Source organism: Molothrus aeneus, chromosome 18 (genome assembly GCF_037042795.1).
Source record: "Molothrus aeneus isolate 106 chromosome 18, BPBGC_Maene_1.0, whole genome shotgun sequence".
Taxonomy (NCBI): domain Eukaryota; kingdom Metazoa; phylum Chordata; class Aves; order Passeriformes; family Icteridae; genus Molothrus; species Molothrus aeneus.
The window spans coordinates 3,297,945-3,571,260 of record NC_089663.1 but is presented as its reverse complement, the minus strand read 5'-3'; the positions used below and the strand labels follow the sequence as shown (position 1 = coordinate 3,571,260).

The following is a 273,316-nucleotide window of genomic DNA, read 5'->3' as shown; positions in this document are numbered from 1 at the left end:
ACTTTCGGCTTACAGTTGGCCTACCAGGTATGTTTCCCTGCTGCCCCTGTGTTTGTGGTGGCATCACCTATCCTGCCTTCCAACAGGGCTCGGGTTGCCCTGTGCTGCTCAGGTTGCTTTTATCCATCCCCTCCTTTATTTCCTTCTTGCAGAGGCACGCTGGGCTCTGACAAGCAGAGCATGTGAGTGCACTCTGCCCTGTAATCCAATAGGACATGTGCACTGTGCATGCTACAGGCTGGGCCCTGTGTACAGCACAGGCCTCTGCTTTCAGTCCAGAAGGCTGATGAGGAGAGACATGATGCAGAGAGCAGAGCTGTGAGATAGCCCCGTGCTGCTTCGTTTCACCCAGGGTATTGCCTTAGCTCCCTGCTGTTGGTTTGGAGGATGCACAGAGCAGACCTGAGTCGCCACAGCTCCCTGCACAGTACAAGGTGTGCAAGTCCAGTCAGGCATCCTGGTGTGCTGAGCTGACAGCACAGCACTGAAAGGTTACAACATCTTCATGTTTGTTTTCCCATCTCCTCACTCTCATCCTCTGCCAGCTCTGCTGTGTGGATTCCAGTGTCAGGGATTCAAGGGACTATTGCAAGTGATGGTGAGTTTTACACTGAAGGTGGGAAAGAACTGTCAGCTAAGAAAAAATCTGAGAGAGAAAAAAATAAGAAAATTCTATTTAAATGGAAGAATGGGTCAGGAGACCTGCCAAGAGAGAGGCTGGATGTCTCTCCTGCAGACTGGGAGAGAAAATGGCCTTGGGATATCTTATCAAATAGAGGTCATGGAGGACAGAGCATGCAAGGACAGGGGGAAATAACATGCACTGTCTATAGACATTAGAGACAATTTGTAAAGCAGTTTAAGGAACCTTTGATAGAAAATTCTCCATCAGTGTAAATGTTCATCAGTGATTGTCCAATAAAGTGGTGGTGCTAGGGAGGTGCAGGAGGAATACTGAGGTCTCCTTTTCCCAACTGCTGTTTCTTATTTGTGGTAGTGTGCCTGCAGAGGAGCTAGTACCCATCAGTCTGGGTTGGTTTTATTACCGTTTTAGTTCATTATTTGACATTTTACTACAGGCTTGAAGGTCTAGACCCTCACTTTGGATTTACATGCCATCTGTATCTCCAGGTTGCAGGTCAGAATACATTTGTATGAAATTAATTGTGCTACTAATGTGCAATAGACTGTGGTGAATGCATGTTTTCTTGTGTGCAGCCAGCTTCTAGGGTTTGTATGTATTTGCTGTAATTAAAAGTACTAGTGAATGTATTTGATAACACACACACACACATACATATTTTAGAGAATCCTTGCACTCTTTTTAGGTAGAATGCATCCATTTTATAGGTGAGGAAGCTAAGGTACAGGGGGAATAAACAGGTTCTTCATGGCAAATAGCTGTCAGTCTGGAGATGGAGATCAAGGACATCAAGTGAGTAGAAAGAACTGGCACATCAGCACATACTGTGTTGGAGTATAGGTCTGGTATGTTGCTTGTGCATGAAGTAGCCAAGTAATTACATTCTGGAGTAAAATTAGGATGCATTCTGATACTCTGTCCTTGTGATACCACAATTATATCTTCCCTGTGTAACCAAAATAATGATTTTTGCTTCTCCCTGGAAGCACAGAACTGAATTTGCCATCAGGTATGGTAGCAGAGTAGGGGGAGACAACTACATTTTGTTTCACTGTGTGCACATTGCATCCCCAGATAACCTCAGTGCTGAAAATACAAAACAATCTGGCTAAAATTAAAACTGCTTCTTAAATCCTGTCTGATGTTGCCTGAAGCTTTTTGTTCAGTTTATCTTCACAAGGTCACTGAGACAGAAGAATGCATTCTCTGAGCGTGCTGGCCTGGAGCTTTTTCATGCAGATGCTTTCATTTAACATTTGGGACATTCTCCTTCTCCCTTAGGTCTCTTCCTTTGTACTCTCCCTCATTTTCTCTGTCTCTCTACTCCTCTCTTTTGAGTTCAGGTTCCCTCAGATCAATACACATAAGGCTAAAAGCTATCCCTCTTTTTTATCACCCTAACATGTAATCATTAATCACAAGCTTTCTGTTCACCCAAGCTGCCGTGTGTCAGAGACTGCTGCTCTGTCAGAGCTGCCCCATGAGCTGCCCTGTGTGCTGCCTGCAGCACTGCCCTCATCTTTGCTGTCATCCTGCCACGTGGAGTAATTGTCCTGCAAAACCACGTGTTTGAAGCAAATTCTGTTGCAGCCTCTTTCAGTGCTGGCAGTGCAATCTTGGACTACTTGCTTAAGTTCAAAATAGTAAATTCACATTTCTTTGGGTTTTTTTTTAATAGTCAAGAACAGGATGTGCTCTGAGAGACATCCCATGTGTTTATAAGGTGAGCTTCCATTAAGATATTGGAAATTGGAAACCGCATTGGAAGATTGAAATCAAATATTAAGATCTGATAAAGGGCATTAAGTGTCTGTGAGTTTGGCATGTGCTGCCTAGCATGAACACAGCATCAGGAGTCTCCCTGTGCAGCAAAAACCAGTGTGAGAGAAGAGCAGTACAAAAAGGTGATGTGCCAAGGGAGAAGCTGGACCTAGAATTCTGGATTTCATTTTCTCCAGCTTTGCAATGGGGATAATTGCAAATACCTTATTCATAGATATATATTAAAAATTAGTAAACTGTCCACTTGAGTGTTACTATTTATTAAATATGGTAAAACTGCTGCTCTATAGGAGAGATCTGTAGGAAGCACGCTTCATTTGCAGCAAGCTGCTGCAAGAGGCTAACAGCTGCTTCCAAACTAGTTAATTAAATTAATCAAGAACTAGAATATTAGTTCAGGTAGTTTAGGATTTTCTTCTCTTTCCTTTCCATATTAGGGAACACAGACACAACTGTAAACCAGATAACTTACTATGTAATCTGCTGTGTAAAACCCCCATATTTAGCACCTCCTTAACAGGGATGGATTAATTATTCTTTGTTCTGGTCTCTGAAGATAAAGGGTAATTACTATTAATTATGTGTAATTGAAAAATTGCTCCTTCACAAAGAATCCAGTAGCATTAGCAGGATTTTAACTTATTGCTGCCTATAGGGAGTCTTACAACATTCCATAATGTTATGGCAAAGACTGCCATAAACTTAAGAACAGTCTCAGTGAGTCTTACTCACTTTGCAGCCCACACCTGAAACCAGGATTTTCAGACATAGCAGATCTCAGAGCAGCCTGCGAGGCAGGACTCGTGCTTTGTTCTGTGCTGAATGCACTGAAACAGGAGGTGCAATTTGAAGGGGTGGTTGTTACTGAGGATGCTGTAAGGCTTTTCCTCTGTAAATTTCCAGAAATCTGTGGAATAACCACCAAAGGGAAAGTATAAGGAAACAACAAACAACCCCAACAAAGTGAGAGATTGCTTATCTGGGAAGGAAGCTTATGAAAAAAACAATAAAACCACCCATGACTCTTTAGTAACCAGTACATCTTAGACAGCAGAGGTGTCTGACAGAGTGGAGACTGTGTTGAGATATTTGAATTTAGCTGAAAAAGAAAAGAAAAATTAGAATTTTTACAAGAGCAGAGCACTTTTAATTACATAAAATTAGTGGATAGGTTGGCATGCAACCTGAAATTCCTAACAGCCCCACTGATTTCTGTTGTCAAAATATGTAGGTATATAACTTCCTTTAATTACAGTAGGAGCTGGGCACCTTCCTATGCATAAAAATCTGGCCTTTAAGCTCTCCATGCCTGAGTTTCACATTGGCAAAATGAGGAAAATGACATTTATTTGTTTCAAGGAGTGCTACAAATAAATTATTGAGTTATTGAGTTATTAGGCAATATAATAAATGAGATTCAGAAACTCGTATGGCATAAACATAGCCTTGGTGTAGGGGCCACTCTGAAACAAAAACCATGTGTCTGGTGCTGCTGTTGTCTTGCAGATCTTTGCTCTCTGCTTCTCCTTTCCCCTGAATTCCCAAGAGCAGATTAAGCCAAGGCCCTATTTTACAGTAAGATGTATCTGCTTATGTTGCTGCATATTGAATAATCCTTTCTTTACGTGGCTTTATGTTTAACTCCAGCAGCTGAGGAGCAGCGTGGGATCAGAGTCTTCACAGAGCACCGCTCTCCCTGATGAGGGAGGCAATGAAAAACATTTCCAGTGTATCCATCCCTCAGTGCTGAGGTGACAGGACAGGCGTCCTGGAGCAAGCTTACATAACGTGTGCCCGCTGCCTGGCTCTGCACGTGCGGGGGGAAGGGGGCTGTGCTGGAGCTGCTCACTGGCTACAGCAGGGCACCCCTTGGCAGCTGCAGGGTCTCAGCTTGTGCTGGTGTCAGCTTGGTGCAAGGAGTATGTCACTCACTGCCTGGCTGGGGCACACAGGTCTCAACTCTTTGCCTGACCCACTCTGACAGAGAGCTCCCCACCCGTCTGTTCTTGCCTAGATCCAATTTTAGCTGCAGCGTCCCACAGCCCAGCACAGCCGGTGAAAGCCCCTCAAAAGCAGAGTAGGGTGTAGTGTGTGGTGTGATTTGGGTGGGGAGAATCAAGAGTGATTTTGTTTCTGCTGTGCTGCTGGGGGTGCTCACAAAGACCAGTAAATGCAAACAGATTTCCAGAGGCAATGGCTGTTACAGATCAGAGAAGACAAAAAGCACTGGGAGCATCTGGTCTATTTTGGGAAGCTTGCTAGGGCCTTTAAAATTTTTTTTTCAATTTTTTTTTTCTAAAGATGTGCTTGCATCTGCATCAGAGTGTCAATATTTGCCACTTTTTTAGCTATATCCACCATGAGGACCAAAGCAAACAAAAAGAAATCTTGCTGGATTTTCAAAGCTGTTACCACCAGTTACCTTGAGGGCACAGGGGTTTGAGCTACATTTGAGATGCCTTCTGCTGGTTGGTTCCAAGCTGGAGCTCCTGGTGATGCACATAAGAACCTTTTCCTAGTGCTTGATAGCATCTGCCACAGTGAGATGACTGGGGGGAACTGACCCAGGGTACATCCCTCAGGCCTTGGCAGTAAAATTCCACAGTGCTCATGCTGGAACTCAAGGATTGTTTCTATGTGACCTTCTGTGTTCCTGTTTCATACCTGTGATGCATAAAAGATCATGTTTATCCCCCTGTAACATTAGTGACTTAATTAGAGCTGAATTTGGTCCTACTGTCTCTGAACATGAGCAGCTTCCATCAAGTCATCTAAAGGATCATATCTGGTTTCTTCTCTCTCTCAGTGTTGGTGGCATCTGGTTTCATTTTCCATCTTTCCTAAGGGAGCTCACTTTCCCCCACATTTCAGCATATGCTTGTTGTATGTCAGCACCCTGGGCTGCCCACATGGCCATGCCAAGCCAAGTACCACTCTTTGAGCCAGCAGGGCACAAGATGGTGTAGAGACAGAATGTGAGACACATCAGGAATTGTTGTGGACTGTGTGTAGCTTAAAACCAGAACCTGCTTACAAGTCAAGAAGCTAAGATGGAACCAGTTAAATGTGGGGTTTTTTCCCTCTGTGTAGGATGTGTAGAAGTAGCAAGACTTTTATCCTGTAGAAGCCAGCGGTTTTGCAGTGTGGCTTCTCTTTGCCAAGACCAAAACTGGCACTGTAGGGACACCATTTTCAGGGTAAGTGCAGGGAGGGACCCTGTGATGCAATAGCACCAGACCTGCAGTGTTGCACTTTAATGTCCAGCACTGTCTGCAGGACATCCCCGTTTATTTCTGAAGATGCTGGCATGGGAAATTTTCTAGATGTGACAGTTTGTCTCCAGAAGATGCTTTGGTTCTTTTAACTCATTCTATCTCTTCTACTTCCCTGTTCCCACCCCAACCACTTGACCAAACCAAAATTTTTCTTAGCTTTGTTTGTGGCACACAGAGGGACAGCTATTAAATTGATGAGTATTAAGTTCTTGTTTTATAAGATGTAGGATTTTTAAAAAGCATACAATGATGACTTTGAGTATTTATTAGATTCCAATAAAATATACATTCAACTTCAGATGTCAACATTTTTATGTCTATTGCTACATTGATAAACCTATTGCTTGAAAAAGAGGATACACTTTGTCTGTTGTTTCTCTATTATTATAATGTTACCCAGAATTGTAAGATCAGCACCTGTGAGTCAGATCACAGACAGTAACAAAATCATTTTAGAATGATTTTATTTAATTAATTTACTTAAATTATACATACTAAGCTCTTTTATTTTTGGGACTTGCAGGTTGCAGGTCTTTCTCTGTAAGTGTGGGGGCAAGCAACTTCATTAGTCTTTTGATAGTCTCTTAGTATCAGAGACGGATGGTGTCATCTTCTATTGAAGCTCGTTTTTAAATAAAATTGCAGCAATTTATAACATGGATACTCCTGCTCCTGCTCCTGTTAATGTTCCCTCCTACTCCACCCCATATTCTCCAGCAGAAAGCTACCACAGTGACAAAGACAGGAAATGGAAGGACAGGTATTAAATCTCGAGTTCAGCTCTTTCGTGCCTTTCACACATTGTAGCTTTATAGAGGAGGTGATGTTTTGAGGACAGGGTATAAGTAACTTCAGATTAAGTAATGGACTTAAGAACTCCGTATGCAAGCAGACCTCTCTCTCTCTGTGGCTGCCAGCAACGTGTCAGTGTTGCAGTCTGCTGTTCTCTGCTGTTCTCTGTATCATTATTCATGAGCTCCCATGCCGAACAGCAATCAAACTCCTCAGGCTGTGCTCAGGGGATTATCACACTCGCAGGGCGGTTAAAGTCACTTTGCCTCCAGTCTTCTGCCTTTGAAAAGTGCCCAAGGCTAATCACTGTGAAATGTGACGCCTGTCATGTCTTCTTGTTCAAGTATGTGCAGCGGGCCTGTCATTCACTGAAAGCCTTAACATCTGTTATTACATGGTAATCCTCATGCATCAGGCTTCCAAATAAGAAACTGGTGGAGTCCAACAAGGTATGGCTGAGCCTTGGTTTGCATAATTCCCAGAATGCAAGGCAACTTGCTCTCCCTTCTGAAATCATTAATAAGCAATAAGAATATTATATAAGCTGGCATCTTTTTTTAAACCATGATAATTTCAAATGCTATTATAATTAGGATGAAGATGAGAGTTTGAGCTGGGGGAGGGAACAGGCAAAGGATTAAGCTGATCTCCACCATGACGTTAGAAGGTAGCTTTGTCTGCTATATCCTAGTTTTGACAATAATGGATACGCTTTAGAAACATGAAGAGGCAAATAGACAATTTATTTAAAAGTATTAATCCTTTTCATCCTGAAATGTTATCTCTCACCATAAATAGGATCACAGCTCTTCAGTCCACTTACATTCTGATTAATTGACCCTGTAGAAAATCCTGAAGAGCAATATGTGTTTGTGTTGTGCCCTGGTGACTATTGGCTCCATAGTGGGTCTCATAAAGTGTACAAAAATATTCTGTGGCCAAGAATATCTTTGCTTAAGGCAGAGTGATTACTTGGTGATTGAGACTGCAGTGCTGTCACATCACAAGATGTGGAGTCTTGGGTGGCAGGTCCCAAGCCTGACTGATCAGATGTGATATTTTAATAAAAAAAAAGTTCAGTGTCTTAATCGAGGAGGTGGGACTTGCTGGAGAAGGAAAACCAGGTGCAAATATGGTTCATAGATGTAACTAATAGGGCTGCTTCCTTTGGAATAGAGAAGATTTAAATAGGCACTTGTCAAAATCATTTTCTCTAATGCTGCAGCAGCCCTTGGATCTGAGCATGTTCCTGATGTTCCCCCTCACTCACATGCACGAACACGGGGAGGCAGCGGGAGGAGGCAGCTGCACTGACACACTATAGGGTTTGCAAGAACACCATGGCAATTTAGAGGAGCGATTAAAAGATTGCAAACATTTATTAATAGCTTTGCTGCTGCAGCAGCTCTGCCTGAGAAGCCTTGCTTCCTCTGGGATGCTCTTACCTCCTGCCTGTTCCCTTCCAGAGCTTTAGAAATTGAAAAGTCAGGTTTGGACTGGGTTTCAGTTTCATACTGCAGACCAGATTAACCCACTACCCATGTGAGAGGACAAGGGGAACTCGAGTGTGGGAAAGAAACAAGAGAAGGTACGCAGAGCGAAAAGAAAGATTTTTTTTTTCCCCAACTATTTCTTGGTCTTTCTTTTCTTCCCTGTGCTGCTTTCTCTTTCTCACGTCGTTCCTCTTTCCCCATTCCTTCTCTTCTCCCTTGGGACAGAGTGACTTTTTGTTCAGTGCATTGGCACTAGATTCAGATGGGGGCCTGCAGTGCCCTTTTGATACTGTATAACAAAATCAATGAAAGATGGGCATAAAAGCAGTATTGGAGAGCTTCTGCTGAAAATTCTGCAGAGCCATCTAATTTCCTAACCCAAGCATAATCAGTTCCTTTGTGAATCCCATGACTCTGTTGCTGTCTCTTCAGAGTTTTAACATTGAGAATAGGGAGGAGGTGAACATTCAATTATTAAAAAAAAAATAGAAGGAAAAGAAAAACAAAGGAAAGGAAAGGGCAATTGGCAAAAGAGCAAGAAATCACCTTAATCTTCATGCTGGTCCTGCTGAACAGCAATAAGCACTGTAAATTAGATGGGCAATTCTGATGTTTGAGTGTGCAATGTCTGAGGCATTTTTATCCCACAGAACAGATGATGGTGACTGACTGATACAAGTTTGCAATAGGAGGATATTTATCCTACACATATGGTGACCTCCTCCATATTCCTACCCACAGTAGAATAATCAGTTTCTTCTGCTTTTTATTTTTCTTTTCTAATTTCTAACCTGCATCCTAAGAGAAACCAAAATATCCAGACAGGCTAAAAGGAATATACTTTTCTGTTAAACAACAATGACAGCAAATATAAATGTCCTGGTCATTATTTGAAGTCCTGTTATAGCTGAGTTGGGTGACAGTGCACTTCAACTGTGGCATTTCCTGTACACTGTGGGCAAGCAACTGGATGTACATTGGGCATCAGCACCTTTCTAATTGTGCTTAACTTTTTAGTTTCATCAGGAGCATTTTTCTTCTGTTCATACACCCATTTTAATCATTCCACCTTGCAATTTAAGAAAAATCTTGTTGCATAATTATTACATCTCTGCTCAATGCATAGAATAGGCAGAGGGGAAAGCAAAGTGGATTCAGTGGATCAGAAAGGAGAAAAAATTATGATGGTGAAGGAATGCAGGAATGAAATTAGTGTTGAATTATGGGTCCTGCATTACTGTTAGCTGAATCTGCTGTGGGCTGAGTTGGAAATTTTTAACTGCTTCCCCTGTTCCTTGAAATTTTCAGTTTAAATATTTTCTTGGTCAGTTTTCAAGTGTAGTGTTCAATTTGGAACTCGAAGAGGATGAATTTTTGTCTATTGCAAGGGAGTTTTGCTTATGAAAAACTCCTGGTTATCTCTGTTCACCTTGTACACTGTGCTCCTTGTGGGAAACTGCACAAGCTGAGACATAACAGAAAACATCCTCCCATGGGATGTTTAGGAAAGTCTGTATAAATTTCTGGAGAGATTGGCAGACAGCCTGTAAGACTTAAAAAGTCTTGCTTTTCTAGGAAATAGGTGTAAAACTTAGAACAATCCTAGTCTAAAAGACAGAGAACCCACTGATAGATTTGAGCTAATTACTTGTTCACTTTTTGTCTTTAGGAGCTGGAATTCCCCTTGCTCAGAGTGGTCAAAGAATGACATTGATGAGGATGGAACAGACCTGGAGCTTAGAGAGGTACCTGGTCTCAGGTAAGAAAGAATATAGATAGGATCCTGCAAGCACCAGCTGGACTGAAGGAACTCTGTTTCTTGTCTGATGGTTGCAAGTGGCAGCCCCTTGCAGGCAGTAGCAGCTACAGCACTCAGCTGCTCTGTCAAAATCCTCATCCTTCTCTAGCAGTAGCTATTTCATTCCCATTGGTTTCAGTATCTTTAATTTCCCAGTTTGCTGTGTGTGACAAGAGGATGGCTCTCAGTCCTGTGGCAGTTAGGACATGTGTTGGTGGAAATGTTTTGTTGGGATTTTTTCATGTCCTACAAGGTATTTTGGGTTGTGTTGGCCTTTACAAATATTTAAAGCAAGAAATTGTATCTCATTAGCATTTCCCTCTTCCATCAGGATCTTGGCCCTTACTAAGGCTCTTGCCTCCTATATTCCTAGTTTTCTTTTTATTAATTGTTTTCTTGCTCATTAATAAAATGATATATTGTGCTTCTCTAGTATCAGAATTACCATTCTCTTAGCCATAGAACTGTCACTTTAGCCTTTGCCACTGGCATTCTCAGGTATTGTTAGGACAGATGCTCCCTCTGGGTACACTGGTCATACCTCTGGAAGTAATTGGAATTGTACTTTGCAAATGAGCAAAATGTATTGAGATTTGTCCTGTAGCTTGTACTGGCTGCTATCTCTGCATCCAAGTGGCAAGTGACAGGACCAGCTATGGATAACAAACCTTGCTCTGAGATTCAAATACAGCAAAGGACCAAAGCATTAAGTTTCTGAAAGTGGGAAAGAGAGGCTCTTGTGTTATTGCTCACTGATATGGGAACATTGCAAGAGGAAACAGGTATCATTCTCTGTACCCTTGTTAGGAGACAGGGAAAAGGTAATCATGGGGAAAGGGAAGACAGGTTAGAGGTAGTAGCAGAAAGGAGAATTGTCCTTTTATGAGAGCCAGGTACTGGTAAATAACTTTTAAGTGCTAAGAAGGTGGTAGAAGGCAGGACTAGAATCTTTTCAAGGTTTAGATTCTTCTGTAGAGTAAATCACTTCTGTTTAAGAAAAAAAAATCATGGACGATAAAATATTCCCTGACATGAATATAAAAATGATGAAGCTGCGCATGATGAGCCTATAAAATTCCAGAGTAGGTCTGGTTTAAAACTCTATCAGGACAAAATCATTAACTTTTAATAGTATGTACCTTGTTGCTTTGATGATGAATTATAAACTGGAGGGAAAATGAAGAGGCAGCTCATGTAAAGCTGCATCATCCTCTGCCTCTGTTCAGACAACACTGTATAACTCAGCTGGTAGCAAAAAGTCTGCCAAGCTCTGTCATTGTTTGCATCACAGCATGACCTGAAAGCAGACTTGCCTTCTGCCAGCACCAGTGCAGTGCTGGGGACCACTGCCAGGGGCCACAGGCCTGGGGAATACTGCTCTTGACAGGAGCACTGAACACTGGCAAATGGAGAGAACTGAAATACATTGCTCTGTTTATTCTGTTTGTGTGGATTTTCATCACCCTTACTTGTTTGCAGTTCAAATAACAGTTATTTGTAAATTTTATTTTCAAGATTCTGTTTGCAAAGGTTTGACTTTAACTGAGCTGTTCAATTATGTTGATTGTGTGTGCTGTTGTCCAGAGCTTGCTTTCTCACACGATGCTTGAGTGATCTACAAGATACAGCCATTAAACTTAGTTTATTGAAAATGTACAAGAATCATTTTTATCACGTTGTCTCAAACTCTCCATGTGAAAGAAATGTAGCAGATTTCCTCATGTTCTGTCTCCAAATCTTACTTTCTGGTGGTTCTGGTTTTGGTTTGTTTTTTTTATTTTTTTTAAGAACAGTAATATTGGCTTCAGGACCCCCCTTTTGTTCTTTTCCCGATATTCTTTTCCTTCCTTTTAACCCACTATTTGTTTAAATTATTTCCCCCACTGTTAAGTATTCATGCCCAACCCCTTCAGTCCCTGATAAGCACAGTAAATTAGTGTGATTTTCTTGGCTAGGACTTGTGCTTTACTTGTTTACATAGGTGTTTATCCTAAAATTCATGAAACATCTATCTTTATTGTCTTAGGTTTGAGAAAGGACCTGTTTCAGGAGAGCTCCATCTATCTCTGAATAAAGTCAACATGAACAAACAAATAATCATTAGAATTTCTTTACTCTGGGCACTGGTGTCCTATGCAAGGTCAGGAAATCTCACCAATCACACTCTGTTTTCCTGCAACAGAACTAGAAGAGATACAGCTGTCTGTCAGCTGGGTTAATTTGTCTCACAATGGAATAAGCAAATCTGACTTTTCTTGTTAAAATTCTCATGTTATTTTATCATAGGGAATACTGAGATGTGCCTAGTAGCACACCTCACCTAGAGGTGAGGGTTTGTCAGCTCACTTTCTTGTTGCTGATCCCAATTGCTGGACAATGTCACCAAATCTTGGTCAGAAAAAAGTTCTTTGTAAGCAGAATGAGAGGTTCAGGCTCAGAGATCTGCTCAACCATTCCCATAACAAACCAATTGATGGCTTAGAAGCTCCAGGTGAAGACCAGGGTGGTGTGGATAATGGTGTGGACAAAGGGGGTTGAAGTGCCAGTGTACATTTCTAAGCCCTCCTGATGGATGTTACATTATTCACAAAGCACTGGCTTTTGGGTGCTTATGAGTAATGAGTGGATCTGGGTGGTTTAGTGTCCCTGTCCCCCAAGGCCACTGCCCTTTGAGAGAGAACAGAGTGTGCCACCGTGTTTGGCAGCCACGCTCCCAACCTGACGCAGTCGTTTTGGGGGGGCACGGAGCTGGCAGAGATGACTCATTCCGCCTCAGTGGCTCATTGAGGAGCTGCAGGGAAAAGTTATTTATAACCAGACCTTTCAGGTTCAGTGCAGCAGCATCTTCAGCAGGAAGGGGACAAGAATGGGGATGGCACATAAGACTTTTCAGATACAGATCAACCTTCACCCCAATATTGTCCCTAGAGCCACACAGCCACTAGCTGACTTCAGCCAGAATCTTTTCCAAGCCTTTTGCTTAGCTGTCTGGGTGCTGTGGTCCTGTTGCAAGATTCTGGTGATAACTCATCAGCTTCTCAAAGAGCAGGGAGACAGCTGTGAATGTCATCAGTGTGAACAAAACACAAACTCTCTCTACTGCAGCTTCGAAGCTGACACTTGCTGATTCTTTCTGACTCATGGCCATAGCATTATCACCTCTATCTTTTCTTTGTCCATGTTTATCCCTGGCTCACCATTAAGATGAACTCTTGTCATGGGTGTTTTCAGACAGGCTTTATGCTGCCAGCAAATCCCATTTAAACCTCCTGAGGCTTCTCTTCTATACAAATTAACGCTATAAAACTGCAGTTGGTTTCCTGATCTTGCTATGGACTCACTTCATTTCTAGGTGCCTCCATGACTTCCACACTCCATGACACGAAACAGTGATAATGATACCCCCTGGATTAAGCACAGTGGGATCTATAGTGATGAAATGCCACCTAAGTGGTAGTGTTATTATCAGAGTCACAGTACAATTGGAAAGCATTTTACACAACAGCAGAGGACAGCATGTGTTAAAGAAAATATTTGCTACAAACACGTCTGTCTTTGTATCTAGGTAACTGTGGACTTTATCTTGAAGCATATTAGCACACATAAACGTTTTATGTCAAATTAAACTTCTTTGAGCTGTCTGTTCTCTTAACTGGGTTTTGAATTCAAAGCCACAAAGCACCAGGGATCCTGTTGTATAAATGCCTCCCTTGTTCTTTTCCTACCTCTGTCCTATTCATAAACCAATTTGCATGTGTGTCTGGAACTGGGCTGGGGTTAGATGGTTCTTTGTCTCCAGTCTGTTGATTCTTCCCATAGTTTAAAACCTGCATATCTGGCCCTTCATCTTCTCTTTTTTCCCCCTCTTTACTTCTTTCTTGCTCTCTGTTATTCATTCAGTAGACAATTGGCTCAGCAGCGTGCAGCTGTTGCATGGTTTGATCAGTGTAAAGTGTGTGTTAAGGCCATTTGGTAGATCCATATGGGTTTCCTTGGTGGTCTCTCTTTTGGCTGCCCTACATCCCTGTGCTCTGGACCCAATGCTATAGTAGCCTTTTTACAGTGGGTTGTGTTGATTCTCTTCATACAGAAGCTTTGCTATAAATAGTTCTTGCCTTCAGCTTTGGCAATGAGCAAAAGGGGAAGTCTAATAAACCAGACAGTGCTGATAATTTATTTCTCAAAGTCCAGCCATAAGATTGCAAAGATATGTGAATGTGACATGCACCTCATGACCTGGACTGGAGGTTGCCTCTGCACAGTGTCCAAACTCTTCCTAGCTGCCACATTATTTTCTATAATGTCTGTTTCATTTTGGGAAAAGGAGACATTTGGCTTTTACGATTGCAAATAAACCTCTGAAACATCAACAAAATGTAACTGGTACAGAGATATTTGTACCAGTCTTGAGAAAAAGAGACCATATTTCAGTGACATGAGGTGCAGTGGTTTTTGGGGTTTTTTTGAGGGGCAAACTAAGGTGCTTATAACTCGTAATTAGAATGTCAACTTTGCTCTTTGTCTTCAGCAAATTTTACACAGTAGATAAATTGGTTCTTAGAGTCGTTGGTTTATCCTTTTAGCAGCTGCTAAAAGGATAAACCAACTTTGGATAGCCATGAGTATGGAAGTGCAGCTGGCTCCCCTGGGTGTCTCATCACTCCACGTGGCCTGAGGCTTGCAACATTCTTGAGCAGACCCCTGCAAGGTGAAGGGGATCCCAAGGATGGTCAGCTTGACCAGAGAGTGCACAAGGAGATGTGTCCAGGTTTGACTTCATGAACCCAGAACCAAGAGGGCTGGGAGGGGATACCAAGAGTGTTCATACATGTCAGAGCCTGAAAGGATTTACTTCCCTGCATTTCCAATTGCTTGTTTTCTATCTGGGGAAAATCCCTTTTGACAGCCCAGGCGGTGAGCTTCTAATTCCTGTCTCCGGCTCATTTTTCACTTCAATCCCTCAGCGAACGGATTTTAATGCTTGATGGACTCAAACAAAATTATTTCCGTTCCTGTGGCTTTGCAAAAGCCTCCAGGGTGTGTGTATGTGCGCACAGGGGAGGAGGGATGGGGCTTGTTTGCGTTACACTCCAGTAAGCCTCCTCTCCAAGGGAGACCTGGTTCATTTCTTCATTAAGGGCTTTCTTGCTGATGATTCCTCCCATGCTGTTCTCCTGGCTCTTGGGTCACAGGGGGACCTGTAAAACATTTGCTATTCCAAGGGGTACAGCATGCAGTGTTCCAGATCAGTGTTTCTGCAGCAAGTGGGGATTCAGATAATATGACCATACTGTGCTTCCAGGAGTAGCACTGGACTAGGGGGAATAACTGTAGGAAAACTTTCATCCTCCCCAGCTCTCACTGGGATTGAGACAACACCATAGGCTGAGGGATGGGGTTAGAGACTGAAGCATTATCTGGGTAATCAGTAGTGTTTAGCACTGACATCTTGTTTGAACATGTGTACAAATCACCCTACTGCCATTGTAATGGACAAGTGCTGCTTTTTATGACTTTTAAAATTTTCTTCATTTTATTTAATTAATATGAATTTTATTTAATTTTATTAATTTTTAATTAATTTCCAGACTCCCTTGCCAGCAGAAATCACTGCAGAGAGCTGTGCAGGGGTTCTGCTTGCATAACATTCAGTAATCAGTCAGAATTTCAGCTGCTCAATGACCATGTGTTTCTACTGGGCTTCTTCCACAGAGTTCCTGTGTTTGGGAGGCTAAACTATTTAAATGCTCAGTATCTCACCCTTCTATTCAAACCAGATCATGGCCATCAAAATTTACAAAACAATCGCTCTATGATACACAGCTCTAATAAGGATTTATAACTAATAAAAGCTAAATATACTCAATATTCTCTGAAGAATTTAGAGTGTGGCATAAAGTTGATGATGTCTGCCAACGTATAAAACTACTGTTGTTAGGATGTGCTAAGCCCACTTGGTGATACCATATCTAGATTAAGTTGTTTCAACTTATTATAACTGCTCCCAAGCTGTCACATTGTCAGTCAAGGCAAAAATCTTGTTCCTGGAGTTGGAAATGTATTCTGTGTTTCTCTACAGCATATGCCCATCTTCTAGGACAGCCTCCTCTGTTCACAGCCTCCTGTAAGTATTTGTTTAGAGCTACTGATCACCACAAATGATGATCCCTATTGTGTCATGTTTGTAAAGCTGTTGGATCTGGGAACTACAAGGTGTAACTTGTGAGTTTGCTCTTTTTTATCTATCTCTTTATATTATTTCAAACCCCAGTTCCTTTTCTAACTTCAGTTTTTTTCAGTATGTGTTCTCATTTTTTATTTTGTTAAATATATTGTCTACCGGTGAGAAGCCCTTTATTAGTGCAGTTTTCTAAGATGTTGCATCAGAGACTATTATTTTGCATTATAAATACTCAAAATTATACACAGAGTATGTGTTCAAGTTTTAGTTGTAAATACAGTAACAGTACTTCAAGAATAATTTATCTAGTTAATATAGTCTTGCCTGTAATTGTATTTTTATTTCAACTTTTGCAATAATCCTCAAGATTTCAAGCCAGGCATAATAAATTGAAGAGGTAATGAACTTTGGAACTTCATTAATAAAATGATGCAAAGTCTGTTAGGTGGAAGAGCACGCTAATTTATGAAGCAATAGATAGTACTGGCCTGAATGCTTCAGCTAATTGTTACAGCAAGGATACAGGCAAGTCTAATTTTGCATGTCTTTAGATTTCGAAAATGAAATAAATCTAATTGATGGTTTCCTAAGGATCAATTAGAATTTGAATTAATTGTGATTAATTTGGATTTACTTGCATCACATCAAATTATCTGATATTAGATATGTATTAGCATCTGACTGCAACAGTTTTATCAACAGGATTTGCCAATAAATGATAACTTATTTCAATACTGGTTTCCACCACATCATTGAAGTGAGGGTAATGGAGACTGGAAGTTACCCACAGGGACAGAATATGGTGTCAGTACCACTGAGAAAGCAGCATGTTGAGTTTTCTCTGTCACTTGTCTTTTTTACTTAGAGACTAATAAACCTTTCCATCATTGGAAAGTCTGAGAGATATGACTGGAATCTTTCAGCTGGAAAATCAGCATCAAGCTTTTCTTTGCATTCCATGTTGTACCAACTTTCCTACCTGTGCTGCCATTGGCTCAAGTCTAGGGCTTGCTGTGCCTCTGGCACACTAAAAAATACTCTTGCCACTACCCTCAAATGTTTTTCTCCTATTTACTCATATATCTAATCTCAATAACCCTTTAATAGTGTCAGGCTTATCAGTGTCATCTCTGAATTTTACCTGGATATTCCTTGCTGTATTTATTGTTTTATTTTTTAATTGCATGTAAGACTGCATCAGCACGGTACTTGTGTGCCATTGCCCAATGTAATGGATGTTTTATTTCCTTTAAAGCTGATAGCATATTCATTTCCCACTGCAACACTGAGCTTTCCCCTATGAACATCTCACTGGAGGTGGCACTGCAGAGGTCTTGTCCATGTTGTGTAAGCTCTGCTGCTACTTACAAAATGTGCAAAGCTGATCCATGACATTTCTGGCTTCTTCTGCATGCCAAATATATTCTCAGTCCATCCCAAATCATAGACCATGTGTGGTTCTCCATGATTTGATCTTTGAGCTTACATCTCTCAGATCTCTTATATGGCGTTTTTTTGGGTTTTCATGGAGTTTAGATCTGACTGCACTTAATTCTGGACTGGATGACTGCCAGAGGCTGGTTCTTTGACCTTCTGTCAGTTTTGAAAATTTTGAGGGTGAATAAATTCCCTATGAAGAAGACAGACCTTAATTTAGATTTTCTGAAAAATTCTTGGGAGAGACACCCCTTAGTAATCTGAAAAGGTAAGAATCAGCCAGGCACATACTTTTTTTTTTAATATATTTGCCTAAAGAAAATAAATCTTAACATTTCATTTTTACATGAAGTGCACTATCTCATCGTGTATATGGATTTGTAAGGAGTCACTGCCAGAATTGACTGGAACCTCTTAAACATTTCAAATGCATCAGAACTGAGTATTAAGAAAAATAAAGCTTCTGATTGTCTTTCTTTTTACTGGCATACATGGCTTTTAAATAAACATGGATTCATAGCACATACACATGCAATTTATGTTTTCCCAGTTGCCTTCTGTATTTCCAGACTTTCAGCTCTTCTGAACATCTCTGTAGCTTCTTCTTTTATTCCTGATACCATATGGCATTCCTTAATCCCTCTGCACCCAAACTGCTTTCAAAGTTATTCCTTATTAGTGACGCATTTCCAGCTGTCTCTGCTTAACCCAATGAAGGCTTTTGCCATGTCCCTGCTCCTGAGCCCAGGCAACTGAACCATTTCCAGTTAGGGTGGCCAAGGCTGTGCCTTGGGAGGGAGCACGCTACAGGCAGTCCCTGCAGTAGGTCATGGTGTGGGAATGACACACTGGCAGAGGGGGTCAGTCTGCAGGTTCTTCCAAGAGGAGGACGCCTTGTAAGTAAGAAATATATTCAAAATGCAGCCAATGCTATTTGCCTGATTACAATCTGATATTTCAGTAGACTACAATGAAACTATCAGAGCAATTGTTCCCATGAGATTCACAGAGAAATGGCCCAGGCTCTCAAAATAAATACCCTTTAGGGCACTTCCTTGAAATATTGTTTTTGGAAAATATTATCAATCTCCAGAAAATAAATTTAATAAACCTCAGTTTGTTTATGTAGCATTGAGCCCTGTAAACATCTACGCTCATTTCTCTTGGCTGCCGCTCTGGTGTGAGGAGCTGACATCGCCACTGAGTGACAAAAGTACCAAGTGGGAATTCTGTTCTCACATGCTCTGCCCAGGACAGCCAGTACAGACACAGGGCTGTAAATCAGCAGACACTTTTCTCTTCTTGTGCAGATACCTTCTGTCAGGGGCACATTGCTGAGCAAGAGTCTCTAGGCTCCACTCCTAAGTTTTGTCTTTTTTCTTCTGCACAAGAAGCTGCTGCTGCTGTTATTATTGTTATTATTAATCATCAGTATTGTTATGTGATGCTGCAGCTCTATTCCCCTTCTTCTCAGATGTTGTTTCTGCCACAGCCTTTTCTGCCTTTGATCACAACCAAGAAAATGGCTGTGACATTTTATGTATTCCCAGAGCCCACTGCAAAGTCCTAATCCTTCTAATAGCTGGAGGTTTTCAGTTTAAGTCTTTTATTAATATTCAGTCTTAATTGTAAAGCACTTCAGTGATATCCAAAAGCCTGTCTTACATAACAGTCTTATCCACATTTGAGTTCTTCAGAGCTGGAGTGTCAGGAAAAACCTCTGTTTGATCTGCCTTGTCTGTCATCAGTCCTCACGCCTTTAATGCACAAACCCATTAACAATACCTTTCAACTGTCTAAGCTCAGATAATGTATATTTTTAAATATTTGATATTATTAGAAAGAGTATGACTTGCTGTCATGTACATATTTAAGTGGTGTCGTGAGCAGTCTTTATAAAGTCTTCTGGGAGCCTTGTTTGCAGCTCTAAATCATCTGGAAAGTGAAAGAAGCTATAGGAAATTGAGCTAATTAAGACATTTCATAAAGTGCCAGTGATGCTAAGATCCTACTATTCCTTAGGTTTTCCTCAGCTGGGTAAACAGGCAAGAGCAACTGGAAACTGGGAAATGCTTCCTTCCTGACAGTGGATATCCCAGAAAGTCACTGAAAAGTAATAAAAGAGAGACCTTTTTGCTAACCAAGAATACATTTTTGAATTACAGTTTTTAATATTTTAATTCATTGTAAATGATCATTCACTTTCCTCTTACAGTGATTCAGCTATTTTAGGAAATTGCCAGCTCTTTCCAGTGTTTATATGTTTTAGTAAAGACTAGGAGTGAGCCTTCACACTAAAACTGGCATATTTACAATATAAACCCTTCATGTTTACTTAAGGAGATGGTTTTCAGAGGATTGATTCAGCTCAGACATGTATTGTTCAGATTGAACAAAGACCAAAGTGTAAAGATAGCCTGAAGTGAGAGCCCTTCCAGTAAATGAATGCAATTTTAAAACAGTTTGATGTTATTAATAAGCAGATAAAAGAGAGATGTAAGCTTGGGCTTCAGACAGCAAATATTAACATCTCCTTAAAATCCGTCTGAAAAGACAAAGGACATAGCAGCACATGTCCACAGTTTGCATTTAGAAGTCATACCCAGAGGCAGATTTCTGTTTCCTCCAGCTTCTGTACATGCTGTGTTGAAAGATTTTTAGAAGCCTGCCACACTTTCTCCTTTGAATCAGAACAGAGAATCTTAAATCCAAAAGCTTGAGAACCCCTTTGGAAAGCAGATGTTACTTCCTGTTCCTCACATGGAAAGGAACTAAGCCATAGTGCAGTAAAGCTGAAATCCCTGTAGGAACTCTTCACTGGGGGGAAGTACCAGAATCTATCATTTGTGCTTCAAGCAAAATTATGGGCAGTAAGGGTGGTCAAGAACTCCTCTTTTGACAGCAATTCCCTGCTTACACACTGGTGTATGTTGGCTGCCTGAAAGCTGATTTTTCCACTGCACAGATAAAACTACTTATTCTGTATGAGTTAATTTGATCCTTTAATAATTATCAAGAGTAATAGAAATGCTTCTCTAGATGTTTAAAGGAATTGTTGGAAATTACTAAAAACCTACATTATTCAATATAAGTTGATAATTGTACTAATGAGATGTTGTTAGATCCACTACCAAAACATAGCAGCCCTCTGAAATGAGGAATACAAAGCATTTTGCAACAAAGTTATTTGTACAGTTGACAAAATACTTTATCTGAAATTGAAAGGTAATTTAGGCAGGGTGATACTACCTAAGCTGTAATTTTGTTCAGGACATCAGGTCTCCTATTTAATTATTGAAAAGAATTAGATCCTTAAAGATAAGGAATTCTCAGTGCCTTTGTCTAGTTTCCTGTGCCAGAGACACTGGTAGCAGCATCTTGTCCCTCTCCCTCCACAAGCCTGCTGGCTCAGCAGGGAGGTGGGCATGTGTGCACAGGAGCTGTTTCAGCTGATGCTCAAACAAGGTGTCCTTCCTCACTGCCATCCTAGGGCTATTTGTCACCTGAAGGGCACTACTGGCTGCTAACAAACCTGACCACATTTTGTAGCTCAGCTTCCTTTGTAACAGCTTTTCTTTCTGGTTATAAACCAGATGTGCCAAACCCTTTTCTCCCTGGAGCTATATTTTACTTACAAAGTGTGTGCTGGTTATGTACCAGTATTAATGTTCATTAGATAAAAAATTTGAGAGAGAGCAGCTCTATGGAGAGAGAACAGCTGCCCTGGAGATAATAAGTGATTCACTCCAGTTGATCACAAATGAATTTCAATTCACTATAGTTATTTCATACTCTTGCCTGTTTGTTGTATAACTGAGTTTACATTGTATAATGGAGTTGTTCCATGACACATTTAGTTGTTCAGCTCATATTTTAGTTGTTGGTGTTGAAAGAGTCAAAGGATGAAAACAGTGCCTACTTTTAGTCTGATTTCCCAGGTGCATCAAAAGTGGCAGAATAAAATAGGAGGACTGATGTATGATAATCTTGATACACCTGGCTGCTAGACAATGAGCAAGCAATAGCAATTTATTCAGCTTTGTCCCTAAACTACTTTCAACTCAAATTGCAAGTATCTGGTCTTGAGTGCTGCTCTCTTTCCATTCCCTGAACTAATTCTTTAGGCAGTTGATAAATAACCTTTTTTCTTTCTTTTTTTTTTTTTAACTGGCAAAGATTAAATGTTCCTAGTTGAAAAAAAAAGGAAAAAAAAAAAAAAAAAGACAGTCTTTTTACCTGATAATCAGGAATCCTTTTAAATGCAGCTGCAGAGTCCACCTGTCTCTCTGAAAAACAGCCATAATCCTGAAGTCCAGATCACATTTCAGAAAGAGATGACTCCATTCCATATGTAGTTTATTGTGCTTGTAAAACATCTGCATGAGCTTGTGAAAAGCTTTGCTCTTACCAAAGAGCTTTGCTCAGGTCTTCTGAAAAGTGGAAAATTATGAAGGGGTTTAATTTTCTCCCTTCTAAGTTAATTGTTGCTCTCAAGAAGACACGCTGACCAATTGAGCATCCCTTTGTTATTTACTATTTGTCATATTATCATTTTATGCCTCCACACTGTGTCAAATGGAGAGACAGACCACTGCCACTGTTAAAACCACATCAGTTTTGCTTGTGATTTTCAGAGGTTTGGGGTTTTTTTCCTGGAACCTGTACTCAGACCTTTAATGTGCTTCCTGCCTGCCTTGTAGTTCACCTCCACTTGCACAGCAGTGCTTTCTGCAGAGATGTGACTGTGAAGTTGACTGTAGTTTGGCAACAGAGATGTCTGATATGAAAGTGGTGACATTTGCCAGCCGTGGGCTCTACAACTGCAAAGCTGAGGCAGCTATATCAGCTTAATTAATTGCATTCCTAGCTGTATGAACTGAGACTGAGACTCAAAAAGGGTGTGTAGGAAGGAGGTAGGGTGAGGAGTAATTCCAGGAAAATTATTTACTTTTGTTACATTCCTGGAGTAGGGAAAGTTACATCCCTCCATAGGAGTCTGGCTAGACTTAGGCCATGCGTGGTAGCTCAGGGAGCCCAGTTGTATCTGTTCCACTGAAAAGCAGAATTTCTATTACATCATCTTTGTGTTATTTGTTTTTACAAGCTAAGAAATGGTTGGGGCATCATCTCTGTGTGTAATGTGGTCTCCTCTTGACTGGCCTCTCATGTGCCAACAACATGAAGCTGTAGAGGCAAGCCCAGATCTGTGCCCTTACAAAGCATCACAGTGAAAAGGTTAGTTGCTTCTCTTTGGAAACAATTCCCCTCTTCCACACTCATGATTGCACTTACCTGTTTTTCCCACTGCAAGCTTTGTGGGCACAGCCTGGCCCTTCAGCCAGTCCTGTATATTTACATTATAATGTATAGGGAGCTTCACCTTTGTCCCTACACACTTCTGGCCCTTATCTCTCTGTCATCTGGCTTTTCTACAATTGTGTTTTTCCTGTCATTCATCCATTTCTCTTGTGGACTGTTATTTTTGTTCCATTGCCCTTTATCCTCCTTTCCCATTCCTGTAGGCTTATTACAGGATCTCACTGCAGCCTTTCCACCTTCAATGCTATTTGACCATAGAAAACAGTGACATCCAATCTATCTGCCACTGTCCTGACAAACGAAAAGGGAAGTTCTCTCTTTGCAATCAGGATGCAAGTAACCTGAAGGATGGATTTGAGCACAGGGATTACAGCTGGAACAATAATGCCTTTGTAATACTGTCAGGATTATTCCCCTCCTGTGGAGAAAAACTTGAAGAGCAAAACCCAGTCTTCAAGCAAACAGAATCTCCAGCTGTCAGTGCTTTTGCTTCCTCTGGAGGAGACACATGCCTGTCTAAATACAATATGCCTGAAGACCAACACTTGGCATCTAATGACTATTGAAACATGATGTGTTTCTAAAATCCTCTGAAAGCAATGGAGGGGAAAGGGAAAGGCCTTAAATGGGGGCTAGGCAGTTCATCTTCTGTTACAGGACAGATTCCTGATTAGTATCCTGATTCTCAGCCCAGGCCAGCTTAGATTTTAGTTTGCTTTAGCAAATTGTTTGCATGACATCATACTAACCCTAGATGTTTATATTCTTGAAAATGCAGGTGGCAGAAATAATAAAGACTAAAAAAAACATCACAGACATTTTGTGCCTTCCCATCAACAGCTTGCTGGAGACTTTTTTTAATGGGCAGTGCTCACACATTTTACTCTTAAAGTCCTTTTCTAGGCTTTTAACTGAAATGGAATTCAGGGCAGGCAATGCAGCCCTTGTTTGTTTTAACAGTATTCCCATTTTTGTAAAAAATTTTTCTCTATGCACAAGTGAAGCCAAAAAGAATTGACCAAACCCTTCCCCCAAAAATGCTCATGCATTTGCTCACGGGCTTGCTTTTTGATAAGCACTCTTACAGAAAGGCACGATTTTACACTTGCAGGCAGGGCTGTTTGTCACTGCACGCTGGAATTGGATCTACCTTCCCCCGCCAGCCTCAGGCTACTCACTTGCTCCAGAATCCCCCAGGTTCAGGAGGGAAGCACAGCTCCTCGCTGGCTTGGCCTTGGACTGAATCACACGGATAGTTTAACTTAGCTCTGGCTCAGGAAGCAGCGAGCGTGCGTGTTACATAATATAATCTTCATGTCTTGAGGATTCAGGCCTGTCCTCTTTTGTGCTGCCAGATGGAAGAGGAGCCACGCTCTCTCTGGAGAGATGTCCCTGCACATCTCGCTGCTCAGCTGTGCTGGAATTAATGTGCTTCTCTCTGCAGCGGGGCACTGTTGTTCCCTGGCATTTGGCTCCAGAATAACTAGCTCTTTAGTATGCAGTGGATGCTATGCAGCCACTGGGATCCCAAGATTAATTTGTCTAGAAAAAGAGATACATGAAGAACCTCCAAAAGGAATTTGTGGGAGGATGTACTCCAGATTCTCTCAACAGCTATGGTTTGTTCCCAGCTGAAACCCAGATACAGGTGTTGTGGACAGCCAGGTTTCTGCTTTGTGCTCTCACTCTGTCCCATTACAGTTTTTTCAGCTGCTGCTGCTGTTTTGTTCCTCGATTCTGTAACATGGCCCCTGTCTGCACTGTTATTGCCTCTGTTAGTCAAGCCGTTTCATGCCCTGATCCCTGACGTGCTCTCCAAAGGGATGAATCACACCTGCACTAGTGAGTCCCTTCTCACTAATGAGACATATGCTCCAAATTCTGCAGTGCTGTTGATTGAGGCAAGGAGCTACAACCTACCTGTAGACAGAAATGGCACTACAGTCCTCAGGAATAGCTCAAAAGACCCCAGGGAGGGTGAGGGCAGTGTTAGTCAAACTAGCAAGGAATCTTATCTGTGGGACTTCCTCACAACAATGCCTCATCAGCACCAGCTGTAACTCCAAAAACAGCAGCTTCTCTAGAAGCAATGTTACATCCTGATGGAATTAACTCCCCAAGACATGGAGCTATTGAGAAATATTTCTTTCAGCCTCCTGCTACCTCTGAGATTCCTGGTAGAAGGACCCCTGTAGCAGCCATGGCTCCAGCAATGCAGGTGCAGTAGGGAAAGCCAGGAGTAATATTCATCCAGCCATGAGTAGTGATTCTGCACTGCTGACAACAAACAGGAGCAGCCTGTTCTGAAATAAAAACCAGCCCACAACAAAACCCCAAAAGGTACCTTGGCTATAATTAGGAGCTGAAATGACACTGCAGGTTTGAGTGGAAAGTTGGTGCTTGACAAACGTCCCTGCCACGAATCCCTTCAACAGCCCATTTAGCCACCACAACAGCTGCTGCCAAGTGTCCTAAGCAGGACAGGGGCAGAGGGGCCAGCCTCTTCTGCTCTCTGCCATCCACGGGATGGATGGAGGGCACCTTGGGCAGGAATTGCACATGGCTGCTGCGCATCTGGTGCTGATAGCACAGCTGATGAGATGAGGCAACGCTGAGCCAGGGCTGCAGCATCTTCCTCTTTCCATGGCAGCTTTGCCCTGACCAGCACATGTATCTGTAGTGGTGGGGGCACAGCAGCACAGGCTGCAATGGGACCCCAGGCTGCAGAGAAGTTGCACTTGTATTGTTGCAGAGAAGACTGTCATCACATAGTAACTGCTGTGCATGTGCCAGCAAGAGCAGAGTGAGCATGAGTAAGCTTATTATGCGATAATCACACCTTCATCTTTCTGGGTAGATAAACTGCTGAGGTATCCAAGTCTGGCAGTGAGGCACAATCACTGTCTGGGGATGAGCAAGAAGCAACTGGGACCTTTCCCCATTGGAAACATGTCTGATTTGATGTCATTATCTCTTTCTGTTTTTAAACAGAACATCGTTATTGAACCACCTGTTGCCACTTAATTACCTGTGTTTGATTACAAAGATATTAAGTTATCGGCTTTTTAGGTAGAAACTCCTTCATTTTTATATCCTTGCATGATGTCCCCTAGCAAAGCTTTTATGTCCATTTCAAAAGCTGCATTAAAACTTCTCCTGTGAGCTATGTCAGGGACACAGCAGCCCAGCCTCCTGTCCTGAACTTTGTGAAATCAAGACTTTGAATCCTCTCTGCTATGGTGATCAGACCTATAGGTGCCGACCTATGGGGCAGTGTCCACTGCGGCCCCGTGTCGGGAGGCTGAGCACACGGGTGGTGCACTCAGGTGGGCCACGACCCCAAACCGTGCTGGGTCCTGGTTGCGGTGTGAAGGAACTGTCCGAGGGGCACAAGTGTGGGCAGGTGGGTCACCCCGCGGGGCAGGCGTGCTCACCTTCCCGGCTCTGCCCTGGGAGGCGCTGAGCTCCTTCCCTGGGAGCTGAGGGAGTCAGGCCTCCCCCACCGTCGCCCCCGGGACGCCGCCAGCCTCGCCGTCTGCGCCGCCGGGGGCGATGGTCCCGCGACTCCCGCCCGCCGCCGCGCCGGGGCTGCGGCCCTTGGGCCCCCACCGCCGTGCCCGGGGCTGCCGGGCCCTGCACGCCCGCCGCGCTGCGGGAGCGCCGCCCGCCGCCGCCCGCACCCCTCGGCGGCGCCGCTTCGCCTGCGGCGCGCCCCGGCCCGAGCCGGCCCCCGGCGGGGGGAGGCCCCGGCTCACCTGGAGAGGCGGCGGAGGCGCGGAGGGTGGGGGGGCAGAGCCCCGGAGGGGGAGACGGTGCCCGCCAGCCCCCGCCGGAGCGCCCCTGCCGCGGCCTTTGTCTGCGCTGTCACATGGGCCGCGGTGCGGGATTTAAGCGGGTCTCCGCAGGACATGCCGTGAGCGGCGCGCCGCAGCCCTGCCCGCAGCGGCAGCGCTCCGCCCGGCCGGGGATGCGGCTCTAGCGGCCCCGCGATGAGCGGCTCCTCCATGGCGAAGAGCGAGTCCCGCACTTCGCTGCTGAAGGCGGCGGGGAGCCGGCGGGCGGCGGGCGGCCAACCCCAGCCCCGCGGCAGCCGCGTCCGGGACGGCAAAGGACAAGGCGGGCAGATGGGGAGGGAGCTGAGCCAGGAGCAGCTCCCCGGGGAGCCCAGTGCCCGCAGGCCGCTCTGCCACCCAGGCGCCCGGGAGGACGGAGCGAGGGGCGCGGGGAAGCTGTCACATGGACGGGGGGAGAGTCAGCCCGAGCCGGCGGAAGGAGGTCCAAGGAGAGGCAGCGGCAAGGAACCAGTGCGGACATCCAGGCAGCATCACCACCTCCCGCCGCACGCCAGCCACGGTCACCCCCAGGACCAGCATCAGCTCTCAGACAGGGATGGGGAGGAGGCAGAGGAGGACTTTTTCTTCAGTCACAGGCAGAGGTCCAGCAGAGAGTCCCTGAAGCTCTCGGAAGGCGCTTCACCTCTGTCCAAATCCAGCAGCAAGTGCTCCACCAAGTCCAGCGGCAGCGATCGGTCAGTGGAAGCGGATCCCCTCATCCAGCAGCTGCACCCCATGCTCAGCTCGGTCTTTGGCCAGGTAAGGGGCAAAGCGCCCCTCGCCACCCACCCCTCCCTCTCTTCCCACCCGCTTTCCCTCCGCGCCCCCTCCTCCTGCGGCTCACGGACCTTCGGCTCCTCGCTCCGGAGTCCCCGCGCCCCCGGGCACAGCCCGCAGCTGTAAATGCACTGCTTCCTGGCTGCCCCTGCCGAACTTCTCCCGGCGCTGCGGCACGGCCGGGGGCGCTGCGGGGTCGGCCCCGAGGAGGGCTCCGCGCCGGGGACGGGGCGCGGGTCAGAACCCCCGGCCCCGCCGGGCGCTGCGAGGGCGCTCTCGGTGGTGCTGACGGGGGAAGTGCCGGTGCTTTCCCTGTCACCGGGGGAAGTTGTGGCTCTGCCTGCTGAGGGTGAGAGTCAGAGAACCGGATTTTTAAAAGCTATTTACTTATTAGATTCTATCTCTCTGGCTCCCCGCCTTGCTTTGCTGTATTTGTTTACATCTCCTTATGGTACATTTCTGTACAATCAGCATATGAATCATTTCTGATGGCAGAAGCTGTCAGGAGAAGGTAGTGGGGAGGACGACAAAAAAAAATCCTGACCCAATTCCGAAGCCTTCCCAGTCACTGTGTTAGAATGGAACAGATGCTTTTGGTGTTTGCAAGCTCTTTTGGCACAAAGCTGTTGCTTTTAGCTGCTTTTGGTGGTGAAATTACCCAACACGGTTACCCTCTAAAAATGAAAAGGCAGAGGGAGACTAGCTTGAAATTTTCTTTTAGAAACATCTAGGGATGTTACTGGAAAATATAATCTCTGGGAAGATTAATGTAACTGCAATCTTCTAGAAGCACAGTTATAGGTATAAACCAGTAGCCTGGGTGGCTAAGTTCCATCCAGCCCTGGAAATGATTGATTAATCCAGAGTTATGATTTCTGGAGTTTGTTATCCAATGATGAGTCTTTTCTTTTTCCTGTCTTTTTTTTTCCCTTCCCTTTTTTTTAATGAGTGTTTGGGATGCTTTGCAGGGAGCCCATTCAGACTGGGATTATGGAGAAAATTAGAAAAAAATGTTGTAATTGGATGGAAGGAGGTGGTACACCCATATGTTTAATATGGGAGTGTTGTTGACTTCTGTTCATCTTGACTTCTCCAGATAAAAATCAAAGCACATCTGCTCTCTCCAAAGCACAACACTTTTCCATCCTCACTGGCAGTCTGCTGTTTAGGAATTTTACAGTTGTGTTTAACTTAAAACAAGTATTACCCTCCCTGTGCCAATGGTGCATCCAAAGTATAGATTAAAATTTTGTTGTGACAATAAGGAAGAGCCTGGTCAGCAGATTGATGCTCAACCAAGTTACAAAAAGCCATATTCCAGCACCAGGCTTTCAAATGCATGGTCTTGGCTCTGATTTATGCTGTAGTTCTGAACGAAGTGAAGATGTATCCAAGAAAAAAATTTAAGTCTATGGAGCTGTATGTCTCCAAAGCATCACAAATACAAATTCATGCCAGGTCTCCCACTCATGGAAACCCCTCTGATTTTGAGCTTAGTCCTTACCTGAACAGCACCTTTATTTTACTTGTTCTGCTGCTCGCATTCCAGTGTCAAAAGACAGTTCTGAAAGCTGTAAATGTAGCAAAATTTACCTGTGGTGTTCAACAATGCCCTTCACTGAAATGAGAGAGATACGATTATAATTTTCACTTTTTCACTGAGTACATTGCACCAGTGCTTACACGCACACACCAGCATCTTTCTTTTGGAGTGTAGTGTTATTTATTGCATTTTCACTCTGTATTCATCTCTCACTTGCTTTCTTTGAAGTAACTGTGACAGAGTGAAAATTTACTGGAGATTTTAGGACTGACTTTTAGGACTGGGCTGTAGTAGATCTCCCTGTACAGGGGCAAGATGGGGAGCTATAATTTTTTATAATTTAGGATACACAAAGAGCTGGTTACATGAAATACGTGAAGCTTTTTTTTTTTTTTTTGGTAGTGATATCAAAATCCTGCGATGAATAAAGGCCCAGGTGTAAGATGTATGGAAATTCTGTCATGGCACAGAATGATACAAATTTTGTTTCTGTGAATGAAGAAATAAATGCCCAGCATTGTGTAAAAATGTGTGCAAAGGTTTGAAACAGGCAAGGACTTACACCTGTGGCAGGGTCATAGGTGCAGACATGTCCAGGGTTGCAGTCTGAGGCTGCAGGTTCTGTAACACATTGTGATTAGAAGACAGCAACAGCTCAGCAGATAATTCATTTAATATGAAAACTTCTTTCTAGCCCACACAGCCCAGTGTGAAACAGTTAGAACAGTAATTCTGCAGTACATAGGAGAGGAGCACAGTGATGTATATCACAGCAGCAGAGCACTGTGGTCCAGCAGCATCAGTTTATCTTGATCCAGCTCTACAGATGTGGAACATCATCACCCTGTTCCATGGTGGTGCAGTGATGTGGTCGCAGATGCAGACACTACAGTGGTACAGTAGATACACAGAAAAGATTGCAGAATGGAGAATGTCATTATTGCAGTAACAGCAAAAAGGAGCAGTTCAGGACTAGAGGGTTGTGTCTGAGGGAGACAGATTTGTAGCTGTGCAGAAAAAAAGACAGAGTGAAGGAAGAAGCGCCGTGTTTATATAACCAGCACAGCAATATAGTGCACTGTGGGTGTGTACTCCAGGAGAATGCTAAGATACTGCCAGGATACAGGATGCAGTGATATTTTATTAATTAGGCTTATGCTATATTGGTGCAGTGATGTTCTAATACCATTAAGCAGTAATACTCTTTTAGGATATTTTACCATTTTGTAATTGAGTGGTACACGAATTAAGAAAAGTAGGGTAGTGTAATGATGCATTAAGTATAAGCCAGGATGTCATCTTAGCCTAATGACATGTTTGCACACCAGCTCGGTGCAGCAGTTGCAGAAGAGCACCTGCTGTGGACTTTCTGCTGGGCTGGGATGCAGCGCGTGCAGCTCCGAGCGTCTGGAGAGCTGCACTGACAATGCAGTGCTGTGGTAACGCAGTCCTGGGGCACAGCAGAGATGTGATACTGGTGCCGTGTGGTAGGAGTTTGGCAGTGCACGGGTGTGATAATTGTGGAGTGTTGTAGCCTGACAGAAGAGTTTAGCAGTCTACTGATGTAGTAATACAATATTGCAGACAAGAGCCATTCTGTACAGCAGTGATCACTTCTGGTGTGATATTTGCAAAGGGCTGCACTGATCTGACAGCACCATCCCGCTGTAGCAGAAGGCAGCAAGTGAAGTATTATCACCATGCCACAGTTTTGGAAGCACAGCTGAGTTAGCAAGAGGACAACGCCACAGACTTACCTGGTGACAGTGCAGTGTGAGTACGGGCTGGTTTTATGTGGGACGGTGGGACAGCAGTGTTTTAAAGTGGCCCTGCAGTGGCAGAGGCTCAGTGCAGTGCGAGAGCAGTGCTGTGATTCACGGGTGTAGCTGGCAAGGGATGTGCGTATGATAATGCAGCAAAGTGGGAAAATGGCAAGGAAAGGGAGCATGAGGAAGATGTTTCATGTGATTTTGGCCTGATAGGATAGTGTTGAAGTGGCCAAGTGGCAAAAGTGTGTTGTGAAGCATAAGGGAGCATGCTTATTACCCCTGCAGAGCAGAGAGTCCTGTAGTGTCTCTAGTGTGGCTACAGATCACCGTTCAGCAACAGAAGAGGAGTGGTGACCCCTCAGCAGCTGGGATGGCGGGGAGGTGGCAGCCTGGCAGCAAGACACAGTTTATTAATGTGACAACAGTAGCAAGAGCAGCACAGAGACCGGGACAGCAGTGCGGTGGCAGCAGGACCGCAGTGCAAGTTTTGTGGCATTCCTGGGGCAGCGGTGCAGTGGCTGCGGTGCCCATGGTGCAGCAGTGCCACGGTGATGTGGCTGCAGTGCCCATGGTGCAGCAGTGCCACGGTGATGTGGCTGCAGTGCCCACGGTGCAGCGGCCGCCTGGCACCTGGCTCACCACGGCTCTGTGCAGGGACTGCGGCACAGACAGCCACTGGTTCTCATTGCTTCATTCCTCCTGTGCCTCAGTGCTGGCCTAGCTGGCATCTTCAAGAGCAGCTTTTTCCGGGCATTTGCTATGCAATATTAATTTGTAAGCGATCCTGCCATGTGAGACCTGAACGTTTTCAGAGCCGTTTAGCTTTCACACCCTACCTGACTGTTAAATTTTTCAGTGAAGTGATTCCCCAACAGTTTTCTGTCAATTACCTCTGGTAGCATGGGGATCAAAGGGGTCAAACAATTGCCGTAGAGAATCATGAAATATTTACAGGGTTCTGCTGTTAGCACTGTGGCCAAAGGGGCTTTTGTATTTCTATTTGTACAGGGAGTTTAAAGCCTCTCCTGCACCATCTCCCATTCCTGCTTAAATGTCACTGTCCACATTACCATTAAAATAGGGAAGGAATCTTTCTGCATTTCCTGTGAAATTTTCCTTTTATTTTCCTGCTCCGTCCCTCTTTATTCTTGAGCTTTAGTTCTTAACAGGTTTTAATGGACCTTACAGCAAACTGGGATGACAGAAGTGGCCCCCTTTTGGGACAGAAAATGTGGAAAGCATGTGTGGAAAGCATGTCAAGAACATTCTCCTCTGACCAGCTGAGAGTGTGTAGGGAAAAGGTGCCTTGTCCAGCCTTTCTGGTCTTCTCATCTGCCAGATAACTTTGTTCCCTCCAATGTCTTTGGCTTCAGCTGATTCTAACAGGCATTTTGCCCAAGAGCAGTCACTGCATCAGGACCATTCTTGGAGATCCATCCGTGGAGAAGTAGGAAGCCTTGGCCAGTCCTGCCAGGGTAGAGTGGCTCCTGGCTTAGTAATGGAAGTTTTCAGCTGGCCCTGTGTATTAGTGAGGGAGGCCGCCATGGAAACTTTCATGTGTCACGCTGTGGGGTGGAGAGGTGAAGGTGAAAGGTCTGGGTTTCCAGGTGCTCACGTGCTGTGTTGTGCCTGTAAGGCAGGTGAAGCAGTGGCATGTCAGGGCTGGTGACAAACTGAGACAGTCTCTAACTAAACTGCTCATTAACACTGTTAAATCGGCACAGTAATTTGGGGTGAACAGACTTCTGGCTTAGCATGACTGACCGCCGAAGTGGTGCTGGTCCCATGGCACGGTCTTGTCTCGCGTGGAGCATGGAGCGTGGGTGCACAGATTAGGAGGCAGAAAAACCCGGAGAAATGCCGGGTATCCTGCACCGACTTTTCCTCCGTGTTTTATGGCACCTCTGAATGTTTATACCGGCCCCAAAAGGGTCCCTTAGGGCACGGGCGGAGAGGGAAGGGAGTTCCCGTGGCCGCAGGGGACAGTCCCGCGGACAGACCGCAGTATTCCCTCTGTTGCTGCCCGTCCCGCCGGAGCTCCCGGGATCGGTGCTGCGGGCCTGTCCCCCACACGCTCCGCCGCGGGGCTCCGGGACAGGGGGGCTACAGCGGGGCTGCGGCGGCCCCGGCCCGGGCTCCGGCGGCCCCGGCGCGCCCCCGCGCGGCCCCGCCGCCTCGGCCCGGGGCCCTTCCCCGCCCGGCGGAGCCGCCTTGACACGGACCCGCCGCGCTCTGGGTTCCCGGGGCATGCTCTGTCCCTGGGCTGCCCGGTGAGTGGGTCAGAGCCGGGGACAGCCCCGCCGTTGCCGTGAAGTAGGTGAGAGCCGCTCCCAGCTGCGTGTTCACAGGGGTCCGGATACCTGCGTGGGGCCCGAACAGCCTGCCTGCTTCCATCCCTGCATGAGTTGCCACAGCCCATGTCCATGCATGTAGATTGACATAAAAAGCCTTCATATACATGTCTTGTCTATGTACACACAGCCTGCTCGTGCAGCCTCTGCTAAATCTTCTGTGTGGCTTCACAACCACCTCTGTACACGCTTATGCATTCCTGTGCTTAAAACATCGCTCGGCGTTTGTGTGCACACCTGCCTGCTGACACCTGCCACACCTTCCAAGGTACGTCTCATGTTTTTATATGTAATGAACTCAGACACAGAGAAACATTGTTCCACTTGAGCATATCCACTCAGTTCCCCCCTTTGCTCAGCTTGGAGAAAAGTTCATCACATTTATTGCTTGTAAAGAGCTTGAGGGATGTGAGCCAGACGTACAGAATCACTGAGGGGCAATGGATAAGCCTCCTGTCTACAGTAGGTCTGCCAGCAAACATTAATCTTTGCCAGTGATTTACTTTTTAAACAAATCTGTTTTAAAAGGCTATAGAAAGACATCAAAATAAAACCAAGCTAAAAGAACATTCATTAAATATTCTGTTCATGAAATATACAGCAGCATGATCTAATGCACTGAAATACACAAACCTTCTGGTTAGATTCAGTTTATCTTTTGAGAGGAAAAAAAAGCTTTCAATAATAAATTAATCATCCTTTATATAAGTCCACTGTCCATTTTGTTAAGCTTTACCACCTTGATTTTTGTTTCATGCAATCCTGGGTTTCAACACAATGTCAGGGAAGTTTAGCTTTAGATGTAGTGGCTGGGCTGCAGGTTGTCAGCTGAATTAGCTGTGATTCTTTGTAGCATTCCAGCTTCAGTAACTGTTTATCCCTGATGCGTCCATGAGTGGTATTGATTTCCAATAACAAGCAGCTATATGGTGTGCATTCAGTAAAAGATGTCTAGCTAACTTTGGGCTCTGTTTCAATAATCCTCTGACATTCCTGTGACCTTAGAGAGCAGCAGCAGTGTCCATGAACCTGGGTAATCCTTCAGTCAAATGCTCCACTTAAAAATAAAGAGAAAGAACTGTCCTAGCTATGGTCATATTTAGATTTTTAGTAGCTTTCTGCACCAGCATAAGACCATGAACTCAGTGCTATCCATGAATGAAGACATTAGCAATATTCTAATATTTCTTCCACCCATTCCTCCCCTAGAGTACTTTGCATCTTGCAACCATCCTTGGAAGGAATACATAGCATTGTTTCATCCCACTCAGGCAAAATACGTTCTCTACATATGGAAGGAAACAGGCAGTGGTGTAACATTGGGAAGCACAATGTCACAACAGCTGAAGGCAGGAAGTAGAAAAACGCCAGCAACCTCAATGTGTTCTGCTGAAATAAACCACAAATTGTGTAGATACTTTGGGACCAGTTGTGTTGAGGCATAGTCGGAGACTTGGGATACACAGTTTGGCCTTTTAAAAGGTGCTGTCAGATCCTTACTCAAATTAGAAGTGAGGCAGATCTCTGTTTTAGGGTGGCAAATCTCACATAATGCTGAGGGTTGGTTTGGACTATTTTGTTGATATTGGTTTCCAGGCCTCTGCTCATCTGATGATCAGCCACATTTTCAGTAGCACCTCAGTGTGCCAGCTAAACAGTGACCCCCTGTCCCTCTTGTTTCCAAAGAGGTGAGAGAGCCAGGCAGAATTAGCTGCTTTTGCAGTAGTCACAGTTGGATGGAGTGCAACAAAATTCCCATATTCTGGAGCAAAGACAAGGAACCACGTAAGGTTTATTTTAAACAACCTCTGTGCTCCATATACATGACAAATCCTCACAGCAGCTTCTGAGCTGTCAAGTTTGTACTTGTCTTTTTGTAGCCCATTGATGATCTTTAGGATCATCATCAGCAAATATCCACAGTACATTGTGGTCTGGGCAACGCATCTCCTGTGTGGGAACTTGGAAGTTGGGCTAATGCAAAATCCTTGGATCAGATCTGCAGGGAAGGTGTCAGGAGAAAGCACGTTCCCATCTATTTTCATCTGATGCAAAATGAAGGCAGCTATTTACAGACAGAGCTGTTCTAAACAGAAGTTGACAGGCAGTCCAGGCTTTGTTACCTTGAGAGAAATAGAAAATATCCTCGGTTTTTTTAATAAACATTCTGTTGTTTGTGATTGATTATGATCCAATTGCTCTACGGAGGAGAATATTATGCACAGCATGAGTCAGCAACACTTTCCTCCTGGAACAGATGACAGCAAAGAAAGTTCCCAAACTCTCTGCAGAATTCCTTTCCCTAGATGAGAACCTGGACTGCATCCACCAGTACCTGCTTGTGCCTCCCCTTGAGGTGGACCTGTACTTGTCTGACTGGCATGTGGAACCATCCAAGGTTCATTTGAGGTTAGAAGACACAACTCAATGTGCAGCAAAAGCACTTGGGAGCTGATGCAGAAGAAGAAACAGCAATCAGTCACAGAAGTTCATAGTGCCAGAGCATGTTCCAGTGGTTGGGAGCTTCAAAATCAGGTCCTTGACAGAACTGGCAACAGGAGGATGTTGCCCACTCCAAATGGTTGGGCTCATCTGAGGTCGTTCAGTAGACAAGACAGTTTCTGTAAAACTATACATTTCCTGTAAAATACAGATCTGTAGCCACCAGATAAAGGGTTATTGGGAGCAGATTTGAAAGCTACTAATCCATGTGTGCACTTTCCACTCTGGTGTAGGAAAAAGTACAACAAAAATTCCTGCCCTGTTAGGATAAATAAAGTAAGGGGATATATTTTAATATACTAAATGTTTAAAGCATTTAATGGGCTCTTGGTAGAACTATGGACTTCAGTGAAAAGCTACTAGGAAAGAGTTTCCCCTGCTTTACTATACAATACCCATTACCTACTGACATTGACCTGTAGCAGTATTTATGTTGTGTTCAGAACAATAATGTAATGTTCCAGCACATGAAGAACTGTGCACTGAAACAGGCCTAGCATCTGAACAGTCCCCATACAAATCCATACTTCCACTGAAAATTTTTGCCAAGCAAAGCTACAGTTTGATAAGCAGTCACATGTTTTGGATTGATTTTGTTTTTTCTGTTGTGTCTGTTGGATATTTGCTGCCACTAGATAAAGCTTCTGGCACCTGCCAAATGATTAGCTATGAGGAGTTCCAACATTTTCCTATGAAATGAGCATTTCTGCCAAAGGTGCCAGCCCAAAGCACAGTACTGCTGCTTTTTAAAGTATCCAGACATATTAAACCACCTAAATCATTCCTTGTTCAATGCCAAGTCAGCCAGCCTTCTCCCTTCCATGTGTTCAGGTCAGTCAGTGTGCCAAATGCTTCTTTCCCATGGGCTGACACCTTGCTCTGTGCCAAGCTGCATCCCTTGAGGTCTCTGCTCTCCACCTGGGACCTTGGGAGAAAGGGAGGGATGGATGAACAGCAGCAAGACTTGCATTTCACAAAGTTCTTACAGATTTTTAGAAAGTTTACAACAGAGACACAGACCTTAAAAGAACAGTGTGATTGCCACAAAGAACTGTGTGGGAAAACCAGTATACATGCATGTGCAGCCCTCCCACATGCATACTGACTACCCCAGATATAGGCATACCCACAGATCAGCACCTACACAGAAATGTTTCTGACACACTTATTCTCAGCATCCTGTTCTCTTACAGCAGCGTCAGTTGGAGGAAGGGAGAAAATATGTTCCTTCTAACCTAATCTTCTAATGACCTTTCTGCCAACTCCACTTTCCTTGCCTATCTTTAAGCTACCTGTGGTGGTGATGGGAACAAGATCCCAATGTAGAGAGATTTTCCTCCTCAGAGCTCAGCAGGGGCTGTCTGCTAGATTGTGGTGTCCTGCCCAGTTGCTCTTAAGAGAGTCAGAGTAAATAAGGAGATAAAAAAATTGCTTATGATTGCATCTCTTGGGCCTCTTGCAGCTCCTCTAGAGTTCTTACAGAGTCGAAGGATTGTGTCTGTGCTGTAAACCTGGTGCACATGGGCTCCCATTCCCTCTTCCCTTCCTGGACTGCGAATTCCCTGCCAAGCCTGGCAGGAGGTCTCAGCCCTCTCACTCTGCCCTGCACGTTTCCTACAAGTGCCTGTAACTGTAGGGAAGAAAAGCTGGAGAGAAGGCAAACACAGTGATGGCTGTGGCTGGCTCTGAATGCTCTGGTACAAACCAGTATTTAGAGGGTCACCATCTCATTGAGAGGCTTTTAGAGCTCAGTAAGACACACTCCACAGCTGTATTCCAAAGCTATTCCCACAATAGTCTGGGAACTGTGATGGATTTTTCTGGCAGGAGATGTCTGACTCCCTTTCTTTCCCTCTCTCTGGGACAATGTGGGAGATGGGCACTTCTCAGTTGCAGGGTGTTCCTGGCCTCCATGCTTCCTGTCAGGGAGAGATTCATTAGCAGCAGAAAGGCAATTCTCTCTCCTCTCTGCTCTGGAATTGAAGTCATTTGTCTCAGGAAGGAGCCCAGGCGCCTCACTCGCTGTGTGGCAGCTTCTGCTCAAGGGAGACAAGCACTTCGTCAATAAACAAGGAGCCTGGGGAATGGCTCCGGCTGACAGAGGACATTATTAATGACTGGCACTTTGTCAGAGGGTAGATCAGCCTCCCATTAGCTGCCTTAAGAGGGAAAAGAGAAATAGGGCCAAAGATGGAAGCCTGAGAGCAGCTGCGAGTTTCAGCACCTTCCTGCAAAGACCCCACTGCAAGGCCCAGGGCTGGCACAGCCCCCAAGGAGTGACTGTATTTTTCCTCAGCATCTCCTGATGAGGGAGACAGGCCCAACTCAAGAAGAGTTTTGCTTTCCACCCCAGCATGGGTGGGCTCTGCTATGGAGGTCTTCCCCTCTGTCCCCCTCTCAGTCTGCCCTGGGTACAAGGGGCAGACAAAGAGTGTTTTCCAGCATGTTCTGCTGCAGCTTTTTGTTTTGGAGAGCCTGTGGACCTTTGTGCAGCTCCTACCAACATCATCTAATGAAGAAAGCATTCAGGGAATCTGAGAGGAGGCTGAACCACTGCCTTCAGTCTTGGGAAGCTGCAAGTACAAGGAAGAGCAAGAAGCACCATTCCCTATGGCCATGCACTTCTGTCTGTGACTAACTGGAGAAGCTGCAGACTTTTGTCATACTTAGACTCCTAGACTCATCTCCTTAGGTGGAAGAAGCCTCTAAGCTCTAAAGCAACTGTTGAGTCACCTTAGAATCATACTTAATTTGCCACAGCACCATCAAGGTGGAAGGAGAAATCCCTGCTTTGTTTTGACATTGACAGTTCATCCTTTGTCCTACAGCCCTAGAGCTGCCAGGAGAGCAAGTTCTTGGCTCCTTCACAAAAAGCATGTGGTGCAAGTCCTCAGCCTATGGAGCAGGTCTTTGTAGAAGCTTTTGTTTGGAACTACACTTGCAAACAAAGATGTGAAATCTTTCATCTCAACACCAGAGTGTCCAAGCAGCCTGCTGCATATCAGGGTGTAAGATCAGTGTCATCCTGGTCCTTATCTCTTCATACTTCTTATCACTGTGGAGCTGCAGCTGTGGTGCCTTCAGAGCTAAAGGTGCATTCACAATCCTGCTCAGATACTGTTGCCTGAGTGTGATTATGTGGTTTTTATTCAATTTAAATCTCTTTTCAGACTGAATGCTCTTATGCTCAGTCTGAGATCAGGAAAAAATATATTGGGAACTCATCCCTTTTCTTTCAGAGATTATTCTACACTACAGGCATAAAATCCAAAGTTTAGAGCCAGCTCTAGGTTCAGGTGCCTCTTATTTATTCCAAGACTTGGGCTCTTGCAAATGAAATGGATGGATCTGACATCAAAATTCTTTGATTCACATTATCTAACTTGAGGCTGTTTAGATTTAAGATTCGGGTTGAGCCCATCTTTGGCAGACTTGTACTGGTTAAACTGCCAATTGATTTTTACTTGCAGAAAGCTGGAAAAACTTTACTGCAAGACTGGCTCAACATCTCTCCCTTGTGGTTAAATATTACTGTCCTGGGGCTGAGAGTGTTGTAGGGTCCCAGGACTGCTGTTTCCAGGCTTGCTTCTGCTGTGACAGAATAAAAATCAGACACTTCTAGGTCTGCTGATATTTATAAGCTAAAACAGGTCCCACCCAGATAAATTGGTCCATTTCTGCTCTGAAAGGAGCTGTGGTCTGCTCCAAGCCCCTAAGTGGATTGCCTTCTGGCCAGCCTAGGGCTGTGGTGATTGAAAAGCCAAGAGGAGTTAGAAGGGGGGTGGGTAGGGATGCAGTGTTTAGAGGCTGTGTGGACCCAAACTAGCTAGATTCACAGAACTCATCACTGAAATCACTTCTTGCATTGCCTCTCTGTTTTAATTCTCCCTGAAACAGCCCTCTCCTATGAGTGAAACAATCTTGCCTGCAGATTGAGGGGGGTGGGAGGGATTTGAACATTAATCTGATGTAGATTATACATCCGCCTCCCTCTCTCCCCCCTTCTCACTCACTCTCTCTCTCTCCCTCTCTTTCTGTCTGTTTCTCTCCCCTCCCTCTCCTTCCTGCTTCATCTCTTCAAGAAAGTGAACATAAAGTAAAATACGGAGAGAGAGAGGCAGAGAGAGAAAAAGCTCCCTGAAGAGGGAAAGCCCCAGCAGCCAGTAGCTGTTTGGATTTGCCTGGTGCTGCCTTTCTTGCTTTGCTCCCAAGGAATACCTTTAATGGGATCAATTGCTTCAGTTCCTTTATAACCAAGTCCACCGGAAAGGCAGCCTCAACATATTATGGGCAACTGTGTGAAGTCTCCTCTGAGAAACCTCTCTAAAAAGGTATGTTCCCTGAACTGAATCAATCCAGCCCTACTTCTTGGGATGGGTGACACTCTGGGCAGATGAGAATGGGAGGTGGGAGAAACACAGAGATGAGTATGAACGGTTCAGCTTCTTCACCAGACTTTTTCTGTAAGAGCTGCTCATGCAAGTGCAGCCAGTAGAGCCCAGGATGCTCAGAGCCATACTATGTATAAATAAATGTGTGTGTAGGCTCGTGTCCTGCTCACTGTGTGTGTACAGCTCTCCTCTGAGTACGTGCAAGCATGTGCTTGTTGATGTGCACAGTGTGCTGGCACACTCCTGTCAGGGCAGGACTGAGCTTGTGCTTGTGCTTGAGTAATCATGTGTGGCATGGGTGTAGGGACATAAATGCATGTATACATGAAGGGTCATGTGTCTGTACATGTTACCATTGTGTGTAAGAGTATGCACACCTATGGGCCCATCTGAGGTACCTGTGTGTCCTTAGCTCTTTACATCTCTGCACAGGCACCCTGAATGCCTGAGCAGGTTTGCTGTGAGTGCAGAAGGCATTTCTGTGTATCACACACATGCCCTTGCTTGTATGGCACTGTGTGTGCTCACCTGCTGGTGCATGTCCTCACAGAAGTCTGTGTGTAGACATGCACATGTTTTTTATGTCTATCTATCCTTGCATATGAAACAATTAGTTTTGGTATGTGTTTTGGGTACAAAAGCATGTTTTTCTCTCTGTTCTGCTTGTCCATGCATCTGTTTGTGAGTGGATACACTGGGCCCTGGCTGTGTGTTTGTGCATCATGTTGCACATCAGCGTGGCCAATGTGTCTCCATGCTTGGGCCCAGCTGGACTTTGTGAGCTGCCACATGTATCAGTTAGGCTTCAGCCCACAGCCTACTCTGTGCTGAGGTTTTGCAGTGGTCCTGGGACAAACTAGATTCAGGAATAATTCTGCAGTTATGGACTGGGTTGAAATGGGAATGACATGCCCCAGAAACATTTCTTGTTTGACTGAGGAAGACCTTACAGCACTGTGTACCTGTCAGCCACACAGTTCTCACTTGGCATTGCTGCAAATCTAATAGCTCAGCAAAAAGCTATGCAGTTCATTCTTCATAAATGATAAAGTTATGCTGATCATCCAAAGAATTGCAATGAGATGCTGCCTCTGTGGAGACCTTGACAGCAGTGAAATGCCACTGCCATCAAGATGCTTTATCCAGGAGAGCTTGCCACCTGGGAAAGCTTCTCTGCAAGGCAGCTGTCTGGGAGAGAGAGGACCTCCATCGTAGAGTTTCTTTTGGCTGCATTTTGGCCTCTTCTGTATAGAAACACAATTTGCTTGTTATCTTGGCTGTTGTAAACAAAGCCAGTAATGGCACAGTGCTGCTGTGGGGGAGCTGGGATACTTGATGAGGGAATTCATCACCAAGCAGTTAGGCAGTGCTGAGACCAGTCCTAGGTCAGGGTGACCTGCAGGGAGATGTAGAAGTAGCTGAGGTTCACCCAAATGTTGCACATATGAAAAACCAACTTGGTTGCTTGTAGGTCGCCTTCAACTTGGAATAAAAGGAGTTGTCTGCAGCTGTACAAGGCGATTGCAATTAAAGTCTGACAGGTAGCCAGGCTGCTTGAATCGAAATAGATTCAAGAACCTGTAAATTGTGTTGTCAGTCTTTGAGGTAATTTATGCTTTTATTCCTAAAAGCTGCTTTGAATAACTCACCTTGTGCCTAGTTACAAGGCCTGGGATGTCAGGACTGCAGAGAAAAAGTTGTGAAGCTGAATCAGAGAATTTCTCAGGCATCACTCTAGTGAGCTATGAAATAAGGCACTCATCCTGACAGCTCCTGGTACTCTGCCACTCTTTTCATCGCAACACACGTGATTATACTGGAGACTTTGCAGATCAGTCTTAACATTGCCCAACTTCACTTGGCTGTTATATGATCCCAGTCATTTTTCTCAGATTTTACTTTGAGCAAACTCATGTTGCTGAAACGTTAAAGAGGAGGGACTGCAGACAACACGTGTGGAAGCTGCTCTTGGGTGACAGTCTGAACTCTTTGAATACATGATTTCAACCCAAAATTTGGGATTCACTCCTGGGCACCAGGTGGCTTGGTCTAGGTCTGGATGACACCAGGGTACCTTGCTTGTTCAGGCTGTGACTCCCTGTCTGTTGTTGGAAGCTTCAGTTTCTTGCTGTCACGTTGTCCCCCCGAGTGATTGTGGAAGCCATCCCAGCTGCTTTTCCCTCCAAGAGATACTGCAGCTGGGATCGAGGCCCCTGTTGGCTTGCTGTTCTGCAAAGTCCCTCTGACACTCAGACTGGAAATGAAGTGAATCCTGGTGTGCTTCTGCTGTGCAGAAATTAAAAGCCTTGGCATCCAGGTCCCTCACTTTACCACAGCTCTCTATCACTTTGGCCATCTCTAGATCAACCAGGTCTCTTCCCACTCCATAATCTGCTGGTCTGACACAGCCAAGGGCTGGACTTTGCCAGGAAGGTTAGTGGTCCTTTCCTAAGAAGGGACTGGGAAAGCCTGATCTCCCCAGTCCTATTCTTGCATTTTCTTTGTCATGCATACTGCTGTTTCCCCTGTAATGGGTGGCTGATGTTCTTTGCCCCATACCAATATCACAGCTCCCTTGCCCTCTCTTCTGCGATGTAGAAGGAGCATGGTGAAGGGAACTTGAGTGGATATTTGCAGGAGAACCTGTGAGACTGCTGGCAGAGGGAACATTGAATGCCATAAATCCTGCCTGCAGTGACAGTGCAGGGCAGAAAGCCTTGCTGAGCTGTTCACCTTGGTATTCTGGCACTGCAGCAGTTTGTCTGGTCACAGTCCTCAGTGGCTTTTGGCAACTGTTTTGTCAAACTGGCAACCTCTATCGAGACAGAAAAATAATGGGATGACTATTATGAGGTACTGCTGTATAGCTTGGTAATAAACTATTGACTGGAAATGTCAGCAAACAAACATTTGGGGCTGTGGGGTTTTGCATCCTTCATGTGGCTTCACTGGAATTAAACACTGATGTGGGGTATTTAAGTGATTCATATTATTTGGTATATTAAACTGAAAAATGTGACAGGAAATAAAGCTAATAATTTTGAAAATACATTGCACTGATGTCACAAAGCTGTGTAGCTCAACACAGATGTCTTGACATTTAGCTGAGCTAGTAATATGCCATTCGTGGATGGATGCTCATCTTTCAGTTTTCTAAGGACAAGTGTCCTATGTGTCAGAATTAATCAGAGATCAATTCCTTTCTCAGCCACGGCTGCAATGAAAATGCTTTTCTGCTTTATCATTTTCTTTCTCCCTGGCTTGCTTTTTGAGTTATTTTTGTTTTGATGCTTGATATTCACATGACATTATACATGAGCAGATTGGTGTAAGACTGTGTACAAAAAGGCAAATTACAAACCATGCATGCAATGTAATAGCACATGACAGACACAGCAAGTAGATACAATAGTCTCAGACAAGTGTGAATGGGGGGTGTTTGTGTCTGGTCTTTTAGCCTGAAAATTTACCTCGGGCTTTCAGGAAAGGGTTAATAGAGACAATGACAAGTGACAGAGCTTCTCTGATCACCCCTGGGAACGCTGGCTGTAAAAGTAGAATCATTCCTGAAGAGGAATCTAATGTATGATTAATGTTTATTCTGTAAAACCAAGGGTCCTGTGGGTTGTGTTGGCTTTTTATAGCTGCATGGGAATATCAGGATAAGAGGTTTTTTGCAGAGCCAGGGAAATGCATTTCTATAAAAGGAAAGCAGCGCCTCCTTATAAAATCCAGTGCTGGATTCTGTTCTGGAGCCTTAGCTTAGCAGGACGTGTGCACTTGGAAAATGTGCAAATGCAAACACTCAAAAATGTTGTGCCCGTGTCTGATCTCCACTTTGGGACTGTCAGTGATTAAAAGAGGCCAAGGCAGTAAGTGCCTCAAACCCTGAGGATGTAACTAATTAGTAGCTGCACAAGGCAGCGTGAGCCTGCAGTTGGCAGGGCCACCTGATGCTGTAAATGGTCTTCTGAAAACGTGATCAAGCGTGTGATGCTGTGTGAGCCTGTGCAGTGGCTTTGTGCAGCTCTGCCGGGTCTCCTGGGGATGCCCTGGCAGGTTTGCCCGGGGCACGGGCTGGCACACGTACTGTTAAGTTGGGATGTGCTTGTCCTTTGCAGCTCATTCAAGGCAGTGTTAACTCCGGGGCTGACTGTGGGAGTGTGGCACTTTGGGCCGTGCCTGGGTAGATGTGAGCAGTGCTGAGAGTTTGATGTCATTTCAAAGAGAAATTCTCGTGGTTGGTTGTTATTTCAGCTTTTGAAAGTGAACTCCTGGACTTACTGCTTCTGTACAAATCCGAATAGGCCGGTGGGGGGGACGCAGTGTGCACCAGATGAAAGAAATTTAGCAATTATATCTCTGCGAGGCGGTTCAGTAAAACTTCAGAGGAACGAGATGGGGAGGTAACATCCTCTGTTGTGTTGTTTGCTTGCTGCTGGTTGGCTGGGAAGATCCGCCATGACGAGAAGACGAGCTATAAAGCTGTCCAGACGAGCGAAGAGGGGTCGTCGGCTGGCGAGTACCAGGGTCCGCTCATGGTGCTGGCCCAGAACTGCGCCGTCATGCACAACCTGCTGGGGCCAGCATGCATCTTCCTGAGGAAGGGCTTCGCAGAAAACAGGCAGCCTGTACGTAAGTTACACCCAGCGGGGCGAGACACGCACAAAGCCACGTGGACGCGAGTCGGGGATGCGGAGCCGCCCCCGTGCTCCGTCTGCGTGCAGCTCTGTAACTCCCAGCCCTGGATCTCGAGTGCAGCTCCAAGTGCAGATACAGTCCCAGGCAAATGTCTAACCTGAAGGATGTGCAGATATCCTTGTGCCTAAACACCAAGAAAGGAGGATTCTAAACTTGCAGCTATGGAAAATAGATTCGAGTCTACACTCGAGTAGCCATAATCACATGAATTCATGAAAACGGTTTTAGGACTTCAGGACTTGCATAATCATATGCACTCCGGAACAGTCCAGTGCTCAAAGCTGTTATTCCAGCAAGACACCCATCTCTCATTCCCAGGCTCGGATTAGCATTTAAAGCCTAAATAGCCAGTTAAATGCAAATCAGGGCATCTGTATTGGGAACAAGCTGTCCATATTTGATACTGTTCCTATCAGTTCACAGTGAGCACACTAGTACCAGCAGATATAAGCAGACAGCTGCCTCCTCACAGATACCCAGACACAATCTCTTGTGCACTGGCATACCCAGCCTGACACTGCAGCAATCCCAGCCAGTTAAACTGAGGAACATCAGGCTTTCCTTATATTTGCAAATAGTGCCAGGCTACCAAATGTTATTACCCTCCCACATGGAGAGAAAGAAATAGCAAAACCACTTCCATTCATTCAGTCACACCTATCGTAACTAGGTGCTCATATGCATCCAATGTATGCATTTTTATACAAAAAATAAAAATATGTGCTTGTATTTATGCACCCCAATATCGTATCTTTACAAGAACTAAAACATATTTTTGCCCCATAACATTCTACTTCCACAATTACATGAATTTAAAGACAAACAAAATTTAATATGATTAACAAACCTTTTATGGATATGTATTAGTGAATATGTGCATTGTCAGATATTCACCCAGTGCCTTCCATGTTCTTGTGGTGAAACAAAGCTTACCCCAATTGCCTCAGAACCAGAGGTTTATTGCCTCTGTAAGAAACCTCTGCTTTACTTGTGTGTTGATATGGTCATCTACAGCTGTAGGAGACATGTAGGTCTTTATTTTGGAAACCTCTGCTTCAACCAACAACTCAAAAAAGAGTAATTATTTGTCATTATTGATCAAAAGGCTTTTGTTCTTCCTAACCTTCAGCCACTGTGTGATCACACAGTCCCTGTGCCAGGTCACTAAAACATGAAACACACTCTTGCACAAGTACACTTGCTGACCTGCACAGAGCCACCTGTGACAGGAGATAGGTCCAGCTCCCTAGTGGACAGCTGGACAAGTGTCCATCCTGCTTAGGCCATGGAAGCTCACTGTACCCTGAGAGGTCTCCAAAATAGGATTAGTGATGTCTCTAAGTACCCTGATGTAGAATAAGTGCATCTAATACAAAGCTTTACTTTTACTGACTCTCTAGGCCAACAGGATTTCTTGGGCATAGAACAGAAATAAATGAGAGTAAGACCATTAAGTATAATGGACTCAGAGGGGGTCACCTCTGCTCATATCTAGGATCTTAACTCTTGGAATAGTTTTATTCCTCTTCCCATATGTTCTCCGAAAGCTTTAGAGTGATTCAGCCCATTTTATCCCAAGCAATTTTACTCCTTAATCATTTTAGGGGATCTTTCAAATTTAAAACAAAAAAACTCTTCCTGATGTTAGTTATCACTTGAGTCAGATTTTTGGAGGGACATAAACCCTCCCCCTCCTGCTGCATTTGCAGTATCTGGCAAATGAAAATTCTTTGGTGTGCAAAATTAGTGCTGAAGCCCCCACTTCTGACAGGTGTCACCAATGTCAGTTACAATGTGGTCTTCAGTGATGGAGGAGGAGGAGGGGGAGGAGGAGGAGGAAGAGGATGGTCTTGTGAGGACTGTATTGATGGAGGGCCTGGGTCCTACCCTGGCCACTGTCACAAGACAGCAGCTACCGTGGGTGAGTCATGGCACCCTTTGCACTGCAGTGCTGGCACTCACAGCTCTGCACCTGCACCTGCTGTGCACCCAGCCTCTATCTCCAGGGCTCAGTGTTTGCACTCCATGGAATAAAGTGCACAAGGTGCTGGAACTGATTGTGGGTGGTTTTCTTCTGTTATTTTATCTAAGGCAGGAGGGCAATTATGCCTCCTGCATCCGGTCTGAGGAGATTGAATTGCTTTATTACTTGGTATTGATGAAAGCAGAACAAATGGGATGACATGTTTGAAAATACCAGGTCTGTGAAGGATGAAACAGCAGAGCCAGCACGCTCTGACAGTTCCATCCAGCACAGAGATGCCTCTGGGAAGGTTATGAGTGGCAAGCTGGTCATTTCTCTGGCACAGCCCACTTCTGCACAGACGTAAACCAGTGTGTGTCCTAGTTTGCTATGCACTCCGAGCAGCTGCCATTAGAGTTTCCAGAGGAGCCTGTGGTTAAATAGCAAAGGATCTTCCTTCTCAAACTGATCAAAGGCACCGTCTCCAGGCACATGGGGTGAGGCTGGAGGACACCTGGAAGGCAAGGAGAAACTCCCCACAGTTGAGGGGAAAAGCCGAGAGTGAGACGACAAAAGAGATCGCGTTTCTGTGTTTCCAAATTCTCAGATGTTTTGGATTTGCCTGGGAACCATGAGAGGAATTAGAAAGGGCATTTAAACCAGAAAGCAGTGCATTTCCATGCTCATCTCTTCTTCCTGGTGCAGTGTTGGAGCTTTCCTATACTCTTATATCCTCCCCCTTCTTCCAAGAAATTCAAATTGGATGTTTGAAGTTGCAGTGTTTCCTGAACATGGTGAATCCTTGTCCTGTTTCATTTGTGGATGACCTTGATAATGTATATGTTGTGTGTCTGCCTTCATGACTGGTTTCAAAATGCTTGTATATGGAGTTGAGGCTGGGGGGAAGTTACTACCTTTTTGTGGGGACAGATTGTAGGAGATGTCACTGAGACATTGACTGTGAGAGACCTCATGGCTGTTGCTGTCCTGCCAGGAGGACAGAGATCAAGCAGTGATCTGAGCAGATGATAGTCTAGACCTGCTGGTTACAAGGACTGCTTCCAGCTGCTTTGATCTGTGTGTATCAGCAGGAATGGCAGTAGAAATACAATCCAGAGGAGATCATAACTGCCACAGGGACAGTCTCTGCTCCAGAACTTGGTGCTGGGGAATGATGAAGCAGCTTCATGAAGTCGCCAATAATACCATCAGTGGGGAGGCCACAAATCTTGCTGTGTTGGTCCAGGTCTATTCTGTTCAGGGACCACCTGTCATCCCCCTGTCCACCAGATGAGAGGGAGAGGGCTTGCAGAGAAATGTGTGCAGGTTAACACCCCTCTCTTTGGGAAGGAAAGCTGGGAAGCCTTCCTAGGTAGATGGTATTAAACATGTCATCACCTTCTTGTTTCTTCTCTCACTTTCTGGCTTGTTCCAGAACCCTTTGTACCAACAAGTGCTATTTTGAAACTATTTTGTGGCCAACAAATGTCTTTAACAGAATATGTTCTCTTTTTGCAGGATAGAGAACTGCGTCCAGAAGAAATTGAAGGTAAAATTTGTTGTTCCTTCTTTGTCCTCTTTCTCCCTGCCCAGTGAAAATCTTTTGGCTGGCCCTTTCATGGTGGCCCCCACGGGTTAAAATTATTTGGGGCAAATCAAGGGAGATGATTACTGGAATAATCCCAGTAACAGAAATAATGTAAAACTGAAAGAGTTCTGACTGTAAGGAATTTGCATCCATTCCATATTCTTCAGGGTGAGAGGATAAGTAAGTAATGGGATATTGGCTGTTGGGGAACTGCTGTCCCTCCAGCTCCCACAGAAAGTGTTGTGGGGCATGATACTATAATATGGCTCCAAGGAAGCTGGTTTACCTGCTAATCCCTACAGTGAGGGGTGTATAATAGACTGCAGAGGTAAATGTTGGAAAAACTTACTAGTTTCTTTAGGAAGCACAGTTCAGCAATGAAATGTTTGTGACACTCGTAGTCCAAGCAAGCTTTCCTGCCAGGAATGGGCCAGCAGCACTGCTGACAGAAGAGCTTAACTTTGCTGCAGTCATTGCCTCATGTAGGGAGATCTGGTGGGAAAATACTGAGTATCTTAGAGAGTCTGCCTTCATAAAGTGCTGTTTATTCTGGGGAGTTTTCTTGGAAAAGGTATTTCAAGCTGTCACTGACAATATTGTTCTTCCTTTCCTGCAGAATTAAGAGAAGCCTTTAAGGAGTTTGATAAAGACAAGGATGGGTTTATTAACTGCAGGGACCTGGGGAACTGCATGCGGACCATGGGCTACATGCCCACTGAGATGGAGCTAATAGAGCTATCCCAGCAGATCAACATGAACTGTGAGTAACACACACCCAGCTGTACCTGCCTGTTGCTGCTGTGCCCTGCATCATTGCCTCAGGCTTTCTTGGTCTCTGGCTGCCTCTTTTCCTTTGGAGTTTTCCCCTCTCTTCTTTGGTTCTGATTTTCGCTTCTTATCATCTCTCCTGTTTGTTTGTGGTACCTAAAGTCAATGCCTTTGTTTTTGCTTATCAAAGGGGCTGTGTGGACTGTACTGTATATGGGAACAGTGAGTGGAAGGGTTGTCCTTCATGCTTATGTTGTCAGCTGTAAAACTGCCCTTAGTGTGTGCAGGCACTGGTGCACAGCTTCTGTGTGTTGTCACATTGAAGCTGTTGTCAGATGGTGTCTGACTGAAAAGCAAGCCTGGGAAGATGGGGATGCTTCATTTAGATGGGTGATGGATGGGCTGTTGGTGTGTGGTGGTTTTTCGTGTATCTGTTGTGTGCCTGGGGATGGGCTGTGAGCGAGCTGTGCTGGCAGTGTCAGATGGGAGCATCTGCTGCAGTCATGGAAAGATGTGACAAATGCATCTGATTCACTGTAACTGTGTTTGTGACCCTTGTCTTTCACCATTGTTTTTGTCAGCTCTCATCTGTGGCAGTGCAGGGTATCACCCTCAGCCAGGTGGGGAGAGGCATATTTAGTGCATGTTATTTCTGACACAGGATTATGTTAAAAGGACAAAGTACTTGGTCAAGGGAAGGAGAACAGCTGTGACATATGCAACCAGTCACACACAAAAGCAGCTGATAACCCTAGCACACAAGTGCTTGGGAATTTGAGAGTGTTGCTGACAGCTCTCAGGGCACTAACAAGTAAAAGAACTAATACAATGAATAAACAGTTGGACATACATTAGCTGCTGTAATGGAGCAGGACTGCACCAGTGCTGCAGGGCAGTGCCCAGGCTCTGCAGGGATGTCGTGCTGTGCCCTTGCTGTGCCCTTTGGCACAGGCACAGCAGAGTGTTGCTGTAAGCACTAGAACGATCAAGCCTCTGATACATACTGTGTGATGCAATAAGGGTGTGACAGTCCATGGCAGCCTAGGATGGAATAACTTGGGCTCATTCTGCCCAGCCCACAATCCAGAAAATACAGGGTAAAACTACCTCTCCTTTTACTTCCACTGTCCCACACCTTCTGTGCTTTGCTTCCTGGAGGGCCAAGCGCTCTCTGGGGCACAAAGAAATGCAAAGTGAGTGCTGGTCTTGGCTAATTTATGGAGTTCTTACACACAATCTTTCATTTTGTCCCAAGTGGGTGGCCATGTGGATTTTGAAGATTTTGTTGAGCTGATGGGACCAAAACTTCTAGCAGAGACTGCAGACATGATTGGTGTAAAAGAACTCCGTGATGCCTTCAGAGAGGTGAGTGATCCTTTCCGCGTGCTCCCAGAGAGGTGAGCAACACAAGACAGGATAGAGAGAAGACTCACTGGAGAAGAAAAGAGAAGAGAAGAGAAGAGAAGAGAAGGAGGAGAGAGCAGCACAGTGGAAGATCTAGAAAGAGCCCAGTCAGGCATGGAATAAAGGAAGAGCAGAGAACATTGCTAAGATAAGGGAACTCTTGAGGCAAGGAAAAGAAAAGCTGATGCAGACAGAGCATTTGCAAGGGTTTTCTGAGGAGGAAAGACAGACTGGATCCAAAAGAGGAAAAGGAGAGACATGGAAGGAATGGAGAAAATACAGAGCGCTTAGGAGCAAGGCAGTACAAAAACCAGTCCAGAGCAAGACCTGTTTCCATTAATTGTATTTCCCCTGCTGGTATTTTTCATGTACTTGCAGTTTGACACCAATGGAGATGGGGAGATCAGCACCAGTGAGCTGCGAGAAGCCATGAAGAAACTGCTAGGGCAGCAGGTGGGTCACCGGGATATCGAAGAGATCATCCGGGACGTGGATCTGAACGGAGATGGGCGTGTTGATTTTGAAGGTGAGAAGGGATCAATGCTCGCTGTCCATCTACCTGGAGTGAGTCAGAGTTTCAGATCAGAAGCTGAAGTGGAAGACTTGCATGCTCAGGGCCCATGGTTCTGAAGTATGGAGAAAAAATAACTTCATTTTCTCAGTCAGATGAATTGTTCATTTGTGTATCATTTCTTGCTGCATCTCAGTTGCCATTGGGTCTCCATAATTCTAGCATGGTAAGAGATAGAATCTGTTATACAGAAACAGATCCTGGTGCACACATGCTGTGCCTGCCATTGTTTTAGGGGCATTTTCCTTTCTTTAAATCTATTGCAAGAGCTGTGGGGTGGCTGAATTGCTTTGGAGAATGCATTGCATCTTTCATTTCCTCTGGCTCACCTTTGTTATATGCCTTTATAGAGAATTTGTTTCTGGACCTTTATGCCAGAAGATGGTCATGTGCCAGCTGTGCTCACTTATACTGCAGATATCTGATCCCTAGGTGTCATGTTAAATCTTAGAGATAATTAATTTCTTCTCACACTTTTCATGCCAGAAGGACTTTGAAAAATAAGAGTGGTTAGGCTTCTATCCTAGCCATTAGCTGTGGCAGGAGCAATATTAATAGAGCCCAGGGTTTCTGGCAAGGAAGCAGTTGATATCAGACAGCTAAGAAGATATAAGAGCTGGAAGGGTGTGAGAGTGTGGCAGGCTGCTTTTTTCCCTGGTAGAAATCCAGATGTCCCTTTACAGTAAGGGTGAAGTACTTGAACTATGAAATTAAAGTAAAATTGACATAATTTTTTTGGCTCAGTGTATTCCTGGGTCTCCTACATTACAAGGCATCTCAGTCCTCAGGATTACTGAAGCCTCTGAGGGCTTTGAAAATATTAGAATACCACCAGTATCTTCCTAGAAAGTATCTGGTAGCTGAAGTTGTTCTAATGCACTGGCTGATTACATGACAGAAGCTCTCCTTGTTTCCCACAGCTAAATTATGTTAGACAGCTAAAATACATGAAATGCTATCCCAGTATCAATTTCTCTGTGAGTTAGCACTTTAGTTGTCAGAGGACACCTCTATCAATGGAAAAGGAGAAGTCAAGGGGGGTAATTTCCACTGCCCTCTTCTTTGCAGAGTCATTAGTTTCTCAGCAATTCAAGTGCCGAATGAAAACACATTTATATTTGATGGCATTTACACTCAATTTGAACAACTGCAATTGACTTCACAAACTGCAGGGTAGTCAAGAAATAGATCCAGGGTATCCTTACAGTTAACATGTATCTTTAAAAACAAGAAGTCCCTTAAAGTAAGCTTTTCTCTGCAAGAACGCCAGTATAGATACTGGCACAACTCTCATGCTCTCCCACACTGGTATCTCTGTGAAGTGGCAAGCTTACTAAGAAATCATACTGTGTTCCCAAAACTGCATATCAAGGTTCCCTGAAGTTACAGTGAAGGGAGACAATGCTGGCTGTAGTGTTGCACAAAGAGTTGCTTGTGCAAACAAGACCGTAGGTGGTTGGGAAGGAGTCCAAGGCAATGAACTGACCTGCTGGAGGGATCTTATCACCCTATCTAATGCAAGGATTAAAGCCCACGTTGTGTGAGCTCTCAGGGCCAATCTCAGAGTGCACAGGCTTTGCTGGCAGCCTGGGGACTCCAGGTCTCACCCTGGCTGCTGTCTCCAGTGGATGAGAGCTGGGCTGAGGACCATGGATACCTTCTGGTTCAGGACTCTCTTGTGTTGTTGGTTGCAGAGTTTGTTCGCATGATGTCCCGTTGAAGATTATTCTCAGCTAAAGAAGAATCAGCACCTTAGAGAGGGCAGAAGAGGACCTAGCTGGAGCATCTAGCCCCGATGTTCCTACGTGAAGGTTTATCGGCTGGCTGCAATTAGGACATTGCAAGATGACCTGCTGCTCCTCCCTCATGGTGGTCCCCATGCCCCTCCACCCTTTCACACTGTGAAAGACTTGCAACTTCCTACAACTGGAACCATTCCTTGAAGAAGATTGCAGGAAACTGCAGAGCCAGGACTTGCCATGATGCTTTCATGGGATATTTGCAACTTTAGACTCCTCCTCCCCAGCTTTATTCTCCCACCAGCTGCTGCAAAGCAAAAGCAGGAGAAATCCTCTTGGCTTGGTGGATGAGAGCAAAGCCATTGGGACTGGTGGCAGCCTCAGGGCGTGCTCTGCACTTCTTGGTTTCCCTTGGTGAACCGTGTCTGTGTTTGCTGTCTCAGTGTGTGTCTGTCTGTGTGGAGTTATTTATGCTTCCCCAACACTTATTTGCATCTCCTGTGGTTATGTTTACCAAGAGCAAATTCAAATATATGTCTTGTGGGGGGAAAGTGATAAATATGCACGTTGAAATGATGTGGAGCCTGGATATCCCTGTGAGAGGTGGTGACCGTGCTGGGGGAGAAGGGCTTGGGCAGATGCACACCCCAGGGTCTGCACCAGGATCCAAAGGCAAGTCCTTGCTGCAGAAAGGGGAGTCAGTGCTGGCCACTAAGTCTGTGTCAGGACTCTGCCCTCCCTCCCACTGTCCCCATGGCCAAGGGGCATGGAGGTGCCTCACAGTGAGGGCAGTGCAAAGGGTCCCCATCCACTGGCATGGGCACAGGTGAGAGCCCCTGCAGTATTGTGGGAAGGAGCAATGGGAGAAAGGGCCCAGAGGGGAGCTGGGTGGGAAGAGGACAAGCAGCAATAGCCAACCTCACCCTTTTCAGTTCATTTTAAACACAACTGTGAGCACATATATGGTGGGGCCATGCTGTGGGAGCTGAGCTGTAACTCCACTGGTGTTGGGGATTGGCTGGGAGCTTCCTTGTGTGGCAGTGCCCTGCTCTCCAACCTCTTCACACTCAGGAATGCTGCACATGTCTGCAGCAGTGACAACAGCAGCCTCCAGGTCCAACCAGCTGCTTCCAGACACATCAAATCTTACCCTCCTTTTCCCAAGATGCTCCCAAGCTACCACTCCCCCTACTCTACCAGACCTACAGACTCACTCACAAGTTGCCAGGATTAATTTCTGTTTGGCTTCAAATGGCTTAAAAACCATCATCACTGTGTTTCTTGGTGTGATTGGGAGCTGTTTTCCTCTTGGTTGCCTCCTTACTCAAACTGGGAGGTCAAGGACCAATATCCTCCTGCTTCCTCCATCTCAAATCTTTCATTTCCAGGGTTCTCTGTCAGATTCTCAGGTCCACAAATCCATGTCCCAGAGGAGCATTTTCTCTTCTGCTTTCCTGTTGCTGTGCTAACCAGCATAGCTGTAGTGATGGCTGATGCTCCAGTGATGGAAAAACTGTTTCTCCTTATATTTGTGTGTGTGTGTGCATGTTTACTTGTGTTTGCACAGGTGTGTGCACTAGGTAGGGTTTGTGTGTGTGCACATAAAAGCAAGGAGTGCAGATAGGTACCTGGGAGTGAAGCAATAGAAGAGTTTGTATGCAAGTGGGTGTATGCCCACTGTGTGTGTTTATCTATGGAGCTGGTCCCATCTTGGAAATGTGGGTGTGAGCCAAGAAATTGGGAAATGGTTATTTACAGATCTCCACATTTACTGGCTCAGAAGCTGTATTATTGAGGGTGATATTGGAGATGAGGGTGATAAACTGAACAGAGTCCAGAGTCCTGGTATGTTACAAATGTGTTTAGGGTAATACTGGAGAGGGGAAGCCATGTGCAGGCTTGTCTGCCAAAGGGAGTGCTGGTACACAACTGTGCTTCACTTACAGTGGAGCCTGTTGAGGAAGGAGCTGCTTGTGCCTGTGGAGCAGGACAGCTGTGCTGCTGCCTGTGTGCTGCAGGGTGCTGTGCCTGCCTTGGGCACTGGGCATGGCTGGGTGTATGTCTTGTGCCACAGCCAACCTGCAGGAGCCCAGGGGATAGTGAGAGGCCACGAGTGTGCTGGCTGCTTCTGCCTGCTCCTGCCCAGACCCTGCCCTGAGCAGTCACATCTTTTGCCCACAGCATCAGATGGCAGGACAGTGTTTATTGAAAATGGTTCCCACATGTCTGGAGGCTGGGCTGATCCACAGTGCAGCATCACAGTGGCTGGGCATCTTCCCTGCAAACCACGGCCACATTTGCTTGAGCAGGTCCCTGTGTTTGTGGTGTGGCAGAGCTGTGCCTGTCATCCCAGGAGTACTAGGCAAAGGCTGGCTGCAGGACACCTCTGTGTCATTGCAGAGGCAGTCCTGGAACCACAGCTACTTCTGAGGAAAGCTGAGTCTGCCAAATCATCTGTAGCTCTGTTCTGCCAGGTCTCACCATGATACAGTGAACAGGTCAGACAGGGCAGGTCTCAAAAGCCTTCATTTTTTTTTTTCTTCCAGCAGAAGCTCTTGAGCTCCTGTTGCTAGCCTGATTTTACTTTCACAACAAACCCCAAATAATCCCAGGGAGTTTTACTATTTCCTTGTGTAGACATGGGTAGAGATTAAAGGTCCAATCTAAATAATCTAATTCCAGAGATAATCCTTTTGCTCTTATCTTCAATTTCGTACCAGGGAGCTGCTTCCAAGGAGCTCTGCATGGCAGGGCACAGCTGTTCCCTTGTGGGCACCTGAGCCTTGTAGCCCTGTGCCATTTGGGAGGGCTATGGGGCAGTGGGGCTGGCTCACACTGGTTTCTTAGATACTTCATTAGCCACAAGGCCTGCTTCTAACCCACATCTTTTTGCTGCTCTTTTTGGACATCCCAAATGCTGCTCCCATTTTCCAGCAGTGAATGGCTAATACCCTAACCATGTGCCCCTCGTTGCTCATGAACAATCAGGGTGCTAGGTAGACCAGGCAGGACTGATTCAGTCATTTTGGCACAGCTGCCAGGGGACAGGGAGAGGTCAAGGGATTTAGAAAATGACCCTGAGCCTTTCACTTGTAGGTTACTGGTGTAAATCCAGCCTGCATCAAGGGACTGACTGATGGCTCAGTGGATTAGTAAAAGGGTGGAGCCTCTGACATCTGGGGCACAAACTGGCATCTAGTTGCTGGTGTGACGGTAAGTATTGATTGGGGACAGCAGTGTAGGACACCACAAACACAGGGCAAACAGCACCTGCCATCCTCTGCCAGGAGCTGTGGCCAGCCTGTGAGCCAGGGTGAGGGGCTCCTCTTGCCCCAGATGAGCACAGCCACTGTCCCTCCTCACTGCTGCTCAGTTAATCCCTCCTGCTTTGTGATGCATGACTGATTCTTGGGAAGTGATCATCCAAGCTAGTTTTTAGAAAATGCTCACCCTGGCAATACCTGGTAACACTTAAAGTCTTTATGTGGTTCAAAGTTGTGTTCCTCACCCACACATCACAGTTGAAAGTGTAGGATTAGGGAGGATCATTTGTAATCAGCACAAATGAGCTCTAAAGAGGCCTCCCTCAACCTCACCAACTGGACAGCATTGTCCTGGCCATGGCTGCTTGCACTCCTTTGGTGACAGAACTTGAGGGACGCCCAACAGGTCACAAACACAGCAGGGATACAGGAGATTTGCCTGGATTTGATCAGATGCTGCCAGGGCTGGGGTCTGTAACGCTGAGATGATTTGCCAGGAATCAGCGTGAGGTGGCTGAATCTGGGGAGGTGCAAAGTGTACACATTTCATGCTACTAATCTGGATGTGCTTTCCTAAGGCACACTGTAGTTTTAGGAACCCCTTCCTTGCAGCAGTGCTGGTGTGGGAGTGCAGCAGTGCCATGTTTGTCTTGGCCCAGTTATATCATGAGCCCAAGAACTGAGGTGACAGCAGCAGGAACATGCTTTGGGATCTCCTCCAGCCTGGGCAGAGCAGACTGGGGAGCAGGGGGTGGGTAGTTACATTCTGCCAAACAGTTCACTTCTCCAAGACTGTGTCTGGTTAAGAGGCCCACAGGTGCATTACAAAAGCAACAAATGCATTTAATTCCCAGTCTGCAGCACCAAGTCTTTATTTATAGAAGCAAATGCTTTGTGAAAGACTTGAATTAATAAAATATCACTGGCACTTGAAGCAGCCCCTGCTAATGCAGCCGGTGCCAGGAGTGCAGTCCTGAGGCCTGGCCGGTATCTGATGCCTCAAGGAACACCGTGATCAGACAGAAGGGCAAACATTAAGTTATTTGTTCCCCCTTTGTGTAGAGAGTGAGTTTCATTCGACCTCCCCCTGGAATATCTCACTCCAGCCACCCAAGACCTTGCCAAGGTCCTCCAGAAAACAAACCCAGGATTTTACATTCTCCTATAAAGTCCAAGCCAGGGCTCAGCCCACTGGCAGTGTCACGGTCACCTCCCTGCCTTCCCCTTCACTGCTCGCTTTGCTTCGCCCGCAGATTATTACGGTGCAAGGTGCTCGCACGCCACCGGCCGCTTCGCTCCTTACCGGGCGGACGGCAGCTGCCTATTCCCTTACTCCATGGCAGCGGTGAACGGGAGAACCAGCGAGTTCTGCCAAGGCAGCGAGCGGGGCTTGGCAGCCGCTGTTCAGAGCACAACGGGCACGGAGCTACCGGGGACGTGCCGAGGAGCCGCCCCCGACAGCGGTGGAGCTCCCGCTGCCCTGGGTCCGCTTCCAGCCCCTTCCCCGAGCACACCGGGTGCGCTCCGCTCCGCGCTGCCGCAGCGCCGCCCGTTGCCGCGGCAACCCTCCGTCTGCGCTTCCCGCCGCCGCCCCGCCGTGCTCCGCGTTCCGCCGCGCTGGAGCCCCGCGATTGGCGGCGCGGAGGGGCGGGCTTTGCCCACCAGCCGCCGATGCTCATGCCAGCTCGCCGGGCTGTGCCCGCTGCGGACACGGCGCTGGGGAGCCTCGTCCGTCCCCGCCGCGCCTTCCGAGGGGAGCCGGTTCCACACCCATTCCGCTCCCTGCGCGAGCGGTACCGGCCCCGGGCACCCCGGCCCGCAGGGACCCGGCTCCCCGCGCCGCTCCCGCCGCTGTCCCCGCGCCGCTCAGCCCAACCCGCCCATCGCCGCCGCTCATTGGCCCGCCGCCTTATGAATATGCAGATCCAGGCCCGCGGCCGTCTAATGGCAGGCGGGCAGGTAATTAATATTCTCATTTCGGCGCGCGGATTGGCCGATGCTCGTTCCGCCCCGGCAGCGGGGTAAGCCGCCCCCTGTCGGCGGCAGGAAGGGGCGGGCGCGGCGCCGGGAGCGCGACATGGTGGGCGCTCGTACGCGCGGGGCGCCGCTGCTGCCGCCCGTGCTGCTGCTGCCGCTGCTGTTGCGGGGCGCGGCGGGCGGCATCGCCGATAGCGTCGTCTGGGCCGTCAACGCGGGCGGCGATGCCCATGTGGACGTGAACGGCATCCACTTCCGCAAGGACCCGCTCGAGGGCCGCGTGGGCCGAGGTGAGGGCGGGGGACACGCCGCGGCCGGGGGGTTTCGGCGGGACAGCTCGCGGGGTCCCGCTCGGCTCCGCTCCGCTGGGGCTGCGGGGTCCCGCTGTGCCGGCGGCGGCCGGGACCCGCGCGCCCCCGGCGCCGTCCTGCCCGCTGCAGTCCCGGCGGGTCTGTGGGTGTCCCCGCAGGACGGCGGGGGCTCCTCTCCCGCAGCCGCCCGGGGACGGTCGTGGTCCGAAGGCAGCGCCGGCACTTGTCACAGCGGGACCACGGCCACCCCTGTTCTCCCGCCGGGCCCAGCTGGGGCTGCATCCCTCGTCCCCGTGGCAGTGCGGGCCCGGGGCCCCAGAGGCGGCGGGATGAGCCCTGCGGGATGGTGTTCTGCCCTCGGCCCGCGGGGTTGTGTAATGCCGGAGGGGAAGTGGCTCCGCGAGGGTTGCAGTGGGATTTCGGCTGGAGAGGCGGCCGGAGCAGTCGAGCTGCCAGCCCTGCCGCGTGCGCCCGCCGGTCTCTTTTTCTCTCCCGTTTTCCGCTGAAGAGCCCGTGTTCTACAGCAGGAGCCGCCGGTTCACAGCCCAATGCGCAGCGCGCTCAGTGCCGTGGGAACAAGCTTTTCCAGCCCTCTGCAGCCGGATCTGGGTCGCGCACGATGGGGGCTGATGCTTGCAGCATTCTGGACCCGACAGCGAAGAGCACAGGCTGCTCGCTGGAGCCCCGGTGCTGGGCCCCGCAGGGGGAAGGTACAGCCGGCTGGTCTGCTCCATGCCCCAGTCCGTGGCTGGCTGTTCAAGGGCAGCGACACGAGCAGAAGTAGAGGCAGATGGGAAATCATCGGCTGCTCTAACTACCAAGTCAGTAAAATCTTCAGCCTACTATTTAGGACAGGATGGGAAGCTAATTGCACTTGGATTACCTTTTCCTACTTCCCCCAAGACCACCACAGTTTGAATTGTGCATGTTTCTGATAATCGGTGTACCAAAACTTAGTTGATTCACTTATATAATGAAAATCTAGCTGTGTTGAACTGCTCTGCTGTCAGTTACAGGTGAGTGGTGGAATGTGGAGATGAGCTCTCTGTTCATTTTTCAGTCTAACCTTTGCTGTTTCCATGTAGGATGGTGAGGATTTTCCTGTGCTATACAGCTGGAACTGTTATTGCTTGTCCTGCATGAGTGCCATCCCAAATGGAGAGCCTTTTGGCTACAATGGAGATCACATTTAAATTCTGATAGGTTTTTTCATACCCATGGAAGCTGCTGCTCCAGTCACACAGGGTGCCCTGATCACTGTAGGTCAGCTTCCCTTCATAGACCTCTCATATGTGTGACTTGAATGTCCTTGTGGACTTGAACTATTTATTTCTGAGTTGAAGAGAAAAAAGGGTCTTTTTCAAGCACATTGTAACATGCACTTCCTTTGTGGAAAGCCCGTGGTGTTTCCTCTGAGCAGCAGGCTGTTACAGTAATCCTGCATCAGCCAGTGGTGCCAGGCACAGTGGAGACTTTACCCCTTTGAGCTCTCAGCTGCCTTTCCCTCAATGGCTTTTTATTGCAGCATTGTTCATTTACTCTGGGCTCCTCTCTGTGTTGATAGGCATGTAAGGGCTATAGCAGAAATGTATGGCTGACTGGGAGGAAATGACCTAGGGATAATAATTCTGGGCTGTACTGCCTCTGGGCAATTTAAAACCTTTTTTCTCAAGCCTCCATTCAGCTGCTGTGCCCTAAAGGACTGACTGTGCTGATGGCAATTACAGAATAGGCAGGTGCCAAACATAGTTGAGTTACAGCTTGGTGTGTACTGCTTGCTCCCTGTGAGCACCCAGCGTGCTGTAAAATCCATCTTGCTTCCACAGCTCTTGTCAACAGAGCTCTGACATGCAGGTGACAGGTCTTCCTCTCCAGTTACCTTCTTGGCTATTAAAGGACTTTCTTCCTGTGCAGGCTTTCCTTTAATAGGAGCAGCCTTCTGTGGAGTCTTTGGTTTGCTATCACTGTAATCTGTAGCTGGCCAGAAATATCTGTGTGGGAGGACAGGTTAAACTTTTCACCCTCTGTATTTCTGGTGGTTAGAGTCCTCAGTCTTTATGCCCAATTTCGAGTGGTAAAGAGAAGTGGAAGATTGCCTGAGCAGCTCTGTGTGAAACAGGAGACTAAGAACTGGCATTAATTTCCTCTCACTCGTTTGCATTGGCTCTGTCTTTGGCAACGTGTGCTGGGTTAGTAGCTCTTGCTTTGTCTTGGCCAGTGCAGTGTCTGTTCCCATGGAAATGGGGCTGGGAGAGGTAAGTGTCAGCAGAGAGCTTCGTCTGGATCAACTTCTGCCTGAAGTGCCAGTGGATGGATGGTGTCCACAGTCGTCCCTCCTGCCCCTGCTTCGCTGGGAGCTGTTTGATGTGCAGCCCTGGATGCATTGCAACAGTTTGCATTTATACTTTATCAGGAACCCTGATACAGTAGCAAACCAAGTGGGGTTAAAGTTGTCGGGGGCTGCTGTAGAGGTGATGAAACACTGAAAAGAGGCAAATTTTGTGATTTCTCTTATTTTGTCAGTTTTTGTACTGTTTGAGCCCTTCTCAGGGGCTCTTTGCATGCCTGCAGACAGCACCCATTTCAGCTGGGTGGTTCTGGGAACATCAGCTGATGGAGCTACTGGTGCTCTTGAAATGCTTGTGTATCTTTCTTGCTTCCTTCATCCCATCTTCATGCTGACAGGTATTGTGGGCCTGTGGTGAGAAGAAAGGGCTTTGTAAGGTGCCTAATGCTTTTCACCCTTCTGCCATTCCCCAGTTCTTTGTTGAGGGGGATGAGTCTCTAAAACCCAGTGCTATCAACTGCTAACTTCAAATCTGTTGCGTCAATACGTTGAGTCAATCCTATGCCAGCTGTTTTAGTTTTGTACTTGGAGTCTGAAATTTGAAAGTATTGTAAAAATATTCTAGGTGTTTTCTCTCTTTAAAGCAAGAGCCAATGGCCAAGTCCTTTGGCTTTGTGTAATATTTTTGAAATAGACTTTTCTTTCTGAAATGGTGAGAGTGAGCTTACTGTGTCTTAGACTGCAGCAGGTCTCCAGACATGTTTTCTTACATTTCTTGAATTTTGGGGCTTTGGCTTCTTGTGCTTCTGCCCTGGTAGTGCTGCCACCTGGTCAGAACAAGCAGGGGAGACTGAGGAGGTCTTATGAGTTGCAAGTGCTAATGCCACTTCTGGAGTTAAGTGCTTCAAGAATATATAAAATGTTTCTTCCTCACAATGTAACCCTTCTCTCACTCCTTTTTGCTCAAAACCCAGCCTCTGACTATGGTATGAAGCTGCCAATCCTGAGGTCCAACGCAGAGGACCAGATTCTGTACCAGACCGAGCGCTACAATGAGGAAACCTTTGGCTACGAAGTTCCCATCAAAGAGGAGGGTGACTATGTGCTGGTGTTGAAGTTTGCAGAGGTCTATTTTGCACAGTCTCAACAGAAGGTAAGCAATAGCTCCTTGTGTGTCTCTGATGCGAGTTCCTGGCTAGGACTGTGTCTGCTCAGGTTACCTCTGGTGCTTTGCACGCTGGAGGAAGGAATAACTTAACTGAGGTCCCAACCTCTGCCAGGCTCTGAACCTTTAGAGCTCTTTTCCACATTCTAGCTGTACAGTTGGACTGGAAAACTTAAAGTATTCAAACAAACATAAGCAACTAAACATAACTAGCAATAGAGTTTTACAACCTGTTTAGGCTGTGCTAGCTTTGAGAAGTTTTTTTTCCTTTTTCTTGAACACTTGATTCTGACTGGACAGCATAGTTATGCTGGAGGAAGTATTGCATAGATTGAAGCAGGGAGGTGGTCTGGGTTAAATAGCCTACTCAAAACAATTTTTACAAATGTAGTAAGACTTGATACTGGTTCAGTCTGATCATGAAAGTAGAGGTAAATTCATCTGCTTTTTGCTTTTTAGAGAAGAATAATCCTTGTCCATTTTTGAAACCCCTCATGTACAGAAGTGGAAACAGAAGCAAGCAGAACTCAAAGTCCTGTGATAAATTGGGGTAGGAGTGGTTTGGGTTTTAGTCTGGCTTTCCCCTGATTCCATCAGCTTCTTTAGGGCGGATCTCCTTAAGCACTGTGCTGCCTTCCTGCCAGAGAAGTATTTCAGGGAGCAGAACTGGTGGGGCTAGCTTACAGAACGGATGCAAAAAGCAGCCTCAGATTAAACTGAAGGGCTGAGGTATCTTTGGTTCCTCTTTCTTCATGTGGTTCTGCTGGGATTCCCCAGGTGCTGCATGAAGTTTGAGTCATTACAGCCCGGACAAGGACTTTCACTCTGAGTTCACAGATGTGGTTAGCAGTTAAACATTTTACCTCCTTCAAACCCTGTGTTCTTCACCAGCTTGTTTCCTCTTCTCTGTTCTGCTGCAGGCTGTTAGTTAGAAATGGCTTCATTCCCTAGGGTGTGGTGTGTCACAGCCACCCCAGAGTGATAGGAACAGGTCTTCAGACAGGGGAAGAGTTGTGAAAGAGAAGCATGAATAAACTAGAATAAAAATGTGCTGTCCTCAGGTCTGAACAGCAGATGTAGGGGCTGTTTTAAAAGGAGGAGGTAGATTTCAGGGTATTTGGAAGCATTGTTAATGCTTTAGTGTCTTTACCTGGCTGGTTTTTGGCTTTGAATCCTTGCCAAAGGAGTGGGCCAGGACATGTTACAATGCTTTCTGGCTCTGGGTGCATAAAAAGCAGAGACCTTTCCTGTTCTGTTCCCATTTCAACTGTCACATGCCTGAATCTGCTCTGACTCTCTGTCATTTCTTCCACCCTGAAGGTATTTGATGTTCGCTTGAATGGCCACGTGGTGGTGAAAGACTTGGACATTTTTGACAGAGTTGGACACAGCACAGCTCACGATGAGATCATTCCCATGAGTATCAAAAAGGGAAAACTGAGTGTCCAGGGAGAGGTTTCAACATTCACAGGAAAGCTCCACATTGAGTTTGTAAAGGTAATAAGCTTTTCAGGGCAGAGCCTTGATCTTCCCTTTCCCCTTCTTACTCAGTCATGTGCAGCTCTGTGCTGGAGGAGGAGAGCTGTTGGTAGCTGGGGAGACCATTCCTGATCTCAGAGCCCCAGCACTGACTGCTGCTTTTGCTTTTTCTAGGGCTACTATGACAATCCGAAAATCTGTGCCCTATACATCCTGCAAGGAACAGTGGAAGGTAAGCACAGTTTCTGAGCCAGAAGGCTCTTCCCCCTTGGAGAGCAGCCTGTTGCTTCTCAGACTATGAGATCATAGCTTTTCTGACCCACATCTGCCAAAACTGTTTCTCTTTCACTGAGTTCCCACAGAGTGCGGTTGCAGAGTGAAGTAGGTGTGCACTGTCCTCATTCTCCTCTAAGTCACAAAGCTTGTGTCATTCTGGAGTGAGAAAAATCAATTTGTTTTGGAATTTCCTGTATGTGGGGGAACATGTCTGGTCAGTCTCAGCTTATAGCTACAGATAAATACCCTCTGGCCTTGGATGTCAGCAGCAGCCCTGCAGACAAATAATTTTCAGCTATTTTAGCTAGTGCTTAAATATGTCTTACCTGGAGCTTTGTTTTGCCTTTTCAGCTTTAGGACAAGGCAGTATTTTTTTCCCAGATACCAGTTCCTCTGGATAGCTCCAGGGAGTGCTGGAAAGGTCCTTGTTCTTTTATCACCCTCTTTATAAGTGAACTGGAATTGGAGCCCCTCTAGCTCCTGAACTAGGAAGGTTTAGGTTCCCTCTCTGACCAAAACATCAATTTGCTTTACTATGGGATGGTCAGGTGCTGGTGAAGATTTGGTAAGAACCTTGTGGCCAGCTGGCACCTGCAGCTCAGGCCCAAGGCTCTGAAGGCTGGATTTGAGTGGGGCTTGGCCATGCTGCTCTCCCAGCTCTAGCTTTGAGGGGTGCAGTGATGTGGAGTAGGACTGCTTCTGAAAAGGGATGTTTCTGTTCCTGTTTGCACCTGCATCTGCTGGTCCTGCAGGTGCTTGTTCTTGACTAGATCTTACTGAGCAGCTGCAGTATCTGAATGTGTGCTCTACGTGTGCTTTTGTGCATTAACTTTTCTGTGTGACACATTGATGGTGTGGAAGGATTAAGTTTTTATGCAGGCTGGATCCTTGGAAGCTCTTATCTTGCAAAGAAAATAAATAGTGGTGTGATCCTCTGTGGTAGAAGATATTCCTCTCTTCTGGGGTGTTCTGGTTGTGGTTTTGGTGGGGTCTCAGGTGCCCTCTGGCTGATGTTCATGTTGGACTGGGGAGAGGGGAAGGAAGTGTCTCGAGTGGACTCCCAATTTACATCCTGCCTGCTTGCCACCTTTTGTCTTGTTCAACAGATGTTCCAAAGCTGCAGCCACACCCAGGCCTGGAGAAAAAAGAGGAAGATGATGATGAAGATGACTACGATGATGGTTCCAGTGTCAAAAAACAGGCAAATAAGAACCGGGTTCAGTCAGGCCCACGCACACCAAACCCCTATGCCTCGGACAACAGCAGCCTCATGTTTCCTATACTGGTGGCCTTCGGTGTCTTCATTCCTACCCTCTTCTGCCTCTGCCGATTGTGAGAGCAAGCCCCACAGTGCATCAGCCCAGGGGCTGGGAGGGAAGGAGTTGGACCAAATATGGTTGCTTTCAATTTCTCCATATTGTTCATAATTTAAGGGAAAAAAAAAAAAAAAGAGATGATTCATTTGGAATGAATAGCAATGAATAGCAGGTCCAGGTAAGAGGGAGCTTACCTTCCCCCTGCCAGCAAGCAGCAAGGCCCTCGCCTTCCCCTTCGCACCATGTGCAGCCTCTGATTCTCCCTGGGGCATCCAAGAGTGAACTGAGTCCTGGCTGGGTGTGTTTTGGGCCATGAAAGCTGGGGCTGCCAGTCCTGGGCCGTGTCCCACACTGAGAGAAAGCCATGTGCTGTAGGATCTCTGCCTTTACTGGGTGGAATACGGTTCCTTAAGCAGGAAAGCAATTCTTAAAACAAGGCCGGGGTACACATTTTGTCCAGGAGTGTGGAAGTGTTGTGGTGCTGTTGGGTGTCAAGCGACTGCAGAGGACAGAGCCTGGCTCAGCATCTCCCTGAACGTGTGCAACACAGTGTATGGTACTCGCCTGCATAAAGATACCAAGGCTCCAGACCAGCCTCCGTGGAGACAGTTCCCTCCTAAGACTGCAAGCTGTGCCAGGAGCAGAGGGATTTATCTGGCCTGATTTGCTGCACCAGTTGGGAGGGACTTTCCTAGTCTGGCAATTGCAATGTTTGTTCCATCGCAGAGGGATTCTGCTGTAGCCTGCGAGAGGCTGACGTTGTTAGCGTCTGATCAGATGCACTTGTTTTCTGTATTGATTATGGCTTTTTTTTTCCTTTAATATCCTTTTATTTTCAAAGGTTTTGTTTTAAGCCCAGTTCCTTGTTTTGCCTTTCCTAGCAAGTGACCTCTGCTTTGAAAGAAGCTGAGAATCAGGTGAACTAAAGAGGAGGTTCAGGGCTTGTTCCTTTACCTTCCTCATGGTGAGCTCCTTTCTCTGTGACTAAACAACCTGTGCTGTAGGACAGAGAGCAGAGCAACCTGGTGGATGCTCCCTGTGGTCTCTCATTCCCTCTGTAGGGACCAGCCCTGCCTGTGGCAGTGAGAAGTGGAGCTGGTCAGTGTTTGCAGTGAGTGAGTTTGCATATCCAGGCCCTGTAGTGAAGGGGCAGATGTCCAGCTTTTCAGTCCTGCAGAGCAAGGTGGTTTTGTTTTCATCCAGAGCTCTGGAAATGAGCAATGCACGGGAGACAAGGTCACCTGCTTCCCCCAGGGATATTTCTGCAAGAAGCTTCTGTTTTCACATGCAGAGCCTGTGCCTGCCTGGCAGAGGCTGAACAGAGAGAAAGCCACTGCTGTGCCTTCTGGTCCAGAGCTGCAGGCCCTGAAGAACTGCCTGCCCACAATCTTGGCCTCCAACATGTTGAGCATTTCTGGCTGACCAGGAGGGAGATGTTCTGTGCTGGAGCAGGATCCATCCCAGGCAGGGTTGGGTTTTTGTGGATCAGCTTTGTTGCTGCTGAGCTCTGGGCTCACAGAGCACTTTACCTCACGCTCTCCCCGTTGTCCTCAGAAGTGTTCCGTCTTTCCCTGGAGCAGTGGCACTGAGCAGTGACCTCTGCTGCTCTGCCTCTCTGGGTTTTCCTAGCAGTTGTTTCTGGGTTCGATCCCCTGCAGTGGCTCAGCCTTTCTTTGAGCAGGGCCAGCAGAATTACCAAGTTTCTGGCCAGGGAACTGGAGGAGCAGCCTGTTCTGTTCTGCTGGGCCCAGAGAGCTGAAGGCTTCCCTTCCTCTTATCCCTCAAGCTGTGATAGGAGCTGTCAGCTCAGGGTCTCCAGAGTGGAAGCTGAGGGAGGTGACAAAATGCTGCTTTCTGCATCAGTGCCACTGAACCTTGCCTTTCTGATCACATCACTGCTACAGGCCTGACCCTCATTCTGTATCTGTGAGCTGAAAAACAAGCAGGACCTTCATTATCTTCTCTCTAACTGCACAAGGGGTAGTTTGGGACTGAAGGAAGAGACTTCCTGCCCCAGTTAAAGGAGAATCCAGGCTTTAGAGAGAGCAGATCTTGAAGAACAAACCTTAGGATGAAAGGTGGTAAGCTTGAAGCTGTCTGCTTCATCTTCTAGCTACTGTTAAAATCCTAATACCTACAAAACTATTATAAAATATGAGCTCTGATTTGTTCAGTGACACTGCCTGCAGAAATTCTCCAGAATTTTTGGGATTGCTCTAACTGGATTGAAGAGACATTTAGATCTTTATCAGTTTGAGAATCATGAACTGTGCTGATTTGTTAAGCAAAGAACCTGGGGTTGAAAGCAGGCGTCTCTCTAAGGAGCTGCTCTCCTCCAGGCCTTTTAGGGTGCATTTTATTTGAGCATCCTTGAAGCAAGGAATCACTCAGCTTCTTGTGGCTCACCCAGTAATCTCAGCACCTTGCCTACCATGGGTGTGTTTAGATGTGCAGAAGTTTGAGACAAGTCTTTTAGGATAGTTTATGCTGGCCTCTCCTAGCAGCCAGGGCATCCATTTGGTGCCATCAGCTGCCCCAAGGCAGAGCTGTACAGGGTGTGATCCAGTTTGTTCTAGTTGCTCAGATCAAGTGAATTTGTCTTATTTGAATAAGAATAGGGAGGAGAAACAGTTCATCCATCATGGCTTCGATTTAGTTGTTTTGACTCTGGATTTGTGCATCCTTCTCACTACAAAGCTGGTTTCTAGGGGGTTCCTGACCCTGTTAAGGTCCTGTGAGCAGTTTCCTTCCTGGTCCATCCCCTCCTGAGAGGTTTGCTTTGGAAGAACCCTTCAAACAAAGCATGTGGGAGCAGCAAGGATGGTGGGGGCTGGCCAGTCAGCACCTTTCTGGGAATGGAGTACTCCAGCTCCCCTGGCCACCTCTGTCTAGTATCTGCAAGCCACACTCAGGGGTGTAATGAGGTACCTGGTCCTGACCAGGGAAAGAAAATGTTTGGGCTGGCTGTAGCTTTCCAGAATAGGTGTTTGAGGGACTATCCAAGACATTGTTTAGCTGAGAGGTCAGAGACAAGCCTGTTTGTGCTGATTCCTCTGCCAGCAGCAGGCAGATGGAGTGCAGCAGTGTGGGGAGCTGGGTCAGAACAGACCCTGCTTGATTCATGTTGTGTAGAGAGGGGCAGATACAGCAATTTTAGTAAAGCTTCCACTTAATAAAGGGAAAATCACTGTCTATGATGATTCAGGCCTGGATCCAGCCTCAGAATAATGGTTCCAAAGCGTATTTTAATTGTCCCATCAGCCCCTCCTTTAAGCCAGGCTATTGAAGTCTTCTGTGTGTGTGACTAAACATCTCTGACCCTTTTGAGTGTCCCAGGTGGCAGTGAACAGAAAGCCAAATGAATTCCCTTCTCTTTTTGGTGCCTTTGTCTCAGGCTTTGAATAAAAGTCTATTTGATGGAGCTTCTTTTTTTTTAAGGAGCTTCTGAGTTTTTTCTTTTTTTCAAGGGACAGGCATTCCCTGCCCTTGAGATCAGATGGGGACTGTCTCCCTGTCCTCAGATGCCAGCTCTGGAGGTCACAGCTGAAGTAGAGAACTGTGAGCAAGTATCTTTATTTTCAGCCCTTGAAATCAATGGAAGAAAAGTCTAGCAGGGGATAGAAGAACTTGAAGAGCTCCTTCAGGTCTGGTGTGCCCCAGAAATCGCCTGAAGGCAGGATGGAGATCTTCCAGACAGTCTGGTGCTTGGGCGTCTGTGCAGTTCAGAGCTGAGTGAGTCACGCTGGGTCCTGGGAGCTGTTTGGCACTTAAAGCTTCTGGGTGCAGAGTGGGGCTTGGGGGGTCTTGCACCCCTGATTTGCTCGCTGAGGGCTTGCCCCGTGCTGCTTAGGTCTGAGCAGAGCAGGGACCTGTGCCTTGTCCCTTGGCCTTTAAGTTGAAACAGGATTGCAACAGCCAGGGAGGTGTCTTGCTACAGGAACTCTGGGCTGAACGAGCCTGTTGCTGATAGAAAACAGCAGGAGGGAGAGAGCCAGGAGAGCAGCTTCAGCCCTTGATGTGAGACAGATTCTCAGCAGCTGTGAAGTACCAAGTGTGTCAGGCTCTGTTTGGTGCTCAAATGTGGGAGAGATCTGTCTGCTTCTTGCACGTATGATGGGGAGGGAAATATCCTTGCTGAGAATCCAAGGGAAATGGGAACTGGGCCAGCACTGAGCTGATTTACCTACTGGCACTTCTGCATCTCCACAACAAATGCCAAAGCCTAATACAATTCAAGGATGCTATTTTAACGTCGGCCTGGTTCCACCAGTCTGTCTCCACAGGCTGGTCCCACAGAGGCTCACAGAAATATTCTCAACGGCACAAACACGCCAGGCTGGAGCTGGGAAGGCTCAGAAACGTGATCACACAGATGGGCCTCCTGTGCTGCACCCCTGCTTCGTGCTGCCCAGCAGGTCTGGGGCACATGCATTCACCTTGGATCCAAATGGATTTGACCCAGGAGTATTGTAGCATTGAAAGGTGCTGGGATGGATGGGAGAGGTGAAAGCAGGTCCATGTCTTCCGGGACTCTGGCTTGCTCAGAGTTTATTGCTGTATATTAAATACTATTTTTGGAGATTGAGGGGAAGATGAGGGTGGGGAGGGATGTGACGATGCTGTCCCCAGTCTGATTGGTGGGATGCTACTGCAGGTTATTGATAGGTTTTGATTTTTTTTTCCAAAAAGTGCTTTATTTAAAAAAAAAAAAAAAGTGAACAGAACAAGTGCTTTCCACCCTCCTGGAAACTGTGCTGGCTGATTAGCAAATGTGAATAATCTTCTGCAAACATCAAAGGTTTCTGCTAAAGAGTTTGTGTGATGGAGATTTGAAGGCAAGGGGCAAAGTACAGCTTGAACCAGTTTAGCTGGGAAGAGTGTGAATCCAGGAAATGCAGGATCTCTGCCCTGGAGGTGTCCCCTGTCACACTTAATGGGGATGTGCTCTCCTGTGCTACCATGGCTGATCTGTCACACTGTGGCAGTTCCTGAGCTGGTGTTCTGGAGCAAAGCAGTGGCTGGAAACTGGCTGGCAAGTGGGGGGCCTGAATTTTTAGTGGTTTCCTCGTGGGCTTTGTGCATTCAGGGCTTTCCCACTTGAGAAGCAGCTGGGTTGGTAAGGGCGCCCTGGAGCCTGTGAGAGCAGAGGCAGGATCTGTGCTCCATGCCAGGAGGCAGCAGCCAGGCCTGTGAGAGGTGGTGGTGGTGTTTGGGCCCTGTTGGGGTAGCAGCAGTTGGCACATGGTCCCACCCTCCATTGTGCCTGGCTGGGGATGTGTGGAAGTGACCTGTGCCACTGGCATTAAGGACACAGCACAAACTGCTTAAAGCTGCAGGTCTACATTCCCTGTAAAGGCTGAAGCAGTGTGAGGAGAAATCTCCATCTGTACATGTCACCAGTACAAAGGGTTTTTGAGGAGGATTTTTTATTTTACTGCCCAATGTTTTGTGTTATAACAACTTGCAGTGACATTTTTTTAGTTTGTTTTGCAGCAAGCTTGGGCCCTAGGTGAAAAGCACAGATACCTATTTCTGATTGCATCAGCCTTGCAGGGACTAGTTTGGGGGAGATGGGCATGGGGTGGGTTATTTTATTTTTGGTACACGGTAGCAATTTTATTTTTTAATTTTCCCAGGATGTTTGGCTGAGGGAATGTTCTGAAATCTACTGTCTGGCAGTTTAACCAGCAGTGTGCTAAAGGAAAATAAACAAAATTATATTGTCAGTTGGATGAGATGGTTCCTCTTTTCTGGTGGTGGGGGCAGAGGAGCCCCCTCTCTGGTTTACACCCACACGAGGGAGGCTGAGCCTGGCTGACTGCTGGGTAACACCGTGCTGCTGCCTCCAGTACAGCCCTGGTGATTTCTTGCCCATTGTTTTGAGTGATAAAGTGCAAATCGAACGGTACAACATCCTCTTAAAAGTGCTGATGTGGTTGTTGCTTCCTGCTCAGAGCCGGAGCACCAGAGAGATGTAATCTGCTTTCTGGGCTTTGCAAGCTGCCTCCCTGTCAGCTTGAAACCGTGTCAGAGGCAGCTGGGGCTGGAGCTGGAGCAGAGAGAAAGCAGCAGCCTTGTGCTCCAGGTGCCTGCTCTTGGGGAGGTGCTTTTCTGGAAGGCCTGGGTCTGTCCTTCCTTAGGGATAGAGGCACCAAGCCCATGCAGCAAGGAGGATTTGGAGCACTGGTGCAGGCGGTTTTTTTGAAATAGCATTTGGCTGGCAGTAGGAGGAGTGTGCTGCTCACAAGCCACAGCAAGTGTCACAAATCACTGCTCAAAATCTGCTTCCAGTCATCGTGAGCATGTTCAGTGTTGGCTGAAGTCCGAAAAGAGGGTGCAGATGTTTGTTGTTCTTGCCCCAGTTCCCCAGAGGGCTGCAGGTGACTCTTGGCAGCTCTTGCGTGCCTGCTGCGGGCTGGTGGGCTGCCCCTCTTTGCGAAGAAACGCATTCTTTCCTCCTTGTGTTGATACTTTGAGTCTCTCCAAGTGCGACCTCCCCGGTTTTTCCCATCGGGCTGGGGAGGCTCGTCCGATGTCTGCCACTGCCACCCGGGGGCACACGGTCCTGTTGCTGTCCCGCTCCCCAGGGACAGCAGCTGCGGTGTCCCCGGTGCTGTGTCCTCCATGGCATCCTCCTGCTGACGCTGCCGCTCCCCGAAAAGTGCTCGTCACCGTCCCCTGAAGAGAGCGGGATTCTCGGGGGACACCTGCTCTGTGTCACCGGCTGCGCTGTGGGCTCAGGCCGTGCCTTCAGAGCCGGGAGCCCAGCGAGGGATGACGGCCAGGCGGTGCGGCGGGAGCGGGACGCGGGCTGGCAGCCGGCCGGGGGCAGCGGGAGTGTGGCCGGGTTTGTTTGTTCCTTGTGCTGTTTTCCCTCAGGTAACTCAGCTTTCCCAGCCGTCCTGTCGCGCTGCGTTCACGGACGGAGCGGCTGCCGCGCTGGCGGTGCCTGTGCCGGCCTCTCGGGTCACCCATCCGGGCGCGACCGCGGCGGGCCCTGCTGAGCTTCGGGCGCGGCGTTGCCTGGCAACGGCCGCCGCCCCGCCCCGCGCTCCCATAGCTACCGAGGCGGGCGGCGGCCATCTTGGCAGCGGCCATGAGCGGCTCCAGGGCGCGGGCGGCGGCGGCGGCGCCGGGGCCGGACAAGAAGCTGCCGCCGGGGTCCGCGGGGCCGCTCAGCCGCCTGCGGGGCCGACGCGGATCGGCGGATGCGCCGCCGCGGCAGCCCTGGACCGAGTCCGAGTTGCTGGCGCTGGAGACCGTCCGGCCCGAGCACGTCCTGGGGCTTTGCCGGGTGACGGAGAGTGAGTGCGGGCCGGTGCCCGGAGCGGCGGGGGCTCTGCCGGCCGGGCTGCCGGGGCCGGGACCGGGCCTTTGGTGTGGGGAGCGGCGGGGCCTGGCCCGGAGCTGCCGGCGGGGGATGCGGCGGCTCGGGGTGCGCCCGCCGGCAGCTCCCGTAGAACTTCCAGAAAGTTTGGGGGCTTTTGTGTTGTTTGTGGGTTTTGATTTGTTTGAGGCTTTTTGGTTTTTTGTTTTTCCTCTGGGCTGCTGATCTCTGCTCTTCTGTCCCGATCGCATCTCGTTCTTGCTCTGCTACCTGGCACTTATCGTGTCTTTGTTTCTCACATCCTTAATTCTGTCCTGCTTTCATGAAGCTTCTGCAAAATAACGAGCAGTACATATCTTATCGGGCTTGGGCTAACAAAAAGGGAAATTCATTGGTAAGTGGTCTCAGGTGTTTTGAAACGTTACTATATTTTTTCTCTCTCTTCTAGATTATTTATGCAAACCTGAGGACAACATTTACAACATTGACTTCACCAGGTTTAAGATCCGGGACCTTGAAACTGGAACAGTACTTTTTGAAATTGCCAAGCCGTCTGCTTCAGGTACAGCATGCAAACGTTGCAGGGAGGATAGAGAGACTCAGAGAGCTGAGAGGTTGCAATGCACAACCCCTGCAAACCAAGCAGAAGGGTCCTTTGGTATATGTCCTGATGACTAAATTCCTCTCTTTTAAGCATAGGACTGAGTTTATCTATGCCGAGAAACTTGTGATAAAAATGTGATTATTGTTGGATGGGAGAGACCTATCAACTGGCAATTTTCCTTTTTTGGGCTGGTTATAAAAGAGATTTGTTCATGTGGATTGGTAGTTGTGAGGGGGAGAGATTGAGGGGAGGGGTGGCTCCAGTTCTGGAGCCACCATGGCTGGGCCAACTGTCAAAGCAAGTCTTTTCTCTTTTACTTCTTGCCAGTGTAAGTCTCAGACCAATTATTAAATGTGTTTACATTCAGTACCTAAGCAGTAGGCCTCTTGTCCTGATACACCCACTAGGCAGTGTCACTTCAGGTGTGCACTCTGAGCAGAGTAACTCCAGGCTGGTGTTTTCTAGAGCACGCTGAGGAGGATGAGGATGACAGCACTGAGCTGGACGCAAGTGCAGGGCGCTTTGTTCGGTACCAGTTCACCCCAGCGTTTCTCCGTCTGCGGACTGTTGGTGCAACGTGAGTATGAGCTCATGGAGAGAAGGGAGAGTTGGATGTTTACAAAGTGTTACTTGACAGTTCATAACAAAACTGGGTTGAAGACTTGAGAGAGCTGATCTTAGACTACAAATATCAAACTCTCTGTAGAGAACTCTTGTGTAGCCTCATGCCCAAGGCTCTGTTCTTTCTAACAGCTGTTTTTTTCCTGATTCTTCCGTGCAGAGTGGAATTCACAGTGGGAGAAAAGCCAGTGTCAAACTTCCGAATGATTGAGAGGCATTACTTCCGAGATCGCTTGCTGAAGAACTTTGATTTTGATTTTGGCTTCTGCATCCCCAGTAGCAGGAACACATGTGAACACATTTATGAATTCCCTCAGCTCTCAGAAGACCTTAGTAAGTACCTCCTTTGCCACACTGAATGGTGTTTTGTTTGTGTATGCATTCTCTCCCTCTACCTGTTCAAGAAGTTGTGACTGGGATTGAGGGGACAGGAACAAACAGATACAGGTTCCCAGTTTAGCAATGTGTAGTCTTCTCTGAATTAGAGATTTGTGCTGCACAGTCTCCTCCTTTGAAAATAAAAGCCTAAGACAACCTGTGCTAAGTCAGAGGCTGCAAGAACTGATCAGAGTCACAGGTCTGACATGCCTGATGCCTTGTAGTGTAGCCCAGAAGAAAACAAAACACCAAAGAAAGGGTTCTTTTTATAGCCACCCATCTGTTTTTGGCACTTGCTTGTTAGGGCTAGAGCCTTCTGCTTTGGAACAGAACTGGTTCTTCCCTGTGGTTTGTTTTTAAGCCTGCTAAGATCTCTGCAAATACAGATTGCACAGGGTATGTTTGACCTCAGGGGGTGGATGGAGCAGAGGCACAGGGGCCCTTCTGGGGCTGCCTGGCTGTGGGGAAGGTTTAGGGGTTTCATCCCACCTGTGTATGTGTGGGGAGTGCCACAAACGAGCTCTTTCTGCTTACAGATGTGACGGTTGCTTGGCTCCATTCATGGCTCTGGCAGTTTCTAAGCTTATTTTGAGTGAGGTTTCTTCATTCCCCCTCAGTTGGCTTTTGACAGCACTTGTCCTGTGAATGGGAAGAAGGGGAAGGGCAGGCTGCAGCCTTTGAAGTAAGCTCAGAAGAGCAGTTTGCTTCTCTTCCTTGGGTAGGGCAGAGCATCAGCCTTGTAAATCCAGTGGAGTGGCAGAGTCCTTTTTATCCTGACTGTGGCTGTTGAAGGTAATGGAGCTCTCTCTTTCACAGTCCGTCTGATGGTGGAGAACCCGTACGAGACGCGCTCAGACAGCTTTTACTTTGTGGACAACAAGTTGATTATGCACAACAAGGCCGACTATGCTTACAATGGAGGACAATAATCATTCTGTCTGCTGGGTGCTCTGATGCCCTTAACCATTCCAGATGTGCAGGAGTGGACTGGAGTTGCTGTCTCGTGCAACAAGGCTTCTTGCCAAACTTTCTCTGTGCATGAGGCTGAGAATATGAAGCAAAGACGACGGCTCCTGAAAGGAAATCTCCCTGCAACACCTCTCTCTGAGACTCAGCGTTTCCTGCCTCTCCTTCTCTGTCCCTGGCTATCTTCTGATAACCTTGGTTAGGTCAGTGATCAGAGGGACTCTTAGACAATTCTTGCTCTTAGTCTTTCTAGTTAGTTTGCACCTTTAGTGCTTCTGATGTTTCACCTCTTGGGTGAATATCCTTTTTCAACAGGTCAGATTGTTTGTGTTAAGCTATTTCTTAGCAGGAAAATCTTAACCCCTTCCAGTAGCCAGCGATGCTTGAAGAGCAGATCTTTTGTTCAGTTGGATAGATCATCTCTTCAGTGGCAGTGGTTTTGTTTGTGGCATTGCTGACATGGTTTTTTAGGGTGCATCCCAATATTCTCCAGTGGGAAAGAGACTAATTCGGCTTCTAAGCAGTGCAGGAATATTCCATCTGCCTCTGAGGGCCTGAGCTGCCCCTAAGAACATTTAAGCTCTGTTTTCCAGAGATTTCACTAGAGATATGAGATAGGGGGAAAAGGGGATTGTCCCGCTGATAGCATTTCTGTTTGAGCTTTTGTGAACAAACTGTTGAATTTTGGAGATCAGGGGTCAACCTTAGAGCTGAAGTTAATCTCACTATATTTACCATTTCTCCTTCTTCCCTTTGTAGGAATTTTTGGCCCTTGGTACAGAATGTATTGCTTTTTGGGTGGACAGCACATTGTCAGCCTGGCTGGGGTGAAGGTGTCACTCTAGTGGGGCTTAGAGGAAAAAGGGAGAATGTGGAAAATCACTTGAAAAATGAGTAGGAAGCAGAGCTTCCTAGGCTTCAGTCTGTACTTGTAAACCTGACTGGTCTGTCAGAGTTGTTGAGGCACCAGCTCATTTTCTTTGTTGCAGTGAAGATATTAGTAGCTAAAAGGTTCCCAGGTCAGATCACTCAGTGTTATGCATCCTTGGAAAGTGAGAATGTACATGGTTCTCTTTTTCACACTAGCCTCACTGCTCTGCATGCTCAGCTGCTTATTCATGGTTTAGGAAGTCATGCTGCCCAGGTTGATACCACAGCTGGGTTTGGGATCTGGCAATGGCATCATGCAGTGGGAAGAGGAGGATCTGTGTCTTGCCAGTAGCTGTGCTGGGGCAAGCTCCCAGCTGTGCAAAATCTCAGCTATCAAAACCTTTTCTGCCAGTTTTGCTGGCTCTCAAGACTGGTACTTTTCCTGTCCCCATGCTGGGCTGGTCAGTTGTGTCTCTTATTAGGGGAGTTAGGTTGTGTCTAGACTGGAGACCTTTCCTAATGCTAGTTCCATTTGTTCTTGAGACAATTAAAACCTAACTCTTCAATGGTTACCTGTTGTGTTAAGAGGGATTCAGTGTAGTTTGTGTTTCAGCAGGGTCGAGTGGGGTGGACATCAGAGCCTAGAGCCTGTTAATGCAGACAGCAATAGGAAACCACTGCCTTTACTTCCAGATTAGTGAAAGTAACTTTGGCGTGGAACATCAGCTGGCATCAGAGTAAGCAGTGAGAGTGTGTGGGGTAGCAGCCATGAATGAATCTCCAGCTCTTGGGAAGATACTTAATTATGATTAACCACAACAAATGACCTGTTCTGGGTGGAGCATTAATCATAAGCAACCACAACAAATGTCTTGGGAATGTGGAGGGGCAGGGTCTGCCTGATGGAAAGATTAACTATTCTGCCACCATCGATCCCCTCCAGCATCTCCACAGGCACTAATGCAATCTTGTTTAGGATTTTCAGGATTAGTTAAAGCTCTTGTTGAGGTGGACCTCGACATGCCTCTGACAGTGAACACCTTCCACAGCTCTCATGCTGTGCCTCTGAGGAGGGAAGCATTTGCTTTGCTCTAAGTTACTCAGCACAAAGCAGAACTACCTGGAAGTGTGCTTTTCATCCTGAAGTGTTCAGAAATAGTGTCTGAAGAGCCTACTCGTTATTCCCGGGCAAATTTTAGCATATTGAACTGAATTTTGTATGTAGTATAAATCCAGGTGCCTTTAAACTTCATCACACTTTCTACATGAAGCAACCTCTCGCTTTTCTTAGGAGTGTGACGGTTCCCATCTGTTTCTCTTGTCACTGCAAAGGTTCCTCAAAGGCGATGGGCGCGCGCCGGCGGGAGCGCGCACGGGGCGATGGGGGCGCGCGCGCCATCTGCTGGCGGCGGGAGCGCGCTGCCGGGGCAGTCCCCGTAGGAAAAGGGAATTCCTGTCCTTGGCCAGCACCAGCAGCAGAGACGAGGAAACGGCACGGAAGCGGTTGCTTTCGCACTGGTGAATGTGTTGGCTATTCAGCAATAAAAGGGAGAAGTGGAGGCAAACCGGGAGACTCGCAGGCAGCAGTAGCACCCTGCGGTTTTTAGCTGAGTTTGTTTGCTTTGCCAAATCAGAAGGTCTTTGCCCTAAAAGCATGCTGCAGGAAAAAGAAAGTCCCTACAAGAGGGCAACCCAGCACTGAAAAAGTTGATTGTAATCCATAAAGTCAGGGATTTCCAAACTCCTGTCCCCACTTTAGTAGCTTTCCTAGGATTCCTTTTCTCTTAGGTACTTTCTATAAAGCCTCTTTTCCTTGTGGCAGGGATGATTTCTTTGGTAAACATGGTTTAGCAGACCAGCTTCCTTCTGGAGTGTGTGCTCTGGTGTTTTAATGATGGGTCAAAGCTACTCATGCCAGTGAGCTTGGAAGAAATTCCACTGGGATCACATCCTTGACAGTCGAATGGTCAGTTGTAACCTGGTGCTGCAGGCAAAGGAGATGCTTTCAGTGTTAGTTGGAGTTTGAGCAAGGAAAAAGGTATCAAAGACTACTTCTCTCAGATTTTGTGCTGAGTTGGAAAAAGAAAAAAGTTGGGACCATACTAAGTTTGGCTCAAAACTTCAAAAAGAAAGGGACCAAACCCACAGACACATAGTATGTTTTTTCCAGTATTTTTCTTCTTATTACCAGGACGTCTTTTTCACATTTTTGAGGCAAGGGCTTTGGATCCATGCCAGCAAACTTCCTGGAGAGCTATTTTCATGCCTTGAGTGTGGAATACATACTGCACCTTGTGAAGGAAGGTCATCTCTTGTTGTATGGACTGGGTACTTCTGTCCTTGTCCTCTGTTTTTGGTAGGAAATGTCTTGTATGTGTACTTGAGGATTTTCAATGTCTCTTTTGCAAAGGAGCAGCAGCCTCTTCTCTGGTGCTTGGGGATGCTTATTCCATTATCTGAGGGTTCAGGAAGAATAAAACAAGTGTTTAGTAGTCAGAAATGAAGGAGGAAGGCGGTCGTGAAGCAGTAAGGTCCAAATGTAGCAACTCTACTTCTCAGCTCTGTGTTTCATCACATCATCTTCAGCTGTTTCCCATTCTTCTGCCCTGCTGTCCTGTGACATGGAGCTACTTCGTGCTATCCCCGAGCCTGGCTCGCTGTGGGCTGTGACCCTCGGACACAAACACTGCCGTCTCCTGTCCTTGCCAAGGACAAGGCTGAGTGATGGCGGCCTGCTGGAGTCAGCACCTCTTCAGCAGCAGAAGACAATGAACACCAGCAAACGCCCCCTCCGCCTGCCTGGATCGCAGTGCTGTTACAGGACCCGTATTTATCTCTCACTGTGTGGCCTTGGGGCTGCTGGCGCATGGACTCCTCTGTGCTGTCCCCTCCGGACCCTGCTCCCGTGGCCCTGGCAGAGCCGCGGGGCTGCCCTGGTGGCCGGGGTGTCCCCGCGGTGCCGCTCTATTTGTACACGCGTGGTTTTGTCACCAGCAGTCGGAATAAAGGACCTTCCTTCCCTTCCTTTCCTTCCTCCCTTCCCTTCCCTTCCCTCTCCTCTCCCCGCGGCGCGGGGCCCGGCGGGGGCGGGGCGGGAGGGGCCGCTCGGCCGGGGGGCGGCGCGTGCGCGCTGGCCCCGCGCTCCCTCAGGCGGCGCCATGGCGGCGGCGGCGATGGCGGCGGTCGTGTCCCGCTGCGGCGGAGCGCCCCGGGGTGAGGCTGCGGAGCGGCTTCCCTCTGCTGCGGCTGCTCGGGGGGGCTGCGGGGCACCCGGGAGGGGCGGGAAGGGGCCGCGGCCCGCGCGGGAGGGGGCGTCCCGGTGCCCTTCAGGGCCTGCCTGAGCGAGTCCCCTCAGGCGCGGGAGTGGCGCCGCCCTTCAGCCGGGCCGCAGCTGAGGCCGCGGGAAGGTGGCCCGGGGTCGGGGGATCCTCAGAGCCCCTCACGGGCCGGCGCCCAGCCCTGGGCCGGTGTGAAGGGCAGCGGCGGCGCTGAGTCCCCTCCCTGCTTCCAGCGCTGGCCCTGCGGTGCCGCCGGCTGCACACCGTGTACCAGAGCGCGGAGCTGCCCGAGACACACCAGATGCTGCGGCAGACGGTCCGGGACTTCGCAGAGAAGGAGCTGATGCCGCTTGCAGCGCAGCTGGACAAGGAGCACCGCTTCCCGGCCGAGCAGGTGGGTGCAGGGTTGGGAAGGCACAGCCAGAGGCCCCTTTCCTGGTGCCCTGGGGCAGCACCACTGGGGCTGAGGCAGAAGCTCCGGTTTAGCAGAGAATTGAGTTTAGACCAACTGGTTGCTCTGAATGTGGACGTTGTAATTCCCACAGGGCATTTTAAGCTTTTCACTTTTATTTGTGTTTCTCTGTATCTGACCTTAGTACCACTGAGTTTTTAGTTCTCTAAATGACTTATCTGTGGGCTATAATCAAAATTATAAAACTGATTTATAAAATTAATCAAATACTTTTGCAGACTGCATATAATGGTTTATGGTGAGGAATCATAGATGGCATGAATGCATTTCAGGTGGTGGAAAAAAGCGATCAGGAGGTACATGCTGCTCATCTTCTGGGGCTGTGAATAAATCGAAATTTCAGCCAAACCAGTGATTTTTCATGTGGAAAGACACACCAGTGTGCACGTTAAGCAATGAAATACAAAGCTTCAGCAACATAGATCCTGTTAGCCAAGAGACTAACATTAGCCAAGAGACTCCAGGCAAACACTGTCAAAGGCATGAGAGTTTTGTCACATTCCTTTTTCTATTAAGGTATAAGGAAAGTAGCCAGGAAAGTCACACCCTAAGGAAGAAAATAACTTTAGTCCTTACTGTTCTCATCTGAGAATTTTACATTTGATTCTGAGTCTTTTGACATGAATGTGTAGGGGAAAATTCAAGATGCAATCAAGTGTTTAATTAGATGAAACAACATACATAGAACCAGTGGCTGTCTTGTTCATCTTCTGTATTTAATGTGGAGGATTGGTGTTTTGGGTGCCCACATAGGAGAGAAATTATGTATCTAAAAATTCTCCCTGGTTCCTCTAAAAGCAAGCAGAGGCCTATGGTTGCAAAGCAAGGGATCTAGCTGGGGAACTTGGGGTGGATTGATTGCAATGTAACTAACAAAAAATTCTCTGGGAAGCAAGATCTGGCTTTATTGGGAATGAAAAAAATCACCTTGCACCACTGTTTTCTGCAGTCATTCATTCTGTAAAATTCTTCCTTTGTGCAGTCCTAGGCTGAAGCTCAGCAGACTAAAAGGTAAAGTTCTAATGATTTTTATCAGCTAGATTTCCCATTTCTGCTGACAGGAGACATGCAAGGGTGGAGCTTTGGTGGGAGGTTGAGGAAATGCTGTGGAGTTCTGTCTCCGTATTTCACCTTCAGAAGGCTCCCCCCTTCCCAGTACTGAAGAAAGCTCTTTAAACAAGTGAGAGCCTAAACAGCAGTGACTGTGTACATCTCCTGCTGAAGCCACTGGGATCTGGGGACACTTACCAGTTTGTTGAGATTCCCATTTCACCAGGAGCTGTGTGCATCTTTTCCTCTGGTGTAGCCCTCTCATGACGTGTCTTGCTCTCCACGTGTCCGTATTTGCTGGCACACTGGTGCTGCAGAGGATGGAACTGTCCATTCCCCATGTGCAGGTGAAGAAGATGGGTGCCTTGGGGCTGCTGGCTATGGATGTGCCAGAGAAGTACAAAGGAGCAGGTCTCGACTACCTGGCCTATTCCATCGCTGTGGAGGAGATCAGCAGGGGCTGTGCTTCCACCGGCGTCATCGTCAGCGTCAATAACGTGAGTGTGAGGCTGGCGTGGCACACGGTGTGTGTGAGTTCCTGTGCTGGGTTCTCTGCTGTGTTGGAGAGCACATTAGAGAGCTACTCCATTGGTTGTACCTTCAAGAGGCATTAACAGCACTAAATTCTTAAAGTCCCTGTATTTAGGGCCAATACTCAAGTTTGGCTCTGAAGAGCAGAAGCACCAGTGGATTGCTCCCTTCACCAGTGGAGAGAAAATTGGATGTTTTGCCCTCAGTGAACCAGGTGATGTGACTGTTACCATCCCTGTTGCAAAGAATGGGGTGTAGCTTCTTTCCTCGCTCAGGTCTAGGGTGGGCTTTAGGTCTTTGAAACTTGAACAGTTTGTGGAAGGGTGGTTTACAGCAGTTCTGTGTGAGTGGAGTCTCAGTACCCAAGGCATGAACTGCCATCCCCTGGTTCCTGCTGAAAATACTCATTCCATGTGAGCAGAGCTGGGGACACACCTTGCATACACGGGCCTTTCCCTGTTCTGTGGGAGGGACAGTGGTGATACTGCCACAGTTCAAGAGGTGCTGTGAGCTGATGGGGTGCAGGTGGGGGGTGGCTTTGCCCCCAGTGTGTCACCAATCACCTGAGGTTTGTTTGCTGCTCCTTCACTCAGGAAATGGCAGCGACGCGGGCGCAGCCTCCACTGTGGCGCGCCTGGATGGGGATGAGTGGGTTCTGAACGGTACCAAGGCCTGGATCACCAACGCCTGGGACGCCTCAGCCACAGTGGTGTTTGCTACTACGGATAAATCCCTGAAGCACAAGGTGAGATAGTTTGTGTCAGCCAGGAAAAAGGGGTGGGAGTGAAGGAGCTGTGGAGAAGCACTTTGCCATGGCTGGGACTGTTTTTAGAGTCTTGCAGGCATTGACCAGAGGAGGGGCTGATGCGTGCTGGTTTTGTTCTGTCTCAGCTCTCCTTCCCTCCTCCTGGTTAGCTGGACATGTGGCTTTTATGTAAAATGGAGGGAGCCTGTTGACAGCCAAGGAAGTGGGAAGGTAAGAAGACACCATTGCTAAGAGTTTGGGCCTTGTTGCAGGGCATTAGTGCATTCCTGGTTCCCATGCCAACAGCTGGGCTGTCACTGGGGAAGAAAGAAGACAAACTGGGAATCCGAGCCTCTTCCACTGCTAACCTGATATTTGAGGACTGCCGGATACCCAAGGGAAACCTCCTGGGGCAGCTAGGAATGGGCTTCAAAATTGCCATGGTAAGAGAGGGATGGGGTGCAGCTGTGGGGGTGTACAGCTGTAGCTCCCAAGCTTACTGTTTTGTAAACCATTTCCAGAGGCAGTCACTTCAAGGAGGACTGCTTGCATAAGGTGTTGACTCTTCTTGCCAACATGGGAGGAATCATTCCCAGAGCTTGATGAATGTTTAATTTACACAGGTCTTTGATAGCACTTTTATTGTGGCAGTTCTCAGCTGATACCATTGTGGAGCAGAGCTGATACCATTGAGGTGCAGTGTCAATAGGGGCAGTATATTTTAATTTTTCTTCTTTCCAAATCCTCTGTTCCTCCAGTTGTACCCAGAGATAAAGGGAAAACATGGCATTTCCCCATGTGAGTACTGTGGCAGAGGAAAGTTGTCCTGGAGGCCCATGACAACTTCTGCAGAGTGTCTAAAGGTGAATGACAGCTGAGTTATGGTATGCATGTGACTTCTGAGGAGGAGCAAGGCAGCTGGGAACAGATTTGTTTCCTGCACTGTCCTTCAAGAGTGGTCATTGCTCTCTCTGGAGGGGCACAGCACCCTTTGTTGGCCTGACATTTTGGGTGGAGCTCCCTGGAGCAGAGCCCATTCCATTATGTCCAGAACTAAAAGTGGTTGGTGACTGACAGGTTCTTTTAAAGACCTTCAGCCTAGGGTTGAGAGGATAAACCCTTTTCTCCCTGCACTGCAATTTCTTCCTGTGCACAGAGGGGCAGAGTAGGTGTTTGAGCTAAGTCATTTAATTGACTGCGTTCACTAATGAGTTTGAAAATGTTTTTCCCATGTGTGTCCAAACAATGAGGGTAAAAAAGGAAAACTGACCATATTTCCAAAGTACAATCAGCTGCAGAGTGCATTGGGTGTGCCTGAGGAGTTCTTTCCGGCCCCTTCCAGAGCAGATCCTTGTTGTGCTGCTTCCCTTATTTTGCTCCCTCTGTTTTTCTCCCAGCTAGTAAGCAATCCCTCTCCTTTCTCCTTCTATTGTTGAACTCCTGCCTTCTCTCTGCAGTGGAAGTGCTTGTTACAGCTCTCTATTCCTGCATAACTGGGAACATTGTGAATCAAGGAGGTCAACCAGGGGATTTTAAGGCTACAGCAGCTTTTCAGCAACATCAGAAATGTGTGTGTACTATTCTTGCTCAAGCATGACTTGACTTACATGTATTTCGTGTCTTTTTCAGCAAACTCTGGATGGAGGAAGGATTGGTATTGCCTCACAGGCACTTGGAATAGCACAGGCAGCTCTGGACTGTGCTGTGGATTATGCTGAGAAGAGAATGGCCTTTGGGTCACCCATCACAAAGCTTCAGGCAGTGCAGGTACGGGCAGTGCACAGGGGGCAGTTCCACAGGCAGCTGGGGCTGGTGGAAAGTCCGTGTGGGTGGGGTATCAGGCACACAGTGCACTTTGTACTGTCTGGGGTAAACAGGGTGATAATTCTGTTTTCAAATGCTATTAAAACTAATTGTTGGGACAGAGGCTCCTTTTCCTTAGATGGCCCCAAGGGTGGAAGAATTCAGCTGTCCCCTTGTGCAGGCAGAGGCCCTGGAGCAAAGGCACTGTTTGTTGTTGCAGTTCAAGCTGGCAGACATGGCTGTGGCCTTGGAGGGTGCACGCCTGCTGACCTGGAGAGCTGCTATGCTGAAGGACAATGGAAAGCCCTTCACTAAGGTATTTCCAGCCCTGCTTTGTCCAGCAGCCACAGCACAGGACAGGCTCAAAGCCAGGGAGCCCCACTCCACAGAGCATTGCTGTGCTCAGCGCTGCTGGGGTGTAACCCCCAGCAGGTCCTGGGCCTGCTGCCCACCCTTGGGCAGCGCCCTGAGCTCAGCACTGGCTGTAGCCAAGGGGAGAGGGGTGGCTGCTCTCAGCTGGCACCATCATCAGGCCTGTATCTCTGCACAGCTGCTCTGTGAGGGTTCAATCTCCTTGTGCAGGTGAGGGGTTCCTTTTGGTGACAGCTGCACTCTCAGTGATGTTTTTCTTCCCCAAAGGAAGCGGCAATGGCCAAACTGGCTGCATCAGAAGCTGCAACGTCCATTGCTCATCAGGTAACTGTCAATTGACAATTCTGACATATGTCATGTGGGAAGGGACTTTGGATGTCTCACAAGTGCTTTGGGAAGGTGGGATGGAATTTACTGATTTGTATTTGAAACACACCAACCAAAGCAAGCAACCGACCCTATGGCTGAAGCCATTTAGCATAACCATCTTCACAGGTTGTGGGGAAATAGGAGAATGGCAGGGGTTCATACTGGCCTGTGGCAGCTGTATTATTCAAGTGGCATAAGTGGCCTGTGCCTGCTGCTGTCCAGGGCAGTGGCAGTTTTAAGGAGCAGCAGTGTGGGAGAGCCTGGGGCCACTAGTCATCACTACTGCACCTGGGTGAGATCCTCTGTTCCTTGGTTTAGTGTTCCAGGTCTTTCATAAAAGCATCTTAAAATATGGATCACTAACAGATACCTCTGAAGCAATTAATTGCCCATGTGGAATATCCATATTGTTCTTACCCAGATCAATCCTGTGTATTCCTATGATCACAAATGAGCTGCAGTCATCCTTATGTGTCCCACCCTCCCCATTCTGCTTGCAGTGGGCTCAGTTCCTTTTAAAATGGCTGTTTGTGTGTGTGTGCATTCTGTAGAAAAGATTTCTTGACCCCACTTTGTTTCTAAGCTGCTGCCTTTGTTTCAGGCTATCCAGATCCTGGGAGGGATGGGCTATGTGACAGAGATGCCAGCGGAGCGGCACTACCGTGACGCTCGCATCACCGAGATCTACGAGGGGACCAGTGAGATCCAGAGACTGGTGATTGCAGGCCAGCTGCTGAAGGCCTACCGAGGCTGAGGAAGCTGCCTGGAGCAGCACATTGCCCCAGGTGCATCGGAATGGTGCACAGTGATGGAGTTTGAGCTTCTTGAATGAGGCTATTGATGGAGGTTTTCCTCACCAATGAGTAACTGACCCTCTAGTTAAAATGTGCTCATTCTTCTTTGGACAAAGTATGGCACACTGAGGCTGGACTGAGGTTTGTAAGTGATGGCTGTGAGTGCAGGAGGGAGGAAGGAGGCAGCCTGTGCTTATAGGGCAGCCTGAGGCTCCTGCTAAATGGGATTGTTGGAATGGCTTGGTAGTGGCAAAATGACAGCACATGCCAGCCACTGCCTGTTTTGCTAAATTTGTCACTACATGGCCCTGGATAACCAGTGCCAGAGTCAGAGATGCTGAGAGCTGTGACCCCTGTGCCCTGCTTCAGGCTGCTGGGCACCTGCCTCTGCAGACCAGACTTCAGTGGCGTTCAGGTGTGGATGCAGCTGTGTGTGAGCTCCTAATGGGACAGCCTGGGCTGAGGTAATCCCTGCAGCAGGGCCCTTCTCACTTCCAGCAGGAGAGAGCCAGACAGGAGGACATGCAGGGACAACCCCCACACAGAGGAATCTGAGCAGAGACTGTAGCTGCTGTCTGCAGAGATTTGAAAACACAAAGAATTCCTCGATCTGGGCCAGCAGGGCCCAGCACCTGCTCACTCAGCTGCTCTGGGATGTAGGGATAGAAGCAAAGGACAGCAAAGCTGCAGAGCCTAGGACTACTTTGTAAAAAAATGAAACAAAAAAAACCCTCTGCTCCCAAATCTGCTTCTGCAATATCAGCAGGAAAGGAAGTGCCTGATAGGGCAGTAACAGGTTTTAATCTTGACATGTTTTGGGCAACGAGGCAATGAAGAGATGACACACAAAGCTCACCAGGAAGCTTTAGCAGTAGCACATCCTCAATCAGTGATCATTGGTAAGACATTAACTTCAGGAGCATCAACAGCCAAAGGAAAAGCTCTAAACTCAGGAGAAGAGGGAGAGGATTAAGGCTAGAGCCTGTATGTCCAAACAAGTACACTAGAGGGAAATGGTTCTTTTCCTGTGGTGCCAGTTTATTTAGACTTGTGTGCAGAGAAGAAGAGCAGGATTTTTGTTACACGAGAGAGCAGAGAAGACAAATAAAAAAACTGATTTTAAAGGACCACCACTCCCTCACCTTTTTTTTTTAATGCAGATGTGAATTAATTTAGAATAATTTCTTCAGTCCCAAGACGCAGGAGCAGAAACCAGTAGGGCCAGCATGCACCAGTGAGACCAGTTCTCAGTGATGTCAGTCATCCCTGGGCAGGGCGCTGGAGGGCAACAGCGTGTTGGGGCAAGGGCCTCAAGTGCTCAGTTTCTCCTTGTTCTGCTGTGCATAAGGATTGACAGAACTTGCCAGGTAGTGAATTCAACAGGAGCATTCCTACTGGAAAATCATTCCACTCATCTTGAATGCACTGTAAATTATGGAGGGCTTCTCTGGATGAAGCTTGATTTCAGCCGTGTCACCTCTTTGATTGCTGCAGGCTCACTTCAGTGATGGTACCTGAAGATGTGGGATGCTATTTTACACTGACTTATTGCAGCAACTCAGGTAGAACAGGAGCTGCAGGGATGTGAGGACTTCAGCAGTGCAGAGTTCCTGTTATGCTGTGCTCCAGCTGAATCCCCAGTGAGCCAGCACAGTCACTGACACTTCTGCCAGCCCATTTCCCCCCTCATCCAGGTGCTTCTCTCACATCTGCTGTGCTGTCAGTGCTTGCTGACTGCCCCTCTTCACCCTCAGCCTCCCTCATTACCAGCTCTCATTTGCTGCAGCATGAAACCATCCCTGTTTACCCACCATGCTGGCTGTGACCACCCCAGCTGACAGAGGAGAGAGAATCTACGACCTTGAGGGAGAAAAAAAAAAAGCAGCAAAAGCTTTCAAACAAAAGCTTTCGGAAAGTTTTTCCCTGCTTGCCACACTGCACTGCTTTGGGGGTAAAACAGCAGGGTTACACACAAAGGAGCTCCCAGAGCAAAGCAATGGCTTGGCTCAGAGCAGGACACTTCAAGCTTACTCTCGCTGCTGCTGGCTGAGAGAACTTTGTGTGATGAGTGTGTCTGCTCTGCTCCTCAGGGCTGTTGCAGAGGAACTGCTGAAAGGGCAAAACACAAACGAGTTTGGCAGCATTAAATCAGCAGCTCTTAGCAAGCCACCCTCAGACAAACCCAGGTGTGGGCAGGGCCAGGCTCTCCCTGGAGAAAAGGGTCTGTTCACACGTGAAGCCACAACTTTCAAGTGACAAACTCAGCCAACGTTGCAAAGCTGGGCACAGAGATGGGAAAATCAGTTATACATAAATTAGAAACAAGTGGGGAAGGAGGTAAGTCACTTTTCAAGAACAAAAGCTACACCTCTCAAGGACTTTGAGGTTTTGCCCCACAATGCTCTAAGAGTACATGAAACTGCTTATGAGGCATGAAGCAGGTGGAGCCTGAACTAGAATCCTTTCTTAGACAACAAAGTTGCAGTAACCAGGAGTTACTTCCTGCCACACCCTAGACCTGACAGCTTTTATATGGTGTAGCTCAGACTCTTCCTCCTGAGTTCTCTACAGACCAAAAGGAGATGAGCTGTTCTGAAAAAAAACCCCAAATTTATTCTGATTTTAAATTAGATCTTTGTTTCACCTGAGAGCCCTCACTATCAACACAGACCTGGCAACAGCCACACATTCAGGTTATGTTGAAATTTGGAAAAAGATGGAAAATAGCATATTTGAAAGAGATCCTGAAGTAAAAAACGCAGAGTGCCTGGAAGAGTAATAGAATGAAGACATGGAATAGTGATAAGAAAATGTGACAGTGCTGAAACTTGAATGAAAAAACTAATTTCAAATTCACATTTTGGAACTCATTGTGTTTGTAAGGTGGAGTCTGACCTTAGGGAAATATCAGCATACAAACAGTACCAGTTTTAAGCTGACTGTTCTAAAAGATGCAGCAGAGAACCAGACCTGGCAGCAGATTTTACACTACAGTTCTGGTCCATGTCCTGACAACTGTGCTGTAAAGCACGCCCTGGTCTATCACTTTTTTGCCAGCATTTTACCTCTTGCAAGAAGGTTTCTATTAGTCAATTAATAAAATAGTTATTTTTGACAACTTTCCAGAAGAAGGGGCAGGCAGTGGGGCAATCTCACTGCAGGACTTTGTGTCTAGTTTATTAAGGAGTTCAACAAAGAAAGCATCAGCAACTGTACCAGACCCAATGGGGGCAGGATTCCAGGACCTGCACAGTCTCCCAAACTCCAGAGGACCCAAAGCCCCCTGTGCAGCTTGATCCTCAAGCAGAGGGGACACATCAGCCTGGAAAGACAAGGCCCAAAGGTCCATCTGTGCAGGGAGGGCCCACAGCTGAGCAGCCAGGTAGGATCCATTTCTAACCCCCCTGAATGGTTTGAGGAGGGAGAGCTGAGGGACAAAGCTTTGCAGCTTTAACTTACAGCTCTTAGTACAGTTAAACTTCAGTGAACCTCTGCCAAGTACCAAAATCCTTTTCCTGCCATCTGAAGGGGCAGCAAATCCCTTCCAGTGCAGTGGGTGCTCACCTGGGTGGGGCTCAGCACAACGTGAGGGGCAGAGACAGAGGGCTCAGTAACAGCTCACTCCTGGTGCAGAAGGGCACAGAGTGCAGGGAGGCAAGACAGCTTAACAAGGAAGACCAGGCTTTTTTGGGACAGCTAAATTAATTCTGATTAAGTATTTATCAATTAGAACTTTCTCCAGAATGTTTCTCTTAAATGTAGAAATTGTTCATAAAGACACTTAGCAGGCATGGCCTAAAAATGCTGCTGCAAAACAGAGAAAGACCTTGTATTTTAATTCCAGAGGAATTCCAAAGAAATAATTCCAAAGGAGGGAACTGCTGTGAAGCTGATGGCACCTGAGCTGGGCACAATTGTCAGGTAGGTGCAAAGGCTGGGCAGGTAAAGCTGCAGAGAAGTGGATCTGAATTTGTTATTCCACTGCTTGGAACCTCTCAGCAAAACAAAAGCTACCAAAAAAGCCTTTTTTATTTGAACACCCACCTCAATATTTTATACACCTCATGTTTGAGGTATAGCTCAAAACTGGTGCCTTTCTACTGTCCCAAGCAATTCTGGGACCTAACACCTGGCATGAACAGAAAAAGCAGAGATTCTCAATGAAGAACTATTAATTGCATTAAAAAGTGAAATAGTTACAGTTTACAGTTACCTGAGAATGAGCCCTGCAGGCTCAGGTAGAGGGAATGCTTTCAGCTAAGGAAAGAAAAGAACTCAGGGGGAGTGTGAGAGAGAGAGAGATGAAGTCCCAACATCCCCCCTGCCACACCCACCCACACTTGCACCCCTGCCCCCCAGCAAAGGCTGAGCTGTTTCTTACTGTTTATCCTGGGCCATTCCAGCTGTCTTGGAGCTGCATCCCAGCCAGCTCAGAGGCATCAGGCCCTCTGCCACCCGTGCCAGACCTGCCTGAGAACAGAGGAAGGAGTTCATTAATGACATGAATGACACAGCACACATGTGGCTGGACAGAATTTCCTGCCATGTCCCATATGCTCTTCCTGTACCACCCAGCAGCACTGAGAGCTTCAGGTGTTTGACCAAGCCCTCGCTTACCTGGAACAAACCAGTCCCAAAGTCACCTCAGTGCTCAGTCAGAGTCAGTCTCCAACATTCCTCCTCCTCCTCCCATGCCACTGACACTGCCCAGCATCTGTCACCTAACAAGAGCTGGGAGCTCTCAGCAGAGCTCCCCAAGCCCCACTTGGCAGAGTACGTGAAAGGAAGAAAGTTTAGTTACCTCAGGGAAACCTTTCAGTCAATAAAATAACAACTGGAACTGCTGGTTTTAAAAAAGAAAGAATAAAATCCACATTTGAACAGGCTACAGGTAGAAAGCAGTCAACACACAAATTCCAACCAGTCACAACAGTAAAGGACAGTTTTTCTTTTTTCTTTTTTTTTCTTTGAGGGGCAGGGGCATGGAAAAATACAGCACACTAATGAAACAAAATGCAAAAAATACAAAAAAATAGAAAATAGAAAAAATGTATTTACAAGTGATACATTACTATGATCAGAAAGCACAAAGACAATTGCTGCTATAATACATGCACTGGTCAAGAAGGAACTACTAAAAACCTGCAAGGGAGCTGTTTGTAAAAAAAATATCAAAGAAAAAAAAAAAAAGAAAAAAGACACCCCCACCTCCTCCCCCCTCAGACACACAGGGCTGGGTTTGAACGTTTTTCTTCCCTAGTTTGCTACATTGATCAAATCAAATATCCCCTAAAGTCCATGGTACAACCAGTACAAATACTACACTTGGTTTTAAACTGCAGGTTCAGTTGTAGGAGGGGGGAAAAACAGCAGCTCATTGTAGATCCATATACATAAAGCCAGAGTAACTGCGCTACATGCTAAAAATTACAGCAAGCCCCTGTCTGCTACACAGCATGATCTTAGCAGGTTTTCCTTTTTATTTATTCATATATATATCTATATGTGTGTATATATATATGTATAAAAATCGTGCCCTTTTTCACTGCAATATGACATCTGGGTGGAAATGTAACTTGTTACAACAAATTTTATATGTATACTGCAAGAAGTCACTCAATGTCTGTGGATTTAATAAGTAACCTCACACCACAGGAAATATTTAATAAATCAAAAAAACCCAATATTGTGACAGAAGACCTTCTGTCTCAGTTCTTTTCAAAACCGAAGTCCTGCAGGAAACTGGTCCCAATGTCCACGAGGGGTTCTCTGAAGAAGCCTCAGTTTGCTGAATTGTTTTGTGTTTAGTGTTCACAAGTTTTTGAACGACTTCAAGCCGTTTTTAGTTTCAAGTCTGTCTCTTCCTCTCTCACAAAGGTAATAGTCTGGTACTAATCCATCCGAGTGAGGAAAAGAGGAAAGTGGCTGCAGTTGCACAAAGGGTCCCCAATTCCCCATCTGCAGGGAGATACGGAGTCACACGGAGCTCTGGGATTTCAGCTTTTGTTTCTTTCCCTCCTTTAATACAAAGTCCTTTCATACGTGTCCCATCGCTGGTACCTTCCCAAGTACCAGCCAGTCCAGCTCAGGAGACAACAAAGCCACAAGTTAAAGTGAAAAGGACCAAGGCAGAAGTTCAGGTCACTTCCTGTCCGTTCCATCATACTTCCAGGAAACGGGAGCTGCTGGACTTGGAGTGGAAAGGCTCAGACCACATGCGGCGTAGATCGCCCTAGGCAGGGAAACAGCACAAGGACCATGCCCTCAGAAACACTCAACTCTGCTTAGAATTCACTTGTTGAAATGCACACAGAATTGCAAACACATCTTAGAGCAAATCTATTCTTCATCTGTTTTACAAATTACAATAAAGACGGTAAAAATAAATCCTTTCCCTGTCAGGCCAGAATGTCTTACTTCTAGAGCAGATATACCCAAAATAGGTTTCTGACGGGAAGGAAATAATTACTTAGGTTGAAAATCCTGCCCTTTCTTATGTTCTGCTCTGCAGAGTGCTAGATGTGTGCTTCAGCAACAGCCCTGGAATAGGAAAGGTAAATTTTACAATTTCTGTTCCGAGCAGGTGACTGGGAAGAGGCAAGCAAGGTTCTGCCTCTCCAATCACTGTTCAAACCTTGTGCATGTGGTATTTCATGACCAACAGGACAAGGACAAATTCACATATTCAATTAAAAGAAAATTTAGTATTTCAGAATTTATTTAGATTAGAACTACTGGTACTTTATGTGCATTAACAATCTTCTATTTCAGGAACCCATCTCTCAGTTGCTCAGTCCTCTGAAATGAAGAGTGACCCGACACAGCAGTGGTTACTCTGTGCTGGGCCAGGGCTGCCAGGGACACACATCCCCCCCTGAGAGCTGCTCCCAGTGCAAGGACACTGACCCTGCTGCCAGCTGGCCCAGAGCTGCCCACGTGCCCTCCCCTCTTACCTTTAAATAGGCCATGGTGAGGAGTGGCAATAAAGTGAATGGTACCAAATAGAGCAGGGCAGGCTGGGCTGCCCGGTGAATACGAGAAGCTACTGTTGCAGTTAATAAACCTGTAAGAGAAGAAAGTCACTATAAATATCTTCAGGTTGCAGGTGGATGTTCTCAGCATTTCATCCACTGAGGCTCCCTTCACCCCCTTTCTGAGAGACAGGTGAGGAAAAGTTACTTCTCTGTGCTTTGCTTTCCCTGAATGCAGTTGAAACAAAACAGTGAAAAATTATTCTGTTTTAGTATTAGTCTGTGTTGAGCCACTTGGTCCAGTTCTGAATCTCAGACTTAAGTCAAGAATTATTCAGACAAAATACAACAAAAGGTGAAGGGGGGAAGCTGATTGCATTGCACTGAAATGCTGCTCTTGAGACTGTTGGTCTGTGGCCGCTGGCCCGAGCAGTCAGGGCTCAGAGGAAGGGCTGTACACATCAGGAATGAATTTCCTGGACGTTTGCCAGAAGGGAACGTAGGGGGAAGAATTGAGGTGTGGGGGAAGGAAGGCTGTTGGTAGGAAATTATCTTTCATTTTCAGCCTCAGAAGGGCCATGGGAGGTCAGGATATGCACATGCATGCCCTGACTGGAGGGAAAAGCCTATTTTGTATTAGGCAGGAAAGAGCTGGCTACAGCAAATTATAAACAGCATTCCAGTTGTACCTATTGATGATTTTCTCTATGTACTACTATGTCAGGATCAGAATACAAAAATACAGGAATTGCCTAGGTGAACTGCTTAAATTTGCTATGTTCAATGCACAGCATAATTCATCTGGAAACTTCCATATTTTTTCCATCACTCAGGTATTAGCTCTGACACTTTTTATGCCAGTGAAGCTAAGTGCAAGTGCTAACAAAAGCACACTGATATTCTCTTTCATCCTCTAAATAAAATACAACAACTACAAAAAAAATCTTGAAGATTATAGAAGGGCTTTTCTCCCTAGACCATGCCAATAAACACAAAGAGAGGAGGATTAAAAAGAACATAACCAAGCATCCTCTCAAAGCCTCTTTACACTTGCTTTCATCATCTTTTAAACCTACTACAATAATCCCACATCTGCTCACTTAGGCAGCTCTTAATATTGAACTAATTACTCACCTACAAAATAGCCAATAAGTGTGCAGTGAAAGTAAGAGACCTTCTGCATCCGCCCAGAGATGTTCCCTGGTCCTGGGGCGCCGCAGGAATCGCTGTTGGCTTGTTTTTTGTAGTTATCGTAGCGCAGGACGAAGCAGAGCAGAAGCCCTGGCATCACAATATCTCCAATCCCCAGCATGGAGAAGTGGCTGCCTGTGGAACTGAAGAGGAACTGGAATTGGCTTCATGGCCAAAACAAAAGGTGACAAGCCCTGGACTCCTCCACTGTGGTTTTGAGCTTCATTTGGCACAGCCCCTCTTTCTACTGGCAGACTTGCACATTGCCGGCTAATGAGGTTTTCCTCAGTGATTTCTTCACCACCTCAGCTTTCACAAACCCATTTGGTTTTATATAATAACAATAAAATTATTAATAATAAATATAAAATAAATTATTAATATTATAAATAATTTTGTTTTAAAAATATTATTTTAATAATAAAATAATTTATAAAATTATTAATAATAAATGTAAAATAAAAAGAATTCTGTATCCAGAGATGACATTACTCCAAACCAGTTTCCTTCTCCCAGCAGTGTTTAAGCTGGTTTTGCCCTTAAATCACTCAATGAAACAGATCCATTGGCCCAGTATTTCAGTCCTCTCCCTCCTCAGCACTGATGGAAGGGACCAGCTGGCCCTTTGATCTGACTGTTCATTACCACTGAAGTGCATCTTCATCCCTGTGCATGCAGGTCTAAAACAAGACACCACACCCATTTTGGACATTCAGACAAAACAGAAAACTTATCTTGCCAGATCCCAAGAAAAGAGCCAATTGTGAAAAAGATTAAGAACTAAAGTTATTCATTATCTTAAATCCAAGATATTTTTCATGAAAAATTGTTCACTTTGTCAACTTTGTGATATGAAATCACAAAGTTGCAAAGTGAACAATTTTGGTTTTATCGCTGCAGATAATCAACTTCTAATCTCTGTAATTTCAGCATGCCAACATCTAAAGAAACAAGAACAGAGTAATACCCCAACAAAACTTCCTGCCTGCCTGCTGCTGCACTGAGCTTACTGCCCCACCAGGCCTGGGCATTTCTGCTGACAGATGAGAGCCACCAGGGAGCCCCTGGAGCAGGGACGTGTGGAATCATCTCCTTTCGGCACTGTGCTTGCTGGGTAAGCCACCCTTGCTTAGGTCAGTTTCCAACCCCTTCCCAATCATCTGCAATTACACAGGAATTCAGACTGCTCTGATGTTATAATGAACCTCATCTCTTTTGGTTTTAAGTGTGAGGTCACACTAGCAATCATCAGGCTGCAGAACTCTCCCAAATGTCAAGAAGTGCATCCTGCTCTGAACAGGGCACCTTTACCCCAGTCAGGGTCCTTCTCCATGAATCAGCCAAGTGTCCAGTCCTCACTGCTCACCATATTCCTCTTCAGCATGAAGAGGGAATGACTCAACAGGGATTTTCCAACAGAATTAGCACTACTAAGTGTATGGAGGGAAAACATTTCTCATGTACTACAGCAGCAGAAGCTTTTACCTTGGGAATACAAGTTTGCCAGGCAGCGACAGACGGGGAACGTCCCTGCCCACGTTTGGTCCCAGGTGAAGTTTCCGGGATAACACATCCAGGGGGTTGTCAGCTGGTTGTGTGGCCACTTTCACCATAACATTGCTGTTAAAGATGTAGGCAGAAAAAAAGACCTACAGAGCGAGGTAATCAGAAGTTACAAACTGCAATTACACGGCAACTCAAGCTGAATGTATTTTTGCTTTGCTACTCAAGAAAAGAAAGGCTATTTTCCTTATGATGACAAAAGGCAAAATGTATTTCGAAAATTCAGATAGAGCTTTTTACACTATTAATCCTCAAGAATAACTGGAATATACTTTTTGATATCAAGATATTGATTAATATCTTGGGATCCTTTGGCAAAGAATCTGTCTGGACAACAAGCTATATAGTGTGGGATGACAAATGCAGATAACAGCACCATGAAAATGGAAGGAATCTGCAGAACAGAGAGGAGGTGAGCATGGTGCTCACTCATAAACAGAATGAGGCAGCTCTTGTCTCCAAGAGGCTTTAATGCTACAGCCCATCCCACTGGAACCTCTGTTTGCCAGAGCAGTCAGTGAGTGCTGCCCTGGATCAGTGCTTGGTGTTATGCAAAGGTAAAACAAACCCCTCTTGCTATTACAGAACACATCCTGTCAGGTTTCCTGTAGAAGTGCACTAAGATTTTATGCCAACCTGTCTGGCTCTAAGTGCACTGGCATTCCTGTTCTGCAGATTTCACTGCTAACCAGAGATCAGCACGTGTGCCCTGTGCCAGTGTGGGCACAGCTCTGTGTGTGTGGGAAGTGCTTGTTCTCATCTTCAGCCAGCTTTCAAAATCTGAGGTCCAAATTCTGGGGGGTTTTTAATAATATGCAGAAGTCAAAATATTCTAATCTTATTTATGCTTTATTTCAAATAATTAGCAAGGAAATAGTTCTGTATTCTGTTGTAGAACTCAGCATCTCAGAAGAGAGTGGTGGAGCCAATCTTCTGGCTTTGCAAACTTCCTCAACGTCCTACCAGTACGATTCATGTAAAACAGGCCCAAGGCTGATTACAAATCCAAAGCATAAAAACAGTTTTAGCAAAACCAAACACTTACCCAAAAGACATCATAAATTAATAACCCAGAGAGCAGCAAGCAGGAAACCTTCAGGCTCGGCAGCCGGACAAAGGCAATCATTGCAACACACAGGCCCATAGCCAGAGCTACAAAGGGCAAGACATCAATGGTTCATTAAAAACAGCAGAACAAACAGAAAACACCAATCCCAAAGCAGTATCTCCCCTCCAGAACCCCAAAGAAGCCTCTGTTTGCACCTGTGCAGCTCTGCATGCACTAGATGACTGTCTACCATTTCCAGACAGTGACATTCTTCTTACCAGGGTTAAGTCAAATACCTTCAGTAGCCAACTGCACACACATCCCCCTGGAAGCAGAGATCCCTCCACAGGCACAGCCCCCTGTTCCACTCAACTTCCACCACCCAGCACAAAGAAATGTTTCCAGATCCTCTGTCCTAGAGACTCCATCTCCACTGTACAACCCTGACTACCCACTTTAGAACAGAGGCAACAAAACAGCTTTGAATTCTCTGTGCCCCAAACACAAACCTCTACTTTTCCTGTATTGTTTTTTTAAGAAATGCATAAAATAAATAAGATCCTTGATTCTTAATTCAGAAAGGGCACAGTTACGTGACTTGTTAGAACTTGGTCTGACAAAAACCCACTCAAACCAAACTTCTGCTTGGGCAAGACTGTGCAAGACTGCCTGAATACCATGAAACATCATCATTGAGATATCTGGGATTTCCCAATAACCAAAATGTGTTGTGTGAAAGCTTAGGGGAAAAAATATGGGTAAGTTTTTTTCCTAATTCCTCCTAAGGGTGAGTTTTCAGCCAGATCAACGAGCTAAATAAGATACAGCTCAGATTTTTACTCTGTACCAAGGGGAATTTTGTCAGGGTAGGAAGGTTCGATTTTAAACAAAAACCCAATCTTCACATTTGTGTCATTGCCTGCTTCTTTGAGCCCAGCCTCATCTACCAAGGATACTCAACTGACAAGTGAATGCATTTCTGCTGGTTAAAAGTAAATCCCCAAAGAAATACTTACAATAAAACAAATTCTAAAAAATCTTAAAAAGCAAATCAGCTTTCATCTATGATATCAGTCTATTTGTGAGGAATAATGGAGCCCTGCTGGGATCAGATTACAGTCAATCACGCAGACATTTGTCAACATCTCTTTGTCTAACATGACATGGAATTTTTAAGAAGTTACAATCTCATTTTTGCCAACTGGAACTGCAGGGGAAGCCAATTCACTATGCACATGCCCAGCAGTGTGACAGCTGGACTCAGCCAAAATGGACAAATTACCCTCTGCATTCTCAGGCTGTACTGATGGGGCTGTGAAGCCACCAACCACGTGTATTTCACCTGAAAGCTGGGAGATCTTCCATCCACTCACTGGAAACACATCCATACCCACTCAAGGGATAAACATGCCCTGGGCTCCTGCCAGCCTGGCTGCCTGCAGTGCCTGGGGCTGCACCCCAGCAATCCTGCCAAGCCCACCTTATCTCCTGAGACCTGGCAACCTCAGCACAGCCCCAAGAGTCACAGCAGCGAGTTCTGACAAAGCAGTGGGGTCACTGATACCAAATGTACTCTGAGTCATGCTGCACAACTCTAACTAGCTACAAAATGTGAGCAAATTACTGAGGTATAAAGAATTTGACACAGCAAAGCAGCAGGAAAAGAATTGCATTCAGTAATTCGGTATAGCCCTGAGTTACAGACTTCCTCAGCAGAAGAGCAAATACAAGGGAACAGACTGTTTTAAACCAAAGAGGTTTCTCTAAAGCCAGTGTTAATAATAGCTCAAGCAAGCCTATATTTAGGAGAGGATTTCCAGGTTATAATTAATGAGAAATGGAAATACTGTAACCAGTGTGAGTTTTATCTACTGTTCACACACTGCATTTCTCTCCCACTGAAATGAACACAGCCACACGCACAAGGCATCAAACTAAGCAAATACTGGGTAGAAAAGAAGATGGAAAAATCCTTCAGCTGACAGTGAAACACACATGCTACTAATTACACAGTTTTGTAAATGCTTTAAGAAACACTGGTAAATTTATAAAACAAGCAGGAATGCCCAAGAGCAAGTACCAGTAAGATGGGCCAAAGTGCAGTCAATGGACTTCTCTAAATGGAAGGCAGCTTCCCTATCCAAGCTCATGCATAGTGTTGACAAACGATATAAGGCAGATCCTCACTGAAATATACTTCAAGTCATTAAAAAAAATAGCCAAAGATGAGAGAAAGACAGAAAAAGAAGTAGAGCAGCCACACAACCAGCAGCTCTGGTGTGGAAGTGCTGGGCAATGGGTTAACAAGGCTGAGTAAGAAAGCACTGGAGGAGTTAACTATCAATGAACAGAATAAATTAACTCCAGAGTCGCTGCAAACACACTCCTTATGGAACAGGGATATTCTGAGGATTAAGAATATTCTTGCATATGTCATTAGATTCTCTGGCAGCTTTCCAGCTCTGCTGCATCCAGAGCAGGTGAAAGCTCCAAGATGCTGCTGGTGCAGAGTCTGGTTTACAAAGCACTGTGTAAGCTGGAGAGGCTTTAACTTTCCCCACAGGCCACCAGGTGAAGCTCTGATCTGATGAAAGTGTATTTTAAAAGAAGGGAGTAAGAACACAGCCCAATTGCTGCAGCAGCTCCTGGGGTATCTGTGACCATGGCCTTCACTCTGTGGCTACAGATATTCCACACATCCATAGCATTCCTGTGGTACACCTCCAGCTCTGTCCACTATTTAGGAAAGCTTTCATTTTAACCAGGCTTTACCAAGGAACAGTGACCATCCTTGGTGATTCTGTCACCCAACAATCTGCTCTGAGAAATGAGCATTTCAATACCTATAAAGGTCATCATCCAGAAGAACCCTCCGGAGCCAGCACGGGCTCACTCTGCCCTGGAACACATCCCTGCCTTTAGAACGACTTCAGCCAAGGGCTGTGAGGGCAGGGGCACGGTGGGATTTGGGCACTGAAGGCTGCTCCAGCAAGAACCACCGCACCCCGATTTCGTAAGGACTGGCAATTACCAAGAAGTATTCCCGTGTTCCCTTTCACACCGACAGAATCAATGCACAGCCCCGAGGAACAGCCAGGGCTCTCCCGGTGCTGCTGCTCACAGGGAGCACCCGCCCCGTTCCTCCAGCTCCTCCTCCTGCCCCGCCCGGGCCATGAGCAGCACGTTCACAGCCCCTGCTTCAATTTCTGCCCACGGCCAAGCAGGGGATGCTCCCGGGCCGGGCTCAGGCAGCAGCTGCCAGCGCTGCCTTAGGGACAGGAGCGCTCGGCCGGGACGCGCTGCCCTCCGGACACGAGGCCCCGGCATCTCCAGGGCTGAGTCCCAGAGAAGGCAGAGATGATGGGATCCTCAGCAGCAGCGCAGGATGAGGACTGAAGCTCCAGCCTGTTTCCCTGACAAAGGCCAATAAAAGCTATTCCCTGTTTAGTGTCACTGGCAAACACTGATTTAATTGGATTTGAACAAATGACAGGAGGATCACCTATATAGTTCAAGTTCCCTTAATGAACTACATAAAGTAATTCAAAGTGAGACAGCAGCAACACAATTCAGTAAATCATAAAAAGCCTCCAAGAGAAATAGAAGCCAGACACCACTCTGCAGCAGCAGCTCAGAGCTCTGTAGATGAATTACTGCAAAGTCCACCATGTCAGACTGAAGCACTCACAAAAATAACTATTTTAAACTAAATGCTTCTGTTGATATCTCAGTGTAGACAAGTCTTCAGATTCTGCCAAAATCCACACTTGACATTCCTTTTAGCTTTGCAGCTACTGCAGATCAAGTGTCACCCTTGATTTCAGGGTGGGCTACTCTGCTTATCACAAAACAGACTGTCTGCATTTTTTCATTTACCATCTGGTATTTTAAAAGGTATTTCCCTTTCATACAACAGGTGGGACTTTTAAAGCAGTTCAAACCATGAATGAAGCACAGTGCCCACATACAAAAGAAAGAATGATGGTGCCACGAGAGGTTTGAGTGCTGAGGACGTGCTGCTACCTCGTTTAGGAGGAGCTGGAAGCGGATGGGATGAATGTTTTCTATTGTAACAAACTATTCAAGGGCAGGTAATGTTGTTGCAGCAATTTTTCCTCAAGCAAGCACGACCTCAGCATGCCATTACACCATGTCCTATGCCAATTTAGCTGCCTGACACTGCTGAGAAACAGAGGCCCTGCTCCTGGCTACTCCTTCATGCCTTTGCTATTATATCCACTCCATCCCCTCAGATCCCATCATGCTGCCACTTTACCTTCTGCCAAATTTAGCACATACCTGACTACACAATAATTCAATTCATCTCACTGCAGCAGCAGAAAAACAGGCTGGTAAAACCCAAGTATGCTGCCATTCTAGTGAGCTGGATCAGTTTACCATGTGATTAACTAAGTGCCAGAGCTAGCACAAGAGATCTGGAAGGCAGGAGGGAAGGATGAAGGCTCCTTTTTGGAACAGTAAGCTGTGAATTCAGGTCAACCACTATGAAAAAAACCCAATAAATCACAGCCTGAAGCCAGCTGGCTGACTGCCAGTTTCACCCATCTCACCACACAAGGCAAGCATTGCAGAGATCAAAGTCAACCAGCCACTGTGAGCTGCCTCACAACAAATTATTTCAGCATCAGAGCCAATGAACAACAAGACACACACCAAAAATTAACCAGATTTTTAGAATCAAGCTATGAATCACAAACAACCACTGTCTCCACACATCTTGAACTCAATCTGGCCATTCACCCTACACCACACAGGTGCAGAGTATCCTTTATGAGTGTTCTGGTGCCTCCCTGGAAGCTTTTACAAACCAGAAGAACAGGTGTTCCAAGCACTCCCCTGGCATGTTCCTGGCAGTGCCTCTTCAGGGAGTCTGCCCCACAGCTCAGCAGCCAAGCCATTGATATTAGCAAATTTCACCCATCAACACCAGGCAAATGATGCGTCAGAAGAGGCACAAACCAGCAGTAAAACCCCTTAATTCACATACTCACCATCCATAAGGAGCCAGTGGCCAGTTAGGACCCAGATAAGGACAAGCATCACAGACAGAGAGAACGAGAGCAACTCAGCAGCAGTGAAACGGCCACAGCAGCCAAAGGAAATCCTAGAACAACACACAAACATCAGCTGGAAGATTTTGTGTTTCCATTTAAAGAACAGAAAATGGACACTGTTGGAACATGGCTCAACTGCTGATGAAAGATGCCAAGAACAATTGAAGGGAAGTTCCTTTGCCACAAATAGGTACCAAAACAGCAACAAAATAAAAGCTTTCCCTACATTCAAGTACTATGTGTAAAGCACGAACTGCAGAGATGGAAAAAATCCTCTAAATCTTGGCACCTCTCTTGAAATCACCAACATTCCTAGCACCACCTAAGATAGTGCTTTTAGCAACATGAACTCCAATCACAAGGTTAAAAAATAAAATTAGTTTCAAAACATGACATTAACAACTGTAATTTCCACTGGTTTAACTACAGTCTTCAAAAGAGCCAGCATTAAATCCAGAGTCCAGTGTTAACAAACATTAAAATCCAATGCCAAGTCCCAAACTCTAAAATCTCAGCCAAAAGAAGCCAAACTTATTAAAAATCACTGTTGAGAAATCTAGTTCCCTGTAATGGTATTGCATTTCCCAGGCTGGCAAGTGTGAGTGACTTGCAGAAATTGTGCTTCCTACTTTCACAGTGGAAACATGATGTTGGCACAAAAAAACATGCACAAACATCAGCCCTGAGGTTAATGCTTATTAAAGAATTCTCATTAAAGGAAAGAAATACAACACACAAGAAGAGGAGCAAAGGATTGCTCAAGTCCTTACTTGTTTTGAGGTGAGCAAGGCCGTGTTAAGTACTGGCACATCGGGAGCAGAAGGAAAGCAAAAGCTATTGTTGCAAGGACTATGGAAAGAAGAAAAGGTAATATTAGGACATTCAGACCTAATTTCTACAGTACACAAACATGCTTCTCCAATTTGAAAAAGCTCTTGCAACAATGCCCTATTATCATATGCTCAGTGTTATTCCAGCATGAGCAGCTCAAAGCTCTGAGGTTTTCTGCACAACAGTGAATCTTCAGACTGAAATAAAACAAAAGCTCTCAAAGGAATGCAATGCCCCATCCCCAAACCCTAAAAAAAAAGTCTTAAATTTATTCATGATCATGTCAGCAAGAAAAACAGTTTTCACATAGTCTGAGTAAAAACAACAATCTACTACAAACTGGTTGTGAGATTTTCCTACAATTTTTCAGCATGACACAGACTAACTCAGCAGAATAGAGGGTTTTTTTCCACTTTTTAACTCTGATAGTGATTCTTTCCCCCATGTCACTCAAAACTCTTTATTCATCACTAAAACACAGGACAACTTCAAATAACTTATAGCCAGTAGCTGGCAACCTCACTTTTTTAAAGTACAAAGTGCTTTAGGTTTTTGAAAACAGAATGATAAAAATACAGAAATATCCAAACAGACTATTTCCATAAACAGTTTCTTTTTCAAGCAGCATACTTAACCCACCCACACATTTGTAAAAACATTTAGTAACTGCTGGTATTTATAATCATTTTTCCTTCCCTTTTTTAAAGGACTGTTTAAAAGGATGGAGCATGAGGGCGTGGAGACACACACATGTCAGCAGCACACATCCAAAACTCTGCAGCAAGAACAGACTGCCATGAAAATCACAGTCTTGGAGCTTTTTGCACGCTGCCATTCAGATCTTTGTGCTGTCCTCTACTTATTTCTTTAAAAATTTTTGTTGCTGGTTTTTAAAAGGGATTTTTGTTCTCTTCTCAGATGAAGATGATGGGAAAGAATCAAACATTGTCTTACAGTTTAAGCCATTCTCTACACAGCTTAAGCCAACCAGAGAAAAATTCAGTTTGGTCAAACCACATTTTTCCATTCTGGTGGGAGGAGGATTTGAAACAAAACAAAACAAAAAAAAGAAGAACTCAAATAATTTAAAAAGAGAATTTGGAAAGTCAGTGCATACAAACAGCACCATGAAACCTCAAATTCTATCAGTATTTCAGAGGGGGGAAGAAAACCAGAAGCGGTAGGGAAAGAACGATCAGCGTGGCACCTCTGCACAGACTGACCTAAGAGCCCCTTTGGATGTTCTGGCAGAGAACAGTGCCCAGGAACGCCGTGCCCCTGCTGCCCTCCCTGCTCCCCCAGCACAGCTCAGCCCTGCAATCTCCCCTGCCCTCTCCTCTCCTCCAGCCCTGCCCAGCAGGGAGCCCTCCCCTCCTGCCCCAGTCCCCGAGCTGGGCTCCCGTGGGAGCTGAACTGACACGAGGAGGAGCCGCTCCCAGCACTGCTCTGACTGCCCGGGCTTCCAGCCCCTCCAGCCCCGATCAGCTCCTGCCCACAGGCAATGCCAGCCTGGGCTCTGCCCTCTGCCAGCACTGGGTCCTGGCCTTGGCTGCACCTATGCTTGCTCCTGACTCTTCCCTGAAAGGCAAATCTCTGGGAGAGGAAGATTTGGGAGGGGTTTAAGAAAGCAGACAGAGCTGTAATGTAGCAGTTCCCCACATCAGCCCCTGCTAGCTACAGAGGATGTAAAATAGCACGACCTGAGCTTGGTCTGTCCCTCTCAAGGGACAGAGGGACCAAGTTCACAGCCCCAGGTTCACAACTCCAGCAGGGTCCCTCCCATCCTGCAGTACAGCCTCTGAGGAAGCTTTGCATTTCAGAGGTTCTGGGCCCATGCAAACCCAAGGAAGAGCATGAACACACCATAAAAGCAGGTTTGAGAATAAAGATACCCAAGAGCACTGACCCCCAGTCCCCTGAGACCTACAACAAGCCCCAGGGGACACAGGACCCTCCACTTACACACAGAAGTGTTACAAATAAAGTTACAATTCCCAAGGTCATTTAAAAAATAAATTGACCAATAACCCCAACAAATTAAAATTCCTCTTTTGTCATAAATCTTTCCTTGTAACATCTTATATATTTGTTTGTATATATTTCCCTCATATCTAGCATAGAGTAGAATCTACCTGAAGTATTTTTTTAATAGGAAAGAACATACGTGTCATACATCAAAGTTATAAAAGCAGAATTCAACAGACCTCTACAGGAGGCAGAATTAGACAGGAGTCTCAAGACTAGAGATTTAAATTTCACTCATCAACATCAGCCCTGTTTAAGAGGCTGGCACAGCTCAGGAGTTAAAGCATAAGGGCAAAGCCTGCAGTGAAGCAGGAGAGGATGAGAGTATTTAGGAGTTTTAAAATCTTCACAGACTCAGAATGTGGACTGAGTATAATTTTTAGAAGCTGCTGTGTATCTGGAGCAGTAGGAAGAATCTTGCTACTCTCAACAGCAGCTGATCTCTTGAAGAATTGCAAAAATATCAATAGGCCAAAATTTTCCAAAAAGCAATGCCCTGGCATTTAATTATAAGACAAAATGTAAATGCTAAACAGGACTAGAGGATCTGCAACTTCTTTGCAGGTAAATTTCAATTTTGTTCTAAATTCAAGCAGTGCAAAAGACTAATATTCAAATGTTAATGAGACCAGAAAAAGAAAAATTGCATTAAAGCAAAACCAAATTAAAGTAGGAGAGAAGTCTCTGGACAGGATCCTCAAAGTTATTTCCCATGAAGTACTTGAATTATGAAGTACCATGTACAGTTCTGAGCAGCAATTTATAAACAAGTGAACTTCATGCAAAATAACACATCTGGGCAGGTTTAGACCTCTGCCAATTTATAGTTCAGTAGATTTAGCACATCTCTAAGTGGAAAATACTTCTCAAATAGTACTTGTCTATTTATAGCTACACAGACATGAAAATACAACTGTGAAACCTGAGGATTCTTTTTTTAAATGTACTGTGACATGCATTATAATTCTTACCAACAATATTTAATTATATCAATACTTTCTGTTCTATTCCAAGTCTTATAAAGAGAAGAAAGCTTGGTCACCTGCTGTGCATATTGTAAAGACAACTTGGACTGAGTCGAAGAAGAAGAACATGACGAGCAGCGACACGGAGGCGCCGATGGGCAGGAACAGCGCCTGCGTGGAGTCGATGGTTTGAATACCTGCAGGAGAGGGGACACTGAGTCCTGTCTGTGCCACACGGGGACACAGCCAGGGCAGGGCCTGACAGCGCTTTCCCTCCTGCTGCTCTGTGAGCCCAGCGCAGCTGCCTGAGCAGGAGGCTCCAGCTGAGCACTGCAGAACCCAGGGACTGAGAGCTCAGTCTGATCTCATGCCATGGACACAATGAATGACAAGCTGTGAAAATTAACATTATTTAGGGATTAGAATCACTTTACACTGAGACACAGAAATGTGTTGAACATAGCATATGTGAGGTTTACTTAATCTCTGACCAGTGTTAGGCTGACCCAGCTCATGCAAAGGGTGCCACAGCTCAAATTCCACTTGGGTGAAGGCCACCAAGCTCTTAAATTCCATCACAGGCTTCTCTCATGATGAGATAATATCAAGCCTAACAATAAAGGGTAGTTTTTAAAAAATACCCAAGTCATTTACCTGTTTATGAAACCCCCAGGTCAGTGAAGTGCACTGTAATTACCTTTTTGCTACAGACCAACACAAACTCAGGCTCACATTTCATAGCTGGCAGTAATTTTAAACAGGGCAGAGATACTGAATTATTTTCTTCTTCGTATTTCCCTCACCTCACCCATGCAGTGTGACTACCAGGGATGTTAAGCATGGCACAGGACAACTTTTACTGTATTTTTGAGTTTTCAGAATTACCAGCAAAATTGAGAAGTCCACCTAACCCCACAAATTCCAAGACTTAACCAGTCTCTGCAGCTATTTTTACATTGGATCCCTGGGGGGGAAACAAGCCAGAAGCAGCAACCCAATTAAAAATACAAGACACACTTCTTGTAGAGCACTAAAGTAACAACAGGGAGCATCCTAAGTAGTCACTTGGTAAGTGACCAACATAAAAATAATACAAGACTAAGACCTAGAAGAGATGTAAAACCAGCTTAACATCAACTGTGTTATGCTAAAATAATTAAACACTGCTGTATGAGGGGGTTTTACCAATCCTAGGATTTGAAGGGTAAGCCTTTAGGGTTGAGACATGCACAGTCAAGTAAATACATACACAGATTGTGTGTCTGTGTTTCTGTGTAAGAATGTGCTTTATTTTAACTTTTCCTGTCAAGAGTGGTAAGTCATATAAATAACAGGTTACCTGTACAACTCAGTTACCAATGGATCTGAGTATGTGGGAAAACCTCAAACACACATGAAATACATTCACTACAACTTAGTATCTGTTATCAATATTCAACCATTTTCATAAAAGAAAAGCTGAACAAAAAGCATGGAAGTCATGACAGTTGCACATGGTCATGTCATTTATTAGTTCATGCCATGATCTATTACTCTTAAATACAAGTAGCACAATAAATTTTAAAAATAAAAAGCAGAAGAACTCAGTCACTTGGGATTTCCACATTGCTGAGGTGTGGCACATTAAGGTAAAGTGCAATGTAGATAGTCCAGTGATGACAGTGTGAAGACACAAAAATTCTAATCTGTGACTTAGATCTGATTCCTCCTGCCCTGAGAAAGCACATTTATTGACATCTCCTTCAACTTCCCAAGGGAAAAACCAAACCAAACAAAAACCCAGAAATGACACACTACACATCACCTTGGCATCTGGGAATTAGTGCCTGCAGCATTAAATGTCAGAGTTTTCATTTAATTTCTGATCATTTTGACAGCTAATCCCCTTAATGTGCTTATTCCCTAGCCCCAGACTGTCTTCTCTTCCTTCCCAGATGCCAAAAGCCTCAACTGCTCATTGCTGTATCACCAAGCACAGCAACCTCTTTGCTCTGTGCTGCCAACAGGAGCAGTGCTGTGACAACTATTTAAATTCCAAGAGTCTACATTAGAAAAGACAAAACCAGCAAGAGACACAACCTCTGTAATTTATTTCATTCCTCATTTTAAAGCTATGTTTCTTGCTTTAAACAAAACAAGCTCAGCATTCAGGGTTTCATGCACAGGGCTTCTCACTCCTGCCTTCTATGCTCTGGGAAACTATTTCACTCTAGAGTGAATATTGCCTTTTCTCAAAATATGGCAATATAAATTGCCTTCAGTTAAACTCAAGTATGAATTTACAACACACTGTGCACACTGTGTTCCACTCTAACTGATCAGCTCCATATTTTTACCTGCAAAACTGTGCATGTCAGATGGCCAAGCTGCCTGCAATCTATTTATAGATCACAGAAGGGACAGTCACCATGCAGGAGCTGACATGCTCATCCCACTCTGGACAGACAGTGTGCACACACATACTTTGTTGTCCATTCTAAATGAGTTGCCCAGAGCCAGGTAAACTCTCTGCTTCAGTTTCTCTACTGAGAAGGTGAATCCTCCTCAGGGATTTGTCAGTGCACCCTGCAATCCTTCCCTGCTTACAGACTGACCAACATGCCACAGCAATGAGCTCCAGCCAAAAAGGAATTACACTCCCTTCTCCTGACTGTGGGGTGGCTTTTTTCAAAGTAAAGCTGTTTCCATTTCCAGTCAAGCCTGACAAATTGTGCCACATGCAGTTTTTATGCATTATGGAAATGTTACGTTGATGTTTTAAATTCAGCTTTCACAGGTGAGAGGCAGCTGTGGACAGCAGTGTCAGAGCACAGGAGGTGGGAGTGCCCAGACACAGCCTGGCACCTGTGAATCTGCAATGCAGCAGCTCAGACACACCCACAGGTGAAGCAGGAGGTGCAGCACTGAGGTGCAGCACAAAGGGGAGGGAGTAAAGCTGACCCTTACTGTTATTGGTGCTGTTGCCATTAAATGACCCAGTGGTGCTGCTGTTGTCTTTCTCTTTGTCCTGATTCTCAAAGTCCATGTTCAGAGACCTGCAGGGAACAAAGCAAATGTGACAGATGAGTTCCAAACTCCTGCTCAGGCTCACCAGCTGCAGTCTCATTGCCCCTGCCACAGCACTCTGCCCCTGGAAAAGCCCTGTAATGCTGATTATTAGAAACACCACCACACACGGTGGGAAATGAAAATAACTGAAGTGCTTAGCTCCAAATGAGGCCCCACGTCCCAGACTCTGACAGTGAGATCACTCACCAGTGTCTACACTGGGGAGTGCTGAAAATCTGTGCTGCTGTTTGCTGTTACCTGATTTCTGGGAAGTGTAGAACATGATGGAAGCACAATAAATATTTCAATTCTCTTGTGAATTTGAACTCTTTCCAAGTTCTCATTTTTGTTCCTTTTCTTTCAAATTTGACTATCAGGTTTCATTTTTAAGACAATAATATTTCCTTCCTTGAAATGTTCTCATGAATGACCCAAACTAGCTTTTAAGTGTCTGCTTAATGTAAGGTCTTACTTCACTGAAAAAAATTTCAGCAAAGCCTAGAAAATAATCAGATATATATTTTACATGCACACAGAACAGATGACTAGAGGAAGCTCTGAATAAATAGTACAAATTAATGCACTTTTACTAATCCATAGGAGCTGACAACACTCCCCTGAGTAGCCACTTCAGCTGCTATTGATTCATCTTCTCATGTTTATATCAATACTTTTTAAAAGTTCCAATTTAGCACAGTATTCTACCCCCTTTTGCCACAGTCCTTCACTTTGATACAACTTTCAAATTATATTCTAACACATTTGGCATAACCTTCAGAAAAGGGGGAATTTCACTTAAGGTCTGTTTTGACCAGCAATAATTTCTATTGTTAAATTTGATGTGCTTTTAAGCAAAAAATACCAGTAATCAAGTTTACCATGACAGTTTCTCGTTGATGCATGTGTGGTATCCACAATTTAGCTGCATATTGATTTATTTATTCAAATGAGCTACAGAGAACCACCAGAAGCACTGTGCATCTCCCACTGTGCACCTCCTGTCTTAAGCTCACAGCAGCATCCAAGTATTACAGCAGAACTTCCAGGTCACCAGGAATTAAAGTTCTTTTCAAGTTTAGCTTAACTGAGTAACACAAAGTAAACAAATTCTATTCATTTATCAGACCAGTAACAAATACACCACGGTCTTCTAAACTATTCCAGAGGTGTCACAGATATTTTATTGCAGTGCACTGATCATGTACTGCAAAGCACAGGTGAGCAAGTCTGTGCTGCAGTCCCAGAGCCTGGAATTAGGCACAACCAGGTCTACAGGACCAAGACACACGTGGTGTATTAAAGACAGAGGGGCTGAGCAGCTTCACTCCATAAAACAAAACCAAGGAAAGGGCTCTTCCAGCACAGAACTGGTTTGTTTCCTTTGCTTCTATTAAGCAAATGCTCCCCAACAGTGTTATGAGTTAAAGCAGCTTTTGGTCTCGGGCAAAACACGAGGAAGCTTCCACCTCAGACCCACAGTGCTTCTACATAAATCATGGATCATCAGTTAAAGGGTTCTGGAAAATACAAAGAGGCAATAGAGAACACGAAAATTCTAACAAATTAATCTGTTGTTCTTAGCTTGTTCTTTTAAAGATCTCTTTGCTCTGCCACTTGCTTGGAGTGCCTCCATCATTCATTTGCATCCCTTTTTCCCCATTATGCATTGTAGCTTTATAGTTTTCCTCTCAAGCTATAAAAATCTGGGAGGAGGCTGACAGCCCTCCAGGACTTGGTCCAAGATTCAGACAAACAAGATAATTCTTTTCTCAGGGCAGTGTTTTCTTCCCCTCTGAATTAGCACAGTTTAGCAAGAACCTCACACATATTCTCCCAATGGCATCGGGCAACTCGTAACTTAAGGGATTTTCTATCAGCAGAGAAAACTGGAAATAAAACCTATCACATCCACTGCCCATAAACAACCTCAGCCCCTCTCTTTTCATTGCCATAGTGTCAGCAATTATTATTATTACCTATAAATATCCTTGCCTCCAAAGCAAGCATAAATTAGGAAATTACTTTCACTTAACAACACAGCTGCTCTTTCAAGCCAACCTCTGAATAATCTCCAACTGTTTTATGATTTGGCTCTTCCCTCTGCTACAAATTATCACTAACACGATAAAAAAACCTAAGAAGCAATCACTAAAACACCTTCCAAGAAAGTTAAAAATCATACTGTAAAACAAGATAAACTCAAAACTACTGGGCTGTAGAGAAATGGCAAGCTGGGAAACATTCACTGTTTTGTTCAAGTTTCTCCTGGGCTCCCAAGGGAATGTTGAGTCAGCATCTCCCCTGGGGCACTGAGCTGCTCCATTGTTTCTTCTGTGGGTCCTCAGAGCTCCAGCTGGTTGCATTTCCAGTGCAGGGCTTCAAAGCAAGTCACCCTCTCCAGGGAGCCCCTGGGGAGGGTCACACCGAGGCCACAGGAATGAGTAATGCTGGCACTGCCTGCAAAGCTCAGACTCAGCCATGGATCACCCCACTGCAGAAACGCCTCAGGGAAACCCTGCACGAGATGTTCTTACCAAGCAATGGAGAAAATAGGAATGCAAGGATCTATCTTGCCCTATAGGGCACCTGCAGATGTAACTTATTGAGAAGTCCCTTCTTGCTCTACCAGTGAGGGCAGCCACCCACCTGAGAGCTGTGGGAGCATGGGAATGCCACGCTGGAAAGCCAACCCTGAGCACACCACGTTCACAGGACACTCTGGGCTCACCATGTGAGCTCATTTCTATTCACACCCACACTCTGGACACCCAAAGCCTAGAGACAGAAGGCCCCAGGGTCATCCCATACTTCTGGTTTGGCTCAAAAGCAGGCATTTGAACAGGCAGATTCTGGGTTAAATCTGGCTTTACATAAGCTGAGAGCCCATGTCTGGGGATGTGATAGGATAGAAAAAGATTTAGCTGTTACCTGCAAAGTAAACCCAACATTAAAGTCACAGAGAAGCATTTGGACAAGAAGGTGCCTGTCTTGCCCTCAGAGACAACCTGTTCAGGCTGAGCTCACCTCTTTAAAAATCCACAGCTAACACATCTACTTGCATGCTCCAGTTTACAGCTTGTAATGCTTTAAAGGATTAGTCTTGCCCCTTTGGCAGGCAGCAATAAAAGTATGTCAAGTTCAAGGACTGAGAGCAGTCAGAATGTGCATGAGAGAGACGTCCAGAAGGGCTGGAAGCAAAAGCTCCTGACCCGGCACAAATGCAGGCAGGAAATGCTCGTCCATGCACGGTCAGAGAAGGGGAACTCCTCTCTATTGCTGCACTTGGTCCTGGTCCTGGGCTCTACCCACAAGTGAGCAGACATTCTTCTGAGTATACTGGGGGTTTGGGATTTTTTCATTTGTTTTGGACAAATGCTTCTGTTAATAAGGACAGTGGACCAAGGCTTTCCTTTGTTCCCTGACACTGCCTGCCTTAGATTAGATCCACCACACACGTGGATTTTATCCTAATGACTCACCCACCCAATTCCTTCTGATCCTATTACTGCACTTCTGTTTCAGCCACTTGCCAAGAACATTACAGCAACTCTACCTGCTTCTTTTCAGTTGAAAATCAGAAAGCAAACCCACCTTCTGCAACACAAAGGTTAACTGAGGGGTGCTATTTTCTTTTTGTCTTACCACAGCTCTGCAGGAGATGAGCACTCAAATCCAGATGAACACACCACTGCTGACAGATGAGAATGAGCACCCTAAGCTGTAACTTTTATCTTTCCAGCACATCAGTTTTCTAAGAAAATTCATCCACTTTGCCAGAAGTTTTCATTTTACTACTTTAAGAATTTCCAGATGAATATAATTTTGTAACTTACTACCACACTTCAATTTTTAAAATAACTTAATTGTATTTCAGACCCGCTTGTAAACACCACTGCACAATTTTCCATAAAAAACTGCTTTGGACCTCAGTCTCTGATCAAAGAGAATCAGAGTTTGTCCAAGTGCCCAACACAACTGTGGGTTTCAGCTCAGACACCTGCTAAAGGAACCACATATAGGAGATGAATTAGGAAAGTAATTTTAAAACTCTGGGACCCTATTTTGGTCTGTAACTCACATCGTGGGGTCTTCAGGATACACACAAAGGCAAAAGACTAAAACAAGACATTTCCTCAGTGGTTTGTATCCATCACCATCCCACTACTCCATCCATGAGTCAGATTGCTCTGGAGTTCACAGTCCTTGCTACATGAGTAGTTTTAAATGTAAAGTATAGGACAAAATGCTAAGGGCATGTGTAGGTACCAATAGGAAGAGGATGGCAAACAGCAGGGGGAAATTCTGAAGGGCAAGGAGCTCCAAGAAAGAAGCCATTGAAGTTCACACACTCCTGCTGTTTTATATTGCACTATGTTTTCATAATTGAATTTTAATAAATGCTATTGCTTCTTGCAGCCAGATGCATAGTTCCTTTTACACAATAGCATAAATTCAAACAGTTAAAAATTTAATTAGTTCCTTGACTTTATGCTAATCTGACTCAAAACTTGAAGAAAAAACTAAACAAATCCAACCTTTGATTACTTTTTTATTCTGATCATCTCTAGATTTTGTTTTCCTAAAGCCTTCTATTTTAATTCACCAGCAGTGCTGTTACCTAACGCTGGCTAACAACAACAGACAGCTCTTGCAAAAAAATTGGCTCTTTCATGATATGACTTTATTAACTTACAGTAGTGATATGAAACCTCTTATCCTAAACCAGCTGCAGCTTACATCATATGGATGAGCACAGCTATCATCTATTTCAGGAATACTCACAGCAGTTCAGAGACTCCGTAGTGAGTACAAGGCCTTTTATCACAGAGCTGTGAAATGAAGCCATGTTCTTCAAGAAGCAGAAAGAAAACCATGCTGTCTTTAAGTTAAAAAAAATACTTTCATATTGTGATTATATTACTTCAATATTTCAGTATGAGCCTCATTCCTTAGGTGCCATTACAGTAAAACAAATTGTGTAATACAGCAGGCAAGTCTAAAAGGATAATTGAGTTTTCTCTGAACAATACTCAAGTCTCCTAAAATGAGGCAGATTTGATTTTTGAAGACTCAGACTCATCGTGCAGCAGCTCTCAGATGCTCTGCTGGAATTGAACACTGGCAGTGTTTCCCATTTCTCCATGAAGCTGTCACTGACACTGGAGCAAACAGCAGCGGGACCCAGGGATTGCTGCTCCACAGGAGAGCATTCCCAATCTACCACCACTGGCTGATGGAGAAAACTCTGCTATCCAGAACATTACCTTCTATCTGTCTCAACAATCCTTTTCTATCTCTAAAATATGATTTTACAGAGCTGTCCTCAAGGACTGACTTTTAAGTCATCTTATATGTGCTTGTACCATGACAATTACATCTTTCAGAAACCCCAGCCCGCTATTATTTCTTCCTTTTCCATTTCCTTCTCAGAAGCAAATAATTTTTATGTTGGCTATGTCTGACAAAGATACAATGAAACAAAAAGGCATAAACTGTATTCAGTCACTTGCAATATTTTTACTTGAAAAATAAAAACTGTGCAGAACCTTAAAAAGAAAATCTTACCTGAAACTGCCATAGACTATGAGGAGAATAGAAATCAGGAAGGTAGACACTTGACTGGAATCCACAAGGGAATATGCCCTGGAATTAGGAAAAAGAAGGCAGGTTTGTCATTGTGAGTGTCCATTTGCTAATTCTTTTTCTTATTTTAATACAAATACAGAACCGGATGACAAATCATGGCTGCTCCCTCTGAAGTTCTTGTCTCATCTAGAACACAAAACCTGTAGCTTGTGAATTCACTCATTATATTCAAGGCTGCAGCATGAAAAACCTGCACAGCCAAAGAAGGACAACTCAAAAGCCTTGTGGTAATTTATTCTGAAGTCACCAGATTCAGGGGTTTTTCCTCAAACTCATTAAAATCACTTCAATTGCAGCTACTGCAAAACCTGCACATCAATAACAGGAACCTGCTTTCCATAACCCTTCTTGCATCTTCAGAGTGGCAATATGGCAGCCAAGGCTCCCTTAGCTGGGGGGAAACACCCCAAACAAATAAAAGAACCCTCCAAAGCTCACAACAAGCAGCAACATGCATTTATTAAACCACACACAATCACCTCCCTATTGCATCTTGCAGATCACTCAATGCAGGATTACTGGTGGACATTTCAAACCCAGCTTTATCTGGCTGACTTCCTAATGTAACACACTGTGTTTAAAGGATGAAATATGAACGTTAATGCAGCAGAGGCCACTGTGCTGGCAGGGGCAAGGAGAGGCTCTGGGAGTCACTCTGCAACTCCCAACGGGTTTTCCATAACTTGTACTAAAGTAATGGAAAAGAACAAGAAAAATACTCTATGATAATTGCATTAGTCTTATCCTACAAAAGACATAACTGAATATTTCTGAAACCAACCAAAAAGCCTAATTTCAGCAAGGCTATGGATATGGAACAAAGATAATTGAATTACATGATTGTTCCAAATTAAGTAGCACCGAGCAAATAAAAACTGAAGATACGAGACAGTTAAAGAAACACTCATCCCATTCCCAATTCAAAAGCAATTTAGAGATAATTACCAAACCACTAGACACACAATTTAAAACACTTTTGTTTAATATATAAACACAAATGTGAATCTTCTACTACAGAAACTCAATACTAAACATCACTGAAATACAGACTGCCTCTTCTAGATGGAATTATATACTTGTGCAATAAGCTTTTAAGAAATTAGAAACTGCTTTGGTTAATTACCATGAACAACTCCACATTAAAAGTGAAAAACAGGTATCTTCTTTGCTCATAATGTTGGCCAACACATAAAGACAATCTTAAGCTTTAAGTATTGCATTTTCTTTGTATGCATGACCTTTAGTGCCAGGCTGTGCAATAGAGCCCTGAAAAGCATCCATGAAGATCAATATAGTGAATTGCAAATACACGCACTGTAATAACTCAGCACTTACAACCAGTGCACATACAAATGTTCAGGTTATACACAATCCAGTTCACAGCACATTCATGCCATGGTTACAGCTGAACTCTCACCAAAGAGGACAGCCTGAGGACAATCACACTGGGTTTGTGTCCTGTTTCCAGCTCTGATTTCAGAGGGAAGCATTCCCTCAGCCAGCCTTGCACAAAGGGAAAGGAAAGCTTTGCATTGTTTGGATTTGAGAATAAATAGTGGAACTTGTCTATTAAAATACTCAGAAACTCCACATTTATGAGAAAAACAAAATTAATGGAATTTCAGAATGGATTAAACATGGCCAGCGTTATGCACTGAATTTTATTAACTTATGTTCATAAAATTTTATCTTCACAAATCAGCAAATATTTTTGAGATGAACAGTGTTTTCTACATAATTCTTCATTCGGTGACAACACTGGAAGCTATGATAATTAAAATGCCATTTTGTCATAATTTTAAATGTTAGTCACAACAACACTGTAAATGCTAAAAAGATTCATAAAAGGATAGAATAGAGATGATAGATGGAGCATGGATCAGCCCTGTGCATAATCCATCAGTTTTGTATTAAAACTGAGAGCCCTCTGGTTGGATGAAGGAACTGAAGAAATGCAAACCCGTGTAAAACAATGATCTAACACATCCCAGCCCTGCTGACAGCCTGCACTGGTGCTCAGGCCTGCAACCTGCTGATTGTGGGCAAGGCAGAAATGAGAATTAAATCCTTCCACGCTACACAAGTGAAGTGCAACAGAGTAATTGGAAACTCATCACAGACAGAGATGTTTCCTGACCACCCCCCATAGAGATCTTGTAACAGGACAACCTAAAAGCTCAGTGCTGCTACCAGGATAAGGGTCTGGGGAAATCCATATTCTGATATTGCAGCAAACAGGGCCAGGGAGATGCAGTCACACTTCCCTTCCTCCTCAGGCAGCTGGAGAGAAACAAGGCAAAGCACACAGAGTGTGGCAGGCTGAACCGAGAGAGCAGCTCGGGCACGGCCAGTTCCATCCAAAGCTTCCAACACAAGGAACCCACACAAGCAAACTTGAAGGATAATTTTACAATGCCAAAGTGAATCTCACTCTAATAAAACCTCACACCTTTTAAACATTACATTTCCCTACATTATTTAAGGTATTGTACAAGACCTGAAACCAGAGCTGCTTCCTAAAATCCTAACCACTGACTGGAAGGACAATTCTTTAAGAGATTAAAAATCCTTGATCCCAAACAAATACTTCCTAACACATTACTCTAGGTTAGAGGTAACAAGCAAATGACTATCACATGAAAGAATCAAAAGGTAAGATTACTTCCAAATTTTAATATTATTCAATATGCCAGTATCTTGCAAACCAATTTGTAATTTTAACTGAAATTTAAATAACCTTCTGCAAGCCAGATTCCACATGCACATAACAGGATTCTCCTACAGGCATATTTCAAGTATGCAAGCTCAAATGCTCTCACAGCCAAACAGCCTCAGTGCCATGTTCCTCTCAAATGGCATCAGCCAAAGCCAGAACCCACACCAATGACAGTTTTCAGAAGCTGCAGTCACATTTAAGCAGCCTTCCACTGCACATATAAAAATGAAACCAGCTTCCTTCTAGCAAGGTATTTCTGTAAAACTCTTCAATCTTGGAACAAGTAATGGAAACTTATGCACAGAAAATGCCTGTACCAAGCTTGTGCACAGTTATCCTTTGACTTAAGTACTGATTTTAGATGCAATTCTCAGTACTTACAATATGACAATCTACAAAGAAGATATTATTCTTCATCCTCAATCTGAAAATTAATACTGGCTAAGGCCATGCTAAAGGCTCTTTTGAAGACTGACTCCAGTGCAGTTCACCTGTGTGTCATGTTACAAGAACAACTCCCAGCTCATTTCCAAACTCCAGCACATGTGCAGAACACTGCTCAAAATACAAAGACAACATGGGTTTTCCCAAGGAAATACATTTTTCAGGATTCTTGCACTACCACACCTGAAATTCAACATCCATGTAAGGAAGCTGGTTTAAGAATTACTATTAATAAATCTATCAGATTCTTCCTTAGTTAAGTAACAAGTAATTAATTATCACACCCTAGTACTTAATAAAGCCAAGCACTCTGGTGCCTTAAGACCATTTTCTCAGCCAGCTGCTGAGAGGTGACTTCTATAACCTGAGCTCTCACTCTGCATCTTTACATGGCTGAGATCAATTTTCATAAATTCTCTGCCATTAGGCATCTATTTCTGGCAGCTTCATGGGCAAGGCTCAGAACACAGAGCCTGCTAAGGCATGCCAAGGCAGAGACACAGCAAGCACTGTTCCATGACATATTCTGTGTGTCTGCCCCAGAGCCTGACAGTGAGAGCATTGTGCACACAACAATCCCAGCAGGGCTGGCCAGCCTGGCACAGAGTGCTCCATAGACCTTTACCTACAGAGCAACTCCAGGGGTGCCCACTGGGACACACCAGCACTCCCCAGCAGAAACCATGCAAAATATCTGAGAGCTGGTGTGCCAAGCAGCACTCTCCTCTCTTCTGGGAAACAATGAATAACTTCTGTATTCCCAAGGGAACAGAGACCCACTTCATTCCCAGCCAGGGAAGATGGTAACCAGCTCATCAAAGTTGCCACAACAACAGTAATGGCACCACACATAAGACACTTGGAAGCTCTTGTCTCTGAATCAGCAGCTGCAGGTCAAGCTCTTTACCCCTGTCCCTCCAGGTCCAAGCTCACCTGTCTTTGTGGACATTCACCCTACAAGGTCTCTGCCATCTGCCTACTCTTTTCCTATGATGGACATTCTGGGTTTTTTTCTTTTGTATTTCCACTGGAGAAAATCACCCAGGCAATATAAGCACTGCTTTTCATGTTTCAGCTCTTCTTTATCACCAAAAGACAAGCAGTTTCTGGATAACAAACTCCTTCCTTCCAAACCTCCAGCAGGAAACCTCAGGCAAAGTCTGGGGATTCTTTTTGCCCTTTGTGCTGAGCAGTAAGAACCTGCAATCTGAATTTGTTCAATGAAGACCCAAACCAGGAACCAAAGGGATCTCCAGATGACAGTGCAGAGCACTCCCCTCCTGTCATGGGCAATCTGAAATGACCACAAGCCAACACAGCCATCACAAAAACAACTTCTCACCTTTTCCAATCACCCCTTCTTCTTCATCTCATCTCTGCATAACCATCTGTAAAACCACACACAAAACCAGACTGAGGAGCCTGCCTCTGAATAATAATGAAGAACAAATGGGAAAGTTTCTCAAGTGATTCAGAATCCTGATCTAGCACATCTCTGGACATAACATCAAAGAGAAAAGACTTTTCAGTGGCAGCATTAGCTTCAGTACCCCAGAATTATTGCTCAAAATATTAGGCAAGTTTTATGTATTTGGAATAAAAACTCCTGTTTACACAAGATGCCTACTAAATGTATGATCATAAAAATTCAGCCCATAGATGAGTAAATATCACTCCTGACTCCCTGGTACAGGAGAAATTACTGTGAAGAATTCTGCCAAAGGGGCAATGACGGGCCTGTGCCCTGAGGTTTCCATAGCAATGTACACTCAAGGCCTTGGACATGAATAATTCTCATACAAAAGCTGCTGTAACAGCAGCAAGACAAACCTTCCCTGCACACTTACTGTACCTACACAAGAATGCAAATAACAGAGCAACAAATAAATCACAATGACTTGGGCAAGTGCAGTAGATGAACTAAGTTCACTAAAGCTCACATGAAGAGAGATTGCATTTCACCATGTATTTTTTTAAATCAGTGATCAAAACATCCAAGAGTTCACAAGATTGAGGAAAACAAGACTATAAAAGGATGGTGAGCGTGCTAGATAGGCTCGAGTACAGATGGATTAAAATAGAAAAGTTTTTGCTGTGTTTAATGGGACCAAATCTACAACTTGCAGACATCACAGAGCCACAAATTCACACTGGAAATGTAAGGAGATAATTTAATTCACTGATCTTACTCTTGGGAGAGACAATCAGTCATGATAGGTGCTTACCTCATCTGTTGTTAAAAAACTAATTGGTGAAAAATTAAGGGACTTTCTTGACATGTGATGTCTTTCTGGCTACAATTTCTGTCCACAATTTTTCTCCTTTGAAAAGTCCTTTTCAAAACTCATGGAGAGCTTTTCATGCTATCCACATCTGGGGTAAAGTGGATCCAAACATGAATGGATATTTCCACTCACACATTTCAGTTTCTGAAGGATGTGGCTGCTTGAGAAGTGACCACACAAAACTTCAAATATTCTTCAGCCCACATTAAATCCATGACTATTTACCCAATCAATGTGGTACTTTTCACTTGCATTTCAAATACCACCCTTATAATCAAATGTCCCCTGTCTCCTCACAAGGTGACACTAATCCACACCCAGCACAACATGCATCCCAACCCTCTTCAAAAGAAACTTCCCCAGAGGAAGGTCCCAGCACTGGAACAGTGATGACAGGGCACCTCCCTCTGCCTCTCCCTCCCTGCTCTGTACTCAGCACTCATTCCAGAACTTGCTGAGGGCACACATTCAGCATGAGGGTCCCTTCTCACCTGATGGGCAACTCCTTCAAAGGGAAATTTTAAAAATCCCCAATATCATTAAAAACAAAACAAAACAAAAAAAACCCCAAAAAAAACCCCCAAAAAAACATTAAACCAAATCAGAACAATCAACTTCTGCTGGAAATCTGGTGTTCAATGTCAAAATCAAGGATGGAGTAAATTTCCACTCCCCTCCTCCCAAGGGTTTCATGTATTTCAAAGCATTTTTAGTGTGTTTATTCCATCAGTGATTGTCTTAGCAACAGAAAAACAGAAAGTCAAGAAATAGCAGTTGGTAAACTTGAAGCAAGCTGAAGAGTATTCCTGCACTTCCTCTGCCCCACACCAGGTTTTTATAGCCATTACCTCCACATGGAAAACAACATTCACCCTCACACTCCTGCACTGACCCAAGGACTGTGGCTTTTTTGGATCATGCAAGAATGTGCCACTCATGAGGAAAAGATTTTCCTGAATCTACCTGCTTTGTAAGCTTTTAAAACATTCTACTATTTTATTCCTTAAAAAGAGTGTGTGGTAACTCAGTGATTAAGGCACTTTATTGCTAAGAGCAATTTATTTCTGATGCTCATGTACCTGGCACTTGTGAGCTGCCACTGTAGAATTATTTATTAAGAGCACAAATCAAACTCAAGGACTCCAGAGCACAGTCCTAGGGCACATGAAAGAAGAGCACTGCCATGGACATGAAGATCAATTACAGTTAATTGCACAAATACTCATTTTGGCTGGGGGTGGACTCACTCCATAGGTAAAACTAATACTGCTTTTTTCCTTTACTGGATTCCAGGTCAAGGGTATGACTAAAAAGCCTCTTTCAGCTGCCTTACATGTGTAAGATATATCCATATTTAAGAGCCTCCATTAGGCTTGCTGCCAAACCAAAGTTAAATCTGAGTGTAACAGATAAAGGTATAATTTTAAGTGTGAAGTCATGGCACCCACAGCTGTAAACATATCTCAAGACTCTTCTATTCTTTAGTGTGATTCATAGGAAAGAGAGCAAATTGCCATGGCTTTGCTTCTGTTAAAGGAACAGCTTGTTTTCTAAAGTGAGTTTACAATTTCATCTCATTGTCACATGCAGATCTCATTGTCATGCTAAGTATGAGTAATTCATGGAAACATGGGTTATGTCAGAAAATAAAACAAGTCTAAAGTGAAACAAAACAAAACAAAGAGGAAAGAGTAATATGGAATGCCTCACTAAAAGCAGACTTTCCTACACAGCCTGTTAGGGCTCAGGCAGGCATTTCAAACTAACCAGAGAACAATTCTGCTGTTTACCAGGCAGAGCTCCCAGAACAACATTTTCACACTATTAAATACCATACATATATTTTTTTTTCCTACCCATACAATTTTAAATCCCAAGCACCTCCTCTATTCTTTCCAGAAAGCTGATTTCCTAAATTATCTCTGCAAAACCAAATTCTAAGCTCCCAACTAAATTGCTAAGAGCAAACACTCCTCTGAGCTCACTTTGAGAGGAAATTGAAGTATCCAGAAAGGCATCAGGAGGCACAGTCTTGAAAAAAAAACCCCAAATTCTGTTAAAAACATTCTCCGAGCTACTCCTTTGGCTCACCCGACTGTTTGCCACAGAACAAAGAATAACATGTTTCACAGTTTTTTGGAATTACAGCCACTGGAAGATTTCCAGATTTCACATTCTGCTTGGTGCACTCATTTCCTTGCAGGAATGGGAGCACAACTTCCAGTCCCTGCATGGAAGCACAACAATACTCCAGTCATGCAAAGGAGCATTATTCCCAAGCAACACAGGATAGTGCAGACATAGCTCAAAAATATTTTCAGCTCCTGATGCCCCCAGAGCTCCAGTGGAACCAGAGTCAACAGGATATTGGGGAGCAAAATTTGCCATCAGCAGTAAATGGAGAAAAATTAACCAGTATAGCTTCAAATAAGTTGTACTGGACACACGTACCTGAGTATGAAGCAGCCTGAACTAAAATATAGATCCAAAAATCATAGGATTGTCTTTGACATTGTTATCAATGAAAACACTGCCTTTTTTTATTCCACACTGGATACCTAATGTTTGTCTCTTACCTAAATACACACACAAAATACTTTTTGGCATTCTTTATGTTATTGAGGAGGGTTGGTTGGGTGGTTGATTTAGACTGGGTCGAGAGTTTTGCTCTAAACTTGACAAATGAAAAAAGATCTGGAAACCTTCCCTCCTTTTTTTCTCAAAGAAAGAAAAAAAGCAGCCATGAAAAGCAGAGCATGCTTTTGCTGCCAAATATATGTGACCACCAGCCAAGGAATCCTCTCCAGGAGCAACATTTTGAAGTTGTATCACCAGGATTTTGAAAATGTGAAAAGTACATCTATACAATGATGCCTGCAATAGGGGACCTCCACTGAAGGAGGAGTATAATTTCAATGAGTTAAACTGAAGAAGAATATGTGAAAAAACACATTTGATATCATGATACAGAGATTGTTAGTAGCAAATGTTTTACCTGATTTTATATCTTAATTGTGTCATGTCTGTTTTAACTGAGCTGTACCAGATCAGGCAACTTCTACAGCACTGGCATCCTAGTGCAGACCAGCCCCAGCAAACTGCTGGGCCAAGGCACAGCCCTGCTTCTGTTTCCTAAAACTATTCTTACTTTTATCCCTTCTTGACAATTAAATCTGAAGGACTCCAGCTTATGATAGGATTTGCCTATGTTGGTTTGAAAACCGAAAGCTTGAGGCAAGGAAAGCCCAACAGGCTCCACTGCAAACTGTATCAACTTCAGTTTTCTCACCTCTGACTTCAGGGGCATTAAGAGTTTTGCAAACAAAACCTGCTTTTTCAAATACCTGCCACTACAATTAGCTTGGATTTTGATACTAAAACTTACTCCCAGACAGGAGAAGAAGAAAGAAGTAGAAAAAACCATCACAGCCCCGTTTTTGTGAAGCAAGCTTTGATCCAGGCCAGCAGCTGCACACCCAGCAGGTGTGACACAAAGAGAAAAGGAGTCAAGATGTGGCCATGAACAAGATGGGACTAAAATCTTTTGGGAACAGCTTACAGATAGATCTCATTAAGCACAGTGTAATACACACACCTGTAATCCAAGCTTTGCTGGAGCTAACATAAATTAAACAAATCTAACCTTCCTATCTCCCTGTACCCAACCTTCCATGCAGAAGTAAGCATTGCTTTAATTAGATTAATTTTCAAAACAGACCGTAAGTACTGCAGTTGCTGCAATATATGATAACATATTTTAAAATATTGTGTGCTATTTCAGTCCTTTCAGATTGGGTTTTCACTAGTAAACTGCAGACAGCTTTGCTCCAGCAGCACAGCTCCACCACAGTACAACACCTCGAGGCACTAACAATAAACCCCAGCATCAACAACAAACAGGGTGTTCAGTGAGGTGCAAGAAGCAGCCATTCTGCATTTGCAAGGGCCAAACTATCAGCTTGTTTAAAAGATGTTTGAGGATGAGAAAAAATAAAAAACCAATCTGTTGAACTAATTAAAGAAACTGTATTGTCCTTAACTGCCTTCATAGTTTACTGCCTTACAAAAGACCAGTTTACTGCAGAGGGTAGATTCCAATTGTGCTGTAGTACCACAAAAAGTGCCAAACAGAAGTATGAATACAATGTTTTTGTGGGAAATTAAAACAAGCAAATGTCAGAACAAGAGGTAAACATATAACTATGGCAATGCACATAAATATATATATGAGACATCTGACATAGCAAGAGAGCTGCAGCTTAGCCACAAGAAAGAACTGACCACACAGGGAGACCTTCCTCAAACACAGAAAACTCTTTCCACCTTCCACAAATAATCAAGAGGAGGATTGGAAGGAGGGAGAGGAGAGGAGGTCAAATCAAGATCTGCTACACACAATCCTCTCTTGCCAGAGCCACAAGTATATTTCTTTATGTAAATGTTCAGATTCCAACAGACCAGTGAACTCTGCAAAGGTCAGTCCAGTATTTAGCCTACTCCAAAGACTTGCTGAAACAGCTCTTTTACCTAAATTACCACTTTCAACTGTATGAATTTTCAAAAAACAGCCCTTTTTACATCAGGGAAAAAGGCAAATCAAGGGTGTGGTTACCATAATTAAAGTCTACAAAGTACCACTGTGCAAGCTGTCTACAGCTTTATGCTACACAGCCTAATCTTGATCCAAATAACATCGTGCTTCACAAAGGGCCATGTGGAAATGTCAGTGGTTATCCTTGGCACAGGAAAGTTTTCTGCATTTTGATGGCTAAGACCTCTTTGGATGATAAAGGTATTAATTTATATCCCAGTCATATATGCAACCTGGAGTTTTTAATCACTTGGTGGTAAAGCTCTGCATTACACAGAAGGTTGCTCAGTGCTGGGTTTCATTTTCTGGCACTTATTCTAATCACAGGAAAAAAAAAATAAAAACTTCCCTAGAATCTTCACCCTAGGCTCCCATCTATGTTTTGATCTCTGTAATTTCCACACTTAACAGAAAAGTGCATTAGAATGACTATAATCATCCAAAACAGGAGGATGCTCCCTACATCCAGTTTACAGCAGAAAATATTTCCCTTGCAGAGGGAGTCCCAGGCTCTCCCACAGAGGAATCCCCAGGCCCTGCAGTGCCCCAGGAGCTGCTGCCCCCAGCCCCAGCTCGGGCACAGCTCCCCCCAGGGCTCAGGGTGCTGCTCCTGCAGAAGCCCTGCTGGCACCACAGTGCCAATGCTGACAAGCGATTTCTGTCATGACTCAGTGCTGGTAACGCAGCTGCCACACCACAATTCCACATCCAGCCAACACATCTCAGAGCACCCTGTGCTGTAAGCTGATAAAACATGGGAGTTTCTGTAACTTGGAGTTAAATATTTGTCCCAGTCCTCACTGCTGCTCCATCTGGAGCTGGAAGACAGTGGTGAGCAAATATCTCCTACGTTGCCTCACAATTAAAGATTCATATTTACTGTGCAGGTTATTGCCAAACAATTCATGTACCACCTCTGACAGTGTGCTCTGTAACACTGTCTACAAGCACAATAAATTATGTTTTCACTTAAGGAAAAATAAACAAACAGAACCAAATCCAACCTCTCTGAAATAGTCAGAGAACATCAAAACAAGCTCATAAAATTCGACACAGCCTTACTTTTGAGTATTTTCAAACCATGGTGCTTGGACTTTAACTTTTTCTAAATTTAGAAAAGAGGGATTGGAAGACTTCAGCTCTACACTTGCTCATGTCAGGAACTCCAAGAAGCTCCTTGGGCCTGTAATAGACCCAAAGCTCTGTAAGAGTATCAGGTGACTTTGGCAGGCACAGGCACAGAAGTCAAACTAAGTTGAACTGGTCTATTTTCCAAACACACAAACATGATTAAAAGGCACAAGAAGTAGAAAGCAGAAAGTGTTATCATTATTCCTGATAATACAAGAAAAAAGTGCTGGCGAGGGAAAAATGACCTTAAGTGAGTGAAGGAACTACCAGCAGTGAATCCAGAAGATGTAAGGGATGTTTCCTTTCTTCCTCGAAGCAGAAGCACTGACTGAAACACGCCTACCACTTTGGTATGTAAGTGAAAAGCCAAGGAATTAAAAAGAAAAACCAACAAAACAACAAAAACAAAAAACCCAAACTTCCATGATGCTAGAATGAAAAGCTTGAAGTAAAAGCTCACACCTGTAATATTGTAATGATAATATTTCATAGTTCCAGTACTTCATTTTTTAAGAATAATGCACTGCTATTCACAAAATCAGAAATAAAATTCTAAAATAAAAAAGCAACATAATTTGCTTTTTGAATAGCAAATGCAAGGTAACTTCTTTACAAATACTAAAGTCCTTTAAACAGGAAATAAATTAGGGCCTACACTATCAATATGTCAAAGAGCAGCTTTTCACTGCTGAATGGATCCCACCCAGAGAGAATGCACAAAGGCCTATTTGAACACACCACAATTCCCATGCTTAGTTCAGTTACAACTGAGGCAGTACAAAGGGGGAAATTACGTTTAAAACTGGGAATTTCCTCCTGTTCTGATGCAACTCACACCTTCAAGCACAGGACACACTCCACTAAGTCTCTTAATCAATGGGAAGAAATTACTATTTTATTTAGCACAGAAGGACAACCCAAACAAGCAAATGTGTGTTTATTCAAGGAAGAAAATTTCTGAGCATAAAGCACCAAGATGAGACTACACACAAATACAGCCAAGCAGAGCAGGTACCTGTGCCAAGGACTGGGTGACTCAGGGTATTATGAAGCAGCAAACAGAACTTGAGCTTCAATTGTTAGCATGGCACTAAACACACATCAACAGATCGAATGCAATTACCTTGATAAAACTGCACATGATTTACTACAAAAGTCAGTTATGGTTTTACAATATCAGCATTATGATTTCCCCATACTAGTGAACCTATTAATGCCAGTACTTTGGCCAGACACTTTTTTTTCCCTGAGGTGTTCTCTCAATTTTCATTTTTTTGACTCATGTGGTGTAAGAGCACACACAGCCCGTCCAGCACAGAAGGGAGAGAGGACTGCTGAGGGGGAAGGCAGGCTTGGATATAAATTTAGTTTCAATGTGAGCAGAATTATTAGCCTGTCACTGGGATGAGTGCAGAGAAGAGTTTCTAAGATGACTAGAAGAGATAGGAACTGAGTTTATTTAGTCTAGAAAAATACACAGTAAGGGGAGAAGCCCACAGGCAAAAGGAAACACTAAGTGGAAGAACTATGAGATTAAAACGACCTAAAATTGTGTTACACCAGGGAACCTACACTCTTTCCCAACACCAAACTGTAAACTGATCCCATTGCCCTCTCAAATCCAATTTCTTTTTCCAATTAACATCTCCATAGTCACAGGAACACTAGTGACAACACAACAAGTGGCAGTTCTTCCAAGCTTCACCCACTGTGCTTTCTTGGGGGAGGGGACACCAAAACCCAAAGGACACAAAAACCACGTGGACCAGTTCCAAATGTATTACCCAGTATGTTCTTTTCAGTCTTGAGAAACAAGAAAAAGAAGGAGAACATGTCCTACTGCTCTTTTGTACTCACTTATTCTAAACAGTAGAGGTTTAATTAAATGATAATGTTCAGAGATTATTAGAGGCATCTCACATGCTGAGCTGGGCTTCCAAATGCTGAAATGCTTATTAACAGCAAATTTTCTCAACAGCAGCTGTCATGTCTTCAATATTGCACCACAAAAACCTTTTGGACAAACTGAAGTACAGGAGTCTTCATGTACAGGACCAAATGAAATCTCTGTTTGACCAGCATCAAATTACAGCCACTTGAAAACTGAACTAGTTTCATCAGAGAGATATTGTCATTTCATCATCATCCTCCTCCTACAAAGACAGAACTGAAATGCACACCCCAGATGAGCATCACACAACACACAGGGTGAGTCTGTAATATTCTGCAAACCCACAGATAGCCAGGCTTGAAACTATTAGAAATCCCAAACAAAGCCAAAATACTAATTTTACTGGACAAAATGCTTGCCTTTTAAAAAGCAAATTTCTAGGTAAAGGCATTGAGATAACATTACATAGGAAAGTAAGTTCTCTCCTGTTTCAGGTCATCCACTAATTTGCACCAGTCATTCTAAATACACATTTCATTAATTCAAGCTGTACTCTTTAATGTGTGTTTTAGGCTAGAGAAACTGCAGCACAGCAGAGCAGAGATCCACTTCTAAAAAGAAGTTTTACCCTCAATATTCATTAAATGTCACAGCAGAGTCAGATTACATCTCCACCAGCATAAACTGAACCCAGACAAACAGTCCAGCCCTGACAGGAGCAGCCACATCAGATTTTTCAGGAGTTGGTAAAAACCATGACACTTCCAACCACATGCATAGAAAGGAAATCACATAAATGCAAGGCAGGTTAACTTCTATTCTTTCCATCCTTAACAGGATTGCTTTGAAAAGAGTGAACAGACACTGCAGTATGAATTCTGAACACACAGAGGCAATGGCCTCCAATTTTGACATTAACTTAAAATCATTTCCCCAAGGATTAGGGAATTAACAGCTCATTTCTTTTAGGAAAAACACAGCACTGCTGGGCTCAATGGGGATGTCCATGCAGCGCAGGCTCAGAACAACTTAATATATGCCTGGCATCCAGGAGCTACTATAAAACAAACACGATGTGGTTTTGAACACAGGCTGCTGATGGCATAGTAGAAGACTGAGCTTTCCAGGAAATTGTACATGCTGGAAGCCTAAATGCTGATCCTTCACCATCTGTTTCAATTCACATTTTCATGTAATGTATGGAGCGAGTACCAAAACATAAATCAAAGTGAGTGACCGGATTTAAACACTTCAAACAAACAAAACAGTCTTTTCAACTTGGCAACAGTCTCCCACTATCAACATTCAAACAAGTGAAATTAAACTGTATTTGTGGGGAGGAGCAAGCTCTTATCACACCAGCAAATACACAGCTGGAGAGACAGAAACCTTTCAGCAGGTACACATGAGAGCTGTGATATCCTCAAGGGGTACATAAAACACCTATGTATCATTAATTTAAAAAATTGCCTCCCACCAGAAGCAGATTTACCATTTTGTCAACAATATCAGAAAACTAGAACAGGAACAAACATTTGAAAATCTGAAGTTTTCCTGCTTAAGGAAAAAAAGAGTGTAGAGCTAAGGACATTCAAAATGTACTGAGAAAATTAGAAAGGGGATGTCACAGTTCTCTAAGCAGCACCTGGAAACTGCTGTGGGAGAAAAATAGCCCTGAGCTGGAAATGCAATGTTTCAGCAATCAATATTTTCATAACACATTAGCATATTTTCATAAGACTTTTGATCTAGCCATTCAAACTAGGCAGGCAGGATCCATTTTAAAAGCAGTATTGTGTATAATCAAGGGTGTAAGACAGATCATAAAAGAGAAGTCAGCCTCTTTTTGAAGTCATTTCAGTTTTAATTCATTTAACTTGCACAATTTACCTCAAGGGTTTTTTCCCACACACATAAAACATATATGGGAAAGACTTAAAATCATTACATACAACTTAAATTTTCTACTCCAAACCCTGTATTGTACCTGTACCATTTTTTAAATTTCTGAATCCAGAAAACTGTTTACACTGATAGAGAACAATTTTCTCCAATCAACTGATCTCAATCAATTTTTTTTCCCACCCAGAATGCAAACACATGGACTCTTAGAAACATTTCAAATATAATCCTTGTGTCCCCCATAACCACTCCTAATTTGGCACCTCTGCTTGGTTTCATCCCAGCTCTGGATTCCAAAGTCTCAAAGCCACCTACAAAAATACTGCAGAGCTAAATCCTCCCGATATCCTTCTGTAATCCCAGAGGTACTTTAAGCAGCAGACCAGTCTGAAAATACCCAAGTGCCCTGGGAAGGCAGAGATTACACTCTGTTGGGCTCCATCTATATTTCTGCTGATATTTCTTGCTCAGAAACAAAATGCTTTTTTGGAAAAGATTCTGTGGTGAACATCCAGATGTTTAACCTTCCTAAAAATAACCAAGTTCACCCTTGGAACAGTCATAATTCCAGAGCACCCTTTAGGCAAAAGCACTCACATCAGAACTAGAACACAGACTCACTCCAATAAAAGTTACACTCAGGAAAATGTAGTAGCAAGATGACAAAGCTGACTTGAACATTAGAATTTTTGGTTGATTGTTGAAGACACCTACTAAATTTAGACACAATTCACGGTGAGTTTGCCACATGCATTGATTCCTGTACCTAAAAACAATATGCTATTTTGAGACCAAAATAATATTAAAATGCTATTTCACTTTCATAACATTATTCACATTTGATTGTACAAAGTGAACAAAGTAAAATGAAAAATTTAAAAATATCCCCTTAGTCATCCTTTATGTTTTATTTGAAATCTGCTTTTGCATAAGAAGTGAAGCACCGTGAGGATGTAGCTAACACAAATTTTAAGCTGTTTTTAAAATACTCTCTCATCACTGTTTGGCACTGGTGAGACTTTTTAAGTTAAGATTTTATGCATGAACAACTGTAACCTGTGTTGCATAGGATTAAGCAGAACAACAACAAAAATCACAGCAGCACAAAGTTTCAGACATTTTCCCTGCCTGTTTTGTTGTCTGTATTTTCAGACAGTTCTAAATAAAAGTATTTAAAATGCAAGGAAAGACAAACAATTACGCAAAATTAACAAAGTTGGCCAACATTATAAGATGACAAAGAGAGAAAAATGTGACAAAAAGGTGACAGATACAATTTGTAGATGAAAAAATGAAGAGAACTTTACTTCAAAGTGAACTTTTTTTACTCAAGACTGAACTCTAGTTTGTCCAGATATTTTTCTCTAATATTGCCCAAATTTTCTTTTAAATAGAACAGTATAACTCCTGGAAAACACATTTTCAAGCCCAAACCAGTTCTAAAAATACCAAACACATAGAGAACCGTGCACCTCTTAAGGCAAGGGCTCACATTTATTAGTGATGCTGCAGGACACGTTGAGGTTGCACTTCTGCAAGTCAGAGCCAAGTTCTCAGTCAGTAAGCGGCATTTGCTGGCTCCTCAGCAGTAGATGGGAACAGTTCCCTTTGTCTGGAACTGCCATGCTGCCTATACATTTCCATGCTCAGCCAGGTGGCCACAGGCTGTTCAGGTCCCTCTTCACTCCCAAGAGCAGCTCCCCACACAGTCAGTGGAGAAGGACACATCTCTGCCCAGGGCTGGCGAGCGTCCTCTGCTCCCTCCATTCCCTGCAGGTATTTATGCACTCCCGGAGCTGAAGTTTAAAACTCAGTTGATGTGAATAATCACCCCATAATTTCTGATATATTTCTGGTATATACCAGTAAGACTTCAATTAGTCTACATAGGTTTTGTGTAATAGTTGGCATTTTCTGTCTCTGATTAATAATTGCGAAGGAAAGAAACACTGGATTAAAAGTAGCAGGATTTTAAAGAACTACATGCAAAACATGCATGCAACCCCCAAGAGTTTTTGCTCAATTCAGCTCATGATGAAGTCTTCATTCTTTTCTCTTTCAACAGCTCTCACTTATTACATTCACCTAAGCAACCCCATGGGAAACCACAGACATTACAAAATATTAGAAACTCAGTGGAAGGCAAATGCTGGATTTGACCAGGAATGTGATGACAAAGAGTTTGCTCTAGGCTTCTTTCAGGTTTTAGAAAGCCAATTTGCTTTCAGTTCATTTTAGGGGGAGAATGACATAGATTCCAGAGATGTAGTCAGCTATATGAAATCTTGTTTCACAAAACAGAAAATATGAACCACAATGTCTGCTCTCCTGGGAACAGAGGATAAACATCTAATCACATAGGCCCTTACAGAGGAAAACATTATCTTTTATTGAGAAGAAAGACTAGAAAAACATTCTTTTTCAATATTAGGCATTTGATTTTCTGCAGTAAGTGTGCAATGGCAGTACAACTCAGTTCCAGACAGGGTGCAGTATGAACTACCACAATGCCATTGGTAAAGCTGACGATTTTCATCTTTTTCTATCAAACAAGATTTAGTAATAATATACAAATTACCCAGCAAATTTCAGACAAGATGGAATTTAACTCATCTTACCCAAAACAACAGGAAAAGAAAAAAAAAGCAGAAATAGTATCTGGCTTATGATACACAGTCAGAACATAGCACAGAATAATTAGTTTTAGAGTCTCCAGGTGGACAACAAAGACAAGCCACTGCCATCAGCTTTCTTCAGTGTTGATACTTCCCTGGTGTCTAACACAAACCTTAATCAGGTCTAATTGCTCTAACTCCAACCAACACCAAAATAGTCTGCTGGATTTATTACTCATTTGCCAGATTGTGCAATGGCTTCCCATTCATTTCACAGTTACAAAAGAGGCTCCTTGAGGTTTGCAAGGCCTGTGTAAGGAACTCTGCCCAGCACGAAACTGCCACTCGTCAGTTCTACAGGGAACTCGTGGCCTTCCCAGTTTCCAGCCCTCAGTTCTGTGCAGAAGAGTCTCTCTCAATGTGCTTCTCTCTTGTGGAACACAAATTTGGCAGGGCACAGTGCTGCTCCTAACCCCGTGCCTCCAAATGGACCAGACAAAACATGTCTGGCTCTTCCCTCCTCCCTTCAGGACAAATACCATGGATCAGGTCACGTATCTTCATTGGTAAACCCTGAGCCTCCTTGGCAGTAGCTGCCCTATAAATTTATAGGACAGATAAATTGTCAGCATAAGTAAGCTGTATTCCTTCCCTGCCCATCTTTCTGTGCAATCCTAGCAGTGTCTTAATTAGCAGCATGAATTATTTGCCATGGTAATAGGGAGATATTCAAAGCACAGAATGATAATTTCCCTGAAATTTCAAACAAGACACTGGCTGGAGATGCACCTCCTGAGACATTATTAGGAAATACAAATAAAAATATAAGCATCTCTACCACATCCAAAGCCAGACTATTGCACAAGTGAAAAATTTCTTTACAAAACACAATACAGGTACACGAATGCTGTGATGCTTCTCATGGTGAGCTATGAGAAATACAAGTAACTGTGCCTGGAAAAGTCCAAGCACAACTGAGCTGGTTCCTGACAATGTTCAGACAATTGTCACAGGCAAATTGTGGCAAAACAGCAGTGTCTGTAGCAGCTGATTACAGGCTTCTGGTGTCACAGCATAAGCCATTCAGTAGCAATTATTTTCTTTCAGGGGTTAATCAATTATCAATGGCTGTAAGAAAGAAGGAAACACAACAAAAAGCCCCCAGCCCAAGCAAATGCCCTGAAGTATAGATGCTGTTTCACCAAACAAACAAACAAACAAACAAACACCAGCTCCTCATTTCCAGTGACTGTGTGGAATGTGCCTTAGTGTGGAAATTACACCTGGTACAGAACCCAACACTTGTTAATAAGCAAAGCAGGGCACTGATTACCTGTCACTAAACTCTACTGATAGCATGCACTTCAATTCTCTCCTCATGTCCTGAAAACAACACAGACCTTAAATCCAATCACCACAGTGACAGAAAGGGTTTCTCAGCCATTCTCTTCACATTTTCTGCTTCAGAGAGTTTTCCTACCTTTCCAGCAGGGAAAGCCCAGTTTGGCTGGCAGCAAGGAGGGTCTGGCACTGATCTCAACCAGAGCAACGCTTCAGGAGGAACTCAGAACCACAACCACACAGCAACCAAAACACACCACCTTCCTTCAGCCTCACCCAGCACACCTTCACATTCATGGGATCCTTCCTCTTGGAAAGAATGGAACCCAATTCATTTTGGACAATTCCCTAATTGTAAAATCAAAAGCAATTTCTGATACATATAAATCTTACAAAGCAACTAGAAAGAAGATTACTTTTGTGAAGAAAATTGCAAATGGCATTAGAGTTGTGCAGGATTTTTATCACCATTTGGTCTTAGCCCGCTTGCCTTGTATCAGAAATGGGTGGGTGGCATATCCCTAAGTTTAGTAAGATTTTTTTAAAAGGAAAAAAGAGACCTAGTTACAACATGCTAAAAATTCCCCATCATCAAGAAAACATCCACTCAGCATTGATTACTAAAAATATCTCAACATATATACCCAAGACACTTTTAGTTACAAAACATCTACTCCTCAAAGCAACTTTTGTTTCCAAAACAAGAGCACTATGAATTTCTATTAGTTGGGCATTTTGCAGAGTTACTGTCCTCAGGTATCTACAACTACAAGAAAATCTAAATATTTGCTTCATTTTTACAGTGCTTGCACAGAAAAAACAAAGGACATCACTATCCTGATAAGATGCCACACTAGCTAAGATCCATGAATTCACACCATTCCTGCAACTATTTTTAAATTACTTCCATTGTTCCTCTCTCTTTACAAACTATCATCAAAAGAATTAACAGCCACAGAAACGAAGGAGAAGTTGGATCTCTTTGGATGATTTGGGGCATTATTCAGGGTCCAGAGGGGTCAGAAGATTCTGTGATCTCACTTCAACAAATTTGGACAGACTATAGCACTGCAGCCTTTCCAAATTAGTCATATAGGCATTATAAATAGATTGTCATGGAGCTCTAGAATCCTGCTCCTCCAGAGCTATCCATTTCCTATGCAGTACCAAGATACAGGACATTCAGCAGCCAGTTGCACTGAAAAATTCCATTACAAAAAACTTCCAATAGCTGAAACTACAATCGGCAAAATAAGGGCTTCTATTAGCAACAAGGGATAACAAATTTTCACACTTTACCCTAATGAAAGGGAACTGTATTAGTGTCTTCCAGAACTGGAGCAGTAAGTTATTTGAACCAGGTTCCAGACAATTGAGTCTTTAACATAAGAAAACATAGCCTGTCTTCTATCAATGCAGCTCAGCCTCATCCCAGACACTGTCAGCCCTCCAAGTCCAGAAGTGCCATTTTTCTGAATAAGGGTGTTCAACCTAAAAACTCTACACAATTCATTGCCCAACTCCACCCTTCTCTTGGTCCTCTAACAGCCACATTACCCAAGAGTAAGAATGTGCTGCAGTTCCAGGCCTAAGTTCATCTAAAGTGCAGCTGAGGCAGGCACATCATCCCAGGCATATTTATTGACAATGTTCCATCATACACAGAATGTTATGCTTGTCACAGTGCCAGCAAGCAGTCAAAAAAGGACAAAAGAAAACAGATTATTATGTGGCAGAAAGAGAGGACTCTCAGGATATAGAGGGCAATTCCTGTAGGCCTGCAGTGCTCTGCCAAGAGCCCCAGAGCAGTGCTGTGCTCAGACTGTCCCTGGGGCCAGGCAGAGCAGCACAGACTGCGTGTGTGTCTGACACCTGCAAGGTGTGAGCTGAGCTCACTGCTCCATCCCAGAGCTGCCACCGCCCCAGCACACACAGGACAGGCTGTGTCACCTCTGAGGACCTCATCAACCACTTCACCTCGAAAATCTTTCTGTAATGCTCTGTAAGACAAATGTGTAATAGTTCTGGCAGCTTTGCTTGGACAGGGAACAACACACTGTGCAAAAGGACTACTTCAGTATTTATGACAAAAATCTTACTAAATCTGTAATCTGACTTCTTATGGGATGCAGAGAGGTGGGTAACAGACTAAACCAAAAAAGTTCAGACCAAAGGAGTATCTCCATCTGAAGCAACACAGAAAGAACACACACAAAAAGTAGAGCAGAGGAAGAGCTAACAAGCACACAGAGGAATACCCCTACCTGACACCATAATTGATCACTTGCACTTATCCAGAAGCCAAAACCAGAAGAGGAAGTTGATCCTCTCTGATGTGTACAGTTTCACTCAAGCCACACAGATGATACTTGAGTGGCCTAACTTGCTCTCAAAGTATTACCTAAAGACAGTCTGTGCAAATTCCTGCTTAACTTCTTTACCTTACCAGCTCCATCCTTTATCCCCAGGCTCTTACTGCAGCCCTGCTCCTCATCTTGCACAGGGTTCTGATCAAAGCTGCCCTCCAGGAGATCAACCTGTCCCTGACCACCACAAAGCCTGTGCCAGTTCTGGCCTTGGTCACTCTCATCATACCAGCAGTAGAGAAATTCTCCCATCTAACTTTGTCCTAACTATCTGGAGTATAATCCTCACTGCATTCAAGGACTAATAGAAGAAGGGTTTATTCACATTCATACCCTTTCTTTTCTAAGTGACAGAGTTGGTCATGCAGAGCAGAACTCTGAGGGCAGAATGTGCTGCAAATCCCATCTCCTTGCTAAGTCACTGCCTCCTCATAAAGCAAATGTAACAACTGAAGAAAAACAGTGGTTCAGAGCAAGAAAGAGCAGGAATACTCGTCCTAGAAGCACACAGCTGGTTTGCCTGTGAGATACAGGTGGTTTTGGCAATGAACGTGACAAAAGGTTAACACACACACACACATACATACATGCAAGCACTAGAACATCTAGAACAGAAGACACCATAGCAAAGACCCCAGGGTCTCTACTTTTCCCTAACCTAGCAATCATCACTTTGTAGATTACACAGGTTAAAAAATGCAGCTGGCCTAACTGATGAAAGAACATTCACCCAAAACTTAGTGTACAAAGTCCCCTCAGGTATGGAGGATACTGATCTGAACACTACATTGCTTCCTAGACAAAACCCATCCTTCCATCCCAATATGTATAAAAAAGTCTGATTTGGAGGTTTCATTTCCCCAGCAATTCTTGTACTTAAGTTAAAAATATGCAGAATACCATGATATTAATATTTTTTTAAGTTATCAAGACATAGTGGGCTTTCTAGTATGAAAGAAGTTGGTTGTTTTTATCACAGAAATCGGAAAACAGGTTGTTTTCTCACCTATATTGACTCTAAAGCCAATCCAAAACCACACCTCATACCTCTGACACCGAGACTGCTATTTATTGATTACATGCTTAGAAATCCAAACTGTTTTTAGCAATGTATTCACAAGTCAGATAAAAAAATAAAACTAACAACTAATAGTTTAATCAAAGCATTTAACAGTCATGCCTTACAATCAACAAGCTAAAGTCAAATTGACCAATATGACCTTGTCAGAAAGAGCAGCTCTGAATGCTGCTGGAGTTACTTTACTCACACATTCTTTATCACTGCCTGGGTAGAATGAAACCTGGTTTTATCAGCATTCCATAAAAGAATGAGTTAACACCAGCAGCACCCAACTCTGACTCTTCAGTGACAGTGGTAAAAATACACTCCTGTGTCAGTCAAAGCCATATAGTAACCAGTCTAGCCACATTTAAGCAGCTTTAATCATGCTGGCCCTGTACTAAGACAAATTCATGTTGTCAGATGATGGCTGGTGAGATTCTGAAATGAACTTGACTACTCACAGCTGCACCAAGTCACAAGGGGATTCAGCTGGCATGAAAATACAAAATACTGACCATCAAAACAGGCACCCTGCTTTTGCCACCTCCTACTGAGAGGCAACTTCAAAAAAAAAAAAGGATCTTAAGTTGTGCTGAGCTTGACTGGCCAGGGCCTGACTGCTGCCTCACAAACTGTGGGGAGAACCACAGAATATTCACACACCCAAGTGCCAGGGTTATGGCAGCTGAGGCAGTTCCAGGTGCAAAAAACAGGTAGCAGAACAGACAGAGACTCTTTCCAACAAACTCTTGCCCAAATAGCTAAGAAACTTTTCTTGTGACAACAAAAAGCAGGAACATTCTTTTAAGAGGGTGTTTTGGAAATCTTATGAAACTTTTTCCAGTAAAGCCCCCTGCAGAGAAATATTTTTGGTTTATGGCAGACTCTTTTCATCTTTTGATTCAGCTTTAAGGTAGCATGCTTTTTTTATCTGCAAAAATATAAAAAATAAAGAGAAAGATAACTAGCTGGAATACTAACACTGGGGTTCTTCTAAGGCACTTAAGTATGAGAAAGACTTATCTTTCTGTTCTGTACCATCTGTAACTGCTTACAGCTGCATCTGCTTTAGAAGTAGACAAGTTAGCAGAAAATTAAAGAAAAGAAAGTTCAGCTCTTCACTATTTAGCTTTAAAGTTTCCTTTTTCTTGAGGAAAAAAGCACTCTTTAAACTATTTTCACCATAAAGCTTAATTAGATTCTACTCTTCATCTTCAAAACCCTGCAGAGATCATAATGTTCCCCACGAGAGCTTTTAGCCCTTTGTGGTAACTTTTCTGAGCAGCAATTCAAGTGAAGGTGTAGGATCAGCCACCTCAAGGAGAGTTCAGGGAGCAGATAATCTCTCTCCAGCACACAGCCATCAATCTGAGCTTCTAAAAGGGACAAGAATGACCTTGCACCATCAAACCTAGAAAGCAAGGCAGACACACCTCACCTCAGCAGTCTGCAACACAGGCTACAGAAATGCACAGGAGCCAGCTCTGTGTGCTCCTCTGCCTCCTGCTCCTTCACCTACCTCACCTTCAGCTAACAGTGACCTAGGGAAGGGACTTCCCATTGACTAAATAAGTCTAAGTCACACTACACCTATTTTATCTTGCCAAATGGGTCTGACAGAGATGATGGTGAGATAAATCACAACTGTAAGCCTGAAAGTGGCCCTAGTAAAATCACTTTCTTTGTGTAACAACTCACCATTGAGCTTTGCTCTTATATATCCAATAGATCTGTATCAACAGCCAGCTGATACTAACTACAATAATTACTCTGCTGAATTTCTACCCAGTACTAAAGTTTCCAGATAAATCTAAATCAAGTTCTAAGCCTGGGCTGTCTATCTGACCAGAAGGGATTTCAGATGGCCAGCAGGCACAGACACCAGAACTGAGTGGAGCCATAATTCAGCTGCTGTGTTCACCTCTGTCCTGCTAATTGTGCTACTGCAGAGCTCAAACATTTTGTAATGCTGGTTCTTGTCCAAGCTGTGCTATCTCAACTGGAGTCAGCTGGGCTTATTATTCCAGTAATGACTGAAATTGAAATAAATCCTGAGGATATACACTTGCTACTAGCTCAACCCATGTAGAGAACCCCTCTCCAAAACTGTCTGTGCTGTAGAGAAACGTGCACCAAATTTACATGCTGAGATCACTTGATTTTTTGTACCACCTGAAGCCACACTGCACCAGGAATCCACATGTACAGGGTTTTGCTATTCTAACATGAAGCTGCTATTTGCAGTACTACTGTCATGAGAAAATAGCACAAGCAGAGCTCCCAGACTTCTGTGATTCAGTCAAACACTGTCAATTCTTAACATTTCTGTTGATCCCTAAACTTCCAAAATAGTCTGAAATATACTTAAAATTGTGTATCATTGCATATTTACTAGAAGTCACCTGTTGGCTAGTTATCAGATGAACAAAAGGACCTTTTAAAGATAATTCTGTTCAAAAACCAGCAGAGTATGTAGGAATGAAGAAGGAAATTTGGACTTCCAAATTGAGCAAGCAGAGAAGCACTGAGTACAACTAAGAGGACTGCAGGGTGCTTACCTTTAACAGTCAGTAGTTAATGTTGCACAGAACTATTTTTTCCCTTTAGATGAACTGAAATCAAGCCTATTTCTTGAATAAGTAAGGTAAGCTTGCCAACTCCTGGCTGAAGTTAAAGACTGTGTATGAACAGAGGGTGGGACCCCCTGCTTCCCCCACACAACCTTTGCTGTGGAAGCTCCTGCAGGAACAAGGTTACGGCATAAAAATGGAAGAGGATCCTTTCCCAGTCTTTGGCTACATACCCAGCTGCATGGGAAAATAACTTTTTGGGTCAAAAGTCTATGGACGAGCTACAGGAAGTGAAGGAAGAACATCCAAACCTGGAGTCACAGTAGGAAAAATTGAGAGTCAGTGTAATTTTCCTTTCAATTCCACTGGTCAGGGAAAATGCTACCATATACACACTCTGAGATATGATTTTATCTCTCCAACTTCTACGTTGCCAACTTCAGTAATGGAATTTTAAGGATAACATTGTACAGTAGAGAATAATCTTTTTAGTGCATTCACCCCTACTTTATGACACTGGCTGTGATGGTTTTAAAGTACCTCTTTTCTAACATCCTGAAAAAAAAAGTCACTTCAGCTTTATTTCATACATTATTTTGAACCCTTGTTGTTGTAGGACATTAACAATGTTAACTTGGTTAGTTATCAGTTACAAAGTATCCCTCCAAAGAGCCAGCAGAACATTCTGACTTTCTGACAGCCCTGCCTATACCATACCACTTAATGTGACACACAGATATGGAGGCTATCCAAGGGAATCTGAGACCTGAGGCATGGGTCTGGCCCTAAAAAGAAATACTCAACAGAATCTAATAATGAAGATGACAGCAACACAGCTACACAATTAATGAGCTCTGGGATAATGTCATCATGGAGGTTCTAGCAGACAGAGAGACATTTAATGTATGGTGAGAGCTGAGCTGCTCTCGGGAGGCACAGGAGGGCAGGGAGATCAGAGTATTTCAGGCACAGACACCAAGAGATTTAGGAGAAGAGATCATCAACACAAGCACCCTTGGAAGAATTAAAGAGAAAGGGAATCAGCAAGTGTTGCAAGGACACATATGCTCCATTAATCTTATTAAATCATCACCTTGCAGAGTGGCTCTGACTGCCTGGATCCCGTCCAGCTCGTGCTTCACTCCACACAACGCCCAGCGCTGCCTGACTCGCTGCATTTTAATCCTCATCACTGACACTACAGCCATGCAGCAGCACAAAGAACATGTGCACAACTTGCTTCTACAAATTTCACCCTTGGTTCTTCGTGGAAACTTCCCTCATATGCCACCAGAATCAAATTAGGGTGTTTTGACTAAACAATTTGTGCCAATTATTTGCTTTTAGAGTGTATTACAATGCTTAGAGTCATCATAAAATGTCAAAGGACAATAAAGACAATGGCACCTATGCCACAGATGTTGGCACATCACATTATCAAAATAATTATATAAAATAGCTGAGATATTGAAAAAGAACAGAGTCTGCTCTGCTCTTCTTTCAAATTTCAGGAAATAAAAATCACTGCATTTTAAAAAGCCTGACGGATTTTTCAAAGTACTTTTTGTAGGAAGTTTTCCTAAATACCCCTTTTTTGGCATTGTGTTTCAGTGACAAATGACTGAGTTTTCAGCAACTGAATCTAGTATTAAAAATGGTGGTATTCACCAAAACACAACTTAACTCAATATCCTCAATTAATTTGTCTGGTGGTCACTACAAAATTCCTCAAATTCCAACAGCATCAGGCTGCTTAACTCATACCAAAATCCCAAAGTGCACAAAATAAGCAATTTATTGGATCCTACGCTTCAGCAGAAGAGAGAGATGCTCTCAGCTCCATCAAACCTCACACAAACCACAGGAACAAGTATTGATAATGGTGGATCCACACACCTAAGTACTCATTCACCTGTGACAAGGAATCATATTCAGGTCATCTTCTGTTCATGGAAATTCAACCTTTCATCCCCAGAAAAGCAGCCTGAACTACCCCACAAACTACAGACCCTTCAGTCTTCCAAAGCAGGTTTTTATGCAGGCAGGGAATCCAGGTCTCTGCCAATCCCAGACAGAAAGGCATGTCTGCCTCTTGGCCCAGCAAATATTTACAGGATTTTATATGAAGTGAAAGAGATTTAAGTGGACACACAAAGCTCAACCTCTGAATAACACATAGTTTGGTGATGAGAACACTCCCCTAGAAGGTGAGAGATGCAAAGCCAGAAACCCTGGGGGATGGAACTGATCTCCTGCATCCTAGCCAAGGTCTCCAGTCACTGGGTAAAACGAAAGGAACCAGTAACTATTATTACCATAGTACCCTGGAAAGGTTAAATGCAGAACTGACAGAAATCTTATTTACAAGAGGTGCTGCACACCAGCACCAAGAGAATATTGATTTCTGTTCTTCACTTTAATTTTTTTCCTCCAGAATTACTAATATATTAGTAAATACAGCCTTACAATTAGCAAACAGTGACAGGAGGATTTTTTTCCTTGAGCTTATCAGTCACTATACACATGTACATTTGAGTTACTGTAAACTTCTACTTATCCCATGCTCTTTGCTCTATTTGCCTTTCAGCCCAGTGCTGCAGACAGGGCCCTGATCCACAGCCCGAGATAGCAAAAGCTCCAGGGAGGGTGACAAACAAGTGAAGTGAGACTAGTCCTGAAAGACAAACATATGAACTCTAAACCTGATATTCTCAAATTTACTGAGGTTTAAGTCACTTTTCTCATGCTAGATACTCATGCACATTCATACAATGACATCCTTGTTCTCAGGAAGCTCCTAACAATCCTTAAAATGGAATGTGGCCGGTAATTTCAGTTCCTGAAAATTGCAAGATTAAGGGCCAAACTCCACATTTGCATGCCAGGATTTCATGACAGATTTTTGATGGCAGCACAACAGAATTTCATCTATGTGCATTGCAATCTGTTGCCTATCAAGTGCAAGAATTTTAAAATTCAGGTGAATTATTTTTTTTTCTGTTGTAAACTACCTCCCACCCTCAAAACACCTTAATTAGTCAGTTAAGGTCTCCCAACCTAAACTGAGCAAACAAGTAAAAAATCTTGAATGCAAAAAATTATTTTACTAGTATTTGACAAGTTCTGTGAACAAGCTGCAGCTCCTCTTACTCCCTGCCCTCCCACATACACATCTAATCCAGCCAACTAAGACTTGAAAGCACCACCTGAGTCTTCTGGAAGAAACTGCATTTTAATTCATGGCAGCAGCATGCTAAATGCTTAATTGCAATCAAAGCAAATTCTCAGACCTCTGAATTCAGAAAGACTTCTAACACCAACCAATTTGAATTCTCCCAGAAGCAAAGACAGCACTGTACATTTACACTTATTCCAAAACCCAGTAGTTTTATTGATTACTCTGACACATCATTAGATTTAATTTCCACACCCTTTGCATTATGAAGAGAAGCTTCTAAATATATCACCATTTCACTCATGAAACATTTGATGGCTAATACAAGAATCATCCCACTGATTATAACATTTAACAGGGAGTTCAGTTGTTCTTAAGATTAGTGACTCAATACAGTGCTTTCTTTTTTTGTTCTTAGCTTGCCCTCCCAGTCTGTCTCCTAATCACCACCCTGAGAGGGCACGCACACATGGCAATCCACATTACCCTTATACAACACTCTTGGAAAGGAAATATTAAAACCACATTTGATTTTGGAGTAGAAATCCCCTTCTTTGCTCTTCACCAATGAAGGAAGCTGTGAAAATCTTTTGTGCATTGAAAGGGAAAAAAAAAAAAAAAAAAAAAAAAACAAAGCAATCTCTATTGCCAGACTGGGCAGCAGTAAAAAGGGAGGGGGTGTTACATCAGGCCTTGAAAAACACTAAACACCTACTAACTGCAGATAAACAAGATAGGAATGGTGCTGGGCCTTCTCAATAGGCTCCAGCACAAAACACCACCACAAAATGCTAGAAATTAAGGACAGACCAAGTATTTCACCAAGCAATGATAGAGGTCCTGCTGCTTCCAAACTCAGCTGCTGTCACACTCCCAACAGTTTGGTGCCTGCAGATAAATTCCTTGGTATTTACTAATCTTACACACACACATATATATATATAAATATATACACTGCTCTGCCCATGCTTATTCCCTCCTCAGTTTAGCAGAAACTTTTGTCACCCCCTGTTCCATTTCCTTGCTGGAGCACACACAGGAAGCAAGGGGAAAATGGGTATTCAACAACCTCTTTCCTCTCCCATTCTATTCCACTTGCAGAAAACTAATTTTAGCTCTTATTTAATCTACAAAATCATGAGCAACCTTGCCATGCAGCAGTATTGTACACAGCTCTCCTTTCCTTTTATTAATGCAGGAATTTGACAAAAGAAAGTTTCTCTACTCACTGCTGACAAGCATTTGATTCAAACACCCTTTCTTTTTAAAAAGTCCATATTCTTTGAAAGAGTATTTCCATCTGGGACCTATCCCACATTTCACATTAAAATTAGTTTTTCCAGGATGACAGTATTCTTCTTCACCAGCAAAATTCTCAGCAGAGCCTCCTTTCAGGATAAGACACCTTTATCTGAAATACTGGCTCAGCAAGATGACTTAAGATACTAAAAATTTATATAAAAGTACATATTGTTATAGGTGTGGGCACTACTGAAGAAATAAAGAAATAGTCAGAAGAAATTCCTTAGAGGAACAGTGTCAAAAGATAACTCATGTATTTAAAACTATGAAAGAGATGGGGGGAAAGCATAAGTCTCTCCTTCTTAGAGTATCTTAATAAAAGAAAGTAATTGCATTTGGTTCACTTGGAATTTAAAATAAATATACAAACCTACCTTAAAATCTCAGATTCATATTTACAAACCAATAAATAAAGCAATATGAGAATTAGTTCTCATCTCTTGAAAACATCATAATTAACAAGACTGTCAGTCATTGAAATAAGCCCTGATTCTCATGTTTGCCAATGCTGATGTCCACTAATCACAGCTGGCAAGTACCTTGTTTCAAAGTATTTTTAACACAACTGAGACTTTGGGGTTTTTTTCAAAAAATCAAACCCATAATAAGCTTTTATCATACCTTATGAAGCTACAGTGGCTCAACAACACATGCAGACAGTTAGGGACAAAAAGATGGAACCAAGCCTTGTGCACCTGCACAAAAGGGAAGTGCTACTGCAGCTGGGAACCAATTTACATCCCTGCAGAGCCAGGGGCATGAAAGGGCTTTTCTGACTGCCAGATGAGGCATTTTCAGATGTGAAATAAGGTGTGTGTACAGCAGCTGGACACTGCAGCACACAACACACCTGTTCTTGGAAAGCTGCAGGTCTGGCAAATGGACAGGATGGGATCAGCCAACTTCCAAACACAGCTCCTGCAGCAGCTCCTGGGCACAGCCCTGCTGCACACCAGCACCAGCCTCCCCAGGGGACAAAATGCACTTTTGTCCTGAAAGTGCTAAAGCACTGGCCAATTTTACACTGAGCTGCATCATCACAACTGTAAATAAACCAAGGCAAAATTGTTGTTAGAAGTGTAAGTAATGAAATACCCACAGAGAGGAGAGGAGAGGAGAGCATGACTGCAATTGGATTTTTGCTCTGTCCACTGCTCCCATAGCTCCCAGGCAAGGCTGAGCACAGGTAAAAATGCAAAGTGACAGAAACCTCAGGTGCATGAGGACACCATGGAGAACACAGACCTAAAATTACAGGGTTTAAAGACACATCATGTCCTCATTCTGCTACAACCTCAGTACTGTAAGAAAGAACTTCCATTCTTCAGATCCACCTAGCACAGTGAAGACCTTAAATGACAATTCCCCTAAAATACACAGGAGAATTAAATTGTCATTTCAGAAGAGCAAACCCTTCTCTCAGCCTCTGTTAAATATCCTCCCTTTAGACTATTACTATGGCAAAAACACTCATTCCAAACAGCAAATGAGTTAAGATTAAAATAATGTATAAGTGACATTTTGTTTCATTTACTTCTTTCCAGAAAGTTGACAAATCCAAGAGTTTATGAATTTATCATTTCATACTGCAATTAAAACACACTAAGACACATTTAACTGAACTACATTAAACTGCCTAAATCTGTACCAATATTCATTTACTGTGTCAATATGTAAACGATCTTTTAAGTCAGAAGAGTTGAGTTTTCACTGCTATTTTAAAGCAGACCAAACCACTGCCTGAACTGAGCTTGTGAAACAAAATAAGAACATCTAAAAAGCAGAAGACTGATACAAATGTTGGTTCTTGACAGAGAAGAAACAGGAGGGAAGAAGGGGCTGCCAAAGTCTCAACATGTGGCAGAACAGAAATCCCCACTGGGTTCCAAGTTTTGAAAAGTAATGGGACCATTCAGAACAGGGATGTTTGTTTCATGCTCAAGCCCTTCTCCACATTCAGCACACACCAAGGTCAAAAACTAAGAATTAATTCCTTTTTTAATAAGGGACTTATTTCAAAGCAAGTAACTTTTAAAAAAAAAAAAAATCTAAGAAACAACTCTAGATGACATCACTGGATTTAAAATGCAGTGAGAATATCCAAATAAATTGCTGCAGCGGTCAGGTCAATAGAGATGATGCGCAGGTAAATTATTTGAGGTATTTTGGCTGTGATCCACAACAGAACAAAACCCCCACATTCATAGGAAGAAACTGCACCTCGTCTCCTTTATCCACTGCCAGCTAGGCCCGAGACAGTGTCAGGACACAGAAAAAAATGCCCTCTCATTTGCTACACTTCATGTCTTTCCACAGGAACTGGTCTCTTCCTCGTCGTTCTATTTCCTGTACAGGGACCAAGCCTATTGTCGCTAGGTGAAAACACACACACAGACACACACACACACACGCACACACCACCGACTTACCAGCCTGCGCTGGCATAAACCTCCCTTTAGGCAGAGGTGACCTGCAGCCTCACAGCCCTGAACGAGCTCCTGTCCCTGTCCAGGCCCGGCGGATCGGGCGTGCAGGGATCAGCTCACAGGGAGCCCTTCGGGACAGGACAGGATCGGGGGTGACAGCCCCTCCAATGCTCCCGGCGATCCTCTCCTGCTGCCCGGTGCCGGCGGGGGGGATCCGCACAGCCCGGCCGCCCCGTCCCTCCTCCTCTCCCCCTAATCCCCTCCTCCTCAGCCGCGCCGAGCCCTCAGCCCGCAGCCCCTCCACCAGCGCGCTCCTTCCCGCCCCGGTCCCCGCTGCAGCCCCCCCCGCCAGCCCGCCCCGCCCGGGACACCGGCCCCGCGTGGGGCTGCGCTCGGCGCGGCCGGGCCGGGTCGGACCCTCCCGCGGCCTCGGCCCCGCGGCTCACCAGGAGTAGGTCTGCTCCGCCATGGCTGCGGTTGGGCGGCCGGCGCTGGGCTCTGCGGGGCGGCCGGGCCCGGGCTCCTCCTCCGCCGCCTCCTCCTCCGCCTCCTCCTCGCAGGCTCCGGGGCTCAGTGGCGGCCCCGCTGCGGCTCCCGGCCCAACATGGCGGCGGCTGTGAGGAGGGAGGGGAGCCGAGGGGGGGTCCCCGCGCGGGCGGGTAGGGCGATGGTGGCGGCGAGGCGGGCGGAGGCTCAGCAGCCGCGACGCGGGGCCGCGCTAGGGCGCCGGCGGGGCCTCATGGCCGGCGGGGCGGCGGCGGCGGCGGCGGCGGCGCGGGGCGGGGCGGGGGCGGGAGGCGGCGGCACCGGGCGGCCGGGCCAGGCCGCGCCGCGTGCCCGCGCTCGCGCACGGCGGGGGCGGGGCCGCGCCGAGGGGCGGGGCCCGAGCGGCGCGCGAGGTCACGTGCCCACAACACCTTCACGTGCCGCCGCCGCCGGCCGCGCGCAGGCGCTGTGGGGCGCGGGGAGGCGGCGGGCGGCGCTGCTTGTCGGGCCCGGCCGCGCCGCTGCCGGGATCGGCCCCCGGGCGGGCGGCGCTGCTTGTCGGGCCCGGCCGCGCCGCTGCCGGGATCGGCCCCCGGGCGGGCGGGTTCGCCGCGGACACCGCGCCGGAGCCTCGGCGAGGGGGGGGGGGCTGCGAGGGAGGGCCGCGGACGGAGCTTCCGCCGGCAGAAAAGCAGCGCGGGCTGCGGGAGGGTTTTGGGGCTGGGGGCTTCCGGCGAGCAGCCGCGGCTCCCGAGGTGAATCCCCAAGCCGGCGCTTCCTTTCCCGCAGCTCCCCCGGGGTGCCGGGCAGGGCGAGCGCGGCCGGCTCGGACCGTGACCCCGGGGCCGCTCCCGCTGCCCCTCACGGCGCTGCTTTCCCCGTCCCGCAGCAGCCCCTGCCTGCCCCGGAGAGCGCTGTGGCGCGGGGCTCCTCCGGACGTGGGCTGGGTGCTAAATGCACCGTTCAGGTAAAATAATTCCTACCCGCGGTGTTAATTCATCACATGCACAGGTGTTCCCAGAGATTGCTGTATTTTTGAATCTTTGAAACCAAGTAATATCCGTAGGGTCAAATGCTCAAATGTTGGTGGTTTATTTTAGGGAAGGAAAATAACATTCTAGATACTTTAACCAAATAAAAATCCAGATACTTTGACCAAATAAAAATCACGTGCTTCATTTTATCACCAGCCTGATATTAAACCTGTGCGAGTCTCAGGCGGAGAAACTGCTGCGTTGATATTGGTCTGGTGTCTGCTGCCAAACCCTCGGCCCTTCGTTGTGTTTCTGCCAAATACAGGACCAGTGCTTTTTGCTGGGTTTGCTCACGTGAGTAATCCTTATTTACCTCCTGGGAGTTCACTTGCAGCAATTTTGTGCAAGTGCGGCTTTGCAGAGCTTGAATCAATTGTTCCAGTCCAGCTGTGCATTCCCACTCATTGTCCCTTTCAGTGTGGGAGGGAAAACAGCCAGTTTGAACATACAGCTAGAGGTGATGTAACTGCATCAAATATAAATAGAAGAACAAATGCCCAGGGCTGGTAAAAAAATGTATTTGTTTTAAAAACAAGGATGAAGAAATTCTATGCCTCGATAGAATTTTGTTTAAATCTTCCAAAAAATAACGGGACATTGGGACATTTTTCATTGCATCTACAGGGATGCCAGATGCCTCTGAAATTTGGAACCACACTTTTGTTTGTTCCTATTAGTGGATTGAATAAAATATTTTCATTTTGTCCATCTCATTTATTCTCTCGAATGGGAAGACCTTAGGCTGGTGTGTGGTCATGACAGAGGATTAAAAGTAAGGAATGTCTCTGTTCATCTTTGTTGTGTCACCAGTTGCTGTGTAATCCTGGGCAGGTCACTTCATCCCTGCTAGCTCAGCTCATCAGTCAATACAGAGGAAACTGCAAAGAAACCTGAAATTTTGGGGAGCTGCAGCAGGAAGATGATGCATGTGCAAGACAGGTTTACCTGGTCTTGATGGAGGGAAGGCCTGGGACTCCTGTGCTCCAGTTAAACAAGGCTTTTATTAAGATGGTGCTGGACTCTGAGGGTTTCTTCCCCTATATCTTTATGCTTTCAAAACAAGTGATGCAGGTTGTGTCACTTCAGCATCCAAATGCTCAGTGTTTTCCCCAGCCCTTTGGCCTTGTGGACAGGAATGACCTTAGAGCTCCCAACATAATCAGCACTTTACCCACTTCTAAATCTGCTGGAGAATCGGATTTATCAGCTGGGAGGTGGAAATGCTCCAAGTACCCAGTGGGGTCACAGATCCCTGCTGGGCTCAGTCCTGGCAGCTGGGGGTGCTGCAAGGATCAGAGGGTGGGGAATGCTGAACTTTCCTCCCAGCTGGAGAAACTTCCTGCCCTGTTTGATCTCTGCCCTCGGCTTGCACAGTCCCTGTGCCCATCTCGGGGAGAGATCAGGGAGCTTTGGTGGATGTGAGAGGGGAAGGGAGGGAGGAGGAAGGGAGTCATGCTCAGGGCTGGAACAGAGGGCTCACAGCCCACTCTGTTTGGGGGGAAACTCAGGTGTTCCCACATCCACATATCCCCTGTCTAAAAAACCAAAAATCTCAGGCTTTGGGTAGGATTTGCACAATGGATAAGTTCCCTGCTTTTGTTCTCCTCAGCACAGCAGAAAAACCTGCAGAAATGCTTAGATAATAAATAAATAATTTGGAATCCTCACTCTACTGTGGTGCAAACCTGAATGCCTGGAATGCCTGTTGGTGCTACCCTTTTTATTGATGATAACAGAGTAAATGTAAGAAGAAAAAATAACTTCTCAGTCCTTTTAAATCAATGCAGGGAAAGATAAATCAGTTTTCAGCCTTGTCTTGATACTAAAGAGCCTTTCCTAATTTTCTTTTTGCTGAGAAGGATGTAAAACTGATATTGGTATCTATGAAACAATATCCCTGCTTTGTGTTCATATTGAAATAGCTTCCAGTTTCTCAGTCTTGCAAAATTTCCAGCACATTAATTTGGCACAAATGATTTATAGCTGATGAGCAATTAAAGTATAATTTCTTTCCAGCATCTCAGGCTTTGTGACTAGACTATTAAATGATTTTGCAAGCTTGCTCTATCATTACAGGATAGCAGTGGGATGAATTCACAGGAGAAATTTATTCCTCCCTGCAGACCCAGCATCTACTCTCACCTGCAAACTGGAGCACTGCTTGCATTCCTCAGATAATTTTCTCAGTGTATCTTTTGTACAGTCTCTCTTTGGACCTACAAGAGAGCTTTAGTCTGAATTTCAGTGACAGTTTACTCTGACATTACAAAGTCCTCCCAGAGTGCCTGTTCTGCCTGGAACCTTTGATGTAGACTGATGCTTTACTTAGACCTGTCAAGGTATTTCAGAACTAGCAGCAAACAAAACCCTTTTTTAAATTATTTTTATATTTGGAAGGGCAGCTCCCAGAGACAAGCATGGTAGAGAAAAATCAGATGAAAGTACTGGCTACAAAGAGTCCTCACCTCCAAATTGTTTAAATGTCAGCAGATGACATTTAGCTAACCATGTCTTGATTCTGCTGTAATGGAGGTGGAAAGAACCAGAGGAGCTTCATGTAGACACTTCACCCTTCAGGAAAGGAAATGACAGGTAGAGTTGTCAACCCTGCTTTGTTCAGGAAGGAACAAATGGACAGGAGCAGAGAAGGAAGGAAAAAACCCAAAAATCAAGAGATGCACTTCTGACTCTACAGCTGGGAGCTACACTAGGCTATTTGCTTGTGAGATCCTTGTGGGATTCCCCTTTACAAACCTAATTACAACGTGCAGTGACCATGTGTGACACGATTCTCTTCACTACCACCTAGTGGGAAACTCCTTCATAACCCAGCTCAGGGCTGCTCCTGATCTCCACCCTCACCCTGATGGTAGAAACTGGGAATAAGTGGAGGGAGAAAATGAAGATGACTGGGAAGGAGGACACAGTCCTGTTTCCACATACAGGCAGAGGAATGTGTAGAGAAAGTCTGTAATTTAAACCCATTTGCCCCATGGATTTACCACAACTCCAAGCTCTGCATCCAACCCAGCCCACTGATGAAAAAACCCAGCTTCCTTCTCAGTAAAATCACATTTTCCAATTATAACCACATATTTACACCAAAGACTACTACATTAGAACCTAAATGTGTATATATTGGAAACATTAAAACGTGTTCAAGCAAGTCCTTCCCCACTGAGATACTCAGGGTTTGCACAAATAGCTGAAATCCAACCCTGTGAAAACAAAGTATAAATGACAATTATCTCAGATTTTCACACTCCTGTGTTTCTTTTGGGACTAAGCTCCCAATGCACAAATAATAATCAGTTTTGGTACTCACGTAGCTTTTTTCCCCCCAATAACAGAAATAAGGGTGAAAATTATCATAATAGCTCTCACATTTCAAGGAGGGGATTATGTTAATGTCATCCAGGCCAGTAAAGCATTTATCAGTCCCAGCAGGAAGAACAGTAAAATGGTAAAGAATTATTAAAAGAACCATTTCTCTGTGTTTCATTTGCCATTGGCAATTTTACCACCCTATTCAGGGAATTATATGGGCTCCCTCTAGTAGCACTTTTATCATAAATATATTTAGGCTTTTTTTCCTTCTCTGTATGCTCCTTCAATCCACATTGTACCAGCAAATTACTGTGTTTTTCATCATGTACACTTCATAACAGATATAATTCAATACATTAAATCAGAGGTAAAAATGGTGTTGATACAGGAGTGAGGGTTTGTGAGTCTATTCTGCATTCCATGAGGTTCACAGGACTCTGCTGTCCCTTACTCTGGGTTTGCCCTTATGTAGTGCAATGAGCAGAATACAGACCAGTACATGCAAAATCAGAATAATGTTCCTATTGTGTACCCATTCATGCTTTCATGCAGTGTTTTCAGTGTTAAGTAATTCACTCACTTTATTAGAGGAGATTACTTTGGAACAGTTAATACAAAACCAAATACTGCAAGCATGAGAAAAGCAAGCAGGTATCTCTTGGTGTCTTCAAGCTTCAAGTTTCCCCTGTTACAATGCCCAAGATCATTTTAATCAGAGTGACTTGAGAATCAAGTCATGGCCTGGGAAATGGTTACAAGGAAAATCAGCATAGAGTAAGCACTGGTAATAGATAAAAATGGATATAGGAAACACAAGTCCCCTTATTTAAAACATTCATCCTCAAGGCACAATCCCTGAGTACAATTCAGCTGCAGGAGAACATTGTCTGATTATGGCACTCTGCAACTGAGCTCTTCCTCCAATAAAACTATAATCTAGCTTCCACCTTTGACCTCTGCTATTCTCTCATCACCTCAAAAGTGCACTTGTAATAAAATCTGAGAAATATGACATTGCAATCCTTAGTGCCAGGCTATAAAATAGGGATGCTGGCTAATTCACAGCAGGAATCCCTTTCAGTCTGACCACTAGGCATTTCTAACACTTAAGAAACACTGAAAAGCTCGCTGGTTTTCCTGCACTGAGGCTCTGAAATACTTAGTGGGGCTGAGCTAATCACTGGCACAGCCTGGCAGGTTCCAATGAATGGAAAGATGAAAGTGGGTACGTTCATTTGGTTTTTTGCTAATTGCCCAGGTTCCTATAGTTTAAAATGGACAGTTCCAATAGACCAAGGAAAAATTCCTTCAGGATAAAGTGATAGAGAATATTTACCTCCTCCTCAGTATTTGAAATATTTCCTTGTTCAGTTAAGCATTCTCCACATGGCATCCAGTTGTAGCATTCAGGGAGGTCCTATCATACAAACAGATGTGCATTTCTGGTTTTATAGACTTCAAAGGTCACTGGTCTCAAAAAAAAAAAGCTTCTACAGCTGAAGATCCTCAAGGCAAGCAGAAGCAGCAGCATCAGGACTTCTGGGTGCATAAGGAATCCTTGAAACCACATAATATAAACATAACTTGTTGTTATGCTTTCTTCTCTTTACAGCTTCCACTGACAAATATTGCTGTTCTTTGTTTAAACTTCCCCATCACCCCTCAAACATTCAGTAGGTTTATATACCAACAGAATATGGACAATCCTTTTAATAAGAACAGTGGTAATATTTTCCACCTTGGTTTATGTAAAAGAGATCACCATATCAAAGAGAGGCAGAAATCAGTAACACACAATGACAGCATCTCCTCTGTCACATATTGCAAGAGCTCCACAATCTGCTGTGTCTGTTTGCAAAATCTTGGAATTATAAGGACATATCATGCAGAAACTGTATGTCATGGTTGGATACTGTAATTACAATTGAAAATTACTGTTATCAGCCACTAATGTTGTCATGTCTACCTGAGGGGAGGGAATAAAAGAAAAATGTAATAACAAATAAAATGCATGGAAATTGTATCAACACACTGAGAGTACAATGCCAAAAATGCTCACCATTCTTTAAACACTCTTGTGATGGGTGCAAAACCAGCACAACTTTTATTAAGAGTATGACCCCAAAAACATCTTTAGAAGCTGAAGTTGTCTTTACATTAATGTTCACGTGAACATTTCTTCAAATAAATGTTTTTACATGGACTCGGGATTCTCAATCGTTTTTAGCCACACAAAGTCGTCAGTATCCATTAGAGCTTTGTTAACGCCCTGCAGGGAGGGGACGTGGTGCTCTGGGCACGGAGCAGATCTGAAATAAAAGGCAAGAGTTACCACAGTCCCAGTCCCGCCCGTGCCTGGAGGAGGAGGGTCCCTCTGCAGAACTCTGTCCCGCAGCTGCTGACTCAGGAGCCCGGAGAGCTCGGCCAGCGGTGCCCACCAGGGAAAACAGGAGCCAAGGTCCTCTCCAACATTGTCTTGGGACACTGCCCAGTCTGGGGACAGCCATAGCAGGCTCTGTTTAGCTCAGGCTGATGGGAGTGTATAGACACCCGCAGCTGCCCTGGCAAGCTTCCATTGAGACAACAGCTTTACATCCTCCCAGGAGTCACTCGTGTGAGACAATCGAGCCCACACGTGCATATCAGGTTACTCCCTAATTTAGCCACTCAAAGTAGATATGTTAATTCATATTATTTCAGACCAGAAAAGAGAATTTAGTCGAAAAGATTCCTGGAGAATTGTTTTAAGCAGTTCCAGCCAAGCCAAGGATCCTGTTTTAGGAAATCACCCAACAGGTGGGAGCAGAACCTCAGAGCAGGGCTGGTATCAGGAAGGGATGGAGGCAGATGATAAAGGGGAACCACAAGCTTGCTCCATCAGGAGCAGTAGGGCATTTGATGATAGAGTAGGGGTTTGAGCATGACCCAGCACCCAGGGCTATCCTTTATCAAACACATGAATCACAAGCTCAGAGAGGCAAGCCCTGCAATCCCCCAGATTATGTGGGAACACTGCTCCTGCTCATAGTTGAGCAATAACATAGCAAGGTAAAATGGAGGTACTACTAGAATTTGCACATCAAGATACCCAGCAGCCAAAGCCAGAAATTAAAAAGCCACTTAAGTCTTCATGGTCTGCCACAGAAATCAGCTGGAGCTTCAGAATACCCTGTGAGGTTTGGGAAGGTTCACATAAAGCCAGTGGTCGCCTGCCCCTCTGCTGGAGGATGCACAAAGACCAGTGCAGCTGCCAGTGTGGTTTTCTCTCAGCCCAAAGCCTTTGGCAGGGCCTGGCACTGGCTGTACTTCACCACTGCCAGAGCTCTGAGCAGGTTCTGTGATATTCCAACAGCAGCACCTTGTCCTGAACCATGGGCAGCCCAGCACAGCTCCTCCTTTTGGGTTCGCCACCTCCTTCCTTCTCCAAAACAAATGGGGCCAGAAGTAAGCTGTGCTTCTCCATCCCCATCTTCCTAGTGTTCTTTCCATACTCACTTTTCCATGCTGCAGATTTTTTATCCCTTCATTTTCTTCTCCTTCTCTCTCCTGCTTCCCTCCCTTTCCCCCTCCCCCTGCCTTCTCTCCCTCTGCACTTTGTGAACTGCTGCGGCAGTGCTGAAGTCCAAAGTTCAGTAACTTGCTAAAGCACACAGATAAATATGAACCTTGGAGAATTTACATTTGCTCCAATGTAAACAGATAGCCAAGGGTCCCTTTATCAGCACTGGCTCAGGACAGTCGTGGGGGGTCTGAAGTGGCTCAATTTTGTATTTTGTTTTTTTTGGGGGGTGTAAAGGCGGGAGGCTGTGCTGTGCCCACTCTGCTGACGGTCGGGCGCGTTACCTCGGGACCATGGTGTAGGGAAGCTGGAAGCAGGATAACCCCAAATTCCAAGCCAAGAGACACCAGGCTGAAGACCATGGTCTCCAAGCTGACTCATCTCCAAGTGGAGCTGCTGGAAGCGCTGCTGGAGTCGGGGCTGACCAAGGAGACCTTGATCAAGGCTCTGAGCGAAGCGGAGCCCTACGGGCTGCAGAGCGAGAGCCAGCGCGCCATCAATGCCCTCCAGAGCGAGAAAGGGGAGCCCTGCCCCGACATCCCCAACGGAATGGGCGACTCCAGGGCATCAGAAGATGAAACCTCAGATGACGGAGAGGAATTTACCCCTCCAATAATGAAGGAGCTGGAAAACTTGAGCCCTGAGGAGGCTGCTCACCAGAAGGCTGTGGTGGAAAGACTATTACAGTAAGGACAGATTTACTGCTCCTCTTTGCTGCTTTCTTGCACTCTCCCTCTAAATCTCTTTTCCTTTCCCCTTCTCCTCAGTGTCCCTAGTATTCACAATTGATCTAGCTGCACAGAGACAGTCTTCATCCATGCCAGGACTAGCAGCCCCCAAATGCTATATAAATGTTCAGATTTTCCTTTCATCTTGCTTAAAATGCATTAAGGAAGCTATGGAGCCTGATTACATATTTGACATGCCTATAGCATCAGGCTTCAGAATAGTTCAAGGCCTGTATAGCTCTCATCTCTTTGACCGAATGTTAGGGTTTAGGATTAAAATTTTTAATACAGTTCACAATTTCAGTCATCAGGAAGAAAAAAAAAAACAACCTGGTCACTCTGAGCTGGTGCTATATTTGTATAAATGATACAGTGAAGTTGTAATGTTTCCCTGCTGGATTTAAGGAGAATTATAGTGTTAATTTCACTGGGGTTTGCTATAGATTATTGGCCAAAGCCAATCAAGAGACCTTGTCCTTGTTGTTCTGAGTGTGAAGTCCCCTGACTTTGGTGGGGATTTTTCTTGTAAAAAGCACACACAAAACATATGCAGAGGTTAAACCTGGACAGAACTCTCTGCTTCTACCATCCACTGTCCGTCACAGTTACAAAGAACACACACAGCAGCAGTGTCTGGGTTTGCTGCCACACAAATTTGCCTTTGCATACAAGGATTTTTGAGATCAAAAGACAGGGGAAGTTCCCTGAACCAATAAGCCTCTCAACAGACTCAGATAAGCATTCACTCAGTTTCCCATTTGGGATTCTTACTGGCATACAATCCCCATGGGAGATCCAAGAGGTTTGTCCAAGCAAGGATCAGGCCCATCCTCCCATCCATCACAACAGACTCCTGACTGTTTTAAGGCTATTTTGAAATGACAAGCTGATAGAAGACAGAGGTGCGGCAACACCTAAAATCTTCAGTAAAAATCCAGCTAGGGAATTTCTCAGGCGTTCTGATCAGTCTCTTTCACGTGCAAAGGGAACAACTGAAAATGTAATAGCAGAAGCAAACATCAAATCCCACCACAAAAGGCCAGAGCTAAGAAAAGAGCATGACAAGAGTTAGCATTCCCTGTAAATACTTAAAAGAAAGCTCCCTGGCAGACTGAGAGTTGATGATTCTGCAGAACCCATGAGAGGAAAATTCACTGAATCAGCTCTTACCTGTGTGGAAAAAAATTCCCATTAATTCTGTCTTCTTCCTGGCCCAGTATGTCCCATTTCTTCTGCACTTCCAGCTCTTCCACATCTTTAAGTTTTCTCTACTTCCTTTACATCTTTCAGATTCTTTTTACCTATTTCCCTTCTCTCCTCACTATTGTTTCTGCTGCCATTCCTCCCATTTTGTTGTCTCCTTGGCTGATTCTCTCTCTGCCTCCCACTCTTTTTCTTCCCCCCATCCTTGTCTCCTTCTCATCCTCCTGAGTCTGCGTACAGGTCTTGGGGCAGTTTGAGCCCAGTGGCACCGGGCGGGCCCTGGCTAGTTACTAATTATCCAATGGCTTTATTATTTCTCTTTTGTCTTATAAATTTATAGATGAAAATTCCCTGATAAGCTATTTGATCATTAACTTTTGATGGTTTGTCAAGTATCTCTCCAGAAAGAAAGCCATGGAGGTTGAGGAAGACTCCCTGGCTTTGTCCCTTTTTCTCTAATAAGTGGGTGAAGCAGGACTGAAGTGACATCTGCTGTGGTCTAAGAATAGGATGGAGGCAATTCCTTCCTGTCACCCTCACTTCAGAACCACTTCTGGCTTCTCATCCTCCCTGTCTTTCTAGGATCTTGGTGCCAGTCTTCCCTGTGCTTACCAGCCTCACCACAAGTCTTACCTCTCTTCCAAAGCTGTGACATTAACACTTTCTGACAGTCAGTGTGCTGAGCAGCATTTCCATTTCACAAATGGAAACTGAGGTACAGACAAATTCTAGGACCTACCTAAACCCCTGAGACAGCACAGAGGAGACTGGGCAAGGACAGGGATCTCCTAAGCCTCACACTGGCTCTTAATTACAAAGGCTTTACTCTGAAACATCAGAGATCTCTGTCATCAATCTCCCCCACTACAGGATAGAGCAATTCACTTCTGCTGTTGATGACAATATAAAGGCACCAGAAGCCTCAGTTTCAGAAAAAAGATTACAAGTGGAGGTCTATAATAGATCAAAATTAATCAAGTTAAAATGAAAAGAGTAGGAAGCCTGCATTGACATGTTCCACATTTCTCATCAAATCAACAGAGTGTCTAAAAATCTGTTCAAAGCATCTGAACCAGTAGCAGGGGTTGATAATACCTAAGAAGTTCTTACCTACTAATAAACTTTTTTTGGTTTTAAGATCAAAACTTTCCATTAATAGATGCCTTAAAGTAATGTCCTTAAAATAGTACTGTATGTATTAGAAAGCAGGGCAGAACAGTATGTGGTAGAAATTACTTCCAGCAGTAGACAAAAGAAAGGCAGGCAAGAATCTCCATGCCCAGGGATTCCCTGCAAAAGGTCACTGCTTGCAAAACTATTTCACCATCTACACAAGGGTTTCAAATGCAGAAACCAGATGGAGGCAATTCTCCCTTTAGACAGAAGCTTCTTTGGGCATTATTAAGAACTCCTGGTCTGCAGACCAAATTTTAACAGAGAGATTGACTTGTGGGCAGCTATTGCTGATACAGGAAAGTCTTTGTGCTAACTGCAGCCACTGCTCATAAAGCTATTGCTTTATAGAGTAGAATCAGGAAAAGTGTCCATTATTAGGCTTTCCAGGAGCTGGAAAGAGAAAAAATTGACAGCACCAAGAGACCAACTATGTCTCCACAGGACCACTGAAACTGAAACCAGTTTGAAAAACTCTGCTCAAAGCTGAGTAGAACAGAGAAGATACACCCACAGGACTGGGTGCACCCATGGGTGTTGATTAGATTTTGTCCCTACAGAGAAAACATGCTAAAAGCCGTTCAGATAAAGGTTTCTCTAGTGGGGAATTAACATAATTTCATTTTGTCCTTTCATATGTCTCACTGATCTCCTGTAGATTTACAGTTTGAATAAAAACATTCTTTCCATATCAATCCACACACAAAACAAATTGCATCTATGATAAGAAATAAATGACTCAGTAGGGAGGTAGAGCTGTGAGGAGAAACTCCCAGATAATCCCAGAATATAAGGCAAGAAGGAGGCTACCTTGGGGGAAAGGACCATACTACTGCAGGTAAAGCAAATGAAGAGAGGTAGAGTGACAATCCACCTGTAGGGCAAGGGCTGAAATTCCACTAGGAAAGAGAGAAATTGAGATAAGCAACAGATTTCCCCTGGAGGCAGGGATAAAAGCATGCTTTCCAGGAGGAAAAAAGAAAACAAAGATATATCATGACAAAGGTCCAGTCATTCCCCCTGCTTAGAACAGCTCTAGTTGGGGAATCTGGAGATGAAGCTGCCACACCCCTTTCATTTCCACATATAAACCAAGATGAGGCAAACCAGGCCAAGTTCAACAGAAAGGAACACTGCCAGCATGGATGGTCTTACCTTCCCTCTGCACTGAGATGTGCAGCAGCTCCAGAGGAAAGGGCCGGGGATGGTCCTGAGCACTTCACAGCTCTGAACCTCTGCTTGAGCAGGGTCTGGTCCAAAGCAGCAATTCAGAACCCACCTCAGGGAAATGAAGGCTTCTCCCACCTGAGAATCAGAACAGGAAAGAAGGGAAGAGAGAGTGAAGGAGGAGGAGAAGAAGAAAGAAAAGAACAAAGGAAAAATAAAAAGTCAGGAAGAGTGAAGGAGGGAGAAGGTCCCCTGAATGTTACATCTCCAGCTCTCTGGAATGGGTTTTCTTTAATGCTAACAACTTGATATTTACTTTCCATTTAAATTTGAGATGTTGCTATAAATTATCAACCAGCCTCTTGTTCCCTTTGAGTTTATAACTAACTACCTGGGTTACTTATTGTTCAGGTAACAAAAGGGAGGTGAAAACGCCCTTAAAAAAGTGACCTCAGAACTAAGAAAATGGGAAGCTGACATGGAGTGAGGACCCTGGCCCCTGTGGTGGGGATGAGCCATGGAGAAGGGCTATGTTCACATGGCAATAAGCAAGTGAGAGCAGGAGAACAAGACTTCAGAAGAAGGAAGTAAAAGCTACCAGTGTGAGACCAACCAGGAGAGAGATTACCCTGGAGAACGAGACCTTGGGGAGACAGCTTGCATCTGAGCAGAAGGGGAAACTAGAAGGCAGAAAACAGTCTTGGAGATAGGGAAGGAGAGCTTGAGCAAGGCAAACCTATTTGTGCAGTTCTGACTCACTGAAACAATTGAGATTTGGCTGTAAAACAAGCAGAGAACTCAGTTTAGAGTGAAATCCTCCCCTCTGACAGTCAATGATATTCTTATAGCCAGTGAAAGAGAAGAGGTTTCAACTTCTGATGTCCTAGCCTGTGATGGAGGCTCTGCAGGTGGAACTGTGTATCTGAGCAAGGGCTCAGCTGGCCAGACTGTCATCACTTGGACTGTGGTGTAGCCTTGGGCCTAAAGCACTTGCTGCTTTGGTTTTGCAGACTGGCCTTTGACAATGTACAGAGTAGCCAGGATTTCATGCAGCTGTCCTAGGAAATCACACTGAACTAAGATTCCCTGCACTATTTTGCATGACAAAGCTCCCTGCTGAGTTAAAAGAAGACAAAACCCACAAGTCTTTAACCACTGTGAGAAGAGACTCACAGAACTTACTGGTTTATTCCTGCCACAAAATGAGGATCTCAACAGGGGAGACAAAACTGACTTGACTGGGGTGCAGAAAGGAACTAACACATAACAGAGGCTTCTATGAGTGGCCACACAGACTTTCCTCTTCCCATCTGAGCCAGAACTCAAATCAAAGAGGTCAGCTCCCCAGTCAGAGGCTTTTCTCCTCTATACAGGGACTTGGACAATGAACACAGGGTGCAGGTGCTGGCCAGACCATCACAAGTACAAAGGCAGGAGACTGGCTTAGGCAGCAGGAGGGGAAAATAAAAGAAAGAAACAAACAAAAACAACCATGAGGAAAGAAAAGCTTTCTTAAATTCAGCTCAGTTTGTGGTTTTTGAAAGACAAAGATAGTTAAGCGAAGATGCTAAAAATCAGAAGCCTCTATGGCAAGTGCTCCAATGTAAAAGAGAAGCAAATGTTCTATTTTAAGCAGGTTTTCAAAAAGCTGTAACTGACACCATTTGTGTCACACTTTAACTGCTGTGGAGCTTGCTCCTTGGACTAGGCAGCCCCTGGGAGAGGGGCTGCAGGGGAACAGAGATAAGGGTGTTTGTACTGAGAGAACAGGTGTGGACTTTGTCCTCCTTATCACTGTGCAGCCTCCAGCAACCTCCTGAGTCAACAAAGCCATGAACAGCACAGTTGGTGCCTCTGGCTCAGACATGTGTGCTCTTGTGACAGTTTCTGCACCATCCCAGGCACCTTTTTTTCTCCCCACTGCTCCTTTAATGCTGGTGTTGAATATGACACCAGTGTCTTCCTACAGCACTGCAAGCCATTTCCTGCAGACATTTCACACAGAAGGCACAGAAGGATGCTCCTGTTCAAAGCGAGCCAGGAGCTGTTCTGCAGAGGTGCTCTGGCACTGCTTGGATTTAGACTGATGAGTTTCACATCTTTATTTCTACTGTGACTTTCAGCTGGGGGGAAATCAATACACATAAAGTCACAGTCGTGTTTTCTCTATTTTCCTCAAGAACCTTAATGGATATTCTGACTGGATATAATAAAACCCAGAGGATCACATCAATTATAAAATCCCACACTGTTCCTGAAATTTTGTCTGCAGGTCTCAAATAGTTCTATTCCTTCAGCTGTTACCCAAAGGAGGGCAGCAATAGGAGGAATTAGTAATTCCATATTGCATTTAGAAGCTCTGAGTAGACCTAGGTGTGAACCAATGTGTTTGAGTAACACGTAGCAGATGTGTAAGAACATAATTCTGGATGATTTGTCATATATATGCATACAGAGCTGTCATGCCACAGTATAATGACAGCCTGTTTCCATTGGCTGAATCATTGCAAGGCAACCCAACCTGGACCAGAATCAGGGCATGAGTCAAGTTCAGTCTAGTATCACAATCAATCTGTCTTGGAAAACTCAGTACATCTGCCCCATCTGCTTTAATGAGAGGGGGATAGAGAAGAAAAGTAATGTAGGGAAAGGGAAGAGAGAGGTTGCCTCTGTGTATTGGAAATTCCCCTGGTAAGGAGAGTCTCCTCCTAAGGGCAGACCTAAGTGTGTACAGACAGAACTTCAAAGGAAGCCACTGCTGCATCTTTTGCACTTTATCTCCAATGTCATGCAGTTTTACCCTGCATACAGAATCAGAACTGAGCAAGGCAGCACACTGAGGAACAGCTTTCTGCCCTGCAGGCAATGAGCACTCTGGCCTCACCAAACATGATGGTGATGACTGACAAGTGCCACTCAGGAGCTACTGCTGCACTTCCTTGAAACCCAGGTCTGCTGAGAGCAGGTGTTTGATCTCTCTCCCCTGAGAAATGCCTTGTGCTCCTTCCAGAGAGGATCCCTGGCGAGTAGCAAAGATGGTGAAGTCTTACCTCCAGCAGCACAACATCCCTCAGCGTGAGGTGGTGGACACCACAGGTCTGAACCAATCCCACCTCTCCCAACACCTCAACAAGGGCACTCCCATGAAGACCCAGAAACGAGCAGCCCTGTACACCTGGTACGTCCGGAAGCAGCGAGAGGTGGCCCAGCGTGAGTATGGCAACAACTGCTCCTGTCTCAGTGCCATAAAGGCTTCTGCTTGTCCTTACTCCTTATTGTTTCCAAGGAAAAAATTTCCTGGCCCTTTGTGCTTGCAGAATTCACACATGCTGGCCAGGGCATCCTGACAGATGAGCCCATGGGAGATGACCTGCCCACCAAGAAGGGAAGGAGAAACCGCTTTAAGTGGGGTCCTGCCTCACAACAGATCCTGTTCCAAGCCTATGAGAGGCAGAAAAACCCCAGCAAAGAAGAGAGGGAGGCACTGGTGGAAGAGTGCAACAGGTAAGGGTGGGTGTGTGTCTTTGAGGAAGAGGAGCAGGGTCCCTCCGCATTCCTGGTGTTTGCTGGTGCCGCTGGGAGGCAGGGCAAAGGTACAGCACCGAGTGGCACCACTGACACCAGCCATGCTTAAATTAAATGCCGTAAGTGATCATTCCTTGTCCACAGAGCACAAGGAATGCCTCAGTCTTGCAGGACCCTTCCACACAGCGTGCCAGACCACAGCCACTTGGGAGCTGTGCACTTTGTGTCTTTGAATAAGCCCAGCTCAGCAAGGCTCTTCTTGTGCTTTTCCCAACAGGGCAGAGTGTATTCAGAGAGGTGTTTCCCCATCTCAAGCCCAGGGACTGGGCTCAAACCTGGTGACAGAGGTCAGAGTTTACAACTGGTTTGCCAACCGCAGGAAGGAGGAGGCTTTCCGGCACAAGCTGGCCATGGACACCTTCAGCGGCCCGCAGCCCGCCCCGGCGCCGCCTCTCACTCCCCACAGCTCCGCCTCCCTCCAGCCACCGCCTGCGCTCTCACCCGGCAAAGTTCACGGTAAGAACAACCAGAGGGAGATCTGCGAGAGCTGAACCTCCCCAAACTCAGCCACCCAAACTGTCTCCCAAGTCCAGCCCTTTAGGAAATGAATCTACAGATAGAAAAAGCAGATTTGCTACAGGGGAAGAGCAAAGGTGACAAAGAGACCATGTTTCTGGGTGAGGAGAGTGGCTAGAATGCCAAGGGAGATAAAATTCAGTAACAAAACCCACAGCTAAAGCTTCTCACTTACTGTGAGGCCTCCCAGCTAGCAGGCATCAACCCCAAACTTTGTGTTCCAGGAGCCATCACTGCCTATCAGAAGTCAGTTCCATGCCCTTCCAGTCATGTGTGCCCCTTACTCCTTTCAATGCCAGCCCCATCAGACCCTGTGACAGTTTTTAGGCATGAGGAAAAGTCATTCTCCATCCAGAAAGAGCACAGCTTCATGGGCCAGAGCTGGGGGTTATTCTTACTCTAGGAAGAGATGATCTCACCAAGACTCCTCTCTTCAGCCACATCCAGAGGGGTGGTTTCCTGCTCCCTGGCTCTCACAGCCCGTCAGTGTTTGAGGAAGCAGTTACACCAATTACAGGGGAAAGTCAGGGCAGGGTGTTCTCCTGGTTCTTCTGGTTCCCCTACTGACCATTAAGTACCTGCCCAAATATCTGGTGGCGAGTGCCTGCAGAGGAAACTGAATTTAGTGCCTGCCTAAGTTTCTCAGTTTCTCACTTGTGACAAGCAGTTTCCCTCCTGTTGTGATGCAGGAGTGAGGTACAACCAGCAGCCAGCCAGTGAGGCAGAGTCCTCCAGCAGCAACCACCACGGGAACAGCTCCATGGTGACCACCCAAACCATCCTGCATCAGGTGTCTCCCCCTGGCCTGGAGCCCAGCCAGAACCTGCTGAGCACAGACACTAAACTGGTAAGTGATGGACACTGCTGTTCTGCTGACTGGGACATGTCAGGCCATCTGCCTGTGGTTAGAATATGGCATATATTATTATATATAATTATAAATAATATAATTATATTATAATTATAATATAATAATATAATAGGAACTTTTCATGGGTATTTTTTGTAGAATGTTATTAAACCCACCTTCTTATGCTACATAGTCATATGTAACATATTGTAACATAATCTGTTATGTAGTAATATGATATATTAGAGTCACTCTGCACTGACCATGTCAGACCAATATGTGCCCTCTAGACTGTGGTGAGGGCAGGTATTAGAGCATGAGAGCAAGAAGACATTTCCTGATGAGTAATTAAAACAGTCTGTTCTGGAAACACAGCACTCAAGGCATGACAAGACTTTCTTCTTCCCAGGAAACCCTATTCTCTCCTCCTTCCCACAGAGAGATTCTTATCCCATCTCTAGCTCTTATTTGGACTCTACCCATCCCAAGAGTTGGTCAGACCAGTGGGATTACCAGAACACAGATCCATCCTTACATCTAGCTTACCTGTAAAAATGGAGCCCAACAGCCTGGATGCAGACATGTACTGGATAATTAGATTGCCTCCTCAAAGCCAATTTCCCTTTGAGATCTGACCAGACCTTTTCCCACATCATTAACAAAGAAGCATCAGAACTACATGACTGATCATTCTCAGTCTGCACATCTTCCCTTGTTTTCAGGGAAACAGCAGAAGTTTGCATTAGCTCAGGCTGGCTGGAGGCAAAGTTAAGGTTGCTAAAAATAACTATGATTTAAATCTCATCAGTCACTCACTTTGCTGGCTTTCTGGTCTCTTGCTGAAGAATTAAGTCTTTCACGAGGTCCTGAAAATCTTCTATGTCTGTGTTCTAAAACTGATATCAAGGTGGTTTGTCCCACTGTTTAACCTCTTGGTGCTTATTCTTACTAAAGATTCCTTAGAGCTTTTTGTCTGAGGAGAGAGAAAAGAAGTGTAATATAAGGCATTTAACTATCAGCCAAATCACTAGAATGCTTTTTTGCTCTTCCATAATACTATGACTACAGGTCCCCAAGGGAAAGAGGAACTCCTGCTAGAATTCTCCTACTAGAATTACCATGTGAAGTTACCTGAGCCTCTTAATTTCTCTGAGCTTCTCCTTCTGCCCTCAACTATGAAAAAGAAGATGATCTATCCCTATAGAGAACACAATGGGCTTAATCTCATTCTTACAATTTCTTAAATGTGAAAGAACTAAACCAGCAGGGATTTACTCTTAGTATGTCAACAGCTGACCTGTGCTAGTTAATGATGAGCACACAGGGACTGCAGACAAGGATATGTGAAGCCCTTGCAGTTAGCAGGGGGAGGAGCAGGAAGAAAGGAGTTTGTCAGCTTTGGGACTCACCTGCTGCAGGTGGCACGTTCAGGGTTCTCCTTTCCCACAGGTATCAGCTCCTGGAGGAACTCTCCCTCCTGTCAGCACCCTGACTGCCCTGCACAGCCTGGAGCAGAGCCCACACACGCTGAGCCAGCAGACCCAGAACCTGATCATGGCCTCCCTGCCGGGGGTGATGGCCATCGGGGCGGGCGAGACGCCGTCCCTGGCGCCCGCCTTCACCAACACCGGAGCCTCCACGCTGGTGATCGGTGAGTGGAGGCTGCAGGGCTCTGCTTCCTGCAGCCACAGCTGCCTCTCCTTGTCACAATCACCTGCCTCATGTTCAAAGCCTTAGCACTAAGCTGGCAGTGATACAGACCTGAGGAAATTGTCACCTAAGATCAGCAGCACTGTTGGCGAGTACCAGCGGATTCAGGACAGATGTTCCTCGTTCATGGTAGAATTAAGTTACACACAAAAGCCATGTTTTAAGAGTAATCTATTCCTATGCCAATGTTTTGGTTTGCTACTCTTCATCTTTCCAAATATAAATATAATACTTCCTTAAAATGATGGAAATTAAAGCATGTTCATAGTGCTTGAAAGACAAAACATCCTGTTCCACCACTTCCTGCAAAGAGCAGCATATGCCTTTGGAATCCACAGCAGTAATTACAATTTTTTTATATTTTTCACTTTGACAGCTTTTCTGGACTTTTATGAGATTTCTTTTCATTCCAAGACTAGTCTACTGCCAAAGTGCATCTCATTAGAGGAAAGGAAATTAAAGTGTATACTTTTATCTTACATTTTCTTCCAAGGAAGAAAGAGGCCTTGTTTTGTTCCATGGTGACAGCTGTGAACTAATTTCCATTTCTTCCCAAGATTGTGATATGGATTTGAATTCTGTGCAAACAAAAAAAAAAAACCCAAAAACTGGAGTGCAGGAGAGACCTGCTGATTTACAGGGTCTGGACAGTTGTGGGAAATGGGCAGCAATATGTGAAACCTTCTACCTCTCTCACTGGCTCAAATTCCTTAATTTGGCAGCCCTGGCAAAAAGAGTTAAAACTCCATTCCATGTGGCTGGACAGCTACAGCCTAGCTGTCTGTGTTGCCAAGAGTTTCATAAAATAAAAAGAGTAAATTAACTGGGCACTGAGGTGATGCTCTGAATTTATTTTTGAGCAAGGCCTCCCTGGTGATCACTAAACTGGAAAAGAAACTTTTCTGGTACAAAGAACGTAGACAGGAATAAACACTGGAAACCAGAGGTGGGGTGATGCAGTTTTTGGACATTTACACTTCTCTCTCACAGGCATGAAATCTATCCTTAATCACAGACAACCAAGGGAACACCTGAAAAGCGGGACCTAAAACCACCCTGCAGTGACAGGCTGCCCCAAAGGCTGTTTGAGATGCCCCCATTGCAGAGCAGCCCCACTCCTCCTGCAGGGTGGACACCACTGGCATCAGTCCTTGTTTTCCAGGCCTGGCCTCAACCCAGCCCCAGAGTGTTCCTGTAATAAACAGCATGGGGAGCAGCCTCACTACCCTGCAGCCTGTTCAGTTCTCCCAGCAACTGCACCCATCCTACCAGCAGCCCCTCATGCAGCAGGTCCAGAGCCACATCAACCAGAGCCCCTTCATGGCTACCATGGCTCAGATACAGAACCCTCACGGTAAGAACATAAACTCATTTGCTTAAGTAAACAAAAATAAAGACACTGTTCCTTGAGTGCATTTGCTGGGTCCTTGGGCTTACAGCACTCTGTTTTCCTCCTGTTATTGTTGCTCTAATTATGAAATTATTTTTCTATTGCATTTATCTCCCTGTCCCTCCACCCCCAGCATTTTGAAGACAGACAGCAGGTCCCACTGCATGAGGAGAACAGCTCAGCCAAAGCTCCAGCACCCACATGATGTTGTTTTCTTTCATGTACAGCTCTCTATGGCCCCAAATCTGAAGTGACTCAATACACACATGCAGGCCTCTTACCACAAACCATGGTGATAACAGACACAGCCAATCTCAGTGCCCTGACCAACCTGACACCAACTAAACAGGTAACAGCCTTTCTTTAGCCTTTGTTCCCCCTCCTGAGAGCTGCACCAGCCTGCAGGCAGCTCCTTGCATGTCAAAGAGCTTTTGGGTGTGCCTGTGCCATCCCAGCAGAAGCATCTTTCTCATCTCCTGGCCCTGCTGGGACCAGCTGCAGTGCTGGAGGCACCAGAGCAAGTTCTTCACTGCATCATCCAGGAGGATTTCACCTCCCCAGAACCTGCTCAGTGCTTCTCTCACAGCTCTAAGAAGGATGTAGAAGTCACTATTAACTCTCTTTTCTCCAGGCATTCACACCTGACTCAGAGACCCACACCGAGTCTGGGATGCACACACCAGTGTCACAGGCACCAACAATCCATCTACAGAACCAAGACTCAACAATCCAGCACCTTCAGCCAGGCCCTCGCCTCACCTCGAGCCCTGCTGGTAAGAGCAGCAGCCACTATTGTGGCTCTTAAGCCATGCATTGCCTAGTTTTTCTTGCCAATACTGTAAAATCCAGTTAGAAAATGGTAATTGGGGCTCTCAATTCCTTAAATTGGCTCTGCCAGTGTCCTGAGGGGTTTGAAAAGTCAATACAAAGAAAAGATTCAGAGCAGAGTCTGTGTAATGCCAGACTGTGGAAATTGGCCCTTTCAGAAAGGCAAATACCTCTAAAAATATCAACAAAAATCAGTGCCAATGAGTACCCAGTCCTGTGGGCAGTTCTCAGGGCTGAGAAGCCCAAGTCTCCCTCATGAAGACTCCAATTGGATCTTCCCAGTTCTAAGAGGAGAACTAGGACATCAGCTAGAATCCTTAGAACTGACCTCTCTGGAGATTGCTGCCCTCAATGTTTTCAGGCTGGCTGTGGACCCAAGCCAGGTATTTAGCAGCACCCAAAACACACAGAGAAAAGCAGTTATGCCCCTAAGCCAGGAGAGCACAGCCATGCTGCAAATGGGGTGTACGTGCAATAAGGGGACTGGTGAGAATCTGCCATTGACTTCTGCCTGTACCTTTGGCAGTGTCCTCCAGCAGCCTGGTGCTCTACCAAAGCTCTGACTCCACCAACAGCCACAGCCAGCTGCTGCCATCCACTCACAACGTCATTGAGACCTTCATCTCCACACAGATGGCATCTTCCACCCAGTAACCACCACCAGCAGCCCCTGAGTGACTGCCACAACCAACCTGCCAGGTGCAACTCCAGCCCTGTTTGCCACCACAGCCTCACACAAACCCCTGCTCAGCTGCCTCCAGGAGAGAAAAAGTCTCAGGCTCAAGACTGAAAACATGGAAAGATGATGCTGGCACTGCTGAAATCCACTGCCACCCCACAAAAAAGCCCCAGCAAACCTTAACCCTAGCAGCCAGCTCAGAATGGCCAGACATCCTTTTGTGGCTGCCCAAAAAGGAATCCCAACAGTGCCAGGATGTGGATGGGACTTTAATTCACACAGCTTACACCAAGCTGGGCTGTATGAACCTGTCAGCACCAGACTAAATCACGTGGGAAAGAGCAAGGCTGGGCTGCCAAAGATGGGACACAACCTTTAAACACTCTCCTCCTTTGCTGCAAGGAAGCACCAACAGGAACTATAAGAAATAACAGAACCTTGGAAGTTCCTGACTTTGCAATGAGAATAACCAAGAAACAGATTTGGGAATGGCTTGGCACAAACCTGTCAGTATGAGATCACTGACGAGCTACAAATCCTTAATAAACTACCGAAATACTAAACATTCTCAGTTAAAAATGACCTGCTCTAAAATCATGCTATCCTAGTGGAAATGGCTTGGTTGTTTTTGAAATAGCTCTGCTTTGTTTTAAATGCAGAAATTAAAGTTTAACAGCTGCAAGAGATTCCAGTTCTCTGCATTAATCCTGTGGATTCTCATCTCACCTGATTTGCTGAATGATTTGCAGGATGGCATTTCCCACTGGTCCTTGCCACTGCCCAGCACCTGGGAGGTTCCCATGCTCCACACAAAGTAGAGGTTCCTTCAGTTTTCTCTATAAACACTCAGCCTGGATTCATTTTACACAACATGGCTCATTCTCAGCTTCCATGCAGGCTTGATTTGTAGTTCTTGGTATGCAAATAACTGCCCAGGGCTCCAAGAGTCTTGCTTGCACTAAGTGAAGAGTTTTAGTCCCAGGGATCTACTTATGTAATTCCTCTTCTAATTATTCCTCTCTATTTACTCTCAACATCCACATCACGGATACATCATTAGCCAGACATCAAAACAGCCCCAACTAACAGGTTTTTGTCTGTGACTGAAACTGAGCTACTCTTTTAACTGTGAAATGGATGAAAAACCTTGAGACTGGAAGGGAGAACTAAAAAAGCCCAACAGTGAAGTCTTCAGTTATCATATCTGGGAATATCAAAATTGCAGATGTCTGTGAAAAGTTTCATTGATAAGAGCTTCCTCTAGATACCATCAATAATTTCAGTAATGAGATTCTCTAGGAATTTTATCCTAGAATTGTTTCCTAATTTCCCACGTACACCAGTTGCAAATATATCTAATTTCCAGTTAGCATAAAAATAAACCCAAACTAAAGCAAAAAGAATTGTTTAGGCCACCTTGCATTTGAAAGCCCAGGTTTAAAATTCAGTACACCGAAGTTTTAACTGCACATAGGGCAAGTAACTTCTGCTGGCACCTTCTGTTAGATTATAAGCCAAGTTTCTACTTAGCTTTTCTATTTTCGGACGCCAGCTGTGTTTTCTAGACTAAAAACCAGCAAGAATCTTACAATTTCCCATGCTCAAAGAGCTACACTTCACTCTTTTGGTTTCTCTAATCTGGCTTTCTGAACTTCTGAATCCAATAAGTTGGATTTCCTGAAACCCAGGAATTTTAAAAACATAAGTATTTATCAGTAACAGTTAATCTCCTGAAAGACTTGGAGGTGAAGAATAAACAGACAAAGAGTGAAAATTACCAAACCTCACAGTATTTCAGGGAGATAAAAGTCATTAACCAGCCCAAACAAGGAGAGAAAGGTAGTTTTAAAATTATGCTTAAGTCCCTCCTGTAGCAATTTCATAGCATTGATCACCCAGCAACTAAAAAGCCATCCTGAGCCACCTCTATCTCTGCTGGGGACAATCTGAATACAGCAAGAAAGCCACTGTTGTACCTTCCAAATTAAGTAGGTCCAAGAGTGTAGTAAAATTTAATAACAACAGATGCCATAAAAAAACCCTATACATGAAAAAAACAAAATCAACAGAGACAAGTGGAACAGTAGGATGCATTTACACCAACCCTGAAATCAGCTCACCACACACTGTTCATGTGCAGGGGCCCTGGAGAGGTGCAGATTGCAGAGGGATTAGTAACACAGCAGGTTTCAAAAACAGATTGTTATGATGTTTGCAGGGAAAAAATAAGGGGCCCTGATTTCTGTCAGGATGCTTTTGATAAATGAGTCTCCCACAGGCTGGAGCTATTCTTAGTAGTCTACAAGGAGGCAAAGAGAAAAGGCAGTTGATCACCTGTTGCCATGTAAACCAAATTGCATTCATCATACAGTTTCTCCAGAAGGGTTTCAGATGTGAAGGGACAGACCAGGAGGAATGCAGCTCTGATCACATCCCTCTGCCATGCACGTCTGGCACAGCATTTAATCCTTTTAGATTGGGCCTGCATAGGCAGCAGCACAGCCAACTGCTGTGTGAGGAGAACAATGTTCCCTTCCTCGGGGACACAGGAGCACAGGAAGTCCCTTAATTAGTCTCTCAGGCCACTGAGCTTTCAGAACAGACACTTTGCCAATTAATTTTCCCTCATCTGCAGCAACTCCTGTTGTTAGGTTTTCTTTCAGTTTCCTTCACCCATCACAATCACCTGCTGTTTGCAGAGCAAAATCATCATTCTTTTTTCTTCTTCTTCTTTTTCTTCTTCACAGCTCCTGGCAGCACAGAGTTCTCTCTGTGATTGCTGTTCTGTCTCTCCTGCTGGCCATTTGCAGACACCAACCGAGGCAAATCTTTGCAGATCTGGTCACACTCTGCTGGGTCTATTATTTTCTCTTGAATATTATTCTCTCTCCTAATTTTCTTCTTCTTCTTTTTTTTCTGGTTGGGCTCTACATAGCCCTGACTCTGATCCTGGGACAATGCAGGGAAAGCACTTTGCTTCAGAATATCTGCAGCTGACACGGCAGCCTCCTGGCACCTCTGCCACTCTTGGTCACTGTCTGTGTCACTGGAAAGGTAACAAGAGGGAAGGAAGTTGTGGTGCATTTTTGCCTTGAATTCACCCAAAAGTTGGACAGCAGAGTAATCTGAGATGAGAACAGACTATAAACACCCAATGGCTCTAGGCTCCCACACCTACAGTCTGCTTTTAACCAGTCTGAAGGACAATGTGTGCTTTACACACACTAGGAGGGGAAAGAAAATCCTCCACAAACATTTCTCATTCCCCAGCACTAAAAAAGAAACAAAATTCTGGTCTAGTCAAATATAAGAGTCATAAATACACACTTCTCAAGCTCTTCAGCTTCCTATTCCCTTGTGGGAGTCCCAGCTGCCTCTGAAATGTGGGATGCAGCAGTACTGAGGAGCAGAGCAGCTGCCAGCACCTCACCTGGAGCTAACTGGCCTCCTCCTCCTCGCTGCAGGGCAAGGCTCTGGTTTCCCACAGTCTCCAGGGACAGAGGAAGAGAAGAGGCGAAAACCTGAAGTGTGGAAAGGGGGGTTTTAGACAGAATATAAAACAGAGGTGGAAGCAATCAACTGCTGTTCTCCTGGAAGGCCCAGTGCTGTTTCTGTATTTCCACAGTGCTTGACAGCAATTATTTGGGACTGTGTGGGAGGACTTGGGGCACAGAGGTCAGAGCTGCAGAGTAACAGCCCTCACAGACAGCACCAGGAATTCTTTCAGTGCAAATGTTTATTTGTCACTTGGAGGTACAGCTGGTGATGGACAGGATCCATCCCAGCTGTCAGCAATCAACAGTCACAAAACAGCCACAATGGCTGAGCCTGGAACTCACCATCATCTTCAGAGTCAGACGGTGCCAGTGAAGTCTGGGATGGTCCTGATGAGTCCTTCAAGACAGTGATGAAACTAAACAGAAAACCCCAGTCAGATCTCAGACAGGTTTGTGCAAACTGAGCTACACTTGGGTATTTCTGGGAAACAAGACTAGAGGGAGATGTTGCATAGATCCTTTTGTGTTAGTGAGGCTGCCTCAGCTCCCTGTTTCCAGAGCAGACCAGGCCTTCTCTCCTCAGCAGTGCAAGCCACAAGAACAGTTTAAAAATAGCATTTCTAAAGCCAGCTCTGAACAGCAGGAATTCCAGTTCTCCAGGGTCATACTTGTACAACAGACAGAGTGGCAGCCCAGTACCAGGCATTCTGCCAGCACAGCCCAGAATCAGGTACTGGTGAAGGTTGTAAGAATAAATCAAAGATTCTCCTGCCAGCCTTTACATGATGGAAGTCTCTTTTCTCCCCACAAGATGTCCATCACAGAGGCAAATGCAGACAAGCAGTGCTGCACAGACAGTTTTGACCAGATGGCCACAGCACATCAGCAAGGTTAGGTCACAGAATATTGGAAGCTTGTACTTAATACAGGCATGAAGGAGACAATATGTTGAATTTCCTGGGTTTAGCACACAAACACATCAGTGTAACTGACCCACAGAACACAGGTTTCAAGCCTTGCATACCTGTCTAGCATGGTTCCCAGTTTCTTTGCAACGTGTGCTCTGAACTCTGGAGTTGTCTGGAGCTCATTGTCACCCTCCTGGCGGCCGATTGCCTCAGGCCTGTTTGAAATAAGAACAAGGATTATCTCTTTCGAGGCCAGTAACATCTGGCCCTCTCACCCAAACCCTTAAAAACACATTATTCTGTTCAGATTTAAGCATCATTTCAGATTATGGTTGGACTAATTCCCCAAACAGAAACTTCCCCTTTCAGTACGAAGTATCACAAGGTACAAAGTAGAAGCAGCATAAATATTACACATTATTTTTTTCTTTAGGGAAACATTAAGTCTGAAACCAGAAGCAAAAATACCTCAGGCTTGGCTGATCTTTAGGCTGCAACCGATCCTTTCTAAAGCCCCCTGAAAAGAAAGTAGCAAAGGCTCATTTAGAGACCTGCGGCCAGGACCTCTCTAACCCTCGTCAGGAACATGTTAGAGCATAAAAACAATGCCTGCAAGACAGCGCTGGCCCAGCTGCAGGGAGAACAGCTACGAGGGGAAAGGGGCACTTCCCTCAGGCCAGGACTGACGGGAGGGGGCTCTGGGCTCGGCTGGAGGCCCGACATGGCCTCGGGAGGGCCGGGCAGAGCCCCCTCCATTTCTGACACCGGCCCCGCGGCACAGAGGGATCCCCGCGGGTCAGGATGAGCCGGAGCGGAGCGGAGCGGCGGGGAAGAGAGGGGAGGGGCCGGACCGGAGCCGCGGGGCGGGGAAGAGAAGGGAGGGCACGCTGCAGCGGGGGTGCAGAGCCCAGCCTGTCCGCCGCCTCTCACCGCTGCGCGGCTCCGCCCGCGCCGCCGCCAGCGCGGGGCAGTCCCAGGCAGCCTCCCGGAACCGCGCGGCCGCTTCCCCGCCGCCCTCCGACTCCGAGCTGCTGTCGCTGTCCGAGCCCGAGCGGCCCCTGGGCGCCGCCATCTTGCAAGCGCGGGACACGCTGGGCGCTGTGGTCCGGCCGCGGCGCATGCCGGGAGCTGTAGTCCGGCCGCATGGCATGGCGGGAGCTGTAGTCCGACACGGCTCCCATAACCGACTTTCACAAACTCATCCTTGTTTTAATCAGCTTCAGGAGGACACGGTTCGTGTCTTTGGGGCCCTGGTAACTTTCTAATCAGTTACTACACTGACGTGAATATTTTTGCTGGATGTAGAAGCTGTGTCCAACCCTGATGCTTTGCTGACAGGCTGAAAAGGAGACAGCTGCTTTGTTGATTTTCACTGCTCTTCAGGTAGGACTGCTGTGTGTGTTCCTCATGCCATCAGCACTGTCACGTGCTACATTTTCATCTCAACTTGAAATTTTTTGGTGTGATACCATTTTGCTGTGGGTTTTGCCAAGCCTACGTGCTGCTGAAAGCAGCAGGAAGACTCCGTATAAGTGTTTTTATCCTCCTGGACACTTCCTGGCTGGCACCTTCCAACCTTCCCACTAGAACTGTGCAGGCTCAGGCCACCTGGCAGCAGACAGGCCACTGACAATATCCTTGGGCTCTTTCTTGGCACTGGCTTCTCTTTGTTTCTTCACCGTTCCCTCATAAAACTCACTTTCTTTAGTGGAAGACCTTGGGTTTAGGATTCACCCATTCTCCATTGTGTAAAAACCAAGCAATTTTGGGCTGTCTTGTACCTTGGAGTCCTCAGAGCTGGGACAAACCCTCCAGAAGTGCCTTCTTGGGCAGGTCACCTCCTCTCCCTCGCTTTGGTCCCTCTGTTTCTTTGGTTTCTCACAACTGTATAAATACCTTTATCAAGCTCTAAATACCTTTATCAAGCTCTCTGTTTCCATCCTGGAGTTTCACAGCTCAGATTCTTTCCATCCTGAATCTGTTTCTCAGCTCAGATCCTTAACACTCTACACTCGTAAGTCAACAATTTGTTTCCCTCAAACTTCCTTCCTTCCCCTTCCGTCCTTCCTTCCTTTTCCGTCCTTTTCTGTTCTGCCTTCCTGCTGGGCCCGAGCATTCGCTACGAACTTCTCGCAGTCCCCGCGGCCGCCGTTTGGACGCGGCCCGCACCGCTCCGGGCAGCCGAGCTGCCCACGCCCGCAGAGCCGGGGGTCGCGGCGGGGCCGAGCAGCGCGGCCCGTTCGCCCCGGAGGAGCCCGAGGTAACGAGCACCCGTGGGGCCGGGGCTGAGGAGGGGCGGCGGCGGCGGGCGGGTGTCGCTGCCCGCGGCCCCCCCGGCCCGGTTGGCGGAGCCGCGGCGGTCGGTGGGGCGGGGGCCGGGCCCTTCCGCCGGCCGCGCTTCCGGGCGGTCAGGTGACGGGGCCCGGCGGAGCGGCGGCTCGGCTCGGGCGCTGCGGGGAGCCCGGACCCGCCGGTGAGCAGGGCCGGGCCGGGCGGGGCGGGGGACGGTAAGGGGAGCCGGGGCCGGGCTGCGGCTCTGAGGCCGATCCGAGCCGGAGCCGCCTGCGCCCGCTCCAGCCGAGCGGATCGGGGACGCCGCGGGACCCCCCGGCCTCGCCCGGTGCCTCTGGAGCCGCGGAGCCCCCGGCGGGCCCGGCGCGGGTCCCCCGAGCTCCGTTCCGCGGCCCGGCGCTGCCGGCCGGGGTTTGGCCCGGAAGCGCCGAGCCGGGGCCGCAGGTGCCCGGTGTGCGCTGTGCGGGGCCGGCCCCGCTGGCTCTGGCTCGGGGTATGTCGAGAGGCGTCAGCTGCTGGTGCACGACATTGGTTGTATTATATATTAATTCTCGCTTCTTCTTAAATCACCTCTGTTGTATATAATAACTGTTGTATTTGATATTTTTACGTTTGCTGCTAACCTGGGTTAGCCAGGCACGTCTGTCTCACACAGGAAAACCATGGGGCAGCATTACCCAACTGGTTATATTACTTTTTTTTTTTCCTTTGGACCTTGTGAGGTAAGAGGATAAAATCTTTGTTGAAAGATTTTTCTTGGAGTCTATATTAAACCTTTATGGAATGGATTAAAAAAAAAATCAATTGGTTTAATCACCTGAGGGTTTTTACTGCTTGCATTTACAAGGTACATGGACTCCTCGGTGTTCCTGAAACACCCAAGCTGGGCCCTGGCAGCACTGCCTGTAACACAGATGTGCATTGCAGAATCCCAGTTAATGAAACCAGGCCAGGCGAGGCTGGAAGGCAAATGACTGCTTTTGCAAGAGCAAGTGAGCACATGAATTAATGTTTTGGGACCACTTTGTGGTGATATTAAGAAGCAGGTGCCCAATGCTGTACAGGTTACAGGAAATGAAAAGATGAACTCGAGAAATGTTTCCAAGGAGTTAAAATGTAACATGTTTGGGGGACAGAGAAGAGTAAAAAGGTAGTGAGAGATAAATATGTATTTAATGATTAACAACAGGACAGTCATGTGTTAGTTAAAATATCTAAAATGACTGTCAAGAAGTCAGTACACTTCTAGACACTGTCAGCAGTTTTCAGCTAAGATTACCTGGTTGTACTTGAAGCCCAGGCAAGTGTAATATGTTAAGTATCAAGATTGTTGTTAAACTTATGAGTGGGCATTTTTATATAAACTCTCAGTAGTAGTTTTAGATTTAAATTGATTTCCTAATATGAATATTCCTTTTGTAAATATTTTTAAGTGTCAGAAAATGACACTATTACCTTAGGGATAAGAAAAACACACTGACAAATCTTCTTTTTGATTTAAACTGCAAAAGGTTCAGGAACTAAATCAGAACTTGTTTCATTAACAAACTAGATTTGGATTATTTAAATTTCAGTAATCTTAGCTAAAATAAAATTCATTAGGAAAGAAATATGGAAAAGGGTCTTTCCTGTGGAATTGACATCCAACCGTGCTGCTTTTTTTAACTTCATTGTTATGGCAAAGAGGAACCAACTTTGGGTTTTGCTAATAAACTAACCAGACTTCTATATCCTCACCAGAACTTTGTCTCATTGTTCATGAAAAAAATTAAATACTTGAGACATCCTAATATCGTGCTGTGAACACATATTCCAGGACTGTTCTGTATAGGTGAAATTAGCTTCTAATTTATACTCCCTCTTTGCCTTTCCCAGGTTGAATTAATGTTCACCTACTGTTTCCAGCAGATTTTTTTTGTTTACCTTAACTTATGGTGAAAACTCCTCTAGGCTGTCCTGAAGTGTTTTTGCTGTGTTTTGAGGCTGGGCAGTGAACTTTGGCAAATGCAGTCATTGGCTGAGTTCAGAAGTGTGATCTCTGACAGTACCACTCAGCTCGTGCTTTCCTGGTGTGCAGTAGATTTACAGATGAAGTTTTAAAAATATTAGAGGGAAATTTCTTTTTTACTGGCTGTTAGTGAGATCTGTACCCAGCACATGGACATTCCCAGGCCCCTGCACTTACTCTTGCCGTGGATCTCCTGTGCTCTTGGCTGTCATCCAGCTCCTTTTGGAGTTCCACCCTCTCAGGTACCTCCACTGCCATGTCTTCATGCTCCACCAGGTTTCTGTATTTATTTAGGAAGCCTACTTGCAAATGAGTTCCTTGTTTCTTAACTGTTCATCTGCTGCCACTCCTGATTCTTGGATGTAGTAAAGGTCAGTCATTCTTCAGAACAACCTTTTGGGATATAACATAGGGATTGTGGTTTGAAGGAAATAAACAGCTAATCTAGATGGGTTTATGGAACAAAGATACCATTTTCCTGTAAATATGTAGAAATCAAAGAAGAAAGAGAAAAGGCAAGATCTCTGAATGCCGGCAGTTAGGTATCAGCTGATTTTTATATCCTTTCCCTTGTTTTGTTTGTTGCTCATCATGCCTCCAGGGTTGATTTGGAGACCTGATCTGAAGGATAAGTTTGTAGCAAACCTTGACTGGCATCCCTCAATTGTGTTTACTTAACCCAGAAGTCGTGTTCTATCCCAGTGTACTTACTCACAGTCTTCCTCCCAAACTCTAAAGAAAATTGAGAATTGGGTTGGTTTGGCCTGTTGTGATAGTTGTTGATTTTTTTTAGTTTGTGATTTGCTTATGGTTTGTTGTTTTTTTTTTTCCCTATAGAGTTTTGTCTCAGAGTTCAAGAAGTATGAGTGACTGTTCAATTTTGAGCTCATTCTGTGCTCAGAACAAGTTCCATTTGCAGTTGAATTTGTACTTTACGACTCAGAGTACACTCACAAGCTACACAATATATGATTATCAAATGTAAATTTGGCCCCTGGAAACTGTTCCACATTTGCTTCTTTGTGTATGTGCAGATGTACAGAGCCCAGCAGCACCTGTTACAGACCAGTTATGTTAAACTGGGATATTCCAGGGATAAAAGCAAATGTTTGAGAAGGCTTTTATTATTTTTACTGTTGCCTTTTACTATGGTTTTGATATTTTAAATTGGTTATGTCCTAACAGGTCACTGGGCCTCATCAGCCAATGAACAAATACTTAGGAGAGGATCCCCAGCAGAGATTAAGGAATGACCTGTTCTAGGAAAGGAGATTCAGTGCCTGTTGCATTATGTCATTCTAATCTTTCTTCTGTCTCAGCCATCTTTATTCCATATCATTACTAATATTTCTCTGGATTTCTTTGTCATCCTTCTTCATAACATTTTATTTATTTGTTGTAGTTACTAAAACTGAGGGTTTTTTCAGTAAGTTTTTGTGGAGATACAGATTTTATCTTTTTGACAAGTCTTCAGATTCATTGTGTTAATATACAGAATTTAATTTGGAAAAGGGAACTTTTTTTTCCACATTGCTATTAGGGACTCAGAATTTATTTATTTGCCTCTTGTACACTTCCTGTCCTTGTGTCATATGTCAGGATGTTTCTTGTGACCATTCTGTAAAGGGATGCAGTATTTTTACAGTGTGTTGAACTCCTTGGCTTTAAGGAGGTTTTCTCAATTTTTATATTAATATATGTAGGTCCAAGTTGATAAGTTTTCACTTGAACTACTGGGCAAGACAGGCTGAAGATTCTGGTTGTAAGGATGTGTGAAAAATCCAAGTGTCTTTGGCATACAGTTTGTAGGTTGGCAGCGTTTCCATCTGCCTTGCTCTAACATGGATTTTAATTTTGTACAAGGAACTGGGTGTAAATGGAGTTGTGGTGTGAAATGCTCAGAGTCAGCACTACTGAAAGCAGCGTATGTTGAAGTGCAGCATCTGTGAATACAAATCTGCCCTTCTGGGACACTGTGCAAAATGATGTAACGGAGTGAAAAAGCTCTGCAGAGATAGATTTCACCTGCTGGAACTGAGGCTTTGCTGCAATGCTTCCCAAGGCCCGGGTGTGATGCTTTCCTGGCTGTGCAGTGGGATGGTGTTGTAGGAAAAAAGCTGTTGGCAATAACAGCTGGAGATCCTGAGGCTTTAGTTTGCTGTCCTGCACCTAAGCTGCAGCTCTGCTACAAAGAGGCAACACTAAGGAAAGCCTTTAGTGCTTGGGGGGTAAGTTGGAAAAGAAATTTCCTTCTAAAAAATTCAGGTTGCCCTTTGAAAATGCTTCACTGTTTGTACACTTGCAAAAAGTTCAGATAATCTGAATCACCTGTTTGTTTCTCACAGCTTTATCTAAGTATTCCTGTTCCTGCAGCTTCAACATAATGTTAGAGTTTCATGAAAAGCATAGTGAAATATTTTAAACATTTTTATTTTAGTGAATTAATTTCTGTAGCTACTGAAACTCTCTTAGTTCTTGGATTACAAATCTTGTACTGGTAAAAGTATTTCTAGAAGTGCAAATGCCTTGTGCTGAGTCTCAAATTTTTAGGTACTGTGGAGTTTATATATCAAGGAATTACACTGTAGAGGTTGTTGCTACTGAAATAAAATAAATGCTGTTCTTTGGTAAATATGATTATGTTAATGAGAGACAAAAGCATGGAAGAAAAATTCAAGCACATTAAGGTAAAATTTTCAACACTTGTGCATTACTACCTTACTACTAGGTTATAAATGTTTAATAGTTTGAAAATACTAGAAATGTTTGATAGTCATTTCAACACTGCTGTGATAGCACCTATATACTGCTCAGGAGAGAATTCAAGTTCTAAGCTACCTTTGCTTGCCATTATTGTCATTAATGTTCCAAACTAATGAACATTGAACTTAAAACCCTGCATTGCCAGCCTGTTAAAACTGTGAATTATTTAATTATTAAATTCTGCTTCTGACTGCACTCTCAGTTATAAGTTGTGTTGAATTTTGGAAGAGCATGGGGAGCTCATTCTCCTTTCAGCAAATGGCATTTAGGAGAAAATACAAGGGGGTTGTTTTGGCTGTGGATGCTTATCAGTGACAGTAAAATACAGGTCACACTGTGGGACTGTAAAGTAGCTTAGTCTCTAAAAAAAGATCCCTCTTGGCTACGTTAAACTAAAACCATCAACAACAGGATTCAAGGGCTTCTTAGATAAGTCACTACCAGTTTGGAATGGGGCCAGAATGTTCATAATGCCAATAATTGTTTAGGTTTGTTTGGTTTTTTCCCTTTCTCACAGCTAGGATTCCAAGAGGAAAATTTTCTTGACTTTGTTTGAGCAGTCCTTGAGGATGGCAAGCAAAGGACCCACAGCTTCTGCATCAACAAAGAGCTCCAGTACTGGAGGGACCAGTGGCAGCAGTAGCAGTAATGGTTCTGGGGACAACACTAATCAGGACAACACTTTTGAATGCAACATCTGTTTAGACACTGCCAAGGATGCAGTTATCAGCTTGTGTGGGCACCTCTTTTGGTAAGTGCTGCAGCCCCACACACCAGCCAGAACACCATCTGTCTGATCCCATAAAAACCTGGGATGTTTGTCATTCTAGAGGAGGGACTGTGGCTTTGGTTTAGGAGGAGCTTGGGTTTGCTCCTCAGCTGCTTTTCTTTGCTTGTATTCCAGGGAATGGGTTTCCTGTGTCCTAAACTCCCTGTACTGCTGGATTATTGTGTAAAAGCAAACAAACAAGCAGCCCCACACAGACAGTTCAGTGCTCATTGATACTGTTTGCTTATGTGTGTTATTTTATTTGTGCTGTCTGGCCTAGCACAGATATGTTCTTTAGACCTAAATTCCTTTCTGACCTCTGCATACCTAAACCTGGATATGAATCTGGCTTCTGTAAGCCAAATTGTAGTTTCTCCTCCAGGCTTGCTCTTTTTTCCTTTGAAACCATAAAAAAAGAAAAAAAATAGTCAATAAGCTTTTACATATGGGCAATTTCTCTTTTCCCGTGATATTGCACTTGTGTTAGGAACTTTTTAATTTGACTTAGAAGTAATGTACAGCACAGATATATGTGCATAATTTCTGATGTGGGTAACTTAGTTTGAATATACCCTTTCTTGAATGTGAAGGAGTTAAGGATTGACATGGCCAAATGTGGGGGGGTTGGAGTTTATTTTACACAGTGGGCTAAATCCTTAATTAAAAGAAGCCTGAAAGTGTTTTTCTCCTGTGTAAATATACATAACATCTGAAAATCCAGGATTTTATTTGGGGAGATGGAAAATCACTGGCTTAGGGCATGTTAAGATAAAATAACATTAAATTATTGTACAAAAGGATTTGGAGTAATGGAACCTTAAAAGTACCCGGTGTCTTGTCTGAATGGTGTTATTGAGACCATTTTGAAAGCAGATGGCTGTTTAGGAGTTTTATCTTGTAGCTTGTTTGTCTTTGACCCTTTTTTAATTTGCCATAGCAATTTAATCTGTTTAATGGGAATTTCTCTGCCCTGAGCAACTGAGTCTGATCTCAATAGCTGACCCTGCTCTGAGCATCAGGTTGGACTAGAGGCTACCTGAGGTACCATCCAGCCTTAGTTATTCCATAATTCTGTGAATGTGGCTGATGTTTCAGCTCAATTTCTAGGATCCTAAACTCTCATTACTGACATCTTGGCTCTGGGATAGCTTTTCATGGTATCAGAAGAGAAAATCTGTACAATAAACCCTAAGAATAATGCAGCCTCTGTCTGGGCCTTTGGTTTGGATGAGGACCCAGGAGTGGGAGATGCACAGAACCACATTAGGAATTTAGATTGTGTAACCTGAAAAAAAACCAGTGGAGATCAGTCTTGGGCTGTGTTTGCAAAAATGGTTTTAATGGGAGGCTGCAGAACTGGCCCAGCTGGATTCCAGGATTCTGTTGTCACCAAGCTGCATTATCCCTGTACACTGCACATTTGTCATATAGAGTTCAGTAACTAATTCTATTTTCCTCCCTTTTTCTGCTCTGTGAACAAATTGTCCTGGGAATGCTCACAGTTGGCCTTGTTTACATCAGGTAAGACAGGTTTTCTTTTACTTTGTCTTTCATCAGCTCCAGTTGCTCAATAAAGCCCTTGGTTCTCTGGAGTATCCCCCTCTTTTCAAATGCTTTTCTCTCCAGGGCAGTCACAACCTGCTCATGCAGCTTAATGTGCAACAGCTTGCAATCTGCTCTTTGAGCAACAAGAAAACTTAGATTCTGTTCCACTTGCCTCCACTTCTGAGTTTCTTAAACCCTGCATAATTGCAGTTTTGGTACAATTACTGTTGGAGCTTGCAGGGTTTAGTTTGCAGGTTTAAGTGCTGAGTGTACTTCTCTTTGCATACATAGTGTTTTACACTGTGGTGCCATTATAGAGAAGGTGGATGACAGGAAGGCCATCTGTGCTAGCCCTTGCCTTTGCAGGACTGCTCATTCTCTTTATTTCTTATTTTACTCCAGTGGAGATCTGAATGTGTCCACATCAGCAAGCTGTTCCCACCAGAACAACAGCCAAAGTGCCAACTCCACTTTGGGGAGTACTTGGCACTTACTAAAGTGTTTTTAAAGCTCCAAAACTTTGTGAGAAATTGCTAAAGTCTTTCTGCCTGCCTGCAAATGATGTTTGCATAGTTATTTTTGTGGTATTTTAGTAGTTTTCTTATAATTTCCTTTCTTTTAGTGGCTAGAGACCAGGCCAAACAGACAAGTGTGTCCTGTATGCAAAGCAGGAATCAGTCGAGATAAAGTTATTCCTCTCTATGGAAGAGGTAGCACTGGGCAACAGGACCCCAGGTAAGAAACCTAAATGCAACTATTTTCATTTGAAAATTAAAGATGAAACTGTAGTTTAAGGTCTTAAGATTAAGCTGTTAAAGTGCTGGATTCTCAGTTTTAAATACTTTGTCAAAAGACATAGATCTGATATTTCTGCCAAATATTTCTGGCTTTTTCAGGGCTGGGTTTGCACACATTTCTTATTCTTGGCAATTAATTTTAATTTGAATCAAGTGTTAATTATCAGTTACAAGTGGCAGGTTGCAATGATTGTTGTCTGACCAGAGAAGCTTATATTAAATGTTCACATCCTCAGTTTTTAGCCTTTGCAATGGGTATTTGTTATTCAAAAGTGCAGCGTTATGTGCTGCTGGAGGTCCAAAGCTGCTGTTGGCTCTCTCACACACTGCTCCAGCCCTGCTGGATGGCCCCAGGACACTGTCAGGAGACTGTTTTTTATGGTGGTTCTGATTACTAGCCAGTCTACTGCAGATACTGTTGTCACATGTCCTTGCACTTGAGCTAATTTCACAACTTCCTGCAGAGAGAAAACTCCACCACGACCCCAAGGACAGAGACCTGAACCAGAGAACAGAGGGGTGAGTGATCAAACGAGCTTGAGTGGTTTAGTTGTTATTGGTAGTGGTATTTATTCATCCTGGAGGACATAATGTGTGTGAGAGAACCTGCATGAGGATCCTGCAGCTTACACATCCTGCTCTTCCCCAGCTGGCTGTTCATGAATCATTGCTAGCTGTGGTGTGGCACAGAGCTCCACTCCTGTGGTACCTTTAGCATCCCAAAGAACAGCCCAACTTGGATCATGCTTCATGAACACAGCCCAGTGTGTTACCACTGGAAAAGCTTTTCATACTTGATTGTTCTCCATGTTTAAATACAAGGAACACTTTGCTTTGAAAATTCTTTGTGCAAGTGTATTTCTGTCAAAATTTATGTGTCATTAATTAATCCACATATTAATTTAGATTTTTGACACTGACACCTGCTTCTCTCATTTCAATGGGATGTTACTGTACCATGGCATTACAAGCAAGAGAAAGCCAATATCTGTTGGATACATGATTTGAAGAGGGATCTGTGGTTTTGTTGAGGAGATTCCATAGGGTGAATGTAAACAGAAGCTGGCACAGATGGAGCAGATGTGGGAGTAGGTGGTAGGACAGACCACAGTGTTCTTCAGCACGGTGGCAGCAAGCATGACCTGATGAAACAATGGCACATTTCCATGTAACTCAGCCTGAGCTCCTTGGAGAGGATTGTCTCCCTCATGCTTCAAGCAGACAACTCTGCAGGGTATGATTAAGGTGCATTTCTGTATTGAATGTATTGGGAGTTCAGCTGTTCTCTTTCACTAGGGCATTGCTGCCTTATTAAATCAGCTCCTGTACCTTACTTGAACCTTTCTGCTGGTGCTGCTGTAAATCAGAGGGATGGGGTATGAAGGCAGTGGTGCTGTTCTCTTCAGATCCTGTGCCTGCCACAGAGAGCTCTGCTGTCCTTCAGAGTTAATGGCAAAATGCTTGAGAGTATGGTCAAAAGACCAACTCCTCAAACCAAGGCTCAACCAAGAAACATTTGGCTTTTATCATATCAGTAAAATCAACTGTCCTCCCATTGTTGGTGGTCATAAACCAGAGGGTCTTTCAGAACTGGTATCACTGCTTTAATCCTGAGGTGAGAGGACAGAATGCTGGATTACAGAACTGTGGGCTCTCCACAGTGTTTAGGCATGACACAAACCCCTAGATTCACACACAGTCAGTTCTCAAGCAGCACACTGCTTCTGCAGAGCAGGATTCCTCTCAATTCAGAACACTTATCATTTGAATTGATGTGGTATTTTAGTCTGGATCCCACAGGGTCAGTGTTATTGCATTGCAACTTCCTTTTTTCCTCCTTTCCTTATGTCTTGCATTCCTGCCCCAGGTGATTTTGCCACCTTAATTTGAGTCCCCATGGTAAATTTTTTGTGGTTTTCCTATGCATCCCACTGGCAATTTATCATTCCACTGAATGTTTAACTGATGCACATGTATCACAAAAAGCAATTTAGGTTATTTTCTGAAGTACCTTTCCTATATGGCTAACAGCTGTAAACACATGATACATTGTTAAGACATTCTAAATGGAATTCTTTCTGTCGATTTTGATACGTTGGCAGATACCTTCTATTTTAAGTTGAGAAAGGTTACAGTTGAGAAACACTGTCCTAATTTGTGGCTCCCAAACAAGAACTGCAGTTGCTAGTTTTCATTTTCTCAAACCTTTGGGTTGCTGGCTGAATTTGCTGCTGTCTGAAACATTTTAAATCCAGGAGAGCCAAGGGGATATCTACAAAAGTGTGTCAGACTGAAAGTTGCCAGACAGCTTGGCCCTCCTTCAGCCGTGGGAAAGCCAGTGAGAGGGAATGTCTGCACATCCACAAAATACCCTGAAATAGGCTCTAAGTGATTGTTACCTGTTTTGTCTTCTGTTCTTTGTTCTCTGCAGGGATTCCAGGGCTTTGGGTTTGGTGATGGTGGCTTCCAGATGTCCTTTGGAATTGGGGCGTTTCCCTTTGGTATATTTGCAACAGCCTTCAACATAAACGACGGGCGACCTCCTCCAGGTACCACGGATCCTCCTCCTGTCCCATCACAGACATTTTCCAAACTCCTAAATAACCTGCTAAATGGCAAAACATTCTGAACAGTAACCAGTGTTGTCAATAGAAACAGGAAACGAGGGCAAAACCGCTCTCTAGAGAACATGGTCTGTGGCTGGTATGTTTTGTACACAGACTCATAAAAGAAGCAAGTTTGTAATTTCCATATAATTTGCTGAAGGCCCTCCTGGGAGACCAGTGACTGCAGAGGAACAGTGGCACTGGAGACTATTCTCCTCTAATTCAGATGTCTCCTCTGGTACACCAGCAGACTTCTCCTGAAAAATGAGACAAATTGGACTAGACTTTCTAATAATAATAAAAAGGAGTCACTAGGGGTGTATGAAGGAGACCCAGATTTTAAAAACAGCATGAAAGGACCATTTCCTGAAAGATGAGAAGGAAAAATTTAAACTAGTGCTCTGTACCACAAAATTATGAATGCAAAGATTGTCTCAGAGATAAATTTCTGAAAAATGAACAGTTATCTGTATTCTACAAGAAGTAACTTTCCACTGAAATTACTTCATGTTTTTGATTAACAAAAATCAGTTGGGTTACTCCAAGGGGTGACCTTGCTCTCTAACAATGAAGTAATCCCTAGAGAACCTCCTCCCCATCTTCAGTGTAGACAAACTGAATCTGTTTTGGACAAGAACACCTACTGGCCAGGGTTTTTTGAACTTACTTTGTGAAAGGTTATGCCTGGCAAATCTTCCACCATGTCATATGGCACAGGAATTATGAAGAACAAACTCATTCTTCACATCACACCAGCATTGCCATGGTCCTGTGCTGTCCTTGGGTCAAATTATCTTCCCTATTAATTATAGTTCAGTGTCCCCTGAAAATCTGCTGGGGGTGGGACTGAACTAAGGAGTCCTGCTTTGAGACACTTGTCTTCCTTCTGATCTGCCCATGCAGCCAGCCAGGCTGAGGGTAGGAAGTAGCAACTTTCTCACCAAGCAGATTCATTCTTAGCATATTTTTCAATGTATGAACATACTATATTCAGAATATACACAATCGCAGAGAAAAGGAAGGAGCTGAACTGTTGTTTGTTTTTTTTACTTCCTGTTTTCCAGCTGTTCCAGGGACTCCTCAATATGTGGATGAGCAGTTCCTTTCCCGCCTCTTCCTGTTTGTGGCGCTGGTGATAATGTTCTGGCTGTTGATTGCATAAGTCTTTTCCATTGTTCTATATATTCATGACCAACAAGGCCACTGAAACAGTTACAAACTGCATCCCCATCCCATTTTAAACCTCTTGGTGTCTGGTTCCATAGCTACCTATGGGCTTCAGGAATTGGTGGTACCACAGCACAATGAGGAATCTCACATTTTGCACCAGAGTCGGTAATTAAAACATTCGTTTAAAAGTGTATTTCAGCTCAGATATCTTGTACAACAGGTTCCTGCCACAAACCATGGGCCTCGAGTTGAGCTGCACTCCGAAAGGGAGTGCTGCTTTGAAATCCTGTGCCAATCAGTGACACCAGGCCTGTGGGATACACAGTTATCCCAGCAGACTGGGCAGGTAAGGAAACTTCTCCAGTGTGACCAGTATCTCCTGCTTTGCAACCACGATGGATCTGCCAGAGCTGCAGATGTTATTTAATGTCTCCATCAACATCTGACCTTCTCCAGGAAATGATCCCCAGCACTGCTGGGACTCTCTGGGGCACAGCACGTGATGCAGGCAGAGCCAGCTCTGGAGACTGGTTCCAGTTTCTTTTCTGTCTGTTATTTCCCAGCGTGATGGAAAACCCTTCCTGATGGTTCTCATGGCTGTTAGAAGAAGAGATACAAATTTATGCTGCAATTTTTTAAAGCCTGAGCATGCTGGAGCCAGCCACTGGAAGATTCTCTGGCTGTGGAGCCAGGTGGGGTTGCTGGAGCCAGCCCAGTTCCTCACTGACAAACAGTGTTGTGTTCCCCTGCTCTGTGCAGCACCTGGGCTGCACTCCTGGATAATCCCCTCCCAACCTCGTCACTGTAGCGACATTTATCTTTCTCAAGGCTTTGAGACTTTCTACACAAGGTCATGTACTCCAGATAAAATCCTATTACAGACCTGAGATCAGCTTGTCTGGGGAGAGGAACAAAAAGCATCTTTACGTGAGTTTTGAGGTAAAACTTGTCATACTGTAAAATGACACAGGAGGAGACCTGAGATCCTGCCTCTGCCAGCACATGCTCAGTAGGGAACATTTGGAAGACCTTCTCTCTGCAGGTGCACACAGACCTTCTCCCGTGCCACAGCAGAACAGCTACAGCGCCAGAGTCTCTGCAGCTAAAATCTACCAAAGATTTTAATTTGAAGTGCTGGAGGAGACCACAACCATTAATGTGCTGAGGGGATATTGCAGAAGGTGAGCAATCTGCAGCCACTTTGGAATCCTGTTGGGTATTCAGCTTTAAAGAGTACTCCTGATGTATTTGTGTAGATTCCTTCAAAACAGGTATGAGAGATTCCCTAGCAAGATGAACTGTTCATATTTCTCTGACTAGGCAATTCCATTTTTTTTTCTCTTACTGTTTTTAGATTTTTTTGATTCCGGTTGCTCGTAGTCATAATGATTTCCTGCGAGATGAATGTTGTGACTTCCCTGGCAGTAGACAGAAAAACTGAAAAGCAAATCAATTGATAGAAACTTTGTTTCAATAGCTTGGGATTTTTTAGTGTATGGCAGAGTTTCCTGGGCAGAACACCTTTAATTAATTGTTATAGAAGTTTATTTATGTAATTATAAACTGTTTCCTTTTAGTGTCAAGACAGAGTATGACTGAAGTTTAACTTGCCTACCTCCAAAATTCCATCTGGCAAGTAGAATGTTGCAAAGCTTCTGCAGTGTTTTGTCATGTCAGATTTATACCTGACTCAATGATAATCTGACAGAATATATTGCTCAACTATTTATAGTTGAGGTGGTGCTTCAGCTTTTGCTGTGTGACACTTCTGAGTAGCTGAACTTTGGCATAGGCTTCTTCTCAGGTGTGCAACTTGGTAACTGGGGCCCTTCCCAGGAGGACAGGCTGTTTTGTTTGGTTGTCCTACAATGTCGCAGCTTTGGGTTCCTCTCCTGCGCAGTCAGCACCACCTGCTGATGGAAAGGGAAGGTTCATGTGACAGTAAGGGATGGATTCCTTCTCCTTTTGTACGGAGAAACTCGATGCTGAGAGGTTATGCAGGGAGGAGAAAGGTAGCTCTTTGAAGCCTTTATCCCATAAAGAGGATAGAGAAGTGACTGCAAGAGATTCAAGAGGTACTGAAATATATTTAATTATTACATTTTAAAAACCAGAATTTTAATGGATCGGGGGTGGGGATTTCCATCTAGGAGTGCGAGAGATAATGGATTTAGAGAAGGCTGCAGAAGCATGACTAAGAGCTCTTATTTTCCGGCAATTCAAGGATGAAATAGTCTAAAAGTGTTAACGCTTGGTTCCCCGTTTCCCTGGTGTGCTTTTGTATGTACCCCTTCCCGTAACCCGACCGCACACGGCCCGGACGGCTCGGTTAGTGCGTTACCGTTCCTCCTCACTAATTTTCACTGTTGTGAAAGTGATTTAGAATTAAAAAATGGTTTTACATTGAGCGGAGTGCGCCGCCGTTCCTTTGCGCTGCCTGGGGCCGGGAGCGGGAGCGGCGGGGCCCGCCCGGGGCCGCGGCACGTGCGGGGCGGGGCTGCGGGCGGGGAGCGCCGCCATTGGCCAGTGGCGCGGAAAGGGCGGGGCGGGCGCGGCGGGGCCGCGCGGGGATTGGCCGGTGCGCGGGGCGGGCGACGCCGATTGGCGCGGGGGGGCCGGAGCGGGTGGTCCGGAGGATCGGGCCCAGGTGCGGCGGCCGCCGCTGGCGTCGGGCGCGCGGGCGGCGGGCGCGGGATGGAGGCGCTGGCAGGTGAGCTCGGGCCGGGCCGGCCGCGCCTCCGCGGGAGGAGCCGCCCTCCGCCACCCGGGGCGGGCGCGCGTACGCGAGGCCGCGGCTCTCACCGTTATGCGGCCGCTGCCGCTTCGGCGGCGTCGCGGGGCGGCCCCTGCGGGGCTCGACGGGGCCGCTGTTTCCTGAGCCCGCACCCCGGCCGCACGTCAGCCCCTGGCTGGGGAGCGCTCTGGGGCCGGCCCGCCGCTCCCTCCAGCGGGTGGCACCGCGCGGCCCGGGGGTCCCGGCGGGTCTCCGCAGCCCCGGTGCGATGGGATCCGCGGGACGGCCATGGGAGATGCGGCGCGGCCGCAGCCGGCACCGGGTCCTGCAGCGCGGGGGCTGCCGGTGCCACTGACCCCGTCCTTGCTGTCCCGCTCGAGGTCCCCCGGTGCCCCCGGGGCTCGGCCGCTGCTCATCGCTGTGTCTGTGCCACATTCCTCCGGCCTGGGGAACTCGGCAGACCTGTTCCATGGATTATGTCCCTCTGCGTTTCCTTCGCGCTGTTTCCTGCTCTGTTTTGTTCATTTCCGTCGTTTCTCCTGCATACTGAAGCAGTTTCTGTTGGAATGAGAACTGTTCGTTTCCGTTTGTGAGCTAATCAGCCTTGCTGGGCACACTTAAACAGATGGAGCACTACAGCTGAGAGTCGGTGTAGTTTCTTCTTCATGGAGTTCCGAAGCTGATGGGACAGATTCTCTAAGATGGTCAGGGAGTAATTTGTTGCTTGTAGTCAGCTGTGGTGTAGTCATTGATCTTTAAATGTCTTTAACAAGATCCGCAGACAGTTTTGACACGTGTGTGTTGTGCTGGCGACACTGAATGGGAGGGGATGGAGCCGCAGAATGTTTGGTTTACAGGTAGTTTTGGCCTGCAGCTATTTCAGAAGTTCAGCTGACTTCCAGGCCTTGCCCTGCTTGGAGAGGAGAGCATTGGCTGCCTGTGCATGGAGGCACAGGCACACAGAGCTTTACCTTTTATTCCCAGTGTGCTGAAAAGCCATTTCCTTTATAGGACAACACAGGTAGGGTCAGGTTTTTCCAAGGTTCTCCCAACCTTTACTTTGTTGTGCAGGTCTGAGCTCGGGTGGAGTTCTTGGTGTTCTGGATTTACAGGAGGGCACAGGGGCAGGTGATCCAGGTGTGGAGCTGATGCACACTTGGGAACTGAAGTAGCAACCTACACCACTTGTCACATTTGGAGGTGCCCTTTGAGCCTTACATCTTTATGGAGACTTTCCTGGATACTGCTGGTCATAGTGGTGCTTGTAGCTGAGCAGCAAATATTTTTTTTCCCTGAAATAGCTATTCATGTAAAAAGTGCAAGATCTTCACCTTGGTTAATTTTAAACATTGCCGTTGACCTGCACGGTGGGGCAAAGGTGCATGGAAGGTTGATGGCTTCTGTTTTGTGTAGCTTCAAGGAACTTAGCAGTGGTGTGAACTTGCCTAAGCAACTTGCCTAACCGAGTTGTACCATTCTTTGGAAAAGGGAAGTCCATGGTTTGTGGTTTTCCTTGTCTAAGTGCACCTTTTCCTTTAATGCAGCCTTGCTGCAAGCAAACTGTTGGTAGCAGGAAGAAACAGATTTGGGATCTGCTCAGCTCTGTGACACATTTCTTGTGCCATCCTGTGCTGAACTAAGATTCTTGACTCTTTAATATGCCTGCACTGCCCTTGGGATTTTGGATAGCATTTATCTGTGTGCCAAATGTTCTTTGTGCACAAGCTTTCATTCTGTTTTCCTAGCTTGCTTGCATCTAAGTAACCAGCTCTCTCTGGGGCTTTCTGGCAGTTCTAGCAAAAACTATTATAGCTCTATTATAACTGTTTTAAGTATTTTCTGGAAGGGCAATAGGCCAGTAGCATCACTCCCCCTTCCTAAGTCTGACGGTAGCCTGGTGTTGGCTGTACAGTCTCTAAGGGATTATTCATTCAAGAGTGTAATTCCTTCCTAGTAGTCTAGTTGTTCTCTACTGAATGAAGTTTGCCTTTCCTTTCTTTCAGTTCTGGGAAATCCAGTTAATTATACAAATGAGAGCAAACGTTATGTGCTGAGTCAGTGCTGTGGGGGAAGCAGTAGTGTGGCTTCCTGGCCTAGCACGGTTCTCTGTTGGAATTGTTGTACTAGACCAGTGTTGCCTTCCTGAAATCTCTGCTCTGACAGAGCTGTAACTGAACTGTTTTATGTGAAAAGTCATATATTTTTCTTGTGCAGAATGTGAAGAAGCAAATGTCATGACTGAAGGAAAAAACATATACAAGATATGAGAGTTTGATTTGGGAGTTCCCACTCTGGGGTTATAGACTGCCTGCAGCTTTCCATGTGGGAAGGCTTTCCTGTCAGTTACTTAACTTAAGGTTGTTCTTTATGAAGGATGTACCAATCTTTGTTTTCTCTGCTGTAAACCGGTTGCTGTTTGTCCCCTTATTGCTGTGTGCAGGTGAAGAGGTCTGGAGATGTCTGGGATGTGGGGACAGCATTGCTGCTGGGCAGCGCCTGCACAAGACTGTCAATGAGGCTTGGCACATCTCCTGTTTCCGGTAGGTAAAGCTCAGCCTTTCAACCCTCCTTGTGCTGTTCCACTGGCTGGGACCTGCTGGTGAGGCCCCAGCATGAGCTGGGGATTCCTGCAGTGCTCTCTGTGCCTGACCTGTTCCCAGCTCCTTTGTGGCTGTACCTCAGGGACACCATCCAGTCCCCAGAGCAGCTGGCACAGCCTGGCACAGATAAAGTGCAAATAAAAGCTCTGATTTACTGCTGGTGGCAGAAGCCATGGGTTACATGTTTGTCTTCTGCAGCATTCCAAAGTAGTGCCCAAGCAATTTGCACAGCCTGTTGCTTTTTCCATGTGTGGTAGGTGCAAGGGTGTTATCAGGGTGCTGATAGAGATCTTGCCTTTTGCTTTCTCTCCTTTCCAGACTCTTAAGACAGACAAACTTATGAAATCTGTTAGATAATGTTGCTGTCAGCAAGGACAAAAAGGGATGTCTGCCATGGTGGTAGGAGTAATGACTCTTTTAGGTGTTCCATGAATACTCAGTCCAGTTTTCATGCTCCAGAATCACATTTCTGAAGGGGTCTGCATTTTTGAGAGAGGTTCAGTACCTGCAGCTTCTACTGGCTTCTATGTTGGCTTGAATATGGGGAGGTTAATGTTTTGGATACTGTTGAAGAAAGTGGGGAAAAAGGAAGCCAAAGTGTGGCTTTGGAGGAATGTTTGCTGTGCCAAAGTAAGCATCTATTGTCCTCGTTTAAAGAACACAAGGAAAAAACCCCAACAAAATACCCCAACTTTGTTGAAGTGAGGATTGTGGTTATTGGTATAGTTAAAAAAAATAAAGAATCTCATGCTGCCAAAGCAGCGCAGGCTCAGTTGACTTGGAAAATGCTGTTTTAGTGACACATTAATAATCACAATAACGTTTTGATTTCATTACAAATCCCGGTATTTTGGATTTCTCTTGGTTTTAGTGTTCATGTTTAGCCATAATGAAGCAGCCTTTCTTAATCCTGGTTTTCTCTTTTCCCTGAAGGATGAGTATCCTGCTGAGCTTCCCTAGACTGTGCCAGTAGCCAAACCCCAAGCTGTGTGTGCTGGGAAGTGTGTCCCTCTTGCCATTGAATGTATTTCTCTTGTGGGTCTTGATTTGCAAATGTCTTGGTGCTCCTTGCTGTTTGGGCTGTTGAAGTGAGGAGCAGCTGAGCTGGAGGCAAATCCTGCCTTTGGGACACTTCACAGAGGATTTGTTTTCATAGGTTATATTGTATAATGGAGGTTTGGTTGTTGCTTCTTGGCTGGTTTGTTTTATACAAGTGATGACACCAACCTTTCTCTGAGCTGTGTAGTCACTTTTTGCATTTGCTGATGCTCTTCTTGTGCTCTGTGCCTTTGGCAAGCTGGAGCACCCAGTGAGGCTGCTGTGCTCAGTGAACAGTTGGAAGCTGCAGCAAAGGAAGCTGCCCTCCCCTTTTTCCTAGTTCCAGGGTAGGACTGTACATGAAAACAAGTTTCCAGTTTGCCCTGTGTTCCTCTTTTCCTCCTGCTGTCCCTAAGCCATGCTGAGCAGCGCTCCTGTGCCTGATATCCCAAAGGCAAACTTGAAAAAGCCTCTAAGGGTAGGAGGCTTTGGCAGTTGGGAGCTGTGAGTTCCGGCGGCTCTTGTGCAGTGTTTTTTCCAGTCTTCCTGGGGATTAGCTGACTCCCTGGCCTGGCACATAATTTCTCTAATGCTGCTTGGCATTGCTCCAGGCTCGTTAGCTCTGTTTATTCTTGGTCAGGCTTGGCGCTGGCAGGAGCTGACGTACATGAGCGTCTCTGAGGATTTAAGTTTTTGTCACTTCCCTCCTTCCTCAAACTGCATCTACAGGAGCTTTTGTCTCTGAAACCTGCATTTTCTCTGCTGTGGCTGGAGGGAAGAACAAATCCCTGTTTGTAGATCTTGGATATTTTGGACTGTTCTTTGGCCAGCTGGTTCCTTAGGCTTGAATCTGATGGGCTGGATCTGGCTGAGGAAGTTTCTTAGATGTTTCTGTCACAGTGTCTGTTGTGAATTAACTCTGAATGTGCTTTTGTGCCTCTGAGTTCTGTTGAGACAGCACACACTTCCAAAGGTCACTGCTTTTCACAGTTTGACTGGATTTGGAAATTGCATTGCACAGAACTTCAACCATTACACCAAGAAAGGGAAAGATAGAAGTGAAAAGATGCCTTTTTCCTAGATCTGGATCATTTTTACCTCAGGGGATTATTGGAAGAGCTTTTTTGACCAAGAGCATGGTGGTTTTATTGTTTTCAGTCAAACTTTTTCCCATATTGCAAAATAGAAGGTAAAGCCTTGAATACTTTTGAATATATATCTAAATATACTTTTGAATAAAGTATTATTACCAGTGTTTATTTTTGGTGGTTTGTGTTGTTTTTCTGCAGTTACTGATGAATGAAATTAAAGACAATCCCCACTTTCTGTTGGGATATTGTGTATTTGAATTGGAGTAGGATGGAATGAGAAGACCCAGACATAGCTGTATGGCTTTTTCTTAAGGACATGGTATTTGTTAAAAATCCAGTTTTGATTATTTGAAAACCACAAATTCAGACCAAGCCTGTAGACCACATCCAGGTGGAAAATGGATGCATAGGAAGAAAATAATTGGAAATACTGGCAGGAATTCCTACTGTAGCAGGCTGCTTAAGCATTTTTTAGGAAGGAAGACAGCTGAGGCTCAGTTCCTTCCTAACCATGAAATAACAGAGCATGTTTAGTGCTGTGGTCTATAAAATAAACCTAATTTAAGTAGCCAAGCAACACTGGCTTGCTGCACAAATCTCTACTAAAAGCCAAAGCCAGAAAAAATGTTCACAGTATATCTTCAAAAGTAGCAGAAGGTGATGGATTACTGGTGATTTTACAGTCACAGATTTAAAAGATACCATTTAGTTTATAGCCAAACCAGTTAATTAAAAGCTGAAAAATCATCAGGAGTTTGAAGAGCAGTGGATTAGCTATCCATGGATCAAGGGGTGCCCTAAGCTCCAGCCTACTGGACAGAAAAAGAAACACTAAATAGGAGCTGACTCTTGTCTTTCAACAGCAGCAAAGCACGTGTTACACTAATTTCCCAGCTCTAGTGATTTGATTGTCTTCCAAAATGTGATTTTTCTATACTGAATGCCATATTTTGTGTGCTACAGAAATATTTTTTTTTCTCAGCAAAACTTAGTAAATCACTTTGATTCTTTTTACATTTGGGGACAGGGGAAAGCAAGCCTGGCAAACTTGTATGAAGACTGTATATAATTAAACCTGGTCTGGGGGTGCAGGATAAACTAGATGATTTCTGAGGGTATTTTTATAAATCTGGTTTCTGTTTTTAGTATATCTACTATCAACTTATATTTGAAGCAAGTAATTTTTGTGGCTTAGGGATGATCAAGAAATTGGTCATCTAAAAATCTCCAGTGACTGTAGAATTTTGGTGTCTCACACTGTTTACTAGAACTTCATTATCCTCAGGGTTAGAACCTTCTGTCTACTATCTTCACATTTAAATCCATTTCTTCTAGCCATGTTCATGAAAAACAAGCTTTTTTCCCTGTTTCTGTTATCCACAGAGCCTTCCCCTGTCAGAAAGGAGATTGTATCTCCCATCAGTCCCTGGTGCAAGGCAGAAGCCCTGGATTTAGCAGACTTGGCTTTTTCTCCAGACTCTATTTTCTAGACTTTAGATCACTTCTGTCAGTTCAGTCTCTTTGGCACAGGCCTTCATTTTCCAAAAGCAGCTCCCTCCTCAGAGGACAAATGGTTGAACAGGATTTGAAGCACAAACGTGGATAAATGAAGATGTAAGCAAGATGGGTATTAGGAGGAATTTAAATTGTGGGATGTTTGGTGCTTTGAGTTTTCCTTTAGCTTTTCACCTGTGAGAACAAGGCAGGTTTATCCACCCAGCAGCTGAGTTTGAGAGCAGGGGAAAGAGCAGCAGTAATAAAAGGCAGCTGAATTAAGGTAGGAGCAGGAAGATAAAAATCGTCTTCCCTCTCTTCTCCAGTTTCTGGCAGTTACAGAAAGTTAATGATAGGGGCCTCAGAGGTGAGAACTCTTCACTAATCCTGCAGATTCCTGGCAGTGCTCCTCCGGTGGTGTCTTCTTCAGCATTGAAATTCAGGAGCTCACTATCAGATTCAGGGACAAATAGTTCCCTATTGGCACACAGATCGCTATGACCATTGAGAGTTTACACATTCAAAGGAACAATGAAGCACTTTGCAGGTGGCCCGAATTCCTCAGGGGAATCTATCAGATACAGGGCATCAATGACCAGCCTTTATATTTAAGGAGGAATGGGGCATTCCAGTCCAAACTTTCTTTTGCTTGAATTGGCAGCTTGTCCTTTAGGGCACTGTTATCGAGCATTATTATATCAAGGTAATTAGAATTACTCACACAGCACTGAATGTGAGGCACAGGAGTGAGGCAGGATCCTTCCCTGAGGAGTTCCCGTTCCTCACAGACCAAAGCAGCACGTCCAGGAGGAGTGAGGATGCAGTGCTGCAAGTGCCAGTCCTACTGCCATATCTGCTGCATTTACAGAGCAGAAACCACTGCTTCCCAAACCATGTATAACCTAAGTTTCAGTGGGTTGAATTTCCTTGGTTTGCTTCTCAGCCCGCACCCATTCAGGAGGGCTGCAGCCATCAGGCGAGTGTGGTGGGGATAAAACCTCTCCTTCCTCATGTGCTTGGTGGTGTGAGATACTGAACAGCATCACAGCGTTGTTCTGAGGTTGTGCTGCTGCTCAGAAGTGAGATGCAGTGATGGAGCTGAGCTTCAGGTTTCTTGTAGTTTACTCAAGATTGGCTACAAGAGCTCAGAGGTACGTGCAGATCCCAAGGTGCTGCTCGCAGGAGCTGACTGGATTGGTTTCAGGAGCTGACTCTTGGCTTTCAACAGCAGCAAAGCACGTGTTACACGTTAAGTGCCTTGGGAATACAATGAGGTGTTGGGATTGCATGAAGTATTTGGAATGCCTCCAAGCTGTGCCCATGCTGAAGGAAAGGCTTGCTGCAAACTCTTCAAGCATCGAGCAGATTCCTCTTCCCTCAGTCCCACACATGTGGAAGTGTCTGTCTGTGCCAGGAGAAGTTTGTGTATCTCAGGGCTGGCGGATGTGCTGAGCAATACATCTGTCTGCAGATATGCTACCGAGCAGCACGGGATGTGTGGCAAGGAGAGGCTGCCCGGCCCCAGCTGGCTCAAGGTATTCATCACTGGAATATCACAACAGCTGTGTGATTTATTTCTGGGGAGATAAATCTCTAATAATGGCTGAGACTCGGTGATAAATATCATGTAAGTCCTTGTTAAGGTTTTTCATGTGTTCCTTTTCATTTGTTAGGTATAGCCTTTCTGGCACAAGTTATTGCACAGTTCTAAACCATAACGAGGAAAAAAGCTCCCCCCGTGATGACCACCTGGTTGTAGTGGAAATGCTGCCAGCATTTTCAAGAGAGAAGTTGCTGATGTCTGACTTGACTTGGTGAAAAAGAAATTTACTCCCGTGCATTTTGGCCCCCAGAGATGGCATCAGTAAAATTACAGAAGGTGCTCCCCCCCCCCACACACCTGTTATCAGCATTATTGAAGTACAGTCATTCTGGCAGGAATTCAGATCTAGAATGTATGAACACATTAACACCTTTTCCAGAGCCCTTTTATCAGAAGACATTGTATTCTCAAATAGGTCATAGAGACAACAGAAAAAGCAAGAAGTAACAAGACATTTCTGTGTAGCCAAAGTAACTTACTGGCTTCTGCTGCTGGGTCTTGCTGCAGAAGTAAAATAATTTTGATAAGAAGTTTCCTGTTTAAATAGACATTTGACTATGTGTCCTTTGGCTTTAAGGAAGTCTTAAAATCCTTTCCTAGTTGCTTAGCCGTCTGGGTGGTTTTTATTACTTTGAAGTCGGGCTTTATCTACTGGCTTCATTCACAGACTAGCTGGCTGCTTATCACATCTGTGGATCAAATCTTCAAAGGTTTTGTCTGAAGAGTTGGGATTTATGAGGTCACGTGGAATGCCCCTCGGAGGGCGGTGAGCCCATGGCAGCAGAATTGTAGGGAAAAGCTTTTGTGTGTAGGTGCCAGAGGCGGGAGGGGCTGCGCTGGAGGTGGGCGTGTGGTGGGGAGGTGCTGATAGCCAGGGAAGCGCAGGGTTGTGAGCGCTGGCCCCTGTTCAGCACGCAGCATATAGAGAATGTGGGAGACCAGAGCGCATTCCTAGACACAGACTCACCGTGTTGCTGCTTCCAGTAGAGCTGTGTGAAATGTCAGAAGGAATTAGACCCGTGCTGGAACTGACAAGCACATCGGGCTCTGAAGCATTAGGCTTCACTGCACTTTTACAGCCAGGCTTACCAACTACATTCAGTGGGGAAAATTGAGATTTTTTTTTTCTCTTCAGAAAGGTGGCTGCTTATTAAAAGTTAAATTTAAAAAAATGTTTAAGAAAGGAGAAAAAAAGAACACAAAAAGCTGCCTAGGTTTCTGCATACTTCAAGAGCGAGCAGCAGCTGTCAAATCTGCAGCCAAGACTGCCTTGTTCCAGCCCCAAGCGTCCCCGGAGCAGTGTGCCAGCTGAGGCGAGCATCTCCAGGAAAAGCACATTACAGAGCTCTTGTGCTCTTGCCTCTGGAACAGAGCATGGTTTTCAGGCTGTGTTCAGGCATGCCAGGCTTTGCTGACTGTACAGAAATGCGCGGGCTTGGTGTTTGTTGCATTTTTGAGTGTCTTGCGAGCAGCTTTAGCTGATTAGGTCACTGGAGATCATGCTTGGCTTCAGACAAGCACAGTGATACAACTGCATGTGCTGTGAGCTGGAGAGAGTATTCCGTGTGATTTGTACCTCTCAGCTTCCCTTCAGGAGATAATAATTCTGTTAAAGCATTGTAATGATGTCTTAAAACAGTATTGAAAAGAAAGCAGTGTTTCCTTGGATGAAGCACACTGCGAGTTACTTCCTGCAGCAGGGTGAACAGATTGTAGGTGCTGTGAAGGCAGGATAACCCCACTCACTGTGAAGGGTTTAGGAATGTATTTAGTTAATTTGATGTACTTGGAGATGTGGCTCGTTGCCGTCTTTGACTCCTCCATTAGAACGTGCGGCTGCTGCAAAGACAAGTTTCACGTGTGTGTGCTTGTATTCTTTGGCCAAAGCTGCTCTCTTTCAGCACTAAATACTCAGCCCCTCTTTGGGTCAGAGCTCCACCCCTGTGAAGGAGCAGAGCCTGTTGAGGCTCTGGATCCGCCGCTGTCCGCCTGCCATGGCTCCTCCTCCCCTCCCACCCTTGGGTGGAACCAGAGAAGGGAAAACTTGCCAGTAGTGAGCAGGCAGCAGAGCTCGCAGAGCCGCTGCAGCAGCATGTCCCACTAGCCCCGTGAGCAGGGATTTTGTCCTTCCCGAGGTGCTGCTGCTGCTGAGTGCAGGAGAAGATGGTTACAGCAATGGGAGCCGGGAAAAATCTGAAAAAGAATGAGCAGCCGAGAGACCTGGCATTCCTTGGGCAGCTTCAAAGGGAGGTGAAGGATCTGAATCAGCGCAAGAGTAAATGAGCACTGCCTGCTGCCATGTTGGCAGAACAGAGCTGTTCAGAGGCAGTTGGACAAGTTTGTGGCTGATCCGGTTTATCCAGTGTTGAAGATGGGAAGTTACTTGTCTGCTCCAGCTTACTTTGCTCCCAAGGATCCCTTTCGGTAAGTCCTGCACTGAGTTAGCAGAGGGGCTCCAGAGTGGGGTTCCCCCCTGTGTGCCAGTCCAGGCACAGTGGGTGAGGCTGGAAGAACGAGGTCCTGTGCTTGTGTGCCAGAAACAGCTGGCCTTAAACTGGGATCCCGTGTTGCTTTGAGGAGGTGACAGGGAAGATTCCTATTGCCAGTCCCTTCCCAGCTCCCTGGTTCGAGGGAGCAGCTCCAGTGTGTGCACAGCCAGGCAGGGAGCACTCGATGTGCCACTGTGCCCTGTGCTCTGCTCACCAGCAGAGGAATGAGATTAGTGTGGCTGCTGCTGCTTCTCTTCCAAAGCTCCTTGTGACTGGGTGAGGTGAGGTGCTGCTGTGGGAGTTCAGGAAGGTGATGTAATCTGCAGCGAGGCAGCACATAATCCTGTTTAAGAAATCAGGCACTTTGCAGGTAACTGGGATGAGAAGGATTCTTCTGTGATATTTTGGTTACTTCGGCTTTTATTGGTTTGGGTCCAATTGAACAAATGAGAATCGAGAAAGGCAATAGTTCCAGAACAACACTTTGATTGCATTGCTTCTCCACAGTGAGAAAAGTCAGTGAGGCTGAACACAGCCAGGCTGGTGATTGACACTGATGTGCTGATTAGGTGGATGGATGGGGAAAGGCACAGCTTGCACTTTCATTGTCTCCCTCCTATCCCCTCTGCTCGGATTTGCTTGTTATTGATCCTGTTCTGCAAACACTTTTGTAGTGGTTTGGGAGTAAGGAGCCTGTTGGTAAACCAGTCTAGGATAGGAGTAAATGCTGCTGCACAGTTGCTGAGCTTCTTTAGGCAACTTTCTGAAACAGCAGCTGCTTTCAGAAGAAGGAAAGTGAGCAGACACTCATTATTTGTAATATGTGTAGGATATTATGCTAAGCCATAGATACACCTTCTCCTGAGTGTGTGGAAATGGTTTTGCATAGTCAGAACTTAAGCACTCTGTCTTTCTAGTAGTCTGTTCCTCCTTGTCTGGTGTCTGTTGCGTAGCCAGAGCACACACAGCTGCTAAGCCCGGGTGAGTAAGCCTTTGGGTGAGCTGCAGGCTGGGCTGATGCTTTATTCTGCAGCTCTCTGTGCCTGTCCCCTCCCTGCCCTGCCGGCAGAATTGGAACCACAGCTCTCCTGAGCCTGTCTAGCGTTAACTGATCTGGCCTGACAGTGTGTGAGGGGGGGCATTTTGTTAATGAGCCCTTCTCCAAGGGATCTGTCCCTCCAGTGCCAGGGAAGTCTTTGCTTCCATGAAGGTATTGCCTTTCATTTAGCTGTAAAAGAGATGCCACCAGGCACCAGTGCTGCTTTTCAACTGAAACTAGGGCTGGTTACCTGTTGTGACCTGATCCTCCTACCAACCTCCACAAAACCAAGAGTCCATGGAGCAGTGATTTGTGAGGTCTTTCTGCACTTGCTGTGCTGCAGAGCATCAGGGCTGAACTCTGCACCCAGATGATGCTTGTGGTTCCTGGAGGATGGCTGTGGGAGGCAAATTAATTTATTCTGTACAGCCAAAGCTGGGAAGTGAAGAATTATAATGTCTAGTCTGTATAATCAGAGCAGGGTTCTGCAGCTCTGAAAATGGTGGCTGGGCAGTAAGAGGAACACATATGCAGGTATGGCTGTTACCAGTCCTCCGTGAAACTTGATCACCATGATTTACTACTCTGTAATAAGAATAGCATATAATCTAAGAGAAGATTAGTGGCTTCTAATCTATAAAAGATAGAGGAGCATGGCATACTCCTTTCTCTTGGTTGTGGTGACTGGCAAAGGTTGGCTTCCTTAATACTTGTAGCAGTACTTGCATTCCTGTCTCAGCTGATGAGAACCTTGGTGCAAGGGCACAGCTCCAGTGAGGCGGGAGAGGAAGAAATGGCAACTCTTGTATCTTCTGGGATAAAATTCTGACATATCTCTTCAATGAGAGCCTTGTGGAACAATCATGTGCTGCTTTTATCATTTGGTGAATGATAAAAAGCATTGAAGCCGTACCTGTGTGCTGTCAGCCAGTTTCCCACACCTGCCTTTCTGAGGTTACAGAATGCATGGTAGGTGACAAAGGTGCTGTGTGGCAGCGTGGGCTGCAGCTGTGTCCTGTTCCTTCAGGGATTAACCCAGCAGCCACTTAGACCCTTCCAGCATCCAGCCTCTCCAGGGCTGCTTGCTCTGTTCCTGTTGCCTCATTGCCCAGGGTGGGGCTCTGAGCCTTAAGCTGCAAACTTGTCCTGCCCAGATTTGTTTAATTACATAGCAGAGAACTGACTGCTTGCTGGCTCCACCTCCTCACCTTCATTTTGCTATGGGTGTGTTCCAAATTAGATACCAGTGCTTATTTCCGGATGGAAGCAAATTTAACTAAGTGCTATGAGGTTAAATCAAACATTTAGTACTAGAGGTGGGGTAAAGGGAAGGCAAATGCACCTGATCCCCCACCTAAACAGAACTGCAGTTTGTATTGCTTTTGCAGAAATTTTACATTTACTTAGGGAGAAAAAGGAAGGGGTTGAAGGTGAAATGGAAGAGAGGTGAGGAAAGGAAGGTGATGAGCTTAAAAACAAATAAGTGACCCACCTGTGTGGAGAAAACACAGAAAGCCAAGTCCTGAAGTCCTGGTGAAGCAGTCTCCAGCACTGCTGTCTGCATCCCAAGTGCAGGTCTGGTCACAGCTCCCTGTTTGAAGATGTAATCACTGGTGGAGCACACACACTGGTACAGGCATGCATGGAGGAGTTGGATAAGTCTGAGGGATCCGATTTGCCCGTGCTGAGCCAGATGTTCCTGCCACAAAACGATAGAAATCTTTGCTGTTGGTCTCCACTTGCTCTTTTTTCCCCTCCCACTCACCGATTTGCTCATTCAGCACGGGGTATTTACTGCAATGGAAGCCAAAGGCCAGTGGTTGAAGGCAGAATGCACTGGGATGCCTTCTGGATCTCTTGCATACCAGGAGCAGGGTGTGACCATGACAGTGCCCCCAGGCTGGGGCTCTAGTGATGTATGTACCATGTAAAGCAATCTTAAATTACTGTTCCCTCTGCTTCACACAAAATTGGCAGGGCCTGTTGCATGTGCTGGAGTTCTTTCCCATCACTTGGAGGGGGGACAGGATTTGATGCTCCTCAGCTGGGAAAGCAAACACTCTAGAAGCCAAATACATCTTAAGGAGAAATCTTCCTGAGAGGAGGGTGCAGCACTGAATACTCCATGAGGTGTGTTTTTCCCTAAAGCCAAAGGCTGCTTACAAGCAGCTTTACCTTGTCACTTTGCAGTCTCTTGAGATGGAGCAAATAAGTCTCTCTGTGCTCTCTTGGAGCATGACCAGCCTCATTTATCATCATGCTCATTACAAGCTGCTGGAGTTTACAAGGAATGTCTTTGGCACAAATAAGCTTTTAGGAAGCTCGTGAGAGGTGAAGTCAACTGTAGCTCTCATCTTAGCCCTGGGAGCATGTAAGAAATGCTCCTCCAGTGCCACCAGCAGACTCCAGCTCACTGGGTGCTGAGGGAGACCAGCTGCCCAGAGGGACACCCACCTAAACCCCCATCCCAGTGCAGTAACTGAGACAGCTGTGGGGGAGGAGACAGAAGAAAGTCTGGAAACCATTGTGTCAATGGGCTGATCCTCAAGGTGTTTCTTTGAACCAGTTATTGGTGACTGACCTGGATTCTGCACTCAGAAATGGCCAGACTTATTTTCCTTTTAAAGTCTGAGAACATGCTGCCCAGGGCTAATGGAATAATCCTTACTGATGCAACTCCTGTCTGTGCCTTATCTCTCCAGTAAGTCACACCTCCACGCTGCTGCAGTTAAACTCCCTTGCCCAGTGCATCTTGCTGAGGCAGGATTATTTTGTATTCAGCAAGCCTGGGTTCTGCTTGTGATTTGCTAAAAAGGTATCTGCAGTAGAATTGCTGCATTTTTTTTCCTTGATTTTTTTTTTTTTGGGAGGGGGGAGTTTGTTTCTTGAAAGTATGTAGATAGACAAATAGGAATGGTTTCTTGTTGAAATAGAGGCTGACAGCCTGTCCACATCTTTTTTATATATGTTATGTATATAACCTATATAAAGGTGTATATGTACATATGTATATGTTATGTATATAACCTATATAAAGGATTTGGGGATTCTCTTAATGAAATCAGAGAATTAATTTTATTTAGATTTTTTTGTTTGGGTTGCTTGTGGTGTTTATTTTCTCATGCACTGTGATCAGCAGAAGGGAGAGCAATCAGCTGGGAGAGGTGGACTTTCATCACAGTGAATTGGTGGATGCAGTAATTTATAGAGCTCAGGGGATGAACTGCTTTGAAAACTCTCCCTCAAATGCAGAATGCTGCAGTTTACCTTTTGGGAGAGGCCTTCCTACAGAACAATAGAAAAACTTTCCAGAAAGGTTGGTGCAAAACTGGCTTTGCATTTCAAAGGGAAGTGAATCCTGCTTCTCAGTCTTGCTTCTGACCTGGCTGAGGAGGCAGGAGCCCTGGTACAAGGGGGATGCTATAGAAACACTAAGCAGAAACAGAGCAGAGCTCTTGCTGTGCTGGGCAGCTCTGCAGCTGGAAACTTGCATCCAGAAAGAGGGAGAAAGCAGAGGAGCAAAATTTATAAATGTGGGTTTCAATGTGTGGGATTTGTTTTAAAATTTGAAAACTTCTTTTTCTTTGTACTGGTTGAATCCACCTCTCCTTACAGACCTTGGGTTTGGTGCTAATTTTCAGTTCAAAGAGCACTGGGAAGTGGAAGGGTTTAGTACATCCCTAACTAACTGGCAGAAGGGTTTAGTACATCCCTAACTGGCAGACCTACCTGGTGCTGAGCTGCTGCTGAATGTCTGTGTTCTCCATGCAGGAAAGGACTGTTGATTTGTCACTTGCTGCCAACTGGAACTTTGTTCTTTTGTTTCCTTCAAGGTGCTCTGAATGCCAGGATCCCCTCACTAACTGGTACTATGAGAAAGATGGGAAGCTGTACTGTCACAAAGACTACTGGGGGAAGTTTGGGGAATCTTGCCATGGCTGCTCTCTGCTGATGACTGGACCTGTGATGGTAAGGACTTGGAAGGATTCCTGCCTGGAGGCAGGACATGCCTGCCTTCATCTCCTCAAACTTAGTTGGGAGTAATCTTAGGTATTCAGATAACCAAATAAACTGAGGGTAATTATCTCCTTGTTACTCTAATGTCTAATCAAAGATTAAAAATGAACGCTGTGTGGGCATCTTCTGGATAAAAATTAATTTTGAATGGGGGTAGCTGTTAAAGGAGGGACATGTGAGGATCTGCAGCATATGAACAAATCAAGTGCTGAAAAGAACAGACCTGCAAAGCAGAAGGTGATTCAGGGGACATCTGTTCAGTTTCTGTAGCACTGTGCCTCAGTGGCTCCAGGGGTGATTTTCCACTGCACTGTGGAGTCCCAGCTCTCAGCTCAGGGTAAGCAGCAGGTTCTGGCTGTGGGAAATTGCCATCCAAGTCCCATCTGGTTGTGGCCAGGGTCCTTTTACAGGCTGATGGTGTCTTGAAGCAGTGTTAGCCCCAACAGCTTTGATGCACTGAACACTTCCTGCACAATATGGGCTCACCTAAATGTTCCCCTCCTGCCACACCTTGCAAATATTTAAACTTTAAAACTGCCAAGATTGAAACAAAACCATTATTTTCTAGAGCCTAAATAAAAAAGCAGTAATATGATTGCTGACTCAAAGGGAAATACTGAGAAATTTGCAAACAATTTCTCATTGCCTGCAAAAGTGACATAATAACGTCACTAAAGGAAGTTCTTGTAAGGGAAATAGAAGAATAGACCAATTAATAAAAATATTCTTTAAAGATTATTTTTTGTCTCAGTTTGTGCTTTTTTTTCTGTCAGCTGGCTGGTTAAATATCTGAATTTGTGCACTGCCTGTCTGCCAAAAAAAAAGCCCTTTCAGCTTTATTAATTCAGGCGTAACATTAATTATCTTGCCAAGAGCAACTGAACAGGAAGGTTTAATACCTTGTTTACTAGTCTGCAGCAGACTATCAACTATTTTTGATAGTTGAGCAGCTGCCAAATACAGCAGAGGTTCCTGGGACACAAGCTTTGCTTAGAGGGTTGATATGTTTGTTTTGGGAGTTCTGTAAACAAGGTGTCATGGATGGGGTTTAGGAAATGGAGAATGGACTAATATAACTCTTCAGTAAAAAACTGCCACTTGCTTTAGAGATGTGAGTGAACACATTGATTGGAGAGGAAAGCAGGAGCTGCATCTGCTGCTGGGTTTTGGCCCTCCTAAGCTACTCCCTTTTCTGTCTGTAGGTGGCTGGCGAATACAAGTATCACCCCGAGTGCTTTGCTTGTATGAGCTGCAAAGTGATCATTGAAGATGGGGACACTTATGCACTGGTCCAACATTCCACTCTCTACTGGTAAGAGGAGCTGCACTTTGCCACAGAGCTGCTTCCTGCTGGGTGTAAGCCGTGTTTAGCTTCAGCCAGTGCTGCTCTGAGGAATGCCAGGAAGCTGCCTTGGAGGGAGGGAGGAAGGAGTGGTGTAAACACTAAAACTATGGCTTGTGGTCAGTGAGAGAACTCAGACGTGTGAGTTTGGCAGGGAGGGATGGGACATAAAGCCTTTCTTCACTTCTTCCAGTGGAAAATGCCATAACCAGATTGTGCTGACACCGATGATAGAAAAACACTCCACTGAGTCTCTGCGTGAGCAGCTGCCTTATACACTGACCCTCATCTCCATGCCAGCAGCCACAGATGGCAAGAGGGGATTCTCTGTGTCTGTTGAAGGTGGCTGCTCCAGCTATGCCACTGGTGTCCAGGTGAAAGAGTGAGTATGACCAGGTTTTGTGCAATGTACGTGTCCATGCAGAGGGAGCTGGTAAAAATCTCGCAGCGTTGTTGTCCTGAGGGAATCTTGGCGTTATAGGGACGTAGGTTGGCTAATAGTCATTTGTGTTTGGTCTTCATTTCAGTCTTGTGACAACCTTAACTGATAATTGTATTTCTCAGTGCTGTCTCCTTCAGTGAACATAAAACATTTGGACTAAGATTTTCCCACTGGTGATATGAAGAGCTCTCTCCAAACCAGCTCAGACCTAAGCACTTGGTCTAATGGTAGATTAGCACTGGTTTATTTCAAAATACCAATATGAAGGGGAGCATATTTTTGATAATTTTGGCTGAACTGCCTTCACATACAGACTGTAATTCCCATCTTTAGGGTTAACAGGATGCACATCAGCCCAGATGTCCGAAACGCCATCCACCCTGCAGATCGGATCCTGGAGATCAATGGAGCTCCCATCCGTACCTTACAGGTGGAGGAGGTGGGTAGAGCTCTGTTCTGAAGCCTCCTTCTCCTCTGCCTTCCCACACCTTTCCTCTTTGCTGACACTGTTCTCCCACCCTGCACACAGTGTGTGTACACTGCTGGTACTGTGCTGACAGGAGGAATAAACATGAAGGCAAGCTTTGCCTTCCAGCTGGAGAGGAAAATGTAACAGATGGGAATGCAGTTAGGATTCAGTGCTGATTTTGTGGCATTCAAATGTGAAGGGAGGTAATAAGAAAAGTCTAGGGCTGTGACAGAGGACAGAGAGGCTGTGAAGACTTCCCCATGTACTGCTGGTAAAGTGCACAGTTCTGATCCTTTTAGAGGCACTGCTAATACACAAGGCCCAGCTGATCCTAGAACATTTCCCATTGCAAAAAAACCTATTTGCTGTCTTTATTTACAAGCAGATGCTTTCTACAGATATCAGGGGATGCTGCAAGAGTGTAAGGGGAGGGGCTCCATTACCTTCACTTCCCAAGGGTTTTCTTTACTGTTGGCACTAAAGAGAACATGAGGAGCACAAACCATCTCTCAGATCTCCGTGTAGCTTCTGCAAAGCTGTTTTTTGGAGCACTGTTCAAGGTAGAAACTTGTGTAGTTTTTGAACACTTCTCAGAGAAAGAAAAATATTTAATAGAGTCATAAAATACCAGACTGGAAAGCACCTCAAGGATCATCTGGTGCAATCTTTCTTGACAAAAGCACTATCTAGAGCACTATGTCCAGCTGAAACATAAATGTGTCCAGTGTTGGGGAATCCACCACTTTGCTGGGGAGATTATTCCAAGGGCTGATTGTTTTTTGTAAAAAAAATGTCTTTGTGTCTACCTGGAATCTTTCCAGGATTATTTTGTACCGTTACCTCTTGTATCTTCCATGTAACTCCTTGTGAAAAGGGAGTCTTCATCTTCCTTGTAGCCACTCTTTAAATACTGGAACATGGTGATAAGGTCTCCCCTAAACCTTCTCAAGGCTGAACACACCCAGTTCTCTCAGCCTTTCCTCACGTGGCAGCTTCACAGCACTTCAGTCATCTTTGTGGGCCCTCTCTGGCCCCTCTCCAGCCTGTCCACATCTTTTTTATATAGGTTACTTGTAGCTGACCAGAAAGAAGTATTGGATAGCACAAGGAATTTCTGTGTTGCCAGCCTGACTTGTCTGGTAGACAGTTGTGGTGCACCCAACTAAACCACAACTATGGAGTGATCTCACTGAACTCTCTCCTCTGATTCCTGAGGGGCATTCCCTGTGCCTCCTCTGTCTCCTGTAGCTTGCTTTCCTCCTGCCTGCTGCTATGCTGCCCTTGATTTGATTTCAGGTGGAGGAATTGATTCGCAAGACGAGCCAGACGCTTCAGCTGCTGATAGAGCACGACCCGGTGTCGCAGCGCTTGGACAGGCTCCGCCTGGACTCGCGCCTTCCCAGCCACATGAAGGCGCCCATGTCCCCTCGCTCCCTCTCTCCTCTGGACATCAAGGAGAACCTGGAAGGAACGCTGCGACGGCGCTCCCTCAGGTAAAGGCTGGGAAGCACAGCCTCTGCCCTGCCTCTGGCCTGTGCTGCCTGGCCGGGCAGCTCAGCCCTGTGATTGCAGTGACTGTGGCACAGGGCTTATCTCTGATGTCAGCCGTGCTGGAAACCAGTGGAGAAGTCATGGAGAGCTTTGGGTTCTGCTGTTGGTGTACAGTCTCTCTCCATTCCCTTTCGGGATGACAAATGTTCAGTAATAAAAATAAGGAGCTCTACTGTTAACAGAAAAGCTACTAAATTTCAGAGTCAGTAAATGTAAAGGTCAGGTTTTTACCAGCCTTAGATGACTGGGGAAGAACATGGGAAGGGGAATCTGGCTGAGACCTGAGACTTGGGAAGAAGTCTTTCTGAGTGGAGCATTCAGTTGCTCATTTAGGCTTTTACCAGTACTTTGTTTAGAGATAGCAAATGATGTGTCTTCACAGCTTCCTCCCCCTGTTCTCAGAGCTCCACCTCAGACTGCCAGTGCAGGAGAGCTTGTTGTTGCTGTTAGGCAGCTCTGACTTGGAAGCTGCTCTGGATTCATAAGGAGCTTCCACACTGCTGGGAGAGCATCTGGTTTTGGAGATAGTAAAAGCACTGGAGCACATTAGAAACTGGTTCCTTAGCAGTGAATGATGGGATATGCTGGACCAAAGGTTACCCAGCAGCGTCCCTGACCTTCCTGTCATCCTTGTTTTCCAGGAGAAGTAACAGCATTTCTAAGTCTCCTGGCCCCAGCTCTCCAAAGGAACCTCTCCTCCTGAGCCGTGACATCAGTCGTTCTGAGTCCCTGCGCTCCTCTTCCAGCTGCTCCCAGCAAATCTTCCGGCCCTGTGACCTGATTCATGGTGAAGTTCTAGGAAAAGGATTTTTTGGACAAGCAATCAAGGTGAGGGAGGTCCTCAAACATTCATCAGTTACCTTGAGTACAGCAATGTCTGCCTGTCTTGACATCCTTCACCACTTGGTGGTTTTGCCTTGCTGAGAGTGATCAGTCTTGGATCTTCCCTGGTTTGCTGTGAGATCCATTTCTGTTTCCTTCCCTGACCATGAGTGTCAGACTGCAGATGGTTTTGACTTTGTCCCCTTTGAATGTCAACCTTGGCTGCACATGTTCATCTTGTGAGTCAGGCTTAGCCCTCCAGAGTGTCACAGGAGGCTGCTGGGTGAGGTGGGGAGAACAGGGAACAGGCTACACTTCCTCTTATGAGCATCTTTCCTATGATTGTGTCCAGCTCCCCAGCATTTCTTACCCACCCTTAGTGTGGCATGTTCAGGGGTTTGCTAGGCTGATGTAGTGACCATGTCTGAACCCCTGGCACAGCCTAAGTGGCTTGTCATTGTGGGGGTGGTGTCAGGTCTTGCATGACTCTCACAGCTCTAATCTCAATCAATAGCATTCTCTTGCATTTAAACTCTCTGATCTTGACTGAGGGTACTCCAGCAGTTCCTATCCCAACATTCCTGACAGCATTAGGGGCACCTTCCTCTGCCTTGTTGAGGTTCTGTGAGTTCCCCAGTACTCAGACTGCACTCATCAGGGGATGGGACTTCTCCCCTTACACTGAGGTGTGTAAACTTGAGGTGTCCAGCCACCATGTTCATCTCATGCTTCCATGGGAGGTGATGAGCCAGCACTACAAACCCAATGCTTGATCCATACTAATGAGCATATTTCTCTTCTTCTCTGCTCATAGAGAAATAACAGGTGCAGGTAAGTGAAACCTTTGCTCTGTTGCATGCTTTTGTCATCTGTGTCCCAGCAGTTACTGGCACAAAGGCATTTCTTTTCTGCTCAAATTGCCCCATGGCTATCCTGTTCTGGTGCATGCTCTGGGAGTTAAATTTGCCCCCATGGAGTTTCATGTGACACTTGTTTTAGTTTTGCTGGTATGTCAGCTTAAGAATTCCACTTAGCCTTGCCTTTGTCTCTTCACTTCCCTTTATCATTGGATATTAGATGTCCCTGGCTGAAACATGCAGTGTTCCCTGGCTCATTACTTGTGTATGGATGCTTGATTTCAGATGGGAGCAGAAGAATATTGTACTCTTGCTTCTGTTGTGTTATTCCATGCACTCACATTCCACCTGTGTCAGCTTTGTTATGTCCATGGCTCCAAACAGAACTGGTGTGTCACAGTGTTTGCAAGAACTCATAAGCTTCCTAAATACTATAATTGGGTCATGTGTTCTGGATTTTAGTTCTGGAGGTTTTCTAAAGGACTTTTTTTGCCTCCTACCTTTAAAGAAAACAAAAGTGACATTTTTCTTAGGCTTCAGATTGACTGGGTGTGATGCAGCAAGTACTATATCTGGTCACATAATTCTCTTCTGATCAGAGAGGCAAGCTGGTTGTTTAGTTTGCTGCAGATCTTAGGGAGCCAGAGCTGTCCAAGTTAAGCAAATGAAGAGGAGAGGATTTCCAGGGAAATGTGCTCATTGGAATTTGGACTCTTTCTACTCACTCCTGCACCCTGTGCAAGCAAGCCTGAGCTGGTTACAAAAAACCTTCATAATACAGCAAAATGCCAGGAACCAGTTGGAGATAGGCAAACAGTTCTTGAGGAACTGGAAATGCTTTCCATGTTAAGAGCCAGGAAATTTATTACCTTATTATTATGATGGATTTCTTTGTGTTTTCCACTGTTCTAGGACATTCCTTGCATGTTGAGACACACTGCTCCAAAGGAGCAAGGTAAAATTAACTGCTTCCCGCCTTAACTGAACAGCCTGTGCAGTCCAGTTCCACATGCATGTGGAACTGGAGATTCAGATTCCCCATAAAGCCAAAGTATTTATAATGCAGTTTTGGGTTGTTTGGTTTGCTTTCTGATGCAAGTGAACATCAATCCTTTTGCTGACACAGAATGCAGTTGGTAAAGCTTGTGCACAAAATGTGAGCATCCCGCTGGACAAATGTGTTCCATAAGGGAACTTGGAGGCATGCACCGGTGTGGAGGCTTTGGCAGCCTGTGTGCACACTCAGCCCTGTGCTACCCAAACTGGAGCCTTCAGCTCTGGGTCTTGGCATGATCCTCTGTCAGCTTTGGGTAGTTTCTGTTTCACATACGGCACCTTCGGTGAATTCCGAAAGGAGAAGTTTCACGCAGTTTTCGGCAGATCCCTGAATTTCCTCCCATCTCTCTTCTTCTCTGGGTGGAGGGGAATGTTGCACTTCTTCAGAAATTGCAGGAGCATTGGAGCTGTGTATTCTTGAACCTTGCCTGTAGTTGTGGGTTTTGTTTCCACCAGGTGACTCACAAAGCAACAGGAAAGGTGATGGTGATGAAGGAGCTGATTCGCTGTGATGAGGAAACACAGAAGACTTTCTTGACAGAGGTAGGAGCAGAATTTCAAACAGCTTCTGAGCCAGTAGTGTGGTAGAACTCTCCCATCTTCTCCAGAGAGAGAGATCCTGCCAGCAACCTGGCAGGAATGAAGGTGCTGAGGAGGGAGACATTGCACGGGGAAAAGCTGACATGAGCTGAATGTTTGCTGCAGTGACTCACATTGGGCAATAGACATTGCTTCAGCTCCAGTTCATTAATTTTTCAGTGATAAGAGCAGCTTCAGTCAGAGGCAAATTGAGCTGTGCAGTACATAAAGGATTTATCCCTTGAGCCTTGTGCATAAGTACAAAGGATAAGGGCCAATATCTGTAACATATTTAAGACTCACACTGTATTTAAGCAAAACTATTTTCTTGGTGTCTGCCTACCATGTTTTTCAAAGTCAGATTTAGCTTAAAGGCAGCTCCCTAAACACCTGACACTGCTGTTGTGGCCCTAACACAGCACAGACCCAACAGCTGCTCTGGAGAGTTTTGCCCTCTGAAATGTTATCCAAACTCAAGGGTGCTCTCCTAAAGACTAAGATCAGGTTAATTGCACAGCATGAGAATGAAGAGGCAACAGTTTATTGACTGCCTTAAGGTTGGGGTTTGAGTGATCTCTGTGATCCCTGAACAGGATTTTGAGCTCTGGAGTGATTTTCACCACAGAACGGATCTGTCAGGACTTGTTCCATTCCCTTTTTGATGTGAATCATCCCTTTGGGATGTCTCTGCCTGCAGGTGAAGGTGATGCGCAGCCTGGACCACCCCAACGTGCTGAAGTTCATTGGTGTGCTGTACAAGGACAAGAAGCTCAATCTCCTCACCGAGTACATCGAGGGCGGCACGCTGAAGGACTTCCTCCGTAACGCAGTGAGTATGGACACCTGGGACACGTGTGCTCAGTGAGCCTGCCTGTGCTGGCTGTGCCCATGTACTTGTTATTAGTCTTCTTGGAGCTGTGCAGTAAAGCTGCTTCCTAGCTGTGGGTGAGCTTGAGGCAGGAAGCCTCTTCTTTCTGAGGCTGTATCGTGTCTCTGACTGCTGTAAGAGTCCATCTTGTGAAGGAACTGCTGTCAGCAGCTGGCTGGTAAGATGGTCCCTGACCATTGAGGATTTGTCTTTCAGGACCCATTCCCCTGGCAGCAGAAGGTCAGCTTTGCCAAAGGGATTGCCTCTGGAATGGTGAGTTGGACTGTTGCTTCATAGCAGAGCAGACTCTGGGGTCAGGGTTAGTGGCTTCAGGAGGGTGGTGTATGAAGGGCTGTGGGCACTGCCTGACTACTGGAATTGGGTTGTGGAGTCTGTAAATGCTCATCTAGGAACCCCTAACACCAGCTTTTCTCCTTCTGTTCCAGGCTTACTTGCACTCCATGTGCATCATTCACAGAGACCTGAATTCACACAATTGCCTGATCAAGCTGGTGAGTTACACCTCAGTTCCCACAGCATGCTGCTTCTCTCCTTGGCATCTTCCTCCCTTGGTTTTCTCCACATGATGTTCCCTCTTTTGTCAGGGTGGAACTGATTTCAGAGAGGCTTTGTGCCCCAGGCAAAGGAGCTTTATTCTCACACAGGATTTTCTAGACTGATCCAGCTTTCACTGTTTGTGTTCTGTTCTCTTACCACCCTTCCTCTGGTAGCAGTTCCTGTAAGAGTCACTTTCTGAGAATTAGTACAGCTGTGTTCTTTATCTCAAGTCTGAGGTGTTCTCTGCAGCTATTTCTGTTCTTTTATCCACTCAGTGACTTTCTGTTGGCACTCAGGATTCAGACAAATGTGTAGGTGTGTGCACATGTGTGTTCTCTCACTTTTTTAAATGCTGGGTCACAAGATTATGTAGTTTCATTCCCTCAAGCCTGCCCTTTTTCACTTGGCTTCAGACAACGCAGGATAAAAGTCCAAGTTAATTTCTGACCAGGTAAAAGAGGAAGATCTAAAAGGAAAGGTCCAGGTTTCTCCTGGCAAGTAGCCAAATTGATGGTATAAGTGCTAGCAACCACACAGGAAAGAAGATCATGAAGGGAGCAAGTGATGAGCTGGGGTCATGAACTGGGTATCTTACAGTGTCTGGGCATCTTGCTATGCTCATGTGGTGGCAGGAAACCTGGGTAGTTGCCTTAGACTATAGTTGGTAGTGAACAGGAATTGCAGCCTCTTTGCTCCTGAAAGGGGCTGGGAGCGATCGGTGTCATGTCCTAAACCCCCTGTGCAGGATAAGACAGTGGTGGTGGCTGACTTCGGTCTGTCCCGGCTGATTGTGGAGGAGAGGAAGAAGCCGACCCTGGAGAAGCCGTCGGCCAAGAAACGAACCCTGCGCAAGAGCGACAGGAAAAAGCGCTACACGGTGGTGGGGAACCCCTACTGGATGGCCCCAGAGATGCTCAATGGTAAGAGTCCAGCAGCAAGGAGACAAGATACAGAGATGACAGGATTACTGAAAGTTTCTGTGCCCCAGTAACACCCAAACCTTTTAGAGCCTGTGGTTTTAGACCTGCTCATGTGGAAGCTTTTCTATACACACAGGCCATAGCTGCAGTCCTGCACTGCCTGCCCTGGTGAGCCTTTGTACCAGCCCAGGCACTGCTTCTGGCTTGACAACAGGATTCTTTAGGAGGGCAACAGAAGTAAACTTGCTACAATCGAAATAAAAGGAAAGAAAAAAGAGGCCTGAGATAAAACTGAACCTGAGACCAATTTCTGTTATAGCCTCGTGCTTTGGAACTGCCCCTTGAAACAGGGAATCATTACATTCTGGGATGAGGTTTATGCTGTTGCACAGATCTAGGGAGAGGCCGTGTGCTGCCAGGTTTGCTGAAGCCTCAGGATTCAGGGGGAGTTGTCCAAGTGCAGGAAAATCTGGGTTTTGACATGCATCCCTCAGTTGCATTCATTAAGGTTGAGCTGTGACCCTTAGAGGAAAAGCTGCCCCTGCAGGAGTTGAGGTGAAGGTGAAATACAGTGGATACAATTGCCTTCTAACGAGCAGGTCTCTCTGACCAGGTTGGGCAGTTTGGCTGGCTGGGATGTCAGCATTGTCCAGCATAGTCTACTGGGGAAGGGAGGACTGGGCTCCTCTCCCCCAGCTCAGTTTTCTATGTTGCTTTCTTGTGTGCTGTTCTATTTGCCTTTCCTCAAGGCCTCCAGCCCTAAAGAAGTTTGAGGCTGCTTTTCAGAGTTTGTCTCAGTCCTGGCATTTATCAAGAGAACAGCAAAAGCATAGTCTGACATCAGCTCTGAAAGCAAGGCTGCTTAGCAGCTCCTGGCTTGGGAGGGGTGTGTGTAAGCAGAGCATGGCTTGCTGGAGCCTGCCAGCTCTCCCAGGATCAAAGTGCTGCCGGTGTGTAATTTATTATCTCTGCAGTCACTGCAGCAGGCACTCACTGGCTGCTGGGGAAGCTGAGCACTGGCTCCATGCTCTGTAGAGATCCACAAGAACAACAATCAATGAAAATGGGCAGGAGCTTTCCATAGTTATTCTTAGCATTTGCTCAGATCTGACACAGTGTTGTCCTGTAATTCCCCCGTACAAGAGAGAAGCAGGGTAAAATCTGTAATGCAGTGTAATGCAGTTGGTATATACAGATCTTGGGGTGACTGACCCTGCTCAGGTTTAAGCCTTGCTTTGAATCCTGTTTTAGGGCTCTCCAGGGAATAGCCTTAGTTAAGCTTGGTGCTGGCAGCTCCTGAAATAGCTGGCTGGGTAACTCTCTCTTTACAGAGCTGAATGTCTCATGTTTCCTACAGGACAGAGCTACGATGAGATGGTGGACATTTTTTCATTTGGGATTGTTCTCTGCGAGGTAAGACAAGGACATTAAATGGCATCTTTATTGTCCCCATCTCTGTGTACACATGGTGTCACCCAGATCTCTGCATCTGAGTGTGCAGCCTGTGACCTAACAGCACATTATTAGTGAATTAGACTGGGAAAACAAGCCTCTGTTTCCTCAAGGAAGATAGCTGTCTTGTAGTTTGCTGGTCCCAGTTTCTTCCTGGACTGAGAGAAGCTGTAAAAAAGTCATCAAGTTCTGACTGAGCCTGCTATCTGTTTGAAAGTAGATGTATTCCCTAGAACTGTGATGCTTTTTTCTTTTTCTGCCTCATTAAAAGAACAATCAGCTGCATAATCTCAGCAAATTCAGGGCCTCCGCTGGGGATGGCACTTCACTTCAAAGAAGTGGAAACAAAAACCTCTTTGCAGGTCGATTAATGAAGCTTGCACCCTGAAGTCTGTTGGCTTAGTTTATTTCTGAGCCAATGCAGAGTCTGATTGCTATATCAGGCTTTTCTATCTGCAGAACAAAAAGCAGCACTTGAAAGCTGCAAGGTATTTTCAGTTTAAAAGATGTGTATGACAGTGGAAATGCAGATGAAAGGCAGGGTGTTATGTGTAACACAGCAGTTGCAGGAACACCAGGGGATGCCAGCAGAGTTTCATTTTCAGTGTTTGGGTGAAGGAGACAAAGAAAATGTCTGTGCATAAATCTTTGTGGCCTCATCTGGAGCTCTGTTTACACTGGGCCCTCCTCTCAGAGAATGTTGTGGCTGTGAGTTACAGAGTTAGGAACTTGAAAAATCTGTATGTGGGATTAAAACAATTGTTTCATCTAGAAAAAAAGACAAATAAAAGGGTAGTACCATATGAACATTCTCCTCGTCACCAAAATTATGATGCTAAAAAAATCCCCTAAAATTAAACACTCAAACAGATAAGGACATAAACCTGCCAAAACACATAATGGGCGTTTCTGTCTAGTTCCAGGATGTAGCTGTCGTGCTGAGTTACTGGCATAGAAAAGCCTGGGTGGTTATAAATAACAGCCCTTCTATGATACCCAGTGAGGCTTTAAACTTCATACTCTGCCCACGTGAAAGTTTGTGTTGCCTTCTGAGTCCAGATCTCCCCACAGCTCTCTGCTGTGGGCTCCTTCCCTCTACACTTGTGCTGGAGATGGTGAGCACTGGGGCAAGGCTGGGGCAGGGCTCCCTGTCCACCCAGCTCTTTACTGGCTCTCCTTTTCCTGCAGCCTCCTGGATGTCAGTTATGGTTGTTTGTCTGTCTTGTCTGTCCCAGCCCTCTGGCTGTGGTGGGGGTTGAATCTGTCACTGGCAGAACAATTCAGAATTAGAGGTGCTGTTGACTTCCCAGCATTGTTCAGGACAGGCTCTGTACTGAGGAGCTTTGCTGTTGGCATGGTAAGATGGTTAGAAAGGGAAGGGAATGGTTAGAAAAGATGGTTAGAAAAGAAGGGTGGTGCAGGTTGCCTTGACTACCTGCAATCAGGAGGGGCTGCATCATCCCCAGCTGCAAGACACTGTGGAGCTCCCTGAGAGGGGCACATCATGCTGTGTCTTCTGGCAAGGGACCCTGGGCAGAAGGAGAAGGCATCTGGGACTTCCTCCACAGTCGTGGACACATCACCAGGTCTTGAAAAAGTGTCCAGTGAAGTTTGTCTGTATGTAGTGCCATGAGCTAGTGGCTCCACTGGAGAGGAAGAACAGTGTTTCTGTTGTTTCATTTCCATCATGATACTTTGAAGGAGCCCCTGCCTGATCTGCTGCAGTACTTAAGTGTTTCTCTCACTTTCCCTAGATCATAGGCCAGGTTTATGCTGACCCAGACTGTCTCCCACGCACACTGGATTTTGGCCTTAATGTCAAGCTGTTCTGGGAGAAGTTTGTTCCTGCTGATTGTCCTCCAGCCTTTTTCCCTCTGGCTGCTATCTGCTGCAGACTGGAACCAGAGAGCAGGTAGGTTTGGGGTCTGGAGGACTCTTTGGAAGCCTGCAGGATGTGTCTGTATCCCATAGTGGAAGGACTGTTCTGCACAGAGGGCAGCTCCAGCCATCTATGGCAATGCTCAAAGGCTTCCATGAGTGAGAGGCTTCAGACTCAACGGTTTGGGAGAGAGACTGCTGTATGGTGGAGATGTCTGAAACAATTCCAAGACAGAGTAAAGAAGGAATGATTGTTCAGGATTTCCCAGGTACAAAGAGCAGGGGCAGACTTTGACAGTAAGGTAAATACTTCATTTGATTTCAGTTATGAAACTTGTAGCTTCAGAACAATGTTGCTGCCCAAGTAGGTTCCAAAGAGCCAGACATCCTTGGTCACTGACTGGCTATAAAAATGGGTAGCCCAGACAGATGAGGGCTTTGCAGTCTTGGAAGCTGAATGGGAAGGAAATCCTGGCCCTGTTCATGACATGGTACAGGGACCTGGATGGACAGCTAGTTCAGACTTTCCAGATGCTGTTCTGCTTCCTCTTTCCTACTCATGTTTCCTCACTGCTGCTTTCTAGGCCCCCTTTTTCCAAGCTGGAAGATTCCTTTGAAGCTCTCTCTCTGTACCTGGGAGAACTTGCCATCCCCCTTCCATCTGAGCTGGAGGAGCTGGACCACAATGTGAGTGTGCAGTATGGACTGAACCGTGACAAGCTACCTGAAAACACAACCTAGGCTGCTCCTGCTGCCTGCACCACTTCACTGGAGCTGGGCTGAGCAGCAGGGAGGGAGATGCACTTCAGCCACTTCCAGGGCATTAACGGGGCACCACGCTGTGCATCTGCTGCACTGCCTCTCTCTCCCCACCCAGCTTCCCTCCTCTTGGATATCCTGATTCACTGTGGATTCCTGGCACGTTTCAGAAGCAAAAAGGATTGTTTCCTGCCAGCTGCACCTAGGAAAGCCGCTGAACACTATTTTTCTGGCTTGAGAAATATTTCTCTGGCCTTTTCAGGCTTCTTTACTGTGGTGCCTTAGAACTTGGCTGCAAGCTGTGAAGCCACCCTGGCCTGTCTGCCAGGGAGGGAATTGCTATAGGAGACTCTCCTGGGTAAGGACCAACTTCTGGAACAGCTTCTCCCACTGACTGCCCTGCCCAGAAAGCTGGGGAAATTGGACATGCAGCAACATGTCTCACCAGGACAGCACATGTATGTATTTGCATGTGTTTCCCAGAACAACCCACTGAGATTTTGGCCTCTGACACACATCAGAGGAAGGAGTAAAAAGCCCCAGGAATTGGGCAGCTCTCCTGAAATACCGTGTCTCTGGGGAAGCACATATGAATTGTTTTGGTTTTGTGGGCTTTTATTCCTTCTGTGTCTCTGAATACCTCCAAAAGCCTGCCTAGAAACACTAAGACTGCCTAGAAACACTAAGACTGAGCTCTGCTTGCCCCTCCTGATGGCAGATGAGGCAGGCAGCAAATGAGCCACTGGAGCATTTTCAGACCCTGCGCCTGCAGTGAGTTTGCCTGCCCAAAACCTTAACCTAGGTGAAAGTATTTGAACCTGAATGTGTAGTTCTGCACTAGGCACTGGGTGTGGACATTCCTGAGTGCTTGAGCTCTTGGCCTGTGGATGTGAGGTGACAGGAATGGTGGCAGAGGGTGCTTGTCAGAAAGCCAAACGTTTGAAGTGGCTCAGACCTTGGGCATGGACAATGGCAAAAGGGGACTTGCCCAAGGTTAATTAAAGGATGGACTTGTCATGAATAGAAAAGTGCTGGAGAATGTCCCATCCTCCCTGGAGTGGCAGCTGGAGAACTAATACTTCAGTTGCCACTACCTCATCCTTTCCTGCAGATTGTGCAAGTTGCTCCCTTTGAAGGTCCTTCTTGCAGCTGCTGCTGCAGCACCTGAGCTGATTCTCCAAACAGAAATTTTCCTCAGGGTTATTCCCTGCTCTGGGGGGGAAAAAGGGCTTGGAGTCATTGGGAGGTGGGTAGGGCTGTATTTTCTTCCAGTACTTCTCTTCTTCCTCCCTTGGTGGGAGAAGGAAGGAAGGAAGCTACTGCTGCAGTAGCTCACGTGGTTGGCAGAACTGAACAAAAAGCTGAATCAAGTTCTGCTCTAAGTCTCACAAACATCATGGTTTAACTGGATTTTTAGCGTGCTCCTTTTCCCCTCCTCCTCCCTTCAGCATTGAATGGTGGGGGATGGGTGTTAAATCTTTGCTGTTACTTTGGTTTCCTCCCCTACCCATGAGTTTAAAGTATTATGAAAAATAACATGGGACCAGCCATCACCTGACATCAGGTATGCAAGGGGGGTGTTTTTAGTCTGTGTAGTGGTGTTTTAGAAACACTAGGGACTCCCTGTGCTGAAAGTCAGGCAGGAGCCTCTCTAAACTGGGTCCAGTGGATCCAGGATTGTTAATAGGATTTGCCCTTTCATTCCCCCTCCCAGGCTGGTTTGTGAGGGGACCCCTGAAGGGAGAGTCCTGGGTGATGTGTGGGTGGGGTTTATGAACTGTGATTTGCACAGCTCCACGTTCTAACTAAATTAAAGAGCAGTAACTGTATGCTGATTTTGTGGTCTCTGTGTTCAGTAAAGCCGGGAGCCGTCACTTTCTCGGGTTTCTATTGTAGTCACAAAATGGCAACACCAAAACTGCCGAGATTAGGTACCATCCAGAACACCCTTTTTTGAGTCTGTGGACTCTGCCACATTCCCAGAACTGCAGAATCACAGTGCTCTGTAGGACTATTTACCTGGAGTGAGGGAAAGGGAACAAGTTCTGTTCATTCATTGGTTGGTTTCAAGGGTGGACAGGAGTCAGCAGATCATGAAGCCTCTCCATTTTCCTTTTCTAATCCAGGGATAAAAATACAACCTGTTCTTGGAAACATCTTCTTCTGAAATATGTAGTTCAGGGGCCTTTTGTTAAGACAACAACTGAACAAAAATGCTGGCTCTGTTAGTACCTCCTGTAACCTGCTGTGCTCTGTCTTCACTGCACTTCTCAAGGGCTGGAGCTGCTGCTGAGCAGCACCAAGCACAACTGAGCTAGGTCAGTTCAGGAAGGGGCTGTAAGCAAGAGTCTGTTCCCATGGGCCAGCCTGCTGAGTCACCCACAGCTGCTTTTCAGGAACAGTGTCCCAGTCCAAGAGGAGCTGCTGGAGCAGGGAGACAAGCTTCATGCCCCTTGTCAGTGCTGGTGCAGGCAGGCACTGCTTGTAGGGATTTACTTTTGGGCCTGGCAAACTGAAGTGGCATCTTCCCTTCTCCTCAATTCAAAGTCTGAAACATGGCAAAGGATGCTGCTCTGGCAGGAGGAATGCACAGATGAGCCACAGTCCACATAGGTGTACAGAGCATTCTTCTTTTAAGCTTTAATACAAGGTAGCAGTCTGCACCTTCTTATAATGAGGTATTTAAAACATTTTACAAAGAAATGGTATTCAAAGGCGTTTAAAAATAAAATATTTCCCTTTTCTGAATCAAACTTTAACGCTAAAATCCCTGCTGCCAAGTGCTGCTCCCTGTTAGGCCCACAGCTCTAAAGCAGATGGCTGGAAAACTTACTTGAATGGCTTGAATCCCCTGAAGCGGGGACAGATGTTTCCCTGAACTGGCCTTGCCTTGATGCCATTAGGGAGACACTGCAGCAACCATCCCTTCCAAACCCCCTGAAATGCTAATAAAAGTTGTTACAAAACCTCTCTAATAGGACCAGGCTCTGTAAGTAAGTAGTCTTGCTGCACAGGCTGAGTATGTGACAGAGGCTGGGCCAGGAGCCACACCAGAATTTCAGTATCTTACAAAACAGCTGCCCTGTTCTGCCCTTAGAGCCAGAACTGCTGCACTGTGATCAGGGTGACCTCCACAGCTTGGCCACTCTGTCCAGCACTGGCTCTGTAGGAAGCATAGGGAGTTCAAAAGAGGATGTTCTGTATCCTCAGTGTTTAACCTGCTGTAAGTAACTGAAGGGCAGTTTGTTTTCTTCACTCCACAACTATCTACCACTCACCCTTGCTTTCCTGATCTGTGTAAGTGAGCAGGAGGCACAGACAGACCCCCGGGACACCTACAACTGTAGCTGTGCATGTAGCACCACAGGGGAATGGAGAAGTGGCCTCAGCCCTGGAAGACCTGGATTTGTCAAGAGCTTGAGGAGAGCACTGGGGCTAAACATTCTGCTTCTGGCCAAAGACATCCCTCAAATAAGCTCTTCCTTGGAAAAAAAACCGATCCAGTAGCAGGATTCTGGACAGTGATTCCAGCTCTCAGCCACTAAAGCAAAAAGGCAGGAACTATAATCAGAGTGTAATTATCTAGCTAAATCTGACATGAAGCTCCCCTCAGTCCCTGCAGTACTGTTCTCTCCTGAGGTTCCAGGCTGAAACTTAAGTAACAGTGCACACCGTAAATAGGAAAAGAACATAGAAAGAGGAAGCCACGACCACACTCCAGGCTACAGGATCTGTGGCCAGTTTTAAGCCTGGCCCATCATCCCCCCCAGCTCCTTGGCACACCATGGAGACAGGTGGGAAGAAGCAGCAGGGTCCACCACACCAGTCCCCAGCTGGTCATGCACTGAACGGTGCCCCTCAAGCAGATGATGAATTGCCCATTGCTCTGTTCTTCTGCATCACCTTCATCCGGCGTTCATCAAAAAGAAAACAAAACAGAAATGAACACACGCACCCCCTGCACTCACAGTGGGAAGCTGGAGGCTTTGCTCAGCCTGTAGCGCTCCTGCCTGAGCTGCTCAGGCCCCAGGAGTCCCCGCCTGGCCCATGAGGGGGCCGCTGCCGTCCCGGGTGTCCTCCAGGGGTGTCTGGCTGGGCTGCACCACGATGGTGTTCTCATCCACCAGCTCGCACGCGGGGTTGCTGAACGCTGACAGGGGCAGCGTGATGCGCTGCATCTCTCGCTCATAAACCTTCTGCTCGTGCTTCTCCTTCAGGTCTTTCCCCCTGCATTACAACAAAAACCAAAATATACACGTGGGGTGAGTGCTGCTGCTTGGAGGGAGAGTCTCAGTAAAGCTGATGGAGTAGAGAAGAAGGGACTCTGCTCTTTAAGATTTAAGTGGTTTCAGCGGCATACAAAGGGCCAGAAATATTCCCTACTGTAAGCAGAGGACCACAGCTGAACATCTTTGAAAAACAAGCAGCCAAGTGAAGTCTGTCCCTCCCTCAAAGTGGCTTATTCACTGACATTGCTGCTGATAAATGACTGTACAGCCAAGCTCCTCCTTCAAACCACAGAGCTGCCATATGTTTCCTTATCCTTTCCAGTCCCATAGCACTGCCTGGTGCAGGCCCAGGGGAAAAGTGAGACAGTGCAGAGGCCACTGCTGTGGAAAAGAGCTTCTGTAACCTGCTTCATCTGGAACAAATACTGGAGGTGGTGACAGCTTCTGCCTTTTGTTGCAGCAAATTAAGCTGTCCAGAAAGTATTAAAGCTGACTTCAGAGCTGGCCCTGCCTTCTGCCACTGCAGCTATAACAGCTTAATGCCACAACCAGCTCCTCAAACCTACCTCAGTCTCCAGCCTGTTGCTAAGTGAAGGAACACCTCTGTAATTCGTGCTGTGGAAGAACTGCCTTGCTTTAAAAATGGATTTGGCATTAACAGCATGTTGTCTCCAGAAGAGCTATGTATACCAAAAACTACTAAACCCATTAAAGGTTTCTCACCACACCTACTACCCAAACCTGCCAGCTTGCACATGCAATTCTGAGATCAAGGCAAGGAAGGAGACAGTAAATGTGCAGAACATCCCTGCTGAGAGCTCACTGTGACTGGAGAAGCAAAGCTCCTTTGGACAAAGCCCAGCACTGATCTATTGCTTCCTCCCACCGAGGACAGGAGAGGGGTGGGGCAGGCACCACTCGCTCCTCCTGAGGCTCGTGATCTCAGGCAGGCAGAGCTGCTGGGGTTTCCTGTTGCCATTCTGGCTGCTTTTCAAAGCTGCCTCCAAACATGCAGCAGTGGCTGCCATTCCTGCCAGCACACAAGACAGCATTCTCTGAAGTGACACCTCAAATCAGATTCCTCGACAAGCAGCACTCTGTGTTTTGCCCCTTATGTAACACTCCTCCCTCTGCTTTTTTTCTGTCAGCATTTATTATAAACACTTACATAAGGACATGTCCCAGCTTGGGAAAGGGTTCCTTCTGCTTGGTTGTGTCAGACTGTTGTCAAACAGCCAAAACATAGAACAAACCCTCCCAGAGGAGGGAGCCTGGGCCTTTGCTTGCTGCAGTGACAATCACTGCTATTTGTTAATCCTGCCCTCTCTCTTACAAGTAAGCAGCTTGCTACTGCCACTACCCTCAAACACTGCTGAGCTACAGAAACATTTCTGTCCCACACAGTGAAGTGACTGAAAAAAAAGTAACTGAAGTCACAATCAAAACTGACCTTAAAGTATACAGGAACTTTGCTAAAATGAACTTGGACCAAAAAAACTGCTACCTGATAGTCAGCTTCATAGGATACAATGCATGAGTAGCAAAAAAAATCTGCCAATTGTTTTTCTTCTAAAGATAGACTAGAGAAATCAGGGGAACAGGTGGCCTGCTAGAAGAATTGTTCTTTTTCTGAGCAAAAGAAACTTCCTGTGAGGGTACCTGGGATCTGCTCTTTCCAGTTCTGACAAAATCCTGCTCCTGAGTACATCTGAAAAAGTCACATCAAGGCACACATGCACACACAAAAACCCAAATATTAAAGAGGGGAACTTGAAACTTTAAGTGAGATAGAACATCACAATAGTGGGGAGAAGAACAGAGTTAACTCTTCAGTAGTTCTTTCCTCAGTGTGACAAACTTGCTCAATGTGCCATAATCAAACCTACACTTCTGTCCCATTTCCTTGGGATCTGGTTGGGTGTGCAGGTGCTCAGACATTCCTGCTCTATGTACACCAGCTTTTGACCAAAGAACAGCCACTCACCTCTTATAGATGTATCCCAGGACAATGCCAGCCCCGATGACAATGATTATCACCATCATGATCAGCCCCAGCACATAACCTGTGAAAAGAGAAATAAAGGAGCCAAAAATAAGAGGTGGCAGATCCTGCTATAATGCTGCTTTCAGAGCCTCAAAACAGGTCTGTCCTGCTACAATTAAAGGAATGGATCCATCACACGATCCTGGCTTTGTACCTAGGGTCCCCAAGTCCTTCTTTTCTCTGGAGTTCATCTGTACTCTCTGACTGATCCCAATGACGGGCTGCACCGCGGCTGCCTCGCTCCGGGAGGGCAAAGTATCAGCTGGTTCAAACACCTGCTCCTCCTCCTGGGAAGCACCAACTTCTGCTGTAGGGACTGGGGCTGTGCTAGCTGCAGCATCTGTTGAGAGGAGAAAAAAAAAAAAAAAATATATATATATACAACATATCAAGCACTTATGAGTACCTCAAAACAACGTGTGTCTTGAGAGTGGGACAGCTCTAGACTGGCATCACTGAACTGCCTTCAAAGCACACTGAAAAACACTGAAAACACTTGTTCCCCCTTAAGTTGTTGACAGAAATCCTACCAAAGTAGGCAAGAAATGTATTCCTCCCCCCGCTTTCCTTTGACATGAACCTATTTAACTAAGAGTCCAAGGCACCACCACAGATGAAAGAAGTCAGACAGTAGATTGAAACCCAGGTTCAGGGCATGAGTCCAGAGGATGCACAATGACTTCATTTAGTGTATAGATCGATATACAGGCTGCAGCTTCAATCATGCTGAACAAGATTATGAGAATCTCCATCCCAAATCTCCCAGGAGCCTATTTATCCCTCTTCTGCCTCAATCCTCCAGACACAAGAAAGTCTGACAGGAGACTCCAGCTGGTGTGAAAACAACCTGGGGATATTCTTCCCTGGTCCCTCCTTGCAGTGGTGGGACACCACTGGACAGGCTAAGTCAGAGCAGGCAGCACAGCCACTGACTAAGGACAATTCCTTCCTCTGTCAAGGCCCAGAAATGGCACCCAAGGATACAGGTTCCTTCCCAGGCCTGTTTTTTATCAGTGCTCTTTTTCATCAACAGCATTGAAAGATTTTCAAGGTAGCTTATTCTTTCATGACATAGTTTAAATGGAAGCTGTAGCACTGTAAAAGCTGTGACAGTGTAAAGTAGGTATCTACTACCTTTTCTACAGAAACCCCCTCCTTTTTGGAAATGCTGTTCACAGTATGCATCCACACCTGAAAATTCACTCCACCTGCATCTCCCCCCACAGCAGGCAATAACTCCATGTGGATTTTCTATCTGCAGCCATTTTGAGTCCTCAGTGCAATGTGAAATGGAAGTACAGAAGGGAGTCAGAGACAGGAAATCAGGGGTCCTGCACAGTAACATCAAGTAGGGTCAGCCAGGGCAACTGAAGTAAAGTGAACTGTTGAACCATGAAATGGTGCCCGCTCTGAGATGCAAAAATATGAAACCTATTAAACATGCAAAAGGTTGAAAGGTCAGGTAACTCTTCTGATCCTAAAGCTGCAAGTGTTTTGAGGAAGGATCTTGGCAGCAGAACATTTTTTTGCTTCATCTTTAGGGAAAAGCAGGAAAAAAAAGAGCAAAGTGAAAAAAAGGGGAGGGTGTATGCGCGTGGGAAAAGTATTTACATGCAAGGATAGCAGTCTCAAGGGACAGGGGTGCGAGTAAATCTTGCAGGGCTCAGAAAGTAGTAAACAGTTGAAAAAATCCCCAGTGGTTGCTCTGATGTCAGTCAACACTGACACCTCTTCTCCCCAAAACAGGCTTCGGCTACAGTTCTTTTAGCAAACTGTTTCTCACTGTGACTATGCAGGAGGAATCCAGTGTTTCCATTTCTTACTGTCCTCCCTTCTAGCTCTCATTTTTTCCACATTCTTGCCGTGCACCCCGTTCTCAAATCCCCACTGGCAATTCTTTAACAGCAGGAAGGTTCTTTAGTCAGCCATAACATGCCCCACAGCAACAGTCTACCCACACCTCGGCAGCTCCTGGATGTCCAGATCTCAGCCTTTTGCAACACAGCTGGAGAGCGCTATAGTGATAAGCGAATTATGGGGGAGCGGGGGCTTTTCACGGGCCTTTTCTGGCACTAATGGCAAAGCTGGAGGGGCGGAGCACGGCATAGCTGGGAGGCAGATGTGCACGCACAGGCGGGGGCTGGGGGGGAGCTCTGGGTACGCGGTGTTTCCGAGGGAGGTGCCGGCGTAGCCCGGGGTTGTTTGTGCGCCGGGGGACCCCACCCTGGTGACAAACCCAGCCCCGGCGGTAGGGGGCAGGCCAGGGAGGGCAGGAAGAGACAGGGACCGGCGGCGGCCGCGCTTACCTGAGCACTGGGCGATGCCGCAGGATCGCCGCTCGGGGATCCCGGTAGCGCCTTGGATGTAGCACCAGGGCGCGGCGTCGCCGTCCGGGTTCCTGCAGCTGTTGTGGTCCTCATCGAGTGCTAGGGAGCAACGGGCCGTCAGCGCGGCCGCGGCACCCTCCGCTGCCCCGAGAGCCCCCCCCGGCCCCGGACCCACCTGCCGGGAGCGCGGCACCGGCGCCGTTCCGCACCATCCGCCAGTTGAGGCACGGGGCGCCGCCGGAGGCCACTCGCCGCCTGCCGCGGTAGGACTCGCCGTTACCGCGGACGCATTCTGCGGAGAGACGAGCCGAGCCTTGCGGGCGGCCCGGGCAGCCCCCGCGCTCCGGGCAGCTCCCCAGCACGGCCCCCGCCTTCCCCACGGGGGTGTTCCCCCTCCCCAGAGCGGCCTTTGTCCCCCACAAAGCCGGGCCGGCACTCACTCACTCACCCTCGGCGCCGCGGGCGGCCCCCAGCAGCAGCAGCAGCGAGCCCAGCAGCAGCAGCGCCCACCGCGGACCCCCGGGCAGCATCCTCGGCGCGGAGGGCGAGGAGCCGCCGGCAGCCCGGCCGCGCAGCTCGGCTCCGCTCGGCGAGACCTGCCCCGGCGCTCCCCTCCCGGTAAACAAGCGCCGGGCTGCGCTTCCCCCCCCGCCCCGCAGCCGCCGCCGGGTCCTAACGCTGCCGCTGCCCGCCCCCAGGAGGGGAAGGGGCGGCTGCCGCGGGGCAGGGCTCGGGGCAGGGCTCGGGGCAGCGGGAAGCTGCTGCCGCAGAGGCTCCTTCGCCCCGGGAACGAGCTCGGCGATGGGCGCTCGGTGCCGTGGAGCTGTTGGCTCGAGGGGAACTCCGCGTCTCTGGGCTTGTCTCCTACAGGCGCAGGAAAAGTCTTAGACCAGAAGAGGAGACTTTCCACACGGAACTACGCTTGAACAACTGCCTGTGGCAGGAAAAGTGTTTATCTTCAGAGACCCAAAACTGTTCTCTCCTCAAGAGAATTATCATGAAGGACTAAATCCTGCTGCCCTTATTCTCCCTTTGGTTCTCCTAGCTCTACGTTGTAAGGGCTACACACTGCCACGGAGGCTGTGCAACTCCACCTTAAAGGGTTTTTTACATTCTCGCCTCTGCCAACCATTACTTTTCATTGACTCCATGGGCTTACTCTAAGAGCTGTGCGTGCTTATAGGAAAAACCAAGGTAAACAGCATAAAGATGGTTTAGAGTAGTTCTACTGCAGGCATCCAGCCTCTGTGATAAAGCCTCTCTGCAGACATTTCACACGGCTCACAATAGATACTTCTGTTTCTCAACATGCCAAGGGATTCAGACAGTGCAGCCCCAGTGCCTGTACACAGCATCTGGAGTCCTCAGCACGGTTTCTATTTTACACCAGTGAAAAACAAGCCACTGAATGCTGGTCCTGTTCAACAATGAGCTTGCAGAGGCAGCCTGGGCCAACTGGTGGGTTTGTAGCCAAGGCACAGGCCTGCAGCACAAGGTGCTATTTCTGGCTTTCCCACAGAGTTCTTCCTGACCTTGGCCAACCTGCCTGCCTCACTTCTTTGCACTTTCCCTTCCTTTTTGTTACATGAGGTACAATCAAACCTTCCTTCTTAGAATAGGACAGGGAAGTTCCTTTCTTTTAAAGTTCTTTGAAATCACATGGAAACCACTGAACACATAAGAAGTATTTTTATGCCAGGAAGCTGCTCCAGTGTTGGATGAATCACTTTTCAAGGCAGTGCTGGCTGCAGCAGTGGTCTTTCCCTTCCACTCCCAGATGTTTCCATCCTGGCAGTGCTCTCTGTCAGGCTGCTGCAGGTTATTGTGTAACAAACCTGCTCAAGGTTCTGATACAACCCAACTTTGGCCCCTTTTTCACCAGGTCATGAACGTTTTAAGCCCTTTACAGCCAGGTCACCTGCTGCATCCAGCCCACAATGGAGCACAAAACCATAGATGTACCAGCATGATAGATGGATAATGAGGAAACACGTCAATTAAGCAGCACTACCACCAAGTATGAAACCACAGGTCTTAGCACACATTTCTGTGAATCAAGCTTTAACAACATGATTTACCACTACAGAAAATTTAGTTTAGTAATGGCAGATTTAAAAAAAATATGGTTGCAAAAAAATCAAAACAGGAAACCAAAGACATGTATGTGCCAGTCCTGACTGACATCACCAGCTAAGATGCAGCCTTTGTGCAATTATGCTCATTTTCTGCACAGACACCCTGCTACTGCATTCCTGATGTTCTCCAGTTACTCTCTGTAGAGGGAAGGCTAACTGGAGTCAGCAAGAATTTTTAATAAGGGCTATTCAATCAAGCTGCCTGTTTGTAATAGCTTTTCATCAGATTTTATGAGACAAATTCCATTCAGCAGAAACTGCAGGGCCACACATGCATCCAGAGGCATTGCCTGTCCAAAACTTTGCAGACAGACTGCCAACCTGCACAATTAATGGTTTTTGCTCATTTCATGAGACTAACTAATGCCTCCATGCCACCCAGCACAGAGAGCACCTCCTTCTGTACATACTGATCCAAGAACTGCAGTAATCTCTGTGGAAACAAATCTCAGACCTTCCTAGCTCTCTCTCCTACTATGTAACAAGATGAATTTGCACTTCTCCTTACACCCAGCCAAGTTCCAGCAAACAATTTGAGTTCCTAGTCCACAGAAGGACAATGGGGAATCTGGAAGAAATGCAAAAATCTTCACATTAATGGTAAAGATCAAAGTCTTTTCCACAACTGACTTCTAAGCATAATTTTTTCTTTCATCTCTAGCTTTCTCCAGGATGAGGGAAGATTTCTGCCTGGCAGTTTCACAGAGTTAAGTTTAATAGGATGCCAGGTGGCAGCTGTCAGAGGCAGACTCAATTGCTCTTTCCACTGCTTAGGAATGGGTTTGCTCTTCTTGCTACACTTTTAGAGATTAAACATGGCATTATTTCCTAGGATTTGATTTTAAACTACCCAAACTATAAGTAAGTTAATAGCTTTGCAGCTACTTCCTCACATAGTTTACACTTAGATGTCTGTTGGTATATACACATACATGTATCACAACACATCCCTACATTTTACAGGAGAACATACACACTATTTTTAGGAATGAGGGACATTAAACATCTTCCCTAAACTCAGTGTGAACCAGTTTCAGCTGTGAGCTGGTACCTTTCTTTATACAGGTTCCAGAATGAACAATGTCTGCTTTCTCTCTCTCTCTCCTGTCTGTCAGCTGCTCTTTCTTGTTTATTTGTTCTACATTTTCACCTGTGGAAAAATTCAAAGTGTTTTGAGATTAAAAAAAAAAATCCAAACAAACAAAAAAAAGGAATTTAACAGCACAGCACTCTGTGCCAAGGGAGGCAGCCCCAGATCTATAGCTCTGGAATGACTCTGCAAGGAGCCATCAAACCCACCCTCCTCCTCTGGCCACAGCCAAGTGTGTTCTGATCTTGCCAGGCAGAAGTTCATCTAACCTCCTATGCAAGAACTAACATGCTTTATTACTTAATCTTACTAAATAAGACACTGAGGGGAGTAAACAAAATGAGTTTTCTAATCTGAGTAATCTTTCCTAGCCAAATTAACATGGATTGCTTAAAATGGAAAAAGTTGACCATTGCCCTCCTTGTAAACAGGACATACGTCATGTTCCCATCACCTCCCCTTTCTTCTTCCTAGGTAATCAAAATCATTGTTCCAGTTTTCCCCAAAACTCCTTTTTCTCAATTTTCTGCTTCTTTCATAAATGGAAATGGTTGAGAATAATGACAGTACAATTCTGAGACCTCACCATGAACAGAATATTAGAGCAGTTTGTGCTAAAGCTTAAAAAGCTGCAAGCATCAAATGTTACTAAACACTATTAAGTATTTGAGCACTTGCAACTCCAACAAAAGCAGGGGTTTTATTTCTTTGCTGCCTCTCTCTTGATCATGAAAACAACTCTGGCTCTCACCTGCAAAAAGCCTTCTGTAAGCAATTGGAAACAAATGTGTTGCATTTCTAAGCTAGATATAATTTGAATGTAATAAAAGAACATCAGGGCTGTAACAAAAGGATCAGATATTGACTTTATGAAAGTGAGCCGAATCTAACCAAGAATCAAGGCAGAGGCAGTGCCTACAAAGGAGTGGCTGTGGAGCGACAGGAGTGTCTGCTGGCACTGTTGTTGCACCGCGCTGCTGCCATGCTCGGGGAGAGGCTTTCTCCTCCCCCTTCAGTCTGACAGCGTGAGCTATTGCAAAGTAAATGCCAGCCACAGCCTCCAAGGACTAACAAGGAAGTCTGCAGAAGCAAAACAACCATATGCGATATTTGAACTGGTTCAGACTGGTTCAGAGTCTGCTCCACTAACTCCGAGTGCTTTCTCAGATGAGTTTTCTGTGTGGGCTATAATAAAAGGCCAGAGGTCTGGGGAGGGCAGTCTGGGTCCTATTGTTTACTGGGGAGAAGCATTAAGAGATTAAATACTCTCGGCAATCAGTGACTTGAGAAATTTCACACACTGACTCCTCTTAACGGCATCAGTTTTTTGGTCCTTTTTGGACAAGAACTGCCCAGTGCCTTTCCAGTTTTCTCAGGTTTGAAGGGCCCGAGTGCTGACAGACGTCTGTGTTCACACTGGCCCACTGCAGCAGTGCTGAGGGTCCCCATGGATCATCCCTCAGCTCCATCCCTGGCTGCAGCATTCCAATCTCGCTATCTGATCACAGATTGCTTTACCTGCTACCCAGTGGGTGGGTGTGTCTCACAGCAGGATACCATCAAACCACAGCAATCTTGTTGGGAACTGGGTACAGCTGTCTAAAGATGTTTCAGTCTCCAGCTGCACTGGTTTTTCTTGGGTTGTTTGTTTGTTTTTTTGCTACAGATGCAAGCTGCTACTGACAAAAGCCAGAGCACACATTTCTAAGGGTGGAGGAAGGGAAGCTATTTTGAAAGATACTGCGATCTACTCAGAGAATACATAAGTCTGAGCCAAGAGCAGAAGCTTTACTCTCAATTTTTTAATGATCTTTGCCTGACCTTAGGCAAGCTTCTGCCTTGGTTTCCCATATTAGTATTACTTATGTCACAGAGGCAGAAATGATTATATGTCTGCAAAGCACTTTGGAAACTTCAGACATCCAATACCTACCTTATGAAATGGTTCTGTAGGGGAAGGCATCCTGGAGACAGATATGCAGGAGATGTTCTCAAGTTCTACATGTGTAGTGCTGACTTAGATGAAAGTACAAATAAGCATTAATGCAGGACTTCATTAAAATAGGAGAATGTGTTGTTTGGTTGTTTTTTAAGGTATAAATGTACTTTTGTAACTTTCTTACATCTCAAACCACAGTTGTGCCCAGCAGCACCTGGCAAAGCTGAGCAGGCTGATAACCCAATTTGTTCTTGTTAGAAATGCCTACCTAAAAATAATTGTTTATTATTTGCATGTGAGAAATGTGAAAAGGCAGCATCAAAACATCTGGAGATTTAAGCCAAAAGGAATAAAGATTTCTGTTCTGATATCTGTTCAAATTAACCTCCAGTGAATCAGTGAATTGGATGGGATTATTAAACATCCTTCTACCAATATTTCACTCACTATGGAAGCCAATTTCACAGTGAAAGCCCAAAACTCTGCTGTTTAAACCTCAATAATAATGGAATATTACCACAGTAATAGTTAGATTTCATTGTGAAAAACATGAGGTTAAAGTTGCACTTAAATATGCAAAACTCCTACTCTAAATAGCACTACCACTCATGTGACCTCTATCCCAAGCCATCAGAAAGGCTGTAAGGTTATAAACTGGAACACATAAAAAAGCCAAACACGTATTTTCTTCTCTCTCTAGGGCTTTGGGACTAGGACTGGAGTCATCAGCATGAGAGCAGAGCAGAGACTCATTTTGTAATGGGTCTGCAATTCAGTGTGAGCAGAGAAGCAGAGACCAAACCTTGCAGTGGAGCTACTGCTGCTTCCTCAAAAAGTGCAGGATTCAGGGACATTTACAATGCAGAGCTCACAACTCTGCATTCTGTTTCTTAGCTGACCTGAAGGCAGATAAAACCACTGGCACACAGGTACTGCAAAAGACTCCACAGGTGTTTGTCTGAAGGCTGTGGGAGGAGTTGTTTATTTTGGGAAGTTGCCCTTTCTTTCCTGTTGAAGAAAGCAAATCTGGGTTTTCTCTGGGTCACACACATGCCATAAGCATGCAGAGATAGCCTTTTTCATGACTGACATAGGCACGTGGACTTCTTTACATCTATTTGCAAAAGCAAAGACACTGTTCCTTTAAGTATGCTTACAGAACAGGGCAAACCTCTGTTGTTATTTTGGTCTTGAGTTTGCCATACTTTTAGAAAGTTAAGGCTCCAACTGGGAACACCATGAGGAGGTAAAAAGCCAGGAAGAAACAAAGGTTTAATAAAGTTTCACTTAACACTTGCACTTATTTCTTTAGTATATAAGGGTGTGGAGTTAAAACACTCTGCATTTGACCAACACTTCAGCACCTGAGGTAGGCAGGCCAGAAGCAAAACTCTATTTATATGACCTCAGTTTTATTTCACTGCCATTCAGTGTGGACAATACCAAATTTCACAGATGTTTGTTACTCCATCCACTTATGCTGAAATGAGAAATCTCACCACACGGTGCCAGAGAAAGGATTTCCTAGTTGAAATAAGGCAATCCTGATACACAGTTTTGCAACCTGCCCACCACACTATGAATCCTCACATAGAGCTGTGGAAATGTGCAAAGGCAGAACTGTCTCTGAAAAGGGGAAGATTTTGAGGTATGAGAAGTCCATGCCATCTCTGTATACTCATGGTCTCTACTCTCCATCTCCAGGAAATGAATGCATGCAGCCTGCAGAGTTTAATTCTCTTTTGGTTTATTACTATTTAAAAATCAGGTTTTGTATCCCCTTCTACAGAGGCTTCACCTTCCAACAGAACATACAAAAAATACACACAATAGAAAAAAAAAAGATAGGTAGGTAAGTTGCTTTATACAAACAGGTCCCTAAGAACCCAAAAAGGCTAAAACAGGCTCGGTTTCAATAGAAGCAGGCCCATAAATAGGCAAGAGACTTCATTCAAGTAGGGAAAGAGTCATCCATCCTCACCTAAGATCCTTTCTTGCTCCACTGAAGACAATGGGAGGATTCCCAGCAACTTCAGTAGAAGCAGGATTGGGATTCATCAGAGCCAATGGCAAACTTTTCTGCTCCTTCCCTTCCAAGGCACTGTCTCTTCCATATGGCGTGCAGCCAGGGAAAAATACCAGTTCTCCTGGCTCATCCCACACTCATGTTTCAGTTGTTCACTCTACAAGACATCTAAGAACAGCCTTTTATTTTCTCTCTTCCTCTGGTATTTGCACTAATTGCAGCAAACTTTCAGATTACAACAGTACCGAAGAAAAATTCTGAGCCCAAGAGCAAGGCTTGGTTGATTCCTTAAGAGCCAGCAGTCAGTCTGACAACTTTGCAGAGGGCATGTAAAATTTGCCTGGAGAAGGCACCAGTTTGTAGACACAGCAGCCAAAAAGGTTTTAGCAAGCATGAGATTGATTTATTATAAAATCACTTACCCAAGGTCACTATGTGACTGCAGGATGCTCAAGAGCATTTATGGCTGCCAGTGGCTGCATGAAGTGACTCCATGGTCCACATGGAACACAGGAGCTGGGAGGGAGTCACTGAACATCAGTGAGATTCCAGTTACCTCCCTCCTTCAGCATATCTTGGCTCAGAGCACTTCCAGGTCTCCAAAATTGCAGTACAAGTATGGAGGCCACCCAGGAAAAGCTTCGTTCACATAAACCCTGAGAGCAGATCAATAGTGCCAGGCAGTCTTTAAATAAATTTAAATATCACACCTTTCAGGAAAAATGTGGCCAAATGTTTGTTTAACTTTGCATTACATCTGAAGTCAGTGAGGCCAAACATTTGTGACAGAGTTCAGCAACACAACTGTGCAGCACAATATGGCACATCAATGAAATATTGGCACGTTCTCACCCAAAGGTCGTCATCATCTCATCTCACAGACAGGAACACAGACAGGAAGAGGCTAGAGATGACACAGGGAGTTAATTCTTGGCAAACAGGCCATCAGTGCCTGCCACCACAGAGAGCACAGCTGTGGTTTTTCACTATGTGCCATAACCATTCCAACCATCACCACAACCCCTGAGAGCCAGGGCTGCATCACTGCACTTTTGTCACAGCACTCTTTTAACGTGGTGCTTTCCCTTTTTAGTTCTTAGCCAAATAGCTCCTGCTTAGTTTTACAGGCAGCAGCCCTTTGCAGAGCTGCACACATCTGAGCAGGACGCACAGGCTGTGAGGAGGGTGAGGATGAAGATGAAAGCAGCAGGCACAGAACTCTGTGCAGTGCTGGTGCTCTGTAGCAGTACCTGTGGCTGCAGCCCAGCAGCACTGCCTGCCCCTCCCTCTGGATCTCTGGAACATGCTCCTGCTCACAGGGCCAGGGAGCTGCAGCACATTGGGCTGGAAGCCAAATCTGTTCCCAAGGGCTCATTCACAACAGCTGAAGGATCTTGTTTTGAAAAGGATGTTCAGGATAAAAAAATGTGGCTCTTTCAAGAGACACTGGAGCCTTCCAGAATTTGTTTTCCTTTTAAGCTTTCCTTGTGGGTTTATTTTTTCCCCCCTCTTTGCTCATTTGTTTTGTCTCTCAGGGTAGAATTGAGAGCCTAAGCTCAGAAATTCACTGTGAGCTTCTGCTCCGTTCAAATAAAATTCAGGTATTGTGCCCGAGAAAAAGGGGAGCAGCACTAAGCTGGCTTAATTTACATTTGGGTATTGACAGTGCTGTTAAGGTATAATCATAATGCTGAAAAAGCCAGCACATTGTGTTGTTTGGCACTTGCTCTCAGACTTTATGCCATGGTGACAATTGAAAATATTTTATTACTTTTGTGGGTGGTAAAGAAAAACCTTTCCTGTTTCATTACTTAGAATTTTGGTGGCTGTTTTTTACTTTGTCCATTTATCTCTCATGAAACCCAAGGAGAGCTCTTGCTCTCCATTCATTCTTCCAACACTGAAGTCTGGAGTTCCTTTGAAATTTACTTTGGCATCTACTTCCTCAAGCAAGCACCTTAAAAAAAATTAAAGCTGAAAGTGGTACCCCACTCCCGACTCAAGACGTAAGTTTAGATACTGAATTCTAGGAACAAAGATTTAGTGAAAAAACAAGACACTAAAGTTACAACAGAGCCTACAAAATCTAGGTTAGCTTTCATACTAGCAATTCAATTAGCTGAGTTATAGACATTCAGTTACACAGCTCTTCTATTCAAGTCATTCCTTACTGCTGACAGCAGTTGAGGGAGGAACAATAATTTCAGGGAATACATGGGAAATAACAAATATTCCCTAAGTCACTGGCACTCAAACAGGTCTAAAATTGTGACTGGGCATTTACAATTATTCAAAAGATTGGCAGGAAGACCAACTCCACACCATCTTAATAGTTCTAGGCTTTAGAAACAAAAACACCCCATCCCCCCAACATATAATACTTTGCCCTACTATAATTAAGGCACTGGATTGAGAGAAGGAAAAATCTGTGTTCAATTTCTGGTTCTGCTATCAATTTCCCATATCATCATGGGCAAATCACTTAGGATTGAGAGCTCACATGCACATTGCCTTGTGTCAGGTGAGCCACACTGTGTGCACACATTTGAGACATGACAAATGCAAGATCACATCACCTAATTTAACTGAGTATGGAATAAATTCACATTAAATTGCTTTACCTTGCACTTGTTCAGGATTAACATTTATAAATTCAGGCAACAAAAGCCTGAGAAGTTTGTGCCCTCCCATTTAAGACAACACTTAAGCATGCATGCAAGTGGTTTTTAGTCCTTTATCTTTCACTCATTCTCTCATAAGCATCTATTCCTTTCTTGTCTGTCTTTAATATTTAAATTATGAATGAATGAAGATGTTTTCATCATACCTAATACACAAGGCTTGAGCCTCAGATGAGAGGTTATGGGACTCCTATAATACAAATACTCCAAGTCTGATGATATAAATTTGCATGAACTGAAGTTTCATTCTTGACATGTGCACCAACTCAAACATTGGCTTGCAGTCCCTCCAAAGGGGAAGGCAAGGAGGGCAGGGTGGCCCAAATCAGAACTATCATCTACACACCAATTAAAAATCAAATGTAATGGCAACAAGCTGCAGCTCAAGGCCTGTTACATACTTCCCTTTGAACTCTGAACTTGTGAGGCTGAGTTTTCTGTTTGGATCTGTCTCATGTTCTACAAGAAACAGGCATTTCCCGAAGTACAGAACAGAAAGAATTTGCATGTAGATTAAATTACTGTCCAGAATGGAACAGTATGCCCCCAAAGAAGCAAAAAGCACTGAAAACACAGCACAGCTAAAGATCTGCCCAACTTCCTACTGGCACTGGCCTGCAGCAGCCTCCTGTGTTGCTACAAATCTCTCCCATTTACACCAGGATGATCTAGAACTGTCATTTCAGGATTGTTAACCTCCTGCCTGATTGTTTCCCTGTCCACTAGACTGAGAAGTAAGTAGTTTTCATTCAATGTATTCATGACAACTTAGTAAGCATTTTCTTTGACAAGCAGAATACACAGTGGTTTTGAAGGCTTCGTTTTCAGATAAAGGCTTTTGTTTCACCAGGTCAAATTCTGTAGCATTCAAAACTAAATTCTGATAGATACAGCCAAAACTCAACCCACTTGTAACACTAAAGTCAGGGGAACTAAATGTAGGGTGAAAGTATTCCATACTCTGGACTTAGCTTTTGGAGTTGAATTTTATGATTAATGCACCTTTGAGTGCACACAGGAACACTGGGGACAAAAACCTCTGTCTTTCAGCATACAGCTTCAGTTCAACAGGAATTTCCCTCGTGGATTAATTATGAGCTATTAGTAAATCAGTGACTGCAGCTGCATTTGCAATCCCAACAAACTGTTGGGCTGACTGGAAAGCCTGATCTCTCCTGATTTGCTTGGCAGCTTACAAGGTTGTCTCAGCACTAGATTTGTAAGGTATTTTAAAATGTTCTGCCACTTTTCTAAGATATTCTGTTTTTACCTGTCTACTAATCTTACCAGTACAAGAGCAATTCCATGAAGTTTTAGTTTGTTTCACTGGTTTTTCCTTTTAAATGAGGCTCATACCTATTCCAGGATTCTGGGAGGAGATGACTGGAGAAGAACATGTCCTTCAGTCTCCCAACACAGATTAATAGCAAAACATCAAGTCCACTGCAACATGCTCTCAATTTAGAAAGTGCTGGTGCTATAAAGAGAAAGCCATTGATTATTCATCCTTGATTTATAATAGTAGAGAGCAAGTACAAAAAGTAGCTTCTTACAAGAGGGAATCTGGGTCTTGTAACCCTGTAGAATTTAGAATGTAATTCCAAAATCCATATACTTACAAATGCCTCTCTAATTGTAACATAGAAACAAATTGGGAATAGCAGTTAAGCATCAGCTGCAGGGTTTGGGTTAGAAGCACCTGGGCAATGCAGGCTGTGGTACAAGAACATTTTGTGCATGTTTACACACACAGATCTCCTGCAGGAAATGAGAACCTGGTCCAAGAGGGTCTGTCCTGCTCCAGCACTGCACTAATGATGGACACAGATATGGTTTCATGGGATGCACGTTTGGTGCAGGACATGGGCTCTCAGAATGGCCTTTTTAGAAACATTCAATACACAAAGCAGTTTACCAAATCCCTCCTTAAACCTTTGCTCAATAACTCTCTCAACAATTGTGATGTAGAGAAGATTCTTCACAGATATGAAAATAAGGAATAAATTCAGGAGACTGTTCTATGTGACTTTGAGCATCAACAGCAGAACCATAATTAAAACTCAGAGTATTCCTAACTCCTAACCCTGTGTTAAACAACATTTATACCTGGGTTTGGTACATAAAACCATGACTAGTTACATGGAAGGAAAGGGAGGGTCAAGAAAGGACATTATTTCTGCACAAGTGGTATTTTCAGATTAAATGGAATGTCCAACAGCCTGGAGTGCAGCTTCTTTGCATTTTGTAATCAATTCTTTTTCAAAGAGATGCTGTTTGCAATTCCTACCTCATTTGGAAAAGAAAGGAGTAACAGTGGCTTTTGCAAACCTGACCAGAGACAGATCAGGAGAGCATGACTGGCCAAAAAGCCCAGCTCACTGAGAATACAGCACAGTGCAGAGTGGGATTCACTTTAATTCCTGGCTCTCATTTGCACACCTTTTGGACAGGTGGCTAAACTGCTCAAAAACCAGACAAAACGAGGGGATGCAAAGTAACATACTAACTTCTTTAATAGAGTCCAATCCAATTAAACCAAAATCACTCTGTGAACCCCTGGGTTTATTCACACTAAACAAGTCAGTGGTACATAGTGTTAACCCGATAGCTGATCGTGTTCATCCCCTAGGTCCCCACATGAAAAATGAGCACCAGTCAACCAGACTGTAATGGTATTTTTCCTTCCTTTTTTTTTTCTCTTTTTTTATTTTCATAAAAACTATTTCTTTCATAGACTTAAAACAACCAACTAGCCAAGTTATTAATTATGGTACATCTAAAAAAAAAAAAATCTCATACTAACCCTAATGTGACTGCTGCTTTACGAGTGCTCTGTGTACCGCCTTAGACTGGCTTTTCAGTAGCAATTCACTACAACAGGTCCTAAAATAATAATAATAATAAAGAATTAAAAACCTGACAGCAAGTTAAATGGTCAAAAGTAATAAAAACAACCTGTTCTGAAAGGTGATTTTTCTCAGCAGTTCAGTCCTGCTGCAGCACTCACAGCCTCACAAAGGCAGAAGGGGATTGAATTCTCTCACCTTCTTTAAATGTTTCTGGTTTTAAAAGGACAACTGCTTTGTAACCTGCTAGGAACCATGGGGCATTTTACTTAACGTTATATTCAATAATGGGTCTCTTTTTTTAAACTTACTGTTTTTCTGGGGGAGTTTAGGGAGGGCAGGGAAATAGAGGGAGAACAAAATCACAGCTCCCTGTAGCTGCAGCTCCCCAGGTGCCTCGGTCACTAGGACTGTCTCATTCTCAGACCAGTGCTGGTAACTCTTGATTACTCTCAGAGAACACAAGGGAAACACCACCAGCAGCCTCTAAAGCTCCATTTGTTTTGGATCATATCTCCTATTCAAGGCCATCTTCTGTAATTTATCAGCTAAAGAAGCATTTTCTCCCTCTCCCCAGTGAAGGTTTAAAGGTGGGGTAGGGCATGAGACAAAGAAGGAAGCTAAAATGAATAAAAAATTCTCAGCTATAGAACCAAATTTCATTATTTCCTCTTTCATTCACAGCATCTTATCATTAGAGCCAGACTGCTGCTTTGCTTTGTTAAGATCCAACTGATCTCATTTCCCCTCTGGCCCCATTGGTTGCTGGTCGACCTCTGGATCCACCAGGGATGATGCAAATGCTGACTGGACGATCTGAAACCCAAAGGACTCCAGAAGAGACATGTTCTGTTGGGGAGAGAAGGGGGATCCCAGAGCAGGACCCAGGTCCCCCAGCGGGCCCCCAAGGGCCCTGACGTGCACTTTCTGTATGTGTTTGTTCAGATAAGACTTGGATCTGAAAAAGCTGCCGCATTCGGGGCACGGGTACTTCTTCTCTCCTTCCACCTCCATTTTGTTTTTGCTGACTGCCAGGTCACACGAGAAGGACCCATTGGTGCTCTGCTTCTCAGGAGTCTTGAGGTCACTGGTGTCAGAGAGGTCTCCATAGGAATCAGAACTCTCAATCGGGTCCGAATGTGAACATTTCTGGCCTTCTACGGGAAAAAGAAAAGAGAAAAGTTTTCAGAGTCTTGGCTCCCAAAGGAAGATATTTAACATGCATTAAAATAAATTAGATTGGTTACCACCTGATCACATGAATGCCTGTCACAACAGAATGATACACACTTAACATCCAATCCCTCACATCCTAAAGCCCTTGAGCACAGGTCCCCTTTCCAAACCACCAGGCTGCTATCAGAGCAACAGCTGGGGTTTCATCAGGGATTTGTCATGGTACTGAATGCAACCATAATGGCTCTCTGGTTCATACAACACTCCTTGAATCCCAAGGATGTCTCACAATGTTTACACCTCAGACACTACAAAAGGATGGTCCTAATGATGAGTTTTCAACCGTGTAATTCACTTGCACACTTCTGAAATGTTGATACTTTGGGGGAGAGCCTAGAAACTTCATGAAGTACAACAGGCTGCAGCAAGATGTGAAGAAACCTGGAAACATTCAGCAAAACAGCAGCGAGCTACTGCAATTTAAGAAGTGCAATTCCATTTAGTCTCAAGGAAATCTTTTCACAAGTGCAACACTGTTAGAAGTTAACTTCACAACCTAAAGTTGTTCTATCTTTGAATACTGCAGTGTGAAACAGCAGAGAGGTTAGGGATGTTATTTAAGTTATTTGGATATATTTCCTGGCAAAGCCATTGGTATGTTTGGAGTCTTCCCCATTCTCCTCTGGCATTATGCCAAGGAAGTTTGTCCACACTTTTTTGCTCAGTGCATGTGAATGAGCGTGAGAAACCCAGACGTGCTCACTAAAGGAGTCTCTGAATACAAACAGCCTGTACCTACTATTAACTCTGAGAGACCAAAGAACCACTTGGCACAACCCAAAAGACAGATTTGCTCTGGACCCAGCATTACAAACCTAACAGGATATGCATGAAATCAATACACCACTGAGCTGGAATAAATCTCTTGTTAAGTCAGCACACCACCCAAAACTAAAGGGCTTCTGTAGTAACTCTATCAAGACTTCAACAGACAAAATTACACAACTCGAGCTTTCTGCTGGCACAGTATTTGTTTAACCCAGCCCTCTGTGTCCTCCTGGGCAAGAAAAAACCAGAACAACCATGGCTTTGAAGAATTTTCGGATGTTTCACTTTCACCAGGCATACTGACAGCTCAAACCAAGAAGCAAAAAGCCATTCTACACAGGTAAACACACTGCTTTACTTATTCAGAACTTAAATACTCCTCAGCTATGCTTACAATAACAACTTTTTCTCCCCCCCACCAAGTCAAATGAATGTCAAAACAAGAAAGCACTGGTACTATTATCACCCTTCACCTCTCCTCCCCAACACTGCATTTAGAAGTGTAAGTTCAGCTCCAGACAGCTGGCTGCATGTACAGTATGGCTCCTAGCAAAACCAGAAACAGGGTTTGACTGACGCGAGATTCAACTGGAGTGGGACTCATAAATTTGCCCTCAGGCAAAATTCAGATGCTGACTGCTCCAAGGAAGAGGGTCTGGATGAACTAACATGGCTTTTTCAATCTTCCAAACTGAAGAAGCTGCCAAAGCTTCACATCCTCTTCTGTGCCCATTTCCTTCCCCTACACCCGTTCAATTGGCTCTCCGATGGCAGCTATTACATCCTACGTGGTGCTATGGAATTTCTCTGCATCTCCCTAAGCTTCTCTCCAGTATTTCCCTGTCCTTCCTCCCTCCCCTTTCTCGAGCCCAGCCCGACACCCCACGCCACAAAGCCCTGCCCAGAGCAGCAAGGTGCAGAGCAGGAGTCTCTTGCCTTTGATGCCATAGGTCCTGACGCAGTGGAACGCTGCTCCCCCATTCGGGATGGACTCCTGGTGCCTGGAGACCTGGGGAAGGGGAACACCGTGGTGGGTTTTAACATGGACCTTTAAGTAGGAGGCAGAGGAGAAACCTAAACAAGATAAAAGGAGATGAGATCCTGCCACCAGCAAAGACACACATCTGCCTTCCCTGTTCTTTCATCTTTCTCTTGCTCCTGCTCCCTATTTTCAAGCTGCTGTTCCACCAGTTCCCTGTGACATGCCCACGTAGGAGTCCTGTCATCCTCAGGCAGAAATGCAATGCACACTTTTCAGCAGACTGGGTTTGCTTTTTGTTAGTCACAAAGAGAGAGCAGCCTCCTTAAAAACAAATTCTGTGTAAGCAAACCTAGCAGGTGACATGAAACTTTCTGGAGAAAAGGCAGAAGAGACATCATACAAAAAGGCACCCATGTCTCTTCACCATTTTTCTGCTGTTTTATTTATTTTAATTAAAAATGCTTTTGTCATCTGATAATACATTGGAAGATAGTTCCAATTAGTTGATTTTGTGCTGTTAAGATCTGAAGGAATGCTATCTAGTAACAACCCTTGCTGGTTTAGTGTGCTTTCCCCTTAGGTTTCTATAGCACTTATAGTGACTTCTAGAAGGCAGAAAGCTGAAACTATTCACTTTTTAAGGTATACATTTTTGCTCAATAGTAATTTTTGAAAAAACATTTTCTGCAGTCAGCTCACCCTGAGTTTAAAAAAATATACTAGAACTCATATTTTGTCTACAGTTAACAAAAAGTACTAAAAATAAATTTCAGTATTTTTCTTAGCTCTGATCTGTAAGCACCAAACACTGAAAATAAAAACATTTATATCAAACAATTGATTTCTGAACAAACCAGTTTTTGACATTTGTGCCTGTGCTTTTTAAAATGTTTCTTTAAGTCTCGTGTCAGTTTTTTTAATGCAATCAATTACCTCACATATACTTTGGAAAGTTTTTAAATTCAACCTCAATATAAGATTTGCAGTCACTACTAGCACATTTGGACCATGTATGAGGCAGAGTTTTAAAGACTTCCTACAGAGGTAAAGCTGCCACCACCAACCAGCTTCATTTGCTGTTATACTTTGAACAGAGTATTATGGCACTTTCATGATAGAAATATTTCCCACTAACAACACAACACAAGGTTCACCATGGCAGACCCAGAGTTGCAGGTTCCCTTTCTGGAGAGAGAAAACCCAAGCCCTAGATTTTTTTTAAACCAACACAGCATTTACAGCACAAGTCCTGGCAAGAGAACTTCCATAACAATAATTTCCTTAAAATATGAGTAGATATTCTACCATAAAGCCATTTTTATACTGATATAACTGCAGTTACACTTGATGATATACAGTAATGTATTAGGAATGCTGCAAAGCAAATGCTACACACCTCTCTGGGGTGGATTTTCTGACTGCAGCTGTTAGTTTCAGGTGCTGAATTCAATAATGAATGTGCCTTTCCACTAGATTTCCCTGTGCCTAGCACACAGAATATCCCTCTACCCTGACTTTTATCCAGAGGTTATTAAGAATTATACATACAGGACCTGCAAAGCAAGAACTCCACAGCAAGCTGCTGAAGGGAAAAGGGGCAGGCTGCTGAGAATGAACAAGAGGGAGTTCCTGTGGGCCCCTGAGCTGAAGATAAAAGTACAGCAAGTAGATACATCACAACTGAAGAAACCAAGAAGAGCACGTGACTCTCTAAATACAATGGAGCAGAATCACCAAGGCCAAGAGATCCAGGGAATTCATGTAAGGATATTATCCTCTGAAATAATGCAAGACCTACCCTACACAAAATGCTGCATTGAAAATCTCACTGGGCAGCAAGAGAATATAATCTTACAAATACCAAAAATTCACTGTAGACCTGAAAGAACCAGTCTTTGATTTGACTGGCAGAGAAAAGGGCACAGTGTACAGATATAATGGTGACATTCCACCTGTGAGGTGCTTTTCTTTTTTCACACATGTGGCCAATAACCACATGCATGCTGAGATCATCCCCTTTGATGCAGCAATGCATTAAAATCTCCCTGCCAGCCATTAAAAAGGACTACATGCAGGTATTCAGTGTTTTTCTACACCACAACTGACACAGGAAAATCTGAACTTGTAATCTCTGCACACAGGATTTTTCCTGAACTCTGCAGTTCTATTTGGAGAGTACATTGTTTTATAGAATGAGAACTGCTGCAAAGAGTGTTAGCTCCCCTTTATGCACTTGGCAGACGAACATGTGAGTCATCAACTCCCAGCAAAACCCTAAGAATGCCAACTGCTTCATGGGAAACCGTTTAAAGGGAGACTTTTTGGGGTTGTTTTTATCCTAATTTTTTCCTGTAGCACTTAGGACTGGCCTTTTTATCTCCACCAGCCTTTAATTATGAATGCCTGTCCTAGAAGATGGGGGTTTACAGACCATAATAAAAGTCTCTTTCAGAGCAAAGGCACACTAATCCAGAGGATAAAGTGGCAGTATTTTTCAGAGCAGGAATGTATTTATTGCTTTACTCATACACATCTCTCTACTTTGCAAGACAGATTAGTTCTTCATACCAGAAGAACCAATATTCAAAACATGTACAGAGAAGAAATTATCTCCTTTATACAAATGGGACCTGTCCTTTGATCTCTTAGATAAGGTCTATAAGGAGATAAACTATAGAAATAATTGCAGGATGCTCCTTGTTCAAAAATTGTAGTTTGGATTTAACTGGAACACGATGAAAATGTGTCTTTATTTACTGGGCTCTGTCCCCCATGAAATATACAAGAACTCAGTGTGAAAACAGAAATTCTCATTTGTGATTGGAATATTTACCCTTTTCCTAACTAATTGGATTCTCTGAAGCAAACAATGTGCATGTGTTTGAGACACAACCCCAAACTTCTGAGCTGCAGGTGTCATTACCAAGTACCAAAGTCATTAATCTCTGGAATACTTTGAAAAAGCCCACACAAGCAAATAAAGTCCCTAAGGATGGTAAAAGATTGTGTAACTACACAACAGGACCATGTCTTCTTTATTTAAACCGATTAAAGAGAATTTGTCTAAAAATGTGAGGCTTGAGGATTAGTTTTTAAAGCACATTTTAGACAAATTCTTTAAGAAAAAACCCCCACAACAACCACAAAATACCAAACCAAAAAAGAAAAAGAAACAACCCCTAAAATCCCAGGGGGGGGGGGAAAAACCCAACACAAACCCCCCAGAACCACTTCACTGTTTCCCTGATTTAACAAGACTGAATTGCTTCCATGATTACTCTAAGCATAAAGACCTCGAGTAAGAAAACAACCTGGAAAAAACATCAAATCACAGCTGGTAATTTTAAAAATTATACTGCCACATTGTAAAGGAAGTAAGTATGATAAACAAATGAAGCACATGACATGGCAAACTATTGCCTCCTGCTTTCTGCCAGGTACTGAGCTCCACCCCATCTCCTAAAGCCATGAAACCTTTGAAACAACCCCAGACACTTCACTGAGGTCCCCAGCAAAGCCTTCAGTCCAGTGGGATAACCTGAGGGAGCCTGAGTCTGTCATTAACACCAGGAATGTCACCTTTCCATCCACTTTTTATTTTTTTTTTAATGGCCAACATCCAAAATTCTCTCCACAAGCAGCTTGAGCTTGCAGAGCATTCTTGCTTGACAATTACCATATCCAGAGGCTGACAATTACTATATCCAGAACCAGCTAAGTTCCAATTAAAAAATACAGCAGCACATTAGCCAAGGGAAGAATAAACAAAACCTCTCTGCACAAGCACCTCAGCCATGGCACAGCTGTGATCAGGTTACTGTGTGTGGCTTCTGGCTGCACCAATGCCTATCAAATAGATATTTTTAATCCAGAAATTTTCCATTAGACTTCATCTTGCCAGGCTCTACAGTTTAAAAAATAATTATTTTAAAAAATGAACATTATACTTGGATTCTAGAATACCTGAGACTAAAAATTCTGCTGACATTGATTATAAACCTATAATCAAAATTTACAGCATAAAACAATGAGTTTACAACACAACTGTTTGATAAATCCAGTCTGTAGTTTACCCTTCCTATGAATTTTAACACTTCCTATGAAATTTAACATTATTCATTATTCATAATTACATTTTTTAAATCCTGATGCAAACTGAAATTCACAGCAGACAATTGTGACAACTCCCATAAAATACACAAACTGGAAGAAGAAAGTAGTTGCTTAAAGTTTGCTGTACAACAGGTTCCCTATCCTCCTACAGAGAAGTATGTATTTTATTTAAATTCCCACTGTACATTGAGACTTGTAAAATGTGAATAAACCACTTAGTCATGTTATTGTTTGAATGCCGGGTCTGTCTTTGTCACTCTGGCTCCATTTCCAAAGAGCTGCAGTGACATCCAGTGGTAGTTAAGTTGAAATTCAAGCTTACCAATCGTGCAAACAGGACAGTTCCTCCCAACCCATCTGAGTTTCTGTTTGGCACAATGTTCAAGGGAAGGAGAGCAGGATAGCACCTGATCTCAAACAGTATCTGCCATGTGGTTGCCACAAAAACAATCAGGATAAGCTTAAACTGTTTTTCAGAAGCCAGGCCTTCTGAAAAGGAGGGCAAGCTTCATTTCACACCATCTACCTGGAGCTTCAAAACCTGAAGATTTCCAACCCAGATGCTTTTCCATTCACAGATAACATCACTTTCAGGATTTATGGATTGTTTAACTAGAAACACCTCCCTTGCAATTTAATGTCTCATTACTCATCAACTCCACAAGCTCCCTGTACAGCCTGCACATTAAACACAGAAGAGCTTTATTTTCTCAAAGGATTTCACCTCTCTTAAACTAGAAAAAGGAACACATGTCAGGAAAAAAGACTCATCAGAACAAACAAATCCCAAAACACAGCAGCAATCTCTTCTAACACCTACTAGCTATGTATAACCTGTGTGAGCCAAAAAGGCATTTTCAAGTTGTGAATCAATCCCTCAACAAAAAGACACCAATAAGTCAAAATAATTTTTCCAGCTTGCCTTACAACCCACAAAGCCTAAATTTCCAACTCTCTCCAACTGAAAAGCACCACAAAAAGATGGAAAAGCTTCACAAGCTTAGTCATATGGTTTAGTTTTACATAGTGCTGCATGGAGCAGGGAGTTGGACTTGGTGATCCTTATGGGTCCCTTCCAACTGTGAAAAGCTGTATTTGTACAAATAAAGGTAAACCACATTTCTAGTGCTCTTTACCAAGTATGTTTTAGAAATGTACATTAGTACAAAGCAATTAAGAGGGAGAAGCAGCTTGACTCTATTGCACCAGGAGGTTAAGTAATACTTAGTAACACAATGTAGGATTCATGTTCAGTGTATGATTTTCAACTTGATGTGTATTTCAAAGACACAAAAACATTCTTCTTCCAAACTGACTGTAAGGGCTCCAGTCTAATCAGGTATAGGAAAAAGATAAGATGATGTATGTTGAACAGCAAGGCAACTTATCATGTTTATTGTAGAGGGATCTGGCTATTTAGCAAATAAAATTTGCTTCAGATTTAAACTGTGTTTCTTTGGGAACTATCTGCCATGTGAAAAGGCCAGACCTGTACTCCATCGGTTTCAGGGTTAAGGATTCAATGGGAAAAGCAGAGTATGTGCACAAACAGGGTCCAACCTCCTCCTGTTGCAGGGAGTCACGCAGCCTCACAGCTCCCCTCGAGTGCTGGCCCATCCCACTGGCATTAAAACCCATTTTCTTCATTACCTCGGTTACAGATAGTGCAGAAATTGCTTGGTCCTTCACTATGCTTCTTCAAGTGATCTGCCATGTATGCTGCTCTCAGGTACTTCCCACACACCTGGCACGGGACCTTGTCCTCATGACACGCCAGGTGGGAGCGCAGCCGGTCCCGAGTGGCAAAGGAAGCATTGCAGGTCTGCAGGTAAAATGAGAACCCTGTGACTCATCAGCTCTGCTAACAGCACTGATATTGCTGAATAGATTTAGTATTCTTTAGAGTAAATACCTTAGATATTGTGCAAACACAAAAAATGACATGATGCACAAGCCATTTTCTCCCAGATAAAAAATTCACAACACCAACACATTGCACAAGTTGTAATGTTACCACTCAAAAGAATTAAAGCAGCAAGAAACCAGCTCTGACACACTACAGACAGTAAAACTTACTCCAAGATAGATTTGTAAGGTTTTAGCTCCTTTCTGAGGATGAAGATACTAAAGTTTTAAGTAATATTTAACAAAAGAAATAGCAGAAAGCACTTTGCTGTGTTTACAGTAAGTTCTGCTATTTCACTGAGCCATTACAATCACTTTAAACCACTCAAATGTCCTCTCTGTCATTTTCCTCAATTCTACTCTTTGATGAGATAAACCTAACTTCGGTACACAGAATTCTTTTGGAGCGTGAGGACATACAGCACAGGATCCCAGAATTATCTGGGATGAGGATATGACGAGAGCCAGTGGAGGAGTCATCCTGGTACCCACAGCAGCACTGCACACAAGCCGTAGCAGTGAGGCCTCAAAACGGAGCAGGTATCAAAAGAACTGCATGACATTGTCATCTGTTTTCACTTACCCCTGGTCAAGGCATCATATTCCACTTACTGCCAAAAACAAGCTTGATTTGGCATAAGATAATATTGATTCTCTTTGCCCACTTTCCAGCTGAAATCTGCATGGTAAGTGAAGGCTCCCTCCCATTTGTCTAACCCCAGCAATGGGCAGGCAGGCAGGCTGTGCCCACAGCCTGTTCTAGCAGCCTGCAGGTTCTGAAAGGCTTGCTCTGCCTCTAAGGTGTGAAAGGAAATAAATCACCAGCAAAATGCTGCACAAGGGATTAGGGTTATAGTCTAAACCATTTCACAAGTGCAGGAGGAGAAACAAAAGCAAACACACATCAGAACAACCAGACCAAGCCAGAGCAGTGACATTCAAGAGTGTACAGTGTTTTGTTTATACCAACTTCATATAAAATATCACAGTTTTAAGAGATGTAACCAGAAACCCCCAAAAAATAATATGAGGCTGCTCACTGTCTTGGGAACTGGGTATAAGTTGTATTTTGAAATATCAGTGTGTAATTAAACCACTGTTTCAATAGAAAAAAGACTTGTTAAAGTAACAATCTTAGTAAAATTCCAAAATTATAATTCAAGTAAGTGGAATTGATAATACAGAAGAGAATAATGTAGTTACATAAAATTCAGTTAATCAAGAGCTTAATCCAAAAACCACTGAAGGCAGCTGAAAAGCACCTATCAATTTCAACAGGCTTTACACCCATTCCATCCTGTGAGATGCTTAAGTGTGGGAAACTCCCATGGAGCTGAGGCTGCTCTGCAGCAAGTACAAGACTTAACACCCCAGAGAATCAGGACTTAATGAAATTGCAAGGGCAACAGTAAAATTATCTGGATTTCTGTGACATACACCGTTTAACTATGCCCACCAGAAAAAGATTTCTAAATTACAAGTATTGAGGTTTAAGAGGGAAATTCTTAAACATGGAAGATTTCATTTGTAATCTCAGTACACAGCGCTGAGCAAAACAGGTGCAGCTTTCACTCGCTAAAGTGCTCTTAGAGGTAAGCACTCTCTTAAGGCAGGATTGCAGCACTGATACTAATCACTCTGCTGGGTCTCTGCTAGAGATGGATGACTAGAGTATCACCAATGACAGCCAGGAGTTCATCATCAACAATTCTAAAGCTGTGGAGCCACAGGCAGGTCCATATCCAGCATTGGGAGTGCTTTAGCCAATGAGAAGCAGACCAGAGACAAATCACATAAATACAGCGATGCCAAAGTAAAACCAAAGCTATCCCACAGTGAACTTAGCAAGCTGAAAGCTTAGGCAAAAGCAATATAATAATTTCTGTGTTTGATTTCTCACTGTTGCTGCTGAGTTGTGTAAAGCTCACCTTTGAATAAGCTATATGATAAATATATCTGCAACAAAGCTTAAAAACAATAATTAAGTCCAGTGGAGAAAGCAAGAACCAGTTTAGCTGAATCATAACAATGGGAGACAGGACTAGGGTTAAAGAAAATCCCAAAGTTAATATTCAAATAGTTAATATTTATAAAAGGTATAGAGAAAAAAAAAGTTTTATTTTATGAAAGATGTGAAGTGCTAAATGAGTGCTAAGTATTTGTCATTAATTGTTAATCATAGAAGAAAACTCTCCAGTGCTTTCCTATCAAACATTGCACAGGTATATAAATAGATCAAAAAGAATATATAAAGTTTAAAAAACATTGTTTAAGAAATACCTCTTGAAGTTTCAACTTTTCTATGGATGTGGATGTCTCTGAGCTTATTCCATGGTGGCTGCCATTTTCCTGCTAATAGGCAGGAAGTAAGAGAAATTAGGACAGGAAGAAACTCATTCTGCATTGAAATCAATGGGATATGCACTGGACTTGGGATCTTCTGCATTGAAATCAATGGGATATGCACTGGACTTGGGATGCCAATTAGGTTGTGCTTTAATTTAACCAGCATTTTTAATTTTATTTAATTTGCCTGATGAACAACCTGTCTTGTCTCTGAGAGGAGCAAACTTCCATTTTCTCCCCTTGTTCTTTCATGTGCACAGGTTTTCAGATCAGTGCTTGCTCCCAGACCGCAGCCTGACTTTCACACGTGGCTGACAGCTCCGCCCCATCCCGAGGGGTCAGAAACGGAGCTGCCCCACTCTGGCCACAAAACTGACTCACTCCTCCTCCTGTAGCCAGAACTCAACTGTCAGCCTGGGGAAAAAGGCATAAATTCACCAGTGCAACAATCCAGGGGGAAAGATCCAGAGTGCCTTTTACCTGGACACCAAAGCAACTCCTTGGATCTGATTTCTCAGATGCTTTGGCTCTGTGGAGATCTTCCCTAACCTGAGCCTACATTAACAGCAATGAAAAAGCTGGAGTCAAGGCTTTGGCATCAGGTGCTAGAGGTGCTGAAGTTGGATACTTGTGAAAGATCTGTGAAGCACAGCTGTTATTTCAGGGGGCTGAGTGCAGGATTACAAACTGGGCACTGAAAACCACTGCTGTTGTAGGGATGTTCAGCTTAAAATTGTCCTGTTTCTCATACTTTCATTCACTCTGAAGTTGGGTTGATATCTTCCCACTTTTTGGCACTCCAAAGTGTGCTGTGATGCCACACCAACAAAACATTATATATCACCAGTGTGCAAAGATATCTAAGAGCTCAGGTAAATGGCCAGTTTAAATCATAACAGAGCACAAATTTCAAAAATGCCATTACAATAGAGGATGCTGGAGTGCTCTGCTGTTTATGGAGTAATTCTCTTTTCCAGTAAACATAAACAAAGCATGACAATAACAGGAATTTTCAACAGGAACTGAGCAGATTCAAAAAGGATGCTCAATGCTGTTCAGGCTGCTCTCAGGGGGAGATAATTTGCCAAACAAAATCAATGGAAAAAGAGAATGGAAAGTGGGCAAACAACATGCCAATATTAAGCTGTTTTCCTTCTTGGTGGCCAGATCTTGTGTTAGATACATATAATGGAACAGATGCATAACTGATTATGAGATAATCACAGGGAGAACATCATCAATTTATTCATCACTTTTCATATTTGGAACAAGTTTTCAGTGACTGCATCCCTTCTGTGGTTTCTACAATGTATAGCAGATCTGTGGATATTCTAGAAGACTTTCTAAATCTGATAGGATATTGCAAAGCATTTTCTGCAAAGACACAACAGGTCATTAAATTTTCTGTGCCTTAAGATTCACGAAAAATTAACTCTGCAGGGCTAAGCAATCAAAAATCAAGAACAACCCAAGCCTGAAGGACAATCTCAACTCTGTCTTGATGATTGTAACCCACAGCCTGTACCTTTCAGCTGAAATGAGCAGTCTATGCAGTATTATGGCACTTCAGATAACACACAGTAAGAAAGACTGCTCTTGGAAACTGCTATCACAAAATACATGTGTGCAAGGAAATGGAGCTGAGCTTGGCTGTGCCATCTTAGCTTCCATGTTTCTTTACTTCTGAGCTCTTAATGTATCCTCTGATTCACACAGAGTTGGTATTTATTATTCTTTAATCAACGTTAAACTACAAAAGAAATATCGGTCATCAGCTGGCAAAGGACGATTCACAGCTATCCCTGTTATCTGTGAACAATGCTCATCCAGTGATCTTGGGATCAGCTGGGTGGCTGTTCGTGTTGGGATGTAAACATTCATCAGCAGTTCACTGTCCCCACACTGTGAATTCTTTTTAGGAGTGGAATTTTCTGGTTTGTATAAATCTGTAACCCATAAATCATCTCAAGACGCTTGAGCCCATGTCGGGCTTTATGCAGGACAGGCAGTTAAATCAATGTGACAGCTCCATGCCCTGACTTCCAAACGTGCTGGGCTTTCACAGATCAGATGGATGGAAACCTTTGGATGGCTCCAGCTGTCTGGGAAACTTATCAGGATTCTTAAAATTTCAAAATGTTTGAAAACTCTCACCATTTGAAGGAAATAGAGGTGTGTCAAAATGTGCAACAATGCAGATCAGGAGGCAGCAATCATGTATTATGTTTAGCTTCATAAAACGTGGTTAAATATTTTACAAGAAAAAAATCCTCTAACCTTCACTGTCCTCAAAAGAAAAAAAAGAAGAGAGTCTTGCTTCAGCTTCTTGAGATAAATATTAAATATTTCTTCAGAAGCCAAGCATGGAGATTGTTAGCCCAACTGTTTTAGAAGCTTGCCCAACATCTCTCTGATGGCAATGTGTGATGGTGGAAGCTGATTCTCAACTTTGTTTTAATTGATACTTCCAGGCACCTTTTAAATATTTCTATAAATAGATTACAAAGTATCTTCCTTCATTTCATCTTTCAAACCTTATTAACTATAAAAAACTACATACAACATTATGACATTGTACAACAAAGGATATTGTGATGTCATTATTCATATCCTCCCTGAGATAAAAAAGCTCCCAATTTTGCTCAGTGCAATGTTCTGAAGGCCATGCAATTTTAAAAAACAGTATCTTGACACGTTATGATAATTACAATTTACTAATTTTTTTTTTAAGTTATTCTAAAAAAATGAAGTCAGCATTGGAGCCTCCTGATGGCAACAACTGCAATTAAAAAAAAGGGAGGGAATCATCAGTGACATGGACTCCAAGCCCAGGGGGCTGGGGAAGAGATCCAGGGTGAGACTGGGACAGCACAGCAGGGAAGAACAGTGGTGGGAGAGGCAGGAGGACCAAAGCTGTGGGCTGAGAGGGGAAGGGAGGGAGGTACAGCAGATGTCACTGTGGAACACTGCTCTTCACACACATTTATCCCAAATCACAGATCCATGGTATTTCAAAGTTGTCTGCACACATCAATGCAATGCCAAAGATTACCCACAACATCAGTCTAAACCCCTCTGGCTCCTACCTGACACTTGTGAGGTCTCTCTGAGGTATGCACCTGTTTGATGTGTCCATTCAAGTGGTCTGGCCTTAAAGGAAAACACACATAAGCACACTTAAAACAAATACTAAAAGTAAAGTTACAATTTTAACACAAAAAAAAGAAAAAAAAAAAAGATCCCAGTGCTGTATCTATGACAACTGTAGTGATTTTAACTTTCCAAGAACCAGATTGCCAACAACTGGGACTCTACCTTGTTATGTACCCTCTGCAACTTGCTAAAAAGCAGCATTTTCTCAGGAAGAAATCATGACTGAATGATCAGAGGAAACAGGAAATACAAGTTATGATTTTCAAGCCTGCATGTCCCCATCCAAAATCCTATTTAGACCTTAACAATCAGGGCACTTTGATTTACAGTTGCTGAATATTTGAAAATCACATCCTTTTGGTTTATGTCCTAAACACAGATGTAAAAAGCCAACTTTAAGCACCTCTTGCAAAAAACCTATCTAAATTCTGTTGCTGTGACACATTTTCCACCTGCAAGATGAAGAAATACTCCTAACTTAGGACTTGGCAGGGACACTGCACTCATACAAATAAAATAAAGTGCTCTGAACGTTCCCACTAGAAGGTGCACTGGAAGAGCAAATCATTACTGTAGAAAGTTAGAGCATTCTTCACAACCAGCAAAGCCTGCTCGGAAGAAGAAAGGACTGAAGAGCTGCAGAGTGTCCTGGTGGGAGTTTCTCCTAGCGGGAAGAAAGCTTTTCATTGTATGAGACCAAAACTGCTTGGAAACAAGTTCTCCACCCTCTCCTCCCCCAACTTCCCAGGCGCACCAATGAGAGGGCACGGGATGGAATTCACGCCCTGCAGACACAAACGAGGCTGGGACTTTGCAGCGGGGCTCCCAGAGGCGCTGCTGCAGCGCTGGGCTGGAGCGGTGTAACCGGACAGACTGCTTGGGGTCCTCTGGGTCCCTCAAGCCCAGCAACCTCACCTGCTGCGCTACTGAGTACAGGAAAGGACACTAAAATCAGAGATCACGCTTCAACTTCCTCTGCTGCTCCTAAGAGTGAATACTGAAAGAGTCTCTGGTTTTCATTCATACTTGAGTTTAACAGATACGCAAACGGGTTTGTTGTTAACTTTTGTAACAGCATTCCCGCCTGTTCACGTGAACTTACTGAGGAAAGTGAGAACTCAACGAGGATGTCTCAGTTCCCCTTAATGACAAAAACCTTTCATACAGCAACAGCAGAAATCTTTAGGTGTCAATAAAAACAATGAAACTTGGCACACGATCCCGGGTAGCGCTGTAGTAAGAAAAGTACTTTCACTTCTAGCCACAGATGAAAATTTCATTTTGTGACCTTCCATCACTCGATCTGCAGTCCTTATGAAGATGCATCCCTAATTACTGCCGATTTTAAAAAAAGGGGGGGGGCTACATTTACATAATTTATTTCAATAACAGAAAGTCCCTCTATCAAAAAGAGAGCAGGGGCAAAATTCCACAATTTACACAGCCTGGTGGCCTTTTGAATTGTTTTCAGATCTCGAGTCCTTGCCTCACGTCAGAGCAAATCAACTGCTGTGGAAAACCGACTGCTGGTTCAGAAACAGCAGAGTACATCCCCCTCCCCCCCACTACTTCTACACTCAAAGCGAGCGGCAAACTTCCAAAAAAGTTTTGAATTCATTAACTCAAGACTATGAGATGTCACTACCACAACTACGTGTACCAAACTACTTATTAAATTAGCTCCCACAAACAGCGACAACAAAAAATCAGCAACATTAAATGCACAGATCTTACGTATGTTGCAGGGCAGAAACAGGATCCCCTTCAGAAGGATGCAAACCCAAAGGACACAAAGATCATGTATTAAAAGATACTTGATGCTGCAGCCTTTGAAATCTCACCTCTTCCTTCACATTTGGGTGATAAAAAACATTACGAACTAAGAGAAATGAAGGGAAGTTAAGAAAAAGAAAATTTAAAATGGATACGAGAAAAATAATAATCTTGAGATGTACTATTTTGCACTTCAACAGCACCTTCAAGCTACCTACACATCAGCGATCTCAAGACACTTCTGTGAGGCAGGTAATTATTGCAATACCCATTTCACAGAAGAGTCATTTGAGGCAGAGCCTGACTGACTCGCCCAAGGACACGCACACAGCAACTGTGGGACAAAGCTGGGAACGTTAGCCAGAAACCAGCTGACTGCCAGTTCAATGGCTTAATTACTTTTAAACCCTTCCAAGAGACTGCAGAACAGCATCTCAGAGGAAACGATGGAAGTCTCATTTCTTTAAACATTCTAAAGTGGAACAGTCAAACTACCCTAAGTACATTTCCGAGGGACGGCAAAGTCACCTCCCTAGGTTTCTGTGTCAATGTCCATACAAGCGCTCTCTTACCTGGAAAAGCCTTTTCCACAGCTCTGGCAGATGTAGGGCTTTCCCACAGAGCCATCGTGCGATCGAACATGATAGGACATCCTGTCTTTTCGCTTGAACCTCAAGCCACACACCGGACAAGAGTAAGGCTTTTCGCCAGAGTGTGACAGCTTGTGCCGATTCAGGTGGTACACGTCCCGAAAAATCTTGCCACAGATCTCACAGGCCACCTGTTTCCTCGTCCTGCTTCTTTTCCGAGGTGCGTCGGGATCGTCCTGACCAGGAACCCCATTTTCACCCAGCCGTGGGGGTGGGATGTCTATGTAGCCCAGCTGTAAGCTTGTCACCCCATGTTGAGCCTCGTGCTGCCGAAGACGATTAGCATCCGTGAATACCTTCCCACAGAGACCGCAAGGCAGGATACCAGCCTCTCGCAGGCCCCCCGGGCTACCAAACATCATGGAGTCCAAGAGATTGGCTTTACGGGGACGCCCTCTGCCCCTCTTGGTGCTTAAAGTGGGGGCACTAGCAGCAACATTCTGGAAGGGTGAGGCCAGCAGTGGTGGGGACAGAGGTCCTGCCACCATGGGCAGGCGGTCCACACCCTGCAGGACAGGCAGGGAGGACTGCGCAGCGGTGAGCGCGGCCCGCGTGGCCTCGTCTTCAGGCATGCCAGCGATGCCATTGCCATTGGGGGCCAGAGCGGCACCGTTGGTCATGTCAAGAGGGAAGCCGAGGTCGGCGGCCCCCGGACGGAACAGCATGATGTCAGGGCGTGCGGGGGGCACGAGGAGCTGCACGTTGGACTGCTTGATGACCTCCTGGCAGATGTCGATCACGGAGCGCATCAGCAGGAACTTGGCGGCCGTCATGAGCTCCGGGAAGCTCTCCAGCCGCACCACGATGCGCGACGTGTAGGCGAAGTCCAGGATGTCCCCGAACACCTTGGAGCTGATGGTGTGCATCTCCAGCTCCCGCCCGCCCCCGGGGGCGCCGCCGGTCGCCGCCGCAGCCCCGCCGGCCGCCGCCTCCGCCGCGCTCCCCTCCGCGCCGCCGCCGCCGCCGCCGCCACCTGCCCCGTCGCCGAGCTGCGCGCTGAACACCGACTCGAAGTACTCGCTGCAAGCGGCCAGCACGGCGCGGTGCGCCGGGAAGCTCTCGTCGCCCACGCGTAGGAGCACGTCGCAGAAGCGGCCGCCGTTCTTGCGCTGCTGGTTGAGGCTGTGCAGCACGTCGGCGCTGTGCCGGCTCACCTGGTAGGTGTAGCAGCCCGCCGAGGGGCCGCAGGCGGCGGCCTCGCTCACCCGCTCCATGGGGGCTGCGCCGCCCCGCCGGCGCCCGCAGGGGGCGCGCGCGCTCTCGGGCCGCCCGGCGGCGCGCGCCGCCTCCTCCTGCTCGTTCCCCGCCCCTGCCCGGGCCGGCGGCGCGCGCGCGGCGCTCCCTGCACAGCGCGAGGGGCTCGCGCGGCGCGGGGGGGGCGAGACAAAAGGCTCGGGCGGCCGAGGCGCGCGCGCGGCCCCGCGAGCCCCGCCCGGGCCCGGCCGCCACGAGGCGCTGCGGCCGCGGAGCCGCCGCGGGAAGGGGCGTGCGCGGCGCGGCGGCTGCAGCCGGGAGGGACGGGGGTCCGGCGGCGGCTCCGGGCTGCCGGCTCCGTCCGTCCCTGTGTGTTTGGAGCGGAGGAAAGATGGCAGCGGCTGCACTTCCTCTTGCACTTTCACCCCTGGGGGGAGGAGAAGGAGGGGGCGATACCACCCCCCCTACAAAAATCCAGCGGGGGCCCCCCGGCTGCTGCTCCCCGACCAAGCGCCGCCGCCGCCGGCCCCGGTCCGGGCCCCGCCCGCTTCGACGCACCCTCACCACCGGCGCCGCAAACTTTCCTCTCTTCTTTGGACGAGAAGACCCCCACCCTATTCGCGGAGACCCCCCCTCCAGCCACTCGGGCTCCCCCCCTGCCCCCCCGCTTCCTGCCCCCCTCCCTCCCCGCATCCGCCAATGCAAGAGCAGCCAGAGCCAGCAGGCCGGCCCCCACCCCGCCCGCCCGCGGGGGCTGGGGGCTGCAGTCTCCCCCTTCCCCAGCACCGATCCTCCAATGCCGAGCCGGCAGCGAGGCCCCCCCCCTGCGGCTCACGGGGGTGGTGGGGCTGCGCTCGCCCCCTCCCCCAAATATCCGGGCTGCAGCTCGCCCCCGAGACCCCCCTCCCGCTGGAGAGAGGAGGAGGGGCCGGCGGGGGGGGCTGCAGGCAACCTTCCCCCCTCCCCAGGCGCGAATCGTCCAATGCAAACCCTCCCGGAGCTGCAGAGGCGCAGAGCGGCCCCCACCTCCTCGGCTCGCCTGAGGAGAGCCGATCCCAGAGGGGCCAGGGGCTGCAGCGCAGACCGGCCTCCCCCCGGTCTTTCATTGCATTTCTCACCCCCACCCCCCGTACGCGATCAACTCTCAGCCTCGCTAGAAGAGCGCGGCGCCGGCATTGTGGGGGAGGGAAGGGGTGCAGCGGGAATTCTTCCAGTGCGAAAATGCCCTCCCCCTGGGAGCGGCTGGGAGGAACGGTACCCGCGGGCCGGGGGCTGCGGGAAGCACGGGCACCTCAGAGCCCCGGGTGCGTCCATGTTGGCGAAGCTGCTCCCGCGGAGCCCCTCCCGCGCACCCGGGGTTCCCACGGCGCCCGGAGCGCCCCACGCCCCAGCGCGGCGAGGCTCCCGCTCCCTCGAGTTACCCTTCCCCGGGCCCAGGTTAAACGCTCCGAAATGCTCCGCCGAATTCACTGCGCGGGGCTGCCTGGACTGTCCTAGTGCTGAATCTTCCCTGTGTGCTCGAGGTCTCTCTATGAAGAGCAGCTATTTCAACATCATCGTTATTCATTTGCGTCTGAAATCTGCTTTCTGTCTCAGAGAGGAATTTTTCTCTACTTTTGAAAAAAACATATCCCCCCCCCCCCCACACACATCACACACACACACATTCCCCAAACAGAGTTCTTTGTTTTGTTAAAGACAACGCTTGGAAAAAAGTGTTCAAGGACACTTTTTTTTTTTTTTGCATTTGTAACATCAAGCCTAATTAAGAATGCTTGGACCTCCTATTCACGATCCAATATTGTCACTTAAACTATTCTGTGGAAAATAGTGAACTTGGCTCATGTGAGGGCATCACAAACTACAGAGCTTTCCAAAAGCTCAAACCCAGCACTTGAATTAAATAGTGGTGGAACTGAAAAAGCATTCTGGGTACTGATGTGCAAATGAGCGCACCAAGCTTCCAACTTTCAAAATATTACATTAACACTTAAGGCCACACAGTGCCCTCAGCCTGTACACCAGATTTCTTCTGCTTTCGATAGGAACTGTTTGTCTCTATTGCAATCAGAATATAACCAGTTTTGTTACTGCACTATGTGTGCGAACACCCTGATATGAACATATACTTTGGGAAATTCGTGGTGGAGCGGTAGCAATGCTGACAAACCCAGCTTAAGTACACCCTATTATGTAGATAACACAGTGCTCGTATTCTCTTAAGTCCCACAGGCACACAAGTTGTACTTGCTACTGTGAGGAAAATGATTGTGTTTAACTCACTAGTCAGGCTGCAAGCACACACAGACGTGGAGCAGTTAAAGAATCTGGAATTTGCTTATCTTTCCTAGTGGCTTTGGACAGTTGTGTGCCTTTCCCCCAGTGGTTTATTAATTTGCTTTCTTTTAGCCCCCAGCCTCCTGACATGGTTCCTGCTTCCTATTTCAGTTCCCTCCTCGCCTGTTCTTTGTCTCTCCTCTAGGCAGGGGGAGGGGGGTCCTGCCTCTCTCACAGCACTTTCCTCAGAACTTTCTCCAGTTGCCACGGAATGTTCTGGTTTCAGCTTCCAGCCCTCCTGTTTAAAAGGCACCATTCCACACACCCTGCCTGCTTCTTGGGTAAAAGCTGACAAAACCCCAAAGCATGGCTGTTTTCTTGGCAAGTGACCCACTCACACTTGCCACGAGGATGCCAGATCAGCACACTGGGAGCTCACACTGGGAGCAGTCGCTGGATGCTCGTTCAAGATGACAGGCAGCACCTTGCAGTCCCGGGGAAGCACAGGGACACTGACACAGCGCCTTGGCTCCTCAGCACCGTGCCATGGCAGAGCCTGCAGCTCTCCTCTTGGCACTTACAGGCTTTGCACACTGCTCACTGCACCCTACAGCTCCACCAGCACGCTAAAGGACTGCTGCTTAGAACGTTTTCTGGTCCCAAGCTTACCCTGTCTCAGAATATGAGACTATCAAAGTAGCCACTCAACTAGCATGTGTTAAAACATTGCCCAATTTCTTCTGAAAAGGAACACGTACTAAACACACTGAGCAAAAATTGGGCTCATCACTATGAACAGACTTGTGAGGTGAAATTCCCTAAATTTAACGTGATGACTAAATGGCATTTCTCCATACATAACTGTGTAGGCACACAGGAATGATTGCCTTTGAACTCAATTACCTTCACAACTAGCAAGTCACTTTCTGAAGACAAAGTTCCAGATAATGTGAAAGAAAGTTTGAAATTTCAATTTTGAAATGTATGTTTTCTGTATCTAATATTTCCTCTCCTTTTTAGATGATTCATAATCTATTTTCTTTGACATCTTCTGTGCTGGAATGTGCTGAACTTTTTTTGAATCCATCCCTCTTTTAAATAAAGGCATTTTCTTCAGCTACTTTATTCAGCTTCTCACTATTTCCTGTCTCACTTCTGCTCAAGGGAATTCCTGAGGTGTCCCTAAATGTTTTGCAGCTGCCTGGTGCCTGCTGAAGCACTCTGATTGGTATTTCAATAGTATTAATAATCTCCTTTTCTCCAAACATGTGTGTACCATTTGGGACTCCACATTGTACATTGCTCGCTTCACTGCAGATCAATTGCTACTGGCCTTACTCAGAAGTGCAGACCTTAAATTGGTGTGCAAATATAGGAGGTAACAAAAGACTGTTACACTTGAATCTGTTCAAACATATTTGGGTATATGTTAATTAGAGTTGAGTCATACCTATTTGTTCAACACTTTCAACTTGTGAATCTGTGTAGGTCTTGAGGCTACTGAAATTTTTCAGAATAGTCCCATTATTATACTCTTTAAGAAGGTTAGTCACTGTTTCACAGGGATTATAATATTAGCAGGGACATTTGTGCATAGCACTTGTGCCAGCTAATCAGTCATATGAACCATTTCCTTTCTATGCATGTTCCACAGAAATACACAGCACTGAGCAGTTTGTGGCACACTTGCAATTTCAGTGGGTAGCTGTCAGTTTTTCTGAGCTTTCACCGATATTTTAATTAACTGCTACTGATATAATAAGCAATTAATTCAGCATTCATTACTTATTCGGTTGATTATTACTTAAATTTAGTTTTTAAAGCTTGCTCAGTTTATTATTAGGAATCATCCCATGAGAATGCCAAGCCTGGCAGCAAGGATTCTCAGACTTGGAGACAGCAGTTTCCTCTGTAACCCAGACGTGGGTTTAGTGATTTGTCAGCTTTCTCCTCTAGAAGCAGATGAAAACTCTTTAAAAATACCCAGCACCCTCACAAAACTGACAGCAATAGGATGGGATGTGATGCTGTGGAAAGTACACAGGAAGACTTACTTTAAAAAGAGAAAACAGCACTGTTTGATTTTCCTCGTTTTGATCACTCTCCTCACTGCACCGGGTGCTGTGGACTCTCTGTGTTGCATGGCAGTCCCCGACAAAGTGTGGGGAACTGGTGTTAAACTGTACAACTTTTAATTGTTATACTAATTTTACAGTCTTGGAAGCCAACCTTTGATACTTAATCTCCCTTTTGTTCCCCTCATTTCTTCAGTCTGCTCAGTTTAACTTATTCTAGACTGCCTGGAACCAAAGCAACCTGACCCATTCAAAACAAGATTGCCACATTAGTGCAACCTGGAAATACAACCTAGGATTCCATCTCCTTGACTCCCAGTGAATTAGGCATTCATGCCTACCTAAGCAAACCTGACAGACAACTTTTTCTCCTAAAACATACATTACAATACATTCCTAAATATGCAATGCAAGCACAAAGGTTTGGTATTTACAGATTAACAGCTAAACTGTGCTTTTCCCCAGGAAAACTCCTACCTAGATAACAAGTAATCTTACATTTAGAAAAGTTAATCCTAGAAGACAACTAGGAACAGCTACATCTTTACATTTTACAACATTCAAAAGAGACACAACTTGCTGTCTTTTGGCTCAAGAGTTAATTAAGATGTGATTGCATCAACTCTCAGAGTCACTTCACCTCAGGCAATCAGTATTATGCTTCCATTGAAGATTCAGCACTATGGATTTAAAAAATCTTACCTTTTGATAGAGCGTTTTCAAAATATCTTTCCTCCAAACAGGCATGGAGCTGGCCCTTAGTCAACTCATTATAGCTCATTATAGTTTTGTCTCCCCTTCAGCACAGCAGTTCTTCCCTGAAATACAATGATAGGGTTAATTAGCAGCCAGTTCTTAAATCAAAGCACAATTCATAGGGTAAATTTGCAGAACTGTAAAAATTAAATAAAACCAAACACCAAAACTGAACAAAAACCCACAGAAAAACCACCTTCAAATGAACCAATTCTCTATATGCCTTCAGTTGCAGTTACCCTTTTTCATGAGGAAACTCTGGCAGGTGGTTACAGTCAAACACCCAGCATTCTTAAGATCATAAGTACTCAGATCACCGTTACCATTTGATACAGATTATTTTTCCCTGGGCAGGTGATCGTTTCTGAGAGGATATGAAATGTCAAGATCCTTGCCTCACCTGAAATCATGATTTCATTTCCTCCCTGTCACCTTCTCCCCAGTTTCTGAAATCCTGCAGAAATCCCACCACTGAAGTAGAAATGCAGTGTGTAGCCAGCCCACACAGCATCAGCTGATTGCCAGTGTAGTCTGCAGCTTCTGGCATGAGGTGAATTACCAAAACCACAAGGGCTGTCCTACCAGAGCAGCTCTTAAGCTAAAATGACCTTCTCAGTGCACTGTGAATAAACTTGATATCCACAAGCATTTGAGTTATTTATTAGAATATAAAAGAGGAGGAAAAAACCTCAAACCTGACTAGGTGAGCACGCACTGCTTATTTTTAACAAGGTACTTTATGTGATTTTAATGAAGCATTACATGAGTTATCACAATTAATTTCATACTCACAGTGTATGTATTGTACAATGATAAATTTTACATGGTTATCCAAAACACTTGCAAGCCTCTTCTCAACTTACTTTGTTTGCATCTCACTATCTCATGTAAGTAAAACTCTTACTCAAGCTAAAAAACTGATTGTTTTAGAAAGAATTTCAGAATTTGACTCATAATGAAGTAGCTTATTAAATTTGATAGTTTGACCTAAAACCTAAATGCATTAGCTCCCAAGCTCTGAGCTCCAGTTACCATCCTCGCTATGGAAACATGACAGTTTCAATCATTCTGCAGCAACTGCACATTCCTCTTGTGCAAAAATAAAACTGAGGCACAAGTAAAGGAAAAGACTTGCTCAGGATCAGTGTAAGCAGGACTGAAATTTGTAGATGATTTTTTGAAATGCATTTTTCTCCAGGCCTCCATCATTCAGATCTTGCTGATGAGCTATGTGCCATTTCAGTCACATTCCTGTCTCTGGTGAAACAAACACTCCTGCTTTTCCCCAGTCATTGATTCCAGGCTGTGTCATGTTCCTGAAGTGTTTGATGAGACAGATGCAGTCTTTGTCCACCTGCTGAATATCTTTTAGAATTTTGCTTTCCTTATCTTATCAGGAATATTCTAAGAGAACTGCTGAGGGGATGCACTCCCAGTTTATCAGCTAGTCATTCATAGGACTGCATGATCATTTGTGAGTTTTACTCCAGATCTGAACCTTCCTTCTGTGTCACCTGACATTACAGGCAATGGCTCCCAGGAGAGACTGACTGTGGTGCAAGTTACAGCCTTTGGAATATTCCCTCTGCTGCACTTCATCCGGATTTCCTAAATGGAATGACTGCAGTTTAAAAAACACACATACACATTTTAATAAAAAAGATGGCAATTCACATACTCCATCTTCCATCAGTGCCCACTATAAAGCTCAATTAACCTTCTGAGCAGATCTCAGTCTCTTGCATCTCCTTTCATTTGCTCTCTGGTTCTGCTGGGGGCTTTTATCCCTTCTGACATGATATCCAATTTTCTATTCATATTTTCCTTTTTCCCTTCTCTGACTGACTTTTTTTTTTCTTTTTCTTTAATAAGGTTTTATCATTTGCACTCTATTTTCTAGTTTTGACTGCAGTCCTCAGGGGACATAATTTATCCATTCCCAGTCACCCACCCTTCAGTTCTTTTTCCAGCTGTTGCACCTTATTTGCTATGGTCAGAGCCACCCTGTTCTCTAAGCACCATATCACATAAAACACCTTCAGATTAAAAAATTCACAGCAGTTCTCACAAGAAATAAAAGTAACATTACTCTGTTCACAACCTGGAAACAATCTCTGTTGAACAGAAGCTTAAAAGATGGTGCTGTTATAAACTAATATAAACTACTTTAAATATCCTAACCAATTAAAAAGTGTTAATTTGGCTACCAAAATCAGACTAATTATCTTTATTAATGAAATTCTTTCTCCCTTCAGGTAATTAAGGACAATACTCAACACTGAAAGAAGTTTTTAGGTGCCTAAATTCCTTATACCCTTTGCTTGAATAACTTTCTGAGAAAAAAAGAATTTAAGAGCTCACTGAGCAGCTGGATGTTAAGAACACTATGGAAACATAAACCAGGAATACAAAAACCAGTCAGTAACTAAATATTCACACCATGTACTTTATTGACATCTTTGTTAATTCAGCCCTCACTTTGAAAAATAATTTGAAGTTAGACTCAGTTTATGAGATTTGGAATGAATTTGTAAGAACAACTAGCAGTAAGTTCTGAAATTAACCATGATCTACTGCAGAAAAGAGGGGAGCTCTTAATTCCTGACTGAGCATTCAGAATCTGTATTTTTCTCAATGTTTTTCCTTTCACTAAAAAGAACCACAAATGTGGACTGATTGTATGGCTAAATTCAGTTGAGGCATGGACAAGTTCAGCTCCATCTGAAGTAAATAGGAAAAAATTTGTACCAGGGTCAAATCTCTGTCCCATGTTGGAAAAGGATATTGTTCACAAGGAATAATTAGAAAACCATGAACAAATATAGAGGGTAGGTGCATTTATATTTACCCTAGCTTAGCTGAACTAACAGTACCAGGAATAGCAATTCCATTTTATTTGAGATTCTATTTTAGCAAGCTCTGTATAAGCTTATATTAATAACAGTTCCTACTAAAAGAGTTTATGACAATAAAGGCTTCTTTCTTGATTAAAATGAGACAGAAAGGGAAATGCAGAGGCAGAGACTACAAATAGCAGTGTGGTTCCCATTGCACTAGCACTCTTTTTTCCCCTTTTCACTGCAAGTTAAAGAAGATTTAATGATTCCATAAAAATTCTATCACTGAAACTGTTGTAAGGTTGGGTCAATTTTGTAGTTGTAACTCAGAATTCTGTCTGAAGATGTGGCAGGTGTGTCTGTAAGTGCTCACACTACGGGCCCCCACAATACAGGAGAGTGTATTTTTGGCTTTTTTTCCCCTAAAGTTAAGTTTTACATTTAGATACACCCTATAGAAACAGACTTTGCAGTAAGTTGAGATAGAAGAGCCTTCCTGAACATGGACAAAAAGATTTCTATAAATATTCGAATTTAGACAAAATATGACACAGAAACAAACTTGTAAACCAAAGTCCCGAACAACTATTAAATTGTATTTTCGTGTCATAAAAATACTTTTAATTTGAAATCCAATTGTTTGGCTTCTTGCGAAACAGCCTAACGCTGGAAATACTTGGCATTTTAAAGTTTGAAGGGGCCTTTAAAAAAATCCTTTCTCTATTTAATTAGCCTGCATTCAGAGCAGAGTTTCAGATGTCCCTGGGGCAAAGTGGTACGGTCAGGGCTCAGCTGAAAGGAGCCGTGAGAAAGCTCCGGCATGAAGTCCCGGTGTGACAAAGCAGCAGCTCGGGGAGGCTCCGCCGCGGGCAGTGCGGCAGCGCCGCCCGGGCCGGCAGCGCTGCGGAGCGCGGAGTGCCACAAATGCACAAATACACACCTGGCTCTGAGCGGGGCGGGCTGCGGGAGGGACCGCGGAGAGGCTGCTCCGGTTTAACCCCAGGGAAGGGCGCACGGCACCTCCCCTCGCGGGCAGCGAGACCCCCGGCTCCTCTCACACCTGCGGGGCCGCCGCCTCAGCGCACAGCTCCGCTCGCACCGTCCTCTCTCCCAGCCGAGCGCCCGGCTTCTCTCGCCGCCGCAGCCCGGCTGCCCCTCACGGCCAAGTGCCTCAGCCGCGCCAGCACCGTCCCCGGGCCCCCGTCAGGGCTCTCGCACAGCCGGCTCACGCCGGCTCCCACAGCCGCCACAGCCTCGCACACATCACACGGACACGGGGCACAGGCACACGGATCTCACACACACAGATCACATGTGCGCGGATCTCACACATACACGGATCTCACACACATGGACCTCACAGACACAGACCCCAGAGATACACGAATCTCTCTCACACACAGGGATCTCACAGGCACACGATCCCTCACACATATGGATGTCACAGGCACACGGATCCCTCACACACACATGGATGTTACAAGCACACAGATCTCACACACACGGAGCTCACACACACACGGATCCCTCACACACACACGGATCTCCCACTCGGGCATCTCTCCCTCACACTCGCCCCTCAGAGCGTTGCCCGCTCTTTCTGTGAGGCGGCGCGCGCGCTCTGCACAGGGCCCAGGGGGCGCTGCGCCGCCTCCCCTCAGGGCAGCGCGCGAAGCCGGCGGCGCGCGCCGCGCGCCCTTTCGCGGCCGCCGTCTCTCGCGAGAGGTCGCCGGGCGCGTGCGCGGCCCCGAGCGGTGCGCGAGGAGCGGCGGCGCTGAGGGGCGGCCGGGCGGGCCGGGCCCGACGCCACCATGAGCGGCACCCTGGCCAAGATCGCGGAGATTGAGGCGGAGGTACCGCACCGCCGCCCTCCGCCTCCTGCGGGACGGGCCGGGCGCCGAGCGCCGAACGGGGCGGACGCGGGGTTCGGGCCGGGGAGGGAGACGGCCGTGGGCAGCGCCCTGGAGGGGTGACGGGGCCCTGTCCACGGGCGTGGCGCAGGGGCCGAGGGCAGCTCCCGGTGTGAGCCCTCGGTCCTGTGCCCTTGCAGATGGCCCGGACGCAGAAGAACAAGGCCACCGCCCACCACCTGGGGCTGCTGAAGGCCCGTCTGGCCAAGCTGCGCCGGGAGCTCATCACCCCCAAGGGAGGCGGCGGCGGCGGCCCCGGGGAAGGTGCGTTGTCTGTGCAGGAGCTGTCCGAGAGCGGGAGGTCGACGGAAATCGATCTGATGGGGGGCTCTTGTCCCACAAATCGCGTCAGGTTATCTGCTACACAGTCATAGACTCACAGAAGGGTTTGGGTTGGAAGGGACCTTAAAGAACATTTCGTTCTACCCCCGTCATGGCGGGGACACCTTCCACTAGGTCAGGTTGCTCGGAGCCCTGTTTAACCTGGCCTTGCACACTTGCAAGGATGGGGTAGCCACAGCTTCGCTGGGTAACCTGTTCCGTCCTTGCTTTCTCTAGTCCTGCCCGGTACAGGACCTCTAACCATGATTTCTGTCCCTTCCTAGGGCCATGGGCTGGAGCACTTCCTGAAGTGTAGGTGAAAGTGCTTTTGTATTTTGGCTCATACAGTCTTTGCAGAAATCTTAAGGCTTTTACACAAAGAAGCACCTTTGCAGCAGCCACCTGTTTTTATATATAAAGGTGTGAATTTCCTAAGCTGCAGTGCTTAAAGGGAATGCTCCACTTACACTAAAGTCAAACACAGTCCACTATGAAGCTTTGCAGCCAAGATTTTATTAGACAGGTACATGTCATGGAGTGTTACAAAGTGATGCAAGGCCATAAAGATTGTGAACAATCTGCTTCCCACCCTCTTCCTTCTTCTAGGAAAGCTTACTTGGCTTTTGCTAAGGCAATATTAAAAATAATAGTGTGTCTGCTGTCGAGAATATTAGAAGATAGAAAATGTCAATCGTTAGACAAATATTTCTACTCCTTGCTTGCAGGTTTTGATGTTGCAAAGACAGGTGATGCCCGCATTGGGTTTGTGGGTTTTCCATCAGTGGGGAAATCCACTCTTCTAAGTAATCTTGCTGGTGTGTACTCTGAAGTGGCAGCCTATGAATTCACTACACTGACGACTGTGCCTGGAGTCATTAGGTACAAAGGAGCAAAGATCCAGGTGAGATCCTGTGTCTGTGAGGGTAGGATGGGCTATACAGATGCTGTGCTGTTAGGGTTGAGTGGTTTGGCCTGACATCAGCAGGTTAGAAGTGATGTGTAAAAGTGCTTGAGAATGCCTTGGAAATGTTTCCATGAGATATGGATTTCTCCCTGGTTTTTACTTTGCTCTGGAAAGAAGTTCCTGTGGTAGTTCTAATTATTCCCTATGAGATAATGTGTTCCACGGGATCAATATGGCACATGAGATAATACAAGATATAACAATCAGATCAGTCATACTCTGTTCAGATTTGCAGTAGAGTCAGCTGGTTTAGAAGGATAAAAGTAGAATTGATTTAATGAAGAATACTTTTCTCATGTGATACTTTCCTCCCTGTGACCAAACAGCTGCTTGATCTGCCAGGAATTATTGAAGGGGCCAAAGATGGTAAAGGCAGAGGTCGGCAGGTCATTGCAGGTGAGTATGTGAGAGCTGGAGACAGCAGCCACTCACTGGTTCATTTAACACAGTGCAGAGAATGGAGGGTTCACTCACTGCTCTGATGTCTGTGAAAAGCTGGATTGTTTGCTGCACTTGGGCTGTCTCTGAGAAGCAGGAGCTGCTTTCATATTGTTGTTTTCAGTTCTGGCTTTGTGCACTTGCTGGGTTTGTGCTCTGCACTGACACTTCAGTGAAAGCACATTGCCAGGTTTGCAGGCAGATGTGATCCCATCCTAAACAAGGCTGCTGGTTTTATTTCCTCACCCAGTTAATTGTCCTCAGTCTGGTGTCTGAATGGAGACAGGAAGATTTTTCCAGCTCTGTCATTCTTACAGCATGTACAGATCTGTCTGTCAGTGATGCTTGGCCAGCACAATAAACTTCAGTCCTACGCTGTAGGTACTTAAAAATAACCAGTATGCTTTAAAAATAACCAGGCCTTCAGGGGTTTTGTAGTGCCATCAGCCCATGAGCCACACTGTGGTTGTTTTCTCTCAGGTTGTGTGAGCATGCTTTTTGAGAGGTGACTTTCTTTTTCTGGTTCTCAGTTGCTCGAACCTGTAATCTCATTCTCATTGTTCTGGACGTGCTGAAACCCCTTGGCCACAAGAAAATCATTGAGAATGAACTGGAGGGATTTGGAATTCGTCTGAATAGTAAGCCCCCCAATATTGGCTTTAAAAAAAAGGATAAAGGAGGCATTAACCTTACAGCCACAGTAAGTTGGAACTTTTCTTTAACCAAAATTAAAAACAAATTGCTTGGAGAAAGAGGCATTTGTAGTTGATGGTGTATGTCTGGGACCATGCTGAGCTGTGTGTGACTTCTTCAGGAGCTGAACTGCTGCACAGTGCTGCAGTCAGTTACTTTCCTTAGAGGAAAGTATCCTTTATCCACACCTCTCCTGGAGCCTGACCACTTTCTTGCCCTCAAAACAGAGCCTCAGTTGCTTTCCACACATAACAAGCTTGAGATCCAAAGTAGAGCGTGCAAAAACTGCCTCTTACTTGGTAGCTACAATGTTCTTCCTGAGAGGATTGCTCAGAGTTTCAGGCCTTGCAGCCCATTTACCTGAATCTTTAAAAGCATAGAAATAGCCAGAGATAGCAGAAGTCAGAACTCTGCACTCTGATACCTGAAGTGTAGTTGTCTGGGCTCTGAACTAGAAGATACTTGGGTTGGTGTTGCAGCTGGTCCCAAACTGAAAGGAAGCACTGCTGAAATGTCTGATTGCAGCTCCCAGTGGGTCACTGATATCAATGAAGCTGTTAGGACTCAGGTCTGTTTTTCCCTCTCCCCAGACCAGCTCTGGTGGAATCAGAGTCATGTCCAGTCAGTTCAAATGCAGCTATTCCTTCTAGTAATGCACATGCAGTGGTTGCTAGGTGACAGCACTGTTAACTGTAGCGCTGGATTTGGCTGTTAGCTCTGCCATTCCTTAACTCTGTGTCCGTGTGTGTGTGTGTGTGCTCAGTGTCCTCAGAGTGAGCTGGATGCTGAGACAGTGAAGAGCATCCTGGCAGAGTACAAAATCCACAACGCTGATGTCACCCTGCGCAGCGACGCCACCGCCGATGACCTGATTGACGTTGTGGAAGGGAACAGGTACTGCTGCTCCCTGCCTGTGCCACTCCTGCAGTCTGGGTTACAGACAAAAGAATTCTCTCTTGCCTTTGCTTCCCACACAAGCTGAGCCACCAATGTGGCATCAGCAGAGAGATAAGCTTTTTAAAACCATTTTTTCTTTGCAATGTGCTGCTGTCAGGTTGCTCTGACAATTTCTTTCTCTTTGCAGGGTTTACATCCCGTGCATTTATGTCCTAAATAAAATTGACCAAATTTCCATTGAAGAACTAGATATCATTTACAAAGTACCCCACTGTGTACCCATATCTGCTCATCATCGCTGGAACTTTGATGATCTGCTGGAGAAAATCTGGGACTACTTGAAACTAGTCCGAATGTGAGTCAAAATTGCTGCTTTCTGTGCAGTTAAGTGCATGGCTGAGACTGAAGAGGGTCTCAGGAATGGATGAGGAATATTTTGCAGTGCTTTTCTACCAACTGGTGTTTGCTTTGTAACCCAGAAATTGTGCTCGTCGTAGCTCTTGTGTGATAGCCACAAGTGCTGATTTGAATTTGTAGGGGAATTAAAGGAGAACCTTGTGAATCCAACACCAAAGCACATCTTAAAAAATTCCTGAAAACATGGAACTCTAGTCAAACTTCGTGGTAACACCGTGATTCCAGATGTAATCATCTTTTTAGTCTGTCATGGATGCAGCTCTCTTGACAGAGCTTAGTTCTTAATCTAGAATTTCAGATATTTTTACTACAAGTTATTCCAGGTTTACCTCATAATTCTTAGGCATTTTTGGATGAACTTATGAATGAATTTACTAATACTCATAATACAGTAATTGTTGCCTTTTAAATTGATATCTATATTCCTGTAATAATATAGAATATGTTGTGAAAAGGCATTTCACAATCCCTTGTGTCTGTGGTGTAGGTATCTGTGTTATAGACTTCATCAGGTGCCTTTTCTAATATATGTTGAGGTTTTCCCAGAAAAAAAACCAAAAAGGCAAGTTGGAGCCATAATACTAAAGATGTTCTTTTCCAGCAACTCTTGCCATTTGGCTTTTTTTAAAGCACCTTTGGAAAGCTCACAAGTGAGAAACCTTTGCAGTTACAAGGGAGAACCCTCTGCAGCCACTGGCTGCCCAGCTGCATTTTCAGCTTAGGTCCACCAAAGGTTTTGCAGTGTATCCATTGGCACCACTGGAGTAGTGGGACTTGGCCCACATGCTGGGGGTGACAGTGCAAATATCATGATGGGTTTGGAAAGGAAAGTTTTGGTATTGACTGATGGTTTCCATCTGTGTTACAGCTACACCAAACCTAAAGGGCAGCTCCCAGACTACACCTCTCCTGTGGTACTACCTTACTGCAAGACCACAGTGGAGGATTTTTGCATGAAGATCCACAAAAATCTCATCAAAGACTTTAAATAGTAAGTATTATTGTAAAAGAATATATAGAATAGAAAATAACTTGCCTTCAGATATATTATTTCATCCTCTTCTAAACTAGAAGGGAATACCAGGACCTTTTTTTAATGTTAAATTGAATAAATCTGCCTATGATAATCAAACTTAATACTTCAGTTGCTGTATTTGATGTTCTCATGCTCTTGGCTACATGAATGTCCTCTGTGGAGACAAATTTATGTTGCTGTTTAAAAGCAGCACTAAACACAGCGTTGCAAGGCATTGTCCCATGCACTTGGGTACTCAGGAGAAATTCAGGCTTTGTTTTGTTCTGTTTCTAGTCCTAGTTCACACCAACCACTCAGCCAGGTACTTGTAGGAGAACAAAAATAGCTCTGAAGCATTGCTGTCTGTATTAGCTGTGGGACAGAAATAGCTGCTGTTCTGCTTGCATATCATACTTCTAAGCCTTTTAAATTTGATTTTTCTTCTTTCAGTGCACTGGTCTGGGGTTCATCTGTCAAACACAACCCTCAAAAAGTTGGTAAAGACCATACTCTTGAAGATGAGGATGTTATTCAGATTGTTAAGAAATAAAGTTATTCTTACATGGTTTGTTGCTGTGCCTGAAATTTGTCATTAATTGTAAGTGACAACCCCTCCCTGCCCCCTCCCAGTTTTTATTTAAAAATGGCCTTTTCTTATAGCACCTTGCTGCATGGTAAAAGTGACGTTTCTGGCCAACTTACACTGCAGGGGCTCATTCCAGCAGAACTTGCAGATGAAAAACTCTGGTTAAATGACTTTCACAAGGGCAAAATCTTACAAGAAGCTTTGATTGCTGAGATAAGGTTCTGCTGCATGTACGTGTCCTTCCAAATTAGAAAAATGTTCACACATCAGGAATTAGTTTGTTCCAAGAACAAAACACGAAAAGCAGAGGCTAGAAAATCATATCTTATGAAACAATGCTAGAGGACAGAGTTCCAGCTGCATTTATCTGAAAGTGTTCCTCTTGGAATACTTCAAGGCTATTAATAGTGCTGCAGTTGTGGAAAAGCTGGGCAGTTCTGCTCAGGAGCAGCTGCTTTTTCAGTTGTTTAGACTAGTGCAAGTGAGCTAGCTGCCTGTGCATCACTGAAGGATTCTAAGTTTTCTTAAAAGAATTTCCTGCCTAGATAAAGAAGTAAGAATGTGCCCAAGAGAAGCACATTGCTCAGAGGGGCTCTGTTGCTTAATAAAGATAAATAAAGAAGCTTTTAGCTGATATCAAGCGTGCTTATCAAAGCTTCTAGCATTTACCCTCCTACAAAAAGGAAGTAGGGGTGTTTAATTATAGGGGTGTTTATTTAGATGCATAAAAAACACTCCCCCTCATGTTGTTATACATTAAGAAGACCAAGTGATTAGAGACACCCACTCAAGCACTAAATCCTTGGAACAGTGGCTGCTCTTCAGCCTGCTAAGGAAACATCCCAGCCTTGATTCTGCTCCCAGCATTCCCACCTGTACTTTCTCAATCCCTGCAGCAGTGAGGTGAACTGCTGCAGGGTGCTTGGGTCATGAGCCTCAGTGGAAGGGGCAGAAGATGAGGCTGGTGCTCAGATTGGGTTTCACTGCTGTCTCCTCACTGTCACACTTTGTTCAGAGCTGTTAGTTTTACAACTTCTAATACACTGAGCCTCATTCCTCACGTTTAGCTGTGACATTTAAATGCAGCAATTCCCTCCTGGCTCATCAGTGAGGCCAGTCACTCTTGTCAAAGCAGAGTGATCCTCCCCACCCCTGGACTAATTGAAGTTTTCTGCATCTCAACTCAAACCCTGGTTCCATCTTACCCACAGGAACAGTGCTAAAAATTCATCAATATTCTGACATCATTTAGTATAAGAGTAATTGATACAGAGAGCTGGTAGAATCAACTTTATTTACAGAATGTTACTGGGAAAGTGTCAAGTTAAAAAAGTATGAAAACAATCTTACAAGGACAAGCTGGTGATTGCATGTTTTACAGGGATTGTTT

The 273,316-nt window shown here is 45.3% G+C and overlaps 13 protein-coding genes and 1 long non-coding RNA gene across 32 annotated transcripts in view; 8 read left to right on the top strand and 6 right to left on the bottom strand.

The window, feature by feature from the left end:
- Positions 1 to 26,529: 26,529 nt before the first annotated feature.
- On the top strand, positions 26,530 to 53,196 carry CABP1 (calcium binding protein 1). Of its 3 annotated transcripts, none has more exons than XM_066562417.1 (7): positions 26,536 to 27,312; positions 44,341 to 44,517; positions 48,069 to 48,099; positions 48,755 to 48,898; positions 50,162 to 50,271; positions 50,689 to 50,836; positions 52,576 to 53,196. In XM_066562417.1, exons 1-7 carry the CDS (start codon positions 26,710 to 26,712, stop codon positions 52,599 to 52,601), a joined length of 1,239 nt encoding a protein of 412 aa, XP_066418514.1. In that variant the 5' UTR covers positions 26,536 to 26,709; the 3' UTR covers positions 52,602 to 53,196. The 3 variants fall into 3 exon arrangements, with proteins under 3 accessions (XP_066418515.1, XP_066418514.1, XP_066418516.1); XM_066562419.1 differs by lacking the exon at positions 26,536 to 27,312 and adding an exon at positions 39,645 to 39,826; XM_066562418.1 differs by lacking the exon at positions 44,341 to 44,517 and having other exon boundaries at positions 26,530 to 27,312.
- Positions 53,197 to 57,954: 4,758 nt separating this feature from the next.
- MLEC (malectin) lies at positions 57,955 to 70,420 on the top strand. The gene is made up of 5 exons (XM_066562181.1): positions 57,955 to 58,150; positions 61,433 to 61,611; positions 62,944 to 63,120; positions 63,277 to 63,334; positions 64,485 to 70,420. The coding sequence occupies exons 1-5, from the start codon at positions 57,961 to 57,963 to the stop codon at positions 64,712 to 64,714; spliced, it is 834 nt and encodes a 277-aa protein (XP_066418278.1). The 5' UTR covers positions 57,955 to 57,960; the 3' UTR covers positions 64,715 to 70,420.
- A 1,370-nt stretch (positions 70,421 to 71,790) lies between these two features.
- On the top strand, positions 71,791 to 78,484 carry UNC119B (unc-119 lipid binding chaperone B). The gene is made up of 5 exons (XM_066562264.1): positions 71,791 to 71,998; positions 72,470 to 72,583; positions 73,091 to 73,202; positions 73,407 to 73,579; positions 74,441 to 78,484. Exons 1-5 carry the CDS (start codon positions 71,791 to 71,793, stop codon positions 74,551 to 74,553), a joined length of 720 nt encoding a protein of 239 aa, XP_066418361.1. The 3' UTR covers positions 74,554 to 78,484.
- Positions 78,485 to 78,602: 118 nt separating this feature from the next.
- Positions 78,603 to 86,001, top strand: ACADS (acyl-CoA dehydrogenase short chain). 2 transcript variants are annotated; one of them, XM_066562501.1, is made up of 10 exons: positions 78,603 to 78,673; positions 78,972 to 79,132; positions 80,608 to 80,757; positions 80,894 to 81,005; positions 81,385 to 81,536; positions 81,809 to 81,979; positions 83,166 to 83,303; positions 83,560 to 83,655; positions 83,979 to 84,035; positions 84,682 to 86,001. In XM_066562501.1, the coding sequence occupies exons 1-10, from the start codon at positions 78,619 to 78,621 to the stop codon at positions 84,832 to 84,834; spliced, it is 1,245 nt and encodes a 414-aa protein (XP_066418598.1). In that variant the 5' UTR covers positions 78,603 to 78,618; the 3' UTR covers positions 84,835 to 86,001. The 2 variants fall into 2 exon arrangements, with proteins under 2 accessions (XP_066418598.1, XP_066418599.1); XM_066562502.1 differs by lacking the exon at positions 78,603 to 78,673 and adding an exon at positions 80,193 to 80,221 and having other exon boundaries at positions 79,025 to 79,132.
- A 3,806-nt stretch (positions 86,002 to 89,807) lies between these two features.
- SPPL3 (signal peptide peptidase like 3) lies at positions 89,808 to 145,789 on the bottom strand. Its single transcript, XM_066562504.1, has 11 exons — positions 145,502 to 145,789; positions 113,157 to 113,234; positions 107,490 to 107,578; positions 104,621 to 104,740; positions 101,493 to 101,571; positions 100,660 to 100,772; positions 95,645 to 95,751; positions 94,522 to 94,685; positions 92,980 to 93,179; positions 91,828 to 91,937; positions 89,808 to 91,106 (listed from the first exon to the last, which is right to left on the bottom strand). Exons 1-11 carry the CDS (start codon positions 145,522 to 145,524, stop codon positions 91,035 to 91,037), a joined length of 1,155 nt encoding a protein of 384 aa, XP_066418601.1. The 5' UTR covers positions 145,525 to 145,789; the 3' UTR covers positions 89,808 to 91,034.
- Positions 145,790 to 151,960: 6,171 nt separating this feature from the next.
- Positions 151,961 to 157,933, bottom strand: LOC136564347 (uncharacterized). The gene is made up of 2 exons (XR_010784706.1): positions 157,721 to 157,933; positions 151,961 to 152,211 (listed from the first exon to the last, which is right to left on the bottom strand). It is a non-coding gene; the product is annotated as an uncharacterized lncRNA (long non-coding RNA).
- HNF1A (HNF1 homeobox A) lies at positions 153,822 to 167,265 on the top strand. 2 transcript variants are annotated; one of them, XM_066562243.1, is made up of 10 exons: positions 153,822 to 154,147; positions 160,743 to 160,942; positions 161,050 to 161,236; positions 161,535 to 161,773; positions 162,523 to 162,680; positions 164,133 to 164,334; positions 165,556 to 165,747; positions 166,011 to 166,132; positions 166,415 to 166,556; positions 167,138 to 167,265. In XM_066562243.1, the coding sequence occupies exons 1-10, from the start codon at positions 153,822 to 153,824 to the stop codon at positions 167,263 to 167,265; spliced, it is 1,896 nt and encodes a 631-aa protein (XP_066418340.1). The 2 variants fall into 2 exon arrangements, with proteins under 2 accessions (XP_066418340.1, XP_066418342.1); XM_066562245.1 differs by lacking the exon at positions 165,556 to 165,747.
- A 2,009-nt stretch (positions 167,266 to 169,274) lies between these two features.
- Positions 169,275 to 172,782, bottom strand: C18H12orf43 (chromosome 18 C12orf43 homolog). Its single transcript, XM_066562189.1, has 6 exons — positions 172,626 to 172,782; positions 172,164 to 172,212; positions 171,812 to 171,910; positions 171,130 to 171,203; positions 170,721 to 170,811; positions 169,275 to 170,336 (listed from the first exon to the last, which is right to left on the bottom strand). The coding sequence occupies exons 1-6, from the start codon at positions 172,765 to 172,767 to the stop codon at positions 170,000 to 170,002; spliced, it is 792 nt and encodes a 263-aa protein (XP_066418286.1). The 5' UTR covers positions 172,768 to 172,782; the 3' UTR covers positions 169,275 to 169,999.
- Positions 172,783 to 173,855: 1,073 nt separating this feature from the next.
- Positions 173,856 to 188,052, top strand: RNF185 (ring finger protein 185). 3 transcript variants are annotated; one of them, XM_066562296.1, is made up of 8 exons: positions 174,123 to 174,168; positions 177,859 to 178,223; positions 179,276 to 179,509; positions 181,030 to 181,048; positions 181,695 to 181,807; positions 182,334 to 182,388; positions 184,301 to 184,418; positions 185,540 to 188,052. In XM_066562296.1, the coding sequence occupies exons 3-8, from the start codon at positions 179,328 to 179,330 to the stop codon at positions 185,635 to 185,637; spliced, it is 585 nt and encodes a 194-aa protein (XP_066418393.1). In that variant the 5' UTR covers positions 174,123 to 174,168; positions 177,859 to 178,223; positions 179,276 to 179,327; the 3' UTR covers positions 185,638 to 188,052. The 3 variants fall into 3 exon arrangements, with proteins under 3 accessions (XP_066418394.1, XP_066418392.1, XP_066418393.1); XM_066562297.1 differs by lacking the exons at positions 174,123 to 174,168; positions 177,859 to 178,223 and adding an exon at positions 173,856 to 173,955; XM_066562295.1 differs by lacking the exon at positions 177,859 to 178,223 and having other exon boundaries at positions 174,063 to 174,168.
- A 219-nt stretch (positions 188,053 to 188,271) lies between these two features.
- On the top strand, positions 188,272 to 219,132 carry LIMK2 (LIM domain kinase 2). 6 transcript variants are annotated; one of them, XM_066562580.1, is made up of 17 exons: positions 188,272 to 188,355; positions 190,820 to 190,919; positions 203,567 to 203,702; positions 204,953 to 205,062; positions 205,286 to 205,474; positions 205,868 to 205,973; positions 207,300 to 207,496; positions 208,196 to 208,382; positions 209,191 to 209,207; positions 210,724 to 210,832; positions 211,566 to 211,697; positions 211,953 to 212,009; positions 212,183 to 212,248; positions 213,040 to 213,214; positions 214,572 to 214,627; positions 216,421 to 216,578; positions 217,129 to 219,132. In XM_066562580.1, exons 1-17 carry the CDS (start codon positions 188,340 to 188,342, stop codon positions 217,283 to 217,285), a joined length of 1,968 nt encoding a protein of 655 aa, XP_066418677.1. In that variant the 5' UTR covers positions 188,272 to 188,339; the 3' UTR covers positions 217,286 to 219,132. The 6 variants fall into 6 exon arrangements, with proteins under 6 accessions (XP_066418677.1, XP_066418678.1, XP_066418675.1 ...); XM_066562581.1 differs by lacking the exon at positions 209,191 to 209,207 and having other exon boundaries at positions 210,746 to 210,832; XM_066562578.1 differs by lacking the exon at positions 188,272 to 188,355 and having other exon boundaries at positions 190,471 to 190,919.
- Positions 219,133 to 219,919: 787 nt separating this feature from the next.
- On the bottom strand, positions 219,920 to 226,493 carry PIK3IP1 (phosphoinositide-3-kinase interacting protein 1). The gene is made up of 6 exons (XM_066562585.1): positions 226,352 to 226,493; positions 226,079 to 226,195; positions 225,883 to 226,002; positions 223,731 to 223,916; positions 223,517 to 223,595; positions 219,920 to 221,530 (listed from the first exon to the last, which is right to left on the bottom strand). Exons 1-6 carry the CDS (start codon positions 226,431 to 226,433, stop codon positions 221,323 to 221,325), a joined length of 792 nt encoding a protein of 263 aa, XP_066418682.1. The 5' UTR covers positions 226,434 to 226,493; the 3' UTR covers positions 219,920 to 221,322.
- A 6,304-nt stretch (positions 226,494 to 232,797) lies between these two features.
- On the bottom strand, positions 232,798 to 256,760 carry PATZ1 (POZ/BTB and AT hook containing zinc finger 1). 5 transcript variants are annotated; one of them, XM_066562262.1, is made up of 7 exons: positions 255,469 to 256,760; positions 253,057 to 253,120; positions 249,905 to 249,976; positions 247,370 to 247,541; positions 241,561 to 241,698; positions 238,578 to 239,777; positions 232,798 to 237,251 (listed from the first exon to the last, which is right to left on the bottom strand). In XM_066562262.1, exons 1-6 carry the CDS (start codon positions 256,758 to 256,760, stop codon positions 239,359 to 239,361), a joined length of 2,157 nt encoding a protein of 718 aa, XP_066418359.1. In that variant the 3' UTR covers positions 232,798 to 237,251; positions 238,578 to 239,358. The 5 variants fall into 5 exon arrangements, with proteins under 5 accessions (XP_066418359.1, XP_066418356.1, XP_066418355.1 ...); XM_066562259.1 differs by lacking the exon at positions 249,905 to 249,976; XM_066562258.1 differs by lacking the exons at positions 232,798 to 237,251; positions 249,905 to 249,976 and having other exon boundaries at positions 238,263 to 239,777.
- A 9,663-nt stretch (positions 256,761 to 266,423) lies between these two features.
- Positions 266,424 to 271,908, top strand: DRG1 (developmentally regulated GTP binding protein 1). Its single transcript, XM_066562061.1, has 9 exons — positions 266,424 to 266,538; positions 266,736 to 266,859; positions 267,642 to 267,817; positions 268,207 to 268,276; positions 268,849 to 269,018; positions 269,775 to 269,905; positions 270,096 to 270,263; positions 271,194 to 271,316; positions 271,791 to 271,908. Exons 1-9 carry the CDS (start codon positions 266,497 to 266,499, stop codon positions 271,888 to 271,890), a joined length of 1,104 nt encoding a protein of 367 aa, XP_066418158.1. The 5' UTR covers positions 266,424 to 266,496; the 3' UTR covers positions 271,891 to 271,908.
- Positions 271,909 to 273,201: 1,293 nt separating this feature from the next.
- The window catches only part of EIF4ENIF1 (eukaryotic translation initiation factor 4E nuclear import factor 1), a 20,557-nt gene continuing 20,442 nt past the window's right edge, over positions 273,202 to 273,316 (bottom strand). For all 4 annotated transcript variants that reach the window (XM_066562156.1, XM_066562158.1, XM_066562159.1 and 1 more), the window contains exon 19: positions 273,202 to 273,316. This exon is cut by the window's right edge and continues 1,760 nt beyond it. The gene's annotated coding sequence lies outside the window, so the exon portion shown is untranslated.

Coding starts and splice junctions, on each gene's coding strand:
- CABP1 (XM_066562417.1), top strand. CDS start 26,710: ATGAGCGGCTCCTCCATGGCGAAGAGCGAGTCCCGCACTTCGCTGCTG. Junction 48,899..50,161: donor CCAGCAGATCAACATGAACT/GTGAGTAACACA, acceptor TTTTGTCCCAAG/TGGGTGGCCATGTGGATTTT. Junction 50,272..50,688: donor TCCGTGATGCCTTCAGAGAG/GTGAGTGATCCT, acceptor ATGTACTTGCAG/TTTGACACCAATGGAGATGG.
- MLEC (XM_066562181.1), top strand. CDS start 57,961: ATGGTGGGCGCTCGTACGCGCGGGGCGCCGCTGCTGCCGCCCGTGCTG. Junction 58,151..61,432: donor CGAGGGCCGCGTGGGCCGAG/GTGAGGGCGGGG, acceptor CTCAAAACCCAG/CCTCTGACTATGGTATGAAG. Junction 63,335..64,484: donor CCTGCAAGGAACAGTGGAAG/GTAAGCACAGTT, acceptor CTTGTTCAACAG/ATGTTCCAAAGCTGCAGCCA.
- UNC119B (XM_066562264.1), top strand. CDS start 71,791: ATGAGCGGCTCCAGGGCGCGGGCGGCGGCGGCGGCGCCGGGGCCGGAC. Junction 73,203..73,406: donor CTGCGGACTGTTGGTGCAAC/GTGAGTATGAGC, acceptor TCTTCCGTGCAG/AGTGGAATTCACAGTGGGAG. Junction 73,580..74,440: donor TCAGCTCTCAGAAGACCTTA/GTAAGTACCTCC, acceptor TCTCTTTCACAG/TCCGTCTGATGGTGGAGAAC.
- ACADS (XM_066562501.1), top strand. CDS start 78,619: ATGGCGGCGGCGGCGATGGCGGCGGTCGTGTCCCGCTGCGGCGGAGCG. Junction 83,304..83,559: donor CAAAGCTTCAGGCAGTGCAG/GTACGGGCAGTG, acceptor TTGTTGTTGCAG/TTCAAGCTGGCAGACATGGC. Junction 83,656..83,978: donor ATGGAAAGCCCTTCACTAAG/GTATTTCCAGCC, acceptor TCTTCCCCAAAG/GAAGCGGCAATGGCCAAACT.
- SPPL3 (XM_066562504.1), bottom strand. CDS start 145,524: ATGGCGGAGCAGACCTACTCCTG. Junction 113,235..145,501: donor GCGGAGCAGACCTACTCCTG/GTGAGCCGCGGG, acceptor TCCTAATTCCAG/GGCATATTCCCTTGTGGATT. Junction 91,938..92,979: donor ACTTATTGGCTATTTTGTAG/GTGAGTAATTAG, acceptor CTTCTCTTACAG/GTTTATTAACTGCAACAGTA.
- HNF1A (XM_066562243.1), top strand. CDS start 153,822: ATGGTCTCCAAGCTGACTCATCTCCAAGTGGAGCTGCTGGAAGCGCTG. Junction 154,148..160,742: donor GTGGTGGAAAGACTATTACA/GTAAGGACAGAT, acceptor TGCTCCTTCCAG/AGAGGATCCCTGGCGAGTAG. Junction 160,943..161,049: donor GCAGCGAGAGGTGGCCCAGC/GTGAGTATGGCA, acceptor TTGTGCTTGCAG/AATTCACACATGCTGGCCAG.
- C18H12orf43 (XM_066562189.1), bottom strand. CDS start 172,767: ATGGCGGCGCCCAGGGGCCGCTCGGGCTCGGACAGCGACAGCAGCTCG. Junction 171,911..172,163: donor AAAGATCAGCCAAGCCTGAG/GTATTTTTGCTT, acceptor TATTTCAAACAG/GCCTGAGGCAATCGGCCGCC. Junction 170,812..171,129: donor GTCTGACTCTGAAGATGATG/GTGAGTTCCAGG, acceptor TCCACACTTCAG/GTTTTCGCCTCTTCTCTTCC.
- RNF185 (XM_066562297.1), top strand. CDS start 179,328: ATGGCAAGCAAAGGACCCACAGCTTCTGCATCAACAAAGAGCTCCAGT. Junction 181,808..182,333: donor ACTGGGCAACAGGACCCCAG/GTAAGAAACCTA, acceptor AACTTCCTGCAG/AGAGAAAACTCCACCACGAC. Junction 182,389..184,300: donor CTGAACCAGAGAACAGAGGG/GTGAGTGATCAA, acceptor TGTTCTCTGCAG/GGATTCCAGGGCTTTGGGTT.
- LIMK2 (XM_066562578.1), top strand. CDS start 190,747: ATGAAGGATGTACCAATCTTTGTTTTCTCTGCTGTAAACCGGTTGCTG. Junction 203,703..204,952: donor TGATGACTGGACCTGTGATG/GTAAGGACTTGG, acceptor TTCTGTCTGTAG/GTGGCTGGCGAATACAAGTA. Junction 213,215..214,571: donor GGCCCCAGAGATGCTCAATG/GTAAGAGTCCAG, acceptor TGTTTCCTACAG/GACAGAGCTACGATGAGATG.
- PIK3IP1 (XM_066562585.1), bottom strand. CDS start 226,433: ATGCTGCCCGGGGGTCCGCGGTGGGCGCTGCTGCTGCTGGGCTCGCTG. Junction 226,003..226,078: donor CGGTGCCGCGCTCCCGGCAG/GTGGGTCCGGGG, acceptor GTTGCTCCCTAG/CACTCGATGAGGACCACAAC. Junction 223,917..225,882: donor CGGCATCGCCCAGTGCTCAG/GTAAGCGCGGCC, acceptor TCCTCTCAACAG/ATGCTGCAGCTAGCACAGCC.
- PATZ1 (XM_066562262.1), bottom strand. CDS start 256,760: ATGGAGCGGGTGAGCGAGGCCGCCGCCTGCGGCCCCTCGGCGGGCTGC. Junction 247,542..249,904: donor AAAAGTTGAAACTTCAAGAG/GTATTTCTTAAA, acceptor TTTTACCTGCAG/ACCTGCAATGCTTCCTTTGC. Junction 239,778..241,560: donor CAGGACCTATGGCATCAAAG/GCAAGAGACTCC, acceptor TTTTTCCCGTAG/AAGGCCAGAAATGTTCACAT.
- DRG1 (XM_066562061.1), top strand. CDS start 266,497: ATGAGCGGCACCCTGGCCAAGATCGCGGAGATTGAGGCGGAG. Junction 267,818..268,206: donor ACAAAGGAGCAAAGATCCAG/GTGAGATCCTGT, acceptor GTGACCAAACAG/CTGCTTGATCTGCCAGGAAT. Junction 271,317..271,790: donor CTCATCAAAGACTTTAAATA/GTAAGTATTATT, acceptor TTCTTCTTTCAG/TGCACTGGTCTGGGGTTCAT.